A 243,793-nucleotide genomic window follows, 5' to 3' on the forward strand; every position below is an offset into this window, starting at 1 on the left:
TTCCATTCCATTTCACCTCGGCGGTTCAAGCAGTAATTAACATATCGCTCCAAGTTTCACCCAGCCACTGAACTCTTATTCGACGGGTGCTATAGTCCGCTAAAAACGTGAGGGCAAGGTCACGTGCAAATACTCAGCTACCAAAAAGCAGAGCACTCTCAGGACGTTTTTAAAAAATCATTTATTAGAGCAAATGCATTTCAGCCTCTTAGCCTTCCTCAGTGCTCAATGATTTAGCACCAAACACATAGCATGTTTAAATGTTATCTCAGATGATTTCATTGGAGAAACACTTCATCCTTGCCAGTGACAAGGACTAATCAAATTATCGGTGTAATACCAGTCTTTGTGGCTGCCATGTCAGCGTGTCCTTTACAGTTTACAGCCTATGATAAATATCACATAATTTCTTAGTTCTCCGTTTTATATAAACTTTCAATGGCTGCATTCCTCTTTAATGGAAAATAATTCAAGTTAGTTTGTGTCACTCACACGCAGCCTGGTAAATACCGTCCTCCGTGCACCGGCCCCTGTGCCTCCAATTATAGGTGCCTTTAAAGCTGTAATTTCATCCCTCCTCGTGCCAAGGTTTCAAAAGATGTTGCACATTCCTGCAGGGTTATGAATTGCTCCAATCCTTCCATTCAATAATAGACAGCATATCAAGCCGACAGGATAGTATTCCATTCTATTTCACCTCGGCGGTTCAAGCAGTAATTAACATATCTCTCTGAGGAAATTCGATTTTCAAACACGATCGCATTGAGCCGCCATTTTGTGCTCCGCCGCCATTTTGTGTTGCCCTCACTCAGGCAGCACGACGAACGAAGTCTTTTTTGCTTTTCCTGCACTATTGTGTCAAAATAGCCTTGTGCCTCTGTTTGCAAAGCTGGTGTTAGAGACTGGCCGAGAACACTAATCCCTGTCTGGTTTTTCTAATCCCTGTCTTAACTATCTGTTGGTTCACACTATTCTCTTCTGACTTTATCTCATCTTCTGGCCTTCGCTGTCCTCCGCTCGTATTCTCTCATTTCACAACTGTCCTCCAAAACACACAAACGTATCTTGCCACCTGCAAGCCAGTTACAGACATGTTAATACCTTAACCTGTGGGAGGGATGGCAAACACCGTTGGAGGAGAGGCTTCTTCGAGTTACTTGATATCTTTGTTTTTCAACCTTTTCTATTGGACATGTTCTGTTTTTGAACTTTCCTTATTGGTTCTCTATGTATGTTTTAGGTGTGTTCTGGGTTAATGTATATGTCACCTATGTACTATAAAAGATTGTGCGCCACGGAGTGAAGTGGCAGTCTCCTGAGAACATACCGTGTGTACTTCTAGGACAACTGTACTAGCTGCAGCTAATAAAATCTGATCTTTTACGCCGACAGAGTGTCCCCGTGTCTCTGTTAGCTGAAGCAGGAGAACCCAGGAGATTAAGGCGTAACCCGCGCCGCCAGGCCCAATTGGTTCTGGTTCTTCAACTGGCGCCCAATGTGGGGCGGCTTCAGAGGTAGTGGTTCTGCCTGAAGGTCGTGAGGAACCCCGCAAGAAAATTCTGGAGGAATCGCGAGCCACGTCAAGCGACCCCTGTATGTCGAAAGTGGTCCGAAGGTCTTTTGCAGCGTGGTTACTCCTTCCTGACGGCTACTGACGACTGCTGCCCTGACTGCCGCCCTGCCTTGTCCCTCTTTTTGGTGATGTATGGTAAAGCGAGACGATAGACGGGCCTCTGTTGGTGTAAAAAGACATCTTAGTTAAGTATTGGTGGGTCGCTCCCACATTTGGTTCTTTGGTTCTTTGGTCCTTAGGTTCTTTGGTTCTTTGGTTCTTTGGTTCTTTGGTTCTTAGGTTCTATGGGTCTTTGATTCATTTGTGCTGTGTTAAGTATTTAACCCCCTTGATGTTTTTGAACAGTCCAGTGAAATAACGATGCCTGGTCTGACTAAGTTTGAGAAACGTTGTCGTTTTGGTTGTAATAGGGATTCCCGGCTGGAGGACTCTTGTCCGATTCCTTCGGTTGGAACTCCCACTTATGAGCTCTATTCTAAACATGGTGTTGGCCCCATTCCCTTTAACGAGGCATGGATCCGATACACGAAGAATGATGGTGTTTTAAAATGGCCAGAAAATGGTAGTTTTGAGCCTGACATACTAGATAATTTGGAAACTATTTTATTTAAAAGAAAAGCCCAGCCGGCAATGTTTGACTCTTTCTGCCTTTGGCGTAAGGAAGCCAAACAGAGAAAAATTAAGCAAGAAAAACGAGATAAGAAAGCACAGAGTATGACAATTATACAGGCTGCTCAGCAGTTTAAAGATGATGAAGTTGATAATACGATGGAAATTTCAGAGAGACAGCATCGTATGGCGATAGATAAATGCTATCCGATGTTGCCAGCTTCCACTTCTGATAAATGAAAGGATTTAGATGAAGATCCCTTGATGTCTCACCTACTAAGATTGCCTCCGCCCTATGTACAAGGTGCTAATGCACCCCCGTTGTTACAGCCTGTTCAGCCGCCAGTTGCGCCTCCGCTTGCTCCGGCTCTTCCACATTTGCCCCCTCAAGTAATGCCTCCTCTGTCAGCTTTGCCTTCAACTCCTTTTCCTTCATCTTCTTCGCCCTCTGCTCCCCCGGTTATTACTGATTTCTCTTCAGTTAGTTCGCCTAATACCTTGTCCCCTATCCTTATGTCCAATTCTCCGTCTATGCGTAAACGACTTACAGAAACGGTCTCTGGTCTTTTATCTCCTTTCTTTGAGGCGTTAAATGTGTCTACGGCATTTTCTCGAAGACAGTCTCGTAGTCAGTTTCCAGCTTCCGAAGAACGAGAAAGGTTGGACTCTCTCGCTCGCAAATGGATTGAGAAGGGTCCTCGGTATAGTGTACTCGACATTATGCCTACCTTCTCACAGTGGAATGCGCGTACGCAGAGATATGTCTTCAATACTATGTGTGATACTCTTGTTGAAGGTTGGGAGGATATAGACTTGGGTTCGGTCCCTCAGGGTCTGTTAGATATTCAGGCTAATTTTGATAAGGGACTCATTGTGGGTTCTAAGGTTGAGGACGCTGTGAAGACACTTGTTTCCTTTAGAACCTTATTTACTTCACAGACTTTTCTTGACTCCGATCCCTCAGTTAGGTTGACACTGAAAAATTATCCAATGAGAGAGGTTCCTCCGGTATGGAGAGAAGAGGTTCCGGCAGCAGGTGGTAATATAGCTATTCCTGCTCATTTCCAGCGTATATGGGTACATGTGCCCTGGAAACGATCTGAAGTCCTGGCTCTTAAACAGTCTCTACCGGATCCTCGTAAGAACCCTGCAGGTTATTATAAAGAATTGTCACAGACTGTTGATGCCTGCATCATGAATTTAGCAGATATTGATATGTTGATGGGGAATATAGTTCCACAAGCGTTATGGGCTAGGATTCGTAAAGAGAATCATGCACAAGAATTAGGTGCTGATTGGGATGCTATAATTGCCGCAGATAGAAACCAAGTGGGTGGGGCGAAGCCTGATGCTTTGATTTCAGAACTCCCTGGTAGGATTATCACATTAATGAAAACGATGATGCCTGCCTTGAGAGTTAACTTCTTCACTCGTTTTGAGGAGACATTCATTGATCACAGTGGTCAGGATATGACTACGGAGGGTGGACAGCGATTATTTGTAGATAAGTTCGTATTTAATTTGCTTCCCGAGCTGTCGCATAAGCTGAAAGACTCTGAAAGTTCATGGGCTGTTTCTTCTTCAGCCCAGATATTGGCTACTGCTCAATATTATGAAAATAGAGATAAAAAAGAAAAAGATAAGCAAGAGAAAAAGACTAAAGAATTGAAAACTAAGGTTCTCTTGCAACAGGCTTATCCACCTCGTTATGCTCAGCCCCAGTTTCAACAGCCTCCACAGTTTCAGAGGTGTATCAAAAGCCTGAGCCATATATTCCACAACCTTTGCTAGGTCCTAATCAATGTGCCTATTGTAGAGAGGAAGGTCATTTTAAGAATAGTTGTCCGGTTTTATTGCAGCGTAATGGGACACTATCTGCTCCGCGAGGTCGTGCTGGCCTCCAGTCAGCAAACAGAGGTAGAGGTCGAGGTATGTTGACCCAAGAATAGCGTTCCCTTCCTCCTTCTAATTCCGTGAACTACTTTGATCAGCAAAACGCTTGGTCTACACAGTATTACAATGAGGATTGTTATGTTGGGGACGGGAATGAAAGTCTTCATGTTAACTAGGACAGCCATGGACAAAGTAAGGGAGTTGCGCCAATTCCAGTAGATCAGAATGGACCTTATGTTAATGTCACTACAATGGGTATTTCAGAGCCATTCCTTTTAGATACTGGTGCGATGAGAAGTTCTATCATTCATTCAAAACTCCCTGGGGCACCTTTGTTTGGCTTAACGAATGTATCTGTAGGTTTTTCTGGCGCCCCAGTTCGTAATCCGGTTTCTTGCCCTTTGCCTATTTCAATTGGCCCTTATGATTTAGAAGTTCCGCTTCTCTTAACGAATGGTTGCTGAGAGAATCTATTGGACTTGGATCTATTAAAAAGACTGCATGCCACAATATCTTGTTCTCCTTCTGGTGTATATCTTACTTTAGGACAACAACTGACTTCTCCAATGTATTTGTCTAAAGATCAATTCCCACCTGAATTGCTTTCTCTTCCTACAACGCTTTGGGCTACGGGTCCAAATTATGTTGGTTGTCTTGAAATTCCACCTTATGTTGTTACTCTCAAGCCCAATGCTGAATTGCCACACGTTCCTCAATATAGAATTTCCACTGAAGGTGAAAAAGCGCTTCTGGAAATCATTCATGATTTGATTCAGAAAGATGTGGTTGAGGAAACGAGAGGTAACATATGTAATAGCCCTATTCTTCCTGTTCTTAAACGCACTGATCCTTCTCAGCCTCCTGTTTATCCCTTTGTAATTGATCTTCGGGAGGTAAACAAAATTGTTGTACCGCAGTTTCCTGTTGTCCCAGATATTACTGGGTTGTTGACGATGATACCTTCTACAGCGGTTTGGTTTTCTGTTATCGATCTGAAAAATGCTTTCTTTAGTATTCCCATTGCTGAAGAGAGTAGGGACATTTTTGGCTTCTCTCTTGGAGGCCGAAGCTTCCGGTTCAAACGCGCACCTCAAGGCTATTGTGAAAGTCCCTCTATTTATAGTCACGCTTTAAAATGTCATCTTGATGCTTTTTCCTTGCCGTCTGGTGCTGCTCTCATTCAGTACATGAACGACTTGTTAATCGCTGCTGATTCAGAGGATATATGTAAGAATGTGACGGTTGCATTGTTGCGACACTTATCCGATCTTAATCATAAGGTTTCATCTTCTAAGCTACAATATGTTCGTCGAGAGGTTAACTACTTGGGTCATCTCTTATCAAAGGAGGGAAGACGATTAACCCCAGAACGTATCCAAGCAATTGCGCAAATGTCTGTGCCATCCACACAAATAGAGGTACGTGCCTTTCTGGGCATTACTTCCTATTGTAGGCAGTGGATCCCTAACTTCTCTCTGTTGGCCAAACCTTTGTTGGCACTCACTTTGAAAGATACGCCCCAGCCCCTTCCATGAACTGACGAATGTCAGAGGAGTTTTACTGACTTACGTGCTGCTCTGTGTTCCGCTCCTGTACTAGGTACTCCTGATTACAGTAAGCCTTTTACGCTCTATGTTCATGAAAGAGAAGGTTGTACGTTGTCAGTTTTAACGCAGCGATTTGCAGATAGACAGCGGCCATGTGCCTATTTTTCGGCTACATTAGATCCAGTAGCTAAAGCATTGCCTAGTTGTCTTAAAGCGACAGCAGCAGCAGCAATTTCTATTCGACAGTCTGCTGGAGTGGTGCTAGATAATACTCTCATTGTTATGGTGCCACATGCAGTGGATACTTTGCTAAACAGAACAAAAACACAGTATCTTACGAGTGCTCGTTTGTCTGGATATGAGCTGACGCTCTTGGCTAGTCACGTGCATATCAAACGATGTAATACTTTAAATCCAGCTACTTTGTTGCCTCTTCCAGAAGAGAAAGGTGTTCAGGAACAACATGATTGTTTCTTCCATACTGAGGAAGAGACAAAGGGTAGAATTGACTTAACAGATACGCCATTAGTGAATCCGGATGGAACGCTATGGGTAGATGGTTCTTGTTTTAAGCTTCCTAATGGAGAGACAACTTCAGCCTATGCTGTTACTACTTTGCATACAATCGTGGAAACAGCACGCATCAGACATAATTCAGCTCAGGCAGCTGAACTGATAGCCTTAACCAGAGCGTGTGTCTTATCCAAAGGAAAAAGAGTAAACGTGTACACCGATAGCCAATACGCTTTTGGTGTGGCGTTCAATTTTGGACGTTTGTGGAAAGAAAGGGGATTCCTTACTTCCCACGGCGCTAAGATACAACATGGTCAGTTGGTGACTGACCTTCTTGAGTCACTTGCTTTGCCTACCCAGATAGCAATTGTGAAGTGTAGCGCACATAAGAAGATTGTTGACGATATTGGTCGCAGGAATGCATTTGCGGATGAAGTAGCGAAAAAGACAGCCAGAGATGCTACAAGTCGCATGTATGTTGCAGGCCCTGCAAATTGGGTCAGAGAAAGAGGAATATATGAGGATACAGTAGAAAGTGTGAAATCAATTCAAGAAGAGGCTACAGAAAAAGAATTGAGGAAGTGGAAAGAAAGTACAGGAATGTTAGACGAGATGGGATGTTGGGTAGAATTATCCGAGCACCAACGTTCGCTGTTACCAGACGCTTATGTACTACCTGTAGTTAATATGGCGCATGGTCCAGCCCACCTAAGTGCGAAAGGAATATGCAAGCTTCTGGCTCCAGTATGGCAAAACGAAGGAATCCCAAATTGTGCAGACAATATCGTGAAACATTGCATTGTTTGCTTAATGTACAATCCGGGAAAGGGAACCCCAACTCCAGCAGGTCACTTTGCTCCTCCGACCTATCCATTTAAGGTGTTGCAAATCGATTACATTCACATGGAACGATGCAACAATCTCAAATATGTTCTTTTGGTGGTATGTGCCTTTTCCCGATGGATAGAGGCTTACCCCCTGAAAGTCAATACTGCTTTATCTACAGCCAAAGTACTCCTTAAAGAGTTTTTTCCTAGACTTGGTTTGCCGCGCATTGTCTGGAGTGACAATGGGAGCGAATTTGTGGCCAAGTCATGCAAAAAGTTTGTGCAGGTCTTGGTATAAAACAGAAGTTCCATGCAACAAACCATCCACAGTCAGCGGGTCTAGTGGAGTGCTATAATGGCACTCTAAAACTCAAACTTGCTAAAGTACAGGCCAGATCAGGCCTTAGTTGGCCCGATGCACTACCTTTGGCTCTTCTATCTACCAGAACGGCTGTGCATTCTCGTTTGGGACTTAGCCCTTATGAGAGAGTTTTTGGACGCCCAGCTAATAAATGGGGAGTCCCTCGCCCTAAGAAGTATTCAGGTTTGCCATACCCAATGTTGATTGATTATTTGCACAACCTTACAACTAAATTGCGTGTTCTCCATCAACAGGTTCAGAGTGCTTTGCCAAAGGCCTCCACAGACTCAGGTCATTCCATCCAACCAGGTGACTGGGTTTGTGTGAAGAATTTCCAAAGGACGAAGAACTTGGAGCCTCGCTGGAGAGAACCCCGTCAGGTTCTCCTAACCACTTGTACAGCAGTGAAGGTTGAAGGAAAGAAGAACTGGATCCACGGCGTGCATTGCAAGAAGGTTCCTTTGCCTTTGCCCTTTGATCAGTGGGTCCGTAAGGGTATAAGTGACTCTGAGAGTGAGAAGGTTCTCCGATTCATACCTTTTAGTGATGCACACTTGAATGGAATATTGTCGGAAAAAGAAAGCGACAACATTCTCCAAGAAGCTGTACCACCACATTTTCGTCTGAATACCACAAATCCACGAACATTGTTTCAGGATCAGACTGTACCTGATAAGGCTCATTACGATTTAAGACCCAGACTGAAGAAGAAAACTTGAGATTCTCTCTTCTATGTAGTTTCTATCCCGGTTGCATGGTCACGGTAGGAGTCTTGGTTGTGACCTGAGTAGTGGCAATAGGCCTGCAGGACTTGCAGTGTCATAGGACGGCAGACAATCGTGACCAAGTGATTAAGGAAGATTACCGTGAGCATCCATTTAGAAGATGGAAACTACATTAGGCGAAAGGGAGAGAAAGAACAAAATGAAAAACAATCATTGTAAAATAATATACAGTCGTTGTGGTATAACTTTATGTGTTTTCATATTATTGTGTATTTTATTGGCGTGTATAGGATGGATTGTTTATGCTTTGCAGCAAAAAGTTGTCCCTTCTTCTGTTACTGTGCCTTCTTATTCTACTATCTCTCCACATCCGTTTCATACACTTCCTCAACATGAACTCGTAAGAAGAATCGAATACTACAATAATTCGTTTATTCAATTATTACACCAACACCAATTAATAATTAATACAACTGATTGTTGGGTGTGTGGATTAATGCCTCATACCACAGAAAAAGGGATGCCATATTTAGTCCTTCCATTCTCTTATGAAGGTTCTGCTTGGGCTTATTTTGTAATTTTCTCTAACGCCTATCAAAGCCGATTTAAACGACCTGTCAGTTCTTATATTGGTGGTCCAGATTTCAGTCATAGTTCATTGATAAAGGGAATGGTAGCTATGGCTAAAATCATGGAAAATAGTAAAATTTCTGTCGATGAGAGAAAAGCATACGCTAATTGGAATGTCACTCATTACATCACAAATCTTAGTGATAAGGTTAAACAAGGAAAGTCTCCACCAATTTGGACTGTACCACATCAAGACATTTTCTGTTTACAAATAAATGGCCAAACTACTGACCCCGAACAGAGAAAAAGCTTTTGTTCCCATACTTATATCCACACCTCTCAGAATTCGCCGCCATTAGTGCTATCTCAGGGCACGTATTTCATCTGTCACGATAGAGCCTATATGTGGTTGCCGACTGGTTTTTCTGGAACTTGCTATATAGCTTTTCTTCTTCCCCCTACACACACTGCTTCTTCAAATTTCCATAAAAACAGATATGGCAGAGGAATTATTGATTCCAAAGACACAGCAGGTCAAGAGGGAGGAGACTTCCTAAAAGGATTTCTTCCTTTTTGGGGTCCTATGGCAAACAGCAAGAATATGAGACAACTGGTTCGTGTTGTAGAGACTACCATAGACATCACTGTAGGAGCTTTGAGTAATATTACAGCGGAACTACAGGCGGATCGTCTTATGACTTTACAGAACCGAGTTGCCTTAGATGTTATTCTTGCAGATCGTGGTGGAGTCTGTAAATTGATCAAATCGAGTTGCTGTATTTATATACCTGATGACGCTCCGACAGTATACCAGGCCATCTCTAAATTACATATAATCTCTGAGTCGATTCATCAGGACGAAGGGGATTGGTCGTTATTGGGATGGTTTTGGGGACTACTGTCCAAATGGGGTTGGAAAGTGCTAACATTCCTTAGTATGGTTTTAGCCATCGTTTTCTCTTGTTGTCTTTGTATGCACTGTGGTCCTGCCATCTGCGACTTTTGTGCTACTATGTGCATCCCAAACCCCAAGACACAAAGAACAGAGAATATTAGAATGATGTTACAGCAACAGCTCGATGACCTCATGGCTATCGACATCGACTCAGACTGACATGAGTCTGTGTATCTTGCCTGAGTTCTGGCAAAAGGAGGGTCTGAGGAAATTCGATTTTCAATCATGATCGCATTGAGCCGCCATTTTGTGCTCCGCCGCCATTTTGTATTGCCCTCACTCAGGCAGCACGACGAACTAAGTCTTTTCTGCTTTTCCTGCAATATTGTGTCAAAATAGCCTTGTGTCTCTGTTTGCAAAGCTGGTGTTAGAGACTGGCCGAGTACACTAATCCCTGTCTGGTTTTTCTAATCCCTGTCTTAACTATCTGTTGGTTCACACTATTCTCTTCTGACTTTATCTCATCTTCTGGCCTTCGCTGTCCTCCGCTCGTATTCTCTCATTTCACAACTGTCCTCCAAAACACACAAACGTATCTTGCCACCTGCAAGCCAGTTACAGACATGTTAATACCTTAACCTGTGGGAGGGATGGCAAACACCGTTGGAGGAGAGGCTTCTTCGAGTTACTCGATATCTTTGTTTTTCAACCTTTTCTATTGGACATGTTCTGTTTTTGAACTTTCCTTATTGGTTCTCTATGTATGTTTTAGGTGTGTTCTTGGTTAATGTATATGTCACCTATGTACTATAAAAGATTGTGCGCCACGGAGTGAAGTGGCAGTCTCCTGAGAACATACCGTGTGTACTTCTAGGACAACTGTACTAGCTGCAGCTAATAAAATGTGATCTTTTACGCCGACAGAGTGTCCCCGTGTCTCTGTTAGCTGAAGCAGGAGAACCCAGGAGATTAAGGCGTACCCTGCGCCGCCAGGCCCAATTGGTTCTGGTTCTTCAGCTCCAAGTTTCACCCAGCCACTGAACTCTTATTCGACAGGTGCTATAGTCCGCTAAAAACGTGAGGGCGAGATCACGTGCAAATACTCAGCTACCAAAAAGCGGAGCACTCTCGGGACGTTTTAAAAAAATCATTTATTAGAGAAAATGCAATTCAGCCTCTTAGCCTTTCTCAGTGCTCAATGATTTAGCACCAAACAGATAGCATGTTTAAATGTTATCTCAGATGATTTCATTGGAGAAACACTTCATCCTTGCCAGTGACGAAGGACTAATCAAATTATCAGTGTAATACCAGTCTTTGTGGCTGCCATGTCAGCGTGTCCTTTACAGTTTACAGCCTATGATAAATATCACATAATTTCTTAGTTCTCCTTTTTATATAAACTTTCAATGGCTGCATTCCTCTTTAATGGAAAATAATTGAAATTAGTTTGTGTCACTCACACGCAGCCTGGTAAATACCGTCCTCCGTGCACCGGCCCCTGTGCCTCCAATTATAGGTGCCTTTAAAGCTGTAATTTCATCCCTCGTCGTGCCAAGGTTTCAAAAGATGTTGCACATTCCTGCAGGTTAGAGTATGAATTGCTCCAATCCTTCCATTCAATAATAGACAGCATATCAAGCCGACACGATAGTATTCCATTCCATTTCACCTCGGCGGTTCAAGCAGTAATTAACATATCGCTCCAAGTTTCACCCAGCCACTGAACTCTTATTCGACGGGTGCTATAGTCCGCTAAAAATGTGAGGGCGAGATCACATGCAAATACTCAGCTACCAAAAAGCGGAGCACTCTTGGGATGTTTTAAAAAAATCATTTATTAGAGCAAATGCATTTCAGCCTCTTAGCCTTCCTCAGTGCTCAATGATTTAGCACCAAACACATAGCATGTTTAAATGTTATCTCAGATGATTTCATTGGAGAAACACTTCATCCTTGCCAGTGAAGAAGGACTAATCAAATTATCGGTGTAATACCAGTCTTTGTGGCTGCCATGTCAGCGTGTCCTTTACAGTTTACAGTCTATGATAAATATCACATAATTTCTTAGTTCTCCGTTTTATATAAACTTTCAATGGCTGCATTCCTCGTTAATGGAAAATAATTCAATTTAGTTTGTGTCACTCACACGCAGCCTGGTAAATACCGTCCTCCGTGCACCGGCCCCTGTGCCTCCAATTATAGGTGCCTTTAAAGCTGTAATTTCATCCCTCGTCGTGCCAAGGTTTCAAAAGATGTTGCACATTCCTGCAGGTTAGAGTATGAATTGCTCCAATCCTTCCATTCAATAATAGACAGCATATCAAGCCAACAGGATAGAATTCCATTCCATTTCACCTCGGCGGTTCAAGCAGTAATTAACATATCGCTCCAAGTTTCACCCAGCCACTGAACTCTTATTCGACGGGTGCTATAGTCCGCTAAAAACGTGAGGGCGAGATCACGTGCAAATACTCAGCTACCAAAAAGCGGAGCACTCTCGGGACGTTTTAAAAAAATCATTTATTAGAGCAAATGCATTTCAGCTAATCAAATTATGTGATATTTATCATAGGCTGTAAACTGTAAAGGACAAGCTGACATGGCAGCTACAAAGACTGGTATTACACCGATAATTTGATTAGTCCTTCGTCACTGGCAAGGATGAAGTGTTTCTCCAATGAAATCATCTGAGATAACATTTAAACATGCTATGTGTTTGGTGCTAAATCATTGAGCACTGAGGAAGGCTAAGAGGCTGAAATGCATTTGCTCTAATAAATGATTGTTTCTTAAACGTCCCGAGAGTGCTCCGCTTTTTGGTAGCTGAGTATTTGCACATGATCTCGCCCTCACGTTTTTAGCGGACTATAGCACCCGTCGAATAAGAGTTCAGTGGCTGGGTGAAACTTGGAGCGATATGTTAATTACTGCTTGAACCGCCGAGGTGAAATGGAATGGACTACTATCCTGTCGGCTTGATATGCTGTCTATTATTGAATGGAACGATTGGAGCAATTCATACTCTAACCTGCAGGAATGTGCAACATCTTTTGAAACCTTGGCACGACGAGGGATGAAATTACAGCTTTAAAGGCACCTATCGTTGGAGGCACAGGGGCCGGTGCACGGAGGACGGTATTTACCAGGCTGCGTGTGAGTGACACAAACTAACTTGAATTATTTTCCATTAAAGAGGAATGCAGCCATTGAAAGTTTATATAAAACGGAGAACTAAGAAATTATGTGATATTTATCATAGGCTGTAAACTGTAAAGGACACGCTGACATGGCAGCCACAAAGACTGGTATTACAACGATAATTTGATTAGTCCTTCGTCACTGGCGAGGATGAAGTGTTTCTCCAATGAAATCATCTGAGATAACATTTAAACATGCTATGTGTTTGGTGCTAAATCATTGAGCACTGAGGAAGGCTAAGAGGCTGAAATGCATTTGCTCTAATAAATGATTTTTTTAAAACATCCCGAGGGTGCTCCGCTTTTTGGTAGCTGAGTATTTGCACGTGATCTCGCCCTCACGTTTTTAGCGGACTATAGCACCCGTCGAATAAGAGCTCAGTGTCTGGGTGAAACTTTGAGCGATATATATATATATATATATATATATATATATATTCACTGAAAAAACCGTAGGTTTCACACAAGTTATAGTTAGCTGTACATTTCACTCGTAAAAAACCAATGAAATTCCACGTTATAGTTAGTGCAGGCAACTATAACTCACGCGACCGCAATCCTCTGCTGATGACGTCAGATATTACATCACTGATGACATATGTGTCTTTATGAAAAAAAAATATTTGTAATATATGTATAGCTAAAATTTAATGGAAGAAGACATGGGCAAATAAGTGTCTAAATACAGTATTAGCATCAGCAGAGGATTGCGGTCGCGTGAGTTATAGTTGCCTGCACTAACTATAACGTGGAATTTCATTGGTTTTTTACGAGTGAAATGTACAGCTAACTATAACTTGTGTGAAACCTATGGTTTTTTCAGTGAATTTGCAAGGTTTTTTAAATGCTAATTCCTAACTATAATGTGTGTGAAACCTATGGTTTTTTCAGTGAATTTGTACGTTTTTTTAAATGCTAAGTTACTATACGCCGTTCGTGCCGTTCGCGCCCACTTCACGCAGTTCGTTCCGTGCGCGCACGGTGCGCTTCGCGCACCGCACGCTCACTTAACGCAGTTAGTGCCGTGCACGCACGGAGGGCACGCGGTGGGCACGCGGTGCGCTACGCGCACCGCGTGCCCATGTTACGCTGAATGGGCCATGTACGCACGATGCCCTTCGCGCACCGTCCGCACACGGAGGACATATTATGCGCTTCGTTGTGAAAGGTTTTCTATTAAATGTTCATTTAATATATATGCCATGCGTAAAAGGTGCCCTACGGGCACCTTTGGCACACGGGGGGGGGTAAATGTGGATTTTGTTTCGGCGTTTTTTCAAAAAAAAATATATATATATTTTTTGGCCTTGGTTGGCCTTCTGGCACACCATAACCAAGGCTAGGTGGTTAGGAGCTGTCTAGCCTGCCCCCTTTTTATGATATCCAACTTTGTTTTTCCTCCCCCCCTCAGAGTGCGAGAGAGAAAATGGCGGCCGACACTTCCTGGTTTCGACCGATTCGAATGTTTACTAAGATCTAACAGCCAATAAGAATCGCGCTCGCGCACGGCACCGTACGCGTACGGTAAGCTTACGGTGCGCGCTCGGAGCGCGCTTACAGATATATATATTGATTTACATGCTATTTTCTCAGGAACTACTGAACAGATTTACACCAGACCTACAAAAGGCACTTCCTTGACCTGAGGACTATCTCTCTGCCAAATTACAAGTAATTCTGTTCAGCCGTTCGGGCTGTAGCTGTGTCTAAAGGTCCTATGGAAAAATGCATGGGGAAAACGCGTTTTGGGACCCCCCTTTTTTCTCAGCCCCCGCTTGACGAATCCCCCCGAGACTTTCAGGGTAGGAGCGGAGCGTAGCGCCCCATTAGTTTTGAAAATTTCGCGAGGATTCGTCGACCGGCGCCAAAGTTATTCCAAATAGAATGTTGCGGATTTCCTATGGAAACAGGGTCCTAACTATAACTACCTACTGGCGACCGCCAGTAGGTAATATATATATATATGTGTGTGTGTGTGTGTGTGTGTGTGTGTGTGTGTGTGTGTGTGTGTGTGTGTGTGTGTGTGTGTGTGTGGGGGTGTGTGTGTGTGTGTGTGTGGGTGTGTGTGTGTGTGTGTGTGTGTGTGTATGTGTGTGTGTGTGTGTGCGCGCGCGCGCATATATGTGTGTATATATATATATGTCCCGATTTAACCCAGGACTAAAAGCAAAGTTTAGTAGTGTTGAAGACTACTTGAAAAGTATTTTGTGACTCAGAGCCACACATCTTAAAACAGCACAATAATGGTCAAATGATTGGACAAATTACTTTTTGAACATTTACAATTGTAAAGAAAATTCCAAGGTGATTTTCTTTTTTTGTTGAATTCTTCATATGTATTTAAATGAAGAACAGAAAATTACATACATTTCGTTAACACATAATGACCAATCGACAGATAAAAATACAGTCGCAGGATAGAATAACAATTATCACAAACTTATTATCACTTTTAGACAATACTTAAATCATACTTCTAGAAAACAATTGTATGTTCACTCACTAATAGAACAAGGTGTAAATGATGTGACTTTATTTCATTGTAGGCTTTATTTACTTTCAACCCTCTCCTTAAATCCCCATCCTCGATCTATGGTGGATTAAAGAAGATTGTTAAGAAATACCATTATGAAGATGCATCGATGAAGAATCCACAATATAGAAAAGTTCAATCAACATTAGTTGAAAGGAAATAATGTAAGCCTGAAAACAAATTACATTATGAATAAAATGCATTTCTACCACCCTCACTACATCTGACACTTACCATAACCCAAACACTGCCCCTAACCCTTACATTATTCCTAATCCTTAACCTCAATTGGCCGCATTCTTTGTTTCAAGACCACATGTCTAACAAGGCAGCCTAACATTATCTCTCACTTCTCAGACTAGTCAAAGCAACCTCCTTGAGGAAAGATACCTTCATAACCACCTTCCAGGATATGGTCTGGTCACCACCGGACAGCAGAGAATTGTAGTGATTTCAAAAATCAATTAATTATATATTACTACTACCATTAGAGATTCAGTTTTTGTATATATCAGTACCTCACAAAGAGGAATTGGAGAGTGTGGAATCAATCCTATTACGAACCTACTGCAGAGCTTATAAATGTTTTTTGCTACAACTTCACCATATAATACTTTACTACAATGATTTCAATGGTTGTAATGAGTCCCATGTGGCCCCATCGTATGCAAATATCTTCATGTATATGTTTCAAACTGACCATATAATTAACACCTATTATAAAGATAAAAACAAGCATTGGCATAGCCAATAGGCCTCGCTTTAGGCCTTATAAGTGTTTAGCTAGAATTGTGTTGATTCTAAGCTCGACCTAAAAAGCCAGTTCATTAGTGAGACGCGTATGGTGCAGCCAAGTGAGGCCATGCATAGGAGTCAGCAGAAAACCTGCCACAAGGCGAGTTTGAAGGGAAAATACACAGGAGAATTTCTCTCAAACTACAAAGGATAGAGTGCGCCTGTTTATTTGAAATTTATAATAAAAGATTTTGTTCTTCTTTGCAATTTCATCCCAACGGGAAACGGAAGAACCAGTTCGACAACATTCCTGCTTAATTGATCAAGCACAGGGTTCCTGATACTCCTGGCCACGGTTTTAAGTGGGCAGGTAGTTTTTAAAAGTAGGTGCTGAGACTGGTCCCTATCTGGCTCTCCATTTTTGCCTTCACCTTCAGGATGAAAAAAATAGATAACTTACCTGCAGTAGTACCACCCTTCACTGCTTTATATGTAACTTCAAAAAGACACTTTTTTTCAGCTTTATGTAGCGCAAACTCGGCCGAAGATATTGGTGCGCTTTGCATAAGCACCAGTTACAATACACAATGAAATATTCTTTTAATTTTGTATCACAGGCTCTTGTGCCGACGTCAGGCTCGAACCTGCTCTCTCGAAAGTCAGCAGCTTTAGCTTTAAACCACAACCTCGCCCACAAGAAGAAAGCATTATCAATATTATATACAATCAAGCCATAGATGTTGCTTATTTCCGCTATGCAACTTACAACCATTGACAAAACTGGCTTGTTGTAGGTGTAATGTATGGATAGAAGCAGCAAAATGCCAGGGCTCTGCAATTTGCCAAGTACAGATTTTCAGCTTAAATGAGACAAAAGCCGCATTGGTCAGTCTCAGTAGAGGCAGAGGGGGAAGCAAGAAAAAGAAAACGTATTTATTTATTTTGGGACAGCCATAGTAGTAAGAACAACTGATCAAACTCAAAAGACAGCAGAAAGCCAGGACACACTGAAGAAAAACAATAACTGAAAGAACAGGGAAAAAGTTATTGTTTCATATTGTGAGTTTGAAGCCAAATGGTTATTACTTTGAGTCTGAAAACCCCCTACCTCATAATAGAACGCTATAAAAAGGAGAACTTGTTTTTAGGATCCTTCTATTTTGAGAAAGCAAAGTAAGATAAATATGGCCAAGACCACAAAGCAAACCCAGCTCCGAAGCCGAGATTGTAAAAGAGGTCTGCTGTCTGGGTAAAGGCCAACTCTGCCAAATACAGCACATCTCCAGCTCCTGGGAAAATAAAGGATACAGAAAACTCCAACTTGCACATATCGGTTTTAGTCACTGGACCGTGCAGACGCCAAAGGCAGCTTCAGAGCATCATGGATAGAACAAGCACTGCATAAGGGTTATCTTTATAGACCGAATGAGAAAGCTCTACCTATAACGCAATAACTTCAAAACCAAGTACAATTTGCACATGAGAGCAGTACCACATGTCATATCGCATATACTTTGATGGGCACGAGACCAGCAAACCGGCGCAGACAGATGAGACGTAGTGGAGCCAAAGCAACACTCTCCATTATTTATTGCCCAGGTTTTTAGGCGCGGTTGCACAAGAATTCTGACATTCGTCGACATGCATTAGTCATAGCCTCATACTTATGCGGCATCATGGCACCCAGCTTGCCCAAACTTTTACCCACAATAGAGCAAAAACTTTAGGCAGTGCTGGATGCCAGTTCCAAAAAGGAAAGCTGCTCGTTTTTGGGGGGATTGTGGAAATTCTGACCTTCTTTCAACAGGTTTAACAAGTTAACAACACTACTCCTAAAAACATTTTGGTTCGTAGATGTCTTAAACGTGCCTGTCCAAACAATAAGGGCAAGGAGACCAGCAGTCTCGACGTTTAATGGAGCAGGATTTTGTCATTTAACTATTGAAAGTCGTATATTCGGACACGACACCGAGAACTTACGATGGAGAATTCTGCAGCTCCCTCGCAGGGTAATGTCTAGGAACTATCCACAAAAGGGGCCTGTTTGGGAGCATTTGCTGGCAGGATACAAGTATTTAATAGGGTTCAGCTACATGAATGCCAAAGAAAATACCAGGGGGGAGAGACAGAAAATTAGAACGTGCCTTAACTTTAGTCAGCACTAACAGGGGATTTGGGGTCTGGGTGGTGGTCGGAGGTGGGTGGAGTTTGGTCTATTGCCAAGGGTACCAAATACCCTAAAACTGCCCGCTGAAGTTTTAATACCAGGCAGCACAGATGCGCCAGTCTCACAGGAGACCACTGCTTTCGACATACAACCCTAATTACTCCTACTAAAAATGGCACTCTGACAAGTAAAGATCTGTGTGTTCCTGTGAAAACAAAACACAGCACTGTCCACCCTGCAACGTGGGTTCATTCATTCAACCTGTGGTTTATTTCCCCTCCATCGCCACCCACAATGCCAACAGCTGAGAGAGCTCTGTGCCTCTCTGCTAAATATACTGATGAAAAGTGCTGGTACTGTCCAATTAAAAACCACTACTGGCTGCCATAAACATGAACAGTGGCATGTCGCAGGAACTGATGGCAGAGGGAGGGCAGCACACGGCCCGCCTTAGATAAATATAAACAGTGGCGTTCTGCGGGGGGGGGGGGACACTCACGGGCCACAGCAAGAGAGAGAGGGTGAGAGCAGCAGACCGGGTTCCTGCTCCAAGCAAGTTGTGGCACATGTGGACCACCCGCTTGTGAGTGACCCTCCGTGGGCTATGATCGACAACTCCACAAGTACCACGGAAAGTAGGGCGGGAGGGGGGCAGGAAGAAAGATAACACAGACAACGAGAGAGGGACTTGAGCAAAAGGGAATGTGGATAATGGGAGAGGTGCGACAGCAAAGTAAAATACAACAGGAAAGTAAATAGGCTGAACGTCTCAGAGACATATCACTCAGAGAGACACGATACTTGGAGAGGCAGGAAAACAAAGAAAATACGGTGCACTGTGAGAAAACATAAAGCTGAGAGGCAGACAGTGTGAGAGTGTGGAATGGCAAAGAGAGACAAAGAAAACAAAGATGAAAATGCGATAAAAACATAGGCACATTAAAAATAACAGGGCAGCGACAGTGATAGAAGTGGCATGAGGTTTACGTGGAGTGCGGCCGGAAGTACATGGATAGCCTTTCCCTTGCGGGAACCAGCAGCGATAATTGCTAACACATGGCGCCAAAGCTCGCTCCCGCAAGAGAATCGCCAAACGTGCACACGTTGCCATTGAAAGCAATGCAACGCGTGCACGTTTTTGGGGACAAAAGCGGATCGATTCCAAGAGGTCCCCCCTAAGCAGCGCATGCACGCTGCGTAGGCAAGACCTAAAAACATGTATTGAAAAGATTTATGAAGGACCTCATTGACTTATGAAGTGATACAATAGAGCTGCAACATTTTCTGGAATGGTTACATTTGGTTATTAGTAGATTTAAATTAAATGTAACAATTGCAAAACTTAAATCCATTTTGGGATATTTGGATAAATCCTCTAGAATACGGTTTGAAAACAGATGGCTTCATTAAACCCACTGATGGTAACAAAATACATTTCTATATTTTAATCTTTCATCCAACTCCAATGAGAATGGGTCTTCCTTATAGTCATATGCCGCAATATAAAAAAACAATCAGATGAACATGATCTAATAAAAGCTGCAGCATCTAAATAACCAATTTAAAACTGTGTCTATGATGATAGAAACCCAGGGAAGGCTGGAAGAAAACCCACAAACTCAAAAGACCTAATGGTTAAACAAACTGAAACGAAAAAAAGGTGAGTATAAGTAACATCAGTCACTAGTCTAGTGTGCGATAGGATCAAGAACATTGGGAATTAATTGAACTGGATGGTCAAATAAATATTTTTTGAGAAAACATTATTTGTGTCTCAGTATTCTAATACTGGCTAAAGCCAAAAGATCGCAACAAAATGCGGCACCATTAAGATCAACATCAGTGAAAATGAGGACATACCCTTGCTTTAATTGTGCAAATGTAATGTCATAGTGGTTTATCAGATGTATGATCTGCATACTGCATAGACCATAAAGATCAGAAGATTCTTCACCTATGAAAGTGAATGCATAATATATACTATCAGATGCCCATGTGGCTTATATTGCATAGGGAAAACAACCACAACATATGAATATGTTGGAATGAGCCAAAGTCCAATGGAAGAAGGAAAGACAAGCAATCGCCTTTGTGAAGACATCATGTGATGAACCACACAGTATCATAAAGGAGATTCCAAGTTGTTCAACAGGTAAAAACATCAGCCAGGAGAATGATCATGACCAACTATAGGCGAGGAGTGAAACAAAATGGGTTAGTATATCGGGAATGTTAAGTCTAGGAAGGGTTAAAGGTTATAAAGGTTTAATTTACTTCCTTTAAATATGCTTATTATACAGAATGAATGTTTAGGATGGACCCTGTTTTTCTGGTTCAGAGAATGAAATAATGTTGCTGATCAAAGTAAAACATCAGAGCAGACTGGTAATAGCAAAATGTGTAACGTGAAAAATGAAAGTAGAGTACTCACATAGACCCTCATTACGAGCAGTAAGTAATTCCGACGGGGCCAGTAACAGGAGTTAGAGCCCCACTGGAATTATACATTTTGCAGAAACACTACAGCTCCATGAGGCATCATCCAGAGATGTCACTGACTGCTAGCAGGCTAAGTCACAGGTCAAATCACATAGACCCTCATTACAGCAGCAAGTAATTCCGATGGGGCCAATAACAGGAGTTACAGCCCCACTGGAATTATACATTTTGCAGAAACACTACAGCTCCATGAGGCATCATCCAGAGATGTCAGTGACTGCAAGCGGGCTAAGTCACAGTTCAAATCACATAGACCCTCATTACGAGCAGCAAGTAATTCCGACGGGGCCAGTAAGAGGAGTTACAGCCCCACTGGAAATATACATTTTGCAGAAACACTACAGCTCCATGAGGCATCATCGAGAGATGTCACTGACTGCTAGCAGGCTAAGTCACAGGTCAAATCACATAGACCCTCATTACAGCAGCAAGTAATTCCGATGGGGCCAATAACAGGAGTTACAGCCCCACTGGAATTATACATTTTGCAGAAACACTACAGCTCCATGAGGCATCATCCAGAGATGTCAGTGACTGCAAGCGGGCTAAGTCACAGTTCAAATCACATAGACCCTCATTACGAGCAGCAAGTAATTCCGACGGGGCCAGTAAGAGGAGTTACAGCCCCACTGGAAATATACATTTTGCAGAAACACTACAGCTCCATGAGGCATCATCCAGAGATGTCACTGACTGCAAGCAGGCTAAGTCACAGGTCAAATCACATAGACCCTCATTACAGCAGCAAGTAATTCCGGCGGGGCCAGTAACAGGAGTTACAGCCCCACTGGAATTATACATTTTGCAGAAACACTACAGCTCCATGAGGCATCATCCAGAGATGTCACTGACTGCAAGCAGGCTAAATCACAGGTCAAATCACATAGACCCTCATTACAGCAGCAAGTTATTCCGACGGGGCCAGTAACGGGAGTTACAGCCCCACTGGAATTATACATTTTGCAGAAACACTACAGCTCCATGAGGCATCATCCAGAGATGTCACTGACTGCAAGCGGGCTAAGTCACAAGTCAAATCACATAGACCCTCATAACGAGCAGCAAGTAATTCCGACGGGGCCAGTAACAGGAGTTATAGCCCCACTGGAATTATACATTTTGCAGAAACACTACAGCTCCATGAGGCATCATCCAGAGATGTCACTGACTGCAAGCGGGCTAAGTCACAGGTCAAATACTGAGGAAAATCGTGTGGAAATCAGAACGGTAAGTCCAATTTTTGCATGCTATTCACCAAAAACTCATCATTCTTTTCCTCTGGAATTACCGAAACCCCAGGCAATGGTAATTCTGGTACTTGAAATAACAAGAATTAGTATGGCCCATTCATAATGAGGCCTAATGGGCTATATGAAGAAAATAAAATTGTAGTGAACAAAATAAAATTGTAGAAAAAGAGGTAGAAGAATGAGCTTACATATAACAGCTGTGGTTTTACACTGGAACAAATGACTTAAATGAAATTCTCAAAGAAGGTGGCACGAAATCATTGACCAGGTCTGTGGGTCAGTTGTAAAATATTCTCAAATTAAAATAAATAAAAACAAACACTCAATTGACTAGTAGTAAGCGAAGCAAATTCCAAATGATGCTGTAGTAGCACATCAATGAAGGAGCGGCTTTGCACATTATCAGTCTGTTAATTACATATAGTACGAGATCTGTGTAGCTTATATTAGACACTAAGAAAGATAAACATTAACCTGATAATGGTGTGGTTTATTTAGTAAAATTATATATTTCCTGATTTATATAATTAGGCTACTGTTCATTGACGTGGTTTTTAGAAGAAAAAGACGAAGAAAGATTTATTGAATGAAGAAATCTTCCCCATAAACATTTGTTATGTTTGGGTGCTAAAACTGTCATGAATACGTTTGTCTTGTAATGTATGGGAAGCCATACGGAATGTAAATGCACCTTACTACACATTACTACTAATTTTGGGGGCTGATCCACCAATATCTAATTTCTTGATATTTGTACAGCGTATCATACAGTATGGAATATGTACTTGTGAAAATTTACTAAGTGTTAACTTATGAAATTCGGGTATCTTGGTTATTTTTCTTGTAGTTAATTATGACAAATGACATTATATGATAAAATGTTAAATGAATGTGGAACGGAATTAGTCTGTATCTGCTTCATCTTCAGGGAAATATCTGTACAATAGACAGGAATTACTTCCTAATGAAGGAACTAGGAAACTTTCCAAAATGAATTGAACAGAATATTCCAAATTGAATATGAATGAAAAGAAATAAAAGGTTATCAAATGAAAACATACAAAAGGACCAGGATTAAATTTGTTATCCAACAAACTACCCTAGAAAATGTTTTGAACGTTATAAAATGTCCCACACATCCTCCCCATACCACTAAAGCTAATCTTCCATGCTCCAGCAAGGCTCACCAAGCGACTGAGGAAGTACACGTAGGTCGTGCCCACGCTCAAGGAACAATATTACCTACTCCATCCTCTTATGGAGTAGGCACTACAGGACAAAGCAAAATGAGCTGCTGTTGCTGAGACCCTGAGAAGGAGGTTATTCTGCAAAGTATGGAGAGATCCTGCCTTATTCAGCACAGAGCCGCAGGCCCAGCTGCACCACATGCTGCTGGGAGGTCCTTATTGCACAGCGCTGCAGAGATCAGAGACCGGTTGCAGCTCATGGCCACCATAATCAAGAACACAGCTCTCCATATTCCTCATCAGGTGGCCCCAGGCGAGGAATGACTCCAGCACTGTACTCACCGCTAGATGTATGCACTCATTCTGTACACTCCTGCTTTAGCTGAGTTCACGCTATTAAAAGACATGCTTTGTACGTGTTTAACTTTACCCTAACACTATCCCTAATCCTAATCATTCCCTAAAGTTGCCACAACTATAACTGTAAATCTGACCACAAACTTAACTCCAAATGTGTCTCTTACCCTACTCGAACCCTCTCACTTTTACTATCCTTTGCTGTAACCATGTTTAGCAATATTGTCCCTTTGTTTATAAATAATGTTGCTTTTGTTTTACTGAAAACAAAAAAGAGATACTTTGAGAGTGCAGCCATCGGCAATGAGGTATTGTGACAAATGCTTCAAAACATACATAGAGTGGACTTGGAGTCCTCCCAGAGGAGTATTATCCTCCCTCCTCATGCTTGTGGCTATTTTATGTCTCATTCTACTTTCCGGAAATGCTTCATTTTAATGTTTGAGGGACTAGTTTATAACTGATTAGAACGTTCAACTGTCACACTGTTTGTTAGATTCAGGTATTAGTCTTCCTTGTGCATTCTGCACAGGAAGTACGTTTTTTAAATATTCTACCCAGCACCTGCAAAGCCAATAGGGCAGACTTTAATGTAATGAAAAGCATGTGTGCAAGCAATGTGTGTCAACAGCATTTGTGAATGCCTGTGTTTACTTGCAAAAGCACATTAAAGCCAGAGCTACTGGCTTTGTCAATGCTCGTTGTTTGTGTTGCAATGACTTAAAAACAAATGTAGCTACAAGTACTTTTTGATGGTGTTTACCTTGTGGAGGATGTGCTCATTAAAGTTTCTTCATAATGACATAATCCCCCACATCTCCTTTCCAACGTCTCCTTGATCACCTCCTCGCACATTATTGAGTGCCAAGGAGCAAGCCTCTCTTCAGTAGTCCATGTTCAATTTGCAAAGTGTGTTATCTCTAACAATCCCTTTCTACAAACAATTCCAATGCATGCATCAACGCCTTTTACAGAAGATGCACTATTTCCTCATAGGGCGATAGACACCATGGTCCTTGCATTTTACCAATTTTGACTTCTACATTTGACCAACTTAAAATCAATAAAAAATTACATTAAAAATGTAACAATTTGGATTAAAAAATCTTAATTTGAATCCTTTCCCCAACCCCTACCCTCCCCCACTGCCCATATCCCTTCAAAGTGTTTGGTCTCCTAGTGAACAAGTTAATAAATAGTATGCCATATTGTGCAAAGCTATACATTTTGGTATACCGCAGCATTCACCAATTCTGTGTCTTCTTGGACAAACAAGAGTAACTTCCCCAACTAAGAGTGCACAACATGGAGAATCAGGTCTTGTGACCTTACATATTTGAGTGTGATCATTCAGACTTTGTGTGTATTGGGATTTCACAATGAGGGGCGCTCCAGAGGGGTGGGTGGCATTTAGGTCTTGAGACCTTCCAGTGCATCCATACGCATGTGATTAACGAGTGTAGGTAGCAACAAAGACATTCCACTAAAACTGTGAGTAGACCTGGTACGGTCTACTGCCAACTGGTTTTTCTAGGAGTCTGCAGATGTTTGTTTCATGTTAACTCATCTCTATCTTCATATTCCTTTCCTGGTGTGCTCTTAACCTGTGTATGTTTGCACTACCAGATTGCATGTATCTTTACTCATATGCCTGATTTCCATAATCACAGGCATCAAATGATGTAGCAAGGGTGCCATGGGCCATTATGCAACTTTATAAAATTCACACCCACCCCAGTTAGGTTAAAAAAAAGAGGTACAACGCAGGGGCTTAATGAGGGCCCCCTCAGTTCCATGGTGTGGGGCGGGGAGGGGGGCTGGATTCCTACTTGAGAAGAGGGCCCCCTGCCACTGCATCCCTGGCAAAATGTGTGCAATGGCATGGAATGAGAAACAGTTAAACACTTGAAGAAGCCAATCTGTTTTCCCAAGCAGAAATTAACAGAACAGCAACACTGTTAATTAAATATCACTGGCAGACAGAGGCCCATCAAAAAAATACCCCATATCTCTGATTGTCCATGGGAGGGACTTAACGCAGGGTGATGCCTGGGGTCCTATACCTTTTAGGGGCATCCCCAACCCTTCAGGGAGCCCATATTGAGCCCCAGATCAATTACTAAGTGTGTTACCTGGGAAACTCCAGGTCCCATCACATTGTGTTATGCTATTGCCACTAGTACAATCAGCCCAACCCAGCTCTGGGCACCAGCACCACTGCACTAATTATAGCGGTGCTCCTGCCCCCCTGTACGTTTTCACTCGTATGTGCCTGTGACTCATTCCCTGATCATCTCCAGTCACTTGGCCTATTCCTTTTAGTTCCCAACACACTACTTTCTACCTTGCTCTCTCCTTTTATCTCTCTATTTTCCCTTTCCCCTCTCCATTCTCCACTGATAGATTCCACATGATCCCCCCTCTCTCTCTCCTTCATCTCTGATATTTCCTTCACTGTATATCTTCAGTTTTCCCTACACTTCCCTATTCATCTTGTGTCTTTTGATGTTTCCTTGTGTAGATCCACTCCACACTTCTTGCTTCCCGTGTATCTCGTAATGTCCTCATTTCTAGCTCTCTGTTCCTACCTGTATCTCTCTCATCCCCTCACCCTTTATGTATTCTCTAGTGACGTTTCAATTCTGCACTGTATCTGGCCCAGCACCTTTCCATTTTCTCTTTCATTACTCTAGACCCTTTTTATTCCCCTTCATTCTTTCTCTTCTCTCTCATACTTTCCCCATTCCCACTCATACCTTTGCTTTTTAGCTACTCAGCACCTTATAATCTCTCCCCTCTGCCTTTAGGCTGTTGTTCCATTCTAACAACTCTCTTTCACCTGGCTCAGTTAGACCTGGGAAGAAACACTGTCATTTTAACATGTACACATTTCTTAAGTTGCCTTCTCTTTCACACGATGACTTCTGACACACATTTGCTTGCGTGACAGTGCAGGATTCATTTTTCCGAAACCACATTGCTTACAAAGCCACTTCGTAAGTACACTATCACGACACATTTCATAGAAGGCCTCAACACACATTGTGTAAAATGTTGTTATTTCATCCATGAGGCGATGTTGCTATCAAAGAGACAATAAACAATGTCAGCTCAGCTGAAGCATCAACACGGAAGCATGGATGCCATTGTTATAAAGACTCACTTACTTCCGTGCTCAAATTAGAGTAGGACTCTGCTGCCATTGCGGGGTCATTGCTGTGTTTGCATTGCTGCTCAGCTGGTTCCTGTTTATCCCTCTGCGAGGAGGGATGTCCAGCCTGTGACCAAGACGCGGGCCTACATTATTATTATTATTATTATTACATGGGATTTATAGAGCGCATGGCTGCCCTAAGGCTTCCCAGTGCTAAGAGACACTTAGTTGGTTGAAGTTGGATAAGCATTAAAGATATTGCTTTAACAGCCATGTTTTAATTGCTTTGCGGAACTGCAGTTCTTTGTCCAGTACCCAGTATTCCCGTGGTAACGAGTTTCAGAGTTTGGGGGCGAGATGGGAAAAGGATCTTCCTCCCCACCTCTCCCTCCTGGCCTTTGTTGATTTTAGAAGTTCCTTAGAGCTTGACCACAAATACCTGTTTGGAATGTAAGGGGATACTAAACTCTTGATTTTCTTGGGACCCCTATTATGTAAAGCTCTATGGGTCATGCCCAGAGTCTTGAATTTTATTGGGGCCTCTACTGGGAGCCAGTGTAGCCCCTTTATGTGCTTTTTTACTGACTCCCGCGTCGGCACATTGCACAGCAGCCTCGCTGCTGTGTTCTGGACTAGCTGCAGGCTATGGGACACATATTTTGGTGCCCCCAGGAATAGTGAGTTTCCATAGTCCAGCCGTGAGGAAACCAGGGAGTGAACTACTGTTTTCCTGAGCTCTGTAAGGATCCTGTGTAGGATTTTTCGGAGACTTCTAAGTAGTCAAAAGCATGCAACACCGACTTTCTTAGCGTGTGTCACCATGGAAAGATCCTTTTCTAGCCAGAAACCTAGATTCTTAAATATTTCTTTAGGTTTGGGTGGGCTGCCCAGGCATGCAGGCCAGCTTAAGGGGGGCCTGGGTATTTCCATGTTCCCGAGGATCATTAACTCCGTTAATGGAAACCTCATCACGATCCCTAAGGTGAAAAAGGCCCGCATAGGTGGCCGCCGCTTCTCGGTTAACACTGGCAAGAAGTGGAATGCTCTCCCTTTGAGCCTCAGAACAGAACCCAACCTCCTTCGGTTCAGAAAAGCACTCAAAACTCTACTCTTTCCCTAATTCTGTCATTCCCCTGACTACACCCCTCAGTGAGTAACAAGGATCAGCGCTGGGATACCCACTGGGTGACTACGCGCTCTACAAAACTATAAATAATAATAATAATTAGTTTTAAACAGTTATTGTCATCCACTCCTTGACTTTTTCCATACAAGATGATAATCTCTCAGCGTCCTTGCTAATTTTTGGGTTCAAGGAGACCACCAGCTGAGTGTCGTCCCCGTAGGACGCCATGGAGATAACGAACTTTTGGACAATCTCAGCAAGTGGTTCCATATATGCATTGAATAGTGTAGGGCTTAATGAGGAGCCCTGTGGTACACTCACACCATTATAGCCCTTTAGGAACATTACTCCAACACAAGGGCGTTTTCACCCTTTTTAACCAGGCAAGAGCTACCCAACCAATAAAATTCACTTGAATAGGACTGCTCTGAACCCTTTTTAATAAATCAACAATTCCGTGCACTACCCAGCCCTCACACCCACACGCACCCTACGGCTTCTTCAAAAGATCCCCGAAAAAGAGCCCCGGTAACGGGAGCCCGTCGGATATTGCAGCGCCAGTCCGACGAGGGGCAAATGCCCAAATGATGAAGCATGACATTCCTTGGGATGTGTGAGGGCATTATGAAGAAATACCTGCCTGTCCCTAACCCTGTCCCCCAGGAACTGTTCACCTTTTTGTGATTACACCACACCTTAATGACATAGTTTTGGAGAGAGTGGTGTTCTCCAATACTTGAAATGTTCTGCCCTCCAAGAACGATGTCAACCACTTGAGCATGGTACCTTGTACCCCAATGACTGAGAGTCATCCCCGTAATATATGATGGCCTACAGTGTTGCAGGCAGCACTCATGTCCAAGAGGAGCAAGGCAGCTGATTTTCCCTGGTCTAATGATGTTCTATGTTCCTCCACTACCTCCAACAGAGCAGATTCAGTACTGTGTTGTGCCCTGAAACCCATCTGCGTGGGGTGGAGGCATTGGTTATTTTCTAGGAATTTCGACAATGTTCTGTTGACATGCTTTTCCAATAGCTTGCCCATAAAGGCAGCAAGGAGATGGGGCGGTAATTACATTGTTGCGATGTATCCGCGTTAGATTTTTTTAACAGTGGTTTAATGATAGCGTGTTTCCATGAGGCTGGGACTATGCCCTTCTCCAGGGACTGGTTCATGACCTTCGTTAGGGAAGGAAGAATAACAGGAGTGACTGTCTTTGGGATATGTGGTGGGGCTGGGTCTAAGGGCGAACCAGACTTCACCTTGTCCATCAATGCTTCTACACCTTTTAGTTCCATAGGTGGGAGACTGGTGATAATTTGTAGTGGGGGAACTTTTTCCTGATCCTTTTCCCACCCGAAGGTTAGTTTCCCATTCGTTTTGAAGGAACTATAAATGTCTGTTACTTTCAAGAGGAAGTAGGTGGCTAGGTCATTGCACCTCTCCTCTGATGCTTCTGATGGGTGGGGGTCAAGGGCTGGATTAGACAAAGCCTTGACTACCGCAAACAGTTCCCTTCAGGAGTTCTGAACTGCATCGATTTTTTCTTCAAAGAACTTTGCCTGAGTTATTTTGATGCTATTGTGGTAGTTTCTGATGGCTAATTTATACTGAATTTTGAGTTGTGGATCATAGCATTTTCTACAATCCCTTTCGATTTTTTTTGCAATTTTTCTTTAGCGCTAACAGTTGTGGATTAAACCATCCATCTGCCCTGGATCTGGATTTAGGTTTGAAGGTGACCTTAGGGGCTACTTCATCCAGAGATTGAATAATCCAGGATTCTCACCAGGCGTACGCTGCCTCTACAGTTCCCGGTTTCTCAGTATTAGGTATAGTTGTGTCTATTAAGATGTTCCCCCATGCCTCTGAGTTAAGTTTAGCCCAGCGCCTTTTCATTGTCTCGGCATTGGTGGAGTCCCCTATGTACTCTCTTCCTATCTTTCCTAAATTAAAGGGAAGGATGTGGTGATCATACCTTGACTTAAGGTAAAGGGGCGTTAGATCATCCAATAGGGGATTCTTGGCAGAGCACACACACTCACTAGGTTAGATGACCAGTAGTAGGAGCACACTATATCCTATAGTTACATGCCAGCATATATACACTGCTTTAGCACAATGGTGGAATTGCTCATTCTCCTCATCATCCTTATACTACTAGTTACTTTTATCTGCTTGTGTGTATTGATTATTGCAGCATATATATTTTATACAAGAATCACAATGGTTCAATAAATTATTGAAAATGCCCATTTGTGTGGTTCTTGTATATGTCTCCGAGAGAGCACGAGTGACTGAGCGAAAGGGTTCTAGATCTGTTACCACGATTCCTGGGTGGATCAGGGTTGTCATGTTCTGAGGTTGCCCAAACCACTTGTTACCTTTCGAGGTGTAGGGGTACTTATGGTGGCACTGTGATCTAGCTGGTCTATAGACCAACATATCCTGAGGGGGTGCATAGAATCAGTCTGGCACCAATCCCAACGTTTCTGTTGTCCAACTAACGCGCAGTTCCAACTGGAAAGTGGAAACAGTACGACACTCTACATATCTCTACATCCTTTCTTGTATATTTCCACTGTCCGCTCTTCTCTTTACCTCTGTATCTTGCAACGTTCTACCTTTCTATCTTTCACCCTCACCCCGCTCACCCTTGCATGCCTCCACTCTTCTTCCTCTTCTCATTTCATCCTATTGTTTTTCCTCCATCTCTTCTCTGTGTTTTTCCGTACCCCACACACCATTTCTGCTTTCTTCCCCCCTCCATCTACCCCTTATACCTTTACATTCTTCTTTGTATCTCTAAACTCTGCTCTTTTTTTTACTGCCCAAAGCTCTCTACCTTTTTCATTTGCCCTTCCTTCTGTCTCTCTTCTCCCCTGTATGCCTACACTTTCTTTCCCTCTCAACTGTCATAGAGGAAATACAAAGCTAGGCCCCAGGCACTAGAAAAAAATATGAGTTGGCAGCCTGTCAGGTAAATTGCACCTGATGCAGGGTAGGCAGGGCCCACCCCACTAGTGCCAGTGAGAATGCACCGGCTGCACCTCTGATTTATTTTATTTATTTATTTGTAGAGTTTTATTTAGCGCTAACTAGACCCAGAGGTATCACAGCGCTTTACATAGATGTGGAGTAGATAAATAGTTGCATTAGTTACATCGGGTACAAGAGAACAAAAAAAAACAAATACATGAAACAGTGAACACAGAGAGTAGTGAGGGAAGGGAAATTGAGCCAGAGGCTGGAGTTAGTTCAAGTCCCGCATACCGGCTACCAAAAAGGTTAACACCAGAGATCCCTTTCAGGTCATGTCGACAAATCCTTAATCCGGTCGGGGTCATGGTATTTGCAGCACCAGGGGCCGGTTTCGCTCTCCGAGCTGGAGTGAACTGGTCGCGGAGATGGCCAGTAGAAGGGGACAACATGGCTGTCTCGCACTTTCCATCTTTACTGATAAGATGTAGGCAAGGTTCCCGAAGGGGAAGTCCGTCGTGAGGCGTAAATCAGGCTGCCGATCCTCGACAAAGAAAGCCTGCATGCTGCGATTCCTGCATATGGTTTTCACTGCCAGGATGGGGGTCTCCGGTTTCAGTCCCATAGACCTCTAACAATTAAATGGTGAATTGCAGATCCTTTAAACCCCAATCACAAATCAGGGGAGTAAGCCAACTTCTGGGTGCTGGATTGCATGGAGGGGCAGTCACGGGGTTGAGAGCGTGGTAGACGGGAACTCATTGCTCTCTCCCGTTTCGTTTAGCAATCGCTCAGGGATACAAGGGCAGCAGTATCTTGGTGTTCTCTCACTGCTTTGTCTGGGGAAAGCGTCTCGGGTGCCAAGGCAGCTGCTACGGGAAGCGTAGTGAGAGGCAGTCGTAGCGGGATACAGAGTAACCATGGCCATGCCCGGAAGGTAGGTGACAGCCGTGGATAACACCGGAGGGGTGATCCAAGCCCATCTCCTCTCAGCTGCCTTTAGCAGCTTAACCGAGAATTCAGCAATCTTACTAGGGTTCCACTGGCGACAGTCTTTCTTGTTTTTTTTTGCTGCTGTAGCCGGCTTAATCTCTATCGGCGATAGCAGCGAAGCGGACCTGGAAGATCGCGGGATCGTAGCCTTCAGATCCTCGGGGGTGGTGGTGGCTTGATGGGGGTTTTTTCTCAGGTATTTTTCACCAAAAGGCAATCCCTAGCCAGGGGGTTCCCGGACGTAGCTCCTTACCTGTCGGCCATCTTGTTTTCAAGCTAGTGATAGTGGCACTACGCCCCTGCAGCCAACTCCTTTAGATGTGAGGAACTAACATGAGAAGCCATTTTGCAACATATGCCGATAAGGAACTCAGCCCTGAAAAGTACCACTTAACATGGGTTATTATAATGCATTTTAGTGCTGCTGTCTTCATCACTCCGCAAAAATGCTATTGTTGCTCACTGTGCTAATTCACTTCATTAATCCTCACTGACGTTTTAAAACTCTTACGGAGGTAAGTTAAAACGATTTGCAATATTTGATATTATAAATGTTCCTCAATCCATGTTCATAATCCTTTGAAAATACCAACTCCAATCAATCATTTTCGTGAAGTGGTAAATTAATCAAAACAAATGCCAATGTACTGTGTCTTATACCACTGACACCTTCGGCCAGAGCACTGTTGAGTTGTTAAGGCCTTTCCAGACATTACAAAGCACAAAGCTCTGCTTTTGTGGCATGTATCTCATGAAATGAATGTAACTGCTTTGTGTTTTTTCTCGCGATAAATTGTCACTCTATGGGGTATATTCACAAGAACGTGTGCTATACATCACCAAAAAATTTTAACGCAACTTTACACATCGCAGCCTATCGTGGGAATATTACCCCGTCTCAACGTGGAATTCACAACAAGGCGGCCCCATGCGATAGTTTGCCGAAACCGCGGCCAATGCCTGCGATACAACCACCTTGATGGAGATAAAAACACAAACCCCAATGCGAAAAAACCTGCGATGGGCCAAAGCGCGATGAGGAAATCAGCACTAAGCAGCGCTAGGCATGCAATTCACACCTGGCAGGCAGGAAAAATCACCATAAAAGTAGAAGAAACACCCAAACACAAACTGACCAACACCCAAGCACCATGGAGGCAGCCGGAGCAGGCGCAGAGGACGAGCGCAACCCCACAACCACCCCGGACTACCAGCCCGGGCCCCCGGGGACAGGGAAGGGCAAGGACAAGAAGAAGAGGAAGACGAAGTTCAGTCCGCAGGAGTACAGGATCATAGTCACAGCGGTGATGGAACACCATCAACAACTGTTTGTCACCTCCAACGTGTCATTGGGCACCAAAAATGGAATATGGCGGGACATCGTGGACAAGGTGAATGCCGTCGGAGAGCACAAGAGGACAATGGACGAGGTCAAGAGGCGATGGAATGACATCAAGCAAAAGACCAAGGAGAAACTCGCAGCCAACCAGAAGGCAGCAATGCAGACTGGAGGTGGGGGCCCAGTACCACAGCTCGTGCTGGATGACATGGAGGAGCTGGTGTCGACAGTCATCAGTGTGGATACTGTGTCCGGAGTCGGGGGACCGGACACTGCTCGACAGGACACAACACAACCGCAACAAGGTGAGTGACCACCAGGTACTGGGGGGACGGGTGGAGATGGCCACAATGGCACACGTGCACAATCAAGCAGAGCACAGTGCACACCCTCAATGACTCTGGGTCATCGCCCAGATCCATAGTCACAATGTACAATGCCATGCGGTCTGAATGTCAACATGTACCATGCGGCTACATACATGTGGACACATTGCAATACACCATCTCCCCTTCACATTGCAGGGCCTCCGTCAACACCCCCTCTAGAGAAGTCCCAGTCACTCTTCACTGATGACAAGGAGGACAGCCCCAGCATCGACGCACAAGCCCTCCTAGACATCATTGACATCATCCGCGACTCACCTCCAGGATCAGGGCTGGCCAGCTGCATCGAGGAGACCCCACCCACCACCCAAACCACCCAGCAGGAGGCACCCAAGGCCCCGGCAGTCTCCCTAGACCCCCAGGAATAACACATGGCCTTCCAACGCCGTGTGCTGGAGGGCCAGAAGGAGACGGCTGAGCAGGTGCGGATGGGGTTTGACCTCATGGCTACCAAACTGGACGCCATCCATGGGTGTCTAGGCCAGCTCCATGGTCTCCAACGAGCCCTGACTGACATCGCTGGAGTCATGATGCGGAGAAAAGAACACCTGTCCACTCAGAGGGGCTCCAGCGATACCAGCCGTGAGCTGGCACACTTGCGGAGGGTCAAGGAGGACATGGTGCGGATGGAGACGGAAAGGATGGTAGCCACTGCTGCACTCCAGAAAAATGTAGCTACCATGCCCTGCAGATCCTCATCATGGCATGGCTGCCACGAGGCGTGGTGATGATGAATGCTGCTGCCCCCACACTATCCTCATCTCTCCCCCCTGGTGTGCCATTGCCTCACAGTGCGGCAGACGTATCCACTACGGCACCTGATGTGTCAGTGGCACACAGTACCTCAGTCGGTACTGCAACACCCACAGGCGGGGCAGAGCACACATCCAGTGACGAGGATGGGTTTGTGATCAGGAGGCACAAGCATTCATTTCCGTCACCTGGCCTGTTTCTGCTTGGTGCCGCACATGGCCCCATGACCTTCCACTGACCCCCGATACACTCCGATGCACTCACCTTGGACAGCGACATTAACTGCCATATCCTGTTTGCTGACCAATGACACGGCGAGCAGACTGCGGACAGTACCCTTCATCTTCTGCAGTACTTGTCATCCCCGGATGGACTCTGGCTGGCCTTCCACGGTCCCATATTTTGTAGTGTCCTTGGCATTGCCCTGTACCGCTCCAGCTGCAAAACTGCACTGGATGTGCAATAAACATCCAGTAACGCACTGCTGTGTTATGTCTTTCATCATTCATGTGTGAATGTGTGGATGAATATAGGGACAGTGATTTCCCTTGCGTCATTGATGCTCATCCTGTGGGATGCCAGTCAGAGGGTGCTACATTGCCTATTGTGTTCCGGGTGCCGTAGACACTACAACAGGGACACACGCATCAGTCATTTCCATGTCCGGACATGGACTGAACCACGCCCAGAGCCCACGAGTCATTGTTGCAAGCCCTGCGCTGGTCTGGCGTATGGCAGGCCAGACCACTCTGCTCACGCTCCAAGGGGGGGCCCTCATTGCTACCCGTCGCAGGCATACTCACTGGTGGTGTGCAGGTCACTGGTCTAATTGTCAGCATGTCACAGCCACTCCCTGAGAGCAGGTTTGCACACACACCACACCCATCCGGCAGAGGCATCACAGACCATGTGACTCCGCCAACATAAGGGGCCGACGACGTCACATTCCCCTCTGGTGGTGGTGACTGGATGACGGACGCTCCACGGTTCTCAATCATAAAGCGCCCATGAGTTGTTGCGCGCAGGGTTAGTGGCACCCGAGGCCCTGCGGCCGTCACGGGCCTACCACCACGTGGCGCTGATTGGGGTTGCACAGGGTTGGTGGCAACCGAAGCTTTGCAGACGGCACAGGCACCCCGGCACTGAGGTAGGGGCACCTTAAGTGCTGAGCGGGTGTGCAGCCTGCGATGATGCCCCGTCCCGGCGGTCCGGACAGCTCAGGTTTTGTATGCCCTGCAGGACCGCAGTGTAGGCCAGAGCCAGCAGGCAGCGCGGCCCTACCGCCATGTGGCGTCGCTTCCGGGATCACAGAGTTAGTGGCACCTATTGGGCTGAGCGGGTGTGCAGCCTGCGATGAGGCGGGGTGCATTGGTATGTCCTCTGCCATGGAGTAATCAAGACTCAGCACCAAACATTAGACCTGGTGGCCAGCGGAGCGGGGCTGCATGATGTGGAGGGTGCCATGTCCGCGGGCCCCGGGCTTGTACCTTGCGGCGGCACGTGGTGGAACCTCCTGTCTGCGCACTGGTGGCGGAAGGTGAGCAGTGAGGCCTGGATGTGCATGGGCAGGCATGCGCCGATGGGCGCCGGGAGGGGCTGGGGTGCCTCTGCCTGGGTGAGCATGGGCGGGCAGGCGATGTTTTCTTGTGCAATTGTGTGCACTGTGCCAATCATGTATCTGGACTCTGTTTCAGATGACGGGTCAGTCTCAGATGTGTGACCTGGTGAACTGCTATACATACCGGCAAGTGGTTGGAGAGACACTGGTGGCAGCAGGTGAGCAGTGTGGGCTGGGTGCGCAGGGGCGGCACTCTCTCTCTCTCTCCACCTCTCTTCTTCTCTCTCTCTCTCTCTCTCTCTCTGTCTCTCACTCTCCCCCTCTCTTCTTCTCTCTCTCTCACTCCCCCGCTCTACTTCTCTCTCTCTCCCCCTCTCTTCTCTCTCTCTCTCCCCCTCTCTTTTTCTTTCTCTCTCCCCCTCTCTTCTTCTCTCGCCCCCTCTCTTCTTCTCTCTCTCCCCCTTTCTTCATATCTCTCTCTCCCTCTCTTCTTCCCTCTTTCTCCCCCTCTCTCCTTATCTCTCTCTCTCCCTCTCTTCCTCTCTCTCTCCTTCGCTCTCTCTCTGTCCTTTGATGTGCGCAGGACACACCTTCTCATCATGATTTTTGTCTTGCAGGCGGTGGCCTACGGATTATCCCGAGGGGAGCCGCCATGTGTCTTCATTTCATTTCAGTGTTCATTTTAATAAAGTTTCATTTGTTGCTTTGGAAGTGAATGTGTGATGCTTATTTTTGTGAGGAAACATGCATGTCACCAGTTGTGATTGTGCGACAACATGCAGAATATTTTGTACATGTTTAGGTGTAGCTGATGTGGCATGTCTTTGGTCAGGGGGGGTTGCCGGGGACGGAGGGTCCTGGGGGTGGTGGAGGCGGGTGTTGTTGCCCTTTCGGCCCTCCGGGCTGCATGTTCAGTTGCCCAGGTGCATCTGTTGTTCTTCAGGTGTAGCTCTGGGCTGGGCTCCCTTTCGTGGTGCAGGCTGTGGTCCAACTTTGCACCAGGTCAGAGCAAGTGTTATTTTCCTGCTGCTAACGCGCCTTATCGCCAGTTTTGTGTTCTTATCGCAGTTCTGGCTGGTCGTCGTTAATGTTCTGGAGTGGTGTTGTCGCGACTTTTGGCACGGGAACGCCTACTCTGCATCTCATTAGCGATAGTTGCGGAGATCATCTGTGGCGATGTTTTTGGCAGCTGCTATCGCAGGTAAACTGGTGCTGTGGGATGTTAACACCAGCTTGTGATTGGGGCGATAAATTTATCGCTACTTTGGCTGCGATAAAGTGCAGTTGACTCAGCGATAGATCCTTGTGAATATGCCCCTATGTGTCACAAACAATGTCTTAACGTGTCTCTGTCACATAAGAACAATGTAAACCAGAAAATGTCAGACATAGCAAAATGAAAACGTGACAGCTATGGAGACTAAAAGGAATAGTACCCATACTCACCCTGGTCACAACAAACCAAGAGACTATTGGAAGTGTGAGCGGTTGCGCTTTCGCCTCGCCATTTGAGTAGTAGTAAAACTGAAAAAGTGAACATTTCAGGGGTAAATTACTAAGTGGTATTGTATTGCAAGCTTTTTTTTTGTTCTTTTCACGAAAGGTGAACACATTTTTATAACCAAAAATCAAATATGCAAACGGACCCGATTCAGATTTGAGACTCACGATTCTCAAAGCCAAGAATGGCTTTTTTTTCTCTGCCTCCCTCTTAAAATTGATTTTTGCTTCAATATATGTCAGTGGGAAAAAGAACTCCTTCTTCTGAATATTTTTTTTTAAATCTCTCTTTCTAGTGGCAAAATGCTGGCACGTATGAAAAATATAGCAACAAATGTAGTGTTTTGGTAGCTCACATTAATTCTTTGGTAGAATGCCCGTGCTCAGCGTAAATGGCTCCGCCCCTTTATGAACGGTGGCAATCGTTTCCATTCGGTCCCGCCCATTTCACCGAGTTGCTGCGAGCAGAGCCGGACCTCGGTGAGCCAGTGTTCCGAGGAATTCCGGAAGTTACCGAACCTTTTCGGCCTTTTATATCGCGACTCAACCTGACCCCTGTCCCTCCCCTTCGGAGAGGAGGCGGGGCACGTGGATAGGTGCGGGCTGTCAGTGGTAGGCGTGACGGGGCACAGCCATGACCTTCATCGTGAGTATTTACATGGGTTGTTTCACAGTACAGCTCCTTGTTTACCTGCCCGGAGGTGGCGCAGTGCACTCTGGGGGAATTACTGTGTCCGCTCAGCGCACAGTATTAATTACGTGGATATGGAACGTTCTTGGAGAGACTGGTTGTAAGGGACCCTGTACCAGTCAGTGGGTAGATTATGGCATTTGTAGATGACCAACGGTGGGATTTCAGCTACTGTGGGGCACGCTATGCATTGATCCTAGGTGAACGGTTACAGCAGGGTACATTCCACGGAGAAGAAGCGAACTGTACAAAGGATTCCAAGTGCAGGGGTCAAACGGAGTGGTGGGCAGCTGTGGAACAGTCCACACATTTCATTTAGGGGTCATTGGACAGACTATACCGTAGTGCAAGGGAAGAGTATGTAACGTTTGACGCTTGTGGCTAATTGACATATCTTGATGGCATGGTGTTATTTCCTGATGTGCTGATGGCAAGGGGGAAGTTTTTCCATGCTGGATAACCAGCCATGAACGCGTTAGCTGATCATTTTAAAACATTGTGCTGTAGTGTTATGTGCGCTGTTATGGTCATTTGTTCAAAACTGTCTTTCATTTATAACACTTCAAACCCCTCTAGACTGGAGCTGGACAGTGGCATATTTCAAATATAGAGAGCAGTGGACACACCATACCACCCGACGGGATACAATGCAATAATGTGCTTATTGGGACCATTTAAAGAGCACACCATATGGCACGAGCAGGTTAAGAAGAATAATTTACCGAGGATGAGGGAAACTGTTGAGTGAGGCATCCTTAAAGTATATTTATATCCACATTATGTGATTTAGTTCAGTAATTATATATTGTACCTATGTAATGCATATTATGCATGACCATCTATTAGATTTCTGTATCTTTTATTTATTTTTCTTTATAGCTAGAGTTTTCCAAGTTTTATGAGTAAAGCCAAAATACATGCTTCGATGATCAAGTACAGTTCTCTTGGCCTCAGTGCAAAGCATGGGGAACATCCCCCCAAAAGGGCGCAATAGAAAGAATATTCTACCAATGCACGATAGCGAGGGATACATTCCACAGGCCATAAACATAGAAGAGACATCCAACTGATAGAAGGGGCATGTCTGTGGAACGGGTCAAAGACTGAACCATTCCCTATATGAAGGTAACAAGCATTGGCATAGCCAATAGGTCTCGCTTTTGGGACCTTATAAGTGTTTAGCCATGCAACAGTTGATGTTGTTGCACCAAGGATATTGTGCTGCATAACTAAATACTTATAAGGTCCCAAAAGCGAGACCTATTGGCTATGCCAATGCTTGTTTAAATTCAATGACCAAGGGGAGAGAGAACGAGAGAGAGAGAGTTTTTTTTTGTATTTTGCTGTTGGGCTGCTGCACTTCTTTTAGCACTCCACAACATAAAATGCCATATGGGGCCCTTGCCCCTTCTAGGAGACCAACAGGATTAAAAAAATATATAACTAAAAAGCACTTGCAGGGTAGTATGGGGCACTCCTTCCTGGAGTAAGGAATAACAACAGAGCGTCTCCTGCTGCTCATTTATTGATTCTCTTTCGTGTGCTCTTTTTAAATTTTAGGGTGACCACCATCTCACCTGGGACACCCAAACTTTAAATTAACTTTGGGGCCATAGGGAGAGCCATGGGCCTTTAATGGGTGTTGACAGGGGGCATTGTAAATTTTCCGTGGGCGCCCAGGCAACCACTAAATGTATCCCTGGGGTAATGGAGGGAGCCCCAATGCCTCCGCTAGCTCCCCAACCAGCAGCCATAGTGGTTGTCAGCGGAAATCTTCCTTTATTTTTCGCGTGTCTAAGCGCTTTGTTCCTCATGTCCTTCGTGAAGGAGTTCAATGTATAATAAGCTGGCAACCACCCACCCTGCATCTGCAAGGAAGAAAAATTCACACTGCGGGCCGTGAAACAAAAAGAGATCTGTCTGGATGTCTCAAGCACAGGTTATGGAGCTCAGCCTCCTGGCTTGACCTCGGCATTGAAAGCCCACTAGCAAAACAAAATGAGGAATGTCAGCGGATGGTAACCATTTAACGATGTGCACAAATGGTGGCACAATGAGCTGACCTCTCTTTCTGCAAGAAGCTACCGCCTAATTTTGGGGCATATTATCAAGCACAGCGTTAACATTATCGCCGCTTTAGCGGCAACCACCCACCCTGCATCTGCAAGGAAGAAAAATTCACACTGCGGGCCGTGAAACAAAAAGAGATCTGTCTGGATGTCTCAAGCACAGGTTATGGAGCTCAGCCTCCTGGCTTGACCTCGGCATTGAAAGCCCACTAGCAAAACAAAATGAGGAATGTCAGCGGATGGTAACCATTTAACGATGTGCACAAATGGTGGCACAATGAGCTGACCTCTCTTTCTGCAAGAAGCTACCGCCTAATTTTGGGGCATATTATCAAGCACAGCGTTAACATTATCGCCGCTTTAGCGGCAGAAAACTGCCGTTAAAGCGGTGATAATGGGCTTGATAATATGCAGCAGAGAATTCCAATAGAAGCCCATGTTGACACCAGAACATGGGCTTCTATGGGAATTCTCAAAGGCATATTATCATGCCCATTATCGCCGCTTTGGCGGCAGTTTTCTGCCGCTAAAGCGGCGATAATTTTAACGTCGTTTCTTGATAATATGCCCCTTTGTTTTTTAGCAACTTCGCCCTGCAAAATCCCGAAGACAAATTGGCCGGGTTTTTTTTTTCTCAGTGAAAGGATCATCACATCAGGCAGACGACGTCAAAATCTTGAAATGTGGATGAAACCAAGCAAAAATGTCATCTCCAATCCCAGGAACCTTCAGGCCTTTGTGTGCATGATCCAGTTTGGGGAGAACCACCTTTCAGGACTGCAAGCAAAACTAATTTAAAGAAAGCCTGTGAATCCTGGTGTGACAAACAAGGTATAAGCAGGGCCACTGGAAATTTACGCCAGGAGAAGGCTAAATTATGCGGCAGGGTTGAGTATAATATCCAGCAAGAAAAGATACATTATGTGGCACATTTTGCAATCGTATTACTTCTTTATTTCGTCATTTTTAAACTTGGTAAAACTGTCTAGGCATTGGTCGCACTTCGTTATTACCAGTAGCAATAAGCAACAGCAAGGTGACCAGTCCAGCTTTGCAAAGGGTCTTCCAATACGTGGCAGCACGTGTCACTGCAATTTTAGTAACTTTTGGACCGTTTGTGCTTATAACAATTTTTTTGCTAAAATATGCAGATTATGCGGCAGATTGATAATTTATGAGGAAAATCTTAAACTATGTGAAAATCACTGCAGTCGCACAATCATATAATTCCAGTGGCCCTGGGTACAGGTACCACCACTACCCAGGGAAGAGGTGGGAGAGCTGGAGGATATATCTTAAAACAACAAGACTAAGCAGATTGCGCAGATTGCGTAGCAGTCTTCCTGATGCCCTGGACGTCTCCACTCAACATGGAGGGCCATGCTCAGCATTGTGGGTGTCCACCTTAATTGCAGGTCTCCAGACCATGCCAGACCATGAAAACGCGGTGGCAAAAAATACATACTGTGTGACGTTATAGGAGAATATTTGTACTGCAACAGAATTCTCGAACATACTTTAGCCAGAAGTAGTAATTGCAGCACACATCTGCCCCTTCAGATTTATTTAAGGCCTGGCTGGCATTCACTTTATCAACCAAAGTTTGAAAAAAACAACACACCCTAGGAAAGGTGTCACGCTACGGTAGATTCTCCTACCAGAACACGAACATCTGCAAATGATTGCTCTTCCATGAAAGACGCATCCTCGCGCTAAATTACCTGTGCAATATGTGGTAAGAGACAAGATGTGGTAAACAATGCAGATATCCTGCTCTGTAATCCTTCTGCAGATCTTTCGTGTTCCACAACTCTTGTAGCATGCATAGATGTGGTGGCAGCTAGAATTATTATATATACCACAAAAGAGCCGCCACCACGTTCGCTCACTTTACCACATATATGCCGCATATCTGCAAGCTTGTTTTTTGGTCTCCTCACGCAAAAGAATGTGAGCTAAAGGAAATGAGGCGGTGGCACAAAAGAGGTGATAGATTGTGTTTAAACGCCATAAAAAGGAAAGCTTTTTAGTGCTGTACTGTTAAAAAAAACTATGATGCCTGAACCACTTCACGCAAGAATATTACATTTCATGCTAGCCAGCGACAGGCCTCAGTGGTTGTAAAACACCATCGATTACCGACAGAGGCCGAGAAGAGTGTCGCTGAGAAGCCCATAACAAGACAAGCCCGGCGGAGCGTGGCGCGCGCGCTTGGCGGGGGCGGGGGAGCGCATTCCAGGCGGGGGAGCGGACCCTTTGAAGTAGGATGCCAAACGGATTGCATGGCGGCACGATGCACGTGATTGTGCGCGTGCTCGCCATGCAGTCCGCTTTTGGGAGCACTTTTGGGAGCCCCTTACTATAGTCTCGCAGAGCGATCGCTTACGCGATAGCTAGGCGAGACCTAAAAAGGAGACATTTTCTGGCACATTGTAAATAATGTAATGATCTGCACTGAGCAGCAAGGAAAGTAGTGTAACACCAGGAAGGTCAACGAGGGGGTACCTTCTGCAGGATGGAGGCAGGTGTAAAAATATTACAGTTTTTTTTTGGAAGGGATAGCATTTCATGGAAAATATGAAGGGGAGCGAGAAGCGAAGCAAGGAGTGATCATATAGAACAAAAATACTGAGTGAATGGAGAGAAGACCGAAAAAGGCGGAAAGGCGTGCAACCTTTAAAACATTTTACAGAGGATCACACACAACTTATTTTTCAACTTCCAAGGAAGAAGATGGTGATTGGAAATGTTGAGTTGGGCTTGGTACAGATGGTGGAGGGAAACAAGTGCGGACTAAGCTATTATAGGCTTTTGCCTTAATCTCAAATGTCCCCCACAGACTGTAGTCACACATTCATCAAGAGTATGCGTCTGCTCATGTTTGTAGCATCTCCCTGTGCCCCTGCATGCATGTGTGACTACAGAGGTCGTCCCCCCTTGGTTCCCCTATGGTGTCTGTTGTAAAAACAAGTCATTTAAAAGGAAAAGATCAGATAAATATGTTCTGTATGGTTATGTGCATGTTTTTTTTTACTATTTAATTGCACAGAAGATTAGTAATCGCAAAAAGCAGGGTAAAAACGAGATCCTGAGGAAAGCCTACTGACCCTTCGCAGGCTATATAAAGGCTGAAACATGTCGACCTATTGGATGCTTGGGAACATTAATTCCTAAAGGCATCACACTGATCTATTTTAACCTAGCTCCAGATCCCAGAACAATACATTTGTTGCAAAGGTTTTCAAGGCTATTTTAACGGCTATTTTAACACACTCACTCAACCCTGCCTTCACTCACTGCTACCACTGTAAGAGCTCCACTTACAAACATGTCGAGCCCACCTATTCATGTACAGTGTCTGAGTGAGGGTCCAATGATGAAGCATACCACTGGTGGTACCTGTGGATGAGAAGCCCCTACAGGCCAGTGGACTTCCAGATTGAGGTCCAAATTGTTTCCAACACTGAGCACCTCAGTCTTTTCGGTATTGCACTTCAGTGGGTTACAGTTCATCAAACGAAAGGCTGCAGAAAGACAAGGTTGAATAGCATCCTGTTCAATTGGCACCCCTTGCCAAAGGAAAAGATGATCTGCGTATCATCCTTACAGGAAATTTTAGCACCAAACTATTCCACCACCTCAGCCAGGGGAGACATGTAAATATTAAACATGGTGAGGCTAAGGGCAGAGCCCTGAGGAACCCCTACAGAGACCCTTTGGCTACCCAAAGACAAAGAGGGTAGCCACAATTCTTGGCTCCTCTCTTCAAAAAATGATTTAATCCACTTCCAGGTAGTGTCCCTAATGCCAATCTCATGAAAGCGGGCAAGCAGCCTGGCATGTCGAATTGTGTCAAATGCTGCTGACAGGTCCAGCAATACCAAGACAGCCCTACCACCCACGTCTTTGGTGCTTTTAATCAGTTCAGAGACCTCACACAGAACCGTCTCTGTACTGAACCTTGGCCTAAAACCTGATTGGCTGGGATGTACTAACATGCTGGTCTCAATGTAGCTGGAAAGCTGACGGTTCACAATTTTTTCCAATAGCTTTGAAGGCGCAGGGGAAGTGAGATAGGCCTGTAGTTGCAGACTTCAGGATCTGCACTTGTTTTTTTTTTAAGAAGAGGGACGACTTTAGCCCTGTTCCAGCATATAGGTACAGTTGCTGCGGCTAAGGGACTTGTTAAGCAGACAGCTTAAGAAGGGATTGATAACATCAACAACCAAACCCAGGAGAGAAGGGGGACAGGGATCAGAAGGAGAACCAGATTTGTGATTTAAAATAACAGATCTGGATTATTCTAGGGAGACAGTGTTAAACTCTGAAAGCAAACAGGATGCGGCGTTGAAATATTGACCAAGGCTACGATCATCCACTTCCAAGGCCTTAGTTACCAATAAACTATTCTGGATCTCCTGTATTTTGTTGAGGAAAAATGCAGACATTTGATCATACCACTTCGCCGAGGGGGCCCTACTTATGTGGCAAGCAATTGCAGCTTGCCCTGCTGTGCAACATGTCTGAAAAAACATTGACAAAGCCAATAGATCTTGCATAAGGATGTTGCAGGGATTCTGCACACACACAGAACTATGCACAGTAAACCAGGACCTCGGTGTGTAGTGGTGTACCAAAAAACCCACCTTGGTGCCCAGAACCCCAATCCGACTAGCTATAGTGTCTCATTTGTTCCCCGTACTACAGCGAAGCTACCAATGATTAGACATCCTAGAACATGTCACTTCGACCCTCTCAGGAATCGTGGGAACAAGAACACTCTTTCGTTCAAACACTCATACTTGTCCACAACATGAGTAAATATAGACGCTGTATAGTTTAAAATGTTTATTTTAACGAACTTGCTCTATAACGCAGTACACGAGCCAATACTAGCAGCAAAATGCAGAACAATATAATCAGCATTGTTACAATTCCATAGAGCACACAAGGGGAAACCATATTATAATGACAGTGGAAACAGGACTACAGCACCCTACCACCCTCCCCGTGCTAAGGGCTAGTTTATTATAATTATAGAAGACCTCTGGGCTTTGTCAGGGGTACCCCATACCTCCAAGTTAGATGCAAAGATTTACATCTCCGGACAAAGACAGCTCTTCTTCGTTGGAATGATTTCCTCCAAGTGCTTCTACACACATACAATGCCATATTAAAGGCACCCGAGTTTCAGTAGTGCAGCTGTGTTCTATGTTATGTCTATGGGCGCGGGACTGACCAAAGTGAATCAACAGCATACATTGGTTTTCGACCTTGAACACGCTGTGCAGACGAGGAGCACAGTGTACAGCTAGATGTGTGAAAGGCAGACAGTTCTCATGTGAAAAAGCGCAATCAGAGTGTTTACTAGAACAGAGCCATGTAGTAACGCGTGCAAAAGCGGCAGAATGGCTGCCAAGCATCTACTAACTTACGCTAACTTTAGCAATGTCTGCAGTTAATCCCATGTCCTCACTACAGGGTAAACCTATTTGTTTTGCCAGTGCTTCTTTACAACAAGAAATTGTAAAATTTGAGGTAAAAAAATGTTTCACTATGCTTGGCCTAGGTGTATTTTCCTGATTAATGATTTTGATTATTTCTTTTAATGATTCATCCATGAGATTTCAGCCAGCATCTGGAGGAGATGTTGGTTGGCAATCTAAAATGTAATTCCCAAAAGGCCTGGTTGCTGGACAACCTCATGCAGCCTAGTTATATTCTCTTTGTCTTAAACTCTTGATTCGCTCTTCAACTGAGTATTTTATTATAATCATATCTTTAAATTTTGCCGGACTGTGATGATTCCTGTTGGCCAGTCTTTCCTATTAAATTCCAGTATTTATTTTTCCATTTTCTTCACATTTCTAGTTTTGTGCCTTTATGTGGGACGATTACATGAGCATTAAATCCTATTACTGTTTTGACGTGTCCTTAGGTCAGTTAGGGAGAAATAAAATCCCTGGTTGTTCCTTGAATTTCATGAAAGTTATATGTATTACTGGAACTTAATTAAACTGTTTGGGAAATCAATATAACATCTGTGTGCAGACTACCCTCAGTACCAAACTCTTTTCTTTGATAATATTTCACTTTTCTAGAGTGTCCATCAACAGCTCAGTCTGAAAATGGACTGTGACTGAAGTTTTTCAGGATTGAAAATACTGGCTAGTTTATAGCTCGTTTATCCTTCTAGTTAGCTGGGCATATTGCGCCTATTGGGGTAACATTTAACCTATGGGTTTTTTACTCTGACAAGGGTACCGTCACATTAAACACACCTTTTCTGGTAACCCTCAGTCAGTTTTAAACCATTGCACGCACTTCAACACCCTCCACATAGGACTCACCGCACACACCCGCATGCATCAAACAGCAGTTCTCAAAAGATCTCCGCTTAAGTGACCCTTCGGGGGACCCGTAGGACATTGCAGTGCCGGCCCGACGAGGAGCAAACGCCCGATGATAAAGCATGCCATCCTTCGGGGTGTGTGAGGGCAACAAGAGGCAAGACTTGCTCTTCCCTCTTACTAGTGGGTTCTAGGCCTGGGATCCCTTTCTTCCTTCTTCCCCCTTTCTTAGTGAGTGGGTGACACGCTGCACCACTCCTCAGGAACAGTGTCCCTCGTTTTGACTTCACATCTAGTGCTTGGAGCATGGGCCCAGGATCTTAACTGGCTCCTGGTCCCCCCCTCACTTTATTGATATAATAGTATATCTTACCCTTCCGAAGTCCAGTGCTTTCCCTACTGTTGCACAGACTGGAATGGGAATAGTAAATTTAATCCCTCCAAACATCAACGCTTTCCCTTCTGTTTCGCTGTTTGGAGTGGTAATAATATATTGAACCCCTCCGAAGTCCTACAATTTTTCTACTGTCGCATGAACTGGAGTGGGAATAGTATATCTAATTTTTCCATACTCCAGTACATTTACTAATATTGGTTAAATATAGTATTTATTACTATTTGTATATAATTGTAATTTTATAGTATTTGTTTATATTTTTATTTATTTAAAATGTTTATAATATTTTTGTAAATGTGTATTTTGTTTTTTTAATTGTTTTATTTTGTTCAATAATTCATTTATTGTTTTGGACTTGAATCAATAATATTGTTTCTGTATCATCTTTATTATTTATATATGTATGCTTGTGTGTGTGAGTATTTGTGTATATATAAGTATATAAGTATACATGTATATATAGTATTAAATATTAGTGAGATGTATTTAATTAACATTATATCAATGGTATATATTAAAATATTTAAGATTTACTAATTTAAACTATATATATAATAAGAAGCAATATTTGTGTATGTTTTTAACGATATTAGTGTGAAACTATTTTTTTTCACTATTTTTGTACTTACTATTATAAGGATAAGAAATCGATATTTTTGTAAACCATACTTATGACAGAATATTCCTGTTACGTGATATTGTTGATTCCAATATTATGTCAGTGATGCTCCAGGAAAAATGTTCAGTGCAGCATCTCCTGGCAGAGAAGGAGTTAGCTGTGTAGCCCTTCTTTATCGCTCCAGAGCCCTTGAATGATGGGCTTCTAGGAGCTTCTCACGTTCGCTATGGAGTCATAAGAAACTTTTCTGGGTACTTTGCTGAGGTATTTTGGGAAGTTGGTGGGTAATGCTTGTTTTCGGCTCTAAGGCTTTATGCCCAAGAAACCCCCTCTTTTCCTATATGTTAATTCATATTCTAATATTTTTTTCTTCCCAGGGCTAGGTTTATGCGTGCTACCGCCAAGAAACATTTTAGCTGTAAAAGTCTTGACCGTGGCCTGGAAAATTAGCATAATCCTTGAGAGACGGACAGCTATGTGCCTGGCCATGTTTTTAGTAGTTTCTGGGCCAGTCACCCCAGCTGCAACAAAAGGGAGGATATGAAGAGAAAAGGGAGAAGAGCAAAAATAAGCAACCATTTAGTGCCATGCTGCTTGATGCTCTCTCAGGCTCTGAGCTTTACCGCGCTTATTCCAATTTTCATCCATGCCAGTCAGCCCTTGTATTGTGGCACCATCCATGGGCCTGCAGCTGTTTGCCTTGCAGCTACCTTCTTAGAGGCCATTCATCCAAAGCATGAGGGGCATACTTCCGGAGCAGGGGAGATGGTCGGCGGATGCAGATTCTGCTGCAGATCAATAGTAGATTTTCAGGATCCCAACCACTGGGTAACCAGGAGTCTGCCCAGTCATTACACGCTTCTGATGTCCTGCTGTGGGGTACGTGGAAGTCACTGTAAGGCGACAGTGTGGCTGCGGAGCCTCTTGAACTGCGAGAATGGTGAACCACACCATTGTATGTGCGTGCATGGTCAGCAAGTGCACACACAGCCGTACGAGACCACATCCCCTACTTCTTGCTTTTGGGTTATCCTGACTTGCGACTCGTATTGCACCATCCTTACCAGAAAATTAGAAGACTATCCAATAAAGCATGGGTACTCACAAACTTTCTCTCGGGGGCCAAATTTACAGTGTGGTTTGTGGGGGTGGGTCAGAGGGGGAGAGGCGGGGCTAAAGCAAAAACAAATTGTGACCATGAGGTTGAACACAGGTCCCTGCAGCCTTCGTCCACTGAGCCACCAGACCCAGCATACACAGATCTCTCTCTCTCTCTCTCTCTCTCTCTCTCTCTCTCTCTCTCTCTCTCTCTCTCTCTCTCTCTCCGTCGCCCTCCTCCTTCTGTGTCCCTCCTCCCTCTGTCTCCCTCCTCCCTCTGTCTCCCTCCTCCCTCTCTGTCGCCCTCCCTCTGTCGCCCTCCCTCTGTCACCCTCCTCCCTCTGTCTCCCTCTCTGTCTCCCTCTCTGTCGCCTTCCTTCTGTCTCCCTCCCTCTGTCTCCTTCCCTCTGTCTCCCTCCCTCTGTCTCCCTCCGTCTCCCTCCCTCCGTCTCCCTCCCCCCCTCTGTCTCCCTCCGTCTCCCTCCCTCCCTGTCTCCCTCAGTCTCATTCCCTCCCTCTCTCTCTGTTTCCCTCCGTCTCTCTCCCTCCCTCTGTCTCCCTCTGTCTCCCTCCCTCTGTCTCCCTCCCTCCGTCTCCCTCCATCCGTCTCCCTCCCTGTCTCTCTCTCTCCCTACCTCTGTCTCCCTTCCCCTCCCTCCCTCCATCTCCCTCCCTCTCCCTCTGTCTCTCTCCCTCTGTCTCTCTCCCTCTGTCTCCCTCTCCCTCCCTCTGTCTCCCTCCCTCTCTCTGTGACCCTCCGTCTCCCTCCCTGTCTCCCTCCCTCTCCCTCTGTCTCTCTCCCTCTGTCTTCCTCCCTCTCCCTCCCTCTGTCTCCCTCCGTCTCCCTCCGTCTCCCTCCGTCTCTCTCCGTCTCTCTCCGTCTCCCTCTGTCTCCCTCTGTCTCCCTCTGTCTCCCTCTGTCTCCCTCCGTCTCCCTCCGTCTCTCTCTCTCCCTCCCTCCCTCTGTCTCCCTCCATCTCCCTCTCTCCCTCCCTCTGTCTCCCTCCATCTCCCTCCCTCCATCTCCCTCCCTCTGTCTCTCTCCCTGTCTCTCTCCCTGTCTCCCTCTCCCTCCCTCTGTCTCCCTTCCTCCGTCACCCTCCGTCTCCCTTCCTGTCTCCCTCCCTCTCCCTCTGTCTCTCTCCGTCTCCCTCCCTCCCTCTGTCTCCCTCCCTCCCTCTGTCTCCCTCCATCTCCCTCTGTCTCCCTCCCTCTGTCTCCCTCCCTCCATCTCCCTCCCTCCCTCTGTCTCCCTCCCTCCGTCTCTCTCTCTGTCTCCCTCCCTCCCTCTATCTCTCCCTGTCTCTCTCCCTCCCTCTGTCTCCCTCCCTCTCCCTCTGTCTCTCTCCCTGTCTCCCTCCCTCTGTCACCCTCCATCTCCCTCCCTCCGTTTCCCTCCCTCCATCTCCCTCCCTCTATCTCCCTCTCTGCCTCCCTCTCTGCCTCTCTCTGTCTCCCTCCGTCTCCCCCAGACTGCGCCTCTCTGTCTCCCTCTCTCTGTCACCCTCTGTCAACCTTTGTCTCCCTCCCTCTCCCTCACTCCGTCATCTCACCCTGCCACACTGAGACAGCTTCCGAGCACTCACACACAGCCCGCACCAAGTACTTCACAGGTCTTTAAAAGATCATTTACATGTTACTAAAACTTTGTTGTATTTCACCTCTTAGGCCCCTGCATCTCCACTTTGACAATCACTGGAATGCCCCGGCCCCACAGAGCAGAGTCTCAGAGTCCGGGCTGCTAACACTATTTAATTTTTTTAAAAACACATGTAGGATGTCTGCAAGGTCCGCGGGCCGCCGAGGAAGGCTTGCCGGGCCGCTGGCGGCCCGCAGGCCGTACTATGAGTAACCCTGCTGAATAAAGGAATAGGAAGCTGACTAGACACTGTGTGAAGACCTGAAGTTCCACGCGCCCCAGCGCTCTCTCCGCTCGGCCCAGCTCTTCCTCGCAGCAGTACCTGCAGAATACTGAAAATGGCTCACCCTTCTCAGGCATGGGAGGGGTCAGGAAAGCTGTGTGACTGAGAGTTGTCTGACTACATGTCCCTTTCATTAGGGCAATTGTTAACGTTTTTCATTCTTCGGATGTTTGTAAATTGGGTAATATTGAAATGGCTAATAGTAACACCTGGTAGTTACTTCACTAAGAAAAGACAGAGGTAAAGCGTCACCTTCAAGCTTCTCACCCACGCACACAAGGCCCGCCACAACACCGGACCAGCCAACCTGAACCACAGCCTCGTGTTCCACGCGCCCCAGCGCTCTCTCCGCTCGGCCCAGCTCTTCCTCGCAGCAGTACCTCTCAACAAGAAAAGCAGAACAGGAGGGCGCTCCTTCTCCCTCCTCGCGGCCAAGGCTTGGAATTCCCTCTTTCCACACCTCTGGCAGACTGCATCGCTATCCAAGTTCCTAAAGGACCTTAAGACCTGGCTCTGCGATGGGACTCAGCAAAACTCCAGGATCTGCGGACCCCCCAAACTCCCTGCCCCCCTCCATCAGCGCCTTGAGACCCGTTCCGGGTGAGTAGCTAGCACTCCACAAACCCCTGATTGATTGATTGAAAGCATCAAGCACTATATCAAGCATTATATTAGAAATGGGTTAATATTCTATTCAATACCTGAAGGCTCAGCTTTTGATTTTCAACAGGCGCAAGTACTACATTATTAAAAGTATAGAAGCCCTTCTGAGAAGTGCTACTAAAGGCTACTGAGAAGCGCTGGTACTGTGCATTTAGAAGACAAAGAATGAGACGAACAGGGACATTGTGTTACTGTGTCAGTAGAGAAGAACTGGCACTGTCCCATGAAAAGTGTACATGTCCTCTTGAAAAGTGCTTGAACTGTCCCATTCAAATGATAGCCCAACTGAGAAAATAATGGAATGTGTCTTTAAAACTTTAATAATATAACTTGTTTAAATATTGGTTCATACCTCAGTCTTCATAGTTTCTCCGCACTGTGAATAACATAACAAGTGTTAATGTTGCCCAATTTATGGGCCTTGAAAGGATAAAAGGCTAAGTTGGCCTTGCCAGGATTTGAACTCGTCTTCTGCCATATTTGAGCCATGTTGCTGGCTAAAATATAAAAACTCTGCTGAAAGTACGGTTAGTCCCCCTCACCTTGTTTCAGAAGTTTTGGAATAAGCGAATCCTCGTGCCCATACAGTCCTTGTCCTCTCTAGTTGAGACTGACAGGGGAATGGACCTGTTCAGGTATCTTTGTCGTGCTTCACTGCAGACGCTCTGAAAGGTAGGGGCTGGGGCACATGGAGATGAAATGATTGTCCAACGATCAAACAATGTAGTCAAAAGTAGAAGCCTGTGCTACAGGCCCAGTATTTGTCCTAACCACAGTAGTGGTGAAGGCAGAATCTGTGAGTGACCGAGCAGACTGAAAAGGGGATCCCTCACTCCTGCCTTGGACACAAGCTCCCTGAGCCGGGCAAGGGTCACATGTGCACCTATAACAGAAGCAATGATCACCCAGAAACAAGCAGGTTCAAGGTGGAGATCATATGAGGGGCGCAAAACGTGTTCAACTGTAATGGCATTGTACCCAGTTTCTCGTAGCAAGCTATTCTTGCAAAGGATTTTTTCGAGTGCCAAGGCGCTTTCAGATTCAGTGAGCAGAGATAACATGAACAAATAATAGCAATTGGTGAGAACTTCAGCATTTTTTACGAAATAATACTAATAGACTTCTTAAGACATGGGCAAAGTGGGCCCTGGCCCAGGGCCCCAGCCTTTCAGGGGGCCCCTGGTAGAGCCAGCTCTGTTCTTTAGAGCCGTGCCCTGATGACCTTGAACAGTTCTTATACAAATTGTTGTAATACTGTTTTCATTTAATTTATTTTTAATGCGAGTTATATGACCATCAACATCCATACAAAAAGCTTGTTTTGGATCAAAACAGGACCTCTCACCAAAACAGGACCTCACCTATTATAAATGGATGGGGGGTTCACAAAGATTATTTGCAACAATATTAGGGAGCGGCTACTGCAGTTATATTTTTGAAAAAATACGTCACTAGCCATGAATATTAAATGCAAACAGATTTAGAATTTGAGCCAGTGTGCCTGTGCACTGGCGAACAAGGGCGTAAAAGAGCTGAAACGGGATGATAAATGCAAAGCTATTACGAACAGGGGCCCCCAAAATACCTTTGGCCTGGGGCCCCTGAAATCCTTAAGATGTCCCTGTTCTCAATACTAAAGCTGTCTCGTTGATTATGTTAATGATTGCCACGGTCATCCTCTGTTTGTTGGTTGTGTCAGTGCTTGCTGCTCTCCTCAGGCTGACATCTGTATCTTTCTCTCTTCGCTTTCCCTGGTCACGTGCCGTCTGAGCCAGACCTTTGAGGAACTCGTAAATCTCTGGAGTTCCTTGGAACAGTTACAAAATGCAGAATGCGGGCGCAGACTGCAGACAAGAAGCAGAATTCGCTCTGGGATGTGAGAGTCAACGTCTAAAAGATATTCAGTTTTAACAGCACGTGCTCATTGTGAATTATGGTGATCAGATGTCTAATTATACCTGCAGTAAAGGCCGAGGCTGAACCGAGAAACAATGTTTCTTTGAAAAGGACACAGCCTTCTCCCTTCATCCAGGGGGGGAAGGCTCTGTAGACGCCCGTCTTAAACTCAGCATTTTTTCAATCGTGACGAGAATCAAGCATCAGGTCACCTAGAAGTAGAATTGTGGCACAGAGGAAAGGAGCAGAAACCTACAGTGTAGACTCGCCTGACCTTGTGACGGTCACCGTGGCGTAGGTAACACCCGTGTAGACATTCCATCTCTCCACAGAGGGGTGTGATTCACAGGTTTACTAATTACCACTTCAATCTCTCTCCCTTTCGGGTTTGTTGATGATATTTTATTTTTATGCTAAACAGGGACTGTTGACTGCAAATCTTTGATTTCAGACTTCAACTTTTTAATAAGATACAAGCAAGGCCACTCTCACGTTATTTATTTATTTATTAATTTGCAATTTTATATAGCATGAATTTTGCCCCTGGGCATTTGAGCGCTTCACATGAGCACAAAATTACATTATTCAAAGTCAGATTAATTTCTTTTTTCAGGCATGTAATATGCGATGGCCATTGATTTGCCCAGAGTCTCAGGATGTTGAGTTGACACTGGGACTTGAGCCTGGTTTCCCAGTTCCAAAGACGGCAGTTGTGGTTGTTAAACTACATCTCCTCCCCTAAATCAGGAACTACAATTGTCTTTCAGTTACTCCCCTCCTGTGAGGTAGTGCACAATTAACCTGTTTTTTAGTTTCCAGATGCACAGTCCTCATCTTACATTCCAATTGTTGTAGTTCGTCACTAGTTGCCAATCTTATAAATGCAACTTCTAACACGTTTCACTCTCTTTAGACCTCGTCATACGAGCTAAGCAACTTCTGGCTGCTGATTTGTATGAAGGTCTGCATTCAAAGGCTTAATACCAGGGTATCTATTCACTTAAAAGCAATTTTGGCTGGGGCATCTCTCTTAGCAATCACCGTAAGGAAACCAATCAATTAAACTGTAATTAAATTGCAAGCTATGAGGCTATGGTTACACTTACCCTTTCCCCTAAACTAGCAAACCTCACTCACTTCTGAAGATCGCGGAAGAGACCTCACTCCAGTGCAATTCAAATCCCAAGCATGCTTACATCGCCTCACCCCTCCTTCCTGTAGACATACATCCGTTTTGCATTATTGAACCTCAATTTCTGACCTAGTCCACCCACATGCCATGTTTTCCTTCCTATCCAGAAAAAGGCATACTCGTTCATACAAGATTTTGGTTTCCTCTGTATTCCGATGCATTGATGTATATGACTGCCTGATGAACTACATGTCGATTGGTGGCTCATTTTTAGGTCTCGGCTAGACAGCCATGCACTGTCTCTTTGAGGCATTTTGTTTACTATACAGTGGGCTTGGGTGCCACGCATTACTTACTATTGGATAGCATCATCCTGCCATCACCTTGCTCAGTGCTGCAGTCGCCACTTCCTCTTCTTCTGTGTGGTCCGACCCCTGGAGCATGGCCCAAGTACTTGTGTCCTTAGACTGCTTGCATTTTTTAGAGCCAATTTTATCTTTTTGCCGATGAGCTCTACAGAGTGCATCTTTTGTTGTTGGCTCTGTAAAATATTACTCCCCTGTCCATCTGTAAGTTGTCTACCTCCACTGTTGTGTTTGCTTCTTACCTCCCACCCGTTTTCCGTGTTGCCTCACTCCTGTTGCCATGTTGGCTGACCTGTACCATCAGTAGACTGACATTTGTCAAGGCTTTGCCTTAGCGAACTGCAAAAACTGTTAAAACATACTATTCATTGAATCCCTTCATATTAATTTCAACTGTGTTTTTTTCACTAAAAGCTGAATAAGAGGACTTCAGGGACCAGTTTCACTGTGAATCGAGTCGCTCTGCCAATTCCTCTTTTCTCCACATGGCGAGTTGTCACTTGCCTCTCCTCCCGCTGTCATTACTTTTCCTGTCACCCATGCACTCCCTTAACCATTGTTGCTTGCCATGCAGGGTTGGATCAGAGGAAGTCACATGTAAGGTTTTTCTCAACACGCAAGTGATGTGTAGACGATTCTCTCGGTCTGTTTGGGAAACTACCCTTTGGGGTAGATGCCCATTGGTTTATGATCTATACAATCTGCTGGTCATGTTTTTAAATTCCTGCAGGGCTGTCCGACCTGGCTAAAAGACATTGACATTGACAAAGTCAATAGCTTGTGCTTTGCCGAGACCTATTGGCTTTGCCAGTGCCTGTTGGCTGAAAACATCACGTTTAACTGATCCCTCTCCCAAGGAAGAACTGGGAGGGGCACAACCTGTGGTGTAGAATGGATATGGGCAGAGCAGACGTGTAGTTGCCTGTGCTGTGGGGTATGCCAAATGTGCTGCCCTCACCTAGCAATGATAACCAGCTACATTACATCCACTTGTCTTTTATTTTATTAGTCAAGGAACTGCCTAGCTACTTCTCCCCCTCAATGACCACAAAAATGTAACTTTAGAGTGCTAATGGTTACTTTAGGGGTCTGGGGAAGGTATTGTATTGCAACATTTGTATAGCGCTCACTACCATTATGTGGGGTGGTGAAGCACTTGTCTATATGATTAGCACCCTACACTGTGTGAGCAGTGTGATCGGGTATGTGTTGCCTTTGTTGTGATCTTATGTGGAAATGGTTTCCATTTTGTGCACAATGGCCACCAAGGTGTAGCCATCATGTTTTGGAATGCAGTGCTTAGCAGAGTGATGGATGAAGAACTGTGAACGAGAGGTGGGCAGTTTATGGCTTCAATAAGCTGGCAGCTTTGTACAGATTTGCAGGTCCCTCAATTGTATCTCTTATGATCATAGTCTACTTAGCTAGTTACTGCATTGGGTTGTCCATTCTGAGATATTTTATTTAAAGTTTCTGGTCCTGAGCTGACATAGGTTGGAGGGAGAAATGGGGGAGAGATCTGTTGGGATGGACTTAGTTAATGTGTGATTGTCATTGTGAGATATCAAGAAGCAGTTGTGATATGTAGCTTCTTGGGGCATGCACAGGTGGATTTTTTGTATGTATTTATTAGATTTTTGACATACAAACAAAATACGTCATAACAGAAAACCATCTGCAAACTATAGACAGGAGGACTAAATTAAAGTCCTTCTTTGGTCAGTGGCATGGGGCAGATCTCTTCAGTTGTTCTATGCCTGTTCATTTGGTGTTGGGTGGTTTATTGCTGTGGACCGTTACAGTATTGGGTCATGGACAAGACCTGTAGCACATTTGTCTTAATGTGAGTGTAAGTAAGAGTGTTGAGCAGTATAAGGGAAATAATATGCAGCCTGTATGAACCATGGGCATTGAATCACCAAAACGCCTGGGGTAGTGGGAGTGACATCATATACCCTTTGACCGTAATGACATCACAGAAAGTGACATTATATGACCCTTCACCATATTATTTTTCCAGGAAGGCATGTCACATGACCTGAACTTCACAACAATTTACATCACTGAAGTTCCCTAATAACGGTATGATTAGTATAACAACATAATACAGAAAAATGTATATTTTAGATACCACCTATACTAGGGTGCTGACTTGATCTTTGAAAGTTCTGAGGCATAATACTTGCCCTGATTTGTAGTGAGAGAGCGAAGCTAGCATGCCATGTTTTTCAAATTATGCTATGGGTGCTCCAATATGTCATAAATTACCTCCATTGTGCCAGCGCCAGCCTTATGTCATGGATACCACAATATGCTATTGGTGCCACCTTATATAAAAAACAATGACACAAAATTCTGGCATATTTTATGCCATCCATATACCACAGGTGACGCATATGTCAAAAGCGACCTCATTAAGTGAGGGTCACCATTTTGTCACGTTTGCCATCCTCCCTTATGTCAAGAATGACCTCAAGTGTTCTAGCATTTTGCCACTGGTGTCCACCTGCCAAGAATTTACACAAGTATGCCAGTATGTTTCCGCAGGTGCCCTAATTGTCATGAAGTACCTTTAGTGTGCCAGTATCATTATTTTGTCATGGTGTCTGTCATGCTAAGAATTGCCTCAAGTTTTCCAGCGTCAGTATTTTGCCATGGGGGTCTCTGTAAGACATTAATTACCTTCAGCACACCAGGATCAATCACAAACTCTCAAGCATCACATCACATGCTCACTCACACTTACATTCACTCACTCATACTCCTTCTTTGACACTCATTCTCATTCATTAATTCTCACTCACACTCTTAAATCTCCTTACACCCATTCCTATTCATTCTCACTCACTTGCATTCACTCTTAATCTTGCTCACTCATTCTCACATACTTACAGACACTTAAGACCTAATTACGAGTAGTTACCCATGAATGGCGGTCTGACTGCTGCCATTTTGCCGGGCCTCGCACTCAATTACAATGGTGGTGCTGACATTAGACGCCCGGCACTGCCAGGATCCGGGATCCTGTGGTGGTGGAGAAAGCAGGCAGTAATTGTGGCGGTGCCGATGTACATGATATGCCCCCCCTCGCCCCCCCCAAGTGCATGGTCATGCGTGCACTGTGCGGCATGCATGACATTGTGCATGCCACACGGCGCATGGACATGCTGGAGGCACGGTCATGGCGGCGGTATGCTTTTTAGGCTCTCTTATGATCCAAACATTCCGGCCGCCGTGACACCGCTGCCGCTGCACCTCCAGCCCTGGATTCCAGTTGTTATCCGACAGGCAGTTTTTCCGTGGGCTTGATGGTCTTTCTGGGACTGCAGCGGTGCTACAGGAAGACCGGCAAACTCGTAATAATGCCCTTAATCTCACACAATCTCACTCACTACCTGTCACTGACACTAACTCACCTTCACTGAAATACACATGCTTCCACATACAGACACTCTTTCTCACATAAACACTCTCACCCGCAAGCATGTACAACATGCATTTAAAACCATTTTTACTAACCACTTAGCTGCCACTAAGTTGCATTCCAGCAAAGTGTGCTCCATTCTTTCTTATACTTATAAGTGAATAATAGAATATTATAATAATAGAATAATAGAAAATTATTCACTATAATGAAAAATGGACAGCAAATGAGGAATGCGTAGGATCTTGGCACTGATTTTGATACCTCCATGGCTAAGGACCGCAGAGATAGTGCCAGGGGTCAAGCCAGGGGTTGCAGCTAAGACCCCTGGCGACCCCCAAATGACATCCATGGTATGAACTACAATGGACTGCCTGACCGCAGTGTGTTTTAGTATTAGAGTGGGTCAGGGAGTTATATATTGTATTGTAATTGCATTTATATAGTGCGTACTACCCTAGACAAGGCGTTGGAGTGCTTTTTGCAACACAGAACGCTGCTCTGTAACACGGGGTTAGTCCTGATTTTTATAACAGTGGTTACTGTTGGCTGTTATTAGTCTTGTACTCTTAAGGAAACTATTACATGCATTTATTTCACTTTGTACGTGGTACAGCAGTGTATCCAGTTTGCCATGGGCCCCAGTGCAAGGTAGGAAATAGGCCCCTCAACTGCTGTTTCAGTTCTAAAATACAGCAATAATCAGGCTTACTGTGGCCTCCCAGGCCGCAGAGCCCCACTGCCTCTGCACCTGTTCTCCCAATAAAGCTATGACCTGATGTAGTCAATTAAATTAACAGGAGGTAGGTGTTCCATAGTGGGAGTGGGGTATGTGAATTAATGCACACAAAGGCTTTCATGCCTTCATGGCGTTGGGGAATGGGGCTGCTGCTGCAATCACTCTGCATCCGTGTGAGACAGAAAGACACTTTTCTTAGATTGACACTGCTAGAGGCCCACAAACCTGCTCCCAAGGTAGGTGCAGAGGAGGAAATGGCTGAATCCTGTGGAAAGTAAATTAGGCCTTGGGAAGCATTTCTCTTTACATTCTGAAGCTTCCTTATTGTTTTTAATTTCTGTTTGGCGTTTCCTAATTGAAAAGTATTTGAAAAACAAACCATCCCATTTATGAAAAAATTGAAAACGATGAATTCACTGTAGTGTTTTGCTATACCCTAAAATGTGTGTTTGCTTTTCCTCCAGTATTTTGAAAAGTTGAATTATTTTAAATCATTTAAACAATGCTTTGCAGAAAAACATTGGTAAAGCTATCAGTTCAGCCCTCGTTTCACAAAGGCGAGACCTGTTGGCTTTGACAACGTTTGTAATGTCTGAGATGCAGTTTATTGGAAAGTGATGCTGACTTACGCCAGGGGCTTCCCGGTGCCAGGGAACATCTCAACTATGTGTGGGTTGGTTTGGGGATCTGCTGATGCCATGGTGTCCCTTAACTGTGTCCAGGCATAATTTTAATGCGTAGCTAAGAGATATTCCTGGCACTCAGAGATGGTCCCACGCCTACTGGGCACTCCAGAAACTCATTCATTTCCATTTATCTCCAGAACGGTGAAGTCCTTACCAGTATAGACATACACATAAAGAAAAACTGGGACACACAAAAGTGGTGACTATCCCAAAACCTCAACAGCTCTCAGACAATACCGAAACTTGGTTTTGGCTTAGCAACACACACCAGTAAAGCAACCTATGCATGGCCAGACATCTTAATAACACAAATATTTGTTATGGAGAATGGATGAGCATGAAGAAAGAGCTGGAAGGAGGAGTTGGCCTAACGGCTAGGGCGCTCGACCTCGGACCTGGGGGAACTGGGTTTGAGTCTCGGTAATGACGCTAAAACATCCTGTGATTCTGGGCAAATCACTTAATCTCCCCGTGCCTAAAAAAAAAAAAATGAATGTGTGTCTTCATGTAAAGTAACTGGTGCTATGTAAAGCGCTCTGATACCTGATTGGACTCGGGTCAAGTTCGCGCTATATAAAACTCTGCGACAAAAAAAAAAGCAAATAAACGATTGGCGGTATTAATAGATGAGCTACAGGAGATTAGTTATTGATAGGTTGCAGAAGCATGACTTTTAAAGGAGAGGTTGTGATCTTTGAGGTGTGGACAGTAACAGTGTTTAAGGCATACATGCATTTGGCTTAGATTAGGCTATGCTCAGAGAGAGGATGTATGCAGAGCATGGAAAGGCAGGATGGAGTAATTTGAAAGAAAAAGGATAGCCAACAATCAGAAGTTTTAAGTCAAGGTCACTGTCTCATGCAGGGCTTGTAGGCATATTGTGGAGACTTTCTGAAATAGCATGCATTCTGAGGATGCAAGACTGTAGAAAGAAACATTATTTGTATGAGAGATATTGCTGTATTAGGTAAATTTGGTAGGCACAAGAATCCGGCGGACAGTCTGTCCGCTGCTAGACCACTGCTTTAGCAAGGACAGCTGGTTTGCTCAGGTATTGGAGGTGTAAAGTAATGCCTAGCCATGTACTTAGGGAAATATTGAGAGCTTTAGGTTGGACTCAAGAGAAGCAGCAACCTCATGATCATATCAACAACATGTGATTATATAATCAGGGTAAATAATGCAACACCGAAAAAGAGATACTTAAAATGCTGGAGTGTGTGCTTTATGATGTTCACCCATTAAGTTTAAGTCACAGTATTAATTAGCAAAGAACAGCGGGGTCTATTATGAATGCCTCTACTTTAGTATGGCAAAGGATGGGGGTGAGAAAGTGGAAGTGTTTTTCCTGCATTTCTGTGGCTTGATGGTGGAGACCAAACTCTAAAGGTAGGGAGCTTGAATACAGGACTCTCCTTGGAATTTCAGTAAGGGCCTTGATAGGAAGGGGGTGCTGATTAGTTGTTTTTCCTTAGCAGGGCCGGACTGGATTTGTATTTCATCTGGCATTTCCCCGGTAGGCTGGAGCTATTGGAGGCCGGTTTTGAATGTCCAGTGCCGCAGCTGGTGCCTGTCACTTTCCGTAGCTCCCCGAGATTAACTGCAGCAGGGCACAGGGGCTTAGAGGGAGAGAAGGGGAGAGAAAGGGAGGAAGTAGTGAGAGCTCACAGAGGGATGGGGATAGTGAGAGGTCAAAGACGGAGAAGTAGTGATAGAATGAACGGATGGAAACAGAGATACAGTGAGAACAGGAAGGGAGCGGGGCTTGTGTGAGCATTTTGGCCAGGGCTGCTTTTGATTCCCCAGGCCGGCCCTGTTCTTGAGCACTGAAGTTTTGCTGGATGGTAAGTGCGAGGGTTTGGACTGAAATTTCTATTCTTCAATGTGTGGAAGGATCTCGGCTGGTCCTTTCCTTTTCTGTCTCTGATTATTGCAGGAAGGCTGATGACGATCTGATGCAGAGATGTCACATTTCCTTGTGCCTATGTTGTGGGTGCTCTAGATTGCAGAGAGCCCAGGGGCTTCCTGCTGTGAGAAGCTACAAGGCTGTGTCTAGAAAGGAACCTGAGAATGTTGGGTTGCCACTACGACGATGTGCACTTTTTATATATCTCCACAAAGCGTCACACCCTCCACCCCTGATTTTTCGCACATACCTCAGAGTAACATTTTCTGCAAAATGTGCAATAAAAACTCACAGATTCAATTGGAAAACGACATTAGTCGTGTCAGAGGGCGCCTGAGGACCGAGTGCCCAGCGAGGGATTGATAATACCATGAGTTTAACTCCATTGCGTGCGGAGTTTGAAAGCTGTTGTTATTGTATTGTATTGTAGCAATAATATAGCGCTTCCAGCTCGTACACCCTTCAGTCTAAGGGCCTTATTATGAGTCTGGTGATCCACAGACCGCCAGACTCACGGAGGCGGTCTCCCAACTGCCCTATTACGACTAGGGCAGTGAGGCCACCCTGGGACCGCCTCAACCACCAGGGAATCGTCGTTGCCTGGCCGTTGCTTGGCAGTCCTGAGTCTGCAATCTGGGTCCCGCCAAGCATATTACGAGTTTCCTCTCCACCACGGTTTTCATGGCGGTGAGCCCGCCATGAAAACTGTGGTGGAGAGGAAACAAAGGAGGACCTGCAGGGCCACTTGGTGCCTCACGCCATGTGGATGCACGTGCAGTTGCCGTGTGCATGCACCCTAGTAACTGCACGGCATGGAATGCAGCAGTCCATGCCGTGCAGGTACTGCCTTTGACGTTCCCATTGAGGCACCTATTTCATTGGCAGCGCCTTGGGAATGCCAAAGAACCGCCTGCCAACCAAGGAGAAAACTACTGATCTAGCGAGCGGTTCGTACACAGTTTTGGCGGTACAGGAGCGGGGCGGTTCTGCTCCTGCACTGAGGCCCCATGACACCACAGCACCGGTTTGTGGATCTTGTGTCAAAATAAGTTGCACATTTTTCTTTCTATTCTTGCATCAATATTACGAACACCTTGAGGCAACCATGGCCTGTTTTTTGTGATGGGGCTTTAGCAGGCAGTACATGTCACCTGCAGTACTCACAGTAATGGTAATGCCCGAAATAAGATTGGTTGTAATGTTTTCAGTGGTATGGGTAAAAAACAAAAATCTATACCATAACAATAAAATCCAGTGGTTTCGCTGCTCATCGACACCACCCAATTTGTAGCAATGCTCTATATAAATGCTAAGCCAGAATGCACGTAGATATTTTGTAGCAGTCATGTAAAGAAACAACACAATCATAGAACTACCAAACTAAACCACACATACACACCAACAGAGCCAACATGCTTACAGATTTGGAAAATCCAATTCAGTGTAGCCAGTGGGACGATGTCAAATTCCATAATGAAAGCTTTCCCACCATCCACCAGGAAATTGTGTGAATGAAACTGAAAAAAGAATAGCTATTTGCTGGGAGTTTAAGTAAGGTTTGCTTTTTTGGGGGGGAATTCTCAAGTAGCGTTGTCTGTCCCGAGGAAGCAGTTTGGTAGAAGCACCCTAAGGCAACTGTGTGGTGGTATGTAGTGCTTTAAGTCTCCTCCCCTATTCCTCTACCCCAAATAAAATAACCAGTGGCTGCTCCTCTGCTACGACAGAGGAGCATCGCCCCACTGCCTTCAAGCAGGAAAAGAAAGGAAAAAATAAAACGATAATAACGTAATGGTATTATCATTTTATCTTTCTTCCTGCTGCGGCAGCTTGCATGAGGGGGCGGGCGGGGCTGAAGAGCAGGGGAGGAGGGTACAACCTTCCTAAGTGCGCAGTGACTGTTTGGTCGGCCCTCTTAGGCCACCCAAAACAGCCATGCGCTTTCCATATTCTTCATGCAGGCCGTATTACAGCCTGCAAGGAGTACATGCCCACCCCTACAGCCCCTGGCTGAGCGCCGTGTCACTGCGCTCATACCAATCACAACGCTGCTTTGAAGTGTTGTGATTGGTCAGGGGAGCCTGTGTGCCGGGTGCTTCCTGTTCCTGGAAGACGAGCGCAGGAGCAGAAATCCGGGACACAGCAGGAAGGTACGTTTTTTCTTTGTGTGTGATCCGCGACACTCCCCCCTGCCCCCCCCCCCCCTCCGTCGCACCCGCCCCGCTACCCACGAGCCGTGCCGGCCGCCATTGAATCTAACAAAATAAAATCTGCATGTGCGATTGTCCCGTGCCACGGAACATCTGGTAACACACTGCTACACAACGTTCAACTTCCACATCAACCACTCATACCGTGGCAGAGAAAGAATTAAAATAGACAGTACTTAATTTAAGCCAGTGCTGTTAGGTGGAGCCTCGTTTTTTCTTATTAGATTTTGACCCAGAGCAACAGAGAGAAAAACACAGAAAGGGGACAGAAGGAGGAAGAGAGGGATGGAAAAACAGTGACAGAGAACGAAAGCATAGATGAAAAGAACCTGAAAGAGTGCGATAAAGAGAAAGAGAGTGTCTGATGGTGGATGAAAGAGGCATGAGGTGAAATCAAGGCTAAGTAGCATTAGTATTCGGCACCTCTGACATTCAGTAGTGCCAGCCGTGGGCTTCGAGCAGAACTTTGGGCACCAGTACTTACTCTTCTACAAATTAAGCACTGACAGCAGAGAAGAACATGGCGCCAGAGAGCAAAATTAGCATTATCACAGGAGTACATTCAGTTTTATTTTCAGATCAAGCAGCACGTTTGCACAAAGCACACATCACCACGTTATGTTTTTATTACACTATGGAACTGCTGGTTACGACGCATTCATGAAAATGTACTCTGGAGGTGTTTATATATGTCTTATGTTTCTCAGTAAAGCAGATAATAATGTACACATTTCAAGTTCCAAAACCTGAAGCCACGGCCAACCATTATAGATGTACTCACTTCATGTGACACATAAATTGTGTGCAGTTGCTTGCCACCCCATATCAGCACACATGGAAACAAATGGTGTGCTGGGAAAGAGGCTCTCGCCTTATATAATAATAATATTAATGGGGAGCATGGCCGACGACATGGCCGAGTAAGACGTGCTTCGCGAGAGCTCTGACAGAGCTGCTCTGAATCCGGCGATTTACCTCAATCTGGCAGTCTGCAGGACTCGGGAATCCCATGCCCCGGGACCGGAGGCATTCACGGTGGCGGGGGGACGACCTGCGGAGCGACTGGTAGCCGGATCCCGCGCGGCGCTGCCCGAGGAGTGAGCGAGGCCAGGAGGCGGCAAGATGGCGGCGGCCCCCGCGATCTAGGGGACGGAGCTGCGGCCAAACGGAGTGCGGCGCCGACCGGCGAGAGGTAGCCTGGATGCCCTGAATGCACTGGTGGGGGCTCGCCTGCACGGGTAAGAAGTGACGGGCTGGAGCGGGGGGGCTGGGACGAGTGTCGCCTCCCCTCGGTGCTCCGCCGAGATTTGGACTTTGCCCGCATCGGAGTGCCGCTGCGGGGGGACATGGCAGGCCTGTGAGGTGAGGAGCGGGGCGATCGATCCGTCAGGCGCACCACTGCATTACGCCGGCCGCTTCAGGTACGGCGCCCTTGAGGATACGCGACGGGGGACACTCGGTTGGACATCCGGTCCTGCGGCCATCAGAGGCTCCGGCTGGAGGAAGGCCCGCGACACTGAGGAACAGGCCTTGGTAGGCCCTGGGCACATCTCTACCCGGCCCGGAGCGGCGCGGCTGGGCTCTTGTTCCCCCCTCCCTCCTTCCCCCCCACCGGCACGAGCGGCAGCTGCGCCTGACTGTGCGACAGGGGTCCCGCCAGCGGCGGCAAAACCCAATCTACCGGGGGGCCCTGCGGGGACCGGCCCGCCACCGTTAGGCCCGCGGAGCGCGGCGCCGCCGGGTGGAGTGGACGTTGCGGCGAGATCCTGCGGGGGAGGAGGAGGACGGCGCAGCCCCCCCAGAGACCAAGAGGCGGATTGCTGACCGGGGGCCCGTTGGGGACCGGATTTCAAGGCCGGAGATGGGGAAGAAGGCCCCGCCTGAGAAACCTGCCCGGCAGGGGACTATGGACGACTATACCCTCACCCGGATGCAAACGGGGGCACCGCCTCTCCCCCCGGCGGCGCGTTCGGACACGGAACTGCTGATGGAGGCCATACAAGCCTCCAGGACGGACATTCAGGAGTCCAGGGCGGCGCTGGAGGTTAAGATCGGTGAGGTGGGCTCCGAAGTCACGCTACTGAGTCAGGACTTCCGCAACTTGTCGGAGAGGGTGCAGACGGCCGAAACCCGGATCAGTGAGGCTGAGGATACCATCACCCATCTCCGCAGAGATGTGGCGGAACTGCAGGCATCGCACCGACAACTACTCTGGAAGGTGGATGACGCGGAAAACAGGGCGAGACGCAACAACCTCCGCTTTGTGGGCTTTAGGGAAGGCATTGAGGGATCGGACATGGCGTTGTTTCTCCGCACCTGGCTGACGAACACGTTCCCGCAGGCCCCATTCTCGAACTGCTTTATGATTGAAAGGGCACATAGGGCGCTCCTGGTGAAGCCGCCGGTGGGGGCGCGGCCGCGTCCCGTCATTGCCCGGTTCCTCAATTTTGCAGACAGGGATCTGATCCTGCGGGAGGCCCGGAAAAAGGGGGCGCTCCGGATAGAAAACACGAGCATTATGATATTCCCGGACTACAGTCAGGAGGTGTAAAAACAGAGGAGAGCCTTTGACGCGGTCAAAGCGAAACTAAGAGAACTCCGCCTTACCTACATGCTGCTTTTCCCGGCAAAGCTAAAGGTGATCTATGATGGTGGTACGCATTTCTTCACTCATCCGGAGGAGGCCTGGCAGTGGCTGGAGGCACGACCGACGACGAACCGACGGCCCGCCGACAGGGAGGAGGGCCGGGAGCGGCCGGGTGGCAGTGGCGCACGTCCCAAGGAGCCGACGCTCAGGCAGACCCGGGGACAGTCGGGGCGGAGAACTGGGAAGAGGTTGCGTAAAACGCCCTGCTCGGAAGGTGGTTCGCCACGACGCCGCAAGAGGGACTCCCCGTCATCCGGAGGGGCTGGAGTGCCGGGATCTCGCTTTAGTTGCCTGGCGGGGAGTGGCAGTTCGGAGGAGGACGTTGAGGATACGGCCCACGGGCCGGGACAAGGAGGGTCGGCGCAGAGCTCCATACACCCGCTGGAAGTAGCGATCCGAGATCTAGAGCGGGATGCACCCGATCCTACGGAGGAGCGGAGGCCTGAAACCCAAGACTCCCACTCCTTAGAGAGACTGGACCGGACAATCTTGAATGCAACTTTTGCCTGATGGAGCACGCAAGTGGTCACACCCCCCCCCCCTTTTCTTTTTTTCTTTCTTGTGTATATCTTTTGTTAGTCTTCTCATTTGGTCGTTGATGTATGGTGCTCTCAGGTCGGGCAGACTCGGACTGTTCTAGTGTTGTTCCCATAGAGGGCACGGGATAGGTTAACGACGGGTGGGATAGCGAGGGAGGGCGACAGGCCTACTCCGCCAGCAGTCCTGTGTTTGTGGGAAATGGGACTGGTGGGGGGGGGAGGTGGGGAGGGGGTGGGAGCGGGGGAGTGTTGGGGATTTCCAGTTTGGGGTTGTTTGGGGACGGGAGGGGGGGGACGGGACGGTTGGGGATGGTTGGGCGGGAAGGGGTTGGGGACAGGTCACTACAGGCACGCACGACACACCACGGGGCTTGACCGCCAGCGAGGTGCCCCCGAGACAGTACACGCGGATGGAGTTGCAATGCCTGCCACGACGGTAACACAGGGTGTAGCAGAGGAAGGGCTCTCAATCCTAACGTGGAATGTCAATGGGCTTGGTAACAAAATTAAGAGAGGCCTGATAAACGCATACATTAGGAAGGCAGGCCCAGACGTAGCGTTATTACAGGAAACGCACCTTATGGGGACTAAATGTGGATTCCTAGCCCGGGGTCACTACACGGGTCTAGCGCATGTGGGCTTTACCCAGGGTTCGAGAGGGGTGGCGATACTGGTCCGAAAAACACACCCGTTTCGAGTGACACAGACATGGACGGACTCACTGGGGACTTACGTGGGGGTCCGGGGAGTGTGGCGCCGAAAGGAGTACACGTTAGTGTCGGTCTATGCTCCACCTAAGCTTCAGGTGTCCACATTAAAAGGCGTGGCGGAAATACTGCTTGCCACATCAGACACGGTGCAAGTGCTTGGGGGCGACTTTAATGATGTACTGGCCCCGACATTGGACAGGACGGGCGATAGGGGAAGGGACCGGCCTCTGACGGCCCTCGCCGCCACGATGGAGACTCTAGGTCTGACGGACGTGTGGCGTTGGTTACACCCGACACGGCGGGAGTACTCCTTTTTCTCGGGGGCCCACAGGGTGTATTCCCGGTTGGACTATATCTTCATGGCGCGTCACATGTTGAATGAGGGTGTTCGAGCTGAATATAAAGCACGGGGCCTGTCAGATCATTCTCCCCTTCTGGTGACAATGGCCCCCCGGGTACCGGGGAGGGGGCAGTGGCGAGTCTCAGCATGGGACCTCCAGAATTCGAAGGTGCTGAAGGGCATTCGGGCGGATGTTAGAGTCTGCCTAGCCGACAATGTGGGCTCGGTGTCGTCGCCGGTGACCCTCTGGGAATCTATGAAGGCGGTCATGCGGGGTAGAGTCCAGGTTAGGATTGCAGAGGAAAATAGGGAACGGCAAAGAGCTACAGGCGCTGGAGAGCCACATACTTCAGTTGGACAGGGAGTACCTCGCGGACCCGGCACGGGAAACACTGCGCCGGTTGCTTGACGTTCAGCGGCAGTACCGGGATCTGGCTACGGGAGAAGCCAAAAAACAGGCGTTGGCAATGCTCCACCATTTATATGACGTCGGTGATAAGTCGGGCAAGCTATTGGCGTGGCTCAGTAGAAAAGAGAGGGATGCAAGGTGGGTAGAACAGGTGGTGAGTGGCCGACGGGACCCTCATTGGTTTCTCTCCTTGGATGTGGAAAAGGCGTTCGATGCGGTGCATTGGCCCTTCCTAGAGGGAGTCATGGGGCGTCTGGGATTCAGACCTGTCTTCCGCCAATGGGTGCGACTACTGTATACGGACCCGAGTGCGCGGGTGAGGGTAAATGGGGTTACATCGGGGGAATTCCCTATCTGCAGGGGTACGCGGCAGGGATGTCCGTTGTCCCCCCTGCTCTTCACGTTGACGATAGAAGTGCTGGCTGCGCGGGTCAGACAACACCTGGAGATCCGAGGTTTTCGGAAGGGTCCGCTAGATGACCTGGAGGAAAAAATATCTCTCTATGCGGACGACGTCCTTCTTTATGTTACACACCCCGACACGACAATCCCTTTAATCTTCTCAGAGCTAGAGCGATATGGTGCCCACTCGGGTTACAGGGTGAACTGGCATAAGTCGGTGCTATATGCCCCGGAGGGGCGGGAGGACTGGCCGTGTCTCCCAGACAGGCTCCAGGCGACGACGGAGGTGTTTCAATATCTTGGAGTGTTTATAACACTAGACCGGACTGTCTCCTACGACAGGAATATTGAGAGGGTTCTGACCAATTTCGTGGAGGATGCGCAAAGATGGCGTCGGCTACCGCTTACGCTACTGGGGCGTGCAGCCATGTTTAAAATGATAACGCTGCCCAGGTTCCTGTATGCGTTCCAGAATGAATATTATCCGGTTCTTAGGCGGGTCTTTCGAGAAATTGATTCGGAACTACGTAGCTTTCTCTGGCTCGGTAGACAACCCAGGGTGGCGATAAAGACCCTGCAGAGGCACCAGTATAGCGGGGGGATCTCGCTTCCCAACATCGAGGCCTACTACTGGGCGGAACACCTGGTATACATTAATGACTGGCTTCACGCCCCGGCAATGCACCCGACGTTTGCTTTGGAAAGACATGTCATGGGCGCCCACTCGTATCATTATTACTTATATGGTGGCAAGGGTACGGGACGGTTACTGATGGCCACTAAAATCACCCTGGCGATTTGGAAAAGGTCGACCCGGGAGATTGGCTGGGACAGGAAACTAAGTAGACAGACGCCCTTATGGCGCTGCACGTGGCTACCAGAACTGAACAAGTTGAGGGGGTTCACGCACTGGGATAACATCGGGGTATCGACACTGGGAGACGTGCTAGTGAGGGGGGAGCCGAAGTCCTTTTCGGTGCTCCGCAGGGAATTTGGATTGCTCCCCACGCAGTACTATAAGTACGCGCAACTGAAACATGCTTGGCAGGCAGAGGGGATACAGACGGCTTCTCTTCCCGAATACGCACCACTAGAGGGGAGACTGTTGCAGGAACACATGGTGGAAAGGGCGGTGTCCCTCACATATCGGACCCTCATGAACAATATGCCTGATAATATGGGGGCGCTTCGGGCAACCTGGGAGGCGGACGTGGGTGAGATGGACGAGGTGGACTGGGATACAGTTCTCATGCACCCACGAGAGGTGGCGATTAAGTCCCGGCTGCGGCTGATCCAATTCAATATTCTGCATAGAACATACTTTGATAGACTCCGACTGTTCAAAATGGGACGGGTAGGGGACACGTCGTGTCTGAGGTGCGGAAGGGAGGGAGGGAATTTCTATCATGTACTTTGGCTTTGCCCGCAGATTCAGGGGTACTGGCAGGGGATCCTAGGGGAACTGAGTAAGGTGCTGGAGGTGCCACTGCAGGAGGACCCCAAGTTAGTGTTACTGGGTATGACACATGATGTGGATCTCCCCCGCCCGCTGTTGACTTTCCTGGTGCTGGCCCTGGTGGTGGCAAAGAGGGACGTAGCAAAATACTGGGGGGGCGCCCTCGCCACCCCGATTGGAGGAGTGGAGGAGTGGTCTTGACGTCTACATGGCGGCCGAAAGGGTCACGTACAAAGCACGAGGCTGCCCCAAAAAATTCACCAGGGTGTGGTCCCGATGGCGAAGGTATCATGGCCTGGAGGGGGGACCCTTGTGGGGCGGTGGAGTGGAGGGGGCCGGCATGGTTCATGGATGACGTGTACAGCCCTAGGGCACGGACAGTGGTGTATACTGAAGACGCTGGTGCCACCCGCAGCATAAGTCCGAAACAGACTTCCTGTGTGATGAGAGAGGGGTGGGGGCGGAGGGCGGGCGGGGTGGGTGTGGTGCTCAGTACTGACCTGTTTGTTTGGTTGTTTTACTCTGTGTGTAGCAGTAAACCAAAAATGCCAATAAAAATGTTTATAAAAAAAAAAATAATAATAATCTTAATGCGGCTAGTAGAGTGCATGGCTACCTCGACTGAAGTGTCCCAGGGCTAAAGTCCAGCTCCGGGAGGTCCAGTGCACATCTGATTTATCGTAAAATCAGTCCGATCTGAATAACCAATTTTTTCTTTTTTTTACGGAAGAGAGATACCGATGGGGCCTGACGAGCTGAGAGAGAAAGAGAGTGCCAATGTTTTGGCGCTAGGTACCTGAATGAGCTATTCACTTTGGGGATGCTAACCAGCAAGGCCCCAGAGTATCTGAGGCTCCTAGAGGGGATGGAAGGCTTGATAAAGTAATGCAGATACCGTGGGTCCTTGCTCCCAAAGGCCTTGAGTAGCACAAGGCTTAGAAGGAAAGTCTCTGCGTCAGAGGAAGTCAGTGCAGCTTGGAGCCGCGGCTCCCATGAAAGCCCATCTGGGGAGATCCAACAGAAGGCGAGCCACCGCACTCTGCACTCGCTGAAGTCTCTTCAGCCGGTTCTATGACACCCCAAGATACAGGACATTGGAGTAGTCCAGCTTGGCCATAGCCAGTACCTCGACTACTGCTTTTTTTTGCAGATTTTGGCAGGAAGCAGATTGTTTTGAGGTTCTTTAAGATCCCAAAGCATTTCCCTGCCAGAGCAGTGATTTGACTGTCAAATATGAGCTTCTCGTCAAACCAAATGCCCATGAGATGTTTGAAAAGCTTCTGTGCCTTCCTGCTCTAATGAACTATGAGAGAACCACTGATGAAGTGATGTACCTTGCCAGATACCAGCATTAAATTGTCTATGCTTGTTTCTATAGGAACCTGGATGTGGTTCCTCCACACTTGTAGTAGTAATGCATTGCCCTAGTGTTGTGCATCCTCAAAAGGATGTATTTTGAGTAGATCAATGGAAGGAAGAAACTGAAAGGCTAGCTGGACTGCCCTTAGTTCTCGTCTTTTAAAGTCATAAATCGCAAAGGAGACCACTCCACCGAAGCCACAAGGCCATGCGTGTGTGCTCCTCATCCTTCCACTGATTATTCAAATCTTTTACATATACATTTATAGTATGTAAAGCACTACAGAAGCAGTAGTTTAATTGGAAACTAATGCATCACACATATTTACAAATATGATAAAGGAAAGAACTCTTTCTTTGACAGTTCATCAAAAACCTTTCAATCTCTTTTGTTGACATATATTTAAATTTGGCTTATCTGTTGTTGAAAGTACGGTAGACTTGGTAATGGTTTTCCAATTTTTGACTGTTTCTACAGAAAAAAAATTCATGAGTCATCCATTCCCTCATAAAATACTGTGTTTATATCCGGGTTTCTCATGCCACAGAGGTACACACTTAGAAATCAGAAAGGCCCACAAAGATACTGAATGGAAAATGTTTAGTAAATGGAAAATATTCCATGGTGTACTCCTAGGCATTCAAGCATTTCTATAGGAGACCATATCATGAGCACAAACCAAGCACCTTCCGCAGATGTGTTTACAACTAAGGCCCTCATTATGAGCCTGTAACTATCCCTGTTATTTCCCGTTTCTCCCAGTAATTCTAGGGGCTGGAGGATAATAGGGATTATGAATTTTGGGAAATACAGTGAAAATCTTACTTAGCATGCCAATTCCTGCATTTTTGCCCCAGTACTTATAGACTTTGCCTCCGGGTTGCATACCACTGAGCAGCAGTGTGTGCCTGCTGAATTCATAATTCCTATGGGTCTGGTAACTGGAATTAACAGGTCACTCAGAATGAGGGCCTAAATGTACGAAAGATGTCTTCCAAGAATTGCCAAGCGGTTTTAGAGAGTACTGACTTGTGTATGTTTTGCGAGGTACAGCCACATTCTAACCCTGCTTCCCAGTGGAGTAGTGAGGAAGTGTAAAAAATGAATAGTCAATATCCACTCATTCCAGACACGTCTCCTGAGTAAAAGCCCCCATCCAGTAACCTCATTGGCTACTTTGTGTAGTAGTATAGACCAACAATTAATACGGGTGGCTGATGTGGGTAGAAAAAAAGATGCTGGCTTATAACAAAGCAACAGAGTTCATGTGTGATTATCCTATGTTACATAGAATACGAGTTCGATGGCCGGAGGTCCGGAAGCTTGCACTCCATGTGCTGTAGGCGACAAGGCATATGGACATGTTCTGCCAACATCCATTGTGACTCATTCTCTCGAAAGGCAGTGGTGGGAAATGTGTCTGGAAGTAGCAGGCAGAGCCTGTGTGACTCTAGATGTTGCACCAAAGTATTCTTAAATGTTATATTTTGTAGATTACCACCGTCTGGGATTCAACGTGAGATTAGTGGAACAGGTTACTACCATGATTGGAAAGGATCTTTTGAAGGGGATTTGTTCACAAGGAAAGGCATCGTGAACAATAGGTAAAGGATAATGGAGGTCATTTGGCATAATAATAACGTTTGGATTTCTTCAGGAGTATATCAACTTTAATTAATTTACTTATATCATCAGCAGGTAAAAGGTCTACATGCAGAGTGACTCAGCCAAGTCTGGTTTGAGAGGTTTAAAACGGGTGTAGAAGACTTTAAAAAGTTGTTTGTGTAGGTATCTGCATGGCTCTTTTCATGTTGCTGGACTAAGTTACGTCAGGTTTGGATGCAAAAATATAGACCACATTGGAAAACAGAAACAAGCTATTGGATAAAATTAACCATGCCCATGAAAAGTATGCTGAACTATGGATCTAATCACAAACTGGCCGAAGGAGAACTCACTGTGTACAAATAGGTTAGATTTACTCTTTAAGTTAGTGAAAAAATGGTCACGTTTTTGTGGAGGGAAATCATAAGGGTGGTGTTCGATGCTAGACAAATATAAATGGAACAGGTTCATTAATGCTAGTTTTAAGAAATGTTTTGGCTTAAATTAACCATTGCTGCGGTAACAAATTATGGATGGAATGCTGAATGAATCAGACATTCACCCCCAGTCAAGAAATCTGGCTTTAAAATCCATTGTTCTTTTGCTCACTGCACCACCCCAGGTTAGACCCAGGCATATGCAGATCATTCTTGACCCTGTTCCTTGTAGGAGAACAGTCTAGTCCGAGATGCCAAGCCACGTCCTTCCTGGACCTTAAACAAGCATCCTGGGACCAGTTTCGGGGTAACACCCCTCATCAGCTAGGCTAGCTTGAATCCAGTGGCACAGCGAGCAAGGGACCTACGTCTGGGCATGCCGATCCCACTTAGGTGAAAAGTGCTGCAGTAACAAATGATGAATGGAGTGCTGAATGAATCAAACATTCACCCCAATCAAGAGATGTGGGTTAAATCCATCATTCTTTTGCTCACTACACCACCCCAGTTTGCTTATTTCCGGTCTAGGAGGACCTGACCTGGCAGTTCCGACTGCACTGTTCTCGTGAAGAACAGGGTCAAGACTGAGTTGCATAAGGCTGGGTCCAAACTGGGGTGGCATAGTGAGCAAAGGAATGATGGATTAAACTCAGATCTGTGATGGGGGGTGAGTGGTTGAAAGGTTTCAACACTCCGTTTATCATCTTGTTGTGTTTACTATGTTTGTCCTAAGTGGCCAAGGGTATGCCCAGATGTGGGTCCCTTGTTTGCTGTGCCACTGGATTCAAGCATGCCTGGCTGATGAGGGGTGAAACCCCGAAACTGATCCCAGAATGCTTGTCTCTGGTCCGGGAGGACCTGGCCTGGCAGTTTGGGCTGGACTGTTCCCATGAGGAACATGGTCAAGACTGATTTGCATAACGCTGGGTCCAAACTGGGGTGGCATAGTGAGCAAAAGAACAATGGAGTAACCCAGATCTGTGAGTGGTTGGAAAATGTCAGCACTCCGTCCATCATCTTGTTGTTTGTTAAATTAACCATTGTCAAGGCCATTCTTGTATAGAGAGTAAGGGCAGTATTACAAGTATGGCGCTCTGAGGACCGCCGTACTCACGGTGCCGGTCCGACCACCCCCACCCCTGCAAGTGCACCCGCCTTATTTGGAGAGCAGCGACCAGACAGCCACAGGACCGCCGGCGGAATCCAGGAACCCGCGGCGGAGCGGACAGGGGCAGGAATATGCTGGCGGTGCCGATGTGGCACCGCCAAAAATATTCCGACTTTCATTTCCACCGCCTTGCCATGAAAAGGGTGGCGAACATGGAAGTAAGCACTTCTGGGTCTGGGGGTGCAAGCAGGAGGGCACATGTGTGCCCCTGGAATTGCACCCCGTTCCTGCACGGTATGGCTTGCACAACATGGTGCATGCCACGCCATGCAGGAACATGCTGCAGGAGCTGTCACGGCGGCGGTCTGCTGTTAAGGCTCGCCTATGTGACTTAAACAGCCACTGCGGTGAGACTGACGCAGCACCGCCCGCCCGCCATGGTTTAAAGTCATAATCCAGAGGACGGGCTCACCACAGCTTCATGGCCACAGTAGTGGCATGCCCACAGGAGTACTGTCACACTCATAATCAGGCCCTAAGAAACTGGAAGGCTTAGTTAAAATGTGGCTCAAACTGAAGAGATCAAACTACTAGAAGTAAAAAAAATAATAGGGGACTTAAAGGCACAAGTGAGAATATTTGTGGCTCTGACTTAAGTGTCCAAGGCGGAATGAAAATGGATCACCTAACGTACTGTGCCTGTGTGCAGTGATCAGTTTGTGCATGACCCAGGAGGGGAAAATGATTTTGAAATGTATTAATGGTTTATTATAACCCATTAGTGACATTTCCTTTCCTTATTTTAACTATCTTGAAAGGGTGAGTGAGAAGTGTTGAGTAGAATGTGTAGTTAGTGTTTCGGCTGGATGGTAACTTGGGAAACGAATAGTATGAGTATTGTGATGTGACTTAAGGAGTTAAGCTTTGATTGAAGCCACTTGTGCTATGAAGAGAGGAATACACTTGTTTCTACAATACTTTACCTCCTGTCCTTACAGATGGATTTATTGAAAAATACAAGGTGTGATGGGATTTATTGCAGTGTGTGGCTGTGTACCAACTGAGCTGGTGGATACGGCTTTCTAACTATGGTAATAAGATGATTGCAAGGCTCTCTTACTAGGCAAATACAGTGACTGCAGGTGTACAACCTTACTAGGCAAATACAGTGACTGCGGGTGTACAACCTTACTTGGCAAATACAGTGACTACACAGCTACTTTGCTAGCAGCAGGGCTACTTTACTAGGAAAATAGGATCAATGCAGGGCTCCTTATCTAGGAAGGGTCCCTTACTAGGTGATGTTCTACATTGTATATTGTATGCCTGGATTGCACCTTAGCTGTGTTCACTTGAACTTTAAAGACTGTAAACATATTTGTACAAGATCTGATGAGTTCTTCAAGTCCACCTCAGAACAGCTGCATAGGATAACATTTGTCACATATGTGGTATTTCACCAAGAATATCATGTCAAAATAACTGTGGCACAGAATATAGAAGATAAGAGTATTGTTTTTTTAGGGATATAATATAGTTTTTTTAAATATCATTTTACAGAGTATAGTTTTCTTTAATATAGTTGTATGCAATATTGTTCTTTAATTTACTATATATTACTTAATATATTATTAGGTATTAGTACTATGCCAATATGTGTTTTTTATTTCTTTAGTTTTGTTTGCACTTTTTCATCTGATTTAAAAAAAAAAATGCATTTAGTCATTTTAAATTTTGTAGCAGCTTGTTGGGTTTGTAGGGGATTAGGCTGGGACGTTATTTAAAATATAAATTATTACTTTTAATTACCTTTTTAAGTTAAATAATTGGTAATTATGTAAATTCTACAATAGATTTTAATTGTAATTATTTTAGGATAGTTTGTAATTTTTAATGTACATTGAAAAAAATTAATTTGCACATTTTAATAGTTGGTTTTGTAGGGGATTAGGGAAGTAAATTAATTCACATATAAATTATGGTTTATTTTTACAGATTTTTATGTTAATTCAATTATTTAATACTTATGCAAATGATTTAATTGATTGTTATTTTAATTATTTGTTGTTTAATTAATTATAAATTCCTTGATCAGTTTATTTTTACACTATGGTGCCGATTCCGATCCTGTAAAACCCGGGTACAAATGGTCGTACGGAGCGTTTTCTCCGTACGACTCGTACCCGGGAATTCCACCATACAAACCAGCAAGTACGATTCGTACAGAAATACCATTTCCGTACGAATCGTAAAAAACACCGTACGGCTAAAAAATACATACAATTCCGATCCTGGACAGCGCGTACGCGACGTCCGCACGGAGTCAGGCAGCGTTTTACGGACCAGCAAGTACGATTCGTACCCACAGCACTCCGCACGGCTATATTTTTATGCCGCGATGCACGAGGAAAAGGGGGCCTGGTACGCGCTGTACACGCCATCACCCACATCGTACGTGTCATCATGTACGGTGCGTACCCCAACATTGCATATGTACGGACCGTACCCCCAGCCCCCCGTATGTACGTGCTGTACCCCCAGCCCCATATGTACGCGCTGTACCCCCAGCCCCCCCGTATGTATGCGCTGTACGGCGCGTACATACGGGGGGCTGGGGATACGGCGCGTACATACGGGGGGCTGGGGGTACGGCGTGTACATACGGGGCTGGGGGTACGGCACGTACATACGGGGGGCTGGGTGTACGGTGCGTACATACGGGGGGCTGGGGGTACGGCCCGTACATACGGGGGGCTGGGGGTACGGCGCATACATACGGGGATGGGGTGGGGGGGCCGTACGACTCGTACCCCGGGCACAAGTGTACCCGGGGTAGGGGTCGTACACAGTTCGCTCCGTACGGGACGTTTTCCATACGCTTGTGCATTCGGAATGCCGGTACGGATCGGACTTGTGCGCTCGGACTTCAGTTTTACGACTCGTACGTAAAACTGTCCGGGGACGTCTCGTAGACTTTTCCCGAGGCGATTCGTATGTATTTTTCCCGTACGAATCGTACTTCACCGTTTTTACGGTACTTGTACGATTCGTACATAAAAAAATACGGATACGAGTCGTACGGGAAAAAAAAATACAGGATCGGAATCGGCCCCTATGTGTGTGTCTATTTATACACAATTGTAAAGTTGTGTAAGAGTTTTATATTTATTTGTTTAAGATGTAATTGTTTTATTTGATGATTAATGTAATATTAATTATGTTTCATTGCAAAGACATTGGTTTTTTTTGTTATAATTGAAGGAAATCTATTTATTTAAAATATTTTCATTTGTTACATATTTTTTTAGGTGTACTTTTCTAATGTTCAATTTGTATTTCTTCCATTTAAATTTTATTTATCTATCATGAATGTATATTTTATAATAAATCTGTTAACACATTTTTATTTTGCAATGTATTCAATGTTTTTTTAAGTATAGGCATTGGAATGTATATCTAACCCCTTTGAAATGCAGTACTTTCCGTACTGTTATTCAGATAGGAGTGGGAATAGGAAACGTAACCCATCTGAAGTCCAAAACTTTCACCATTGTTGGTTAGATTAGAAACAAGAATAGTAAAACTAATCCCGCTAAAGTGAAACACTTTCCCTACTGTTGCTTAGGTTTGAGTGGGAATAGTAAATCTAACCCATCCAAAGTCCAATACTTTCCCTATTTTTACTTACATTGAAGTTAGAATAATAAATCTCACTCCTTCAAAGTCCAACAATTTCTCTGCTATTGTTTATTTTGGATTATTTTTTTAATACTTTTCTAGTTATAAATTGTTTATGAATTTAAATATTTTATATTTTTTATTTAAATTATCTTTGTTTTTTTGGTACTAATGTCATTTTTAAATGTATTATTATTTTCAACTTTAATATAATATTTTAACTACATTATATATAATGCTATCGTTTTCAACAATATTCTGTTCCACAAACAATGTTCTCAATATTTTTGTAGCTTACATACAAAGTATGCTAACTCCATATTTTTGTTGTTGATGTTTTTTACTTGATATTCCTTTGTCAGAGTATTTTTAAAAGACAATATATCTAGCACCTTTGAGCTGTATTTTGGCTGCAGATGGTATTAACCTCTTTTTCGATATTTGAATCTAAATTTTAATTGCTCTTTATTTTACTTACTTATAAATAGATGCTCTGCTCCACTTTGAAGGTATAGTGCTAGCTGGACAATGAGGTTTATTGAGAGTTATTTGCTATGTCTTGAGTTTCTAAACCCTACCAAGTTGACCGCAAGTCTTCTCGAACACTGGAGCGCTAAGTTTCTAAAGCTATTACCTAAGCATTCTGTTGGAGTGTAATAGCATTGATCGCCCTAAGAATTAGTGGTAAATTACATCACAGGATACTAATGATAATGCCTTTATTGCTCAAGGACCCATATTTAAATACCTCATAGCCACCAGCCCTCTTCCTGTTCATGGGCTTAGGGTGAAGCCCAGTTCACTGTCTGCTCCAGGTAATGACAGCTACGAAAATGAAAGGATGCAATCCCAGAAAAACTCCATTCCCTATGACTGACGCTTTGAGAAGACTGATTCTAATGTTGTAAGCATTCATGTATAAATGTTTGAATTGTCCACTACTGATAAATAGGATTTGGACAATCCTTACACAACTTACCGAAATCTCGAGGAAATAAATGGAACACTGTCATCTCCAATGATTAAACTCCTGGGGAAACACCATCTCACTTTGGGCCCGATTCCAATGTTAGACAGACCGTAGTCCGTCCGACATCGGTCAGGAACTGTTACCGACTGACCTCCTGTCGTCGGTTACAGACCTGCAAGTAGGATCGGTCGCAATCCTATACTTAACAATGGGAGCATGCATTCCGAACAGAATGCATGCATGCATTGTTAACTGCAGAGGTGCAGTTCATCCCTGCACCCTGTGGCAGGCACCTCAAGGTGCCTGCTACCTGGTCAAGGTGCTTGCCACCGGGTGCAGGGATCAACAGGGGGGCACCATTGGTGCCCTCCTAGGCCACCACTCGGCGGCCTAGCACCCATGGGGGCCCTACTAGGGGCCCCCAAAGACAGTTCCCACTGCCTTTTTGTGCCGGAAAGACCGCCACAAAAAGGCAGTGGGAAACTGCCATCGTACTCCCTCGGCCGGAAAGAGGAAGTACTGAAGGGTTTCCGGATGGCGGACTGGCTCTCCGAGTTGGATTCCTTTCCGACCGATCCCATCAGAATGGCTTGGTCGCAAAGGAATCCGAATGGCACGTTCCGATGTGGGCAGGAGGGCTCCAACCAACTGTCGGAGCCCTTCCTGCCGACATCGGAATCAGGCCCTAGTGTATTTTGTACCCACCTTAAAATATTCACGTACCTTCGACAAGACAACCACCTGTATTGTTAGATTCCACCACTTTCTAAACCTTGAGAAATTCCAGCGATTGGAACAAGTTAGCCGTTATATGGTATTGTACGAAAAAGCAGAACAGAAATAAATTAGGATGCTAGCAAGAACCTGCTTCCTATGCAATTCTGCTTAGCCAGCATTGGCAAACCGTGTCCTCATCTAATAGACAACCTTGGTTTGCATCTTGATAAACTCTCAAATGTTCTTGTATTAGATAACATTTTCAGGCACCTAGCGGCAACAGGGTATACATTACATTTTTTATTTCTTTGAAAAAATACTAGTGTACATTCTCCTTTTGTTATGAGGCACCTTTGCCTGTCTTTGAACAACTTTTGTCTTCCTTTACTTTACAAACCTTTGCTGCCGAAATAAAGCCCCCGAAACATACATACCTTGTCAACTTGTTTTTATTTAAAGGGGTGTCACACTCTTTTCAATCACATTCACTCTCCTTGGAAAAAATCTGCTACCATGGGATTCAACTCTTTGCAAACCTCTATTACTTTTCTAAGATGGCTTATTCCCTATTTACTGAGTCCTCGGTTCACATGTATGGCAGTGTGTGTATGTGCTTTTAAGTCCTTGAGGAGGCACTTGGATACGTTAAATGATCTCTTGTTCTTTGTCATGGTTTATGCTGTGCCCTCTCACCATACTACTTGTACCTTCTCTTAGGCTCACCCATCCGTGCGCATTAAAGGGACGGAGCACACCTACAACCCCGCGTTGTGCCAGGATGAGCACTGTGGCTCCAACGCCAAGGGTCAACACATGCACTGCCCCTTCTGCCGCGTCTTTGAGGCCTACCAGGACCCAGTCATCCTGCGAGCCCACTACCGCGTCAAACATGTGGACAAGGGACTGGACTTCGCAGGTGAGTGCTGCATGAAGGGCATGTTGAGGCTTTGGGGTCAGGGCCAGGATTTTAATTGTTTAAGATGCCCCATAATTCTGCACCTCCTGGAAGTAGATCTATTTTAACGCTGCTCTTCAACATTGGAGCGAAAGCATAGATGTACTCTTGGTAGTATTCTAGGTGTGGATTATTTACTGTTCGAAATATTATTAAAATATTTCTCAAAAGTGTATATTTTTAGGTGCCCCTTCTGTAGATAGGTTAGTACTCTTGCATGCCATCAGTGTGTCTGCGGTAGAGATGGTAAGGCATCAAATGTCAGGTATCTTCAACCTATGAAACACGGGACCAGGTACAGAAAAGAAAGGAGGGGTATTTTCCAGGGTTATAAAACACTGTGAAACTGTGTTATAGAAGAAGAGAAATTATGTTCTTTCCCACAGAGAGTACCAGATATTAACAGCCACTCAGGATAGACAGGAAACCAAAATCGGGACAATTGTTCAAACCAGGCTCTCACTGCAGAAATCCATGACTACGGTTGACACCATTCTGACAGAAAAATATTGTCTATTTTATCATTTTTTAGGTTATGAAGGGCCATGGACTGGTACATGACTACAAATTTACGTAAAAGCCTCTGTATTTGATTTTAACATGGTATTTCTCCCTCAGGTTGCTTTTGCAATGACTTCACGTTACTTTTGATACTTGTAATGCATTTGAAGTAGTTGGTGTTTTTGGTTTATCCTGAGAAGGGAGACAAATACCAGCTTTTACTGATTTCCCCATTATTAGAATCCGCCTAGACGTCGCATGCGCTGTCTGTGAGATTTTTGTTTATATACAGTGGGCTTACATCCCGCCCAAAGCTTACCATTTGTTAGCTTCAGTGTCGCTCTCGTTTGCTTTACTCCTGTTTGTCACAGCATTCGGGTGTCATATTATCTTCTTGTGTTTGACCTTTCCCTGGAGCATGGACCAAGAACATGTATCCATCCAGGAGCTACTTTTTTGTGCTCAAGCATTCCATGTTAGTGCTTGTGTTTTCAGTCCGTCTCCCGTAACCCCGTCCAGGGGAACAACCTTTACAACGCAACTATTACAACGCACTACACTTACAACGCAATTTTTACAACGCAACATCCACTACAACGCATTCCATTACATCGCATGACACTACAACGCCTTTTTAAAAACTACCTTTACAACGCATTCCATTACATCGCCTACTAACTTTACAACGCATACCATTACAACGCATAATATTACATTAAAACCCCTACATTATCCAACACTTACCCTACTGTTGCACCCCCTGGAGTTAGAATAGTAATTTTTACCCCCATACTATCCAACACTTACCCTACTGTTGCACCCCCTGGAGTAAGAATAGTAATTTTTACCCCTATACTATCCAACACTTACCCTACTGTTGCACCCCCTGGAGTAAAAATAGTAATTTTTACCCCTATACTATCCAACACTTACCCTACTGTTGCACCCCCTGGAGTTAGAATAGTAATTTTTACCCCCATACTATCCAACACTTACCCTACTGTTGCACCCCCTGGAGTAAGAATAGTAATTTTTACCCCTATACTATCCAACACTTACCCTACTGTTGCACCCCCTGGAGTAAGAATAGTAATTTTTACCCCTATACTACCCAACACTTACCCTACTGTTGCACCCCCTGGAGTAAGAATAGTAATTTTTACCCCTATACTATCCAACACTTACCCTACTGTTGCACCCCCTGGAGTAAGAATAGTAATTTTTACCGCTATACTATCCAATACTTACCTTAAATGCAATATAATATTATGCGTTGTAATGGTATGCGTTGTAAAGGTAGTATGCGATGTAATGGAATGCGTTGTAAAGGTAGTTTTTAAAAATGCGTTGTAGTGTCATGCGATGTAATGGAATGCGTTGTAGTGGATGTTGCGTTGTAAAAAATGCGTTGTAAGTGCATGCGTTGTAAAAGTGTGCGTTGTAACGACATACATCCCCCCGTCCATGTAGCTTCTGTTCTCTCCCATCCGCACCCCTTCCATGTTGCTTCTTTTTGGTCCCACTCCCCTAACCTGTACTCAGTGCCTCTGCACTCTACGCAGCTCTACTCTGCGCCACTCAACTCTATGGCACTGCAGTCTATGCCACTGCACTCTACATCACAGCACATTACTCTACTCTACACCACTCTACTCTACACCAATGCACTCTACACCACTCTACTCTACACCACTCCAATCTACACCACTGCACTCTGCGCCACTCTACTTTACACCACTGCACTCTATGCCACTCTACTTTACCTTGCACCACTCTACTCTGCTCTACATCACTACACTCTACGCCACTCTGCACCATTCTACTCTACACTCTACTCTGTGCCTCTGCACTGTGCACCACAACACTCTATGCCACTCTACTCTACTCGGCACCACTCTACTCTACGCCACTGCACTCTATGCCACCCTACACAGTGCCACTACACTCTACCGCACTCTATTCTACACCACTCTACTCTAGTCCAGTGCACTCTAAGCAATTGCACTCTACTCTGCACCTCTATGTGACTGCACTTTACAACACTATACTGTACCCTACACCACTACACCACTGTACTGTACGCCACTGTACTCTACTCTGCACCACTTCTGTATGCCACTGCATTCTACCCCACAGTACTCTACTCTATATCACTGCACTCTATGCCATTCTACTCTACCCTGCAGCACTCTACTCTATCCCACTGCATTCTTCGCTACTCAATTCTGCACCAGTCTACTCTATGCCACTGCACTCTGCACCGCTCTACTCTACATCGCTGCACTCTATGCCACTGCACTCTACTTTGCACCACTTCATTCTATGCCACTCTACGCTGCACCCCCTACTCTATGCCACTGCACTCTATGCCAGTGTACTAATACTATATGCCACTCTACTCTACACCATGCCACTCTTTTCTGCACCACTCTACTCAATGCCACTGTACTCTACACCACTCCACTGCACTCTATTCCAGTCTACTCTACTCCACTCTACGCCACGCTACTCTGCCGCTCTGCTCTATGCCACTTCACTGTATGCCACTCTAGTCCACTCCACACAGTGCCACTCTACGGCACTCCACTCTACTCTACTCCACTCCACTCCACTGAACAATTGTCTACTCCACTCTATGCCACTCCACTCAACTCTAATGTATGCCACTGCACTCTATACCACTGTACTCCAAGGCACTGTACTCTACACCAGTCCATTCCACAATGTGCCACTCCACACCACTCTATTTTACACTACTCTACACTACACCACTTCATTCTAAGCCACTCTAGGCCTCTCTATGTCACTGCACACCAATCTAGGCCATGCAACTCCGCTCCACTCTACTCTACCTCACTCCACGTTGCTGACCATCATTGCTAAGAGGCATTGGCAAAGCCAGTAGCTCTTGTGTAGGCAACACCTATTGGCTTTGCCAGTGCTTTTTTTTTTTTAAACTGACATTCTAATAATAGGCCATGCAGGTAAAATGTTGTTCAGTTGGCAACCCTAGCCCCTGAATAGAGTGGGGCCTTGGCAGCTTTCGTGGTCTTTCATGTTTGGGCCATCGCAGCTCATCCTGCTCTGAAGTGGTAGCCTACTGGGGAAATGCCAGAGTGGCAGATTGCCAGTCCATCCCTGAGCGCCTGGTGTGGCCCTTTTTTCCTCCAAAGCTTGCTTCTGGAGTAACCCGCCCCCGTACACCCCTGTAGAGCGTCGGACTCGCTCGACTAAACCGCCATATAAATAAATTGCAAAGCATTGCTGAGAGCGATGACATGGGGCCGGCATTACACCATTTCCAGGGCTTGTGTTGGTCCAGCCTGGTTTCGGACAGGGTGATGCCCGAGTGTGCCCCAGAGGAGGTGCGGCGGTGGATGCCCGGGAGTGTGTGAGGCTCCAGAGCAGAGACCAGGCGGCCTTTGATTTATCGGCCTCAGTGACGCAGCAGTAAGCGGCTCCTGCCTGCGCCCCCGGGGAGGAGGCTTTCTTCCGCTCTAGGTTTATTTAATGCTGAGCTGAGAACATCTCTCTTTCTGTTTTTGTCCTTGAAGAAAGTGGGAGCGCGGCCTCCCTCCATACTGCGCATAGGATTCCTCACGCAGCCTCACCCCTCCCCGTCGGCACGTGCCGCAGGCGTGCGCAGAGACACGAGGGATGGGAGCTTTCGGGTGTATCGTGAAAGCAGGACAGGTAAAAGGAGAACATTAACCAAGAACCGAGGAGGGGCCGAGGGGAGGAATCTTCTCTCAAGATCTTATTCTAAATAAACCTTTTTCTTCACCCATACCTGTGAACCTCTTGCTAGAGGTGGGCGAGCCAACACATTAACGGGGAGAGCCGAGCCAGAGCCGAGCCATGGGTCTGGCTCGGATCATGGATCCAGTGCACAAGCCAAGCACTGAAAATGTTAGCTACGTAAGTCAGACCAAACATCACGTTAACGTATGCTCACATTTATTTCTTTAGCATTATAGCACTGCGAAGTACTTTATTAACAGAGAAATACAATACTTGCCTAAGATCACACAATTTAAGTGAAGAATCCGCGATTTATCCAGGTTTTACTTTGTACAAATCAGCCAGCAAATGGGTATTTATTTGTCTTTCCTTACGTTAAGAAGTTGTTTTTACCTCTTTGTGAACTTTTCTGCAGTTGTTTGTAGCACAAATTCGACTCCAAGCTATTGGAACACTTTCCATGAGTTACATTACACACAGTCACCATTCATTGTTTATAGGGACGGGGAGAAGAAGTGATTTCACCATCACAGGATGTTGAGCCGATGTCGAGACTTGAACTTGGCTCCCCAGTTCCAAAGTCCACAGCTCTGGCCCTAACGCCACATCCACGGTACAGGGCAGGGGGGAGGCAGGGGGGAGGCAGGTAGAAGCCACATGAACGCTTGGCTCGTTATGGGCTTGAGGTTCCAACAGGGCTTTCAGCAGTTCGCCCACCTCTACATCTTGCTTTCAAAATGTGAGCGAGGTCAGATGTTTAAGAGGGTGTTCCCATTAAGGCCAATAGGGATGAACACTTTCCTGGAAGGCAACATAGCTTTGAAAAGCAGGGGACACCATTAAAGTCTTTGAAGACGTTTTGTTTTTCCAGGTGGGTGAATAGAAGTAAAGAGCAGGTGACACCCTCCAGACCTGGGTGAGTGGACAGGTATGCACCCCCCGGCCCCATGCCTTACACCCTCATGCCTTACACCCTCATGTGTTCCAAAGCCTTGTTTCAGAACATCACTGCATCTGTGGATCTTGAGCCACATGAAAAACTTTGTAAGTTAACATGACACGTCGCGGGCTCACAGCACTGGGATTGCATCTATACCATGGCCCGCGGGCTTCAGCTTGAATCAGCATCATTTTGACTCTGGCTAAAGGCTCACTACTGGAAGTCAACACCCTTGAATCTGTGACCTTCTTCAACACCACTCTGCACTAAATCCTCCTGGGCCACCTGTTAGAGGCCACGCAGGACTTGCGCCTCTTGAGCAGTTCAGATCCCTGCTCTTAATCGTGTGCAGTGACCTTGGCTTGCAACCTTCCTCCACCGACACAAACCCAGGGTCTTCTGAGTTACTCCTGTCTCCTCTGCAACAGCCAGACTCATTCATGACGCTGGTCCGGGCTTCAGCTTCACTTCTTTTCCATGCCAAGGCTACTCCTATTGCCCTCTTATTAGTTACAGCAGGTTTACATCCTACAGACTTGAAAGTTTGCAGGTTTTGGGGCATTGAAGGATCAGGACAAATTCAAGTGGAACTTTTGAAGCCCCCGCTCCTCCTCGCCCCAACACTCACTCAAATCCTCATTATTCAGATCAGGCCCCCTTGCATCTTGAGTCATCGTCTTAGAGTGACTAAAATCGTTAAGAACATAAGGATTAATGTGGATCGCATAACAAGCAGGGAGTCCAAACTCAGCACAGTCTTTTCTGGGTTCCACGTTGCTGCATCCACTCGTACCTCTGTTTCCCAGCGGTGAGTATCCTGAACGATTCATAGCAAGCTCCCTGTACCCTGGTCTGCCCAAGACCCACTCCTCATTCACCAGAGTGCTCATGGTATAGCCTGAAGGCCTATGCTAGGCACAAACTGAGACTTCTTAAGTGCTCTCCTGGTCAAGGCTAGAGTTCATTTCCCTCTCCTGTGCACAACAGATAACTGTCTGATGGGGTCTCTTTGACTGATGCCTTAAAAACAAAAGGAGAGCCCTAGCTAATCAGCTCTGTCCTGCATCTGCGATCTCCTGTTAATGAACCTCACCTGAACTGGACACAGCGTTGTTTCATTGTCTAGGCTGCTAAATATTATAATGGATTTCCGCTTAAAATCTTACACATCCTTTACGAGAAGGTTAGATACCCACCTTGTGTGACGCAATTTCACTTCGTCATCTGAGCAGAACCCCCTGCACCCTTTCTTGGTGTAACTGGACATATAGAGTATTTGGTCCTAGTACCATTATTACTCATTTCCGAATAACCAAACCAAGGAAGTGTGGGGTGAGAAGAAGGAAGGGAGTAAAGATGAAGAAGGAATGAGGCAAGACGGAGAGCATGAAGGTGAGAGGAAGATGTGAGACAAAAGATGGGGAGGGAGCTGAATAAAGAGATCTTAGGGGTTAGGGGAGATAGAAACTTGAGGCAAGACATTGAAGGGAAAGGAAATGAGAATGCATGAGGGAAGGGAGAGAAAGGCAGTAGTTAGAGGAGGAGGTCAAAGAAAAGAAAGGAAACTAGTACATTAGTGATAGAGGAGAAAACAAAACAGTGAGTGGCGGCAAATCATCGGTAATAGTAAAGGGAGGGGTTGTGAATAGTTGAACGGAATGTGGTGCGAAGGAAAGGGTTACACTTCATATAAGAGAGTGTAAGCTAGAGATAAAGGAGAACAGAAAAGATGAGGATCTTCACAGGAAAAGGAGAGGGAAGGTACAAAATGAAGGAATGTTGAAACGGTGTTTAGTCATTGCTGGATAGAGAACTGATCGCTAATGGGAAGGAAGGACAAGAATGGAGGAGAGAAGACTAGTCAAAAAGTATGGTAGTGGTTTGGAAGAGGGACACCAGGAACGAGGCTTGAGGAAGGATGAAAGGTGATGAGTGAAAGTAAGGCAGCAAGGAAGGGAGTTCGAGGAACTGAGGGTAGAAACAAATGCACGCGGGTGCATGGCAAGAGACGAAAGCAAAAGTACACCAATCTAGGAGAAAACAGAGTGAAGGAAAAATCCGCATTTGGTGGAGGGAGTGGTAAGAAAGAGGGGGCGCGTGACAGGTTGGGGAGAAGGCGGGAAAGAGTAAAAGGTAGCTGAAAGCATAGTGAAACCAGAAGAGCGGAGAGAGGGCAAAAGGATAAAAGTCAGAGAGAGGAGGGAAAAAGAGTGAAAATGGAGAAAAGGGTGAAATAAGTGATCGGAGCTGGAGATGGGCGATGGGTGGGAGGCTAGGGTAAAATAAAAAGAGGAGCCAGATGTCATACATGGAGGGGGGTGGGCTCATTTTGACTAGGCAGTTTTATATCTTTTAATATAGAAATCAGCAGGCCTGGGTGCATTGGCTCTCATAGCGGGAGTGGCCCTACAGATGGGCGGTGGTGCCGAGTGCTGGACTCTTCGATGCTGCACAGTACACGTGCCCAGTGACCATGCGCCCAATTTCAAGCCCTCCTACTACGGTATTAAAACACCGACATCACTCTCTGGTTGTTTAAGCAGCTCGTGCCATGCCCCCTCCCTGCCCCAGCCGTCGATGGTTTCTTGCTTCCAGCCTGCTGCCGATCCTCCCCCTTCTCTCTCTCTCTCTCCTGGGCATTGCCCCCTCTGCAGCAGCTCTTCATTATTTAGAGATAGTTCGCTGCTGCCGTTTATGCAGCACTGCAGCAGTCTCAGCCCCTGTGCTGCGCGAGCCAGGAATCCTCTGCAGCTTCTTGAGTCATGCCGCGTCAGCACAGCGCGCGCACTGATCAATAATGCAATTATTATAATCCTCGTGCCCTGCTGCAGGATCCTTCTTCAGGCAGTCAGCACTGAGCATGCATTATTACACGCAGAGGCAGGCGGGGGCTCTGAAAACGGGCCCTGCGCTCTATAAACGGAGCTCTCTGGGGAGGATGAAGGGGTTTCCATTGCAAAGATACACATGCAGATGACTCCCCGTCCCACGCAGCCCCTCCCCTCAGCAACCTTCCCTTCCGCATTCATTGGTCCCAAGTCTGTGCGTCTGGTGCCACATGCCTAGCTCTCTTACTGTCAGGCGCTTTTCCGTCTGTATGTCTGCTTCCGGTTAAAATTATGATGGCACATGTCATTTATTAGATATGATATCATGTAAAGCTTTCATTCTCTCCCCTGCCCACCCTGTGTGCGGTAGTGCAAGCCTTGTGATGGAGCATGTGAAGTATGACATGAGGGACAGAGTTTGCCCTGTTACTTTCTTCACTGTCAGTGTTCACCATTCCTATTCTGATATTTCCCGCCTTGTGATAGCTCAAACTTTTAAGATACATGGCACAGTGTTCGCCACTTCTCGAAACAAGAGGAACCAGGAGCTTTCTAACAAGGTCCCGCACACGTACTCCCTAAAAGTAAACTTGTGTAATAGACGGGTGTGCAGTTCCTAAGTGTGGGTGGGAGTGTTCAGGTCTGTGAAGAAGTGCCCTCACACACCCGAAGGATGTCATGCTTCATCATTGGGCCTGCTCCTCGTCAGGCCAGCGCTGCAGTGCCCGACGGGCACCCGCGAAGGGGGTCTTTATCGGAGAGTTTTGTTGATGAAGCCGTTCTGTGGATGTGGGCGTGTCGATCTTATGCGCCACACAGGCCCTTTAGGACCATTGTATCCAGTTAGGGCTTCCCGCTTTTATTTAAGTTAGTACACCCTAGGAATAACATTTAGACAATAGGGTTGCCCTAGACCTATTTTAAACACCACCTCGCACTCACTACACTACCTAGTCCACAAACCCATATGCACCCCACAGCTCCATCAACAAAAGATCTTTGCTAAAGAGCCCCTGCGCAGGTGCACGTCGGCATTACAGCGCCGGCCCGACGAGGAGCAGGCCCAATGATGAAGCATGACTTCCTTCAGGGTGTGTGAGGGCACTTCTTCACAGACCTGAACACTCCCACCCACACTTAGGAACTGCACACCAGTCTTTACACAGGGTTCTTCACCCCATCCCCGGTCTGTGCCTGACAAACCCTCTCTCTCTGTCTCCCACTCTAAATTCCTCTAGTTTTATCAACAGGCACTATTTGGGGATGTCACAGTGTGGCCACACTGATAACTCGAGTGGGGCCTTCTGTCTGACACTGGGCTGTCAGATAGAGCCTTGTATAGTGTTTGATTGAAACGTTCTGGGAGGCCTCAATGTAACTTTCGAGAATGACTCCAAGTGACGGTACTTTCTTCTATTTTTGTACGTGAATAGCGGCAACTCCAAAATGTGTAATTTATTTTGGGTATGAGGTTATAGAGAAGCTGGTACCATCCTGCCGATTAATTTGCAGCTGACTACACCCCTCTGACTCCTCCAGCGTTAAATAAAATAAGAAAACGTCAAAGGAGTGCAATAGGGGCTATGGAAATGGAGTGAGACAGGGCCTGGGTGGAGCACCCCTTCATGAAAAAAAAAAATAGCAAAAGAAGATTTGCTAAAAGTCCATAGTACTCGGTTTAATGTCGCGCTATATAGATCTACAAACTTGACTTAACAACTAACTTAACTATGCTGTTCAACACATTAAAGCCAGACTTGTTGACTTTGCCAATGCTTGGAAAAAAGTAGCAAAAAAAACTTTCTTAAGTTTAAAATGAGTATAGGAGATAAAGAACTGAATAGGACTGTTGCCAAAATCAATTTTTTTAATTCAACTCTGTTTAAGTTCAATTGAGTTTCGTTTTCAGATATAAAATAGTCCCTTGTGCATTGCACATGAGGCAGAAGTATCCACCAAAAAGCCAACATCAAGAGGTGATTGTGGAATACTCCACTGCAGCCAAAGCCCACTTTGTGTATTTAAAGGCCTGGTATCAATAGGCCTGCAGGCAGCTGCACTGTCAAGACCTAAAAAGGTAGGCCGCAGCACAGACACAGGACACAGCCAAACAATGCGTGCTGGAGAACTCTCGCCAGTGAAAAAAAAGTCCTACAGCTTAATTTTTTAAAGACTTTTTTGTCTTTAATTCAGACAATTTTTAGTGAAGTAAAAAATAACTATCTTCTATCTCACAGTAAAAAGAATGTGGATTCTGGTCTTTTTTCTGATCGAGTCTGGTGACTACCCTTTGTGATGCTAGGGGATACGTTACTGAGATGATTATCATCTGTGGAGACAAGGGAGGTTCCCTCCACAAGGAATCCCCAGCCAAATGCCACAGCAGAGATTGCCAGTGCAAGGCTGGGCTCAACTCTTCAGAGGTGATTGTTAATTCGGTGCTTTTAAGTAGAGTAGAAGAAGGGCTCAGAGAGAGAGAACGATGACATCTTCCTAAAAGCATTCTCCAAAGCCATCTTGAAATCACAGGATATGTGGCATGGCATTGGCTGGTTCTACCTCAGATTATTGTGGGATGTCCCGATGGTCACACTTCTGTAAAAGCAGAAGGGTGAGATATTCTGGCAAATGTTGCATTGGTCAGGGAGCTAGAAAAACTCTATCCGCCTCCTAACCCAAAAACCCCTACAATGGCAAGCCGTGAAGTAGCACCTCAAATTTCCCTGCGGTCTGACCATTCCCTGGACACAATAATTTGCCCTTAGTTTGGGTAAGGCTCAGTAGAATCCCTCCAGGACCTAATGATCCTATCTACAGATGTGGGGCTAGAAACATTATCCTAGAAAGATAGATGATGCATGAAAGCCCATGCTGTGTTTGGCAATCGCTCTGGGACTTGCTTGGGCACTGCCAGTTTATGCCTGCTTTAAAGAGCCCAGGGCATCTCCGGTTCTGAGCACAAACCCCTCCAACCTCTCACTTTTTACACAAAGGAGCACAAGGTCTAAAAAGATTCTTGAAGTGCATTTTCATAATTGCAGAACCACAATGATAGGGTACTGCATAACATAGTACCCAAGTTAGATGTCAGAATTGGAGCTTTCTCTACCCAAGGGTCTAGGTTTCCACATTTAAAAGTGATAAGTAAAGCTCTCTCTATCTCAGTGCTCTAGATTGTCTTCAGATATCACTTTCAGTGCTTTCCTACCAAGGCTATGCACCTTGAATGTCAAACCCACAATATCGATGGGGCAGAATATTGAGGGCAAAGTATTGAGAAAAAAAATATCGACAGGTAATTCTAGATTTCTTTATACATAACACCATATTTATGTACCTATGTGGTGAGTTTATCTTAAAGATACATAGATGTCGAGTTAGGAATAGTAAATGTATACTTTCCTATATGCACTTTCCTTTCGATATTCTGTCCTCGATATTCTTGTATCACAATATTGTTAGTTTCAATATTCAGTAGTCAAACCCTACCAAGGGTTTCAAGTCCCTAGCTGTACATGCCGTACTTGAGCCTTCTGCTCAGTGAGCCATGCCTCCTGCTTTTGTCACCTTCAAAAATCGCCCTACCCCAGGGTTCATGTCTGAGTTAGATATCCAACTCCCCAAGATTCAAGATCACAGGCCAGATGTTGGGGTGAAGCTGGTTCTTGTTCTAATGGGCCATGGTTGAATTAACCATGGCCTGTTAGAACAAGAACCAGCTTTTGTGTTTCAGTGCCCTGCAGGTACAGGTTAAAAATAGGACAGAGATCCCGCTTAGTACACACCCAGTCCTGGTACAAGAGAGCCTGGGTAGAACAGAGGCGGTCAAAAACAGGGCAGTTCATAGCCAATTCTGGGACAAGAATACATGTCAGTGCTGTCTGAGCCCTGGTGCCGGTCAGCCGTCCGATAGAGACCAGCCATGGGATAGGAGAGCCTTGTCAGAACAGAGCAAGTCATGGTATGAGAGAGCCTTGTCAAAGGAGAACAAGTAACAGGACAACCCTAGTAAAGGAAACCCTAAATAATCCTACCCCTGGGACCTCAGGTCAAGGACAATACCACAGCATGGTGTAAATGCAGGTCCATTGCAAGGGAGCATGGACAGTACAGAGCAAGCAGCAGCAACAGCACAAAAGAACCTGGTCTATTCAGAGCTAGTGAAGGGTATATCCTGGTAACATTACAAACATATTAGTATTAACCTTAGAATGACAGGTCTACATAAACACTAACATTTGTACTGGAGAGTCTGGTCCCAGGCCAATCTTGGTGTAACAGAGCTATGCCAGATGCAACACTAGTCATGGCTCAAGGAATCTTGTCTATAAAGACCCATTCTTGGAACCACAGAACCACCAAAATACCGAGAAGGTACAGCAAAGCCTCGTCAGTGCAGGGACAGCACTTATAAAGCAGAGACCTGTGGGATGAACCAGTCCTGGCATCACAGAGCCTGGTCTTTATAGAGACAGCTCTTGGAGAGTGCATTCTGTACAGAGTCGGCTATAGTACACCAGAACCTTGCTGGTACAAAGCTAGTCCTGGTAGTGGACAGTCCGTTTAGTCTCCTAATTGTTTCATATCACCTTCATTTTTCGTCAGTCGCTTTCTCCCCTATGCCTCTTTTCTTTTACTTGTGTCTTTATGTGTAATCATTGTTGAAGATAGTTGCAAAACGTACACATTTGCAGAGACAGTGCAAAAGCCCCTCTTTTTCCAGATCCATGTTTACTGGTCTGTTATGCCAGAAGGGCAAGAATTTCATAAGTTGTTCAGTTATGGATACAAAGACGATTTTAATAGTGGCGTTGTTTAAACGAATGGCTTGGGTACATAGGTTGTCGCGAGTTATGTCAGGCTCTAAGGCAATGGTGAGGGTTTTCATCAACTCTTTCCTGAAACAACTCAGAAAGATTAAACCCTGTTAAAAGAAGTATTGCATTCATGGCAGTGTTCAGATTTAGTGAAGCGATGTAGAAAAGCTTTATAATTAACTGAATCACTCTCTTTCCTATGATGGCTGTGGCTGAGAAGAAGGCTGCTCTCAAGAGTGGTGAGAGCTAGCATAAAGATAAGATAATTTAATAGCATTTCAAAAAGAAAAGGTGCACTAATAGGTGTATTAAGCTCAATATCACAAACATGTATTTGTTGCAATAGACAGAACAAGCATTGGCAATGATAATCCAACCCATTTACTTTTACGTACAAGTAAGACTAATTGGTATTGCCAATGTTTGTTTAAAGTAGTTTTCAGTGTCTGCCAAGATAGACGTTGTATCTTCCACTCTTTTGCTCTTTGTTTTCCAGCGATCACTAGGCGGCACAGACATGTAGCAAACTGGTGCTGTTTAAGTGTGACTCTGTTTTCTTCAATACCATGCTGCATTCTGAGCAGTGTGAATGACAAATCTACCAACAGTAAAACCAAAAAGATCCTGGGAGCGAGTTCAAACCCAGAAAGAGGGGGGAAACAACAAATAAGTGCAAGGCAACTGAGATTGACACGAAAGCCAACCAGTCTTTACCAGTGATTGGCTATGTGGAGTGTTGTATACAATGCTATCTCCGATGGACAGCTAGGTTTCTGTGGCGGGCCGCAAAAAAGAATGGAGATGTTTGACATAGTTCTGCAAAGTCAGTCCGAGACATAGTAGCAGAAAACTATAAAACTGCAACAAGAAACAAATGACTTTATAAAAAAAACAGAAGTTCAGAATAGTTTAATCTGTTGTGAAAAATGTTCACATTGAAAGAATTAATCTCTCCTGACATAAGAAGTTGAGAAACGGGAAAAAGTAAAGGAACAAAAGAAAAAGCCCACATTGTGTAGCATTTAGACAACTAACAAACTATATTTACATTGCTTTCAATGAGTGAGGTCAAGTTAGTTCTCTGCATATCACCAGGGACTGGGAGCTATTGTGGTTAAAGTTACTTGTGGAGAGGACTGTGCCCCTGCTCCAAATCCTACACTTGTGTGCCCAACATAGCTTCAAGTCTTATACATGGCTAAGCATTGTCACCTCAATGCACATCCATAGCAAGATGCACACCCACTAGACTCAACTCCTAGCATCTTTCCTTGTGCACTCCAGGCCAAGCAAATTCCCCCAGCACCCTAACTCACACTCCCCTTCCTGCTCTCTGTATTATGTTATTTGTTCTTCAGTAAAATCTCTGTTGCAGGCTTGTTTTATACAAATCCATTACATATATGCATACAAGGGTTTACCACCTAACAGGACCTCCACTGCCACCTAGAAAATGTCAACTTGAGTACACCACATGGTTCTACATGGTCCACATTTAGGAAGGCTCGGACTGCAGTTTACCTTACTATATGCAAGTTTAGATACAGGTATCAGTAACTTGCATATATACAAAATCCCACTGAGGGCTACTTCTTAAAGCAAGCTCAACTCTTTCTCTGATATGGATTCTATCTAATTGCTGGTGGACTACAGACACACACTCAGGGCAGTCTGTAACACACACTCCAGCTCCCAAGGAGGCCACTGATGCATGTTTACATGTCACCTAGCAAATACCTCACACCTGCACACACACACACACACACATGTGTACAACTTTGCATCAAAGCCACTCAATCTCGGATCAGGACAGTAGCAATGGGTCTTCTTGGGGGCGTGGCTTTGCAGCCGACGGGCATGGACGCGTGAGCGACGAGCTCCGCATCCAGCCCAGCAACTGATCCTGAATTGAGTGTCCCCCCGGCGGTTAGACGCTCCCGGAGGGCTCCCCCTGCCACCTCGGGACCCCTGGAGCAGTCCGACGAGGTGGAACACAGTGCAGTGGGCGAACGCGGCGCAGGAGAAGCGGCGGAGGCGGGCGGCCGCCGGCCATCTTGGGCGGCCTTCGAGAGGACGGGAAGCAGCGGCCCACAGTGCTGGAGAAGCGGGCCGGAAGGGAGGCTGCATCGGCCGTGGGCGCCGGAAGTGCTGGCCTGACCCGGTTGGTCGGAGAGTGACTGCGGGGACCGCCCTCCGAACGGAGCCCGGGGCTGGGATGCCAGCCATAAAGTGACCTAACAGCGGTGGCAGAGCTGCAGGGCAGCGGCGACACGGCGGACGGCACTAGGATTGTGCTGGCAAAGGAGGGCCTGGAACTGGAGCACCCGCCGTGAGACGCCACGTGTTTGGTGGGACAACGTGGTGGGTGCAGCGACCCCTTGGAGGTGGTGGCTTAACTGGCCGCAGGCAGCGGACGGGCGGTCATGGCTTCTGAGTGGCGCGGCAGTCCCGCCGGTCCTCGGAGGACAGTGGAGAGGGCCGGACAAAGCCCTGGACACGGCAGATCTAGCGACGGCTGGTGGGCCCCCTCGTCAAGGAGCCCGGTGAGAGGCAGGAGAGCGCTGGTTCCCTGGGGAACCGAAGGTACGGCGGAGCGGGCCCCTGAGGCTGACGAGGGGCTGCACTGCTCACGGGGCTGGTGAGCGGGCCTGGAGGCCGTTTGGGGAGGACCTCTCGGACGCACCGCCTGGCCGGGAGAATGGGTAAGCCGCGACTCAAGCCGGGAGGGCATGCGGTGGAGTCGGCGGGGGACCCTATTGATGGCGGCAAGAGTGGCACTGGCGCCGACTCTGCGGCGGGCCTACAGCAGCGACAGCTCGACCAGATCTTACAGGCCATTGCGGACACAAAAACGGCGCTACAGACTGATATCGCCCAGGTATCCTCGGACCTGGGGCTGCTCCGGGCGGATCACAGGAAGTTGGTAGACAGGGTCAAGACCACGGAGGACAGGATGGACCTGGTGGAGCCAGCGCAGAAGGTATTGGAGGATCAGACAGCGGATCTCCTACGGCGGGTGGTGACTCTGGAAAAAAGGGCCGAGGATGCTGAAGGGCGCAACCGCCGTAACAACATTCGCGTAGTTGGGCTGCCGGAAAAGATCGAAGGGGAAGATATGCTGAACTACCTGGAGACCTGGCTGCAAGAGGTGGTGGCGTCCGAGGGACTTACGCGGTTCTTTACTCTGGAGAGAGCGCATAGGGTTCCGGCCCGCCCCCCGGACCCGGGCAGGCCGCCCCGGCCGGTGGTGGCCCATCTGTTGCACTACAAGGACCGGGATATTATCCTTCAGAGGGCCAGAACTTCAGGACCCTACCAGGTGGAGAATGCTCGGGTCTCTATTTACCCGGATTACCCTATGGAGGTTCAGCGCAGACGCACCTCATTCCTGGCGGTGAAGAGGGCACTGCGGGACGAGGGGCTGCAATACTCTTTGTTGTTCCCGGCCCGTCTCCGAGTGGTGATGGCTGGGGCGGCTTTCTTCTTCACTGACCCTGCGGCAGCCTGGAGTTGGCTGGAGTCGGCTAGACCCCGAGCGGAGGCACATGCTGCTGGAGAGGGGCCGCGGGGTACCCCGACGAAGGCACGTCGCAACAGACGCAACAGGGTGAGGTCGGCGGGGGCCCGATCTCCGGGTGCGTCCCAGACGGCGCTGGAGAGGAGAGCCGCGCTGCGGGCGGTCTCGGTGATTTCCGGAGCCACGGCCTCCCAGCCCAGCGAGGATTCGGGCTCTAAGAAGGGCACGGAGGACTCCCATTCGGATGGCGCTAACAACGAAGAGGTGGTGCTGCCAGACGTTACCCCGGGGACGGCGGATGGAATGTTGGACGCTTGAAGGTTTGGGGAGTGCTCGGGCTCTGAACTAAGGGACTTGGGCAGGGAGGTCTGGGTACATGTGGAGAGGGACGCTGATTCGGGTCTGCTGGGGCTTCAGGAGGGCCGGATACCAGGTGATGCACATGGGTGGAAGGTCTGGAGATTCATGGGGACCCCGGGGGAGGGGGTGGGGGAGCTTGCGGGGGGTGGACCGCTGGGGGGGAAGGACATTGACGGAACTGGGCATGGATGCTTTGGGAAAGATCACCGTCAAACCCGTCAGGCGTAGAGTCACCACCTCAACCTCACGGACATAGTGAGACTCTGGTGGCTACCAGAGTATTTGGTTTCGGTTTGGGGGAATATTTGGATGGGTGACTGCGGTTTAGAGCCTGTTCTGGGGAGGGGTGGGGAATCGGGGAGTTGGGATGTTTTAGGGTTTCAGGGGGTTGTCAGTGTGCCTCGGAGGGGTAGGAAGGGATGGTTGGTTCGACGATGGGATGGGGACCCCCCCTGAATTGAGAATTGTGACTTGGAATGTGAGAGGGCTCACCTCTATGGTGAAGAGACATAAAATCCATGCCTACTTAGTGCGGAGGGGGGTTCAGGTAGCCTTCCTTCAGGAGACCCACTTAGATAGAGAGGAGGGGAAGGCATTGCAGCGGCGCTGGCGGGGTCAAGTATACTACACCACCTTTTCGAGGTTTGCCCGGGGGGCTCTGATCTGGGTGAGAGCGGGTGTCCCTTTCCAACCCCTGATGACATTGGTAGACCCAGAGGGCAGGTTTGTAGCAGTGCAGGGGCGGCTGGATGGGAGGGACTTGAGCATGTGTAGCGTATATGCTCCTAATATGGACCAAGCGGCGTTTTTCTCCAGGCTATCGGGGCAGTTGGCGGCGTATTTGACGGGGCCGGTGGTACTGGGAGGGGACTTTAATTCAGTGACGGATGTGGAGTTGGATAGGTCCCACCCCCCCCTGGCGCAGTCGGCGGTGCGTCGGGTGGCCAATATTCGACGTAGCTGGCAGGACACCTGGGGTCTGGTAGACACCTGGCGTACTCATCACCCGCTGGACAGGGATTACTCATTTTATTCTCCCCCCCATGAGCTGTATGTCAGATTGGATGGTATACTGTGTTCTCCGGACGTCCATTCGATGATGCGCCATAGTGAATATCTAGCGAAAACTCTCTCGGACCATAACCCCTGTATGGGGATGTTGCAGTGGTCCAGGCAGCGGCAGGTTATTCCTACGTGGCGTCTTAACCCTCTGCTCCTGGAGGACCCGGTCTTCCGGGCTGAGGTTAGTGACTGCTTAACACAATATTTCGAGCGAAACGCAGGCACGACGGCAAGCCGGGCGACGGAATGGGACGCGCTCAAGGCGGTTGTTCGGGGGGTTTGTATCTCGTCCACAGCCGGAGTGAGGAAGTCGCTATTGAAGGAGGTGGATGAGGCGGAGGCACTGCTGCGGACGGTGGAAAGGGCACATCAGTCGGGAAGCGGCGAGTTGGCTGCGGTTGCTGAGGCGCGTGAGGGTGTGGCGGCGCAGGTGGAGAGGCTCCGCTGCTTTGACCATAAAAGCTACTTAATGCGCGCGCACGCGGAGCGTGATAAGGTGGGATCCCTTTTGGCTTGGTTGGCGAACCCGGCGGCCCGGGGGGAACCGATACTTGCCCTGGCTGACGAGGGGGGTACCCCGGTTTATTCCCAGAAGGGGATAAATCAGCAGTTCGCCGGATACTACGCTGGGCTATACGATAGCACCATGGATGGGGAGCCTGAGGGCCTGGCGGACTTCTTGCTGGAGGCCCGCCTACCTCGCCTGGACCCGGAGGTTGGGAAAGAACTTGGCGGGGCCATATCGCTGGGCGAAATTCGGGCGGCGATTAGACACATGGCACGTCGGAAAACCCCGGGGGCAGACGGGTTGCCTGTCGAGTTCTATGCGACGTTTCCGGATCTCTTGGCCCCGCAGCTGCAGGCCCTCTACAGCGAAGCCTGGCGACGTGGGTGCTTGCCCGCCACTGCTCGGGAGGCGATTGTGATACCCTTATTAAAGCCTGGAGGGAGGGCCGATGCGCGCACGGCGTATCGGCCGCTCTCCATGTTGACGGTGGACTATAAGATATTGAGTAGGATACTGGCGTCGCGCCTCTTGGGCCATATGGCCGCCTTAGTCCACCCGGATCAGGCGGGCTTTATTCCTCGACGCAGCACCGCCACTTCCGTGAGAAGGTTACTGCGAGTGATGGAGCTGGACCGGGAGGTCTTCCCGGAGGCCTGCACGCTGTCGGTCGACATAGAAAAGGCCTTCGATAGTGTGGAATGGCCGTATTTGTATCGGGTGTTGCGGGAGTTCGGCTTGGGGGAGGACTTTGTGCGCTGGACCGCGCTGCTTTATAGCGAGGCCACGGCCCGGGTGAAGACCGGGGTCACTATATCGGACTCCTACCAGGTCCGGAGGGGGACGAGACAGGGGTGTTCCCTCTCCCCCCTATTGTTCGCGCTGGCCATTGAACCATTGGCGGCTCGTGCCCGACGGGGGGGTGCGTATGTAGGGGTCACCTTGCGGGAGGATACGCATTATATCTCCCTCTACGCGGACGATCTACTGATGTTCTTGGAGGACGCGGCGGGTGCACTGGAGGGAGCGGTGGCCCTTTTGGAGGTGTTTGGTCGGCTGTCTGGGCTTAAGGTCAACTGGCGTAAAACGTGTTTGTTCCCGCTGTCGCGGGACAGCCCCCGCAGGAGCTGGGCCCTATCCGCTGGGAAGGCAGCTGCCTCCATTATCTGGGGGTTAACATCTACCATGCCCAGGCTGATTTGCTGGAAGGGAATGTGGGTAGAGCGCTTCGAGGCCTAAGGAGCAGTATGGGATTTTGGAAAACGCTACCGCTCTCGTGTGCTGGGAGGGTGGCGCTGCTGAAAATGGTGGCGCTGCCGCGGCTTCTTTATTATTTTCGCACCCTTCCAATATGGATCCCGGCTTCATTTTTTGCGAGGCTGCGGGTACTCGCCACGAGCTTCATTTGGGGTTCGGGAAGACGTCGAGTGGCGCTGACCACCTTGCGGCGGCCGCGGGCGGAGGGGGGCTTGGCGGCCCCGGATTTCGAATGGTACTATCTGGCGGCCCAGCTCCAGTGGCTCACGCAGGCGGTGGCCAGGGAGTGCAGGGGCCCGGAAGGCCCTCAGGGCAGACTAATCCCGCGCCACGTGCTGGCCTTTATAGTCCTTCACCAGAGGCTGGACCTAGCCCAACTCACCATGGAGGAACGTACCCTCCGGTTATGCTGGAACAGATGTCAGAGAAAGGCCGCCATAGTTCACCCCTATGCCCCGGAGATCCCCCTGGGGATGTGTACGGCGTTCCCACATGGAGGCGATTGGTCGGGATTAGCGGTCTGGGAGGAGTTGGGGGTGCAGATGGTGGGGGACTTATTTCGAGAGGGAGCACTGCTGCCTTTTCAAGACTTGCAGGAGTCTTATGGGCTTCCGCGGGGAGACTTCCTGCTTCATGCGGCCTTGGTGGCGAGCCTCCAGAGGCATTGGAACGTGGGGTTGTCGGAGCCCCCGACTGCCGCGGGTTGCCAATACGTGGTGATGGCGGCGGGGACGGCTAAGCGCATCACATGCCTTTATCGCCGGCTGTCGACGGAGAGCCTCCTCCCCTTGGGCACCTTGAGGGAAAAATGGGAGGCGGACCTGGGGAAAGAGATCCCGGAGTCCACATGGTCCACGCTGGTGCGGAGGGCATGGAAGGGGACGAGGAATGCCAGGTTCCAGTTAGTCCAGTTTTTTACACTACACAGAGCGTACCTGACACCGGCCAAGATCCTACAATATTTCGGGGGAGCGCACTCTCAGTGCCCGCGGTGCGGGGTGGACAGTGCGGACTTTCGACACATGTTTTGGGCCTGTCGGCAATTGGGCGACTATTGGGAAGCGGTGGTAGATTGCTTGAACCAGGTCACGGATCGCTCCATTGATCCGGAGATGGGGACCTGCTTGCTGCTGTGGTTCCCCCACACTCGTCGCACGAAGATCACGAGCAAATTTTATGATCTAGGGCTGATACTGGCTAAGAGGGAATTGACTCTGCACTGGAAATCCCGGGGGGGACCCAGCTTCCTGCGTTGGAGGGCAGCCTTGGCGCGTTGGGCGGGGGCCGAGGGCACGCTCAGGGTGCAACTGGCTCTCCGGCGAGAGGACGAGAAAGCGCTAGCGACAGCCCGGGCATGGGAGGCGTTGGTGGTAGAACTCCAGGGGTTGATGTCTGAGTCGGGGAAAGGAGGGAATGGGTCTGATGGGGAGGTGGTAGTGGGGAGTGGGGAGTAGTTGAGGTGGGATGGCGGGCCCTGACCGCCTATACTTTGGACTGGGCTAGTGGGAAGGTCCTGTTGATTTAGGGAGAGGTGAGGCCCCTGTATGGCCTTGACCAGGGGGAGGGAAAGCATCGAGAGTGGGAAAGGGGTAGTAGATGGGGGCACACTGACAGAGGGTGGGGGGGGGGAAGGGATTGGGTGGGACGGTTGAGTGGAAATGCTGGTAAATGTGGGTATTTCCGGAATGGGTGGGGGGTGAGAATTGATTGTTGTATTGATGTGTTGGAAAAATAATAAAAAAATGTTTCAACAAAAAAAAAGCAATGGGTCTTCTTGATAGTCACAATTCTCCCTTCGAAAGCCACCCCATGATCTCCATTACTCCATGACTGCATGTAATGCGCAACCCAACATGAAATTATCTCCACATCTACCTCGTGTCTTTGTAGTATATGCTAACTGCTTGCTCATTGTGTTCCTAAGTGTAGGTCAGGATTACTCCCACCTCAAGTCAATCATTTAATTTTCTCTTAGTAGTTTGAGTGGAGATCTAGGCTCTTGTTTTCTCTTCAGGTGACAAAAACCCTTCTTCATGTTACCACAGTAATATTTTCCATTTGGGACACCGTGTAGCTGTCTTGGAGATTTTAGGTGTACCACATAATTATTGTCTTTACTATTGCTCTCAAGAGCATTGGTTTCGTTCTGATAGCTCATGAATTGAGCACATGTTGATATCTGTGTGTGGCAGGTTTTTTTTTTGTGTGTGCATATTTATATAGCGCGAACTCGACCCGAATGTATTGGAGCGCTTTACACGAGCACTGTATTTACATTACACGTTCAGGCATGGGGAGATTAAGTGATTTGCCCAGAATCACAGGATGTTGACGCGACCCCGGGGCTCGAACCCTGGTTTCCAGCACCAAAGTCGGTAGTCTAGCCAACGCACCACATACCCACCCCGGGCAACAGGTTTGTTGTTGAGATTTCCTGGAAGCAGGTTTCAATCAAGGTCAACTCAGCATATCATACTTTTGAGGTTAATGAAATAAATAACAGGAACGTTCAGTGTGAAGTGGTTTGGGTTTAAGCGCTGTATAAAATTCAAATTATTATTATTTTTGTTGTTATTGTTTATTATTACACCCGAGAGCTGAGTTCAACATTTTGGCTCTGCGCATTAACTCATGGTAGGTTCATGGTTATTCACTCTCTTACCAAGGCTTGACTGGGTTGCAGGTTGACTTTGGATTGCTGTATCTAATCGCCCATCTTCTTTTCCAGCACACAGTCCACAGTGTTGACTATCAACCCACCACTCCTTGATAAAAACTGAACAGCTTTCAGAATGAAGGTTCAAAGACTGTTTAAGACCACCGTCTTTGAGGTACATCTCTTTAGGCAAACAGGGTATATTGAAATACACGGTCAAACTACCCCTGGAATGCCATTTTCAGGTTTTTCAAAGTCTCATTAAACGGTACCAACAGTATGTCACCCTGAATTATTCCCACATGGCTTTCATGCATCTCTACATGAAACTCCCCCGTCTAATCTGACAAGGAAACGCGTGCTTGTAAAAGTGCAAGTCTCTGACTGATCAGAGAAGTCATTGACCTTCTACTTGCAATCATAATTTCAGTTTTAGAATATCTTCAATGCACACTTCCTCTAGTGTTTCATTCTCTTACTGATTCCTGCATTATATCTTGTGGAACTTCCATCTTTGTTTAGCTCATATGTATGGAATATGACAGAAGCCGGGTCCGCCTTCCAGTGAGCACCTTCCCAATCAAGACCAAAACCCTTTAGACTCAAAGGTTGAAAACTCATTTGTGGACTTGTTCTTTACCTGCATTTGAATACTCGGTTTCAGCATTTTTCTACTCATACCTCAAGGATGGCACACACCTCACTACCCTGTGTAGCTATTTCTGAGATTGGCTCAGACGGCACAACCCTGTACAGCACTCTCCTACTTTTTGGCTAGGTTCGTGTTTTAAAGATACCATCCATGGGGGCGTGGCCAACCGGGCAGCGAAATGGCCGCTCTGTGAGCGAGCTCCGCCGGCTGCACTTTTAAATCCTGAATTAATCCTACCCAAACACGCGAAAAGTCCCGTATTTTGAACCGGAGGGTGTCGCACACCGAGAAGCGCTGCTGTCGATCGTCCGAGGACAGCTGGTGGCCGCGGAGCCGAGCTGTGCCCCTGTCTTCCCCGCCCGCGTGGATCCTCTGGTGAGCGCCCGCCGCTGAGTGAGCTGGGGACGGCTGGCTGCGGCTGCGCGAGGCCGGTGCTGTGCGGGCCTGGGGTGAAGCGGCCGGCTTCTCCCACGGACCGGGAGAGAGTAGAAGAGAGGGGTCCGTCGCCGCGGGAGCGACACCATCTGGGGTCCCGGCCGCTGTGCCCCGTCTGCCGCGCTGTGTGGAGCGCTGCCGGGCCGGCCTGCACCCGGCCTTGGAGGGAGACTGCCCGGGCGGCGCGGGCGCCATCTTGTAGACATCGGTGGAGGCAGCCGAGAGACTGACCTGTACGGCGCCTGGTGATCACTAGCCGACAGCTTGGCCCGCGCCCCTACACACCTGCTGAGGGGGTGGCCTGTACCTACTGCACAGTTCCTGTACTGGGCCTGGAGACTGGCGACTTGCAGACGCGGCCTGATCGCGCTGAGGGCGGCTGGGCCGTGGCGATCGAGCTCCGGTGGACACCTGCGGAAAACGGAGGGGAAGGCAGAGTGACCATATGCGGCGCCACGGGTGAGCGTCAGTTGGACTGCACGGGGCCCATCACACCACACCCGCGCTGCACTGCGAAGAGGAGGCAGACGAGACCTGGCTGGCGGGCGTGCTTGCTCGCTGTGCTCCAACCGAACTGAGGCCAGAGGGGTGCAGAGGAGACGGGGAGGCTGCACCCCGAAGGTGGACCCCGGCACGAGAGGCGCTGGCCGGGAAGCGCTGCCATACCGGACTGCCCCAGCGGTCAACTCCTTGCAGGAGACGGTGACAGGCCAGTCGCCATGGGAGGGAAAAACGAGGCGAAACAGTCCCGGCTCACATTTGAGCACAAACGCCAGGCCAAGCAGCAGGCGGCGGACCTAGAGGCGGCGGAATCTTCATCGCGGGGGTCGGGGCCTGAAGGTGAATACCGCGCGCTGATGCTCGAGGTGAGGTCTAGCCTGAAGAGTATTGATGCGAAATTGGACGCCATGGCCTCACAGCTGGAATCAGTCAAGCAACAGGTGGACTCGCATGAATCACGGCTTGACAGCCTGGACAACGAACGCACTGAATGCTGTGAGTTTAGACAGGAGACCAAGCAACACCTCTCGTTTGTGGATAAGGAACTGGCGTTCCTCAGGGCCAAGACTGATGATTTAGAGGCCAGGTCCCGCAGATCCAACATCCGCATCACTGGCATCCCGGAGACGACGAGCATGGGCAAGATGGAGCTCTATGTGTCGGAGCTGCTCCACGAGCTCTTTGATCCGGCGCTCTCCCCGATGTTCGCGGTCGAGAGGGCACACCGGTCGCTGGGGAAGAAGCCGCCAGTGGGGGCGGCGCCGCGCCCGATCCTGGCTAAGATCCTGAACTTTCACGACAGAGACCTTATCCTACGCCTTGCACGTGAAAAAGGGAAAATCGAACATAAAGGCAACCACATCTCCTTTTACCCGGATTTCACCCCTCTGGTGCAGGCTGCCCGGAAGGAATTTCTGCCTGCCAAAAAGTTGCTCCTACAGGCTACCATCCCATATGCACTGTTATATCCAGCTAAGCTGAAGGTGACATATGAAGGCACAACTCACTACTTCACCGAGGCAAAGGAGGCGTTGAAGTTCGCTAAGCGGCTCGGTGGAGCTGCGGCTAGACGCACGTCGCCACGTGCGGAGCTGGTAGAAGATCGCCTGAGTGACAATGATTGACCGGGACGTGAGTAGGTGGCCAGGGCCAGCCATGCTGTTCAATGTGGGTTTTGCGAGGTGGGTTGTTCGCTTCCCGCCGGTGATCGTTCCGGTGGGCTAGATTCGGGGTTCCGGGGAGCCGAGTGAGGCCTACCCCTGGTATGTGCGATTTAACTCCAGAACTGTGACTCCTCGACAGGACAAGGGACTCGGATGTGTTCTGGGTTGCTTATGTTGCAGCCACCCTGTGAAAGCGGGGGAGTACGTTTGGTGCACCACGCCCCGTGGGGTATCTCCCATTGTTTGCGGGTAACATGTGTACATGTGTTTTGCGTGTACATGTTGGGGATCGTTCACAACCTGTTTGGGGGGTTGGTGAGGGTGGAGGGCGGCGGGGGAAGTTGGGTTCGTTGCAGTTCAACATGTTAAGGCACGATGGATACGATTTTTGGCATTTTCACACACTGAGGACACACACGGGGCACGGACTATACACTGGGCTGGCGGCACGGTGCAGAGGCGAGGGCGTAGAAACACCACATGACTGATAGGGAGACGACCGTTAGGTTATTGACGTGGAACGTTAGAGGGCTTGGGGACTACAAAAAAGCTCGACTGATGCAGGGGTATCTCGCCCGACACAAGATAGATATCTGCTTTCTGCAGGAGACGCACCTTTCCTCCTCTCCCTCACACAGGTTGAAACACTCACGGTGGGCAGGGGTGTACTCCGCTGTTTATTCAAATTATGCAAGAGGGGTGGCAATACTCATACGGGCCGGGCTGGATTGGAAGGAACATCACACTGTATTGGACAAGGAAGGCCGCTATGCTATCACACACGGGGTGCTGCAGGGGAGGGAGATTGTACTAGCTGCAGTGTACGGACCTAACATTGATGATCCCGGTTTCTTCAGGGAATTATGGGCTCAGGTTGTGTTACGGGATTGTTCCACTATCATTCTAGGCAGGGATTTTAATGTGGCACTGGTGGACGCAATGGACCGTCGGGGGGCGGGTGGACCGACCCACATCAGAGCGCGACAAGTCATTTCAGATATCATGGCCGAGGGACTGCTGTCGGATATATGGAGAGATAGGCACCCCGCTGATGCTGTGGGAACTTGCATAACGAGCCAGCATGCGGCATGGTCCCGGCTGGATTACTGGCTGGTCTCGCCGGAGGTGGCGACCTGGGGTGTTGAGGTGGACATTCAAGCACGGTCACTATCGGATCACGCCCCCTGCTTGCTGGAGATCCGCGTACCTGATGCCCCTACCCGCGCGTTCTCCTGGCGACTACCCCAGCACGCGCTCACAGACTCTGCTTTCACAGAAGAAATTAGGGAGGACATTGTGAAGTATTTTGAAACCAACACGGGGTCAGTGGCTACCGAGGCGTCCCTTTGGGACGCCTTTAAGGTGGTGATTAGAGGTCAGTGCATTTCCAGGCAGGCCGGGGTTCTCAAGGCCATCCGCGGGATCCTGAGCAGATTGGAGAGGGAGCTACGGGACTTAGAGGTACGATTCTGTGCTGACCCGTCGCCTCTACTGGCGACCCAAATGAAGGCCAAACTCCTAGAGTTCGAAACCGAGGCGCAGCGTGAGGTAAAATTCCTGGGTAAGCAGGCGGAGGCCCGTCGGTACGGGGAGGGAGATAGGCCTAGCAGGACCCTGGCGCGGCTGATTTCCCCGCGCGCGCAGTCCCACTTCATCGCCTCCATACAAGACATGGGGGGTGAGCTCCGGCTCGGGCACGACGCAGTCTTGTCTGCTTTTGCCCAGTTCTACTCCTCCCTGTACACTTCTAAACAGACCACGGTTCCTGGGTCCCTAGACGCCTTCCTCGACTCGATCGCCCTTGTTTGGTTTAGCGACCACCACCGCCGCTACATGGATGTCCCGTTCACCGCCCGTGATGTGGCGCAAGTGATAAAGAGCATGCCCGCGCATAAAGCCCCTGGCCCGGACGGCCTGACCTCCACCTTCTATAAAACATACGCTGACGAACTTGCCCCCAAGCTCCTTTCGGTATTTGCGGATGCCCAGGAGACTGGCTCCCTGCCGGACTCGATGCGAGAGGCACTCATAATCACGCTGCTGAAACCAGACAAGGATAGCCAGCTGCTGGACTCGTACCGTCCGCTCTCACTTATTAACGTGGACGTCAAAATCTACGCTAAACTGATAGCAGACAGGCTGCAACCCCTGTTGCCGATGGTGGCGCTGCCCGACCAATCGGGGTTTATCCCCGGCCGCGCCACGTCACACAATTTGAGAACGATATTCTCTGTCCTGCATCACCTACACCCCTCTGTACAGGCGGCGGTCGTTTTCCTAGACGCAACGAAAGCGTTTGACTCGCTAGAGTGGCCCTACCTTTTTAGGATTCTTGGGAGAATGGGATTTAGTCCCCTCTTCATCAACCTGATACGGCCCCTGTATGCCGCTCCAAGAGCACGGGTGCGGGTGAATGGACTGATCTCACAGCCTTTTGGCATATCACGCGGGACCAGGCAGGGGTGCCCGTTGTCCCCTCTACTGTTTGCCATTGCCATGGAGCCTCTAGCGGCTCGGGTCCGCCAACATCATACCGCCCGGGGTATAGGCTTTAGCTCCCGCAGCCTGCTGATCTCCCTGTACGCGGACGATGTGACGTTATATGTCACCAATCCAGCCGAGAACCTGAGCCCGCTTCTGAGGGAGTTTGTGAGGTTCGAGGGACTGGCCGGTGTGGCGATCAACTGGTCCAAGTCGGTCGCGTTCCCCCTGACGGATGCCACACTGGAGGTAACTTCAGATTATCCCCTGCGCTGGGAGACTGACTCGGTCAAATACTTGGGGGTCTGGATTAGCCGTAGCCTGAACGACTTGTGGTTGCTGAATTTCGGCAGGGCAGTGGACTGGCTGGAAGGGAAAGTTGAACTCTGGAATAAGCTCCCCCTGTCTCTGGTCGCGCGGATTGCCCTCGTAAAAATGGTGGTCCTCCCTAAGTTTTTATACCTATTCGTGAATGTACCCTTGCCTCTGACGACGCATTTTCACACACGGGTGCGTTCACTTCTGTTGTCGCTGGTTTGGGCTGGGGGCCAGGCTCGATCCTCCTGGGCGCTGCTCACTCTCCCGTTGCGACAAGGCGGACTGGGGGCCCCGGACATGGCATTATATGCGCTCTGCGCGCAGGCGCAGTTTCTACACTTCTGGGTGTTCCCCACACCTTACCAACCGCATATCGCAGTAGAGACGGCGGCCGCTGCTCCCTTACCCCTGAGTGTGGCAGTATACGGAAAGCCATCCCGCCCCACCGGAGATGTGGACACGGTAGCCCTGCTCCGCTGGTCATGGCGGGAGCTGAGACGGCGGGCGCGACTCCCCCTCCTGTATGCACCGGCCGCCCCCCTGAGGGGCAACCCTTTGCTTCCCTGCCTGCTTGATAGAGGGGGGCCTGTGGTGGTCAGAGGAAAGACGCTGCGCACTTTTGCTGATATTTACCCGGAGGGCACCTTCGGAGTTCCGGCGGTGGGAGAGCCGGACTCGCAGGAGACCTTTAGTGATCTCTTTACCCTACACCAGCTACGAGAATCCTGCAAAACGCTGTGGCCGCAATTCCCGGAGGAACCCCCACAACTTCAGGCATTACAAAACTTACTCTCGAGAGCTTCCCCCAAAAAACTGGTGTCCCGGCTCTACAACTGTATGCAGGAGCAGGCCCCAGTGGTTGTACCTACCTCGCTCACTGTGTGGAACGAGGAACTAGAGACCCCTTTGCCTGAAGAGCAATGGGCCTTCTGTTGTGGGCAGCTGAAGGAACTATCCCCTAACTACAGGCTGCGCCTGGTTCATTTCAAGTTCTTGCACAGGTATTATCGCACGCCGCGCTCGCTGCACCGTATGGGCCTGAGGGAGGATGACAACTGCTGGAAGTGTGGGGCCGAGCGGGCCTCTTTCCTGCATGTGGCATGGAGCTGCCCGCGCCTGGAGGAATACTGGGTGCAGGTCTTCACGGCCATAAATCAAATCCTTCACAGAACTGACGCGCCGTCGCCACTTCTGGGGCTGTTGGGTTGTGTCCAGGCTACCCCACCAAAGACCAGGAAACTACACGCGCTACTGCTCCTCTATGCTAAAAGACAAGTGGCGGTGCGCTGGGGCCGTAAATCCGTGCCCAAGTTTACGGAATGGGTGAGAGATGTTACATACGGCAATGCGCAGCTAGCATACTACTGGGAGATGATGCCGACCGCTTCCCGTCCGAGGGATATCTGGGAGCCCTTTCTGCAGTGGTCCCGGGAGGGGGCGGGTTCCCCCGATTCTCCACGTTCCCTGGCGGGGGCAGTTTCAGACGACATGGGTTGAGGGGGCTGGGGGATGGGCGGGGTTGGCCTGGTACACTGGGCTCTAGCCTACTTGACAGCTGCCAGTGGTGGACTAGGTGTGCATGCTCTGAGACGGGGGGTGGGAGGGGCGGGGTGCTTCGCCCTGCCGGGCCGGACAATGGGCCGGTAGGGGATATGGCTGGGACCGCGTGGGTCGCGTCACACCTGGGTCCGATGCCCACTAAGGTTCGTCACTGCTGTGTGCCGCCTGCTATATAGTGCCCCCTTTGTAGACATCACTTCTGTATTGCCACGTGTGTACTGTTTGTGCGCTGCTGATTTCCATCTGTACCAAAGTTCGTGTTAGTTTTGGTTCTGTAAAAAAATGTATTTGGGTGTTATATGAAAACTGAATATTGCATTCACGTTGATTTACAGTGCTTGATATATTCGGACATAGCCCGCAACAGTGGGCACTTGCAGCACCTTTAACTGTATTGTCATTTACTTGCTGACCTGAATAAACAAATAAAAAAAAAAAAGATACCATCCATACATACCTATGTAAAAACCACTTCTGAATTTGGGAGGCCACTAGTTAAGGTGCTTCTAACCGCTAACTCCAACATAACCACCTTGCTCTTTGTCACTTTTTGAACTTTAATGGCACCCCTAGAATGGCTTGTGACCATCGTCCTGGTGTTCTGCAGTGGGTTTGATCTTTAGGAACATGTCCTCCTTCCTCAATATCTATTATTGATCCAAATGTGATGCAAATCCCAGTTGCTCAGCATTAACCAGGTTCAGCAATTCTTCATATGACTTAATGCATTCCCATTCACCCCTGCATTTAGATTCACCACTCTTGAGATATCCATGCCTCAGTCTTCCTGTATCATTTTAGCAATTGCTCAGTAGTCTCTGGGAACCAACACGGCACCACTTTTACATGCAACTGTAAGAATATTGAATCCCCAGGATCTTGCTTCTGAAATCAGACCTTACTGGGTACTTAGCAGTGGTTCGGCATTTTATTGTCTTCTGCGGGTCATTTAGTGCTCTTTATCTTATCACCCTGAACCCAGGTGTGAGGACTATTTGTTCTTTCTGGATACATTCCACAGGAAGGTCTGTGACTCGAAGTCCTGCTTTCTAAGGCCAGTTTAACCTTAACTCCTCCGTGCCTTTTGTAGCTGTGACTGACTCAAAATTAAAGCAAACGTGTTAACTGCAAGGCCCTGCAGGAGGGATGCCTGGCCAAATGGAGCCTGAAAACTATAACATTTTCAATGGCAATTCCTATGAGTTCCAGAGCACCTCACAATCTGGTGTCCTTGCCGTAGCTGCACTCTTCCAACTCCTTTATTGAATGGCAGAAACTACATCGTTTTAGACTGCCGCTCTCATTTATAAATGCTGCTTTTAAGGTGGACGGCTCCACTCTTTACCCAGGATTTGAAAAAGAGAAAAGTTTCTCCCTCACTAAGATGGTATCTAGACAGGCCCCTCTTGCCAGCTCAAGGTAGCCAATTTTTATATGGCCTCAACCTCATGCCAGAATACAAATTCGGATCCCTTCACTCCTTTTACACTAGTACCGCAAGTAAGAAAACTGGTGCTAGTTGTTAACCCATTGTCTCTATCTCCCCTCATATGAACCTACTCCTAAAGAACATATCTTGCCAGTTAAAGATTGTAGTTCCACTCGTGCACATCTTCTCATTCCCGACCTGTTGCCCTCTCGGAAATGAGATCCGCAGAGATCAGTTGAGGCTTTTACAAATACGTTTAAGCAAGCTTTGTTGCCTTCAAATCCAGGTAGCCTGGATTAGTTTGGTCTTACATATGTAGGCAGCTCACCAGCATAGCACTGTAATGGCTTGTTTTACCCTCTGTAATCAGGACTACACTCCCAAGAGGAAAAACAAGCATTGGCATAGCCAATAGGTCTCGCCTTTGGGACCTTATAAGTGTTTAGCCATGCAACAGTTACAATACTTATAAGGTCCCAAAAGCGAGTGCGGCCGCGAAAGTGAAAGTGATCGCGATCACGATCAAACATCAAAGCAGCCGTGCGGCAGCGAAAGTGAGAGTAATCCCGGTAAAGCACGGCGCGCGCGCCCGCACACATGCACTGTAGCTCTAGGCTGGCCTGGTAGCACTATTTGGAGCCCTCTCAATAAGTCTCGCCAGACCAGTGCATACGCTGGGTCAGGCGAGACCTACACGCCCGCGCACATGCACTGTAGGTCTAGGCTGGCCTGGTAGCACTTTTTGGAGCCCTCTCAATAAGTCTCGCTAGACCAGCGCATGCACTGGGTCAGGCGGGAGTAACAGAAATGGAGAACTTCACACACTCTTCCACCCATTCCACCTATACCGTCCGAGTAATAGGTCCAGATCTGTAGCATCACCATTGATGTGCTACAACAAGACAATTAACTATTTTTGCTGCCTCACCTGAAGAGATTTATAGTTTATTGACATTAATTTTGCAACGAGTAAAAGCAATGGTTACATGAAATAAAGGTGCTTCATTTAAAAATCTATTCTGTTTTTTATTTTTTTATTTTTTTAATATATTAAAAAATAATGCACCAGGAATGAGAATTGTCTATTCTTTTTCACTCCTGAAGAAAAAGTTTACCCTTAATTTTCAAAACTGAGAGGAAAATAATTCCACTCAAAGCCTTACCTGGGACTCTGCCTGCGACTCTGACTGATTTTTCACTGTCTTGGAAGACAGTGAAAAGGTTCTAAGGTACAAGAAGCAGAGTATTTAAATGCTTGAAATTCAAGAATACAAATATGACTATGTGATGGTAATTATGACGACCTTTCAGAATCTTCACATTGCTCCTTGTGCTTCAAATTGAATGGTGAACCATTTTTAATTCCATACGGTAGGTGAGTTTAGCACTTAGGTCAGTCCTGCAATACAATACACCATAACTCGTCACTATAGACTAAAATATGCCGTCAATCAGAACACACCCACCAATCCATTCATGTTAAGGCAAAATGGAAGAGGATTTGTAAGAATATTTTGTATTTGAGATAAGTGGAACGCCGCTGAGTATGGTTCTGGCCCTATCCATCCTAGCTACCTTCAAGAACCATTTGAAAAATATTGCTAGTTCTCCATTGTCTGCCTTCAGTGTTGCTCACTCTTCCCTCAGTATCACTTATAGGGACCCTTCTATCTACAGTGCAAGTAGTGGTTCTAAGACATTTTTAGGTCTCGCCTGGCGAACGCAGCGCGAAGCGCTCTCGCCAGCAAGATCTATTGTTGCTGACTTGCCTCGGAAGTGGGACAGGAGATGGGCACGCGCAGGCTCTTGGCGGATTTGAGTTGGTGTACGCGCTTACAGCCACGCGGCGTGCACATCTCCTGTCCCCCTTCCCTCGTAAGTCAGCATGCAGTTTCACTTTCGTGAACATTCACTCGTTAAAAACGCAGCATTTGGGCATCCGCAGGGCTTTTGGCGCTTGCATGTAACGTGTACAGCTGGTGCTTGGTGCCGTGTTAATTAGGCTCGAGGCAGTAGTTTCTTTGTGAACGCGCTCATAAAGACTCGGGCCCCTCTCAATTCCTGAACTATGGCTATGGCGCAGCGGTAAAAATACAAGAACCACACCAGAGAGGTACGATGGACCTGCGCCACCTGTACCTTGGTACCCACATGCTGCAGTAATTACCTAGCCCTCGAACTCCAGTGCTCGCGCCCCTTGCGCCATTTCAATGTGTACATATTAACAGGTTCGAGCCTTATGCGCGCTCCGTCATACTACATGCCGCGCTATATCCGCTAATAGCGAACGGGAGGGTTGGTGCTCAGGGCGCCCTATACTGCCTTCTTCATTCAAGCGTAAACAAGCGGGCCCATTCCTTTTTAGCGCTGGGAGCTAGGCGATTTGCCCAGAATCACTGGATGTTTGAGGGTCGGTGCCGAGACTCGAACTGGATTCCCCAGCTTCAAAGTCCCACGCTCTAGCCATTATGTTGTGTTGCTCTACACAACGCGTGTAGTGTGCCTTGCACCCCTAGGCCGTCGCGCTATCACCCCCCCTAGGGACATGATAAAGGATCTGTGATCCCGGCTGTCAGGAAACCCGGTCTGGCTGAAGGGGGAAGCGAGGAGAGAACTCGCGGGCAGTCTTGCCCGAGTGTAATCCAAAGCGGGCCAGCCACCCCCATCGCTGGCTACCCTGGGGCAGTCCCCGGGCAGCTAAACATATCGGCATGAGCCCCCGGTCCTAGTGCCTGGTAGGCAAACCACTAATGCAAGCGCAATTCAAAGCAACAACGAATATTTCGCAGTCGCTGGGCCGGCATGTACTCCCGGGAAGACCCGCTGGTCATCTTGTACTCCGACTCGGCCTGCTCTCACCTGCTGAACTCCTGCAGCGCCTGCTTCGCCGAGTTCTACGCCCCCTGCGCCAACAAACACACACGCACCAGCCGCCCTCAGCCAGTGCATGCGTATCCCTCAACGCGCGCATGGCGTGCTTTCGCTTTCCCTCCCTCCGGCGTTTCAGCCCACGCTCAGGTTCTCCCGCCCGTTGAGGCCCCCTCTCTTCCTCCCTCGCAGCTCTCTCCCCTCCTCTCCCTGCCTCCTCTTCGACCCCCTTTTGTCTTACTCCCTGCCCTTTGAGTCACCTTCCTCCCCCCTTTGACTACCTAGTGCCTCTTCCCAGCGCAGCCACGCACTGCTCGGTGACCCTCGGCAGAGAGCAGCCCTCGCACGGCCACGAGGATGGAGAACACACTGCTGCTCAAGATGCTCCTGCTGGCGATCCTTACCGGTCAGCTGAGGCTGCGCAGGAAGGTGGGTGCCCCCGGCAGACACCCTCCCCACCCCCTCCTGGCATGTGAGAGTGATCGGCCGAACACCCCCTGCTGGCATGTGTGAGTGTGAACGAGCCTGGCACACCCCTGCTGGCATGTGTGAGTGAGTGTGAACGAGCCTGGCACACCCCTGCTGGCATGTGTGAGTGAGTGAGTGTGAACGAGCCTGGCACCCCCCTGCTGGCATCTGTGAGTGAGTTGGATCGAGCCTGACACCCCCCTGCTGGCATGTGTGAGTGCGTGTGGACAAGCCTGACACCCCCTGCTGGCATGTGCACGTGATCGGCCTGACACCCCGTGCTGGCATGTGTGCGTGAGTGTGAAGGAGCCTGACCCCACCCTGCTGGCGATCCTTACCGGCCAGCTGCGGCTGCGCAGGAAGGTGGGTGCCTCCGGCCTGACAGCCTCTCCTCCCCCTGCTGGCATGTGTTTTGTGATGGTATTGTGTATCTTTATTTTCAGCGTGGTCCGCTTTCAGTGCGGTCCGCCTTGGTCACGCTTGTCTTTTCATATTATCAGAGCTGGTTGTAAATTGCATTAACTGTTCTCTTGACTCTTCGTAAATGAGGTGCCATGGCGGCGGTACCTGCCCATTGATCGCTCGCCTTGCACCCTGGCATGGCAATTCGCAGCATGACCGGACTGAGAAATCATAAGGGGGTGTCCCGCCCAAACAGCCCATCTGAAGCTACGTACCTGCATTTACATTTAGTAAAAACATAATTTTCGGTCGATTTTACCATTGCCAGCACCTCTAAATGGGCCAAGTCCATAATGTAATCTTTTTGGCCGCCTTTGTGTGTGAATTCCCTTCTAGCTGAGTGTGCGGGTTTGTGTATTTCTTTAAAAGTGCATGGGCATGGATGTCTGTGCCACTCTATCTAAGTCAATCTGGGTGTGCGTGCGTAAGGCTTTTATGATTAAGATCTAAGAATCCGCCTCGGGCACCACACAACCCCTTCGTTAACGCCTTTCACAGCGCAGCAGTAAATGGAACAAAAATTTCTTGGAAACCTACACGCGTCCCCGGGCGATTCAGGCTGGGTCAGTACTGCCAGCATTCAGCTTTTTGTTTCGTTTCTTTAATTGAATTTAAATATATTAATCAGCAGTTGAATTAAAAAGACATCCTGTGCATTTGAAGGCCGCAATCACTGGAGGAATGCCTGGCCCACCTTTCAACGCAACCACGGCACAAGTTTTCACGTTTTACAAATTATTTATGATTAATTATTTTGTTATTATGCAACAATACTGTATCCTGCCGTCGAGATGGAGAGAGTAACTGAAACATTTTGCGAATGTTCGACCTGGCACCCCGTCACCCTGAGGTTAAGCAATTGTTTGGCATTGGAGTCTGGAGCTTGTTGCTTTCTATTGAGAGTGATTTTTGTGTTCATCGTTATTTTTGTGTAGCTGTCTGTTGGCAATAGGCCTCGCATTACTAAAAATTAGAGCTATTGGTGTTGCATTATTATTTGCAACGCCAAAAGCTCAAACTTTTACTAATGCGAGACCTATTGCATTGCAAATGCTTGTTCTTATTGCATTCTCTCATTTCAATTCTTGTCCTATTCATCATTGACCTCCATTGACCTTGGGATTGATACTGTCTTGTAACCAGCACTATAAAGCTATGTTTGCAGTATCCAAGGCTTAGTAATGCAGGAAATAAATGCAGGCTACTGGCCAGGTTGTATTATATCCAGGCAGATTGTGGTAAACCAGGTTTAAAGTTAGCAAAGTGAGTTGTTGTATCTAAGAAGAGGTATTCCAGAAGGGACAAAGAATATGAAATCTTATTGCAGGCACACACAAAATACTTCCATGTTGCTCAAAGCGTCTGTCATATTTGCACTGTGGTTCAGCACAACAGGTGGGAAGAAAAAAGACACCCAGTGTCGCTGGAAGGAGATCAGCATTGGAGCTCTTGATATTGTCTTCTTGCCAACACTTGATGTAATATCGAAAAGCAAACAAAAAAACACACACACACCCTACCCCCCAAGATGGCAGAAAAAAAGACATATGGAAATGCTGGTCTTTTTGTAAGAAGTAATGCTTGTGCTTACGGTTGACGTTCTCAGGAGGCAGGCTGGCTCCTAATAGGACTCCACCCAACGTAAAATGCTTTATTTCGCACAAGCATCTTTTTTTCAAGACTCTACTGCTACATGGCATAATAATGTGCAGCAAATGAACCTAGTCACAGATTAAAGCTTAAAAATTATTGTTACAGATACGTAACTTGTTGAAACCATGATTTAATCCATGTGACTATCCCAAGGTCTTGGGTCACTTCTGTTGGACTAGCATACCTAGTCAATTGGACTAGCACACCTGAAAACGATGATGCATACCAGCAACGCCTGGGAGGGAACCATGCTGGCCCGCTCACATGGAGTGGTCTGGCAGCCATGCTCAGTCTTGGGCACCTTGAAGCTATTGTCACCAGGATAAAGATGTAAAGAAACATAAACAAACTGGTGGGTTCTTGAAATTCCTATACCTGTTCACTCCTGTCATTACTGCGAGATTATCTAAAGCACCACTTCTAGTATACAGATTGTTCTTTCCTTTCTTTAAACAGGTTTAAAAGTCATCCGCTGCTGCAACTACTGCGAGATTGTTGGTTCCATCAAGGGGGAGAAGAAGTTCAGAGGGGCGCACTGGCATTGCTATTGCTGCCGCAATGGGTTCAACCGCCGGGACGAGGCCATCAAACATTACAAGACCCACTTCAGGAACCCTCACACTACCTTCCAGATCCAGGTCACCCAGGTGAGAGGTGTGTTCAGTGTACAACAAGACAGGTGTGCACTTCGTCATGAGGCAGGTGACTGCACCATTAGAGATGGAAGGGCCTTGCACTGAAAAAGAGAGAGAGAGAAAAAAAAAAAGAGTATCTCCTTGCACATGTCTAATGGGTGTTTTTTATGAGTGTTCAGTGCAGTATGAAGGCGGTTGTGCACTGTAGTGTTAAACTGGTTTCCTGTTTGCCACTCATTAATAGCAGTGCTATGTGAAATTGATGTAGTAAGTATTAGTAAACCCAACTATCCTCCTTTTGTCACCCACTGAAGGATGAAAAGTTGCATTTGCTTGACTGTGATGAAAAGACTACACATATAACGCAGACTTGTCTTGGCAGCAGGTATATTATCTAGTGGTATAACCTGGGACATAAGGCAACACACGTATCTCTGCAGCAGGCACACTAACACCTTAGCTGTGTTACATGGATTGAAACTTGAGACATGCAGCTTACACATAGATGTCAACACCAGTGGCTCTAACCACTGGACTAACTATTTGGAATTAAAATTTAGAATGCATCGATTACAAATAAATCCCCAAGATGTGCTCAGTTCCTTGAGATAACCAACCACGACATTTTATATTTTTTTTTTAAAGCATACAGCACACTGGGTGTTTCACTAGTGCTGGGCGGATTCTTTGCTATTATCCACAGTGCTTCATACAGACTTTTTGGAGAATGCAGACTCAATAGTCTGTTATTATTATCAACTATAATGCAGAACTTTCACCCACAGGGTTACTTACAACTGGTCATAGCAGACGGATGCAGTACTGATCGAGCAGAATTAATATAATGATATGACCATGTCATCAATTAACTGCTGAAGTGAAGCAGTTTAGATGTGACCCACAGAGAGAAGGGAAATCCCTTTTGGTGTTTAAGAGCAAGAAAGGAAAATACCCACCGAAGAGTCATTGGAATGTCTCAAGTTCAAGACAATCATTTTAACAACCTCTGAATGGTAAAAGCATGACCAGTCACGGGAGAGGTGCATTGTGAGGCCTGGTGGATATCTTTTTACAGATATTCTAGTGCATCCTCAAGTCAGAACAGAGTTGTTCTGTGAATGCCTCTATACTTGGTTATGGGTGAGGATAGATGCGCATTGTGGCAGTTCCTTAGCTATTCCAGTGTTGAAATAATGGTGCATGTTCTACAAACACCATGCATCATAGCATAAGCTGCCTAGGCAAATCACTGCGGCAGTGTCGTTCATGAGCTCTACCTAGATATCTGTGCATGACACACCACTGCATACTGCAAACCAGGAGAGAGGTGTATCTTGACATCTCTCTGTGTGGCTCCGTATACCAAAGGTCAGGACAGCATTCTTTGAGAGAAATGCAGATATTCATTTCTATGAAATGTATACATTTTGGTTTTTTTTCGCATACATCAACATTGGGACCCTGATGCATACTGCGAATCAGGATAGAAGTGCATTGTGTGACCCCTGAACATTCCTAAATATTGGTGTAAAGGTCCCTGCTCGGCTCTATGTTTGCTAAACTGGTTGGGACAGAATTTTGTCTAATTTAATCTGATGAAAGCACTTGTACAAGAAGCTCAAAAGCACTGCAATGTAAAATCATGTGCATGGGCTACCATTTGGAGTCAGTCCAGGAGGGGAATTGATATGCAGTATTAAAGGCTTAGGAAATGTTGAGAAGGGCCAAGATGGTGGCAATTCCTTATCTATGCTGAAGCATTCACCTCGCCGTCCTATAATGGGCGATTCAGTACCATGTCTTGGTCGAACACTGATCAGAATTGGGACCAGGCATGATTGATCACCTCAAAGGACAGATAAGTGTGACACAAAAAGTTCAGTTGTGTAAATAACTCATAAAAGGACAGTTGTGCATGTGAGGCACGAGTGGGTCTTTGTAGCCCCAAGCTTATAGTGACCCAACTGTGAGACTATGACCGATGAGTCTCAATATATTGTGGTTTTAAGTTTTCTCAATGTTGTTAGTGTCCCCCCTGGGATCCCAACACCCTGTGGCATAGAAATATTTTAACTACGACAAGCCCATTTTAAGATGTAGTCCCATAAATATGTATCTGAAGGACAGTGGAGAGCCAGAAAAACTGGACTGTTTTCCAGGCACTGCCTTCTGAAGTTCTTCCATTAACCACAGACACCAGCCATGAGCAGAAGAAGGCTCCAGGGGACCAGTCGATAGTTGAAAATGTTGATTTGCAAAAGTTTGTGGAAACGCCCTGTCTCCTCTATCCATCTTGACTTTCATAGTTTTGATGTTGTTGAAATCAGATTTTCTGAGCGACCTTAATTTTGGCTAATAGCTCTGAAAACTGGCTTGTATTTGCTTATTTGATGCCATAAAGTAATACTGGGTGGGGGGCGTGGTTTGGACGCCGAAGGAGATGGCGGCTCGGTGATTCTCTCTGCCCGTGCGACACACAAATGAGGGCAGAGGAACGGGCCTCACCGCTCCTCACCAGCAACGGAGGGCGGAAGATGTGAGCGGAAGGTGAGGAGGCCTGAGAGGAGAAATTTGGAGGCGTTTTGCTGCCGGGAAGCGGCCCGACCACGGCCTTAAGCGATCCGACCGATGCCTGTGAGGACTTCGGCAGACTACGGGACCGCGTGACGGGAGAGGTGTCGGCGGCTGGGCGGTCGTCGATGTGGAGCGAGGTCAGGTGTGAGGACTAACGGAACTCAGCCGTTGTAGGTGCTGGAGCGCACTTATGGTGATATGGAGGAGCTGCGAAGCGCGATGAACGGTCGTTGATGTATGTCGCATTGACAAAATGGCGGATGCCGCGACATGAAGGAGAGCCCTCGTGCTTCTGATGTGGCGTCTATGGGCCGCTTGAGTATCTCGAGCTATGTGCGTTCCGCGAGGGATGTGTGCCTACCCTGATGATGTGGGCTGTGGAGCTGTGAGACCGACTCTTCTACCTTAATTACGGCCTGAGTACAAATGATTAGGGCGTGTATGTCATGGTGGCGGAGCGCATGGAATATACGGCTCCCTCCAGGGTGAGCTCGGCCTACTGGGTGAATCCGGAGCTCTACTTCTTGTCTGCGACCGGGTTGCTCTGAGCCTGCATGACTTCCTGGCCACTGGTGATCTCGCCTGCGACCTATGGCCTGGCACCAGGGTCTCGATACGTGGTGGTGCGGCCATTTCCTGTCCATCTACATTGGTCTCTATGTCGTGATCAGCGCCATGTTCTGAGTTCCTCCAATCACATTGCTTGAGGACGGGAAGACGCCATTTTAGACGGCAGAGTGAACGACGATCAAAAGTCACTCCACTGGAGCAGGTTGATGTAATTTGATATTTTTTTATCTGGCAGAGGTGTCTTCTCGACGGTCTACCATGGCGGATGGCAAAGAATCGATGAAGAGCACGAAGAGGCTCAAATCTGACCAATCAAATCCTAGTTCACCCAGCAAAGGGGCGAAAGGTAATCCCGATTCGACGGAGCTGATCCTCAATAAGCTGGAGGAAGTTAGGGAACTGGCTAAGGCTACTAAAGATGAGGTGGCGGCTATCAGGCAGGATAACCGTGAAACCAATGCAAAATTGGTGGAGGCAGAGTCGAGGATCAGCAGGCTTGAAGATCTCGAGGTGAAGTCGTGTGCAACCATCACCCGCTTATGCATTTCATCGGAGCACACTATGCGGAAACTGGCGGAGTTGGAGGACAGGAACAGGCGGGGGAACCTACGCATTTTTGGCCTGCCGGAGGGGTCGGAGGATCAGCATGCTAGTTGCGGGGCTTTCCTGGAGTCTTGGTTCTCCCAGGCTACTAATCTGTCCTTCCACCATCCACTGGAGTTCGATAGGGCCCATAGAGTACCAGGCCAGATAAATAAAAACCAGAAAGGGCCCAGAGCAATTGTGTGCAAGCCATTACGTTATCAACACGTGGAACAGATTCTTGGTTTCATGAGGAAAAACAATCACATTTTATGGAAATCAGCCAAGGTGTACATTTCGCAGGACTACAGTAAAGAGACGGTGGAACTTAGGAAAGCGTTCTTGGCGCTGCGACCAATGCTAAAGAAAAGGGGCTTTCAATATGGGTTCGCCGGTCCTGCAAAGTACCGTGTTTTGATCCAAGGGTCCCCTCATTTCTTCTCTGATCCGTTGAAACTGAAACGCATGCTGGAGGGCCCGAACGATCAGGACATGGACACGAGCGCCTCGGTGGGAACGGCGGCACATGCCTCAACCTCAGGTTATGGATGAACATAGCTTTGTACGTTCTAATGCTGACTGGGGAGCAGGCTGCCAAAGGCATACTTCCTGACTCCGGGATTTCTCCAAAACAGTGTTTTTGGTAGTACGCAGTGGATGATGCGCAGGATATTTAACCATGTGTGTTGTTTTAGAATTATAGCTTTCTGTATAGAGGAGCTTCAGTTTACTGGGCCAACATAGTTAATGGTCATGCATAATGTTTTACAGGTCTATTACGGGGGTTGGTAGGGTTTGTTGGGGGCTTTAAACTACTGGTCCGGATGGATTGATGAGGTGCAGGTGGGTTATGCTGGTGGGGGGGTGTTGCTGCCTAATGGGTTTTATCAGGCCTTAATATAAGGGGGTTAGTTCCTCAGGTCCATGGTGCTTTCTTTCAGTCTAAATGTTGCACGGGGGAGTTCCGACGCATTCTCCTTCCAGTCACCATGTCTATCTCGTTCAGTTGGGGAGGGGAGGGTGGGGGGCAGGGGGCTTGTTGGGTAGGGGTATGTGTTTTTTGTCTCTTACTTTTATTGTTGTTTACTCCGGCTTGCATGGTACTCGTCTTTTTGCTTCTTGTGGGTGTGGGGGGTACTGGGATTTACTGTGGATACGATCACACCGTGAAATATGTGCTTGTTGTGATGTTGTTGCAACCTCCTGATGATAAATAGCTCATTTGGCTCGCCGGTGGGTGCATGTAATTTAGATAGACTAAAGGTGCTGTCGTTTAACGTTAAGGGCCTGAACCAGCCTGTGAAGAGACAGAAGATATTAGATTATGTTAAAAGATTGAAGGGCGATATCGTCTTGCTCCAGGAGACGAAGCTTGAGGCAAAGCAGTTTTACCACATGAGAAATAAATTCTATAATGAGGTGGTGGGTGCAGAGGCTGTAAATAAAAAGAATGGTGTCCTGATACTTGTGGCAAAGAAATCGAAGGTGGAGGTCTTGTCGTCTGAAGTTAGTGCAGATGGTAGATGGGTCACGGCCAAGATGAGTAAGGATAATACGGAGTTCTATGTCACCAGCGTGTACGCACCCAACACTAGCGATCTGGTCTTTTGGGACAAACTAAATAAACATCTTGAAACTATTCCGGATACTGCGTTGCACATAGTAGCTGGGGATTTCAATCTCCCTATAGATGCAATTTTGGATAGGGATTCACGCTGTGTCTATAAATCTACGAAAGCCCATAAAGCTTTTCTTGGTATGTGTAAGCGTTTCCACTTGTTAGACACATGGAGACTCCAGAACCCCACGGAGAGAGATTATACTTTCTATTCTCCACCACATGACTCATACTCACGGATTGACTTCCTCTTTATCACACAAAATGGCGTTTCTAGATTGGATTCTACAACCATTGAACCCAGGGTATTATCGGATCATTCATGCATTTCCTTAACACTCACTAATGTTAAACCATCCTCGCGTCAGACAGCTTGGAGGCTGAATGATGAAATACTAGCTAGTGACAAGCACCGGGCCACAGTACAGGAGGCTATAACATCATATCTTCAGATTAACAAACAAGGGGACACGTCCGATCTCATTAGGTGGGAGGCTCTGAAAAGTACTATCAGGGGTGTGTGTATCAAACTTAGGTCAGAAATGAATAAATCTTACAATGAGAAGTTGGAGACTTTGGAGTTGGACATTGGGAACTTAGAGATCAAACATCTAAAAGATAGGGATCAGATGTCTCTTGCTGCATTGGCGAATAAAAAATATGAGTATAATAAAATAGTTAGTGAGAGGGCGGGAGTCTGGCTAGACAAGGGCAGGAGATTTAAGCTTTGTGAATCTAATAAGGCAGGGAAGTCCCTCGCCTCATATTTGAAGTTCAAGGTCCAGAAGAACTCGATTAGTGTCATTAAGGATGCTTCTGGGCACTCGTACTCGGACCCTGATAAAATAACGGAGGTGTTTAGAGTTTTCTATGAGGACCTCTACGCCAAGAATGAGGCGGTAGAGGAACCTAAAATTAAGGAATACTTAGATGCGTGTGATCTCCCACAGCTTTCGGAGGAGGATCGGATCAATCTGAATGGGCCAATTAGCTCTGTAGAAATAGAGGCTGCGATTAAACGTTTAAAGGTTGGGAAAGCCCCTGGCCCTGACGGATTTACGGCAAAATTTTATAAAACTTTCCCCTCCCTTTTGGTTGACCCCCTCCTCCAACTATTCAAAGGTATTAATGATTCTGGGGAAGTGAGAGGTACTTTGGCTGAGGCCATAATTGCGGTACTTCCTAAAGATGGGAAAGACCCCTCGCTACCGAAAAATTATAGACCGATCTCATTGATTAATATTGACTGCAAGCTCCTGGCCATGATACTCTCTGCTCGCCTGCAGGGGGTTCTCCCGAAGCTGATTCACCCATCTCAAGCCGGATTCCTTAAGAACCGTTTGTCCAGTGACAACACAAGAATTCTGGCGCATGTATTGGAAAAGGCGAAACTCTTAGACACGCCGACTGCAGCGATAACACTGGATGCGGAAAAAGCATTCGATAAGGTGGATTGGTCCTTTCTGCGAGCTGTTCTCTGTAAGTTCAATCTAGGAGAGTCATTCACTAAACTGGTAATGTCCCTCTACTGTTGCCCGTCTGCACGTGTTAGAGCTGGTGGATCCTTTTCCTCTCCCTTCCACTTAAAACAAGGTACGAGGCAGGGTTGCCCCCTGTCTCCGTCACTCTTTCTGCTGGCGATTGAGCCGTTCTTATACCATATACGGCATGATCCGCATATAGCCGGTATACCATTTGGTGATTGCACCATAAAACTAACGGCCTACGCGGATGATGTCCTGATAATGTCGGAAAGAGCGGACGAAGCAATTCCGGCTCTCATGGCTGACATTGAAGATTTCTCCAGAGTATCTGGTTACAAACTTAACAAAGATAAAACGGAGGTCAAACTTTTGAACAGTGTGGGGGATAAGGGGATTATTGGAGATTCCGGGCTTACGTGGCAACCTCGGTGCTTTAAGTATCTTGGGCTGGATTTTGACAAAGATCTGATTTCCACGCTGAAAGTAAATGAAGATTTGACCTTGAAAAAGATTTCTACACTGCTTGATGGTTGGTCTCCAAAGTTTCTCTCTTGGTGGGGTAGAGCAGAGACGCTTAAAATGATGTCGACTCCGTTGGTAAATTATTTGGCAAGCATGCTCCCTATGACGTTCTCTAATGCTTTTCTTACTAAAGTGGATCAGGTGTTTGGGAACTTTCTGTGGCAGGGTAAGAAGGCCAGAGTCTCTCTGAAGAAGTTACAATTAGCAAAGGATAAAGGTGGACTCGGTCTCCCCTCCTTCAGGAGCTATCAGACGGCGTTTCTGTGCAAACAGGGCGCACAATGGCTGTTGAAATCCCCTACTTACACACCATTATGGATAAATATAGAGGAGTCTTTGGTAGATCACGTGCCTTTGGAGGCCCTCCTTACGATGAACCTGTCACACCTTCCTCACTCTAAGTACATCATGCTTAATACTAGAAGGGCCTTACTTAGACTCGATCAATCACATAAATCAAACCTGACAGTCGCAAGGTCCTCGTATATGTCCCTGTGGAGGAATGCACATATTAAGATTAAGGGTAGTACTATATTTTGGGAGTCATGGTCCAAAAAGGGCATTAACTTGGTGAAGGACTTGTATGGGGATGGGGATCCTCTGCCATTCTCGACCCTACAGAGCAGGCATGATCTTAGTCCGATGGATTTTTATGACTTTCTTAAACTTAAATCGGTTCTGACAGCAAACAGCTTCTCTCCATATGTCCCTTGGCTTATACAGCAGATCCCTCGACTAATACACGATGGTCACTTTGTGTCGAAAGTATATAAATTGTTGTTGCCCCTACCCATGAAAAAACATAAAAGAGTGGAAAGCGTTTGGGAAGCGGAGCCAAATCTATCAGGCATATCCTTTGACTGGGAGGTGATTCATAGGTTAGCCCTTACACACAAAGTCTCACCCATTCTATTTCAGACGAAGTATATGCTTCTCAACAGGGCATACTGGACTCCCGACAGGTTATTCAAATGTAAATTAAGAGATTCGCCTGTGTGCTGGAACTGTCAGCTAGGCACCGGGGATCTTGCGCATATGCTTTTCTCCTGTTCTTCATTAAAGGATTATTGGGGGAGAGTATTTGATTGCATTTCCCATGTCTTTAAGATAAAACCTGTACAGGAATTTGTGTACGTTATTCTGGGGGCACTGGACCCACAAATAACATCTGACCAAGATCGCCAATTGATGGACTTAATGTTAACAATGGCATGTAAAGTGATTCTTTGCAAATGGAAAAATGCGTCTGAAGTGAGCTTTAAAATCTGGCAGGAGTGGTTGTCTTTTCTGAGGGGGTCAAATAATCCGGCGCTTCAGGCTTCTACCTGGAGCCCCTCAAACAAAAAGCTCTGGAGGTCATTGGATGCATCCTCCTTTCATTATGACCCACCCTGAGGGGATACTTTGCTTGTTCCCTCTGAGTGGGGTTGTGATTGGGTGCAGCGTGTTTGATCCAACGTGTCCCGGGGCGCTGCGCGCCACGCAGGAGGCAATGTACTAGATTGTATTGGTAATTGATGATGCGAGCTGGACTGGGGTTTTATTTTTCATTTCTTGTTTTGTCATTCATTTGTATTTTTTGTATTTGTACATATGACATGATTGTACTGATTTTGGTGCACGGAAGAGTTATTGTATTGTTTCTTGTTTCTTGTTTCTTCAATAAAAAATATTTGAAATCAAAAAAATAAAGTAATACTGGGTTATGCTTGGGGTCCTATCTGGACACATTTGAGTGCTAGACTGGTCTGGTGTATTTGCAAAGGAATACCTCTGACTGAATGTTTATTTTTATTACTTTACTATTTTATTTTATTACTTGCTGTGACAGATATGTTATTTTTGATCTAAGCCCCAAACTCTAACCACTTAGAGTAAGGCTTGATTGCTTGGTCACAGCTACCACTGGAGACCCAAGGAATCTAAGGCAGTCTTTGTGAGTCATTGTAAGCTACATAGAGGAGAAATAGCAACCAAAGACTGATACTCCTGAGTACTCCTGCACACTAGAAGATGGATATGTAAACAGCTCACACAAGAGCAGGTATACATCCAGAACGCACTAGAAAGATGTGTAAGGACAGAAGGTGACACATGATTTGGAAAAGCTGTGCCATTCTACCCAGCTTTTATGGACTGCCATATATTTTCCCTCAGGGACCTGTTTGAGCTCACTACAGGTGCTTTGTGTTTTCTTCTGCCATTTCCCAGTAAGGCCTTGTTCTGCCAATTAGACGGGGCTTCTAGAGAGTACCACTACTCACAGTCTTGGGTGCCTACTTCTCCTTAAACCAGCCAAAGGGGGAGATGGACAGTGGTGTCAGCGGATTATAGTCACAAAGGCACAGACTTTATACTTGTACCATCGGAGAGGGAGTGGACCAAATAATCCCACAGACACCAGATCTCTTGTGGTGCTAGGCTCTGCTAGTATCACCTCAGCTCATGAGCAGTCGCTGGACCTCTGCATCCCTAGGAGCCATTCTCCTCTCAATGAGGGCAAGAAGCAGACTTTCAAGCAACAAAACTGCTGATTGCCAGTTCACCAAAAGAACAATGATATAGATGTGAATATTACATGAAGACACAGCAGCATGAAGCACAACTGATATCTGACACAGCCAGTAGGCAAAACTGGACTGGTCTCATGTCCACCTTAGGTCCTTCTTCCCAGATATACAGAGCCACATTATTAATTTGGTACTTCATAGTAGGTATTTTTTCAGCCAAAAGGTATCACTTCAAAGGAATAAAAAAAGACAAAACAGCAGTCTCCTGTATTACCTGGTATCTTTGGCTTTCATTTATGTGAGATGGCTTCAGAAGTTGCCCAAGCAACAGCATTGTGGGATTGCAAAGATATTGTTGTGACTCAGATAGTGAAGGTCAGCCGACCCTAGAGGATGCCACAGAATGTATTAGTGCTTTCACAGATCCTGGTCCCACAGAGAGCCTAAGATGAATTCTTCTCAAACAGTGTGGAGGTGCATGTGGGAGAGTTGATGGTCAGAGTATACTGTCCACAATACATGATTCTCCCAAACATGCGCCTCTTGGACTTGCAGTTGATTATATTATCCTGACCTTGAAGGCTTTACAGAACCATATGCTAGGCAATATGGCCCAGATCTTCACAGACTGTTCATCCTCTATGTTCAAACTCAGGGGGGCAAACTAATCCTCTTTCCAGACAAGCACAAGCTATTTGGCACTGGCAATCGGTAACAATGTCTGCTTGGCCGACTGCATGTCCTGGGAGTCCATAATGGCATTGGAGACGCACTCAGTGAAGAGTTTGGATTGATTCACAAATGGCAGTTCGTTCATGCTGTTTTACAGAACAGTTTTTGAGAATTGGGCATCCCACAGATAGATGTATGTATTCCAACTGAAAACAAAAAATGCCCAAGCTATGTCTTCGGATACTGTAGCCAGACGCAAGTCTCTATGGATCATGAGGTATGAGACATTTGTGCATTCTTTTGACCTCATTCAAGTCGCACCATCATGAGAAAGGCTGCCATGGCCCTCACAGTACAAGAGTTGTCAGCAGATCTACAGCTTTTGTCAATGTGCTAGGACCAAGTTAGACACCAAGATTTCATTATGCTGAACTTAGCACCATTTGTACTGATAGATTAGCGTCTGGGTTCTAATATCTCCAACAAAGATGTGTTCTATGAGAGATTAGAATGACAACTACAGAAGGTTGGTGTTCTGCAAATTGGAAAAGTTTCTTCCAAGGCTGAAAACACATTTCATGGCATTTTGCAATGATTGTTAAATGGAACCCCCTATCTAGATCCCTTTAGGCTTAGTTGAAGACCAAAAAAAGAAAGAAAATACAGCCAACTTCAATTTCCCTGTTGCGCAAGGTTTTCGCTAGGAGATCAAATACATTAGATCACCAGGCTGAATCCCACCTCCCATATGGACACATAAATGCGCTACTCTCTAGGTTGACGGCGCCGCCATTAAACCCAATGCAGAACTGTTCTTTGAAGCACGTGACTTTAAAGGTGGCTTTCTCAATTGTGTTTGCATCACTGCATAGCTTAGGTTAAAATCAGGCACTGATGCACAATTACCCAAGCTTCTTACCAAAGGTTCTCTCTGTTGTTTATGACATTCCCTCATGAACGTTCCCTCTTTAATGTCAGACCCTAAACTATAAAAACAAAAGCGCTTCATACACTTGATATGTAGAGAACAGCCACGGACAACATCCGTAAAACAGAGGACTTCAGAAAGCAGTCGCAGCATAAATTGTGAGGAATTCCTTTTCCAAATCCACTATTAAATGCTAAACCTAAATTGTACAGCGTTTTCAGATATGGTATTCACTAGCAAACAAAACAAGGTCACTTAGACCTGGTGGGGTATTCTTTCAGCCTCTTAAGGATTCGGTGACAATGTATCTCGTGCAGACTTCTGAAAGGCACAAACGTTATCTTCAGTTCATAATTCACTAAACGTAACTTTCTGAATATTCCTTCAAAGTAAGGCGTGACTTGGGACCAGACAATTCTGAAGAATATGTTTGCTATTGTGTACACTTAGCACTCACAACAATCAAATCGGAAACATTGCTTTGTATCTTCTGCACATGGATCACACTGCAAAAGAAAATGTGTGCTTGACTGTAACAGTAGTTTTACAATTTGAGGCTATACTGGGTTGACATGAGACCGTTTACCTGTTTGTTGAAGAGGAGTAGTAACTCACTTCCTTGTGCCATTGTAGCCAGTAAATTAACATTTTACACAATGAAGGGGTATCCAACCTGAAGATGGAGTCTATGGTAAGAGCCATTGTGGGTTTGAGGTTGGTGTCATCTAGAGTCACATTGAGCCCACCTGTGAGTGATGCCATAAAAAACATTTGTCAATAAACAAGATGAGTTTCTGTGTGCCAAACCACTTGGTGAATTTAGAATAGAATTGTGAGAAGCTGGTCTGGTATATGATGTCCACTTATGTAAGTGGGCACCCTGCACCAGTCCAGACAACCCTTTTGGTGATTTAAGAGGTCTTAGACAAACTTAGAAAGCTCTCTAATTGGTAGCTGGGGAGAGCAGCCTTCATGCTTAGTCCAGAAGGAGTGTAAAGCAGCTTGTTTTACCAGAATGTAATCTTATAAGTATAGATTAAGTGAAAAAGAACCACACAAGGTATTTATAACAAGCATTTGCAATGCAATAGGTCTCGCATTTACTTGAGTTTGAGCTATTGGCATTATAAATGACAATGCCTTTTATTTATGTTTTGGTTTTTAAAACAAATAAATAAAAGGGATTGTTATTTACAATGCCAATAGCTGAAACTCACATAATTGCGAGACCTATTGCATTGCAAATGCTTGTTAAACTGAGCAATGGTTTTGTCTTTGCTTTAGGGACAAGGGAAGATAAAAACACTGTGTGCACCACAGAAAGACAGTGAGATAAGTAATGCTGTGGAGACCAAAATGAAAGAGAGAGCCAAGGAAGAGTGGAAAGGGAGAAAACAGAAGACAAAAAAGAGGATAAGTAAGAAAAGGAAAAGAGGACAAAAATAACAGAGAGAAAGAGAGAGTGAGATGGAGAGAGAGAGAAAGAAAGAAGATGAGAGAGGGGTAGTAACGGATGTGGCAAGTGTAATTGTTATGCAGCCAGTCAGTGTATATATGTCATAGTAGAACGAGAGGAGAGAGTTTTACATACATGTTAGCACTGTAACCGAAACTACACACTTTTACTTTCGTGATCATTGGAAACAAGGCTCACATTTTCTTTTTTTTCACACAGTGCAGCATCCAAATGAATTTGTGCAAGGAGAAAAATATAGTTCATCCCCTGCACTGTCACACAAACAGGGCTGCCCTGTGAGGCAGGTAGCTTCACACCAGGGTGCACAGGGGAGTGTAAGCTTCTAGCATAGAATTGTACTTGAGGCACAAATTTCCACCACAAAATTCTATGCGTAGACAAACTCAAAAGGTTGCCACACATTGGATGTGTGCTGTGCACTGTAGCACACATACACTGTCATTTTTCGGCGAAATTAACACATTCCCCGTTGTTTGCACTTGCTTTAAGTAGACATTGCTAATATAAAGCCTGGTCTGGCTATTTTCGTAGTCGGGCCTGGAGTCAAAATCTGTCACTGTTTGCCCCTTGACACAAAGCAGGGCCTTCCATTTTTTACTCTGTGAAATGTGCCCCTTTCCAATGCAAAATAGCTGAATAGTAAATAGAATGCCCTGCTGTGCATCAAGCTACCACTGGCACCAGTGCTTAATTTGCAAAACAATATGTGCCAGGGCTCTCTTAATGAGACTACCATAGCTCGCACTACCCCTGCCAGTGCTGCCAATAATAGTAGCAACACAACTTCTAGCAATCACACTCCTACAAGTGTGACAAATCAGACTCTTACATGCCCCAAAGCTACAAGAATAGCCGGTACGCAAGGTATTAGTAATTTATAATGTCTTTTGAATTAATAAACAATTGTTGTTGTGCTCATCTCTGAATCACACACACAGTGCCACCATGTAGCAGACAGCTATTATCACAATTAAGTGGGGGTGCTGAGCACCGGAAACCTAACCGGCACAAATTAAGCATTGACTGGCACACTAAAAATGGGCTCAAGTGTACTTTTCTGTAGATTGCTGTTGTTTTAAAACATGATAAACAATACATTTTACGGTGTGAGCAAACTTGTTTCCTCTTATGTAATTCACCAAACACGCACTGTGGTTTACATACTTTATAAACGCCGGCGCTCCCCCCTCTTCCCCACTGTGCATGCCTACTCTCTTTCATGCTAAGCTTGTGTCTAACTGTAATGCAATTGGTGCTGATTTAAAGCGCTCTGATACCTTTGGGTAAAGTTTGCGCTATACAAAAGTGAAAACGAATAAATAAATAAATAAAAGCCTACCTGTACCACGTCCATTATTATTATATGTGGAGAAGTGTGGCTCAATGATTAGAGCAGCAGACCCTGATGCAGACGTCTAGCCCGGGACCAGGGTTCAATTCCCCGCCTCGGCGGGTCTTGGGCTCAAAAATTCCACGGACCAGACAATTCTTGCCTCGGTGCCATTCCAATCATGGAGTCCCACTCTGCAACTCTGGGCAATAGCTTGCTTAATCTCCACAACGGCCCCCACAACGCTAAGGATGCCTGGCCTCCAGCTTGGGGGTGCCCAGGAGTGGACGCCTCACAGGGAAAGCCAGGATGGGTTCCACAGCGGTATTCGTACAAGCGCCTTGAGACCCTTGCGGGTGAGTAGTGTGCTATACAAGTATCAATTTACATTTACATTAACTGCACCCGGCTGTGGGAAACCCCCATGGCGGGAACAACGTGTTGTGGAGCAGATGCAGGGAATGTAGCCACTGTCCTGTGGCAGCACCATGGGGTAACAGTGCGTGGACAGGAAGGCAGGCAGTCGGTAGTGCTGTGCCAGTGTAGTCCTGTGTGCACGCCAGGCATGGGGGTTGCTGTTGGCTGACGGGAACTGGTGAGGAGGTGCCGGTTCGGTATGCCTGCTTCCTGATTTTAGGCAGGCGACAGTCTCCCATAAAGCTCCGCTGTGTAGCTAACATTTTATAAAGGCATATTACAACTTGTGGCTTCAGAGTTGGGATAAACAAATCTTTTTGTAAGGAGTCTAGGCTGCTGCAAAGGATGACAAGAGATTTCAACGTTGTGGGCCTTTGCATGGTGTGTATTGTGTGTGCAGTTTGTAATGCAGTGATGTTTGTAGATATGTTTAGGTGGGAATATATTGTTTGGAAGCAAACATTCAGAATAGAATAAGTCTGTTATCGTTCCTGTGAAGTAGGTGGACACTTAGGGGGACAGCCTTCAGTGGAGACAACGAGGACAAGACAAGACAATATCAAAACACGGCAGGTTGACAAATCCAACAAGCTTTGGCAATGCGGCCGAAAGTGAAAGTGATCGCAATCGCGATTACGATCGCGTGCAACGGAGGGCGCGCGTGCTCGTTCACGTGCACTGTAGCTTTAGGCCACGGCAGCACTTTGAAAAAGCCTGTTTACAAAATGAGTGGACTGTTGTATAAGACTAAGTTAGAGATTGACAACACTACCCAGCCATGGTTTGTGACTAAAATATGGATGGAAGAGAAGAAGGACAAGGGGTGAGAAAAAGAGAAAAGTGGAGCTCAAAGACTCAGTAAAACGGCAACGATCCAAATACAGAGGGAATTGTAATTTGTCAATGGTTTATCGAAAATCCAGTTGGCTCGTGCGATGTATGTATTCGCCATTTATTTTAAGGTGTTTGCCACCCGTGCATTGAATTGAAAACCCATCCATCATGGCGCAAGTTTGTTGGTAAATTAAAAGTTCCCGATCTGAAATGGCTGCTGTTACGCTAACGAATACAACGTCAACTGTTCCAATATGGACGCGTTCATGTATCAAGAGTGAAAAGTCGGCAATATATGAAGGTCGCCATGGCTAGCCCGGTTGCGACTGAAAGCGAGCCTCGCAGGTCGTCCCTTAGTAAATGTTGGAGCTGTCGATGGTTGGGAGCCGCAGGGCTGTATGCGGCAGCGGGGTACGTCTTCCAGGCGGCGCGCCGGACCATGGCGAAGGGGGCGGCCGTGGGACCAGGCACAGTCACGCAGATCGTGTTTAGTCTCTGTGAGTAGGAGCGGACTGCTAAAATGGGAAAGCGGGAGGATGGGAGGGACCTATCTGTCAATCTGATAGCTGTAATGAGGGTGAAACTCGATGTTCAAGAAGAAGCCCCATAAAAGCAAACAGAGAAACACTTTTTGGTGGTTGACGCAGGTTTGCAAAGGGGGTGCTCTTATTGAAGTCTACGGAGTCATGTTAATATTTCGGCGGGTTAATGTAAGTTGAAAATAGGATGACACCCACCAAATGAAAGTGAGTGGACCTGTATGGGGGACCCGGACACCCGAAAATAGAAGGTGAATCAACTAATCGCGTGTAGGTGGGAGAGTCAGTCACCTCGTATATAAAGATCAGAAGAGAAAGGTCTAGCCACGCCACTCCATACACAGGTGATGGTTATTATAAGCAAGCACACAAGCAGCTCAACTCATGCAGTGTCAATGAGAACAAGCATTGGCCGCACGCGCGCCTCGCGCTTTAAGTTACAAAAAAAAAAGAAAAGCTCGGCGGAGCGTGGCGCGCGCGCGCTTGGGGGCGGGGGAGCTGACCCTCTGAAGTGCTCCCAAAAGGCGGATTGCATGGCGGCACGATGCGCGTGATTGTGCGCGTGCTAGCCATGCAATCCGTTTTTTGGGAGCACTTTTGAAACCCGTATTCTATAGTCTCGCTTTGCGATCGCTTACGCGATAGCAAGGCGAGACCTAAAAATATGTATTTAATATATAATACTCCCTAACACATACAAATGTCTCCTACCCGGAGATATGCACAATGCGCACAATGCTTTGCAAAGAAATCAAGTAAATAGCACTGAATACAGTGGACCCCGGGGGGGGACAACACCATATACCAAGAAAGTGGGATAAGAACCACGACTCGGGTCAAGACAATGTCGAGAGGACATAGAAGTGCTGAGGACCCAAAGACCCACCCAAGGTGAGTGACTTGGAACCCCACGGAGAGCCTGTGCAGTGTGGGAACACGACGCGTGCTCTGTACAAATCAACGTGTAAGTCGCGGTTGGTGTTTTAAAGATTAAGGACACTTCCCAGTGGACCCTGAAGAAACCCCGTGGAAGAAAAAAGGTTGGAGAGCCACCCCACCAGTGGATATCCTAGTACCCATGTTACCTACACCAGGGAAGCCGGGTGCATAGGTGTGAAGTGGTGTCGGAAACCGCTGTCAAACCCAATGGAGGACTTCAGTAAAGTGCCGCTGCTGAGGAAGAAGAAAGTGTGCGTTGGAATCCGAAAGTGGATTCTAGTTGAGATGGACATGCAAGCAGTCTATGTTACCCAGGAGTGACCAGGAGATCTGGAAGACAAATGTCTACCAATGTCGGGAGTTGCAGGAGAGTTGATGATGACCTTGACCCTGCAGCTGTGAGGACCAGGCGATGCTGAGGAATACCAGAAGCCATGCACGAGCTGTCCCACGTAGGATGCCGAATGCTGAGCAATCGGTGTCCGGCGAGAACACCAACAAGCCTTAGCAAATGCAACCAATGCAGAGGTTGAAGAAGGTGAACTGTCGGGACCAGCAAGGTCCAGGGGACTCACCACATGCAAGGGGAGTCAGGGCAGGCCCTGATTAATCAGGGAAGCCCAAAAGAAATAAAGGTGACACTCAACCGATCCACAGGCCGGAGCCACTGGAGTCGCAAGAGAAACTCAAGCAGCTCTCCAAAAGATGCAGGCTGTGGTGCAAACCATGCGATGTGGATGACGACTTTGGTCACTGGAGAAGCTTGAGGTTGGGGCTACTTGGAGCCCGAAGATCTTGGTGGAAGGAAGCCAACAAGCCTTTGCAACTGCAAGTTGACGCGATGCACAGGGGTTTGGTTCCTGAAGCTCCCACGAGGGATACTGGCCTCAAACTTAGTGAGAGGGCAGTGCAGGCCTTGAGAGCTGTGGAGAACCACCACTTTTCGGAGTCCGGCGGAGCTCAGGATCAGTAGACCGGTCAGCTTAGTTTTGGTGCCTGTGAATGCAGGGAAGTGACTCCTTCACTTCAAGGGAGATTCTTTGGTGTCTTTGAAGCCCACAAGCCTTGGAAGGTTCCTGTATAGTGCACAGGCATAGACGATGCAGCAGGCTGGAAGGGAGACAAAGTCGAGCCCAAACAAAGTCCAGCGAAGTCCAGAGTGCAGAGACGGTAGAAGTAGAAGTGGTGTCTGACTTGAATCTTGTCGCACGATGAATCTAGGGACCCACCCACAGGTAAGCCCTTAAGTACCCTAAGGAAAGGGTTAGGATGATCCAGGGTACCCTCCCAGGGAAGGATTTGGACAGGGGGGAGGTTACTCCCATGTCCTTTGTCCAGTTTTGTGCCAGAGCAGGAGCCAACGGCTCCCAGAGGTGGTTTGAACTGCACTATGCACGAAGGCACTAAATGTGCCCCTCATGCAGACTTAGTGGTGCTGGCAAGCGCATCCACCCAATCCCAATACACTAAATCCTGTCTGGGAGGTGGTCACACCTCCCTGTGACTGGATGCCTATTTTTCTACCTTCCCCTGCTCGAGCTTGGCTCAGCAGCAGGAGGGCAGAATCATGTCTCTGGTCGGCAGCAACCATTTTGTGCTGTCCGGGTCTAGAAGGCTGTTATCGGTAACACTGAGAGCCTAACAGAGGGCTCTTCCAGTGCTTGGAATCATACCTCCCACACCGTTTATGGTGTGGGGCTATGATTCCAACATGTTTGATACCAAACATGATAGGATTCATTGCAGCCAATTTCAAGATGGTCATTGCGTAATTACGAGGTACCCCTCTATATGGTATATGGCTGCTGCACTTACAACCTAGGAGAATGGACTCCGTAGGCTGTAGGGGTGTCCTGCTCTTGCAGGGGCTCTCTCACACTTAGAACCAAGCACCCTGCCTTCAGGATTGAAAAGGCCTGCTATTGGGGTGACTTATAGGTTTTAATTGCAGTGACCCTAGATATAGGAAACCCGTATCTTTAGTAAGTGGTGCTAGCACCAGCTTACACAGGCTGTAATAGCAGGCCTGTAGTTCCATTTTGAATGGTCTCCCATGGGTGGCATAATGCATGCTTCTGCCCATGGGGGACCTTTGGGGTGCCTATGCCCTGGGTACCTTAGTACCATACACTAGGGACCGATAAGGGTACCCCAGTATCCAATCCAAGATGTACCTAAGTACTGAACTTAACAATTTAAGGGAGAAAGCAGAGAGACTGGGGTCCTGATTAGCAGGATCCCAGTCAGACTAGTCAAAAACAGCTTAGCACTAAGCAAAAAGTGGGGGTAACCATGCAGAAGGATCCTACTTTCCTACAAACATCACGCTGCAAAGCTGTTATTAAAGATAAGGAACCTTTACCTCTTTTCTGATGTTTGAGAGTAGAGCCTAATCTTTACTGGTTAGAGGGTATTTGTTCTACAAAGGTTCAACATTGGATGAGCCACAGTTAATTATTTTCCGGCCATCCGAGAGCACCCAACTACTCTTCTTGTGATGCAGAGCAGTTGACCAGTTATAACTGGTCTGTCACTTGACTTGATGAAGATTCATTTTTGGAACTAAAAGTGAGTGGCAAAGCTAACTTACACTAACTATGAACTGGTATCTGGAAAAGGAATACTCCATAGGAAGGCAAGGATGTTGGGGGCAACACCAAGGCCTCAACTACTAGCTAAGAAGGAGATGGTGGTACGATCTACCAAGGTAGACAGACTCAGAAAGACCAGAGAGACTTTGTCACAGGGTATTTGAGTCAGACAATAGTAAGACAGTAGTAGTGGGAAATTAGATGGCTTTGCTTTTCACTTCTCCGCCACCTCTTCTCAAGATCGCTATGGTCTTTTTCTTGACAAGCTTGAAACCAATAAAATATCTATGCTGCAAACAAGTTACTTGCCTCTCTCACAGGCTTTGCTCCCAGCTGTCCTTTATATTTTGACATAACCACCCAGACTTACTGAGAGGCAAAGACTGTGAGACAAAAAAAAAATGATAGATCAACATATATTCTGAGGATTGCTCTGAAGTGAAAATCCAGGGTGGCTGACTCCGGAGCGTGGGATTCATGGTTCGATCCCCAGTGCCGGAAGCAGATCAGCTCAGCATTATGTGACTCTGGGCAATAGCTCACTAAGGGCCTCATGTAGGTAAATAAATTTTACCGGTTCTTAAATACCGAGCCGTACCGAATCGGTAAATTAGAATCGGTAAGTTACATGTAGGTAAAAATTCGGTAACAGTTACCGATTCGGTAACAGTCGGTAAATACGAATCGGAATTCACCGATTCGGTAAATACCGAGGTGAGAATTACCGAATCGGAAAATACCGAGGTGGTATCTACCGAATCGGAAAATACCGAGGTGGTATCTACCGAATCGGAAAATACCGAATCGGTACGTACGGATTCGGTAAATAACATCACATGACTTGACGAAACAGCTAATCCTGTGCAACGACAGCCCACCCAACCAGGAACTGCCCACACCCAGGCAGGTGTACACAATTAGCCGAAGTGGCCACACCCAGGCAGGTGTACATAATTAGCCGACCCTGGAGAGGCTCGGAGTGCAGAGGAGAGGCAGGGAGCAGTTGCATGTGCGAGCGGGAAACGAACAGCATGTCCAGCCAGAGCACACAGAAAGACGGAGGGGAAAGGAGGAGGAAGCTCAAATTCAGCCCCAAGGAACTCCAGGTGCTGGTGGAGGAGGTGGTGAAGCAGCACCAGAAGCTGTTTGGGAGGCAATCCCTGCAAGTGCCTGAGGCCGAAAAGCGCAACATATGGCTGGCCATCCAGGCGCAGGTCAATGCTGTGGGAGTGACCCACAGGGAAATTGAGGTCCTCAAAAAGCGCTGGTATGACCTGAGGATTGTGACCAAGAGGAAGATGGGCGACATCCAGAAGGAGGCCAGCCAGACCGGAGGTGGAACCAACAGGGCACCTGCCCTCACCGAACTGGAGGAGCTGGTGGCGGCCACACTCGAGCAAGAGAGCGTCGTGGGTCTTGGGGACGCCGACAGCTCTGCCAGAGCCGCAACACACCAAGGTAAGACGAAAGCACAGCAATGTAGCCGCCCCTACCCCTATCCCACATCCCCCATTGTGACACGAGAATCACACTGCAGTCCACACGTGTCAGTGCAGACAGGCAATGCATTCCGGGAGATGTAGTCAGGGCAACACTAACCATGACGTAAATGTCACAGGGCAACAAGGCATGTCACGCACTCGAGGCACAAGGAGACAGAGGACAGATTGGAATGTGAAATGATTTATTGTGACGCTTGCAATGCAGCCCTTCGGGGACACTGAGCCAATGTTGTTTTTCTGTCCACAGATGTGACATCATGCAGTACAGGGCATGCTGCAGGGGAGACGGCACACCGGCCACAAAAATCACCTCTAGCCAGCACGAGTGCAGACCAGGGAGCAGGCCCACTTGCAGCCGCACCACCTACGCAGCCAGCCTCGCCGCACACAGAGCCAGCATCACCTCACCGAGAGCCAGCATCACCACCACCAGAGCCAGCATCGCCACTCATGTTCGATTCACCGGCCACATCTCCGCTTGCAGGTGTGAGAATGAGGAGGCGTCCAGCAGCCAGGCTACGAGCCTTAGACACCTCGTCAGACGACAGCATGGGCCCAGAAGACCGCACCGGGCCCCAGGAAGGGAGCCATCCCACTGTGCCCCAAACATCACAGGCAGCACAGACGGGAGCAAGAGGGCGCCGCAGGTCGCGTGTCCAGAGTCCACCAGCACCCACTGACGGCCATGGTGTCTTCTTGGGGCTCGAGGGCCAAATGTTGAAGCAACAGCGCCTGCAATCAAAGGCAGTAATGTCAGTCCAGAGGCACATGCGGGTGATGAGGACAAGCTTAGTCAACATGGACACAAACATTGGCGGCATGGCTGCGGGCATTCGGGACATGTCCCAGTCAATCCAGCAGTTGTGCAGCAAATTATATGCTGACATCGAAGCACGGCGCCGGGAACACCAGAGAAGGGACACTACCAGCAGGGCACTCAACCGTCTGGCAACTGCGACTTCCCTACTTTGCCGGCGCTCTGTGACGATGCAGGAGGGCCTAACACAGTGCTGCAGCGACCTGTCACGGGGGATGGTGCAGGTGACAAGTGCACTAGGGGTGCTATTGACAAGTCAGGCGTCGACAACTGCTGCAGGGGATGCTGCGGAGAGCATCGACACCAGCAGCAGCATCACACCCCCCGTCCCCGAAGCACGCAGGAGCAGCAGGCGGCTTGGGGTTGGCTCTAGTGAGGATGCACAGGCCGTGCAATCCACCACTGCAGCGCGTATGCGCAAACATTGATGTGGCCCTGCTTATCCACTTGCCATTGGGTGACGTAACCCTGGACATACTCATTGTATAGATGGCATATTGCCAGATTGGCCTGTTCATGTGTTCATGGCGTGGTGCCACATTAAACTACGTCATGACTTCTCACGACTCGCTGTGTCCCCTCACTTACTCAGAAATAGTTGCATGTGATCTCTGCCCGTCTCTCTCTCCCATCGATTGCAGTTGGCACTCTAGCTGCGCTGCCCTCTGGCTGGCCTGACTCATCCTCGTTGTCCTCAAAATATGTTAGTTCCACATCTGTACCTTTTTTCGTGGCAAGGTTGTGCAGCATTGCACAAGTGGCAATTATCTTGCAGCAGGTGATGGGTTTGTACTGGCGTGCGCCTCCGCTCTTGTGGAGGCAGCGGAACCTGCTCTTCAGCAGTCCAAACGTGCGCTCCACCACATTGCGTGTAGATTTGTGGGCCACGTTGTATCGTCTCTCACTCTGGGTTGCTGGGTGTAGGTAGGGAGTGAGGATGAATGAACGGCATGCATATGCACTGTCGCCTGGATGAGTAAAAGGGAACCATCAGTTACATGCCTCTATACACTCTGATTTGCAGGTTTCAAGGGGCGTCACTGTTACTTACCCAGCAGGTATCCCTCTCCGAATTCTCCGGCTCTCAGTCGTGTGTAGATCCCACTATTCTGGAAGATGTAAGAGTCGTGGGTGCTCCCAGGAAACTTTGCAACAATATCTGTGATGATGTTCCCTGCATCACAGATCACCTGCACATTGATGGAGTGGGTGGACTTCCTGTTCCTGTAGATGTGCTCTGTGTCAGCTGGAGGACAGATTGGGATGTGTGTACCATCAATACAGCCGATGACATGGGGGAACTGTGCCATGTGATAAAAGTCTGTTTTTGTTTTCTGCAGTGCAGCCTGTGTGTTTGGGAAGCTGATGTAGTGGTGCATTCTCTGCATCATGGCATCCAGGAACTTCCTGAAGAAACGTGACAGGCAACTCTGGGATACCCCACCCACCGCAGCTATCACCACCTGATAACTGCCGGATGCCAACAGATGTAGGCTGCAGAGCACCTGCACATGTGGGGGTATGGCGTGCGCCCTTCTTATTGGCTGGTCCAGGAGTGGGTGAAGGTCCCTGATTAAGTCCATGATGGTTTCGGGGTGTAGCCTGTACCTCTCATGTATCTCTGCATCAGTCAGCTGGAATAGTGTGATGCGCTGTCTGTAGATTTGTTCCTCCCGTCGCCACACCCTCAGTCCTGCTGCCTGTAGACGTAGGCGCCTTGCAATGACGTACATGGCGGCCATGTTGTCCACGCTGTTGCATTTTGGGATTGCTTATGTGCATTGTTGATGGTTACCACCTGCTTTCCATCCGTGTTAATTACCGACTCTTATTTACCGATTTTCCTGGATTTCTTAATTACCGACTGCTCCTACATGTCATTTTCAATTTTTACCACTTCATATTTACCACTTCATATTTACCGATTCGTTAATAATGTATTCGGTAAATATGAATCGGTATTTTAGAATTCGGTAACTATGAATCGGTATTTACCGCCTCATATTTACCGAAAAGTGGTTTTTGGACTCCTACATCTCACTTGTCTGAATACCGGTCGGTAACGGCATATTTACCGAAAATCGGCCGTTACCGACCGGTATTTGGCTACCTACATGAGGCCCTAAGTCTCCCCAACAGCCCCCAGGGCCTTGAGACCTTTACAGGTGAATAATTTGCACTTTACAAATACTATTATTATTATTACCCCTCCATCTTTTCTTCTTCACTTCCTCACCGCTCTTCATCATCCTCTCATTTTATCCCACTTCTTTTTTTCCGCCTCAGAAACCTTCTTTGCATCTGTGTGCCTGGTGCCTCCAGCTTCTACCTCTTTTCTACCTCCCTTGCATCTCTATATCTCTCTGGCATCTCCATCTATATTTCTTTCTACACACCTCTATCATACTTCCTACACACCTTGTGTATACTTTCCTCACACCTCTTCTTCCATCTTGTGCCACTCAAAAATCTCTTCTACAGTAGTTCTCTGCATTCCATGCTGCTTTTGCTCTCTCTGGTTACTCCTCACATATCTGCTTTTTTTCATGTGCTGCTCAAACCCTCAATAGCTCCCCCATTATCTTTTGCCCTCCCCCAAACACTAATTATCTGCTCAACACATTCCCTTTATATCTGAAAATTTACATATTTTAACTTTCTCCCCTTCTCTCCATTTTATACAGGATATTAACAGTCGCCACTACTATGAGTCCAGCCCAGAAGCTCATCCGAAAGCCTATGGTGGCCTTGCCATTGCAGTGGGAACCAACGTAGAACTGATGTCTCTTAGTTCAGAGATTGCAAAGGGTTCACTGAATGCTGTTTCACCAGGTTTCCAAAGCGACCGAGGTACTGAGACCTTCACGCTTCACGCCCTCAAGGTATGAATGGATTGTGAAAGTGAGTCCTTGAGGGCTATGAGGGACACTGGTCAGAAAAGGCTTTCTTCTCAAGGAGGGGAAACATTCTTTTCAATGGGTAAATTCTTAGAACCCCACAATACACAATGGAACAGAATGGATTCTGGCCCTTAGCCAAATAATTGGCTGTATGTGATTTCAAAGAAATATTATTTCCTGGAATACCATTACTGAGAAACCATTTTATCTAAACTGTTCAATGGAAATTTTCAGAATGAATGGCATTTACCTTTTTGTAGAAACCAATTCATAGAATGTCTTTTTGGCCATAATTGGCTTTTGAATACTTATTTTTTAAGTGTAGATGCAATGGTTGCAGGTCTTGCTTTCAGAAACAGTTTTGTCAGAGATATTTATGTCAGTACTTTACTTCAGGGTCATTATTTCATATTTATATCTTTTACATTGTCAAATAAATACTTTGGATGTGTTTCACTAAGCACTCACCACCTGTTAACACCAGCCATCGCTGACCCCTCAGAATCCCTAAAAACCATCAATCCATGCCCCCTAAAACCTCTCGCCACACCTAAACTAGACACATCCCTGAAGCCTAAAAGCCCTTTCTACCCCCAAAAATCCCCCATACCTGAGCCATAAAATCACTCACTACCCTTAACCCATTCCTGAACCCTAAAAACCCCTTTCAATATATAAACCGCATCCATTCCATACCGCTTAAAACATTTCTGGACACCCAATCTGTATCCATCCCTCAACCCTAAAAAACCCTTACTGCCCTTAAACGCCAGCCATCCGTGACCCATAAGAACTCCTCATCACCCTAAACTACTTCTCCCTGAACCCTAAAACCCCTTTCTACATCTAAATTCCACCCAATGGCTGAATCCTTAAAACCCCTCACCACCCTAAGCTCCACCCCATCCTGAACCCTAAAAACTCTTCAATACCCCAGGCGCTACCCATAATTGAACCTTAAAAACCCTCACCAGCCATAAACTACCCCATCCATGGACCCTAAAACCCCTCAACTGCCTCACACTCTACCCATCCCTGAAACCCAGAAACACCTCACACACCTAAACACCACTCATCCGTGAATCCTAAAAAAAAACTCACCACCCCCCTATACTCTATCTCTGAACCCTAGGAACCCCTTCCTATGCCCTAACTCCAATTATTTCTGACCCCTAAAAATCCTTCATCACCCTAAACATGACCCCTCCCTAAACCCAAAAACCCCACAGTAGTCCTAAACTCCTCCCATGTTTAATGTAATTTTGATTTTTTTTCTTTAAATTACCTTTCCTTTAAAATGTTTATAAATTTTTTTGTTTTTTTGTATTCCCTTAAAATTGTCACTCCTCAAAAATGGTTTTCCATGACTTTGTTCCCACCAATATGCTGTCTATGTTTTTGTTTTTCTATGAATTCACCTACTACCAATAATTCAGCATCTGAAATAGGAGAAAGAAATACCGGAAGCCTACAACCAATGGGACTTTCCTTCAAATCCAAATCAATTCCCGTCCTCTGACAGCATCTCTGATTCTGTCCCCATGTTGACACCAGTCCCCCTCTGCCCTGATATAGCCTTTCTTTTCTGGGTTCTGGTGAGTGACCAGCTTGTTATAGACCTGGAGTGGTTTCTTTGGGCTATGAGAGATGTCCCCTCTCTTCACCCTGCTATTGATCATCCTCCCCGTTCTTAGGCCTCTGAACAACCATCTTCCTGATTTATAGAACATAAGGTGACCGTCCTTCCTTTTCTTTGCCTCATAGAAGGTCATGCTTCAGTTGTTCTGTCTACTGAAGATAATCCTCTCTTTTCCATAGTCTCTGGGTGATCTTCATTTTCTTTCTTTAGCCTGCGATGATTGTCCTTCAATTCTCCTGTAATTTTGTGATTGTCTTTCACTTTACGTAGCTTATGGGTGAATGTCTTTCACTTTCTCTGTCAATTGGGTGATTGCTCTTCCCTTTCAATAACGTGCGTGATTGTCTTTCACTTTTGCTCTCCTTTCGGTGATTTCCCTCCCCTTACTTTGACCTCTGGGTGATAATGTTTCTTTTTCTTCAGACTTTCATGGTCGTCCTTCCCTTTATTTGATCTGTGGGTTGTCATCCTCCCCTTCCCCTCTGTGTCAGTCCTCTTATTTCTCTATCACAGAGGAATTCATCATTTCATTTTTTCACCTTTAGTTAATAATGATTTTGTTTCTCAGCCCAAATGTAAAAACATGGGTAATAGGATGTTGAGATGCCTCCGCAGAAGCAGGTATGGAGCTTAGATACTATATTGAAACACCGTCGTGTTCGCAGCATGTGACATGCCGCTGCACGCCAAAAAAATGCTTAATACTTAAATGCTTACAGTCATGGAAATAGCTTTAACATGTACAGTTGATACAGTCTACTTGTAAGATTAGGCATGAATATCTTATGAAAAGAAGGCTTGTCGCTGACCTATATTAGAATGATTTGGAAGATGTACCAAGCTATGAGTGGCCAGTAGCCCTCTACACTAGAGTCAATGACAGTTTGCCCAGCTGCCAGAGGTCTAGCTAGGGAGGTCCGCTGCAGCCGATATGAAGATTGAGTGATGGACTGTGAATGTTATAATAAAAATATGCCCAGAGTAACAGGTGGGCTATAGGATGACAATTATTGTTAATTCCTTGTGACATATTACATCGTTTGTGTCCAGTATCATTCTCCTCTATGAATGAATGTGTTGCCCTCAAAATACTATTGATAAATATGTAACAGTGAAATGTTGGGGGAAAGTAAACTCCATATGGGTTCATCTGTACCTTTTTAGCCGGATCAAGACTGTATCTCTGAAAGCAACCATAGTTGTCAGATTCAGGGGAACATGAAAAGTATTGAACTAATGGCAAGATGTGCCTAACAATATTGTTCTATGGCCACTCACCTTTTAATTCTTTCTTTCTTACATATTGATGCTTTCAAGGAGAGTCATGGTGCTGTGTGCACTTCCAAGTTGAATGACACGAATACTGGTCAGTTACAGATGCAGTTGATGGAGACCACCTTGATTCAACTGCTATCGCCCCGGGGTTTCGCGGGGTTCCAGCCAGCTAATTCCCAATAGATTCAGGCCATGGCACCAGTTAATAAATTCTCATTTCTAGTCACTAGATCCTAAAGAGCCCAAATAGAAAGATATTTGACAAATATTCGACCAACACATTTCTACAAACATACCTCCCCTTGACCATAACACTTCTTTTGCTTTTGGAATAAATGTGAAATGGATCTCTATTTTTTTTATAATTCTCTAATAATTGTGGTCAGTTTCTTCATTGCATAAATGCTCCAAAGTTTGGACCACAATAGAGCAATTGGAGGGCCGGATGCAGGGTTCGGGGCCAGTAGGGTGGAATCATCTGTCTTCCAAGAATGAGCTATATAACAAGTCTGCCCGCCAACACCATACTAGGAATAAGAGTGTCAGTAATCGTAGTAAGGGGTATGAGCCTCTTTCTCCTATATCACCCAATAGTAGCTCTTGAGGGTCCATTTCTAATTCAATACTTGTAATATATTTTATTTGGGATGTCATTTGTTTCCATAAAGAAGGTATGTGTGGGCAGGACCACCACATAGCATTGAGTCCTACTATGCAAAACCCAACATGCATCTGAGCCATTGAACATGGCCTTTAGATGGACCGGAGTTGGGCACAATCAAATCATTATTTTATGTGCATTTTCTTAATACTGTGGAGTATTTTCCTGCCCATACCCAAATTACAGACCAAAGCCTTTCATAAATTTTACAGTTTAACTATTTTCCCAATTTATCATGTAGGGTTGTTTACGGGATGTCTTTGTAAGGCTTTTGTTTGGCACTGAAGAAACAGAGAGTCTATGTGAGTTATGAATTTTGATGACTCATTTTTAAATATAGTTAGGTGTGCCCACAGGAGCAGCTGTCTAGTATGGATAGTGTCTGTGAGGCACAGGTTGAACTGTTCCTGCAAGACATAGTGTGTTTGAGTTTACCGTTTTAGTGGAGTTCCTCTAACCATGGGGATTGCCTGTCCCATAATCTATTCAACTAAAGAAGTACCTTAGCGACTCATACTATTCCCCTGTCAAATTGGTTTCAGAGAGGGACACAGCACTGAAACTGCTACCCTAAAGGTGCTTGACAATATTCTCTTTATACTAGACGAAGGAGAAGATTACCCACTAGTCCTGTTTGACCTGTTGGCAGCCTTTGACCCTCTAAAGCACAACATACTGCAGAAGATTGGGCTTTAAGGATAAATTCCTAAACTGGTTAACTCCTTCCTCAAAGGCCATACACAACTAGTCAAACTGGAGGGCTCTACTTCCAGAACAGAGCGAGTATCCTGCGGAGTCCCTCAGGACTCCACTTTCTCTCCAGTTCTTTTTAACCTCCATGTTGAACCGCTCAAATTGCTTCTGGAAGACTCTGGCATCCAGCTTCACCAATATGCCGATGACATTCAACTTTACATCACAATCTCATCTACCCAGGACCCCTACATACTCTCCAAGAGGGCCTGAGGAAACTGCATGATTGCTTGGCACAAACGGTTTGAAATTCAGTCTGCAAAAGACATAGTTTCTACTTGCCGCCCAAAAATCCAAGAACAATTTAAACCCCAGTGTGACTGCTAAACCTATAAATTCAGGCTTTGCAACTACCTCCCCTGACTCAGTCAAATCACTCGGGGTCTAACTAGATTTCCTTCAGTGATAACCCACGTAAATAAACTTGCCCAATCTGGTAATTTTTACCTGTGTCATCTTGAATAATGAGGAGGTAAGGACTGCTGCCCATTTGCTGATCACCTCCACAATTGATATGGTGGATGCCATCCTTTCCGGTCTTCCTGCTAACTCCCTACTACCCCTAAAGGCCATTCTCAACTCAGCAGCCTATATGGTCACTGAAATTTTGACCATTCTGAGGAACGTCCACTGACTACTGCTTGAGGCATACATCACATTCAAAATCTGCTTCACAATTAATATACTGCATTCAGGATAACCAAGCTACTTCCTTCTACTGGAAACAACCAAATTTCTCAGATTCCTAGCTCTAAAACCATCCTTCCCAGTTGCTCCTTGGAACTCTCTCCCTCTTCAGATGCGGCTAACACCAAACATCTTCTCTTTCAGGAGAGCTCCTAATATTCAGCTGTTTAAAATCCGCTTTGGCTTCAGAGTGATGTCCTAATGATAACCTAGATTTTCATTAGTTTACAAAGCTTTTTTGTCAGCTCTGTTCTTCTGTTTCAAAAGACTTTCCCTTTCAGTTCCTTTTACCTTCTCCTCCCCTCCCTTTGCCTTACCTCCCTCTACCATGCATCAACCTTCTCTTCTCTCCTTAACCACAACCTTTTGTTATGGAACTGTTTTTCTGTGTACAGATATCACTTTCATGTAAAGCGCCTCATACCTCAAGCTGCAGTGGAGCTACATAAACGCTGTAAATAAATACATAGTGGGAAAGGCTATAGTGCCTTGCCTGACTAACTGATTTCATTGACTTAGTAAGATTTGAGAGGACAACCGTATAGGATATTTAGTCTTCTGATGCTTGTGGCATATCCATTGTGAATATTCCAGAAGAAGGAAAGAGTTAGCTTGCTCTACTAGTACCCATGTTTTTGTAGAAGTACTGGCCAATTAAGTGTGAAGCACAATTCATCTGCTTATACAGGATAGTTCTCTGCCTTAACATGATTTATGTAGTGTCCTTTGCTGCTCTGCAGGACTTAATTTGCTTCAGAAAGGTCAATAGCATCTTGATGATTTTATCGATTATGTGTTCATGGTAAGTGATGGACATTACCTGTAACACATAGGACAGTCTGGGTAGAAAGTTTGCTTTTATACAAGCAATATTCCATACAAGCAGTATTCCAAAAGCAGAATTGTTCCACTCTGCCCTATTTGTATAGGTCTCCATGGGTGAAATGTTGTGGGAATAGATATTTTTAGACGCTTGTTAGAAATGTTGACTCCCAAATGTGTAGGTGGGCCCGGGGACCAGTTCAATCCTTGCTTTTTGTTTGGAGTTACTGGTAATCGATGGTCCCCGATCTCCATGCCTATTAACTTATTGATGTTGATTTTTAAACCAGATCTTGGAGAACTCATTGAGCTGTGATAAAAGTGATGGAAGAGAGCAGTCACGATCAGTGAGGAAACATAGAATGTCATCTTTCGAACAACAACTGATTTAAGGTGGTAATGTCCCTCTGTATTGCCAACAGTATCTTTATTAGTATACATTTTCGTAATTAGAGGCACCAGATTGGGGGCAGAAATAGAGGGAGAAAGCAGACCTCCTTGTCTGGTTTGTCTTGGTGTTGAGAATTCTCCATTTACTTTAATTTGAGCTGAATGGCGTACAATATCGGCTAGAATGTAAGATTAACTGTTCATATGAAATAGTTTTTTACTAAGATTTGTGTTTGGTATTGCCACTTGATTCTGTTGAACAACTTCTTAGCATCTAATGTCAAGAGAAGTATTTGCTCTTATCTGTGCTCCGCTATTGTCTACCAAATTGATATTATTTTATGTCGGACAGTTTTTAATGAACCCAGATTGCCAAATAGGCACCATTCTGATGATAGGCATAAAAATGGTAATATTGCAATTTAACCGAGTAAAATACATGTAAGACCTGCACAATGTAGGGACCTGTTCAGGAAATTACCTGTAGAGTCCAGCATCTCATGTGTTACTACTTTATAGGTAAGAAAATGTTTAAAGACTTTTGACAAGAGTCCAGCCAAAAAGTCTTGGTAAGCCTTAAAATAGGAAGCTGGAACGCCATCAGGTCCTGGTGCTTTGTCCTTAGCTAACCTTTTGAGTTTCAGGCTTCTTTGACCTTTGTGGTTTCAAGCAGCTCCTCGGTAGCCTCTATAACGTTGGAGTTTAAGGATTAATGGTGAAAATTTCAAAATAACATGAGATAGTTGCACCTCGAGTGCTATAAGAAGTAGTATAATAGACTGAAAAACCTTCAAGAACATAGCTATATATGTATACTGGATGTCTCTGCCATCTAGAATTTCTCAGATATTGTTGTGGGTTTGTTTTATTATGATCCTGTAGGCTAAAAACTGGTCTGCTTTTTTACATTCTCAAGCTATAGCTGGTCTTTGTACAGCATCTTACAATTTCTTTACCTATCAATGCATGCTCAGCTTCCTGTGTCACTTTACACAGTGCTTTGTAAAAGGCCCATGGGTAACCAATGGTAGTGTTGATTTCCAAACCAGACAAGCTACTTTCTAGTTCAGCTTTCTTTTTCTTGGCTAATTTCATAAATCTGGCAAAGTGTGCAATTAATTCTCTCCTAATTACCGCTTTGGTAGCATACCATGTCTTATTGCTAATGACCTTCTCTTTGAAATAAAATCCCAATGCTTCCCAGATTGTATTCCAAAAGCTGGGATGTTTGTATTTGTTTGTAGTAAGCATGTGCATTGGACAGCTGCTGTTATTCAGATTTAAGAATCTCTGGGTGATTGTTCTTCGCTTGCGCCTTTGTCCCTTCCTTTCTACTGATGGATAGTCTACCTAAATACAAAAGGGGATTGGAGCAGGTTGAACAGCAGAAGCAAATAAATAGCTGTTGAAGATCAAGGGCCATATGTAGGTAGCATCACATTTACCGATTCATAAATACCGAATTTTACCGATTCGGTATTTATGAATCGGTAAATGTAATGTAGGTAATGATTCGGTAAATTTTACCGAATCGGACAAATTCGGTAATTACCGATTCGGTAATGGGGCATACCTTCCCATTGATTCCTATGGGCCTGAAGGCCCATAGGAATCAATGGGAAGCCAGTCACCATTACCTATTCGGTAAATACCGATTCGGTAATGGGGGGAGCAAATACAAGGGTGGCAGGGTGTCACATTGACACCCTGTTGCACCCCTGATTCTTGCATGTGTGCACATGTGGCGCACATACATGCCCTAAGGGCATGTATGTCTGCCACATGGCACTCTTACATCTCCAAAACATTGCGTTTTGCAAGGTATTCGTTATTTATCACCAACCTGTATTTGGTGGTAAATAACGAATTCTAATTCCTACTCCTCACTCATTAGAGTGTTTCCTACATATCATTTCAGGATTCGGTATTTACCAAATCTGTATTTTTACCGATTCGGTAATATTACCGATTCGGTAAATTACCGAATACTGAAATGATGCCCCCTACATCTCAACTAGCTACATACCGGTCGGTAACGGGATATTTACCGAATTTCGGCCATTACCGACCGGTATTTAGCTTCCTACATATGGCCCCAAGTGTATATGTGGTCCTGTCCATATTCTTGTTTCAATATACTAACTTAACTTCTACTCAGACAGCCTCTTTTCCTCTGCAGGAGATCAGGATGTTCAAACGCTACCCTATTTCTTTCAGCACCCAATTTTTGTAAAAAGTTGCCTTCTAGCAATTTTAAGTCTTTGTTGCCATAAGAGTTGCTGTTAGAAATGCATCTGCTCCAACACACCACTACCTAATTGCTACTTGCACAGTTGCTAACCTTTGGTAACTTGACCTGGCAAACCTAAGTGTCTTTGCACTATTTGCAGTTTTTTTCAAGTGGGACATTGAGAGCTTTTTGCCACCACTCGTCACAAGACATCTCCTGTAATTGTGCTCTTCAGGGGTTTCAAGATATTATTGCAAGGAGAAGGAAATTGAATAGACTTTCACAGGTCCCTAGTCCTTGTGGTATGATGGTTTGAAACACAAGTGCTTGTTCCACTCAGTGTGACCTCAGCATGCTCGAATGGGCAAACAACAGGAGTTTGTGTCTAAAACCATTGGTGCCTTTTATGAGGCAGTTTGTCCTAAATCATCTCCTACTAATCACTTGACAACTACCTAATCCTGTACCCTGGGAGCCACCCCAGAGTATCTTAAGAGAGCTTTGCTTGATTTCCACCAGAATTAAGCTTGCAAGCACTCAGGTACAAGATATCATTTATACAGACTGGATCACAGCATTGCGAACACATGACCATGAACCTCGACACATCACTTGCGCAGACTGACAAGTCTGAAAGATGATGCTTCAGCATCATGGGCTTGACAAAACCATGCAGTAGAGAAACCATTGCCTCTTTTAATCATTTGACTGTTGGAAGGTACATGTAAGAGGGCTATGGACTAATGCACCCCTCTATTATTCACACGTACGCCCCAAGGCAAAAGATCTATTCAGGAACTGTTTTTTGCATGGTCTTGTACAACCTGCTATGGAAAAGCATCTAGCTTATGGGTGACTGGCCATCTCTTTCATGTGCCTGTAGAAAGTAGTCAGCATTCTGTGTCTTACTCTTGATACCCTCATCTGTAGTCTCTGAATGATCATTTTCAATGTTAGTGTCTCTTATCTCTCTCTTATTGTCTTGACGATTCTTACTTCATGTTTTTTTTCAAAGGACAGCAGTTTGAGCACTGGGATCCAAGTTGTAGCAGATGAGATGGTCAGAGTCACTTCCCCTTCCTCATGTTCGTCGTCTTCCTCTCTTACCCCACATCAGAGTCAGATCCAGATGGAGTCAGATGGGGACAATGGCAGTATCATGACTGACGATAGACCTAGCACTGGAGCTGGACAGGTACGCATGTGCATGTGGGACATTCCATATGATATACAGCAATAGCCAAGCCCTGCGTTTTCTGCCAATCATTCAATGCAATACTCTCTTCCTCTTTAATTTTTCATCCTGGCAACCTTGGTAAGTTATGCTCGGTTTTCTTCAACTATATAGCAAAAAGAAAATTTGCAACAGTAAAGAATGTATTACTTAACAAATAGTATTAATGCTTCCCATGATTTTTTTTTCTCAGTGGAGCCAGGCTTCAGATGTACCATCTTCCATTGTTATGTTATGTTAATTTAACTTATAATGTGCATCAGTCACCCCGGGAGGGGTATCTTAGCACCACAGTGAACCACGGGCAAGGCAACACTAGTATTGGAATAGCTCGCGCTTGAGAAGCTTTCTGAAATGAAGGTGGTCTGTGCACTTCCGTATGTGAGTGGGTAGTTTATTCCAGTAGTATGGGGCCAAGTAAGAGAAAGCTCTGCCCCGGAGCGTGTTTTCCTAATTCGGGGCATAGTGAGGAATGATTTGACCATAGATCTTAAAGGTCTGTCCGGCTGGTAAGGAATACGTTTCTCAGCCAGGTATCTGGGTCCTTTGCCATTCAATGATTTATGCACTATGCAGCAGATCTTGAAAATGATTCTCTTGTGCACTGGAAGCCAATGGAGTGAGCGTAAAAGGGGAGTAGAGGCAGATCTGACCAGCATATTTTGGATGAGGCGGGCCGCTGTATTTTGGACTACTTGAAGTTTGGCAAGTAGAGACTCATTTGTGATGGCTAGGAGAGCATTGCAATAGTCCAGGTGGCTGATCACCTGAGTGCCTGAACTAAGGTTTTGCGCACCAAGGGTGGGAGTAGAGGAAAAACACTGCACAACAGACTCATCATATAAAAGCAGGTGCCAGTGGCAGCCAATACCTGATCTTTCATATTTAGAGTCTGGTCCAAGCAAACGCCCAGATTTTTTACTGTAGATTTGAGGGTAGGTGCTGTACTGAAATCAGTCGGCCACCAATCCGGAGACCAGAGCAGTTGGGCTCTTCCGAAGAGCATGACCCCTGCTTTGCTAGCATTTAACTGGAGAAAGTTCTCTGTCATCCAAGCCGAGAAATCTTTCATCCCATCAGCAAAACGTGCTTTCATAGTGTCAAAGTCTTTATTAAAAGAGATTAGAAGTTCAGTGTCGTCCGCTTATAAAAGAGGTGTGAATCCATAAGCTCTGATGGTTTCGGCAAGGGAGGCTACATAGATGTTAAATAGTGTGGGGCTAGGACATGAGCCCCTGAGGCACCCCCTTGTTGAGCTCTATGGTGCGGGATCTAAACAGACCTAGATTGATGGTCTGGGTTCAATGTGATAGGAAACTCGTGAACCATTGCAGAGCTACGCCATGAATACCTATCTCCTCTAGTCTCTGAAGCAATCTGAGATGAGACACTGTGTCGAAGGCTGCCGACAAATCAAGCAGCACTAACAGTGAAGGCTGGTTTTCATCCTGAGAGCATCTGATGTAGTCTATGACCGCTATGAGAGCAGTTTCAATGCTATGCATAGGTCTAAACCCGGATTGGGAGGAGTCCAAGATCCTGTTGGATTCTTAAAACTCCATATTTTGTCTATTAATATGTCCTTCCGATAGTTTACTCATCAAGGGGAGAAGCGAGATAGGGTGATAATTAGACAGGTTTGAGGCTGGAAGATTCACCATCTTATGGACAGGAATGACCTGGGTGGCTTTCCAGTCTAGTGGAATCCTTTCTGAGCTGATCAAGAGGTTTAGTAAAGAGCAGATGACCAGGGCGAGTTGATTAGATAGAGTTGCTAAGATCTTGGCTGGGGCAATGTCTAGAGGAGACCCTGATTACGCTGCCTTCAAAGCTTTACAAACGGAGTCTGACCTAGGAGCTACAAAATTCTCTAGGATACAAGTTCTTGCCACATTAGGGAAGGTGACGTTGGATTCTAATTCCATTTGATCCACCAGTCTAGGAAAGTTATTGTAAATCAGATTAACTTTTTCTTCAAAGTGGTTTGTGATGGCATCACATAAAGCTTGTGAAGATGGGGGTATTTGTTGAGCATGCATGAGGGTTTAATGAAGGATTTAAGGACTTTGTATAATTCTTTGGTGGAGTTCCCAGCCTGTCTAAGTTTTAGTGAAATGTGTGCCTTGCGCGCTTTTTTGCTGTTGCCATGGTAGAGCGCTAAGGTTTTTTTTTAAGCTCCTCTAACACTAGGGTTATGGGCTTGCCGCCGTCGCTCTCCAGTTTTTTGCGCCAGGCTTTCTCCTTTCGCAAATCTGGAGTATACCATGGGGCATGTGGGCCATGTTTAACTACATGTTTGTTTTTTCATAGGGGCCAGGTTGTCTGTTGCTGTTTTTAAGGAATCATGATAATCCGCTTGGGCCGTGTCCACTTCCCAGCCTCCCCTATTGTTGGAATGCTGAACTCCTTAGTGAAGGCATCCGGTGTTACTTTGCGTCATTGGTTAACACGATTTTGCTTAGGCTTTTGGTTGTTCGGGTACACATGTAGAAGTAACCTGAAATCCGATTAGTGAATGATCTGTCCAAAGGAGGGGGCAAGGGGGCTCACAAGACATGGAGGGAGAATTAGTAAAAATCAAATCCAGATTGTGGCCCGCAATATGCTTGGGTCCTTTTGTAATCTGTTTGTTACCTAGCGTAGCAGGTCAACGAGGAGTTACGATGGCTATATATTTAAGAGGTCTTCACTGTGTAGATTGAAGTCACCCAGTAAAGTGAAATGTTTCGATGAAAGCACTTGGGTGGCAATAAGTTCCATACCTTTGAGACTAAAGTCTCCTGTGGGTCCAGGGGGACGATATACAAGTGCTCCTTTCCAACAGACCTGGGGAGAGAGTTCCACCTTAAAGACACATATCTCTACCCATTCCTTCAAAAGGGTCTTGATTAGGGAGACTTTCAATTAGTCTTTAAAAATGATAGCTATTCCCCCACCCATTCTGCCTTCCCTATCTGATCTCAATATGTGATAGTTATTCGGAAGCGCTAGCGCAGTGGAGTGAGTTGAGGTAGATTTCAGCAAGGTCTTTGTTAGAAGTCCCAGATCAGGTGACGTCGATGCCAGCATGTTCCAGATTTCAATCACATGTTTGGGTAGTGATCTTACGTTGCATAGAAATCCCTTACAGACCCGTGGGGACTTAGGGAGAGGGTCTAAAGGGACATAGAAAGGCAACTCATAACCAGGAGATAGTTCTCACTAGGTGGGTTCAGAGTGTGCTTTCCCCCCTTTGTTTAGCGTAAGGCTTTGAAAGTGACATCTTAAGCAAGTTAATGGACCTTCGAGGTGAGATGAAAATCTTTGTTTGCAGTAGGGTTCATTAGGGGTTAAACCCTTACCTTGGTCTCCAATGCGTATAAGTTCCTCCGCAGGATGGTGATTTTCATTGTGCTTCTAATCTCTGGGGAGAAAGGTGTAGGGGTCCTGGCTCCTTGCGATGGTCGGACGCAGACGGGCTTAACTTTGGCCTGCCCGTGCGCCCGTCCGCTGCGCTTCAGCGCCAACATCTGATTTAAATAGGAGCGCAGCTAGACTGCTGACCCCTCGTAGTCCCCAGCCGGTAATTAGAAGTGGGAAAGCTCACTCGCTTTCTCCACAGCAAACGAAAGAATTCACGGTGGAACGGAAAGCGAGAAAAGCCCAAGCAGGTCAAATTTAAAAGTAAAGCCTACACATGCATAGCCTACTAGTAAAAAGAGGTTTAAATAAAACAGTGCATAGAAATACTTTAAAACAATGCGTGGAAGTAAGATTGCTGCTGCTTGTCTGCGGTCTATCTGCTGCACGTCAGCGCTGACATTTGATTTAGAAAGGAGACCAGGAGCGCAGCTAGACTGTTGACTCCCGTGGTCCCCAGCCAATAACCGAAAGTGGGAAATCTCACTAGCTCTCTCCACAGCAAACGGAAGAATCTGCGGTGGAACGGAAAGCAAGGTGAGCCCAAGTAGGTAAAATTTAAAAGTAAAGCCTACTCATGCATAGCCTAATAGTGAAAAGAGGTTTAAATAAATAAAACAGTACATTGAAATACTTTAAAACAATGCGTGGAAGTAAGATTGCTGCTGCTTGCCTGCGGTCTATCTTGACAGAAGTGCTTGGTGCTTCCACCCTTCACATAGTCCATTACTCTCCTTGTGTAATTTTGTCTGACTCGCCCTGTTTTATTCACTAGCAGGGAGACAGAAGGGAAATGGGGAAGGCTTGCATGATCCAACAACTACAGGCAATTTAAACAAGATACCCATACCAAATTCTGAAGCTCTTCAGGGGTCATTCACCAGATCCTAGAGATACCCATTTAGTCAACACACCGTTGCTGACATCTTGCATGATTGAAGCTCAAGTGTTGCCTCTTTTTCAAAGGAAGAAGTATGCAATTCTCTAAAAAGTGGCAATGGCAGTAAGAGGGATGCCTAGGAGTTGCACATTAAAGTAGCTCTTCCGGGCTATTACTGTGTGCAAGAATATATAATATGACTGCAGACAAACAACTCGAAAAGTGGATAATAGTAGATTCAACCCACATCTGTCACAGAAGGCAGCACCAACAGCACCAAGGACATCTTTGCCATAGTAAAAGACTTCACCTCTACTGCAGCCAACTCCACCAGTGTAACTCTATCTCTCAGTACCTCTGCACCCAGCTGTCCCTATTCTTCAGCAACAAGATCATCAGCATCTACGAAAACTTTAAGCCCCAACTAGACAACTCTTCTCCTTTCAGCCTGCCTGCCCATCTCTACCAACACTTAGAGGACCACCATGACTACCTTGGCCACCATCTCCACTCAAGAAACCGCAATGACCATGCAGTCCACATACTCAGAAACCTGCCCTCACGACGTCTTCATCAAAGAACTGGTCCCCCATCACCATAGCCTCACCTCGATCCTGAATCACTCATTCGCCACAGCCACCTGCCCAGACACCTGGAAACACATCCGAATACCCCCCTCAAGAAATCCCTAGTAGATCAGAAGATGCTACCGACTACCGGTCTATCTCCTTACTACCCTACCCATCAAAAGTCCTTGAAAAGATGGTAAATACCTAGCCACCCACTTCACTGACAACTACCTCCTCGAGACCACTCAATCCTGATTCAGGCCCAACCGCAGCATAGAGACCACCCTCAGCACCGCCAAAGACGGCATCCGGAGGAACCTCTGCCCTCATCCTACTGGATCTTTATTCAGCCTTCAATACCAGACCCCACCCCATCCTTATCCAACAACTGCATGAAGCCGACATCCAAGGTCGCACACTTCACTGGATATGCTCCTTTCTGACAGGCTGCACCCAGTTGGTCAGCCTGGCCCACTTCACCTCGGACGCTGTCAGTCCTAATTTTGGAGCTCCATATGAATGTTCACTGACCCCCACTCTGTTCAATGCCTAAATGGCCTCACTCACCAGCGTCATCCACTCCCATGGATCCAGCATTATATCCTATGCTGCTGACACCCAGCTTATACACTCCTTCTCCGACAAGGCGCTAAAGCATGAACCAATTTCTCTGACTGCATAACCAAAGCTACCAGATGGATGAACACCAACGGCCTCAAGCTTAACACAGACAAGATGGAAGTAGTAATCTTTGGCAAAGACACCTCTTTATGGGACTACACCTGGTGGCTTGCCAAACTCAGACTTAAACCCATGCTAGCAGCCCATGCAAAGAACCTCTGAATAGTAATTAACAACCAACTCACCATGACCGGCCTTGTGAACAGAGGCTCCGTCTTCTGCTTCTTCACACTCAAGATGCCTAGAAGATCTTCAAATCCGCCCCCATCAACACCCTCGCTCGGCCCATGCAGCTCTTGCTTCAGGGCCAGGGTACCCTCCTGGGTGAGTAGTGCACAATACAAATACACAAAACAAAAACAAAACATGGTTACTGGCTAGTAACACACATTAACGTCGGAATGACACAGGCAAGAGTGAGGAGGGATGAGGATCGTAATAATATATTCAGCACTTAGCATGAAAAGACTGGTGGCAAAGTTTAAAGTCAAAATTAAATGGACGGAGACATTACATATCAACTTAATGGCCAATAGTCGAAATGGGTTCTGCTGCACACTACCAAATGCTCTAGAAATACCTGTGTTTGATTATTCAAATGGAAATTCCTGCATAGGGTTTACTCTACCTCTATAATCAATCATACACAAGATCTATTCACGCCAACCTGATACACGTCCCAGAGGTGATGGACGAAAACTGATTTCCACATGATTTTGTGCTATAAAGAGAGCACCACTCCTAAAGATACAGTCAGCTGTGGGAAATACAGTGCAAAACTCAATAGAAGACTGTATTTTGGGCCTACACCTAAAGTCCAAAAAAGGAAAATAAGACCCAGATTTGCAACACTATGTCTCATTTTAACTAAAAGATGTTTTATGATCTGCTGGCTACACGGAGAGGTTTCCAGCAATTGAAAAATGAAGGTAGGTGGGTGTGAGAAACGGGCATTAGCCGAAGACAACAATTGACATTGATCCACACTGAACCAAAGGTGGGAGGTGACCTTCAAAAATGGAGAGAGCTGTTAGAACATTTATTGGAAACACATAGCACAGATCTTAACTCTGGGACATGAAACCTGACTGTCGAATAAGATAAAAAATAAACACTGTGTCCTAAGCATTTAAATTTCTGATCCAGACATATAAGTATATTTTTCTAAATTGCGACTGGCTATGCATGAGATGTAATATAGCAAAATGTTAACATTCGAATTACCACATTGCAGAGTAGGATGATCTAAACTGCACTGTGTAGCAATCCTTTATGAGCTGTACTGTTTACATGTAAGCTTGATTTGAGGAAACAATGAAAAATAAGTAAAAAGCATGAATCACGGCTGGGAAAAACAAACCATGTCTCCTCATCAGTGGTTCTTTTTTAAAGGGCTGAGAGAGGCAGGTCGGGATCCCTCCACTTCTCTTCAGCTCCCCCTATATGAAATTAATGGCATTCGGACACTTCACTCACCTGACGGGGCCTGCCCTGGAATTGTTGACTGCAGATACTCAAAAAACGAAGGATTGTTGGCACCCTCTTTCCTCATTGCACCAAGCGAGTTATCCTGTGTGGACCAAGCCACGCATCTTGAGCCTTTAACTACTTTAGAAGACCTCACCATGTAGGAGGAAGCATAGTTGTCATGAGCACAGTGCAGTGCTGTATATGTAAATAAAGACTGGCTGCGTAAAATAAGTAAATGTGTCTTAGTAAGAGAGCAAAAGCTCATCTGAGGTGATGTCAGGAAGCATGCAGGCAAGATTGAGGCACTTGCCTTACCCTCCCTTATCATCATGAAAGAGAAGGTCCAGCCTACAGGCAGAGCTCAACCACAGGATACAGCAATGGAAAAGAGAATGGGGTTTGGAGGAGCAGCTAAGCCTCAGGAACAAATGAACAAATTCAGCAAAATCCCTAGACCACCATCTTGGTTGTATGAAATACAAGCCTCACTCTGTGAATGTAGGACATTTTTAGAGAGAAATTCAGCTACAGCACTGCACACTCATTACTGGTGGGCATCACAAATAGGAATTAAGGGTAGTAGTTTGAAGGAAAACAGGCGGTATTGCTTACCATCCACTTCATTCTGAATTCTTCATAAACAGAGCACAATTATAAGATGGGGAGACTTCTACTAGAGAACCAATCTCAAACCTTAAAACACCAAACCAAAGACCTTTTAACCAGTTATCTGCAGTTTACTGAGAAATGGACAAAAAACACTCTGCTTGCATTGCACAACACTGGTGCAAATAGAAGGCCTTGAGAATCATACAGTTTCTATCACCCAGTGGAGGTGCGCACGCAGTGAAAAATCTGTATGCCCATATTCCAAGTGTGTGCATTGAAACAGACTGATATTACTACAATCGACTCTGGGTGGCTTCATATATTCTGTGGCGCCAAACAATGGACTGTTTTGGTCCCTCTGTAACTCCAACTCCGTTCTCTTACCTTTCCTCTACTGAATGTTTCTTTATTGCTGTGTTACTGTTATGTATGCTGAGATCCCCACAGCTATCGCGGCATGTCAGATAAATTTGATCTAATGTTTGATACACACAAAGAAACCCAAACGTGGTACAATAAAAGTTGTCTCAATTCAAAATCAGACTAATTGTAAAACCTTGTTTATTAGACACCACAGGTAAATGGAGCTTCGGATCAGGCCATGTTGAAAAAACGAGTGATTGAACTTCAACAGCAAAATGATCAGCTGCTGCAGGAGAAGGAAGAGATGGAGCAGAAGCTGCAAATAGAGATCCTGCAGTTGAAAGAACACGTATGTACAGGGAGAAGGCATAGACAGGCAAGGGTTTTGATAATACAATGTGTATATATTTTTATCTTACAAGACTTTGTGAGCCATTTAAGTTGAACAATGCCTTGAAAAAGAAGATCTCCACATGCCTTTTTTCTATATGTACTATACCTCTAACCCCTTTATAGGCGCATTTCCACAAACAGAAATATAGCTTCTGATTGAAAATATAGCCTTGAACCCTTTCCTATCCAAGACCGTAGTCTGTGAGCTGAGCCAACTTAACTGCAGTCTTTCCAGAGGATGTTACTGTAACCAGTTGACATCTGGTCTAAAACTCATATTAGAGTTTCTGGTCATTTATTGGTAAGGCTGGAGAGGATCTGGTTCTGTGTCCAGCATTTGTAGAATTTCAGTTATTGGGCATGTCCAGGGGATGGTTTTAGGCTGGTCCCCAGCCACACTGTTTTAAAACTACAGCCCTTCTACTTCTTCCAAATGTTTAAAGATGGTTACATTGGGTCATATTCTTCTGCCTCTTCAATAAGTGGATTGCCATAGTGCCAGGAACAAGAGAGAAGAACACCCCCCTCAGCAGTGTTTGTCCTGGGGTAGCTAGATTTCATTGTCCAAAAAAGAGCTCCCCTTCTGCCTCAGCTCAGTGTCTAGATTTTTGTCTACATTTAAATAACAGTGGCAGTATATTTATATCACCAGAGAATCTAAACCCACCTGTACCTGAATGACACATTCTTTACGCGAGTATGCAGAGACCAAACTCTAGATAATGAGCTGTGTATTGATCATTGTGTGCCTTTTTGTGAATGTAGCCAAGTCACCTCTGTCTCTATCACAGCACCTTCTCTTAATCCGAGCAATGTTAGACACATCTTCTGGAGCAACATGGGCTCTACAAGAGAGGATTTTGGTCCTTCCAGAGACATACCAACAATTCCCACTCATTTGCTGGACCACAGATAGGCAGTATCTGAGAACCTTGGGATTGTTGGCTTCAAGTGTTCATTTAGTCATCAATCCTAGCTCAGAATAGATGGTACACAATTTCATTTTGCATTACATTGATACCAAATCTTTGTGACTACTTCTTTCCCTCAAATGGAAAAATATCTGGACTGGTGACACTCAGAAAACAACTAAGTTGGGACATCCTCCCATGTTCCAGAAGTGGCGCTTAAATCCTCATCTAACCACAAATTGGGGTACTTGAAGGTAAGGGATTTCCATTTTAGAGTTCTTCAAGAGAAAGCAATCTTTCTGTACCTGATGTCCTTAACTTCAAGAGTGCACAGCAGTAGAGTTATTGTCTAAGAATAAAACACCGCCTCCAGGCCGCCCAATTGTGTCTGGAATTGGCTCCATTTTGGAACCCCTTCCACAATTTGTAGACTACTTCCTTAAACCACTGGTCCAAAGAACTCCAACATATTTGAAGGACACACGCCACCTCTTAAACCAGTTAACAGGGCTGATATTTAATCAAAGCACGAGTATAATAGTGGGGTTGGAAATCGAGAGCCTCTATACAAGCATACCACAAGAGGCAACACTACAAGCCATAGAAGAGACTCTCATGAAAGAAAATTGGTCCTTTAATACTCCCAGACACTTCATTTTAGAATGTTTTCGAATAGCACTAACAGAGAACTTCTTTAAATTTGAAGATTCGCTATACCTTCAAACCCACGGAACATCCATGGGAAACACATTTGCTCCAAACATAGCTGGACTCTAATTAAGTGCCTTTGAAGAAAAACACACCCTACACAATACCAACACTTTCAAGACCCAGATACTCTTCTGAAAAATATTCATAGATTACATCCTCCTGATTTGGAAGAGCTCTAAAGATTCCATTAGGGATTTTCTCATTTCGCTAAATACTTGCGATGAATACCTTAAATCCACACACACGGCGCACCCCACCACTCTAGATTTTCTATATTTTACTATCTATGCTGAAGGAACTAGTTTGAAAACAAGAAACCTTCTACAATCCTACAGCAAAGAATAGTCTTCCCTCATATAATAGCTTCCACCCAAGACCACATAGAGAGAATTTACCAATATTAATTCTTAAGAATTCGCCAAAATTGCAGCGAAACACAAGAATACAAACAGGCAGCAGATTTACCAAAAAAACTAAAAAATAGAGACTATACTCTCCGGATCATCAACAAATGCCAAAAAAGAGCAAGTAGTCAACATGGAGAACGCCTTTTAGAAACAACAGAAAAAACAAATGAGAAAAGTATCCGTACGTGCGTCACAACATACAACACGGCTTCCTATATGATGAAAAAAGCTTACAACAAACACTGGAGCATAATTACATCAGGCAAACTACAGTGGTCTAAACCAAGGTTTGCCCACAAGAGAACCAGTCAACTATGTGACAAATTGGTCCACACATGACCGCCTACACGTATGAAAGAAAATACTGCCCTTACCACATGGGGTCTACAACCAGCGGTAGGACACTTTCCATGAGGAACTTGTGCTGTGTGCCACTTAATAAAAGCTACAAAAACTCTACAACTCCCAGAGGAACTGAAGAGGACCCGGAGATGTCACACCAATTGCAATACTACACATGCAATCTACATGATCACTTGTCTGTGCCAATTAAAATACATTGTCTTGATCTGCAGAAAGGTGAAAATCCAGATTGGAGAGCACCGGAGCAAGACCATGTGTAAAAGAATCACCCAGCGCATGAGGAACCACTTCTTAAGCATGCAGCACACAATAATGATTTGGATTGGGTGCTCCTAGAAACCTTGGACAACATAAGCATCGATGTAGAATGGATCCTATTTACAAAGGAACAAAGATGGGTATACTGTCTTAAAACCTTTGATAAAGGACTGAATGACACCATTGCCTGATTAGCATTTAACTTGCATACGCGACTAATATACATGACAGCAAGAAAATGCATGGTGCCCCATACTAACATCTCAATAAGAATGTCATAATGAATCGTTGCAAGTTACTTCCAACAATAAGCAACCATCTCAAGCCTCACAAAGTTAAGCAACGTGCATATCTTGATTAAAGCAAATTGACACTAATAAATTGACTTCCAGAAAATATTCCATGTGATTAATCGAAATCGCTGTTCCAACTTAACATAAGGTAGTCTTGTTTTTATGTCTACCGTTCCAAGTCCTATCTTTACTAAATGGCAGCACATACCATATTTTACCGATTTTCATTTAGGGCTAATATACATGAGAGCAAGCAAATGCAGCATGCTCCATACCTACATCTCGAAAAGAATGTCATAATGAATCATTGCAAGTTACCACCACCAACAAGCAACCATCTCCAGTCTCATGAAATTGAGCAATGTGCATTTCTTGATTAAAGCAAATAACATTAATCACTTGAGTTCCAGAAAACCTTCCATGAGATTTATCGAAATTGCTGTTCTAACACAACATAAGGTAGTCTTCTTTTTATGTCTACGATTCCATGTCCTGTTTTTACTAAAACGTAATACATAAAATGTTTTATTGAATTTTATTTACACTTTAAAAAATATCATTTAAAGATCTTCGCCCATACTGAGTATGTATCCAAAGTGTTATGACCACCCAACTCCACTCATAATACACTATGATGTCTACGCGGCGTCTGAAACGCCCAAATTCGTCTTATAAATTCAGGCCGATTTCGAACCAGATGCAAAACGTACACAGGACGGGTTAAATCCAGCCCACACAGTAGAATGATAAGAATGCCACCACACAACGTCCCTGATGCATTCCGGACCATGCGGGAGACACAATACTAACAGGACCACAGCATAAAGCCCAGTGAGTCCAAAACTGAAGCTGGGAATAATTCACCTCCTCTACGGAGGAACGTGGCAGCCGGCCCAACAAACAACTCTCCCCCCCTCTTTACAGAGGAAAGCAGCGGCAGGCCCGGTGAACATAATTCCTAGCCTCACACTTCCCCGAGGCCCTCCCCATTTTCAGAACGAAGTCGAAAATGTAAGACTCTGTATTTTTTTCAGATCCAGCAAAACAGCATACTAGGCAGTCCCCATGTCCAGGAAGCTACAATATTCCCCTAACAGGTACACTCCCCCATTTGGTAATCCTTCTATTGTTTTTCATTTTCATTATTATATAACATAAAAACACAAGGAAACATTTTTTTGGGGTGTTAAAGGGATCAAGAGTAAACTTCAGAGGCCACAAATGTTGTTTTGCATATCTGTCTTCATTCTGTTATTACTTTTTTAGTTCTAGGTCCAAGATAGAACCGACAACTGTTTCATAATCTGAGCTACGTGTGCTTACAGAAGAAAATGTGTGAGTGACCTAACTCGGCCATGATTTTTTGCATGTCAGTGAAGCACCCTTAAATTTAGGTCTTCAGGTATTATGGTCCTGATGGAACCCCCAAGACCCCTTTGGGCTTATATTAGCAGACACATGTCGACCTGATTACCAGGTGTTGTGGTCTAATAGTCTGCCCACATCAACGCTGCCCAGTTTTTAACCTTAAACTTGTTTAATTTTTCATTAAAATCATTTTCATTGGACAAGAGATGATTTTAAGCACTTGCCACTGTCATCACACAGACAGTCTCCCTCCTGGTGGAGAATGCAGTACCACTTGGAGAACGGGACACTCAAGTGGTAAAGACCTGATGTTGACGCTAACCACCTGATCACGCCAGCAGAGGAAAACATACACTGTGGGCAGTGACAGCGTGGTTGAGGGTCTCAAAAACATTTTTCAAAGACTCTGGCATAAGAGACATTAGTGGTTCATTCACTCTTTTGATCTTCAGAGTTCTTGGCTGCACCAGAACCTGTGCAGTGTTTTAATATCGCAAGCACCCACTCACCAAAACTTGCCATCAGTGAAAAAATGGATGTGTATCTTGGTTGAGAACACAAGTACTTCAGGCATCCATATTGCATGGTTTACCACTCAAAGTGGACAGGCTCATCTAACCTACACATGTAAGAGTTTGAGCTCAATGTGCTCTTCATACTCTTACAGATCTAGGACTTCTTCCATTCATTCATAGGCAGAAACTCTTTCTTCCTGGAATATATGTTCCTACTCCGTTGATGTGATTTATTCCTTTGTGATTTTTCATCATTATTATGCACCCCTAACCCCACAATTCTAGGAGGATCCTACAGTGCTGTACGACCATGGCAGATGCCTTTTGGCCTAATCAAGTTTGGTTGTAATCTCAGAGCTCAAAAATGCTTCACTTCATTTTTCACTTCTATAGGGTCTAGGATTGTAGAAGAGGCATAGTTTTCCATCTCTTTCCCGAACCATTTACTTATTCTCACCTAGATTACCTTATGAATAGTTGAAAGTTCTCCAAGTTGACAGAGAAGTGTCCACCTGGTGCCAGTTGAAATGCAGTGACTCCTTGTGTTGTGCTGTGTATAGCACTATGCAAGGCCATACTGGCCTTGTAACTTGTCTGCCATTTCCAGTGGTGTCTTAAGCCATTAAAAGCTGCTATTTGAGGAGCAGAGGGCTGCCAGTCGACCTTCAAAAAAACTCTCCATCTCCTCAAGGTTTGTTTCAGAAGGCACAGTGGGGTTGAGTGGGGGGAGGAAGAAAGAAAGAAAGGAGAGAAAGAAAGAGAGAGGGGGAAGGAGGAAGAAAGGCATAGAGAGGCTGAGAGCTAGCTTAAACATTTTTGTCAAGGCTGCTGTTGGTTCCCAGTCTGCCCTAGCTTCAGGTCAGTTCAGGCATCTGGGCAGAGTGACGCAGATCTTAACCAACTGTTATAAATGTTTAAATTACATCAGGGAGATGTTTTTCTCTCCAGAATATTCTTGTCAAGGGACAATGTAATCAGCAACTCCACTTGTTTCCCCCTTTCAGAGATACCTTTGTGTTTGGATATTAAATCTCTTTAGACTCCTTGAACCCTCTGTGTTCTGTTCTGCAGTTCTAAAATTCATCATTAGCTCCAGCTCAGATGCTCAATTTAGACAAGCAACTTTAGAGATCATTTATGTAGAGGGACTTCATGTGTTTGTGACAGCAGCCCTCCCCATCTAGAGCAATAGAAGGGCAGAATAGATACAGGTTATCTGATGGGAAGTGTCCAAGGAATTTCATTCAGTAAGCTGCTCAGAAATATTTGTCCATGTTCTGTCCTTCTTGTACCAGCTTCCATTTAACAGATATCAGTCAGTCCTCGTTGCAGGGAGGAACCTGCAGGTGTGGAAATGTGCCTAAAAGTGAGCTCGCTGGTGCAGGGTCACTCTCTTGTCCACGGGTCCAAAAACTAACAAAAGAGATCGGCACTGGAGTTGGAATAAAATAACAAGCTTATTAATCACTCATGAGTGAGACCACGTCCACACAACACTCTCTCAAGTGCTGCAGGGGTAGTACACTGAATTTACAAACCATCGTCCCTTTTATACCGGTTTTCTGCAATGTAAACATGTGGACAGAAATGGAAAGAACACGTTTTAGAAATAGCTATTAGCAAACAAGGGCAGATGAATAACCACTTGGTCAGCAAAGTGGGAGGGGGAGCAGGAATGCTTATGGCAGCAGTAAATGGTCTTCTGATAGATACATCTGCCTGTGGATTCCTCACCTTGTGATTATCCCTTGCGCCAGCATTCTTCAGAATTTTTTTCGTAGCTCTCCACGCCGACGAGGCCGTCATGAAGTCATGGCTCCGCACGCGACTCCGCGTGACGTCACTGGAGCCATAAAAGGACCACGTCGGTGTGATGACGTCAGTTCCTTTTTTTCCGCGCTGCGACGCTAAAGTTTTTTTTCAAGGACTCTCCATTCTTCGTTGGATACTGTTGTTAATTTGTTTGTAACTGTTTCTCCTTTGTCATGTCTGGGCCAGGGAAGTCTGGTTTCAAGCCTTGTAGGGAATGCGGAGGTCTCAGGTCTATTACTGACCCGCATGACGTCTGTCTGTGGTGCTTGTCATCTGATCACGACGTCGAGGACTGTTCTTCCTGCAGGAAGATGAACCCAAAGGCCCTGAAGGAGAGAGAGGCCAAACTCTATATGGCCAAAGCGAAAAAACAGAAAAGGAGTCAAACGGGCAAGGTCTGGGTCATCAGCTTCGCACGAATCCAAAAGGAAACAATAAGAAGAGGAGGCATGCTTCTCGACGTCGGTCGTCGAAGGATGTGGAGTCGAGGTCACCTTCTCCTGCCCCTCGATGCCGTATTAAAGACTTTGTTTCACCTTCGGTGTCTCCTCAGGCGACTCCGGACAAATCCCCGTCCTACAAGGGGATTCCTGAGAGGTCGACGACGCCGAGGTTTTCTCCGGTGCCAGAGGATGTGTCCAGTCCTGTGAATGATGAGACTCCAGCGGCTCCACCTGTGAATCCAGTGGCTCCGCCTGTGACACCAGTGGCTCCGACTCCAGCGGTGCTTCGTGTGGATCCTGAACCTGTGCAGTATCCTCAGTTTCCGGCGCCAGGTTCGGATCCTTCGCATTTTTTTAATGCGATGTATGGTGTTTTCCACAGGGCCTCGTTCCCCTCTGGTGCACCTTCGGGTCCCATGGGTCCCTTGGCGTTCAATTTGGGTGTGCCTCAGCAATATCCACAGGCTCACTTTGTGCCCTTCATGCCAGCAACGCCGTCCTGGCATTTTCCGGCTCCGAGAATGTCAACGCCGTATGAGCAATCTCCGTCTCGTGAAGCTCGAATTCGGTCAGCTCCAGTTACCGGTCCACCTTCGACGCCGCTCCTGGTACCTTCGACGCTGCGTGCGGCTCCGTCGACGCCGCCTGGGGCTCCATCGATACCGCTGCCAAAGATGCGTTCAAGGAGAGAGGCCCAGAGGTTGCTAGAGGAGGAGCAGTGCGAAAAGGAAAGGGAGAAAGGAGAGGTCTACGACACTAAGGATGTGTTTGAGGACTTGTGTGAGGCAAGTGGGCTTGATGTTTCTCCAGAGTCGGACTTCGTCTCTCAGAAGGCTTCTCCCTCAAAGGAGGTGGCTCCCTATCATGCTGTTATTAAGAAGGCGGCTGGACTTTTGGATTTACAACTTCCTATGGCGGAGTATAAGCCGAATTTTCTTACAGAGGTGCTTCATTCTCCTTCTTCAGTGGTGGAACCGCTCCTACCTTTTAATGATGCACTCACAGAGCACATTCTGGAGGTTTGGCGCAACCCTCTTTCTGTGCCTGCTGTTTCAATGTCTGTATCACGAAGGTATAGGCCTGCTCCTGGGTATCCAGCGTTCCTTTCATCCCACCCCTCTCCTGAGAACTTAGTGGTTCAGGCTTCATGTTCGAAGCAGTCCACAGGGGCGTTCCCTCAGGCTCCTGCTGATAGAGACTCCAAGAAGTTAGATCAGTCTGCTAAAAAGATCTTTTCTTCAGCTAGCATGGTCTTGAAATCTACCAATGCTACCTGCCTTCTGGGTAGATACATTCATGCTTTGATGGATTCCGCCAAACTGATTCTTCAAAAGCTTTCTGAGGAGGTCAGAGGAAATCTTAGTGAGGTGTTGGCAGACTCTCAGGATGCGGCTCGCCAGGTCATCCAGTCGGGCCTGGACACTGCGGATTCTGTTGCAAGGGTGATGGGGTCATCTGTTGCAACTCGTAGGAATGCGTGGTTGAGGTCTTCGAGATTCTCTCCTGATGTCCAGGCGGCACTTATTGATCTGCCTTTTGATGGGGTAGACTCTTTGGGGATAAGGCGGAAACAGCCTTACAAAGATTTAAGGACAGTAGGGCCACTTCAAAGTTTTTGGGTCTGCAATCGCAGTCAAGAGGTTTTGGCTTCAGAAGGTACAGAGGTTTTGAGAGGTTTTCCTTTTGGAATTACAAGCAACCTCAACAGCAGCAGCAACAACAGAACCCCTTGTAGAAGTCCTTTAGGGGTAAAGGCAGGGGCCGACAACGTGGAGCCGTACCTCATCCCTCCAACTCCTCTTCCTCCACCTCCACAGGCCCTCCTTGTAATGCCGGAAAGCAGCCCTAGTTCCGCCATCTTGGATCATGTAGGTCCTGTGGGGGGTCGGCTTACCCATTTTCTACGAGATTGGAAGTCAATTACTTCGGACCTTTGGGTTCTGGATCTCGTAGAAAATTGGTACACCCTCCCCTTCAGGGAATTCCATCCTGCTTATGCTCCTTGCCAAGGTTTTTGCACAAAAGATCATTTGCTTCTGCTTCAGGAGGGGGTTGTGGCCCTGTTGCACAAAAGTGCGATAGCGGTGGTCCCGGAGCAGGAAAGGGGTCAGGGATGCTACTCCCGGTATTTTCTGATTCCTAAAAAGGAAGGGAGATTGCGTCCAATCCTGGATCTCAGAATCTTGAATCTTTTTCTCAAACAGGAGAAATTCAAGATGCTCACCCTAGCGCAGGTTCTTCAAGTGCTGCAGCACGAGGACTGGATGGTGTCCATCGACTTACAGGATGCGTATTTTCACATCCCAATCCTGAAGTCGCACAGGAAGTATCTCCGCTTTACAGTTGGGTCGCAACACTACCAGTTTGTGGCCCTTCCGTTTGGTCTTACTACTGCGCCTCGAGTCTTCACCAAGGTGATGGCAGTGGTGGCTGCCCATCTCAGAAGGTTGGGGATTCCTGTTTTCTCCTACCTGGATGACTGGCTACTGAAAGCAGAGTCTCCAGAGATGGTGCTCCGTCATCTGCAGGTGACAACCCAGCTGTTGTTCAAATTGGGCTTTTCGATAAATGTACCCAAGTCGCACCTAGTGCCCTCTCAGCGCAACCTGTTCATAGGGGCGGTACTGGATACCACTGTGTGTCGAGCTTTTCCTCCTCCGCAAAGGATTCTCGACATTCAGGAGCGGTTGTTCCAGTTCTGAAGGTCCTTCGCCTGGTCGGTCTGTTTGCCTCCTGCATTCTGTTAGTCAACCATGCCCACTGGCACATGAGGGCGCTCCAGTGGTGCCTCCGCAGGCAGTGGTATCAGCACAACGGAGATCTCAGGGAGTCTGTCAGGATCTCCAGCGAAACTGCAGCGGATCTGTCTTGGTGGAGCGTGGAGGGCAATCTGTCTCAAGGAAAGCCCTTTCATCTCCCTCCTGCAGTGGCCACAGTGATAACGGATGCCTCTACCCTTGGGTGGGGTGCTCATCTGGGGGATCTGGAGATCAAGAGTCTTTGGTCTCCAGAAGAAAGATTGTCTCATATCAATCTTCTGGAATTGCGAGCGATACGTTTGGCACTCAAGGCATTTCTCCCTTCCCTTCTCGGTCAGTCGGTTCAAGTTCTGACAGACAACACTGCCGCGATGTGGTATGTCAACAAGCGACTCTGGTCCTGGGCTCAGGATCATCAGATTTGCTTGTTAGCAAATCATCTGGCCGGGGTGTTGAACGTACGTGTGTTCAGTCTCAGTCGGCAGTTTTCCGGCTGACCACGAGTGGAGGCTTCATCCAGAGGAAGTTCAACACATCTTCCGGACGTGGGGGTCTCCTCGGATGGACCTATTTACCACTCAAGATAACGCGCACTGCCCGTCATTCTGCAGTCTCCAGTTTCCGATGCACGGGGCGTTGGGGGACGCGTTTTAGTTGAGTTGGGGCTCACAACTCCTTTACGCGTTTCCTCCCATACCCTTGATTCCTCGGGTTCGCCAAGACCGGGCCCAAGTCATCTTGATCGCCCCGGATTGGCCAAGAAGGGTGTGGTATACAGACCTTCTTCACCTTTCATCGCACCCTCCGCTCCGTCTCCCTTTCAGGGTAGACCTCCTCTCGCAGTCGGAGGGGCAGGTTCTACACCCCCACCTCCAGAGCCTGCATCTTCATGGCTGGAGATTGAACGGGGCAACCTGAATTCTTTTTCTCTCCTGCCTGAAGTGGTGGATGTTATTTTATCGGCCAGGCGACACTCCACCAAGTCTATCTACTCTTATAGGTGGTCGAAGTTTAAGTGGTGTGGAGAGAAATCCGTTGATCCCTTGAAAGCTCATCTTTCTGATGTTCTTAGTTTTTCCCTTCATTTGGCTCAGCATGGTCTTGCTGTAGCCACTGTTAAGGGATATTTATCGGCCTTGTCGGCTTTTCTTTGTTTGCCTGATCAGCCGTCTCTTTTTAAGTCTCCAGTAGTTTTAAAATTCATTAAGGGGCTCACTAATTTGTTCCCACCCACTCCTTTTATTATGCCCCAGTGGGATTTGAATTTGGCATTAACCTTTCTGATGGGTTCTACTTTTGAGCCTATGCATAGTTGTCCTTTGAGACTGCTCACTTTTAAAACATTCTTTCTAATTACTATCATCTCGGCAAGGAGGGTGAGTGAGCTTCAAGCTTTGAGTTCAAAGCCTCCTTTCTTGATCGTACATGGAGAAAAGATGGTTCTCAGGACCAAGGCTGCTTTTCTGCCCAAGGTGGTAACTCCCTTCCATCTGGGTCAGTCCATTACCCTTCCTACTTTCTATCCTCCGCCTCACCCTTCCAAGGAAGAGGAAAGACTTAATCGTTTGGATCTAAAGAGGGCGATTAGCTTCTATTTGGATAGAACAAAGGACTTCCGTCAAGGTGACCAGCTCTTTGTTGGATATGCTGGTCGTATGAGAGGCAAGGCGGTGCACAAGCGCACTTTATCCAGGTGGATCTTCTTGTGCATCAAGATATGCTACTCCCTGGCTGGTAAGGAGCCTCCTGTAGGCATTAGAGCTCATTCCACCAGGGCAAAATCGTCTACTTCTGCATTGTCTAGAGGTGTTCCTGTTTTAGACATATGTAAAGCTGCAACTTGGGCCTTCCGCCACACTTTCGCGAAGCATTACTGCTTAGACTCCGAGGTTAGGAGGGATGGCCACTTTGCGCGCTCTGTTTTGCAGGATTTTTTGGTATAGAAGGGTGGACACCCTCCTCCGGGAGTGGGACTGCTGTGGGATTCTATTCACAAGGTGAGGAATCCACAGGCAGATGTATACATCAGAAGAAAAAGTTACTTACCTTCGGTAACGCTTTTTCTGGTGGATACAGCATCTGCCTGTGGATTCCTCACTGACCCACCCGCCTCCCCGTTGTCCACCTTTTTATACCTTAAAAGAGGTATTCTTTAATATGTGGTTTCATTTTGTGTTTGTGTAATGCCTCTGCTTGCCTTTGTTTTGGCTTCCAAGACAGGCTTGTTCTTTCACTTTACATTATGTGTATTTGTTTGAATACTGTGTTCTATGTATGCATTTTCTATGTGGTCGGTACTCCCGTATTGCCTCTAGGCACGGAATACAATGGGGGGAACTGACGTCATCACGCCAACGTGGTCCTCTTATGGCTCCAGGGACATCACGCGGAGTCGCGTGCGGAGCCATGACTTTATGACGGCCTCGTCGGCGTGGAGAGCTACGAAAAAATGTCAGAAGAATGCTGGCGCCAGGGATATTCACAAGGTGAGGAATCCACCAGAAAAAGCGTTACCGAAGATAAGTAACTTGTTCGACAGTTAACATCTAAGACCAGGTGCACTAGCAGCTTCAAACTCCTAGCACGTACATTGCTTTAGTTGAGTCAGAAAGTCAACTAAAATAGATAACACAAGCAGAGTGAAAAGACGAGCAGCAGAGGACGGAAGAATTACGAAGGAAACGAAATGGACACCACAGCAAAAATGGCTGTTTCTTATGCTAACATAAATTATTACACGTTTCCACACAGGTAATGGGTTTGAATTCAGGCAAGGTCGATTCAGCATACATATTTCTGAGGTTGATACATTGTGTAACATGACATTGGATAATAGTAGCATCAGTTGTCAACATTGCTGAGAAATGCCAAAACTACTAAATCAAGCACAATATAAAAATGTTATCATTGTTATCATCACAAGTCATTTTTGTTGGCCAAAACCTTGGGTGGTACATGCTGTTTTAGTTCAGGAGTTTAATTGCGGGAAATCAGTGAGTAAGTAAACCACACTTTTCACAGCCCCTTTGTGATCTTCTCAATCCAAACAAACCTTTGGCCTTGAGACTCCTTTCAGAGCCAATGAGGTAACTACTAGAGAGTTCCTAAGCAGCCATATATGTACAGAACCAGAATCTGTCCCCAGCTACCTCTGACTGAGGCCCTGGGCAGCCTAATATGTTGCGCTGTTGCTTCCCAACTTGGTTGGCTATATACAAATACCTTCACATACATATGTGTATTGCAAGATAAAAGGGCGCTTTTTCCCAGGGTTCCATACAAATGTGCCTTGCCCAGTGTATTTCTTGGAACTGCAATTGGCTGATCTTTCTCCTAATGGCCATGGTACACAATGGTCTAATATTAAACTGTGGCTTTCCCATAGTTCCACCACAAGAGCCACAACATACAATGGCAGCAGTAGCATGGGCTGAGAAAAAGAGCATTCAGTGGCATGTTTATTGTCATATCCTAAAAGGTTATATGGCACTGAAAGTACAGCAAATGTGGTATCACAGTTGCAGTGCTTTCAGCTATAGAAGGACACAGACAAGCTCAAAGGGGGGGTATTCTAAAGCTTCAACATCTAATCTTCTGGGGGGGTGATACCTCTATAAAGAATATCTAATATTAGTCTGCTCCTCTGCATATAAAGTCACACAAGTATCAGAACTTTAATGAGCTGAGCTTTCACAGCAAAGAATATGGTTCAAAAACAGACTCCTAACCATAGTAGGCACTAGCCTCTCCAAATCCTATTTCAGGTGAGATAGACTTGTGGGTGTCCCACAAGTGTTGGAATTTACAGATTTAGTTATGAACGTGTCATGCGAGTCTGTGAGCTGATCCTGGTGTCTGCAAATGGACCAGGCCTTTCTCCAGCTTTAATGATTGCTGCTGCAAGATCAGCCTGTTGCTACATCCAACGAAGCAGGACTGAGGTCCTTCATGGTAATACCTGGCTGCCAAGGCACAGATATGGATGACTCTGTTGAAGGGGACGAGTTGCAGTGAAAGGTGCAGATATTCTTTACCTTCACAAGGGGCACTTTTGTGTGTCCAGGCCGCAAAGGCAGAGCAAATAGGTGATTTGGTCTTCATTCCTGTTATAAGGTCCTTAATGATGCCCCCCATGCATCTAGAGTCGAAAATCCATGATCTAAATAGAGGGACTGGCAGTGGCAGCTGGTTGATGTAAAAGTGGTGAGACTTAAACATCAAGTGACCAGTTTGGTAGAAGCCTACCTCCTGCAATTTGTTAAAAATAAGGCATATATAGCATCTTACATACTCCTCTGGATGAGTGAGTGTGTATCTTCCTAAAAAAACAAAAAAGAAAGTTATACCTACATAACTGGGGGAAAATACATTGTGGGCAAAAGAAGTTTAGGTTGATATTGTCTTCCTTGACAAAATATATGAAGACCGTGTAAGGTGTGAATGAGACTAAAATGAAAAAGGAATTTTATAATATATTTATGTATGTTGTTACTATTTAGATCAGAAACGTTGCACAGGAGAATGTGCAGATGTCTGAAGAATTAAAACGTTATCGGCGCTCTGAAGACCTGGAGAAAAGATTGAAAAAAATGGTAAATAATTATTTTCAACCATTACCCCATCTGTGTCTTAAGCCCTTCTGAATACCAAAACCTTTTCACTTTGCGTGACCATGCCCTGTCACTCTGCATACCTGTGCCCTGTAGCCCTGCACGCCCTGCCCCTAGCCACTTGCAAAATGGAATGCTATGTACATTTGTCCAGAGCCCTCTGGTAGCCATCTGCATTTTTTGACACTGTCCCTGTACACACCTACCTATTGCTCCTGTGCATACTATTACGCTGCCAATCTGCAAAGCTAGGCCATGCTCCACTGCATACCAGGCCACCTCATTCTGCATTCCTTGGTCCTTCTTTGAATACCATGGACTAGTTGCCCTGTATGAATAGTCCATGCCCTTGTGTACGCTCCTGTTTCCTCAACAGCAGATATTCACTCAGCCCCTCTGCCTAGCTAGACCTTGGCATACTGTATGGCTTGATTATCCCATCTGTAAGTCTTTCCCCTTTGCCCCTTCATACTGTGTACATGGTCCTTTTCATGCCTTCTCGACCATCAGTGTATTGTAATTCATCTTGCCTCCCTAGCTACCCTTTTGTTGCTCCACTTTCCTTGCCCATCTGTATGCCATGCTGTTGGTCATCTTCATACACTCGTTTTCCTCCTCTGTACCCTGTTGTTGCCTCATTGCATTCCTCACCCTTATCCCCCTGCACACCCTGTACTTGCCCCTCTGTATGAAGGGTGATTGCACCTCTGCCTACCTTGTCCTTACCTTTGTATACACTTTCCTTGCTGCTCCTGTATACCTTTCCCTACTAATCAGCACACGGTATCCCTATTCTGCAGTATTTGCCCTTACTTCTTTGCCTACAAAGTCCTGAACCCTCTGTATACATTGCCACAGTCACTCTACTTCGCTTGTATTTGCACTGTAAATACCTTTTTTGCTGCTTCTGTGCATAACATTTCCTTACAGCCCTGCACTCCTTGCCCTTGTCGCTCTCCATACACTGTGTTTTCCTCATTGCATACCCATTCCCCTCCTCTCTTCATGCTGTGGTTTATTACGCTGCAGGTGCTTACAGTCCTCCTCAGGCACATCCTTGTCATGCTCCTCTGCATGCCTTGACGTGTACATGTCTTTGTCCTGTCACTCTGCATGCCCTGTCCATGCTTCTCTAAATGCTTTGTTCTTACAGTTCTGCATATGTTGTCCTTGTGCTCTACCTACCTAAATGCTGCAATGCGTTATGTTTCAATTCGTTACATCAGTATGCTCCACTTCATCGCCACACCTCGTTATGGACGCCTCCTACATTTTTCTTGCCCCTGTATATACCTTGTTGTTGCATCTGTACATAAATTGTAGCTCTTCTTACTTTGCTCTTATCTTTCTGCATAGCAATGCTTGCCACTCTGCATGCACATCTCTCATGCAGCATTCATTGTTCCTCTGTTTACTCTTTTCAGGCCCCTATGAATAAATTGTACTTACCCTCTTGTCCTTGCTCCTATGCTTACCTTGCACTTGCCGCTCTGCATAGCTAGTCCTTGCCCTCCTACATGCCTTATTCTTCCCCGTTTATATCTTGTCCACACCCCTAGACATAACGTATCCTTCTGTATTCCTTTACATTGCCTCTATGCATACATAGACCTTCTATATGCGGTACCTTTAAACTTATCCTCTGTATACCTTGGCCCTTCATTTCTGAAATGACAGGCTGTGTTCCTTTGCATACCCAAGCTCTGCCTCTCTGGATGGCTTGTTTCCTTCATACCTGCCCCTCAACACACATTGGGTGTGTCCCACTGTGTCAGATGGGTTTGCCCCCTCTCCATACATTGGTCCCACTTCTCTGCATACCTGGGTTCTACCTCTCCAAAATATTTGCTTCCACCTGTCTCCATATATTGCCTCTACATTGCTTGTGTTCCTGTGTCCCTCACTGTCTACATGGGTTCAGTCCCCTGTGAGCATGTATTCCGCCTTTCTTCATACACTGTGTTTGCCCACTACATCCTTTGACTGGAGCCGACTAGATTGTTTAGCCCTGCTCACCTTTTCATACAATGATCTTGCGCTTTCACTTATTGGTCCTGCCCCTCTTTTAACATGTATTCTGCTCATTTGGGCACATTGGCTATGCCCTTCTGCTTATCCTGGTTTTGTCTTATGTGCACATTAGTTCCCATCCTCTGTCACTTTTAAGGTGTTCATTTGGCTTACTCTTAAAAAGTATTTTCATTGTGCTGCATGCCTTGATCGCCATCCGTTTCCTTTGGTATACCCTGACAGGTTTTGGTCAACGCATTTTTTACATTTCTGAGTTTATCTTGTCACCACTCACAATATACATCCTTAGCATCATGTCTCCCTGAAGACATATTTAACACCCCTGGCATAATTTAAGACCACAGTATATTAAGGGTGGTAATAGGAAATTGGCCAAAATCGAAAAATGTCTTGTCTGCCTTCCTTTTGGTTTCCCCAACTTGTTTAGTGGTCAAGAAGCTGCAGAGTTTCCTATGAGCCTGAGCAGCAAGCCATCCACCACAAGACTGTTTAATGAAAGACCACCCACCTTCCAATGCTGTTTTTGCCCGTCTGCTACTGTTTTGCAAGGAGAGAAGAAGTGCTTGTGGTAACTGATTTTTTGTTATTCAGAAACAATCTACCACGTTCAGAGTATACTTCCCAAAAACTTTAAAAAATAGCCAACCTTACCACCATCGCATTGTGAGCTGATCAATTTGAACCATTTTGCTAAAAGTCCTCCTACTGAACTGATGGGAGCACTTTCAGTGACAATCACCCGCTGCATGAGCAGCAATGTATAGATTTGGTCAGTGGGCCCGGGTTTTAGAAGTGATGCCTCTGATGTCCCAGTGGTTTGGTGGTCCACCGGCAAGATCTTAAATGACCCACTTACACACCACTCAACAATCATGTGTTCCCTGCCCTGCATCTTTTGGAACATTTCTAGGTGCTTTTGACTTGGATTCTCTTCACCTGCCTACTGTTGATTCCCTGAACTGCCATATGACCTAATTTAGAGGTGAGTGGTCATGGATTAATCTATAATTTCAATAGGAAATTCTAAATCTGGTGGAGGATCCAACAGAGGAATGTCCACCTCAGTATTTTCTCTATAATAGGAGACTTTCCCATTAGCACCAAGCTCCAAATCAAATATTTTCTCTCCAGTGTACATCTATTTGATTTCTGCATCTCTTGGAACCACTAAATGTTTGCAAGTCTGAATCTGCCCCTCAACATGCATACCCTGGTATGAAATATATATATAAACAACAGGGATTCCAGGAAATTGACCTTTTGATATTTAAAAAGACAATCAAGGTGGTCTCGCCGGGAATGGAGTGAGACGCGCGCCGCTTCTGCTCCGGGCCGCCGCTGCGATCATTTGCCTTCTTCTGCGGTGTTGCGGCAGAGCCTGGGCCTGGACTGGTACCCATGCAGGGCGGACTGCGGAGGGCTCCCGGCGAGGGGCTTGGAGTTGTCCTGGGACGGCGGTGAGCGCGATACTCTGCTGTGACGAGGGCTGAGGGCTCAGAGCTTGCTGCACTGTCTGCCATTTTGCCCGCCTCTCGTCTGCGCTCCAGGCGCCCGACAGCTTCCATGAGGGAGAGACCGGCGGCCCGGAGTGCCGGGCTGGTACCGGAGCCGCCCTGTGTTGCCGCGGACCCCGGACTGCCTGGTGTATCGGACTTGGGGGTCCCGTGGGCGGAGTGGCGGCCGCCATTTTCCCCTGACCTGGCCTTAATGCACGGCGGGCTGATGGAGGCGCAGAGCCATGGAGAGGACCGGCAGCGGTGAAGTGGCCCGGTACGCAGCGACGGTGACAGCGGCTGAGAGGCAGGGTCCGACGCACGAGAGGTGATTCGGGCTGTGGCCCCAGAAGGCGTTGCCCAGCCTGGGCGGTTGAGCACTGCGGAGAGAGACCTGGCCGCCATTTTCAGTGGTGAAAGTGGCTGGAGCTTGGTGGCGTGGTCGGCCCTCGTAGAGGCTCCGGGTGAGTGACGGCGGAGGTGGAGGGGTGCCCCGGGACTGACTACTGGAGACCTGCTTGAAGTGCGCTTTGCACCCGGAGCTGGTGGAGAGACTTACCTTGGGGTCCCTGCTTAAGCCCCCTGCGGCGGAGGGTTGGCGCGCTCTTATGTCTGCTGGAGCCCCCTGTCAGTTTGCTGGTGACCTTTGGGGCCTCTGGGGCTCTGAGTAGCGACCGGCTGCCACTGCCTCGCCTACATCGCCTCTGGAGTCTGGTTGGTCGGGGCAGGAACCCGTGGAGAGCCGGGGGCGGTGCCGCGGAGAGCGCTACGCCCGCCATTTTAGGCGTTAGATGCGGCTAGGGCCTGGTGGTGTGGTCGGCCCTTGGAGAGGCTTCGGGTGAGTGGCGGCGGAGGGGCGCCCCGGGACTGGCTGCTGGAGACCTGCTGGGCGGCCGAATCAGGCCCTGGGCTGGTGGGGAGCCTTGCCTTGGAGCTCCTGCCTGTGCCCTCTGCGGCTGAGCGCGGGGACGCTCCTACGACTACTAGAGACCTCCTGCATGTTCGCTGGGGACCTTTGTCGGCTCTGGAGACCTGGGTGGTAACCTGTTGCCACTTCTTCGCCTGCACTGCATCTAGCGACTGGCTCGATCGGGGCAGGAGCCCGTGGAGAGCCGGAGACAGCGCTTAAGGACGACGCCAGCTCCAGCACAGTGAGTTGCCCCGGGGGGTTGCCAACGGGCCCCTAGACTGATGGCCGTGTTGCCCGGGCCGGGGTCTCCCGCACAGTGGTCCCGCGCGTAAGGGTGAGAAGGCTAGAGGGTGCAGGACTCTGTGGGGCTCTTGGCTTGGCTAGACCGGGAGCTGTGAAACCCCCGCGAGCTTTGGGGACCTGTGGCGGGTCCGACACGGTGTGCCGCGGAGACCCCGCTACCTGGGGAGAGTGAGACAGTGGTCCGTGGAGAGGCCCCCGTGCGCGCGCGGTTACTGGCCTGGGGCTTCTGGGCCCTTGTTTGACCCTGTACGTTCGGCGGTGACGGCCCGGAGGCGGCCTGCCGGCCGGGGGGGTCTGGATCTTTCGGAGGGGATTAGCACGGACACGTTTGCAGCATGACCCGCACGAAGCCGGGGAAAGAGCCCCCGGCGACCTCCAAGGACGCTTCAGTTATCGACCTATGGGGAAAGTCGGGCGCCGCCCCATCGGGAGGGGGTGCCTCCGCAGAGCCGGTCACTCAGTCCTTCATGGCGCTGTTTATGCAGGAGCTCAAGACGGAAATTGGGTCCCTTCGTACTGAAGTCCAGGCCTGCGTCAAAGACCTCCGGAAAGATGTGGGGGAACTGGGAGATCGCGTAGACGACATGGAAAAAACCCTGGATGCCCGCACGGAGGATCAGGAACACCTATGGCAGCGATTGGCGACACTGGAGGAACAGCATGTCGAGCTTCAGATCAAGCAGGAAGATTTGGAAAATAGGGGGCGCCGGAACAACATCCGCATCAGGGGTGTTCCGATTGGGGCTGAAGGTGCAGATATAATAGCATTTGTGGCGGACCTGCTCCAGGATATCCGCGGAGACAATGATGCTTCGCCGCCGGCCCTGGACCGAGCGCACAGGGTCTCGGGACCGCCTGGGAGACCTGGGCTGATCCCTGACATTCTGACAAGGGTCCACTTCTTTGTCGAGAAGAAAGCGATCCTCAAAGCAGCTAGAGACAAACCCGAAATACTCTATAAAGGCACGCCTGTCCAGCTGTTCCAGGACTTGGCCCCCACGACTCTCCGTCGCCGCAGGGACTTCCGGCCCGTCACGGACAAGCTGCGAGTTCTCAATATCCGCTACCAATGGGGTCATCCCTTCGCCCTCATATTCCAGTGGGAATCCAAGCGCCGAGTGCTACGCTCCTATCGAGAGGCGGCCCAGTTGCTCCAGATTCCAGATTCCCTGCCGGTCAGTCCGGCACGGCGCCCTGCTGCTCGTAGAGTCCCTCCGAAACTGCAATGGTCTACAGTGCACCGTCCCCGGCATCCTTCCTCCCCTGATGGCAGCAGGACATCACGAGACAAGCAAGATATCATCCAGCGCATCAAATCCCTGCTTGTCTCACATTCCCTGCTCAAAGATACTATAACGGCGACGCACTCTAACATCTCCATCTCCGATCACGCTCACGTGGAGTTGAGTCTACACGAGCGCTGCACCGGTCCTCCACGTTCGTGTCGATGGCGGTTTCCGGATCACGTTCTTCGGGACCCAGTAGACAAGGAGGAAATTCAGGCAGCTATTTTAGCATATTTTGCGGCAAATGATCTTCCGGGGACCCCCTTCCCCTCTTGTGGGACGCTTTCAAGGCTACCATACGGCGTACCCTCACTGCGATCGCGGCCGCGAGAGCACGGGAGACTCGGCTATACGAGCGCAAGCTAGAGAGGGAGGTCAAAACGCTTGAGAGGATGGACCAAGAGCGTCCGTTGATGGCACACAAACGCCGCCTGGCTATCCTTAGAGGCCAGCTCCGAGCGCACAGGACGAACAATGCGGAGCGCGCCTTGCTGGCGCTTAAGCAGCGTTATTATGCAGGTGGCGACAAGGTGGGCACTGTGCTGGCACGACGCCTGCGTACACGGGTGGCCAAGGCTCACATCGCGAAGCTACAGCGGGCGGGCGGATCCTGGGCTGCCGCGGAATCGGCTAAGCTCCAAATGTTCCGCGATTTTTACGCAACTCTATATACCGCCGACCCACCAGCGCCGGACTTGATAGCCTCTACCGTGGGTGCCTGTGTCTGGGAATCGTTAAGTGAGCGCCAGTCGGGACTTCTTGAGGCTTCCATCACTTCGGAGGAAATAGCTGGCGCCCTGCGCGATCTTCCGCTGGGTAAAGCGCCAGGCCCAGATGGGTTGCCGGTATCCTTCTATCGCGCCTTCTGGCCGCAACTGCAACTGTATCTTCTTCATCTTTTTAACTCGTTCGATGAGCTGGCTGGGCCATCGAAGGATATGGCAATGGCTGAAATAGCCCTCATCCCGAAACCCGGGAAAGATCATACTCTCTGCTCCTCTTATCGGCCCATTGCATTGTTAAATACAGACCTTAAGTTGTACACTAAACTTTTGGCTAAACGGCTTAGTGTCCACATGCCTAATCTTATCGAGCCGGATCAGGTGGGGTTCATCCAGCACCGTCAAGGGGCAGACAATGTACGCCGCATAGCGCACATAATCGGGAAAGCTAAACATTGGGGGATACCGGCATGCTTGCTATCGCTTGACGCGGAAAAAGCGTTCGATCGGGTGGACTGGTTCTTCCTCCGTGCGGTTTTGCAGAGAGTGGGTCTGGGCCCGAAGATGGTGGCGCGCATTATGGCTCCCTATATTTCGCCGGTGGCTAGAGTACACGTGAATGGCCAGCTCACACAGGCCTTTCCCATCTGTAGGGGTATCCGACAGGGCTGCCCCCTGTCTCCCCTACTGTTCGCTCTTGTGGTGGAACCCCTCACCATCATGATACGCCGGTCCCCTGACGTCCGTGGTATCTCCCTTCGAGGGGTGGAACATAAGATCGCCCTCTTTGCGGACGACCTCCTTCTTACCCTATCCGACCCGCTGCGTTCTTTGCCCGTGATCCATCTGCTGCTCCAGGAATTTGAACGTGCGTCTGGGCTTAAAATCAACCATGCGACATCTTGGGCCCTTAATATCACGATCCCGGATGGGGACCTTCTGGCGCTTCAGGCCTGCATTCCCTATCAATGGGCGACTCAGTCGGTGCGCTACCTGGGCCTCAACCTGACCCCAGATCTGGCCACCTGGACGCAGGCCAATTGGCAGGAGTATAACTGTTCAGTCCAGACGGACCTACGTACGTGGAGAGCCTTACCACTCTCTTGGCTTGGTAGACTCAACACGGTGAAAATGTCTATATTGCCAAAGATCCTGTACCTCTTTCAAGGGCTGCCGACACCTATTCCGGAGCACCAGATCCAGGGGCTCCAACGCGAGCTTGTTGCGTTTATCTGGGGCGCGAAGCAACTGCGCTTCTCTAACACGATTTTGATGCTCCCCTGAGACAGGGGTGGCCTCGGGTGCCCGAACCTTCTTGACTACTATTGGGCGTCACACCTCCGGTATGTCTTGGAATGGGGGGCGTGGGAGAGTGAAAAGGTGTGGTTCCACATGGATCAGGCAGTCACCTGCCGCCCATTGTGGGATCATGCCTGGTTGCCTCGAGAGGCGCGTCATCGCAGCGCCTATCTGGCTGTCCCCACCAGAACGGTCCTGGAGATTTGGGACAAGGTGGCAGTTCGCAGGGGACTTACTTCCTTCCCGTCTCCTCACACCCCAATTGCGCGCAACCCGCAGTTCCCCCCAGCGTGTCGTCCACCCTTTTTTGCGAACTGGACGGAAACTGGCTGTAGGACAATCGGGAACCTCTTCACGGGGGGTAGTCTTAAAGCTTTTGCGCAATGCAAGCACGAATTTGGGCTCTCGGAGAACGACAAGTTCCAATACATCCAGCTTCGACACTGGATTCAGGGCTTCTCCCTGATGCAGGCGGCCACACGACCCTTCACCCCGTTCGAACAGCTAGCGCGTACACTCGGCACATATAAGGGGTTGATCTCACGCATCTACCGGGTACTGCAGCATGCACGGCGTCCGGATCCTCACCTATACCAATTGAAATGGCAGACTGTCTCCGGCTCAGGTGTCACCCCTTCTCAATGGGCAAGGCTGTGGAGGGACATCCCTAAAATTCTACATAGCATCCCTCAGCAGGAGTCAGCGTATAAGGTGATGACTCAATGGTATTATACCCCTGTTAGACTTCAGAAGATGTTTCCTAAGACGTCTCCCCTATGCTGGCGTTGTACCCAGGTGCTGGGAGACTTTATTCACATTTGGTGGACCTGCCCCCTTCTGGCTATCTTTTGGAAAGAGGTCCTCAGCCATATCAAACGGGTTCTGGGGTACCCCCTGCCTGCGGATCCGCTGGTTGTTGTTCTGGGCCTCAGACCAGTGGCAGCGCGAGCTATGACGGGGCGTGATCGGCATCTTAGCCTCCACATGCTGTGTGCTGCCAAACAGACGGTGGCACTATATTGGAAAAAAGCTGAGACGCCCTCCATAAACGTATGATTTACTCGCTTGTGGCATGTGGTGGCGATGGAGTTGCTCACGGCCCGTCTTCAATTCCGAGATACTCAATTTAGGAGACTCTGGACGCCTCTGGTGGATCATCTAGGGCGGCTGGAGCATGCTCGAATGCAGCCACCACGGCTTCGGGCCCTGAGGTTCTTTGATGATGTTGTATGCCCTGCGGATCAGGGGGGTTTCTGGGGGTCGACGGACGGTGGACAGGGTGTGCCGGCTACTGCCCCCCACCTCGTTGGAGAGGGGACCCTGACTCTGCAAAGCCGGGCCCCTACGGCCCTCACCGGTTAGTGGTAGTGTGGCTGATGCTTCCCCCCCCCCCCGCCTAGCTCGCCCCCCCTACGCCGGTACCCTTCCTATTCCTCCACTTTTGTCTCGTTTTTCTCCTCAGTTGGTTGATTGCCTCGTGGACACTCTTGGTTTCAGGGACTGTTCCGAGGGGTTCGCGCACCACCCTATTAAGGTCAAAATTGAAATGCTTAGTTGCCGCTTTGCATTTAGACACGACTAGCCCAATAGAGGTTAAGCCACTCAATGCCTTATGTGTCCCTGGTGAAAGATGCTGTATTTTCATGGACCAACGCCCCTGCCAATGTGTGCTGGCTGTGTGAACATGGGCTGCAGGACGTGAGGTGGGCATGGTGGGGCGCTCCTCCGGGGACTGTCCACGTGGGTGGGCGTTGGTTGGGAGGATACGCTGCCTGGTCTGCCTGGGCGCTGCTACACTTAAGGCGGCATGGGCTTCGGCGCAATTAACGTAGCAGCACGCAAGGCTTAGAAGCCAAGAGGGCGCTCCTGATCTATGCCTCATACAGGGAACATGTCACTCTTCGGGTGCGGTTGCCGTCCTTTGCGCCTGTTGTTGACCAGCGGCACCCCTGCGATTGTCTGTTCTCGTTCTTACGCTCTGTGGCTACTGCTGGGTATGGAGCTTCGGGGGCGGGGGACTTTGTACATGTTGGGACTGCACCTGAACCTGTACCTGGGACATGGCATGACCCCTTGCTCTTTTGGGCCTTCGCCCTTTGATATTTGAGTGTGGTGGCTGCCGGCCCCTGAGGTTGTAGGCGAATAAGCTGTGTACTGCTACCGGAGTGATCCTTCAAACTTAATAAAAGTTGTTTTATAAAAATAAAAAAAAGACAATCAATTAATCCAAAAAGTTTTATTTACATAAATTGCAGCAAAGCATAATTGAAGCTAAAGAAAAAAGGTAAGAGTGACCACAAACAGTTTCCAAAAATGATTTAGATTATTATTAGAAAGTCAAGTTTTTTTTGGACAAAATACCTATAACAATCCAACAAATAACCAATTAGTGTTCAACACATTACACAAACAAATACATTTTGGACATTAAATAGTGTTAACAAAGGACAGAAAAACAGATTTGCAATGGGTTTACAATGCAACTAAATAGCCCCCAACAATGAGAACAGCTATGGATATCAATCTGATCTCAATAGGGCATTGACAGCGTTTTTACCCTAATAATTCAAAGGGTCATCATCAGGACAAGAATAGTTTGGAGCAGAAAAGACTAAGAAATCTAATAGAAATAATAAGGGGCACCTTAGATGAAAATATTAAATATGAATAAAGGAAAAATGAAGTACTGCAATCATGGCCATATTTCTCACGTCTGGACCAATGAGCGCAACCAAGGATTAAATCATGAAGATGTCCTTCAGAACAGATCAAAAGCACCTATACAAATTGAAATAAATAATGACAACCATTATATATTGTGAGAAAGTGCCATCTTTCTTGCATGGTATGCCCCCACTTTTTGCTGAATTGCTGAATGTACTTTGACTGAGTGTGCCCTAGACTCCTGCCAATCAGGTGCCCAGGGCCTATGTTCCTTCCCTAAAACCTAAAATCCCAAATTGGCAAACCCTGGCCACATGTCAGCCCCTGGTAAATGGTACCCTAGGTACCCAGGGCCTTGTGACCTGGGAAGGCCTGTAAGGGCTGCAGCACTTATTGTGCCACCCTTAGAGGCCCTGTACCCTAACTCAACCACACTGCCCTCGCAGGCTGAGTGTCTGGGTACAAGGCAAAACAAAGAGTCGACATGGCACACATCCCTGTGTGCCATTCCCACAACCTACACTGCCCTGGCATACATCAGCCACCCCTCTAGCTGGGTGCCCTATGCCAGTGGTGTGGGCACAGGAGCATGAGCTGTGTGCCTACAGTACCCAGGTCCATTCCTGGGCACTGTAAGTGCAGTGCTGCCATTTAAGAGTATATGGTGCTGAGAGCTCGTCAAACACGAACTCCACAGCACCATAATGGCAACAATGTAAGACTGAGAAGTTTGGTATCAAACTTCTCAGCACATTAAACCCGCACTGATGCCAGTGTGGGATTTAATGTACAAAGCACTACAGAGGGCATCTTAGAGATGCCCCCTGAAACCTATCCTACAATCCACGTCTGGTCTGGGAGGCTGCCTAGGCTAATATGAAAGGAAAAGAGTCGCACTCAGTGATTCTATGTTACTGAGTTTTGCCGATACATAGGCATAGGCTGCCTAGGCTGCCACACAGCAGACATGTTGCTGAACCCCTGGGTGGAGAGCCCCCGCTCTCCTGGGCCTGCAACAATGCACATCCTGGGCGAGGTGCTAGGTCTCCTCCCCCAGGATGGGCAGGGGGAAGCTTCAAAGGCATGCTGCCTTTGTGAGCTTCTCCAGGCCACTTGCTGTACCCAGCAAACTGGCCCCCACCGGTTCTGACCCCCACTCTGGCAGGAAGACTGGCCGGAAACCCCAAGTAAGGACAGGCGATGTGCCAGCCTGCCAACCCCACACCTCAGGTGGGGGAGGCGAGGTGAAGCACATCTCCGGGCGCTCGCCATCTTGAAGATGGGAGGTCCTGCCCAATCAGGACTAGGCTACTGCCCCCCTCCCACAGGAGAGTGGCAGGATAGGGGGTGTACCCACCCCAGGGCTCCTACCTGTAACACCCCTAAATCTAGTATTTAGAGGCACCCTGAACCTTCCTTCTCCAGATTCCAGATTCTGAAAAGCAAAGAAGAGCAAGAAGAAAGAAGGCCTGCCGTGCAGCTGCTAAGAAGAGGAAGACACCAACTGCTTTGGCCCCAGCCCTACCGGCCTGTCGACCCTCGAACCTGCTCCTGCTAAATCCCGGCACCTCTTGTGGCCAGCAACCTCACAAACCCCGGAGGACCTGGCTACCTTGTAACTCTGAGCATCTGGGACTCCCATGAGCAGTGGCTCTGCTCAAAGCAAGTTTCTAACCCCTGGCATCAACCCGGAACCGCGAACCCTGCACACTCTGCACCCGCCAAGCCTGGCCTGTGCCGCAGTGGACAAAGACCCCAAGGTCGTCCCCCCGGCGACTGTGATTCCGAATCCGGCACCCAAGGACTCACCTCGACGCTCCTGACGACGCCTGCAGCCTCAGAACCAGGGACCCCCACCAACCGCGATCAACAGAGGGTAAGATTTCCTGACACCAAAAGGCACCCATGCACCCGGCGCCCTGCGGCCCCCTGTGCCCGACTCCTGGGTACCTACCTATCCTCCAACTACCCAACTTACCTCTCGAAGTGGTGGTGGCACCTGAAGAATCTTCGTCCCCGAGCTTGCAGCCTTTGTTCGTCCTGGAGCTTTCCCATTGAAATCCATTGAGCGCCGAAGGCTCAAAAACACCCTGCACCCAGCCGCCCGAGTGGCCCTGGCCGTGTAACTTCTACTTCTAACTACTTCCCCATTTGCCCTGAGCAAGTGACCAGGAGCCCAACTCCCACAGCCGCGTGGCCTGCTAGTCAGCAGCCACCAACCAAGGCCCCCCTGCCTCCCATAGGATAACATTTGGCCTAACTCACTCTGCACCCGGCCGCCCTAGTACTGCTGAGGGTGTAACAACTGTACTTACCTGACCCTGGGAGACCCCTGAGTCTATGCCCAGAACCTTAACTCTGCCAGTCGAGTACTTACTCAAAAGCTGATAACTCCATTTTTTCCATAGGGTAACATTGACTGGCTTTTCCTGAAATTTCTTCTAAGTGTGGACTTTTCAAAACTTAAAATATTCACCAAAAATCAGCCGAGTAACGAAAACAAAAATACTCACCTGCTATTAGGTGAGCTCCCAGTGCTGGATCTTGGTGCCCAGCACTTACAACTGTACTTACCAGTAACCCAATTATCTCCCATAGGAAACCATTGACTGTTTTTCTGTGAAATTTCTTCTCTCGATTTTTGCAAACTACAAATATTCTTTAAAAATCGTACCAACTGTGAAAACGTAATTACTTACCTGTTTTAGATAGAGGTCCCAGTACTGAGCCTAGGAGCCCAGCCCTGGATTACAAAAGTAACGAGAACACACTTTACCCGTAACTTGAATTTTCTCCCATAGGGAATCATTGACCTTTTTTCTATTAAATTTCTTCTAAGTGTCATCTTTTAAAATAACAAAATATTGCCTAAAAATCACAACAGTAACTAAAACGAATTTACTCACTTGTTTCCAAGACCTGTCCGAGGACTGAATCTAGGATCCAGTCCTGGAATTAGAAAAGTAATCCTGAAAGTAATCTATTGCTAATAACTTAAAATTCACATTGAGCTCAATGTATTATTGTGTTTGAAATTTTGTTGCCTATTGCAACAACCTGTAACTATTACCTACAAAAGTCAATTGCATATTGCAAAAGTATTTAACTAAAGCCTTTCATTCTGAGAAAGTATATTTTGATACCTATTGTTGGTTCTAAAATAAAACAACCATATATTTTTTTTTACAATCCATTGGCCTAGAGTTCAGTTCTTGAGTGTGTGAGACCATTTGCTGACTGAGTGTGTACAACAAATGCTTTACACTGTCCTCTGATACTGCCTTACTGCTCGACCAAGCAACCACTTTAGAGAGTAAGGTTATATCTAACTTTAACCTCTGCCAAACCTCTGGGGACTGTGGACTCTGTACACGCTGTACCTATTTGGGAACAGTATATACTGAGCCACTTTCTCACATATATGACCATATACCATTTGGCTAAAACAGGTCACCAGTGAAAACCTGTAAGAAAGGGTGGGATACTAGATAGTGTTTCCATCATGAAACCACAAAGACAAATTAATTGTGCCAAAATGTGATTCTATCAGATTACCGCTTTTAAAAATCACATCAGTGTATTAATCCACACTAAAAAAATATATAAATGTAAATATATTACTACTCACATTAACTGTGGCAAATTGTAAGGATCCAAGCGAGCAATGCTTCTTGCTAATTTTAGCAAGGCATGGCACTCACAGTCCTCCAATGCATGCTGTAAGTAAGAGCCCCAAACTTTTATCCGCCTAAAAGACAAAATGTAAAAACTTAATGATGTCTGTTCCAAAATCTAAAACTACAAGCCAAAATGCAAGAAACCATAAACATTGGCTCACCAAACAGCCAATATCAGAACAGTCTGCAATGTCATGCAATTCAATGAAAAAGTCGGAGCGAGAATACGTCTCCTACAAAGAAATATAAAAGGCACTTAATTCTGGTCATGTGCTTTTATTGCCAAACCAGGGCAAGTCTTAAAATCAGACTACGGGCCTGATTTGGATCTCGGCGGATGGGTTACTCCGTCACAACGGTGATGGATATCCCGTCCGCCAAATTATAAATCCCATAGGGTATAAAGGGATTTATATTTTGCCGTTGTGATGGAGAAACCCGTCCGCCAAGATCTAAATCAGGCCCTAACTTACCACAGAGCCAAAAATTAATCCTCCTAGCACCCAGTGAACAGCAAATCAGTCAGCGCATAATTTGGGTCTTCGCCAGCAACGATGTTTTAAGCTGCTCTGATCCCCATAGGAATAGAAACAAGCTTTGGCGACGCCAATTCGTCTTGCATTTATGAGAGTTAGAGCTATTGGTGTTTTAAATAACAATGTCTTTTACCCATGTATCATGGAGTGGAGTGAAGCGGATGTATGTGGTGTGGAGTGCAAGTATGTGGGTTGGATTGGAATTGTTAGTTGTGGAATTGTGTGGCATGGAATTGTGTGGAGTGGATTTGTGTAGTAGAATTATGTGGCATGGTGTGCAGTCGAATTATTTGGATAGTGATTATGTGGGATTGAGTGTACTGGAATTATGTCTAGTGGGATTGTGTGTCATGGAGTGTAAGTATGGGGGATGGTCTGTTGAATTCTGTGCATTGATGTGGAATTCTGTGGTGTGGATTGAATGTATGTGGTGTGTTGTGTAATTGTGTTGCTGAGTTGAATTATATGGTTTGGTGTCAAATTATGTGGTGTGGAATGCAAATGGATGAAGTTGAATTGTGTGGAGTTGAGTGGAATTATGCTGATTGGAATTATATGGCATGGTGTGGAGTGCATTTATGTGGGTTGTTGCTATATGACATAGAGTGGTTTTATGTGTGGTGTATTTATGTGGTATTGAGTAGAGTGTAAGTATGTGGAGTTGAATCATGCTGCGTTGAGTGGTATTATGTGTAGTGTAATTATGTTTAATGGTGTTGAATTGTGTGGTGTGGAATTGTGTGGTGTTGTGTGTCACATAAACATCCAGGTATGCTACTTCATTTTACAAGCCAAATGATATAAAGAGTGCAAGGATAGAGTATGCAATTCAATTCAATTAAAAACTTTATTGTGTGGGTTAATAAAAACCATAACAATAGTACAGTGGGACAGATAATGCATTAAATGTAATACTTGAGTATGCAGGAATTCTTAGACGTTACAATCTAAGTAGTAAACCATCATGATTATCATCAGTAAAGTGTCGTAGTGCTATTAATATCTAAACCAATATTAGTTTGATTAATAGTAAAAGGAATCATCATAAACAGCTATTTCATAAGTGAGAGGTAAAACGCCAGGATTTCATAGTTCTTGATTGTTTTAAACTATACAGTCACCAAGACTTATTGACAGATAGTCTTCACTAAAATGCTGTTGCGCTCCTTAGCACCACGATCTTTTAAGTAATGGTCGTCGTGTAAAGGCAATAAGAGCATTAGTACCTGCGATCTCTGAGCAACGTAGGTTCTTGTGGGCTAATAGGAGGTTTGGACCAAATTGATTTTTCATATAGAATCAAGAATTTCATCATTTTGCAGTTGAGCTGAGGGTCATTTGAATCAAGACTTTTTATTATAGCCATTCTGCGGGATCGAATGCCCCGTGTATTGAAACATTTTTCAGTAATAAAACACAAGCTTTCTTTTAAAAAGGGCATATACAAACCAGATAGATAAAATCCTCCTTTGCTGCGCCACATAATCTGCATGTCCTTGGGCCATTGTTTTTCCAAGATGGTTGGTCAGCCAGGGATGGCAACATGCGGAAATGAGTTGCCATTAGCTTTCTCTTTAAATGCACCGAAAATGTCCTACTTGGGTATGAGAGCATGCTTTAATGTAATGTCCCAGAATGACACTCTTCTATTGTATTTAAGCCTGTCATGATGCTATCAGATCTGAGAATGCATTGGCTCCAGCCCTATCTAAAATGGCCTGGGTGTCACCTCTTGACGGGGACGTTTTATCAGTTCAATGATCTGCCTTTTCATACCACTGGCAGAATGACTCCACTCAACAAAATGAGAAACCAAGGGAGCGGATACGATCTTGCACCGAATCCGACTTTTATGCTGGGACAAACAAGGCTTCATTTTCTGTGTAAAAAACCTGACTTTCTAATAATATTTTAAATAATTTTTTTTAACTGTTTGAGGGCACTCTTACCTTTTTCCTTTTTCTTTATCTTCATGTATGAGTTGTTGCAATTTATGCAAACAAAACGTTTTGGATTCATTGATAGTCTTTTTAAATATCAAAAGGTCCATTTCCTAGAACCTCTGTTGTTTATATATCTGTTACTGCCCCTGTTTCTAGGATAGTCGGGCTAGCCCTGTTGTGGTAACTCTGGTGTGAAAGCATCTCAAAGGACTGTCCTCGGCCCCTTTGACATCTTTATTTCTCCCATAAGATGTCCTTTGCAGGTCTCCTGGCACACCCACTATGTGTCTTGTGTCTGTCGGTTACCACTCTTGTGCTTGCAGCAGGTCTTCCCTGTGTGCTTGGGTTGTCGCCACTACATGCCTTTGATCTGACTTCTACATGCCTTGTATCTGCACCTTTATGCTTTGTAGTCATCCAGGCAAGGCTATAAATCAAATTATTTTCGTTAGCAAGCTTATCAACAACAAAGTTGATCATTTCTCTTAGTGTGCATTTTTGTAGTGTCTCTATTCTTGAATTTGAAACTTAATTGTATTTATGTGAAATATTTAGCAGTGTCAAAATACTACATTTTTGCATTGCAGGGTATTCATTGTTGGTCATATACGCTTGAACCTTCCCACTGTATACGCGCACCCTGGAACACCTTTTTGCATAATTTTCTTCCATGGAAACAGCACCAAATGTTGTCTCTGTCTATAATCATGTAAATATATAATGGATGTCTATCAGAGGCATCACTTTTCATGAATGTGCATATACAGTCAGCATCTTTGTTAGATAGAACTGCATTGCAGCATCTAAAATGCACGAATTCCTATTACCAATTTGTACATGAGATGGAAAAGTGCAGCCAGATAGGCTTACATTGCAGGCATTGAAAATGTGAACCTCTCTTTAGGAACCTGCGAGGCATTTCTTCCCACAACGCACTGTACTTGCATTTGCCTTCCAGAGCCAGTTCTTATTTTTCTGACTCATGAGAGAAGGATATCTTAACACCACTGGACTTCCAGCCTCAAAATCTTTTTTTTCTTAGGAAGAAATTATTTTTTACTGTTGCACTTGGCGTTTAAGAACATCTGTTGAAGAGTGCAACAGTTTCCAGCACATTCTGTCAAGCTTTTTCAGTAAGGACGCCTTCGATTTACACAAACTGACCATCATGTGGGAGGAAAAAGGATGATGTCCACAACCATTTTGTAGTGTGCCTTCCTGCTTCACACTTTGTTAAGGAATGTGATATTTGTAAAAAACAAAAAACAGAAAGTAGAGAAGTTCAAAGGACAGAGAGACTAAAAGGCATCCTTGAAGTTATGGGAGTGGAAGATGAAAAGGAAAAGACTAGAAAGATCAGCCTCTCACCTGCCTAAACAGGTCTGCTTCCTCCTGACTAGGATTCCCGTCAAGGGAGATCCAGAGAGAGGAAATCAAGTGGAAGAGTAAAGAAGCCACCATCATGCCTGTCGCCACGGAGGAATGATGTCAAAGACATCGATGTCACGATCGAGGCTTGTTCACCGTTGAATGACAGCTCTCTGGCTACACATAAGCGACATACACACTTGTCAATGTCAAGTCATTTAGGGTCAATGACAAAGAAACAATCATCTCCATTCACTTTGAAGCGTTGACTATGCTCATCAGCGACTCTCATACTGTCGATGACGAGATTTTGATCAACGTTAGTTAGACCAGCTATGACAGCGCCACATTCACCGTCGTTGGTAAAAATGTCAGCTCCAAAGGGGCACACACCATTGTCAAAAAGGGCAAGATCGACATCATCTGCTTCACCATTAATGTTGAAGAGACAGAATACGTTTTTCGATCGGTGTCTCCTGCAGTCTGGTATCTATAACCATTTTATATTCAGAGGAGACTTTATCTCTTTTTGGACATTTGGTTATGGCCACGTCCCATGTCTCATGACTTCATCGAACTATAAAGCCAATCATCCTATTTGGAGATCCAGTTCAGGCTCCTCTAAAGCCTTTTGATTGTTCTTTTCCAAGATCTCTCTTTTTCTACACTGCAAGGAGCAAATCCTGCTCTTCTCACTCTATTCCAATCGGTAGACTAAGGAGACTGTATACCAGATCTGGATCTTCTTGTTCTCACTTGGATGTGTCTCAGGAATCGTACACACCTATGTCACTTCCTCAGTCTCCAACCAGGGCATCACAGGTGGATCACATTCTGATATTTCACTATGTACTTGCAAGAGGAGTAGTTAAACGTAATATTCCATTAGAGACTTCTTAACCAGTGGTATCTGTAATACTTGAAACTCTCCAAGGCCAGCACCAAAACCTCTACCGCCTTAGTAACAGAGTGGAAGTTAATCACCACAGACCGATGTGTCCTAAAAATCATATCAAAGGGATATAAAATACTCTTCAAGGCAATTCCACTAACTATTCCTCCAAATCCTTCAATAAATCAACAGTTGCCATCATTAAGGAAGGGGTGTGGCGCTGCGGCCAGGGCGACTGACTCTGGAATCCGGGAATCACGGTTCGATCCCCGGCGCTGGCGGCAGATAAGCCCAGCACCATGTGACTCTGGGCAATAGCTTGCTTAATCTTCCTGACGGCCCCCAGCGCCTTGAGACCCTTACGGGTGATTGTTCGCACTTTATAAATGTGGATTATTATTATTATTATAGTTATGCATCCTGTTACCAAAAACGAGCAATAGAAAAAGTTCCATCAAATGAACAGAAAAAATGAGTGTAATTGAGATACTTCTTGGTACTAAAGAAGGTTCAGTCACAAGAATGTTTGCTGATCTTAGACCTGTGGTTTGTTCTAGAGATTTGCAGGAGGTCTTTTATCACATTCCAGTCTCAAATCATCAGAGGCAATTCCATTTATTCATAATGGGAGAAGATCACTCCCAGCACACTGTCCTACCATTTGGACTAACTTGGCTCCCCAAATCACTTCAAAATCAGTGCATAATTTGTACCGGTGGTTTCTGGTGCTCGACACCTGCACGTATTTCACTGGGACGGGACTATAAATTTCTTCAACTGCGGTCGGAATTCCTGATAACTGTTCAAAATAAAAATAACTAGCTGGGTTGACTGCCTGGCCGCTGGCTGGGTAGGATGACTGTATCATCTTGTGTGATTAGAAGATCAGGGAGGTTTAAAGGTAGGGTGACTTAGTAATAAAGCAGCCAGTATAATATTGATGACTGGTCTGGCCAGAAAGAAAGAAGTTGTCGCTCAAAATGAAGCCCTGTGATATGCAGACCTGACGGAGAGCAACATGACTGTGCCTTTTACTGGAGAAATAAAAGGTGATCAAGAGGGTGCAGGACGGGCAGCTGACAGAACAATTGTAAGCCTCACCAATATTCGATGTCAGGGATGTAAAGAACACCCCTTTAGCCCACACGGTGCATGGGCGGGATAGAGGGGACGAACCTTGTAATCCTGAAGGGGCCCCTTTGGGTTGTGTTTGTAGTTGCTGTGGGAAAGCAAAACACACACAAGTGATGGACGGTATGCAGAACAAATCAAAACATTCATCCCCAATCAAGAGATCTGGGTTAAATCCATCATCATTTGCTCACCGTGCCACCCCAGTTTAGACCTGGCCATATGCAAATCAGTCTTGACCCTGTGCCTCATGGGAACAGTCTAGCCCGAACTGCCAAGCCAGGTCCTCCCTGGACCGGAAACAAGCATCCTAGGACCGGTTTCAGGGTTTCACCCCTCTTCAGCCAGGATAGCTTGATTCCAGTGGCACAGTGAGCCTGGGACCCACGTCTGGGCATACCTGGCGCACTTAGGGCGAGAAAGCAAAAGACACACAATTGATGGAATCAAGCTATCCTGGCTGAAGAGGGGTGAAACCCCGAAACCGTTCCTAGGTTGCTTGTTTCCAGTCCAGGGAGGACCTGGCTTGGCAGTTCGGGCTGGACTGTTCCCATGAGGCACAGGGTCAAGACTGATTTGCATATGGCTGCGTTCAAAGTGGAATGGCATGGTGAGCAAAACAACGATGGATTTAGGCCCAGATCTCTGTACTGGGGTGAATGTATGACATTGTTCTGCATTCTGTCCATCAACTGTTGTTTTTGCATTTGCCACCCCGAGTGGGACGGGTATGCCCAGACGTGGGTCCCGTGCTCTCCATGCTACTGGAATCAAGCTATCTTGGCTGAAGAGGGGTGAAACCCCGAAACCGGTCCTAAGATGCTTGTTTTCAGTCTAGGGAGGACCTGGCTTGGCAGTTCGGGCTGGACTGTTCCCATGAAGCACAGGGTCAAGACTGATTTGCATATGGCTGGGTTCAAAGTGGAATGGCATGGTGAGCAAAAAAAATGATGGATTAAGGCCCAGATCTCTGTACTGGGGTAAATGTATGACATTGTTCTGCATTCTGTCCATCAACTTTTGTTTTTGCATTTGTCACCCCGAGTGGGACGGGTATGCCCAGACGTGTGTCCCATGCTCTCCATGCCATTGGAATCAAGCTATCCTGGCTGAAGAGGGGTGAAACCCCGAAACCGGTCCTAGGATGCTTGTTTCCAGTCCAGGGAGGACCTGGCGTGGCAGTTCGGGCTGGACTGGTCCCATGAGGCACAGGGTTAAGACTGATTTGCATATGGCTGGGTTCAAAGTGGAATGGCATGGTGAGCAAAAAAAACGATGGATTTAGGCCCAGATCTCTGTACTGGGGTGAATGTATGACATTGTTCAGCATTCTGTCCATCAACTGTTGTTTTTGCATTTGCCACCCCGAGTGGGACGGGTATGCCCAGACGTGGGTCCCGTGCTCTCCATGCTACTGGAATCAAGCTATCTTGGCTGAAGAGGGGTGAAACCCCGAAACCGGTCCTAAGATGCTTGTTTTCAGTCTAGGGAGGACCTGGCTTGGCAGTTCGGGCTGGACTGTTCCCATGAAGCACAGGGTCAAGACTGATTTGCATATGGCTGGGTTCAAAGTGGAATGGCATGGTGAGCAAAAAAAATGATGGATTAAGGCCCAGATCTCTGTACTGGGGTAAATGTATGACATTGTTCTGCATTCTGTCCATCAACTGTTGTTTTTGCATTTGTCACCCCGAGTGGGACGGGTATGCCCAGACGTGTGTCCCATGCCCTCCATGCCATTGGAATCAGGCTATCCTGGCTGAAGAGGGGTGAAACCCCGAAACCGGTCCTAGGATGCTTGTTTCCAGTCCAGGGAGGACCTGGTGTGGCAGTTCGGGCTGGACTGTTCCCATGAGGCACAGGGTTAAGACTGATTTGCATATGGCTGGGTTCAAAGTGGAATGGCATGGTGAGCAAAAAAAAAGATGGATTTAGGCCCAGATCTCTGTACTGGGGTGAATGTATGACATTGTTCAGCATTCTGTCCATCAACTGTTGTTTTTGCATTTGAAGTTGCTGTGGGGCTGACACTGTCTCTTTAACTGAGAGTGCTGTGTGCAGTAGACTCGTGGCAGGCTGTTGAAAGACTGAAAGTAAAAAACAAAAAAAAGTGTATTGAACAAAATGTGAGGCTGCACCTTCAGAGACTGAATAGGACCGTCCTGTCACTGTGCTCGTATTAAGTTACAAGGATGGTCAGTCTGTGGCAGGGAAGCCCAACTAGGGCTAAACAAGTAAAATAATGTTTTAATGCCAAACAGGGCTCTCACTGCTGGCCGTAGGGTTTCATGGCCAGTGGGAGATGCCTCCGAGGTGGGGGTGGTGCAGCATATGAGCACTGTATTACTTTCACTTTCTCCACTGCTGCTATGTTCTCAAATAATCCATGTAATTATTTACAACACCAGCCCCCTGCGGACCTTCTGTCACCCGCCATCCCCCGGAGGCTATATCGAAGGGGACCCTTGCGGTGAACGTGCTTGGTTTAGACTTAATAGTAGACAGGAAGCAACTGCACCCGTCTTCTTCACAGTGTTACAATTCGAGGCGAAAGCTAAGTCTAATTGACCACAGAATATTATGCAGGTGCTTAGCTGTTTCTCATGGTGCAAACTAACACTGACATCTCTGACTGTGGAGATATGAGGCAGCGCAGGTATGCTGAAAACGCATGTAGCTGCCAAACATGCGCGTACAAGGACCCCGACATCCAATAGAAGCCGTAGAGCACAACCTCTACTGGATCTTCCGAAACAATAGAATCAGGAAGATGAAGTAGACAGGGTATAGCTATCATGACCTCCTCCTCCGTCTTCCTCTCAAAGTCCTCCTAGACAGGGTATAGCTATCATGACCTCCCTCCTACGTCTTCCTCTCACAGTCCTCACAGACAGGGTATAGCTATCAATAGAGCAGTAAGTGCACTCTCATTGGAGGCAAAGTGTATTGCAGCTCAAGGCACCCACATTTTCACTATAGTTAACTATCCAACCAGTGAAGTGAGGACCCATCTTTCTTGTTTGACCAGGGCCACTGGAACCCATGCTATGCCCTTGGATGCGAAGAGTGAAGTAAGATCTGTGCTTAATTTGAGCCGGTGGTTGCAGGTGAGGCCACCAGCACTTAATTTTGGGCACTAGCACTTATTTTCCTCATCACACCTGGACCCAGAACAAAAGAGAGAAAAACACAAAAGGAGGATGAAGAGAAAGATGGAAAAACAGTGACATAGAGAGGAAACAGAGACAACAAAGAACATGCAGGATTGAGATAGAGGGGCAGGGAGAGTCTGATGATGGAGTAAAGATCATGAAGGGCACTCAAGACTACCGAGGCTTGGTATTTGGCACCACAACCTTCTGTCACATTGGAGGCAGCTTCTGAGCAAAACTTTGAGCCCCGGCACTTAATATTTTACAAATTAAGCACTGGTGAAAATGTAATGTTGTTGCAGCCCATCTAAAAAGAAGAAACATATTTTCTAACTATATCTGGATGACTGGCTTATAAAAGCAAGTACTGAAATAAAAGCAATGCAGGACTTCCAAACTACTGCAAATCTGTTAACAAAACTAGACATGCAAATCAACATGGAGAAGTCAATTAGAAAATCAGTCCAAAATAAACGCAAGAAACGAAAGTGTGTATCCTTTAGGAGAGATTGTGTCATCTATTCTAGAGAAAAGTCTTCACCTAAGAAGCACTTGCAAACCATTGGATAGCCAAATGGCATCACTCATAGGATTAATGGAATCCTACATAGAAATAGTCCCGAAAGCCTGTCTGTGTCCGAGACCTCTCCAACATTGTCTCAAGAACTAATGATCCAGAAAAGGGAAAGTTAGGAGGAGACACACCAGCTAACATTAGCCTCAGATTAACTAACATGGTGGTGCAACAGAAGAAATCTCTTAAAAGGAGTCCTATTTCAAAATAAGTCATCAAGACAGATTATAGTTATCGATGTGTCATTATCAGGATGGGGAGTCCATCTAAACCCTCCTAGAATTCAAGGCCTTTGGCCACACAAAGAGAAGACATAACACATAATTTTTCTGAAACTGAAAGTGGCAAATCTGGCTTTGAAAGTGTTTCTCCCATTCTAAGCATAAAAAACATAATAGTTTAGACAGACAACACCATCATGTACTGTACCAACAAGCAAGGGGGAACAAGGTCATGCAACTTTCCCTGCAAGCACAAACAAATGTGGCATTGGGCTCTAAGCAGAGGTATCACACTGACTGCCATACACATTCCTGGGACTCGAAGTCAGGAATCAGACTTCCTCAGCAGCCATCACGAGGAAAACTACAAATGGTTCCTGAACAACGAAGTGGTACGAATGGAATGGGGAACATCATCCTTAGACATCTTTACTACAGCAAAAAACAAAAAAGGCCAAGACTTTGTGTCAAAGACTCCTGTACAGAACTAAATAGGCAGTGTCCTCTTGATGAAATGTTCAGCATCTTTTATTTATGCTTTCTTCCGATCACACTACCATCACTAATTGTCAGGCTAGTCAGTTCAAGGATAAGGATGATATTTATGGGGGGCGTGGCCAAGACAATAGATGAGAAGGATATACAGTGAAGGAGCTCCGCGTGCCTCACCAGCCCGACAACATTCTGCCAAATCGCTTACCCACACAATCGGATTATTTGGACCCCCAGTGCCCTCCTTCACGGTGGTGGAGCCGGAGCTGTGATATCAGGGTGAGGTGCTCCCCAGCAATGGAAGCAGCAAGTTAGAGGTCCCGAGCCGGAAGCCTGCATGGCCTTGAAAGTCAACAGTGAAGCTCAGTCCCTCCCCCTGGGCCTGAAAGTGGAGCAGAAGCAACAGAGCGATGCGCTTCCCTGTGGCAGAAGCAGCAAGTCGAACCTGGGGCTCGCATCGAATGGGTCACTTCGGTGGCCAACGGAGAAGCTCAGGACCCTCCCTACGGGCCTGAAAGCATTTGACAGGAACACCTGGGGGGCTGAGTGGCGCAGTCCCATCAAGACTGGCAGGTGTTGGGACACTGCTCTGTGGCCGATGGGCAATGGGTAATTCCGAGGGTGGCCGGCGCTGCACTGGGTGGCCCTCTCCCCTTTGGGCATTGAGAATCCACCCTGGTGGGCCTGTGCCCCTCATTGATGACATGCAGTTTCAATTGAAGGCCCTCCAAGCAGAGGTGACTGCTGAGGTGCAGAGCGAACAGTGCTGAGGGCAGAACATGGCACAACAGTATACTTATTGTGGGAATCCAGGAGGGTGCAGAGAGCCCCAACATGAACCTTTTCCTCAAGGATAGGTTGCTCAACACAGTGCTGGATGAGTGGAGGTCGACATTCTTTTTTGTGGAACGCGCACATAGGGTGCCTGGCAAGTTGCCCCCGCCTGGGTCCCCTCTACGACCAGTGGTGGCACAGCTCTTCAACTAACTGCACTTTGACCACATATTGCAGGTTGCACTCGCAAGGGGTCCCTTGCAGGTGGAAAACAGCCCAGTGAATATATATCTGGGCTACACAGCAGGCGTACAGTCCAGCACGGCGCCTTCATGCCGGTCAAGTGTCAGCTCCGCCTGCATTATTCATTGATGATTCCAGCCAAACTGCACGTCCTGAACTCTGGCACCACCCATTTTTTCATATCCACAACCGAAGCCAGAAAATGGCTGGACACGAATGGAGTGGTGCCAATGCCAGGAGACCAGGGGGCATATGTATCAAGCCCATTTCCCGTTCGCAAACGAGCCGATTCTTGGAAAAAGGCTTTTGGGATGTATCATCCCTGAAGGCCCTCGCAAAATCGAGAATCGTAAAATTTGCGATTCCCTATTTTGCAAATGCATTTAAAGAATCGCAATCCTGAAATGCTCCTCTTTGTCATTGTGATTAATTATATAGACAACACCCAGCTGAGCATCACACTGGATCAAGCAACTGAGAATACACTTGAACCATTTCACCAGTGTATGGTGCAGTATGAGGGTGGTTCCATTTGAACTCACTCAAATTCAACTCAGACAGAATTGACGTGCTGTGTGTGAGACAAACCTGTATCCGTGATCTTATGCAACCAGACTTTTAGCCCAATTCCTGGACCTCTTCTCCATCACTTAAAAAAATTGTAAAAAAGCTACAAATACAGAATGCTTCTGCCAAGTTAGCATTTGTTTGGCCGTGTTCTTCGTCTTCGACCCGCACACTCAAAGCGCCTCATTGGCTGCCAGTGGGCAAAAGAGTGATGCTTAAATCCTTCTGTCTAGTCTCTAAGGTTGTCCACCTGAGTGGCCCCGATTGTTTTGTGGCGAAGTTCCATAAATACATTCCGACTTACAATTTACGACCAGCTGGAGCTAATGTGCTAGCGGTTCCTCCCTACAAACATGCACAGTGCTGTGGAATTAGCTGCCAGCGGCTTTACGGCTCGCACCCACGCTTCCCAAATTCAGAGAGGTCTTAAAAACCTGAGTTTTAAAAAAAGTGTTGGCTTTAAAATATCACTTGGGACTCTCTAATTTTACCCCACGGTAGCTTAGATCTACCTGTATTCTCCTTCTGTTACTGTCTCTGCTCTGCTTGCGTTCTCAGCGGCAGGACATCCTATGGGGTAGCAGGTACGCTTTATACAATTATTAACATAACATAAGGCAGTATTGTCTAGAGTCAGATACTCAGGCAGAAGTCAAAGTAGGTCAGGAAATGCCCGGGATGTTTTTTTCAAATGATTCTTACAGGAATCTAGACTTGGAGTGCACATATATATTTATGTTTTTTACTGCCCGGCAGCCGCAAAATATGTTATTGGCTACTCTATTTAGGTGTTTATGACCATCAATGAAGATCCGACAATTCAGAAGAAAAGGTTACATACCTTTAGTCCTGGTTCTGCATCGTAGTAATTTTCCTAGAAGTCGTAAACAATCCACCCACCTCCCTAATTGTTTAAAACTTTGAGCAGTACTGTATTCTGCATCATTTTTACATTATTTTTGTTAAAAAAAAAATTAAAAAAAGAACTGGCTGTCGGAGGAAACTGCCAGTGCAATTCATTGTGTGAAAGGGTGCCACACACATTCTTAAAGAGACAGGCTAATTTGTTCTTTGCTTCAAAGAAAGCCTATCTGGCTGAATTTTGTAGCCTCCTTCTCACACTTTTAATAGGAATTCATTGCATTTTAGATGCTGCAAAACAGTTTTATCAAACCGATATGACAACTTTATATGCACATTTAGGAAAAAATGCGTATTTGTATAATTACATTCTGGACAGAGTCATTATTTAGTATTCCTTCCATGCATGAAAATCGTGCAAAAAAGTGTTTCTGGGCTCTGGGCATGCAGCAGGGAAAATTCAAACTTTTATGACTTAAGTGAAGATTCCTACAAAGCAGAACCACGAATTGCAGGTACGTAACCTTTTCATTCAAATACTCTGTCTAATGCCGCCATCTAGCATTTACATTTCGAATTGCATCTTAAATGATAATGTTTAAATGTTAAAATTGTGGGTGACGACCATAATCAAGCTGTGTGTTGACACAAAACACACGACCTGCCCCCTCGAGTCTATCTTTAGATTATTTTTTTCTACCATCCAATTCAGAATTACGAGATGCATGAAGTAGAACAAAAAAGAAAACGGGCAATTTTGTTTGGGTTCCAGAGCAGTTGAAAGATTTTTTATTTTGGGGGGGGTTTGCAGTACACATCGAATTTCAATAAGTGTATTGAATTTTGTTTTTTTTAAATTTCATTATGGTTTTAGACAAAATTCTCTTAAAGCTTCCTTCTAAACATCATAAATAAACAGAGTTGTCACGTTTTTAAGGTCCTTATGTGTGATATTTCAATGTATTCAGTATATGTAAGTTTGAACTTTCAGTGCCTCATTTGTGAGTGGCACTTTATTGCAAGAACAACAAAGCAGTTATCTCCATGTAATGAGATAAATATCAGAATCTACGCCTTCTGTGTAATGTTTGGTCTATAAACAGCCCAGAATGCAAAGAGCTCTTGGCTAAAAACCCAAGAGCGGCCGAAGGGGCATTGTGTTTTCAGTGTGATTAGTAAGGCCTTTTACTTGGTTCTATTCACAAAGGTAAATTTACTTGTGTAGATTTACTCCGGTGTAAAATTACTCTTGCACCTACGAGTAACTTAGACGATTTACTATTCGCCATTATTATTTCTGAGTGTAAAGTTACGCCTAGGTGAAGACTTACATGTCTCCACTCCCTGGTGGAGCCATTTAGAACAGGATTTTTTAGTGTAAAGTTACTCTTTGTAAATTTTCACAAATAGGCAGAGGTCCCCCAGAAGGTCGAGATCTCCTTATGGTAAAGTATTGGGAAACGTATTAAAGTTTGTTGAACTTAAAAAAAAATATTGAAAATATTTTTTAGGAAACATTGTTAAATAATGTTATCTATTTATTTGATGACCTCTATAATTAGTGAAATACAATGTTACAGTATATTAACTTAAATGAGTATTGAAAATGTATTATTTAAAATATAATTATTAATTTAATTAAAAAATAATATCCCTAAAGGATACAGTTAAAAAAAAAAACATCTTTATTACACCTTTTTTTTATTTAATATGTGTTAACATTTAAAGTTTTGTGTGAAATTAATTTTAAATGATAATTATTTAATATACATTTTAGAGTTTATTATATATTTAATATTACAATAATTTTAAACATCTTTCAATATTATACTGTTTATTGAATATATATGTTTTACTAATTAAACATGATTTATATATTTATTTTAAAAGATGAAATAATTGTATTTATTATAACATTATTTCCTATGGGCTGTTATGATAAGTCATGCATCTATTATTCACTAAGGGGGTGTGTTTCAGTGCCTGCGAGTGGCCATGTGTGCCATTATTTCAAGGTTGGGCTTGAGTACATTTACCACTGTTTTAGGACGTCTTTGGCTGCAGTAACTTTAAGAAGTTTAGTTTGTGAGTAGCAATGGACTTTCTTTTGCGTGGGTGGGTGTTTTGTTTTTGCATGACCTTCACTAAGCCCCTCCTTAACCCTCCCTAAACTCCTCCCATTTAGATGCAGGTAATCCTCCTTTTTCAACCACTCCCCATCCTGCACACATTTACTACTGGAACGTAAACCGATGTATTCAGAGATCTCTGCACTTGTGGCAGAGGTCTCCACATAGAAAAGATAGGAGAGACAGAGATCTCTTCACGTATGTTTGTGAATGGCTTTTTGTAGCACCTGAGTAGCACTGCTAAACGTGCTACAATATGCAGGTTGTTCTAAGCAGCAGTGTCTCTTTGATTTAATTCTCTCTTGTGCATGTTTCATAGACTTTCCCAGGGAGTTGGCTATGTGTTGTGAGCACGTCCTAGGGAGCAGTCTCTTCTTGAGTTGTCTGTTTTATACTCAGTGGCATACCTTGGCCAGTAAGATTAGGGAGTCTGCGCTTCACGTTTCCCAACAATCAAGCCGGTTCAGATTCATTATACAAGAAGCAGAGCAGGAGGGGGGCCTTAAGGAGCAGCAGGAAGGGAGGGAGTGTGGATTGCAAGGGGTACTTATTTCTTAATGTTTTATAAAAAATAACAATTTATAAGACCTTTAAAACACAGACAAGACTGTGTGTTTTTGTTTGCATGTAAATGTAAAAATCCCAACTGAAATCCAACCAACGCCTCACCATACCCAACTTGAAGCACCTGTACCCAACTATTTACTGCAGAATACTTTAATGGGGGGGGTGTAACGCCCCGCCCCCCGCCCCCCCCCCCCCGTAGCTACACCCCTGTTTATACTGTCCCTCAGGCTAGGTTCTCAGTTTATATTGTGTGGTCTCTCATCTTCTTGTGTGACAGTCATTGTTGCAGTGCAAATGCAGTCCTTTCAGGGCAAAGGACGTAGTGGTGGCCTAGGCCTTTCATAACAGCAAGGACTGCTTTCCTCCACTCTTTTTGCTTTGCTGGACTAGCTCCCAAGCTGCTTTGATTTGCCTTCCCTGACTCACGACCAGCTGGTAGGGTGCAGAATATGATTTGCTCTCCGGCTGGAGATACATCATGTCAGACTGATGGGTCTTCCACATTGTTCAAAGGGCTTATGTCCTGTCTTTCATTTTGTCCCCACCTCTTATTCCTCCAACTCCAGAGTGATTTTCAATAGTCCTCATTTGTATCAGAATTCAAGGAGTCAATCTCCCACTGCCAAAGACTCCATTGAGCAGATGTTGGGCTGAGAGAAGGGGTAGGGATGCTATATGCACAACTTCTTCGTCCTGAAGGACAGATGCCTCAGGCCTAAACTTCACCTCTGGCCATTGAATGCCTTTCTAAGGAGGGGGGGAAGCTCTTGGTTGTAGAGTATCAGAAGACCACACCTCGGTGCAGGTCATGGGAAAGTTCCCGGTCCCACTCCCACAACATGTTGTCATCGAGGTCCGAGTCTTTGGGCTAGTCCAAGAAAAAGCAAAAGAAGTCCAAGCAACACCTGGCCCCTCCCACCACTCTCAGTCTCCTTCGATGACATAAAGCCATCATTTTGGCCCCGATTTGCTCCTGAAATCATTTTGTGGAGCCGGTTGCTAACCCCAACCTGTACCAGATGAACTTCTCAGGTCCAGGGCAACTCCTTAACAAATTCAGGAGTTTCAGAATGTGATGCTATACATTTATGGAACTGGACCAGCTCCCTCTGGCACACCTAAGGGCCCCAAGGAGCCAAGAGGTTTTCCATTTGGATCTCCACCAGTGGGACCTCCCTCAGCGCCAGTTGGGCCCTCTGGATCCATTCCTGAGTCCATACCGGCATTGGTACTCAACCCCCCTTCCGGGGCCACATCCCACCCCAGAACGCAATCCACTAATACTGACTCCAGGTGCCCATAATGCTGTCTGACTCAGAGATGGTGCCACACGACATTGACCGAGGTGCCACTCAATGCTACTTAATCCTCAAAACACAGGCAATCCTCTGATACTCACATGGTGCCCTTGCCTCAAGAGACACTACGTATGCATTATCTTTTTGGGACAGATTCCGATAATGGCATGTGTGATACTGGAGATGAATTTGCTCAGGCCTCCCATGAGGTCATTTGGCTTGAGTATCTCCAACATACCAGTGGACTTGGCACTTCTCCAGATGCTGACGATTCTTCGCCTCTGGTCCTCACCACTGAGGAGTGTGTCATTTGCCATGGTGATGAGGAGAGATGCTGAATTCTTGAATCTAAAGCTCCTCTTTCAGGAGGTAAAAGTGAATGTATTGACTAAGGTGTTTAAACAAGGTCAAACTAGGTCTCAGCCCTTCCTTCCCTTTAAGGAAGCCCTCACAACACTCTCTTGGAAACCTGGGCTAAACCATGCTTGGGGCGCCTGCTCAACTGCCCAGCATCCTTCACTGAGAGCTTGGTGTTGCAGGCTTCAGCAAGTTAGGTTAACTTAAATGTGTTTGCCATAACTCCTGCCAGCGAATCCAAACTTATTGAGACCTTTGGGAAGAGAGTTTTTACCTTCTACAACTATTGCGTTGCAGTCTGTGAATGGCAGTGGCCTTTTAGGGTGTTGTATATGTGCCTTAAGGGACTTGCTTACCCAGGTCTTGCCATTCATCCCAGAGGAGGCTTGTGCTATCCTTTCACAAACCATTCAGGATGGGCATGATGTGGCTAAGTTCATGATTGATTGAGGGCTTGATACCACTGACTCTGTGGGTAGAGTCACTGGCAGCAGTGAGGCCGTCTACAGACAAACATGGATGCGATCCAATGGAAAAGTTCAAGATGCTCTGCTCACCTTGTCCCATGTCTTGTCTGTCCTCGATCCTGGAGACTGGATGGTAGCATTGGACTTGAAGGAAGTTTATTTTCACATCCCAGTCCTGCAGGTCCACAGGCATTGTCTGCTGTTCACAGTGGGCCGGGAGCATTTCTAGTTCACTGAGCTCCCCTTTAGCCTCATCAGAAGCTCTTAGGTGTTCACGAAAGAGATGGCAGTGTTTGCAGTTAATCTTCAGAATTCTTTGTTCCAGTCTTCCCCTACCTTGACAACTGGCTACTAACAGCGGGCTTGCCTCAGGCACTTGTCGTCCACCTCCAGACTACGGCAAACCTCCTGACATCATTGGGGTTCACTATAAACTAGCCGAAGTCACACCTAACTCCTTTTCAGGTGCTCTCTCTCATTGGAGCCATTCTAGATACAATTTGGTTTTGCTCCTACTCCAGAGCAAAGAATGCAGGATATTTGAGCTATTATCCTAATGTTTCAGCCTCGGTCCTGGATTTCAGTTGGGATGACTCTGAGGCTTCTTGGCTTGGACTGATGAGCTCCTGCATCCTGCTGGTCAAGCATGCCAGGTGACATTGTCGGGCTCTGTAGTCAGATCTGAACTCCGATTGGACCCAGCACCGTGGAGAGCTCTCTGATCAAGTCCAGATTTCTGGGAAGACTGCGAAAGATCTGCAGTTCTGCCAACTGGACCACAATTAGGTCAGTAGCAGACCCCTCTCCCTACCACTCTGAGCTGACAGTGGTGACCGATATGCCACTTTTAGAGTGGTGTGGCCACTTGGAAGAGTTGGAGATATGAGGCATCTAGCCTCTGGCAGAGGCCTGGCTTCACCTCAACCTGCTGGAACTGCAGACCATCCACTTGGCATTGAAAGTCTTCCTGTCATCCATCAGTGGGAGTTTGGTTCAGGTTTTCACAGACAACAACACCATCGCCATGTGGTACTGCAGAATGAAAGGTGGGATGGGGTTGTGAACCTTGTGTCAGGTGGCTCTGCACCTCTGGTCGTGGCTGGACCGCCAAGGAATTTTCCTGTTGGTGCAGCACCTGGTGAGATCTCTGAACATCAATGCTAATGAACTCAGACATTGATGCCATGTGGACCACAAATGGTGGCTACACTGGTAGATGGCGCATGGTCTCTTCCATGAATGGGGGGAACCTTGGTTCGATCTATTCGCCACTGCAAAGAACGCACAATGTCAGAACGTCTGTGCCTTGGTATTTCCTAAAGCGTTACAACAAACAATTGATGGACGGAATGCTGACAATGCAGACATTCTCCCCCAGTCAAGAGATCTGGGTTAAATCCATCGTTCTTTTGCCCACTACACCACCCCAGTTTAGACATGGCCATATGCAAATCAGTCTTGACCCTGTGCCTCATGGGAACAGTCCAGCCCGAACTGCCAAGCCATGTCTTCCCGGACCGGAATCAAGCATCCTAGGACCGGTTTCTGGCTATCAGCCGTCATCAGCCAGGATAGCTTGACTCCAGTGGCGTAGTGAGCACGGGTCCCACGTCTGGGAATACCCATCCCACTTAGGGCGAAAAGCGTTACAACAAACAATTGATGGACGGAATGCTGACAATGCAGACATTCTCCCCCAGTCAAGAGATCTGGGTTAAATCCATCGTTCTTTTGCCCACTACACCACCCCAGTTTAGACATGGCCATATGCAAATCAGTCTTGACCCTGTGCCTCATGGGAACAGTCCAGCCCGAACTGCCAAGCCATGTCTTCCCTGGACCGGAATCAAGCATCCTAGGACCGGTTTCTGGCTATCAGCCGTCATCAGCCAGGATAGCTTGACTCCAGTGGCGTAGTGAGCACGGGTCCCACGTCTGGGAATACCCATCCCACTTAGGGCGAAAAGCGTTACAACAAACAATTGATGGACGGAATGCTGACAATGCAGACATTCTCCCCCAGTCAAGAGATCTGGGTTAAATCCATCGTTCTTTTGCCCACTACACCACCCCAGTTTAGACATGGCCATATGCAAATCAGTCTTGACCCTGTGCCTCATGGGAACAGTCCAGCCCGAACTGCCAAGCCATGTCTTCCCTGGACCGGAATCAAGCATCCTAGGACCGGTTTCTGGCTATCAGCCGTCATCAGCCAGGATAGCTTGACTCCAGTGGCGTAGTGAGCATGGGTCCCACGTCTGGGAATACCCATCCCACTTAGGGCGAAAAGCGTTACAACAAACAATTGATGGACGGAATGCTGACAATGCAGACATTCTCCCCCAGTCAAGAGATCTGGGTTAAATCCATCGTTCTTTTGCTCACTACACCACCCCAGTTTAGACATGGCCATATGCAAATCAGTCTTGACCCTGTGCCTCATGGGAACAGTCCAGCCCGAACTGCCAAGCCATGTCTTCCCTGGACCGGAATCAAGCATCCTAGGACCGGTTTCTGGCTATCAGCCGTCATCAGCCAGGATAGCTTGACTCCAGTGGCGTAGTGAGCACGGGTCCCACGTCTGGGAATACCCATCCCACTTAGGGCAAAAAGCGTTACAACAAACAATTGATGGACGGAATGCTGACAATGCAGACATTCTCCCCCAGTCAAGAGATCTGGGTTAAATCCATCGTTCTTTTGCCCACTGCACCACCCCAGTTTAGACATGGCCATATGCAAATCAGTCTTGACCCTGTGCCTCATGGGAACAGTCCAGCCCGAACTGCCAAGCCATGTCTTCCCTGGACCGGAATCAAGCATCCTAGGACCGGTTTCTGGCTATCAGCCGTCATCAGCCAGGATAGCTTGACTCCAGTGGCGTAGTGAGCACGGGTCCCACGTCTGGGAATACCCATCCCACTTAGGGCGAAAAGCGTTACAACAAACAATTGATGGATGGAATGCTGACAATGCAGACATTCTCCCCCAGTCAAGAGATCTGGGTTAAATCCATCGTTCTTTTGCCCACTACACCACCCCAGTTTAGACATGGCCATATGCAAATCAGTCTTGACCCTGTGCCTCATGGGAACAGTCCAGCCCGAACTGCCAAGCCATGTCTTCCCTGGACCGGAATCAAGCATCCTAGGACCGGTTTCTGGCTATCAGCCGTCATCAGCCAGGATAGCTTGACTTCAGTGGCGTAGTGAGCACGGGTCCCACGTCTGGGAATACCCATCCCACTTAGGGCGAAAAGCGTTACAACAAACAATTGATGGACGGAATGCTGACAATGCAGACATTCTTCCCCAGTCAAGAGATCTGGGTTAAATCCATCGTTCTTTTGCCCACTACACCACCCCAGTTTAGACATGGCCATATGCAAATCAGTCTTGACCCTGTGCCTCATGGGAACAGTCCAGCCCGAACTGCCAAGCCATGTCTTCCCTGGACCGGAATCAAGCATCCTAGGACCGGTTTCTGGCTATCAGCCGTCATCAGCCAGGATAGCTTGACTTCAGTGGCGTAGTGAGCACGGGTCCCACGTCTGGGAATACCCATCCCACTTAGGGCGAAAAGCGTTACAACAAACAATTGATGGACGGAATGCTGACAATGCAGACATTCTTCCCCAGTCAAGAGATCTGGGTTAAATCCATCGTTCTTTTGCCCACTACACCACCCCAGTTTAGACATGGCCATATGCAAATCAGTCTTGACCCTGTGCCTCATGGGAACAGTCCAGCCCGAACTGCCAAGCCATGTCTTCCCTGGACCGGAATCAAGCATCCTAGGACCGGTTTCTGGCTATCAGCCGTCATCAGCCAGGATAGCTTGACTCCAGTGGCGTAGTGAGCACGGGTCCCACGTCTGGGAATACCCATCCCACTTAGGGCGAAAAGCGTTACAACAAACAATTGATGGACGGAATGCTGACAATGCAGACATTCTCCCCCAGTCAAGAGATCTGGGTTAAATCCATCGTTCTTTTGCCCACTACACCACCCCAGTTTAGACATGGCCATATGCAAATCAGTCTTGACCCTGTGCCTCATGGGAACAGTCCAGCCCGAACTGCCAAGCCATGTCTTCCCTGGACCAGAATCAAGCATCCTAGGACCGGTTTCTGGCTATCAGCCGTCATCAGCCAGGATAGCTTGACTCCAGTGGCGTAGTGAGCACGGGTCCCACGTCTGGGAATACCCATCCCACTTAGGGCGAAAAGCGTTACAACAAACAATTGATGGACGGAATGCTGACAATGCAGACATTCTCCCCCAGTCAAGAGATCTGGGTTAAATCCATCGTTCTTTTGCCCACTACACCACCCCAGTTTAGACATGGCCATATGCAAATCAGTCTTGACCCTGTGCCTCATGGGAACAGTCCAGCCCGAACTGCCAAGCCATGTCTTCCCTGGACCGGAATAAAGCATCCTAGGACCGGTTTCTGGCTATCAGCCGTCATCAGCCAGGATAGCTTGACTCCAGTGGCGTAGTGAGCACAGGTCCCACGTCTGGGAATACCCATCCCACTTAGGGCGAAAAGCGTTACAACAAACAATTGATGGACGGAATGCTGACAATGCAGACATTCTACCCCAGTCAAGAGATCTGGGTTAAATCCATCGTTCTTTTGCCCACTAACCACCCCAGTTTAGACATGGCCATATGCAAATCAGTCTTGACCCTGTGCCTCATGGGAACAGTCCAGCCCGAACTGCCAAGCCATGTCTTCCCTGGACCGGAATCAAGCATCCTAGGACCGGTTTCTGGCTATCAGCCGTCATCAGCCAGGATAGCTTGACTCCAGTGGCGTAGTGAGCACGGGTCCCACGTCTGGGAATACCCATCCCACTTAGGGCGAAAAGCGTTACAACAAACAATTGATGGACGGAATGCTGACAATGCAGACATTCTCCCCCAGTCAAGAGATCTGGGTTAAATCCATCGTTCTTTTGCCCACTACACCACCCCAGTTTAGACATGGCCATATGCAAATCAGTCTTGACCCTGTGCCTCATGGGAACAGTCCAGCCCGAACTGCCAAGCCATGTCTTCCCTGGACCAGAATCAAGCATCCTAGGACCGGTTTCTGGCTATCAGCCGTCATCAGCCAGGATAGCTTGACTCCAGTGGCGTAGTGAGCACGGGTCCCACGTCTGGGAATACCCATCCCACTTAGGGCGAAAAGCGTTACAACAAACAATTGATGGACGGAATGCTGACAATGCAGACATTCTCCCCCAGTCAAGAGATCTGGGTTAAATCCATCGTTCTTTTGCCCACTACACCACCCCAGTTTAGACATGGCCATATGCAAATCAGTCTTGACCCTGTGCCTCATGGGAACAGTCCAGCCCGAACTGCCAAGCCATGTCTTCCCTGGACCGGAATCAAGCATCCTAGGACCGGTTTCTGGCTATCAGCCGTCATCAGCCAGGATAGCTTGACTCCAGTGGCGTAGTGAGCACGGGTCCCACGTCTGGGAATACCCATCCCACTTAGGGCGAAAAGCGTTACAACAAACAATTGATGGACGGAATGCTGACAATGCAGACATTCTCCCCCAGTCAAGAGATCTGGGTTAAATCCATCGTTCTTTTGCCCACTACACCACCCCAGTTTAGACATGGCCATATGCAAATCAGTCTTGACCCTGTGCCTCATGGGAACAGTCCAGCCCGAACTGCCAAGCCATGTCTTCCCTGGACCGGAATCAAGCATCCTAGGACCGGTTTCTGGCTATCAGCCGTCATCAGCCAGGATAGCTTGACTCCAGTGGCGTAGTGAGCACGGGTCCCACGTCTGGGAATACCCATCCCACTTAGGGCAAAAAGCGTTACAACAAACAATTGATGGACGGAATGCTGACAATGCAGACATTCTCCCCCAGTCAAGAGATCTGGGTTAAATCCATCGTTCTTTTGCCCACTACACCACCCCAGTTTAGACATGGCCATATGCAAATCAGTCTTGACCCTGTGCCTCATGGGAACAGTCCAGCCCGAACTGCCAAGCCATGTCTTCCCTGGACCGGAATCAAGCATCCTAGGACCGGTTTCTGGCTATCAGCCGTCATCAGCCAGGATAGCTTGACTCCAGTGGCGTAGTGAGCACGGGTCCCACGTCTGGGAATACCCATCCCACTTAGGGCGAAAAGCGTTACAACAAACAATTGATGGACGGAATGCTGACAATGCAGACATTCTCCCCCAGTCAAGAGATCTGGGTTAAATCCATCGTTCTTTTGCCCACTACACCACCCCAGTTTAGACATGGCCATATGCAAATCAGTCTTGACCCTGTGCCTCATGGGAACAGTCCAGCCCGAACTGCCAAGCCATGTCTTCCCTGGACCGGAATCAAGCATCCTAGGACCGGTTTCTGGCTATCAGCCGTCATCAGCCAGGATAGCTTGACTCCAGTGGCGTAGTGAGCACGGGTCCCACGTCTGGGAATACCCATCCCACTTAGGGCGAAAAGCGTTACAACAAACAATTGATGGACGGAATGCTGACAATGCAGACATTCTCCCCCAGTCAAGAGATCTGGGTTAAATCCATCGTTCTTTTGCCCACTACACCACCCCAGTTTAGACATGGCCATATGCAAATCAGTCTTGACCCTGTGCCTCATGGGAACAGTCCAGCCCGAACTGCCAAGCCATGTCTTCCCTGGACCGGAATCAAGCATCCTAGGACCGGTTTCTGGCTATCAGCCGTCATCAGCCAGGATAGCTTGACTCCAGTGGCGTAGTGAGCACGGGTCCCACGTCTGGGAATACCCATCCCACTTAGGGCGAAAAGCGTTACAACAAACAATTGATGGACGGAATGCTGACAATGCAGACATTCTCCCCCAGTCAAGAGATCTGGGTTAAATCCATCGTTCTTTTGCCCACTACACCACCCCAGTTTAGACATGGCCATATGCAAATCAGTCTTGACCCTGTGCCTCATGGGAACAGTCCAGCCCGAACTGCCAAGCCATGTCTTCCCTGGACCAGAATCAAGCATCCTAGGACCGGTTTCTGGCTATCAGCCGTCATCAGCCAGGATAGCTTGACTCCAGTGGCGTAGTGAGCACGGGTCCCACGTCTGGGAATACCCATCCCACTTAGGGCGAAAAGCGTTACAACAAACAATTGATGGACGGAATGCTGACAATGCAGACATTCTCCCCCAGTCAAGAGATCTGGGTTAAATCCATCGTTCTTTTGCCCACTACACCACCCCAGTTTAGACATGGCCATATGCAAATCAGTCTTGACCCTGTGCCTCATGGGAACAGTCCAGCCCGAACTGCCAAGCCATGTCTTCCCTGGACCGGAATAAAGCATCCTAGGACCGGTTTCTGGCTATCAGCCGTCATCAGCCAGGATAGCTTGACTCCAGTGGCGTAGTGAGCACAGGTCCCACGTCTGGGAATACCCATCCCACTTAGGGCGAAAAGCGTTACAACAAACAATTGATGGACGGAATGCTGACAATGCAGACATTCTACCCCAGTCAAGAGATCTGGGTTAAATCCATCGTTCTTTTGCCCACTAACCACCCCAGTTTAGACATGGCCATATGCAAATCAGTCTTGACCCTGTGCCTCATGGGAACAGTCCAGCCCGAACTGCCAAGCCATGTCTTCCCTGGACCGGAATCAAGCATCCTAGGACCGGTTTCTGGCTATCAGCCGTCATCAGCCAGGATAGCTTGACTCCAGTGGCGTAGTGAGCACGGGTCCCACGTCTGGGAATACCCATCCCACTTAGGGCGAAAAGCGTTACAACAAACAATTGATGGACGGAATGCTGACAATGCAGACATTCTCCCCCAGTCAAGAGATCTGGGTTAAATCCATCGTTCTTTTGCCCACTACACCACCCCAGTTTAGACATGGCCATATGCAAATCAGTCTTGACCCTGTGCCTCATGGGAACAGTCCAGCCCGAACTGCCAAGCCATGTCTTCCCTGGACCGGAATCAAGCATCCTAGGACCGGTTTCTGGCTATCAGCCGTCATCAGCCAGGATAGCTTGACTCCAGTGGCGTAGTGAGCACGGGTCCCACGTCTGGGAATACCCATCCCACTTAGGGCGAAAAGCGTTACAACAAACAATTGATGGACGGAATGCTGACAATGCAGACATTCTCCCCCAGTCAAGAGATCTGGGTTAAATCCATCGTTCTTTTGCCCACTACACCACCCCAGTTTAGACATGGCCATATGCAAATCAGTCTTGACCCTGTGCCTCATGGGAACAGTCCAGCCCGAACTGCCAAGCCATGTCTTCCCTGGACCGGAATCAAGCATCCTAGGACCGGTTTCTGGCTATCAGCCGTCATCAGCCAGGATAGCTTGACTCCAGTGGCGTAGTGAGCACGGGTCCCACGTCTGGGAATACCCATCCCACTTAGGGCAAAAAGCGTTACAACAAACAATTGATGGACGGAATGCTGACAATGCAGACATTCTCCCCCAGTCAAGAGATCTGGGTTAAATCCATCGTTCTTTTGCCCACTACACCACCCCAGTTTAGACATGGCCATATGCAAATCAGTCTTGACCCTGTGCCTCATGGGAACAGTCCAGCCCGAACTGCCAAGCCATGTCTTCCCTGGACCGGAATCAAGCATCCTAGGACCGGTTTCTGGCTATCAGCCGTCATCAGCCAGGATAGCTTGACTCCAGTGGCGTAGTGAGCACGGGTCCCACGTCTGGGAATACCCATCCCACTTAGGGCGAAAAGCGTTACAACAAACAATTGATGGACGGAATGCTGACAATGCAGACATTCTCCCCCAGTCAAGCGATCTGGGTTAAATCCATCGTTCTTTTGCCCACTACACCACCCCAGTTTAGACATGGCCATATGCAAATCAGTCTTGACCCTGTGCCTCATGGGAACAGTCCAGCCCGAACTGCCAAGCCATGTCTTCCCTGGACCGGAATCAAGCATCCTAGGACCGGTTTCTGGCTATCAGCCGTCATCAGCCAGGATAGCTTGACTCCAGTGGCGTAGTGAGCACGGGTCCCACGTCTGGGAATACCCATCCCACTTAGGGCGAAAAGCGTTACAACAAACAATTGATGGACGGAATGCTGACAATGCAGACATTCTCCCCCAGTCAAGAGATCTGGGTTAAATCCATCGTTCTTTTGCCCACTACACCACCCCAGTTTAGACATGGCCATATGCAAATCAGTCTTGACCCTGTGCCTCATGGGAACAGTCCAGCCCGAACTGCCAAGCCATGTCTTCCCTGGACCGGAATCAAGCATCCTAGGACCGGTTTCTGGCTATCAGCCGTCATCAGCCAGGATAGCTTGACTCCAGTGGCGTAGTGAGCACGGGTCCCACGTCTGGGAATACCCATCCCACTTAGGGCGAAAAGCGTTACAACAAACAATTGATGGACGGAATGCTGACAATGCAGACATTCTCCCCCAGTCAAGAGATCTGGGTTAAATCCATCGTTCTTTTGCCCACTACACCACCCCAGTTTAGACATGGCCATATGCAAATCAGTCTTGACCCTGTGCCTCATGGGAACAGTCCAGCCCGAACTGCCAAGCCATGTCTTCCCTGGACCAGAATCAAGCATCCTAGGACCGGTTTCTGGCTATCAGCCGTCATCAGCCAGGATAGCTTGACTCCAGTGGCGTAGTGAGCACGGGTCCCACGTCTGGGAATACCCATCCCACTTAGGGCGAAAAGCGTTACAACAAACAATTGATGGACGGAATGCTGACAATGCAGACATTCTCCCCCAGTCAAGAGATCTGGGTTAAATCAATCGTTCTTTTGCCCACTACACCACCCCAGTTTAGACATGGCCATATGCAAATCAGTCTTGACCCTGTGCCTCATGGGAACAGTCCAGCCCGAACTGCCAAGCCATGTCTTCCCTGGACCGGAATAAAGCATCCTAGGACCGGTTTCTGGCTATCAGCCGTCATCAGCCAGGATAGCTTGACTCCAGTGGCGTAGTGAGCACAGGTCCCACGTCTGGGAATACCCATCCCACTTAGGGCGAAAAGCGTTACAACAAACAATTGATGGACGGAATGCTGACAATGCAGACATTCTACCCCAGTCAAGAGATCTGGGTTAAATCCATCGTTCTTTTGCCCACTAACCACCCCAGTTTAGACATGGCCATATGCAAATCAGTCTTGACCCTGTGCCTCATGGGAACAGTCCAGCCCGAACTGCCAAGCCATGTCTTCCCTGGACCGGAATCAAGCATCCTAGGACCGGTTTCTGGCTATCAGCCGTCATCAGCCAGGATAGCTTGACTCCAGTGGCGTAGTGAGCACGGGTCCCACGTCTGGGAATACCCATCCCACTTAGGACGAAAAGCGTTACAACAAACAATTGATGGACGGAATGCTGACAATGCAGACATTCTCCCCCAGTCAAGAGATCTGGGTTAAATCCATCGTTCTTTTGCCCACTACACCACCCCAGTTTAGACATGGCCATATGCAAATCAGTCTTGACCCTGTGCCTCATGGGAACAGTCCAGCCCGAACTGCCAAGCCATGTCTTCCCTGGACCGGAATCAAGCATCCTAGGACCGGTTTCTGGCTATCAGCCGTCATCAGCCAGGATAGCTTGACTCCAGTGGCGTAGTGAGCACGGGTCCCACGTCTGGGAATACCCATCCCACTTAGGGCGAAAAGCGTTACAACAAACAATTGATGGACGGAATGCTGACAATGCAGACATTCTCCCCCAGTCAAGAGATCTGGGTTAAATCCATCGTTCTTTTGCCCACTACACCACCCCAGTTTAGACATGGCCATATGCAAATCAGTCTTGACCCTGTGCCTCATGGGAACAGTCCAGCCCGAACTGCCAAGCCATGTCTTCCCTGGACCGGAATCAAGCATCCTAGGACCGGTTTCTGGCTATCAGCCGTCATCAGCCAGGATAGCTTGACTCCAGTGGCGTAGTGAGCACGGGTCCCACGTCTGGGAATACCCATCCCACTTAGGGCGAAAAGCGTTACAACAAACAATTGATGGACGGAATGCTGACAATGCAGACATTCTCCCCCAGTCAAGAGATCTGGGTTAAATCCATCGTTCTTTTGCCCACTACACCACCCCAGTTTAGACATGGCCATATGCAAATCAGTCTTGACCCTGTGCCTCATGGGAACAGTCCAGCCCGAACTGCCAAGCCATGTCTTCCCTGGACCGGAATCAAGCATCCTAGGACCGGTTTCTGGCTATCAGCCGTCATCAGCCAGGATAGCTTGACTCCAGTGGCGTAGTGAGCACGGGTCCCACGTCTGGGAATACCCATCCCACTTAGGGCAAAAAGCGTTACAACAAACAATTGATGGACGGAATGCTGACAATGCAGACATTCTCCCCCAGTCAAGAGATCTGGGTTAAATCCATCGTTCTTTTGCCCACTACACCACCCCAGTTTAGACATGGCCATATGCAAATCAGTCTTGACCCTGTGCCTCATGGGAACAGTCCAGCCCGAACTGCCAAGCCATGTCTTCCCTGGACCGGAATCAAGCATCCTAGGACCGGTTTCTGGCTATCAGCCGTCATCAGCCAGGATAGCTTGACTCCAGTGGCGTAGTGAGCACGGGTCCCACGTCTGGGAATACCCATCCCACTTAGGGCGAAAAGCGTTACAACAAACAATTGATGGACGGAATGCTGACAATGCAGACATTCTCCCCCAGTCAAGAGATCTGGGTTAAATCCATCGTTCTTTTGCCCACTACACCACCCCAGTTTAGACATGGCCATATGCAAATCAGTCTTGACCCTGTGCCTCATGGGAACAGTCCAGCCCGAACTGCCAAGCCATGTCTTCCCTGGACCGGAATCAAGCATCCTAGGACCGGTTTCTGGCTATCAGCCGTCATCAGCCAGGATAGCTTGACTCCAGTGGCGTAGTGAGCACGGGTCCCACGTCTGGGAATACCCATCCCACTTAGGGCGAAAAGCGTTACAACAAACAATTGATGGACGGAATGCTGACAATGCAGACATTCTCCCCCAGTCAAGAGATCTGGGTTAAATCCATTGTTCTTTTGCCCACTACACCACCCCAGTTTAGACATGGCCATATGCCAATCAGTCTTGACCCTGTGCCTCATGGGAACAGTCCAGCCCGAACTGCCAAGCCATGTCTTCCCTGGACCGGAATCAAGCATCCTAGGACCGGTTTCTGGCTATCAGCCGTCATCAGCCAGGATAGCTTGACTCCAGTGGCGTAGTGAGCACGGGTCCCACGTCTGGGAATACCCATCCCACTTAGGGCGAAAAGCGTTACAACAAACAATTGATGGACGGAATGCTGACAATGCAGACATTCTCCCCCAGTCAAGAGATCTGGGTTAAATCCATCGTTCTTTTGCCCACTACACCACCCCAGTTTAGACATGGCCATATGCAAATCAGTCTTGACCCTGTGCCTCATGGGAACAGTCCAGCCCGAACTGCCAAGCCATGTCTTCCCTGGACCGGAATCAAGCATCCTAGGACCGGTTTCTGGCTATCAGCCGTCATCAGCCAGGATAGCTTGACTCCAGTGGCGTAGTGAGCACGGGTCCCACGTCTGGGAATACCCATCCCACTTAGGGCAAAAAGCGTTACAACAAACAATTGATGGACGGAATGCTGACAATGCAGACATTCTCCCCCAGTCAAGAGATCTGGGTTAAATCCATCGTTCTTTTGCCCACTACACCACCCCAGTTTAGACATGGCCATATGCAAATCAGTCTTGACCCTGTGCCTCATGGGAACAGTCCAGCCCGAACTGCCAAGCCATGTCTTCCCTGGACCGGAATCAAGCATCCTAGGACCGGTTTCTGGCTATCAGCCGTCATCAGCCAGGATAGCTTGACTCCAGTGGCGTAGTGAGCACAGGTCCCACGTCTGGGAATACCCATCCCACTTAGGGCGAAAAGCGTTACAACAAACAATTGATGGACGGAATGCTGACAATGCAGACATTCTCCCCCAGTCAAGAGATCTGGGTTAAATCCATCGTTCTTTTGCCCACTACACCACCCCAGTTTAGACATGGCCATATGCAAATCAGTCTTGACCCTGTGCCTCATGGGAACAGTCCAGCCCGAACTGCCAAGCCATGTCTTCCCTGGACCGGAATCAAGCATCCTAGGACCGGTTTCTGGCTATCAGCCGTCATCAGCCAGGATAGCTTGACTTCAGTGGCGTAGTGAGCACGGGTCCCACGTCTGGGAATACCCATCCCACTTAGGGCGAAAAGCGTTACAACAAACAATTGATGGACGGAATGCTGACAATGCAGACATTCTCCCCCAGTCAAGAGATCTGGGTTAAATCCATCGTTCTTTTGCCCACTACACCACCCCAGTTTAGACATGGCCATATGCAAATCAGTCTTGACCCTGTGCCTCATGGGAACAGTCCAGCCCGAACTGCCAAGCCATGTCTTCCCTGGACCGGAATCAAGCATCCTAGGACCGGTTTCTGGCTATCAGCCGTCATCAGCCAGGATAGCTTGACTCCAGTGGCATAGTGAGCACGGGTCCCACGTCTGGGAATACCCATCCCACTTAGGGCGAAAAGCGTTACAACAAACAATTGATGGACGGAATGCTGACAATGCAGACATTCTACCCCAGTCAAGAGATCTGGGTTAAATCCATTGTTCTTTTGCCCACTACACCACCCCAGTTTAGACATGGCCATATGCAAATCAGTCTTGACCCTGTGCCTCATGGGAACAGTCCAGCCCGAACTGCCAAGCCATGTCTTCCCTGGACCGGAATCAAGCATCCTAGGACCGGTTTCTGGCTATCAGCCGTCATCAGCCAGGATAGCTTGACTCCAGTGGCGTAGTGAGCACGGGTCCCACGTCTGGGAATACCCATCCCACTTAGGGCGAAAAGCGTTACAACAAACAATTGATGGACGGAATGCTGACAATGCAGACATTCTCCCCCAGTCAAGAGATCTGGGTTAAATCCATCGTTCTTTTGCCCACTACACCACCCCAGTTTAGACATGGCCATATGCAAATCAGTCTTGACCCTGTGCCTCATGGGAACAGTCCAGCCCGAACTGCCAAGCCATGTCTTCCCTGGACCGGAATCAAGCATCCTAGGACCGGTTTCTGGCTATCAGCCGTCATCAGCCAGGATAGCTTGACTCCAGTGGCGTAGTGAGCACGGGTCCCACGTCTGGGAATACCCATCCCACTTAGGGCGAAAAGCGTTACAACAAACAATTGATGGACGGAATGCTGACAATGCAGACATTCTCCCCCAGTCAAGAGATCTGGGTTAAATCCATCGTTCTTTTGCCCACTACACCACCCCAGTTTAGACATGGCCATATACAAATCAGTCTTGACCCTGTGCCTCATGGGAACAGTCCAGCCCGAACTGCCAAGCCATGTCTTCCCTGGACCGGAATCAAGCATCCTAGGACCGGTTTCTGGCTATCAGCCGTCATCAGCCAGGATAGCTTGACTCCAGTGGCGTAGTGAGCACGGGTCCCACGTCTGGGAATACCCATCCCACTTAGGGCGAAAAGCGTTACAACAAACAATTGATGGACGGAATGCTGACAATGCAGACATTCTCCCCCAGTCAAGAGATCTGGGTTAAATCCATCGTTCTTTTGCCCACTACACCACCCCAGTTTAGACATGGCCATATGCAAATCAGTCTTGACCCTGTGCCTCATGGGAACAGTCCAGTCCGAACTGCCAAGCCATGTCTTCCCTGGACCGGAATCAAGCATCCTAGGACCGGTTTCTGGCTATCAGCCGTCATCAGCCAGGATAGCTTGACTCCAGTGGCGTAGTGAGCACGGGTCCCACGTCTGGGAATACCCATCCCACTTAGGGCGAAAAGCGTTACAACAAACAATTGATGGACGGAATGCTGACAATGCAGACATTCTCCCCCAGTCAAGAGATCTGGGTTAAATCCATCGTTCTTTTGCCCACTACACCACCCCAGTTTAGACATGGCCATATGCAAATCAGTCTTGACCCTGTGCCTCATGGGAACAGTCCAGCCCGAACTGCCAAGCCATGTCTTCCCTGGACCGGAATCAAGCATCCTAGGACCGGTTTCTGGCTATCAGCCGTCATCAGCCAGGATAGCTTGACTCCAGTGGCGTAGTGAGCACGGGTCCCACGTCTGGGAATACCCATCCCACTTAGGGCGAAAAGTGTTACAACAAACTATTGATGGACGGAATGCTGACAATGCAGACATTCTCTCCCAGTCAAGAGATCTGGGTTAAATCCATCGTTCTTTTGCCCACTACACCACCCCAGTTTAGACATGGCCATATGCAAATCAGTCTTGACCCTGTGCCTCATGGGAACAGTCCAGCCCGAACTGCCAAGCCATGTCTTCCCTGGACCGGAATCAAGCATCCTAGGACCGGTTTCTGGCTATCAGCCGTCATCAGCCAGGATAGCTTGACTCCAGTGGCGTAGTGAGCACGGGTCCCACGTCTGGGAATACCCATCCCACTTAGGGCGAAAAGCGTTACAACTGATTTGCATATGGCCATGTCTAAACTGGGGTGGTGTAGTGGGCAAAAGAACGATGGATTTAACCCAGATCTCTTGACTGGGGGAGAATGTCTGCATTGTCAGCATTCCGTCCATCATTTGTTTGTTGTAACAATTGGAATTTCCTAAAGCGGCTGTCACTAGGAGACTCATTCTGCATGTGTATTACCCTCTGATGAAGCGGCCTCTTGTGTAGGACCTTCTGCCACAGCAGTAGGGCAGGGTCCTGCACCCCAATCTGCACACCCCCTACCTTCATGCTTAGAGATGGCGCTGCAAGAGTTTAGCTCTTTTGACCTCCCTCCAGGTTGTGGATGTTATTTTGGCAGCCAGGTTTCTTTTCACGAAGTCAGTAAACGCCTGCCATTGGGGCAAGTTTGTGGCATGGTGATTGGTGATACGCTACCAAACAAGTTGACCCACTTCACAGCAAGCTGTCCGAGGTTTTGCTGTTTGTGTTGACCCTAGCCCAGCAAGGCCTTGCTTTTGGCATAGTTGAAGGGTACCTGCCGGCTATTTTGGGCTTTTTACAGTTGCCAGGCCAGTCTTTGTTGATTAAGTCACCAGTTGTGATGCTTTTTTTCAAGGGGTTACAACACCTGTTTCTCCCTTCTCCTTTTCTGTTGCCCCAGTGGCGTTTATATTTAGTTTTGACTTCTCTAATGTGTTCTCCGTTTCAAACCTATGAATAGCTATCCCCTCAGGTTTCTTACCCTCAAGACAGCGTTTCTGGTGGCCCTAACATTGGCACAGAGGCCCTCTCTGATAATTCTACCCATTTTCTGTCCAGAAAGGCTGGTTCTTAGGATGAGTGTCTCCTTTTTGCCAAAGTTGGTGACTCCTTTTCATGTCAGGCAAACCATCACCTTCCTTACATTCTTTGCTCTACTTCATCACTATAAGGAGGAGGAGAGATTACATCAGCTAGATCCAAAAATGGCTCACAGCGTTTACATTAATGGTACCAGAGAACACTGAGTGGACAATCGGCTCTTTATTGGATTCATTGGGGCACAGAAAGGCAAGGCAGTGCAAAAGAGTGCAATCTCTCACTGGATCATGCTCCTCATTAAGATCTGCTATGCATTGGCTAAAAAGCAGCCTGTGGAAGGGTTGTAGGTTCATTCCACCAAAGCCAAGGATGCTACCACTGTGTTGAAATGTGGACTGCCTGTCCTGGATATTTGCTAGGTGGCTACGTGGGTGTACTTCCATACGTTCACGAAGCACTACTGTTTGGACAGTCAGGTCTGTCAAGACAGCCACTTTGCTTGCTCCGTCCCACACTTCTTTTTGGTTTGAGACAGTTCATGGACCCACCACCTGGGAGGTACTGCTTTGGTATCTGTTCAAAAGGTGAAGAATTTGCAGTTAAAAGTCTCTATCAGAAGAATAAGATGCTCTCGGTAATGCTCTTTCTGGTAGAGACTCTATCTAACCACAGATTCCTCACCAACTATCTCATCCTACCCATTCTGTGAACTGGACTGTTTCCCACCTTAAAAGGTCCCAAGTTATATTTCTGCACACTGGTCACTACCAATCTGATTTTGGGTCTGCATCTGCAGGTGCAGACGAGTCAGAAAGCAGCTGATGGGTGGTGCCAAAAATAGGCCCATGCATGTCACTTCCAGTATGAAATGAGCACCTGCCAGCACGAATGAGTTCTGCTTAAGATTTTCCAGATTCAGTCTGATGCATGGGGGTAATCTTCAAACGGTGATGAATCTGCAGTCAGATAGAGTGGGTACCAGAAAGATTGTTATGCAAGGTAAGTAACTTATTCAGTAAGGTTCTAAGTTAGATGTTGGCACACTTGCGTCCTACAATTTGTTTGAAGTTCTCTGTGTCTTAGAGCACAGAAGAGTAAAGAATAAGAAACAAACTTTGTCGTGCTTAAATGCAGCTCCGCTTCATCGCTTCTGGATTGGTATGAAGTCACCATTCGGAGGCAGTTACAGGTCTATGTGGAACATTGCTGACCTGAATCCAGTCTGGTGCCTGGGAATATTCTAAAAAGTGAGGAATCTGCAGTTAGATAGAGTACTCACCAGAGAGTGTATTACTGAAAGTAAGTAACATGTTCGTCCAAAACGCAAAGACTCATTCGGGGAGGTCTTGGGAACATTGGATATCTTTCAATGACATAGTAAATTGTTATCTCTGTAGGAGTCTACCTCAATAGATCTACCATTGATGTATCTAAAGCAGGAATAAAAGAAAGCTCAGGAATCACAGTATAACCTTAACACCATGCCTGCCATAACTCCACATTGGGTGTTCACCCTAGACACAATGCTGGAGAATAGCATGAAGGAGTGGAGGATTATGAATATAGACAAGATGAATTTCAGGATTATTCTCCATCTGATGATTTTGATTCTCATCCACTAGCCTGCAGATGTGGTTAGATCTTACAATAATCCAATGTTTAGCTACGGCATGGGTTTAGCAACATTTCTAACATTTATTTCTCCTAATAAAACTTTCTGCAGTCCTCAATAAATCAATCAGGATTTATAAAGCGCAGCTAATCACCTGATAGGGTATCCAAGTGCTTGCAGGTCCAGAGGCTTATTTGAACAGCAAGGTCTTGAAGGCCATTCGAAATTCCAGAAGTGAGGTGATGGTCTGGAGGTGTAACGGGAGGCTGTTTCAGGTCTTTGCTGCGATGTGAGAGAAGGAGCGTCCTCCACTTCTGCTTCGGTAGATACGGGGAGCATGGGCAAATGAAAGGGAGGTTGAGCGTGGTCTTCTCGATGGTTGGTGGTAGTTCAGGCAGTGGCTAATGTAGACAGGTCCTTGTGTGTGTGGGTCAGCAGCTTGAATTGGCATCTCTTCTGTACAGGGAGCCAGTGGAATTTTCTGATGTGGGGTGTGATGTGGGTTCATTGAGGAAGGCAGAGGATGAGTCTGGCAGCGGCGTTCTGTATGGTCTGAAGTCTCTGTAGGAGGTGTGTGGCAATTCCTACATAGAGGGCATTGCCGTGGTCCAGTCAGCTGGTGATGGGAGCTTGTGTCACGGTGTGTCTAGTGTGTAGGGGTAGCCACTTGAAGAGCTTGTGAGAGGAAGCAGGCAAAGGAGACGGTATTGATCTGTGATTTCATGGTGAGCTTGTTGTCAATGATGATTCTGAGGTTTCTGGCGTGGTTGGAGGGAATGGGTGCGGGTCCTAGGTCTGATGGCCACCAGGAGTCTTTCCATGTGTTGCTGCTGTTGCCAAAGATCAGTACTTCCGTCTTGTCTGTGGTCAGCTCCAGGCAGTTGTTCTTCATCCAGTCGGCAACATTTGTCATGCATCTGTGGAAGTTGGTTCTGGTGGTGGCGGGGTCGTCAGGGAGTGAGAGAATGAGTTGGGTGTCGTCTGCATAGGAAATTATGATGAGACCGTGGGATCTGGCGATGTTGGCCAGCGGGGTCCTATATGCATTGAAGAGCTTGGAGCTGAGGGATAAGCCCTGGGGGACACCACAGGGGATTTCCTTGGGTTCAGAGGTGAAAGGTGGGAGGTGGATCCTCTGGGTTTTTCCAGTGAGGAAGGAGGTGATCCATCTGAGCACGTCCCCTTGTATGCCGATGTCGTGGAGTCTTTCAATCAGTCTATGGTGGGATACGGTGTCAAAGGCTGCCGAGAGGTCAAGGAGGATCAAAGCTGCTGTTTCTTCTCGATCGAGGAGGGTTCGGATGTCACCAGTGGCTGCGATCAGGGCGGTTTTGGTACTGAGATTGCTATGAACATCGGATTGGGAGGCATTGAGTAGCCAGTTCTGCTCCAGGTGTGTCACAAGTTGATTGTTGATGATGTTTTCCAGTACCTTCGCTGCTAATGGGAGCGGGAAGATCGGCTGATAGTGTTTGACTTTGCTGGGGTCGGTGGAGGGTTTTTTGAGCAGTGGCCTGACTTCGGTGTGTTTCCAGGCATCGGTAAATGTTGTGGTGGTGATAGAAATGACAGAGGTGTTGAGTAGGGTGGTAAGTTTCTGGCTGATCCTTTGCTTTTCAAGTTTGAAGATGTGGTACGGGCATGGGTCCGTGGGAACTCCGGAGTTGATGGATTTTATGGTGGAGGTGGTGTCCAGGGTGGAGAGGTTATTCCAGATTGTAGGAGTGTGTTTTGTGTCTCTTATGGTGGTGGCACATCTGTCGAGGAAGCTCGTAGGTGTGGTTTGGGGTTCGAAGTTTCTGTAAATGGTTGCGATCTTGTCGTGGAAGAAGTGGGCGAGGTTGTCACACAGCTCCTATGAAGGTATGATGTTGTTTTTCGCTGGCAGCCGGGTTTTTAGAATTCCTTAACGATGGTGAAAACTTCCTTGGTGTTGCTAGAGCTGGTTTCAATGCATGCAGCAAAGGCTGTCTTCATTGTTGCCCTCAGAGGCGGTGTTAGAAGTTGAGGGAGGTCTTGAAGGCTGCCCTGCCGGAGGTGTCCTTGCTGGTGTGCCATCTCCTCTCCATCCGTTTGCTGTCTCGTTTCTCTGTTCTGAGTTCTTGGGTGTACCAGCTGGCCTTTTTGGAGGATTTTCACTGGATGTTGCTTTTGATGGGGACAATGCTGTCTGCACAATTGGTGATCCAGGCACTAACGTTTTTCAGTCCCTGTTTGAGGTTGGTGGCAGTAGCAGGTTTGAGGTGTTGAGGGCATTCGCCTAGCTTGTCTCTGAGATTTTGCTCTATCTCCAGTAGACCGCGTTGGTCATCTTGTGGGTGGTGGTGTAGGGGCTGGATATGCTGAAGTGGAGGATGGAACGATCGTTCCATGCGAGTTCTGTGTCATGGCTGTATTTGACGCTGTTGCTGGATGTTAAAGTTTTTCCAGCATGTGTCCTGCAGTGCGTGTAGGGTTGTGGACGATCTGGGTCAATACAAGGCTGCTCATACTGTTGAGGAATGTGCAGTGTTTTTGTCGTTGGGGGTCATTGCTGTAGAAATGTAGGTCACAGAGGAAGATGTAGCCCTTGGAGTCCTAGGCTAGGGGCGCAATTAAGTCTCCGATAGTGTTGCAGAATCTTCAGTGCGGGCTTTGGGGTCGGTATGCCAGGGTGCCTCTGATGGTTGTCTTGCCGTCCGTGTGGAGCTTGAAGTTGAGATGTTCCATGGCGTTGGAGGTGTTGGTGGTGGTACACTGTATGGTCTCTTTGTGGATGATGGCCGTTCCTCCTCCCGGCTTGTTGGTGCAGTCCTGGTGTGTGATTTTATATCCACCGGCAATCGCTGTGGCAATGTCTGGGCCGGATGTGGTTTTGAGCCAGGTCTCAGTGAGAAAGGCTATGTCCAGTGCGAGGGTGGCAATGAGGTGCCATAATTCAGTGGAATGCTTGCATAGTGAGCATGTGTTGAGAAGGGCGCATGTGAGATGGTGGTTTTGTGTAGGTGGTGTCTGTGGTGTGTTCGGGGTGGAGCTGGTCGGAGGGCTGGTGTGTGCACAGTGGCAGGTGAAGTGGCAGTGAGTGCAGGTGAAAAGGCCTACTGTGGAGCATGGGTCGGTGCGGTGGCAGTGTTTGTTGCGGCATCCGGGGTCAAGGGTGTAGAGCTCAGCGCTGGTGTATCTTTGGGGCTGGGAGGTCCACGGGTCATGGCACTGGGTGCGGCTAGGATTGCCTTTGGTGCACCAGCGGCACGCCTGCTGTGCGGGATTTCACTGCAGCCTGCATTAAGCAGGTCTTGGGGTGAGCAGGGCTTCTGTTGGTGGTAAGAACTATGAGTGGGAAAACCCAGTCAGCTGCGGTGCCACTGGATCAGTCTGGAACAAACAGAAAATGGCAGACACAGGCAAGTGGCAAGTTAGGTGTCCAGGTGCCTACTATTATGGTCGCGCTGCGGCCTGCATTAAGTAGGTCCTGGTGTGGGCGGGGCTTTTGTTGGTGCAAAGAACTGTGAGTGGGAAAACCCCAGAGGAAAAACCCGGGCAGCTGCAGTGTCACTGGTGGTCTCTTGGTCCTAAGACTAATACAAAAAAAAAATACTTAGCCACATGGACTAAAGCCAAAAGAACACGAAGAGGGATTTTGCTTCTTGAACAAGTTCTTTACCCTGCTGCTGAGGAGAAACTAATTTGCCTATTTTGCCCAGAGTATTGATACTTTCCCAGCTGCTCTCCAAATTATAGTCAAGGAGGTTCAAGCCTTGCAGGCTTAGAATCTGAGTTATTTTAGCAATTTGTCAAACATTTTATTTTTCCATTCTGCTAATTTCCCCAGGGGCCCCATTTCTACTGTATACTTCCAACCTTTTTAAGAGAAACTGCTACTACGATTTCACAAACTGTTGAAAATGGTAGGCTGTTAAACCTGTTAAGTGGCGGCTAGCATCTACAGGGTGTGGGGGGCACTTAAAATAATATACATAGAAAATAAAACGTACCGGAACTTGGCGGCGTCCCCACTATGGACCTCTTCTTTTGACACAGGAACCGGATGCAGCAACTCCCTTGGCCAATCCTAGGGCTGCTCTCACCAGCATGAGAGCAGCCCTAGGGTTGGTGGGAACAGCTGTACTCATGCTCCACAGTGCTCTGGAGGCTTTGACTTGCTCTAACCTAGCTGTCTTAAGACAGCTGGGTTAGAGCTCTTTAAATTGTACATGTTTGGCTGGCCGGCCAAAAAGACATACTCACTTTAAACAGTGCAATACCAGCCCACTCACTTAGCAGCGACCCCGTCCTGACGCTCAGCTTGGGACGGGGGATGAAAATTAAAATGGCAATTAATTGCCATTTTATTTTTCATCTCTGGAAATTTTTAAGTGGAGCAATGCTCCTCCGCTCAAATGGAGGAGCCGCCCCTGCACCTGTTGGATGAAACGTGTCCCACTTCTTTGCCCTCAAAGAAGGATTATTAAGAGTTCCAAACATTTCTGCACCGTAACCTCTTCAATATGTATTTGTCTTAGACGATATTTAAGAAGGACACTTTTGCCCAGGGCTCTGTGGCCCTACAACTGGGGGAGTGGTTGCGTGCACTGAATCTTACAGAATTCTCTTTCCACATATCCTTTCATTTGACTCACAGAGGTTTCTCAGGTTCATGGCTAGACGTATGCATTTTTAGCATATGATACTGCTTGAAGCCACACTTTCAAGAAAGAGATGGAACTAAGTGATAGCTGTAGGAAAGTGCCCATTTGTGCATGGTTTCCCTCACTTTTTACCTGATGTTGATGCTCTTTTACTAAGTGTGCCCTGGGTTCATGCCAACCAGGTACCCAGCGCCTATGTTCTTTCCCTAAAACTGTACTGTTGCAAACCCAATTGGCAACTCTCTGGCCACATGTGAACCCCTTGTAAAAGGTAGCATGGGTACCAAGGGCACTGTGACCAAGGAAAGCGTCTAAGGGCTGAAGCATATATTGTGCCACCCTTAGAGGCCCTGTACCTCAACACACATACACTGCCATTGCAGGCTATGTGTTTTGGTGCAGAGCACAGTGAAGAGTCGACATGGCACACATCCCTGTGTGCCATGCCTACAACTCACTGCCATGGCATATGTACGCTGGGTGAACTATACCACTGGTGAGCGTACAGGTGCATGAGCCCTGTACCCCTACAGTGTCTAGGTCCATTCTTAGACATTGTAAGTGAAGTAAAACCATAAAGAGTATATGGTCTGGGAGTTTGTCAATACAAACTCCACAGCACCATAATGGCTTTACTGAAATCTTGGAAGTTTGATATCAAACTTCCCAGCACATTAATCCCACACTGATGCCAGTGTGGGATTTAATACCAAATGTACTCAGAGAGCATCTTAGAGATGCTCCCTGAAAAATGACCTAATTCTAGTGTCCTGGCTGACTGGCTGCTTGCCAACTGCCACCCCCAGACATGTTTCTGGACCCCTGGGTCGAGAGCCTCCCGCTCTCGGGGTCCTGAAACAAAGCACATCCTGGGCAGAGGTGCTAAGCATCCTCCCCCAGAATGGGCAGGGTCCACGAAGGGGACGCTTCAAAGGCTTGCCACCTTTGTGAGCTGATCCAGCCATTTGCTGCTCCCAGCAACTGCACCCCACCAGTTCTGAGCCCCAATTTGGGTGGGAGAATCTACAGGTAAACCAAGGAGAGGTGTGCCCACCTTTGCTAATCCCACCCCTCAGGTGGGGGAGGCGCGGTGGAGCACAACTCTGAGTCTCCGCCATCTTGAAGATCGAGGGACCCAGCCAACCAGAGTGAGGCTTATGCCCCCCTCTCACTGGAGGGTGGCATAATAGGGGGTTCCCCTTCCCAAGAAAGGGACCCATTGGTCCCGACCTGTACCTACCTAAAACGCCCTTAATTTTAGTACTATGGGGATACCCCAAACCTTGCCTCCTCAGACAAGAAAGAAGAAGGACGAAGAGTCGTGCTGAAGGAAAAAGAGGAGGACTCCAACTGACTTGACCCAGCCCTACTGGCCTGTCCCGACCTCGACCTGCTCCAGCGGAATCCCAGTGTGTCCTGCAGCCAGCAGCCCCCCAGAACCTGTAGCACCTGCCCTGCCTTCCCTAAAAAGACTTTGTCTCCCGTGAGCACTGGATTTGCTCACCAACATACTTTGGCTCCAGCCAAGTCAGCGAGTCTGATCCACTATGCACCCAACGCCCACGGCCCGATTTCAAGTGGCAAAATACCATAAGGAGGTCTCCTTGGCAATCCTTACCTGGGATCTGGTGATCCCTGACCTACCTCAAGTCTCCTGACGATACATGCAGCCCTTATATGTAGGACCCCCCCCGACTGCGACCGAAGCCGGTAAGGAAAACCCGATGCCAACAGACACCCCTGCACCCGACTCCCAACCGCCTTTGGGGGGCCCAACTGACGGTGTCCCAGCATCCCTTGACTTCCCAGCTTACCTCTCCAACTGATGGTCTCCTCCAGAAGATCTTTGTGCCTGAGCCTGCAGTGTTTGTTCTAACCGGAGGTTCTCCATTGAAACCAACAGGGCTCCCGATGTGGATCGATCCAGCACCCTGCAACCGGCCACCCCTGTGCTGCTGTGGCTGCTGCTTGTGTGCTATCTTGGATCCCCCTTTGCCCTAAGCTAAACCTTAGGAGCTTTGCTCCTACATCCAAGTGGCAGGCCCATTAGCAGCCACCAACCGGAGGCTCCCTATCCCTCATTGGATAACATTGGGCCTCAGCACGCTGCACCCGGCCGCCCAATTGCTGCTGAGGGTGCTCTTTGAGTGCATCCTTGACCCTAGGGGAACCCTGGTTTTAATCCCAGAAATTCAAATCCCAAGACCGATTACTCACCTTTAAACCGATAACCTGATTTTCTCCATAGAACTGCATTGATTGTTTTTCTGTAGAAAAAATGCTGTGTGGAGTTGAAAGTGTATGAAAATCTAAGAAACTGTGTTTTGAGAAAAACATTTACTTACCTTTTATCCAGGAAATGTCCTAGCGTGATATCTAGGCATATCACACTGAGTAGAAAAAGTAATCCTGAAAAGTTATCAAAAGTAATCCAAAAGTAATTACAACTGTATTTGCACATGTTTACAAAGCTGTAAGAAAAGTCATTATTCATCCAGCTTACTTTTTAACAATCTGTCTTGAAAAGTACAAATCCACTTACCTGTCCCAAGTCCTGCTTCGTATTGAAAATTAAATATAAGAAAGAACAAACAATTGGTATGGGTTTAGTCTTTGAATGTGTGATATCATTTCTTGCCTGAATGTGAACAATAAATGCTTAACACTACCCTCTGATAAAGCCTTACTGCTCGCCCACACTACCACAAAGAAAGAGTAAGGTATTATCTACTTTTACCTCTGTAAGCCTTTGGGGATCCACTGGACTCTGTGCATACTATACCTTACTTTGGTATAGTATATACAGAGCCAGCTTCCTACAGTAGCTGCTGGTGTTAGTTAATGTTTCCATTACTAAGGGCCTGATTTAGATCGCAGACGGGTTACAGGTTACTCCATCACAACGGAGATGATATCTTGTCCGCCGAAATATAAATCTCATAGAATATAATGGGATTTATATTTAGGCAGACGGGATATCCTTCACCGTTGTGACGGAGTAACCCGTCCGCCGAGATCTAAATCAGGCCCTAGTTCTTTGTACTATGTATTTCTCCCTTAGGCGCACGCCTCATTGATGTAATTCCCGGATGTGAGAGCAAGAAAACTTGCTCTGTTCACAAAAGATACCCCACAATCTCAACAGATGGGGTAGCAGGTTTGACTCCACTGACCAGGGATCACCATTCCTGCCTGTAGACGTCCACTTGAGTAACCTTCTACTACAAGTACTTAAATCAAGTTGGCCTTCTCTGTCCCATTTGAGTACTTACATGTGGAATACCTGCCCTCCGTCTTTTAGAAGCAACATCTCACCTATCATCTTTTGAAAATGTTTAAAACATACCTGTATTTTAAGATGGAATGCGGATTGCCTTTCATTTTTGTTCAGCTATACTTGTGGTTCCACCCTTTATCACCAGAATGCTGTTATTGCTGTAATGCTAGTGCTGTACAGCACCAAACATAACAGAAGTGCATGCCTTCCAGGGGCAAGCATTCTTTTAGGAGTACAGACATTCATAGGCTACAAGTGCCTCTCAAGAAGAAAAAAATGCATTTTAGTAAGAATATTGTGTGTTATTGTATTTTCTATTTAAGTGTTTATCAATCATCACGTTTTCCTATAATTGTACAATAGCCAGAGGCTCCTTAATGAGTGGTGGGTACTTAATAAAATGTTTCAAATAAATAAATGATATAGTCCCACTCTGCTATCAAGGGTATAGGCCTCTATTATTAGGTTGGTCAAGAGTATTCCTGCCTCTTCTTGTCACACTATATATAAACATTTCTTCTTTGGTTGGACTGAGACTGTTTCTCCAGGGGTAGATATAAACGTTTCTCTCAGAGTCAGATCAGAACTTATCATGAGGGTAAATTTAGATTCTTTACCCAGAGACAGATCTACACCTGTCTCCCAGAGACAGATCTCCCTCAGGTAGATATGGGGCTTCATGTACGACCGTTAGGGTTGCGACTCGCAAAACCTGATGCACAACAGTGTATCAGACACTATTTGCAATTCCCCAATGGGTCGGAAGGGACCTGCCTCATTAATATTCATGAGGGAGGTCGCTATTTGCGACCCATTGGGAATGGCTGGCACTCACAGGGATGGTGACCTGCTGGGGTCAGCGGACCACCATGTCTGTGACTGGTTTTTTTTTTTTGAATAAAGCAGTATTTTTTTTTAATGCAGGCGGCCATTTTCTTTAAAGAAAAACAGAATGCATTTCAGAAATGAAAATGAAAAGTTTTCTTTTCATTTTGTTTGAGGGGGCAGTGGTCCATGGGATCACTGCCTGATCTGAGAAAGTGTTGGCGCCCCCATTCCCGTTTGCAAATGGCTTACCACCAATTTGAAATTGGTGGTACTCTGCGAATGTTTTGTGACCACATTCCTGGTCGCAAAACATTCATACATACCACTGCGACTCACTATTAGGAAGGGACACCTTTTACATGCCACTTCCTAATATTGACTCGCAAACCCTATTTTGTGAGTCAGTAATAGGTTACTGACTCTGTAAATAGGGTTGATACACAGGTAAATGCATTTTACCAGTCGCAAGCGGCCCGCTGGGCCACGTGCGACCGATAAAATGCGTCGAACATCTGGCCCTTAGTCCCTCCTTGAAAGAGTAGGTATAGGCATTCTTGCCAAGAGTAGATATCGACCTTTATACCTAGTGGTACATGTAGACCACCTTCTCAGTGGTAAATAGATACCAGTGTCTTTATACTCCTTTCTTCCATGTGTGTAGAGGTGTGTGTGTGTCTCAAGTGTATATATCCCCAGACGATACCTCTCTCAGTCTTTTATGTCGACTCTTTTGACATAGGCTGAATATAGGCATGACCACAAACATGGATCTTCCCTGTTGGCCAAACTCTAGTTGCATTATTTTGTTTGCATCATCCCTTTCAGAAAGAAGTTACTTCTGCATAGTTCTTCACATGCAAAAAATACACAGCCCTTTCTTCAGTGTTGCCTAGAAGTAATGCCTTCCAGGGAGGGTGGAGGGTTTAAGGAACCGAAGTCAGTCTGTGAAGTTTTGCTGTTATATATCTGCAGGTTACAAAGAAAAAGGGAAAACTTGGTTTATGAAGTTATGTTGTTTGATTTCCATGTGATATGTTTATTGGCAGGTGCAGATGATGGAATTTCAACACCGTGAGCTTCTTCAGACACAGATGACTGCTTTAAGGAAGGAATTTGCCCAGGATGAGGGGCATGTTCTGAATCGAAAATCTAATTCTTGCCAGTACCTAACTGCTTCTTCTTTGCCACATGCCACACTGAATAGCCATTCTAGTCCCTCTGAAAATGGTTGCAAGGAAAGCATGAAGCTCACAGTGCAGGGGGAACTGTTGGCTACACAAGATGTCTTGAGTTCAAGACGGATGGACATAGGAGCAAACGAGGTAAACACCTTCATGGGTACAGAACAAAGAACCTTGCCAAATAAACTAGAATCCATGGAAATTGTGGAAGTGCACCTACATAAAGACGGGTTGCACTGTAACCTGGACACCACTGAGTCCCCAATGAATATGCACTTGCTCCCACTGGAGGCTAACGATGATGAAACCTCACCACTTCCAACAAAATGGTCTACAGGAAAAAAACGGCACTTGGTGACGAGAGAGGACAAACCAAAACTGCAGCGAACTGGATGATTATAAAGGCATAAACATTTAAACATTTACTAGCATTTGGGAATGGTTTCAATCCCCAGCTCTGCTTAGCACTTAGATATTCAAGATAGACGTAGATGGGCATTTTCCATGGTGGTCTGATCATACTGGACTTGACTGCATTAAGGCTGCATCCATCAACTGTTAGTGTAGAAAGGTCTTGGATTAAAGAGTCCATAAAGAGCAGATATTTCACCTACATTAATGTCATTCTCTAGGGTAAGATTTCTGTGTTGTCTCTACACACTGTATTTTTCTGTGTGCTAACTCTTCCTTACAAAGTTGCATGGGTTTCTCTGTTTCTCTGTCATAGAAAACAACGGAATCCGGGAATCCTCCATCACCCCCATTCATCTGGTCCCTTATCCTGAACCGTCAATCAAATCTCAGTGACTATTGTAATTGCATTTGAAAAGAAAGTGGTCCAATTTACTCTTTGGTCTCGTCTAGAATGTCTGACTTGGTCATTAAAAGACATGAAGATATTGAATTAATAGTGATTAATTATTGGCTTACTAAAGTTTCTAGTGTCAAACATGGGCTTTCTCTTACAATTAATGATTTATTTTGTGACATCCAAAACCCCAAAAGTAACTGGCCACTCCCTCAAAGGCATTAGACTTGAAGCATATGCTCTTTTGTGAATTGTCGTGGTGAGCCTTATCTCCAGATACTTTTGATTCTTTAGATACGTATTCTGCACCTGGCACTATTATATTGATGTAGGACATGGGTTTACCTATATTCACATATATAAAACTCTGCTCAATAATACTCTGGGTTCTTTTTCCCAGTGAAGAGAGATGACAACTCAGTCAAAGGCCGCTGAAGACGCATCATTTTGTGAGCTGCACTGTTACTTTTTAAATGTGTGTTCTAATACACTGTGCTCAAAGTCATGTCTTTGTACTTGGAACCATCCCAGGGACTGCGCCTAAATGGGTAATATTAGTTTCAAACGTGTAAAGGACTATCCATTCCGGTTGAGATAAAGAAAGCGCTAGACTCTGAAAAGCTCCTACCGTACCTTGTGTTTTAGCCTCTGAGTTTGTCATATATCACACAACTGCTTGCAAATAGGGAAATCATTGTGACAAAATGTTTTGAAATAATAATAAATGTCATGATCTTGACTCATGTTTTTTCAGTTTTTTGGTACTAGCCTGGCTAACCAGTGACAAAGAAACTTAGTTTAAAGACATGAGGGTACCCTGTGTTGTAGAGGTTAACAAAATAATTCAAAGTGAAATATATGTAAGACTGCAAAGCATCTTCATGGAACTGACTAGATATGTATGTTAATCAAATGTTAAGACGATCTGGTAAGGCTCCAATTCATGTCTGAAATGTGCTTGAGGGGACCAGCAAAGAAAGCTGAACAAGAGGAGATTCTAAGTACAACCAGATCTTTATTGCGTTTCTTAGTAGAGTATTCCTATGGAGTTCTTTGACAATTGCTGCAGATATAAGGGCTCTACCCCCATAGCCAATCAAGCAATGCTTCAGAAGAAATATACAAACAATAAGTAAGGCCATGACAGTCCTGTGCAACAGATACATCTCTGTAATGTCAAACTACTGGGTTTGTAAAATCGGTGAATTAAAGAGGCCACGACATTTTAATTGTTTCGCATTGTAGGGATACTTACCTTTCAATAGTCATTTCATTATTGGTGATTGTCAAGGTTATTGCTCAGTTCTCAATTTGAGATCTGCTTGATTAATAATAAGGGCTCTAAACCATCACAAACAGACAGGTTCTTCCCGGAAGGGATTGACTGAAGCCCTCCGAAACACTATCATTAGCCTGCACATAAAAAGCTAATCTTATACACACACAAATTTGAAAACCTCAGAACTATATTACATTTCTTATATTGAGAAAAACGATAGAAGGAATTGAATGTGTTGTGGCCTGTCTTAGATGCACATCCACCCAGCTTTCAACCTGAACACGTGTTTGAAAAATCCCTGGTGAAGAACTGGGAATATAACCGGTAAGGGATGGTTTGCGGTCTCCCTTCAGTACTGATCCTTCTTGTTATATTTGCCTCTGTCTACACCAGTGTGTATCTAGTGTTCCTGTGGCGCCTTAGGGAAACTGTTGGTGTTTCTGGAAGGACCCACTTTGTGTCCGGGGGCTCAGAACAAATAAAAATAAATGTATTTGTGTCCCCCAGCCTTAAGCTGTTTGCTTGAGTTCCATAGTGATTCGGCCTTTCAATTATCCTCCTCATCCTCTACTTTCTCCCCTGATAGTTAAGCATCTGGCACTTCAATTTGAGCTACCAGAAGTATGCTGATGAAACCTGGCTGTGATAAACCTCGAGAAGGAAGCAAGGACCATTATTGTCAATTACTATAAGCTGTCCACTCCTGGGTGAAGCACAGTGGGCTAGGTCGAACACTCAACAATTCAGAGATCCAGTTGTGGGGATCTTCACCCATCCATTGAACTGCCATTGTCTTGGCAGCCCTTCTTGAAGAAACTCTGCATATTTATCATAAGAGTAAGAAAGCCAGAGGTAGTTTTTGGTCAGAAAGTCTCTTTCAGCAGTCAATTTTGCAAGTTTGTTAAAATGTGCAGTGTCCATCACCTCATATGCTGGAACATCACCGCTTTTCTACCTTCCAAAATCTGGACCTTTCCTATTAGAACTAAACTGTTCCAAGCATGTAGCCTCCTACAATGAGACCACAAGGCTAAAATTCACCAAGAACACACGAGCTGGTCAAATAGCAGGCTTCTTCATATTGAGCCAAAACAACCTAGCACTTGTTTTGCTGTTAAGGATTATAAACAACATCATGACTTACATCATGGTTTGTCATATACAGTGAACAGATTCTAGTATTCCCGGATCTGGTGGTATATTTGACATTCAGATCAGATGATCATTGATCATACCAGTACGTGTGAGGAAATTTGTTGCCTGCCTCTCTTCTACTTTTCTGCCTTTGAAGCACCATTTCTGTGGGTAAATTCACATCTTCAGTACAGTTAGTCCAAAAGAAAAGCACACACTATATGTTAGTTCAAAGTAAATCACTGTGAAGTTTAACGCATTTTGCAGATTTTGATCTTGTGATGTCTTGTTATTGAAATGGATTTCTTTTTACGTGCTATTCCAAGTTCACTAGGTTGCGTCCATATTTATGTAAAGAGTTTTTGAGGAGCAATATTAAAATACCAAACTATAATTCACTGTGGATGTTCCGGGGCCCTAAATCATGATTTAGCAATGCATTGGACTCCTGAGATAAGCCAGTCTCCTTACCCGAAATAGAAGTTTTAAAAGTGGCAGGTGTCTGAGGTTCTAGGACACCCATAACATGCAGCTAGGAGCACAAACTATTTGATCTTCAATAAACTTTTGGAAAATGTACTAATTCTGAAATGTCTGTAGATTTAAATCACAGCAACACACTTGTACTGACAATAATGGGTAATAGGCAACTATGCAAGCTAATGCATTCTGATTAGAGTTAAGGTTGTACGGTGCAATAAAATCCAAATCATTGATCACGGTCCATGGAAATCTGTGTTTTAAGTGATTGCAGAATCCAGTTTAATTCCACTGTTGCACAGCTTTATAACTGCTCTGCCTTGAGAGAAGACAAGTATTTTTCACATACAAGACATGGGTGTGAGTGAACAGTTTATAGAGACAGACTAAGAGATCCTACTACATATGGTGCCCTTGAATGAAGTGGATAGGGATTTCTAAAGTGCTCATATGTTCTGATGATCCCTATCAGCCAGTGTTCTGGTGAAGCCACTGGGCACTCAGGACTTACTGGTGACCAATTGTGGGAACTGGGTCAGTTTACTTATGATGTCCTTGAGCTGATCCACCATACTATTCAAATATAGAGCACCAAGTACAACTCTTCAGCAATTGCCTCTAGTAGCGAGATGTCCCTTTAAAACAAGAGTTAAAAAGGGAAGGTGCCTTCACACAATGCATCTTTAAGCCTGTTGTGTTTAACCCCTCAGGAGGAACAAAAAGGCAGGTTGTAGGCAAAGACTATCTCTGCACTGCCATCTCCTGCCTACCCCCAACCATAGTCTGGCTTATCACAAAGGCTTCACAAAATATTTTTTAATTCCATTAATTGATCTTAACAGTGAACATACACAGTTTTCACTTAATGCATCAGACAACATATTAATAAACATATTAGGATATAGAATCATTTGCGCTTCACTCCTGGGTACACTGAAGCAAATACTGTTAGACTTAAAGATTCTGTGAATAGTCCCACCATTTACCCTAGATTTCGACGTTCTTTTTTGGACATCCTCGGGCTCTGTAAATTGACTACTCTGTGGAGGCTTAGAAGTTCATTCTTCTTATCCATTCACTCATCGAGGGTGCTGCCTCCGCCGCCAATGTCTACAATGTCCCTCTTGACTATTAACAGTCCCATTTCTACAAGAGTTCTGACGCTGCAGGGGCCCCAGCCCTACATTAATCTATGATACCCAGTAACATCCTTTCAGGAGTCACGGTATTTCCATCCCACCACCATAGACAAAGCACTGGCAATCTCCTGCCAGTATTGGAATATATTTGGACATTCACAGATGACGTGAAAGTATGTGTTGCTGGGAATTTTACAACACAAATGTTTTGAAGGAGGTCGGCAATACCTTTATTCTTCATTTTGTACACAGTCAATATTGCAATTCCACTGTATCTGCAGTCAACCATGATTCATACACTCCTTACTTTCTCTTTTACAAGCACACCATACATGCACATGTGTGCCATCCACACACAACTGGAAGCAGTGAAGGACCTGGTTTCAGGGCAATAGTCGGCCAATTTAGAAGGGGGCGGCAAGTAGGTGACTATCCCTTCACAGGTTACAGTTAAAAAGGACTGTCGGCCCATATTAACTTATTGTTGCCACTACTGCCCTGTGGCATGAGATTGGGGACGGTATACATGATGTGCACCTTCAGCTCAAAGAACCCTGCTGTGGGTAACATTCCATGTTACGTTACGTCCTCACTGTACACGCATGATTGTTGTGTTCACCTTGGCAAGAGGAAAGAGTAAAAAACACCAGAGGCTCGACCCTTGGGTACCGTAAGACAGGCTGCATGCTCTAAGACTTAAGGCGGGAATGTTCCCATCCCAACAGAGCAGAATATGGGAGGTGACTAATAGGGGGTCATTCGAACATATGCATTAGATAAAGCAACATCTAGACACATAGTGTATGTCCTGCTCTGCTTTCTACGACCACATCGACTAGGAGCAGACTGTATGGTAAAGGATGACAGGTGAGTGAGGGCTTTAATCAGACAGGGCTCTGTTCCTGACACAGACTATCTACCCTATTTAGAGCGCCATATGTTTAAAGACACTTGGGTAAGGTAACATTTGGGATGGACACTTTTATTCATTGGTTCAAAGTTTCTTTCATCAATTTGGGGGCTGAATACGTGATATATGAAACAGAATATTTTGTCTTAGTGAGAATATTGATTTCATTCTTGAATGTTTGACGTAAAAGTTTCTGTCGCTTTCCCTAATACTTGAGTAGTAGGGCAGGCAGAAGTGCAGTAGTGTGGCACGTTTTAGGTCTCGGCTGGCGTTAGCAGTGCGCATGCGCTGCCCTCGCCATGCGAGGGCTTCTTGGAATCAATACAGATTCCGAAGTCGTGTTTCTGCTCCGTCTGCAGTTTTCATTCGTGCGCGTCGTTTGGAGTCACAAATTATGCAAAAGCGGGTGCAATGATTGCACCGGAGGTATTTTAATCCCTCCTGGATGCCACCCTGTCCGCTTTTGGCCCCGCCCACCGGGATTGGATGTTTTATTGGCGGCAGTAGACACTGTCTTCTAATTAGTGGGTACGCACTTTATTATTCCATTCCGCTGCTGCAACCGGGAGGCAGTGTGTTAGTGTACACTAGTTTTGTTCACGTTTCTCTATCGGTTCATCGCGGATCACCGACGTGCCCCATGCACCGTGTATTTGTGAAGGGGATGCTCATTGTCCTTCTATGTAGCTCGCCTCTGTGTCCCTGTTTTACAGCTTGTTTCTAAATGATAAAAGCACCGTGGGTTGGCAAGTGAAACAGTCTGCAATAAGAGCGGGGGCGATAATGAAGTCAGTACATAAGCCAGCGACCGCCTGCTGGGGTCGCACAGCTGAACACGGCCAGAGGGGGCATTTTGCCAGCGTTTTGAAACTTGTCGCGGTCCAGCAAGTGTGTTCGAGGGTACGACGGCCATTGGAGAGCGATACATCCCGCTGCGCGGGTTTCCTTCCCTCCGGGACGGTTCAGAAGAGGTGAGGTGAGGGGGCGCCATCGCATGCCCCCTCCTCACCTTCCCTCCCGCGCCTCAGACAATGGTTGTCCCCGGTCCTCCCCTCCGCCGGCAAATCCTCCCCCCTTGCCTGGCTGTCACACTGGGCCATTTTTCCATATTTGCGGGATTACGGGCACTTTCGCTCAGATCTATGTGTGCTGCCTGGGCGTACAAAGAAACACTTGGCTAGGGGATTAATGGGACTGGAACAGCTTCACATATGTCCAGTTCGGGCAATTGGTATTCAAAGCTTTGCACTTTCAAATGCCACCAGGCGAGGGAAAAGGGGCCCAAGAGCTCTGAACTGTCAGGAGGGGGATAGGCGCTTTTTATTAGGGTTTAAAGCTGCGTGGTGGCTGTGGGTAAACAAAGGTCTTCTATCGCTTTAATCCGCCACGGTTCGATGGTTCTTGCGCAGCCAATCTAGGCCTCCATGCTCCTGGCAAAGCAAAACAAGACGTCTATGTCACTGCCAGTCGGGTTTGGGAAAGATTCTGGCCAGCTCTTGGGTGAGAGGAAGGGAAACACGTCATATAAATCTGGTGTTAATTATTTTCAGAATATATGTCAAACAAACAAATAACCAGGCCAGCCTAGCGTCCAAAGGCTCAACTCGTAACATGTTCATTCACTTCGTTAGTATGATGCTTTTATGCACATTGAATTTTGAATGTCCTTTCGAAAAATGTTATGGCAAACACAAGGTAGAACGCACCAACATACATCCTTGCCGAAAAGCAAAGTGCTCATAGATATTTCTACAACAGGCTGGCATGTCTTGGTTAACACAACAGATAGCAAATCAACACTTAAAGTGTATTTCGCAACTTTCACCATCATAACTCACACTGTAAAATGCATCCACACTCATTTCCAGTCACATGCTATTCCATCCTAGGAAGTAAATGAGGCGATTTAGAGCCAAAAAACCTCATAAAACTCCAGGACTTGACAGAATCCCTGAGATGTTTTTCGATCAAATATTCTATTATGGGCCCCACTTCGAAAAAACCGCTTTTAATGCAGACCTGAAACTTGGGTAGGTCTCAAGTTTATGGAGATAAGCTTTTAAAATCTGTATCTTTAATAAAGGTCTACGCTCAGATTACAAGAACTTTTGTCCAATTTCGCTTCTCAACTGAGCTGTAAAAGTCTATGGAAAACTTCTAATTAATCATATCCAAGACTGGGTCGAAGGTGATCTGATTTTCTAGAACTTCCAAGTGGGCTTCAGAAAAGGACTTGGATATACAGACCAAGCCACTAGACTCTATGTGAGTGCATTAAATACCCAACACTGAGAAAACCACCTCTACCCCTGGCTTGTATAAATCTGAAAATTACATTCCACTCAGTAATCAGAAATCATCTTTGGCCCACCCTGAGAGATCATGGGATACCAAATAACCTCTTCCGTGCATTCCAACAACTATCAACAGGATCAGATATGGCCTAAAGAGGGAATGCAATCCAAACTTCCCAATGCAACTTTGAGTGCGCCAAGGCTGTGTATTAGCACCAACATTATTTAATATGCACATAAATGATGTTGGAAGATTCCTTTCAGGTCTGAACCTAGATGTCCCAATGATGGGTTTCCAGCCTCTAAGCAGAGGATGCAGTACTGCTGGCACAAACCGAGCGAGCGATTCATCATTTTTTTCATGGCTTTTGTGACGTCAACATATAACATCAATGTCAGCATAACACAATTTATGATCCTGATACAAAAGATTCCTTGAACAGAACATTCTACATCAGAGGAAAAGCCCTGGAGAGTGCCTATGGCTTTGACTATCTAGTCTTGGGTGAAACAACTGGGGAAAAGGGCAACAAAAATGATCAAGCACACATGTTCCATTCTGTGCTAGAAGAACAATTTTGGTGTGCAGACAATAAAAGTCATTGGAAAGAGGGTGGGGGAAGACAAACATAGAAGCATTTGCGTTCCTAGTTGTATCTAGAAGAATCAAGTCTTTAATATAAAGAAATAAACCATGAAATGCAGTGGTTCAGTTGGAGGGATGTGCACCCTCCAATCGTACCCCATCAAGAAAGGGACACTTGCATGAAGAGTTTTTCAAGGCCTCACTCAAATGTTTTGATACTGCCACAGGTCTATTATTAGTGTAAATCAACAAAGTTATAGCCAGTTTGATGGCAACTAAGCAGAAAATATTGGCAACTTAGCCAATCAGATGCTCCATTGTGTTGTATCGCCACAGTGTCCCCACAATATAATTGCTGCTTGCTTTCTTCAGTTATCCTTATTTAGTGTACGGCAGTCATTCAGTACCTTGTGGAAGGATCAATGTGTCTGTTTGTTACATTCTTTTAATGGTTATTGTTCAGTTCTTCCTATTTGTGATTCGATAACTGATCATTAGAAACT

At 46.9% G+C, this 243,793-nt stretch overlaps 1 protein-coding gene across 1 annotated transcript; it reads left to right on the forward strand.

Moving 5' to 3' along the window:
* Positions 1 to 37,687: 37,687 nt before the first annotated feature.
* Positions 37,688 to 236,207, forward strand: LOC146784075 (uncharacterized). Its single transcript, XM_085633889.1, has 8 exons — positions 37,688 to 37,876; positions 80,490 to 80,688; positions 117,358 to 117,548; positions 142,127 to 142,324; positions 151,815 to 151,994; positions 160,210 to 160,353; positions 174,737 to 174,829; positions 234,526 to 236,207. The coding sequence occupies exons 1-8, from the start codon at positions 37,865 to 37,867 to the stop codon at positions 235,054 to 235,056; spliced, it is 1,548 nt and encodes a 515-aa protein (XP_085490015.1). The 5' UTR covers positions 37,688 to 37,864; the 3' UTR covers positions 235,057 to 236,207.
* The last annotated feature ends 7,586 nt before the right edge of the window (positions 236,208 to 243,793 follow it).

The sequence above is a fragment of the Triturus cristatus genome, chromosome 11 (assembly GCF_964204655.1).
Source record: "Triturus cristatus chromosome 11, aTriCri1.1, whole genome shotgun sequence".
Lineage (NCBI taxonomy): Eukaryota > Metazoa > Chordata > Amphibia > Caudata > Salamandridae > Triturus > Triturus cristatus.

What these genes read in the sequence shown, in the direction of transcription:
- LOC146784075 (XM_085633889.1), top strand. An exon ending in TCCAGATCCAGGTCACCCAG is followed by an intron (nt 117,549 to 142,126) that starts GTGAGAGGTGTG and finishes CATTTTATACAG; the next exon opens with GATATTAACAGTCGCCACTA. An exon ending in CTAGCACTGGAGCTGGACAG is followed by an intron (nt 151,995 to 160,209) that starts GTACGCATGTGC and finishes CTTGTTTATTAG; the next exon opens with ACACCACAGGTAAATGGAGC.